This window comes from Eubalaena glacialis, chromosome 1, assembly GCF_028564815.1.
Source record: "Eubalaena glacialis isolate mEubGla1 chromosome 1, mEubGla1.1.hap2.+ XY, whole genome shotgun sequence".
Lineage (NCBI taxonomy): Eukaryota > Metazoa > Chordata > Mammalia > Artiodactyla > Balaenidae > Eubalaena > Eubalaena glacialis.
Window position 1 is genome coordinate 196,978,310 of NC_083716.1, and position 288,358 is coordinate 197,266,667.

Below are 288,358 nucleotides of genomic sequence, written 5' to 3' on the forward strand. Positions count from 1 at the left end.
GCCATATATAACTCTTTGCAGTCCCTTGTGCAGGGGATGTGGTGTTGACTCCACAACTCTTTGAGTCATGAGTCTAAGCCAAGCATGGTACTCTCACTCTCCTTCTAGCAATTTGATCAGGAAGGAGCAAATGACTCAATCCTGGCCAATAAGATATAAAGGGAACAAAGATTTTCTTACTCCTGAAAAGAGTCATGTGGAAGAAAGAGTATCTTTTCTTATGGGAAGGATGGAGTAGAAGTAAGGAGGAGGGAGGCACCTGGAGAGCACAGAGAAGGGAAGTCGAACTTGTGTGTGGCCTGCCTGAGGCCCACACTGCACATGACCTTCTTGTTGTGTAAGATAATAAACTGTCTCATGGCTTAGTGAGTGTGAGTTGGGTTTTATTTACTAATGATACTGAACATTTCCTCATATGTTTACTGGCTGTATGTGTTTCTGCTCCTGGCAAATGTTTTAAGGTTTCTTTTGTTATTTTTTCTAATTTTATGTGTTTTTTCTTATTGATTGGTAGAAACTCTTTTTATATTTTTGAGACTAATTATATGTGTATTGCAAATATTTTATCTCCATTTTACTTTACTCTTCATTTTCTTGAAGATATCTTTTGATGAACAAAATATACTAATTTTAATATAATTTATCAATGTTTGTAGCAGATGCTTTTTAAGAAAATATCTTATACAAGAAATCTTTCCCTATTTGAAGGTCTAAATCATTTTCTTTTATTCTCTACCATGAACTTTAAAGTTTTCTTTTTTGTATTTAAACACAATTCATCTTGAGATGATTTTTGTATATGGTGTAGGATACATACTTTTCCATTTGTACTGTTCCTTCGGCCTGGGATAAACTCTACTTATTCATGACATGTTATCCTTTTTATATATGGTTGAACTATGGTTGGATTTGTTTTGCTAATATTTAAAAATTTTTGCATTTGTTTCTTGAGGAATATTGGTCTTTTTTTTTTTTTTTTTTTCCTTTCTTGTAATGTTTGTCTGGTTTTAGTATCAGGGTAAAACTAACCTTATGGAATGAGTTGGAAAGAATTTTCACATCTGGAATTTCTGGAAGAGTTTGTGTAGAATTGGCATTATTTCTTCGTTAAATCTTTGTAGAATTCACCAGAGAAGTCATCTGGGCTTGGAATTTTCTTTGTGAGAACATTCTTAACTACAAATTCAATTTTTAATTAGATATAGGGCCATTCAGGTTATCTATTTATTCTTAAGTGAGCTTTGGTTGTTGTGTCTTTCAATGAATGTTCTTATTTCATTTTAGTTTTGAAATGTATTTGCATAAAATTATTCATAATATTCTTTTATTATCATTTTAATGTCTGTAGGATCAGTAGTAATGTCCTTTCTCTTTTTTTTCTTGATGTGGGTAATTTCTGTATGGTAGGATAGATATCTCATGGCTTAGTGAATATGAGTTGTTCTATAATCATTGACTAGAGCAACTTGTTTAATGGTGCAGTTCAGATCTTCTGTGTTCTCCCTGATTTTGTGTCTGCCTGTCATTTCTATCAATTATTGAGAGTGCAGTATTGAAAAATTATAGATTTATCTATTTCTTTTAGTTCTGTCAGTTTTTGCATTGTATATTCAAAGCCCTGTTATTAGTTTCATATGCATTTAGAATTTTTATGTTCACTTAATGAATTGATTCCTTTATTATTGTGAAATTTCCTTTCTTATCCCTCATAATATTCCTTTTACTGAAATGGACTTCATCTGATATTTATATCTCTGTTCCAGCTTTCCTTTGATTGGTGTTGGCATGGTATATCTTATTTCATCTTTCAAATTTAATTTGTCTATATCTTTACATTTAAAGTGCATTTCTTGCAGACAGAAAATAGCTGGGGGTTGTTTTTCTATCAAGTGTAACAGTTTTGCTTTTTAATTGGAGTGTTTTTACCAATTATATTTATTATTGTCATTGTTGGACTTAAATCTACCATCTTGGTCTCTGTGTTCTATTTGTCTCATGTGATGTTTCTTTTTTCCCCTCTGAAATTTCAGACATTATTTCTTCAAAAATATTTTTTTTGTCACCCCCATCTCTTTCATCTGCTTCTGGAATTGCAATTGCATATATTTTAGGTAATTTGATATTGTCTCAAAGATTATTAATGCTCTGTTAATTTTTTTTCAGTCTTTTTTTTCCTGTGTGTATTTTATTTTGGATACTTCTATGTCCTCAAATTAACTAACGCTTTCTTCTGAAGTACCTAGACTGCGGTTAATCCCATCCAGTAATTTTTCATTTCATATATTATAGTTTTCAGTCTTAGCAGTTTAATTTTGATTTTAAAATACCTTCCATTTCTTTCCTCATTATTTTTGTGTTCATGTTGGGCACATTGTTTGAGGTCTCATCCCACCAGACTCTTGAGTTTTTCCTGCCTGTAATGTGGCCTGGAATGAATCTCTGGAGTGATCACAGAACTTAACCTGGTTTGTTTAGCCTTTCTCAATGGTCATTGTCCTGCACTGACTATTGTTCACTGTCTAAAAATCATTGGTTCGTATATTTTGCCTGTTTTTTTAAGTGGTTTAATACAGGAGGGCAAACCCAGTCCCAATGGCCATAGCCTTCATTTTAGAAAGATATTTCTGGTAGATATAGAATTCTATGTTGACAGCATTTTACTTTCAGCACTTTCAAGCATGTTTTGCTTTTCAGTGTGTTAGAAATGTTATCTTCTGGCTTATGTTATTTTTGACAAGAAATTATTATTCTATTTTCAACAACTTTTCTCCTGGTCATAGGTCACATTTTCTTGTTTCTTCTCATGTCTAGTATTTTTAAAATGGATGCTGGAAATTGTCATTTTGCATTGTTGTATGTCTGGATTTTGCTGTCTTTCTGATTTTTGTCTCAACTCATTACTCAACTTCTGTACTCTGTTTGGGTTCCTCTACCTTGTGGTATGGTCTGGAAAGTACCTCCATGTAGAAAGCCAGAGTGAGCATAGGACCATTTTATTTGATTGCCTTTCCTCAGGGGTCACTTAACTGAACAGCTTGTTTTCCAATATCTGAAAGCTTGGGGGTTTTCCCCTATATTTTGTCCAACATTCTAGTTGTTTACAGTGGGAGCATAAGTCCAGTACCAGTTACTCTGTTATTTTTGCCAAAATCAGAAATTGTTACATTATTAAAAATAACTACCCAACTAACAAGCAATTAAATAAGGGTTTCCATGCATTAGCCAAGGAAGAGTAGTATCATGAACCATGAATTATGATTAGTCCAATCCCACACCCCCGAGGCCCTTTTCGAAATAAGTTGAAAAAACCAATTCTATATTTGTATTATCTATTATTGCATTCAATGCTGAAAACCCACATCATTTAGCAATATATATATGTATATGCCCTTTATTTTTCTCTGTCGTGGCCTAATTCTCTTAAGTGTTATAAAGAGGTATTATATGCCTTAGGAGTATTTGTTATTTGGGACAGTCTCAAAGATTTCTGGACTAATTCTTTCAGAATGAAAAGGGTGCACTAGATTCTCAGAATTTGCTCCATGCTCACATTTTCCTTCTTTCTTGAACATCTCATTTCTGTCCATATCTGTTAAAATTCCACTCTTTCTTCAATATTCAAATGATATGTCACCTCCTTTAGTTATTCCTTCCTTCTCAGTATCTTTAAATTGAGACTTAGCTTCCTCTCCTCTGTGTTTCCACATTTCTTGGTTTATACTTCACATAGGATAATTATTAATTCTAAATTATATTGTAATTATTTGTACAGATGTCACATTTGCCCCCCTGTAGGCTGTGAATTCATTGAAGGAAAGACTAAATCTTAACCATCTTTGAGGTCTCATAGCACCTTGTACCATGCCTGTCAAATAATTGTGCTCAGTAAATCATTGTTGAATGAATGGTGAAGAAAAATGGAAAGGCTTTCAAGACAAGCTGCCCTTAATCTACTGTTTTTACCTAAACCCAGCTCTATTCATCGTAGTCTAATAATGCAGGCATCATTGTTCTCTGAATGCCTGCTTCAGAGGTCAGTGGTCCTGATGTGGCTACAGCTCATGCCAACTTCTCCTCATTCTGAGTTGCCATGGTGGGTGGATGTTCACTGAATTGCTAGTAAGACCAAGTTTCTTCTCCTTTTTGTCTGTTATATTCCTCTGCCAATCCCCTACCCCATTGTCAGTCTCCCTCAATCTTTGAAGCTCTGGAAGCTTCTGTGAGCTAATGACAAAAGTTTCCAGTCATTTCCGTATGCGTGCCTGCCCATGGAGAGTAGCGGTGTGTGTTCAAATGACAGTTTCTCAGTCCCTCTCTAATGCAGCTTCCTGCTTTGAGAACACTCTGGGTTCAGTGGCTTTCTGCCTCTGTAAACTTTTCTCTCCTCGGTGTGTTGGCTTATTTGTCTTTAACCACCCTTTGACTGCAGAATTAGTCTTCAAATTGCTATATTCTTTGAGAGTCTAAGTGAGCTGGAGGTCACAGTGCAACTCAAGCAGCGGAAGGCTTACTGATGTACTCCTGGCTCTTTGTTGAGATCAGTCCTCAGTTACTTATGGAGTAACACCTTCTGGATGCTGTGCACTGCCCTGGGTACTGAAGGTGCAAAGTTGAGTAAGTTTTGGCCTCAAGGAACTTATCATTTAGATGGAGAGATTGGTAAACAACAAACAAGCCTACAATTTATGAGTGCAATAACAGAGGATGGGTAACAGAACACGCTGGAAAGGTAAAGGGGAAATAACTCTGCCTGGAGGCTGTGGTAGGGTACCTCAGTACCCTGGGGAAGGTAAAGTCTAAGCTGGGTCTTTCAGAATGAGTAGGAATTCATCAAGCGGAGAGAGGTAGGTGAAGAGTTCAGGAGGAGGAAACAGCACGTGCAAGAGCCCCAAAACATGAGAGATTATGGTTTGTTTGGTACATTTGGGAGGGAGGCAGTGAGAGGAAATTGCTGGAAAAGTACACTTGAGCCAGACTACCCTTTTTATGATCTGCTAAGAAATATGGATTTTTTTTCCATAGGCCTATATTTCCTAAATTTTGGTCATGTTTCTACCACTTTTACATTATCACCATATATAATGCATAATATCTGTACCAATGTTCACTTAACACTTTCCTTTAAACGACTGTATCTCACCTCACTTAAAATAGTTTATTATGTAATATTTAATTACTTTAAAAAGAATATATATCACATATATAAATTATGAATCAGAATAATAGAATGGATACTTGTGAACTCGTCATCCGATAGAAGAAGTAAAACATTTTTATCCAACTTAAGAACCAAAACATTTCCAGCTCCATTGCTCTACTTGTACACTTCTTTCCTGTGTCATCTCCTTGCCTCTCCTAAGAGATTACCACTATCTTATACTTGGTGTTCATTATTCCCTTGTTTTTTTGAAGAATTACTTCACCTCCTATGTATAGATCCCTAAACAATATGTCACTTAGCTTTGTTTGGTTTTTTTGTTGTTCTGTTTTTTGTTTTTATTTTATTGGAGTATAGTTGATTTACAATGTTGTTAGTTTCAGGTGTACAGCAAAGTGATTCAGTTATGCATATCCATATATTCATTGTTTTTTACCTTTGTTTGGTTTTGCACTTTATATTTTGATTTGTGACATCCTTGTAGAAGAAAGATTGATGCAGGAACAAGCCTGGAAGCAGGGAGACTGTTTAGAGGTGATTGTCATAATCTAGAAAAGAGTTGATGAGAACCTGGATTAGGGCAATAGGGAGAGGAGAGGATCAATAGGAACTATTTCAAAGGCAGAGTTGCTGAAACCAAGGGACGATTTAAATGAAATATATAGTAAGAGCTTCTTTAGAAATCTGCCCTCTGTGATGTTTCTAATACTAAAACTCTTTGTTTAGTTTATTGATATAAACAGTTTGAATGTTGACCCTTGATGGCTGGTGGTTCCCTGTGGTTTCCAGGGAATAGGGAAAAACAAACCCATATGTCTCCTTCCTAGAAGGTCTATTCTGTGACTTTTAAAAATAAGTAAATAAAAGCCAGGTACTTTTGAATGATGTTTAAGGTGTGGTACTTTACTATCCTACTAGGCAGATGAACCAATCCTCAGATCTTGGTTTTTTTTAAACTCCAAAACAAGTCCTTCCCTCCAGACCATAGTGTCTTGAATTTCCTTTTTTAATTCACCACACCCAGATTTTCCCCATATTTTTTAAAACAAAAATGTCATATTTTTGTAATTTGTACAACATCACTATTGTTTTCAGAATGACTTTGGAAAGACCCAACAATTTGGGCAATATTTACAAATTGTAGTTAATTTAAGGCTGTCTACACTAAGGAGATTTTTAACTTTAAAATAAGGGGTTGAATTAGCCAGTTTTATTGAGACTAGAGCAATTAATTTGTAATTTGTGGTTGGCTGGAAACAGCCACTCACTAGAAGGGGAGCCTGGGTACTCCCCCAGGCCCTCATGCTGACCTGGATTGAGCAATGTGGGCAAAGCAGAGTGGTTTGGAAGAAGCATTCTCCAGCCAGGAGGCCACTCATGCTACACCAGCTAGACTTGGAAACTGGTTCAACACATTGGATCAGAAAACAACCACACAGCAGGAGTTTTTAAGAAAATACAAAGTGACCACTTGTGAAAATAGAGGTGAAATACAGTGATTGTCAGTTTAATTTAAGTCCTCTTTTGAGAGTCAGTACCCCCTCCCACCTTTTTAGTCATTTAGTTGAGCATTTTCCTTAGTTTGAACCAGACTGGTTGCTCAACAAACTATTTGACAGTCTAGGAAAGCCAGTTATCGGGAGACAAAATGTCTTGGATAAATTAGCCACGTTCATCAGCGGTAGAATCCAAACAGGCCCCCGTGGTTCCTCATGCCTCTGCTTGGCTGTGGCCTCTTAGACTATTCAGTTCAATTAAACTAATATTTATTTAGTGCCTATTAAGCAAAAGCTCAGTACTAGGCACCCTGCTAATACTGTATTACTTTCCTAATGGACTGGGAAACTTGGGAAGGTCTCAAATAGGTTGTAACACGTCCCCTATCTTATTCTGAGGAGGAGATGCTATTTATCTCCAAATTAATTGAACAGACTGGGGAAAGGAGGGAGGGCATGAATGGGGACCCTGAGGGGAGTAGCTCTGTTGCTCTGTCTTCCCCAGTGGAAATTCTGACAAATGTGAGGTGGGAAGCCTAGTGTAGAGAGGGATTTGGTGGTTTGGGGATTTGAGGAGGTAAGATCTTAAGATCTACTCTCCGATACTAGATGAGGACCTGTGACTTAATCCTAACAGGATATGACATTCAGGATTTTGTGGCCACCTTGATGGGTTGACACATTCCTTCTGCATCACTGTTCACCCAGCCATTAATTTTATTTGACTATATACTTCTACTCTGGAGTCTTGCTCTTTGAATAGGAGAATTTTGCTTTATTTTTATTTTTTACCTCCTGAAGATTGATGGTGGGGAGGGGAAGGACAGAAGCAGATAGGAAGCAGATAGATAAGCTGACAAAAATGACAAAATACAATTTTATGTTTAAATTGGAAGAACAAAAGGCTGTTGATGAATTGTGATATTATTTGGTATTGAAGAGTAACACAGATATAATTAAAGTCTTTCAACCCAATGTTTAATCCAGAGAGATCTTTTCAGAAAGTCAGGCAGTATTTATCTCATACAAGCAACCCTGGTTTATGCAGCTCATTTATATGACAGCTGTTATGACCATGATATCTAGACCCAGGGCCAGAAACACAGTCCCAAATTGAATCTTTCAATACCCATGGCATGAAGGAGCGAGTATGCACACAGAGAGGGGAATAATATCCCACATTTGCATAGCGCTTTTTTCTTCTTTCAAAATACTTTCACATCTATGAGAACACGAAATGGTGTTGTTTACTAAAGTTCATTGTTAATTTTTTTTTTCCTAATGATCATTTGGTCACCATCCTGTAGACTGTGTTGTTGAACTAAGTTTAAGAATCTTAAGGTCAAAAAGGACATTTGGTGATCTTTTGGTCTGGGGCACAAACTGTGAGAAGATCTAGAGTTCTTCCTTAAAATGCATATACCCCTTGGAAGAAACATGTTCCTAGGTAACAGCTTAAAATGTGATTGTTCACATATTAACATGGATTTGTTGGCAGTTACCTGAAAAGAGAGAGAAGAGCTTTAAGGTGGTAAAGGAAGTTATCTAGAAGAGAAGGATGCCTCCAGGAGGGGAGTGAGCATCCATGGGGCTGCCAGAGACAAAGTTCATCTCTCCAACTCCAACCTCATCTGTTACCAGCCTTTCCCATAAAACTGCATTAGGATTGTTTTCTTAATTTCTCTTTCTGATAGTTCGTTATTAGTGTATTGAAACACAACAGATTTCTGTATATTTTACATCTTGCAACTTTACTGAATTCATTTGGTGACATAAATAAATGGAAAGATATACTGTGCTCATGGATTGAAAGAATATTGTTAAAATTTCCATACCACCCAAAGCAATCTACAGATTCAATATAATCCTTATCAAAATACCCATGGCATCACAGAACTAGAACAAAATAATTGTAAAATTTGTGTGGGACCACAAAAGACCCCAAATAGCCAAAGCAATCTTGAGAAAGAAAAACAAAGCTGGAGGCATCACACTCCCTGATTTCAAAGTATATCACAAAACTATAGTAATCAAAATAGTGTAATACTGGCACAAAAACAGACACATAGATCAATGGAACAGAACAGAAAGCCCAGAAATAAACCCATGTTTATATAGTCAATTAATCTATGACAAAGGAGGCAAGAATAAACAATGATGAAATGAAAGTTTCTTCAATAAATGGTGTTGGGAAAACTGGACAGCTACATACAAAAGAATGAAACTAGACCACTTTTTTACACCAATACAAAAATAAACTCAAAACGGATTAAAGACTTAAATGTAAGACCTGAAACCATATATTTTCCTGGGAGAAAATATAGACAGTATGCTCTTTGATATCAGTCTTAGGAGTATTTTTCTGGATATGTCTCCTCAGGCAAGGGAAACAAAAGCAAAAATAAACAAATAGGACTATACTGTAAAGCTTTTGCACAGTGAGGGAAACCATCAACAAAACAAAAGACAACCTACTGAATGGGAGAAGATAATTGCAGATGATATGACTGATAAGGGGCTAGTATCCAAAATATATAAGGAATTCATACAATTCAATATCAAAAAAACAAATAATTTGATTAAAAAATGGGCAGAGGACCTGAGTAGACATTTTTGCAAAGAAGACATACAGATGGCCAACAGGCATATAAAAAGATGCTCAACATCACCATCAGGGAAATGCAAATCAAAAAGGGAGATATCAGCTCACACCTGTCAGAATGGCTATCGTCAAAAAGACAACAAATAGGGAATTCCCTGGTGGTCCAGTGGTTAGGACTTGGCACTTTCACTGCCGTGGCCCAGGTTCAATCCCTGGTCAGGGAACTAAGATCCCACAAGCCGCGTGGCACGGTTAAAAAAAAAAAAAGCAAAACAAAAAACAATAAGTGTTGGTGAGAATGAACATGGAGAAAAGAGAACTGTCATGCACTGTTGTTGGTAATGTAAATTGGTACTACTACTACGGAAAACAGTATGGAGTTTCCTCAAAAAATTAAAAATGGAACGGTGATACAAACTAGCAATTCCACTTGCAGGTATTTATCCAAAGAAAATGAAAACACTAATTCCAAAAGATATATGCACCCCAATGTTCATTACAGCATGATTTGCAATAGCCAAGATACTGAAGCAACGCATGTGTCCACCAATAGATGAATGGCTAAAAAAGATAGATGGCTACATTTATATATCTCACAATGGAATATTACTCAGCAGTAAAATAAGAATGAAAGCTTGCCATTGGCTACAACATGGATGGACCTAGAGGATATTCCATGAAGTGAAATAAGTCAGATGGAGAAAGACAAGTATTGCACGATTTCACTTATATGTAGAATCTAAAAACCAAAACAAATGAGAAAAGATATCAAAAGAGAAACAGACTCATAGATACAATGAACAATCTGGTGGTTGCCAGAAAGGGGGGGGGGAGGGGATGGGTGAAATAGGGGAAAAGGATTAAAAGGTACAAACTTCCAGTTACAAAGTAAGTCATGGGGTTGTAATGTATGGCAAAGGGAATATAGTCAATAATATTATAATAACTTTGTATGGTGACAACTGGTAACAAGACTTCTCATGGTGATTATTTCATAATGTATAAAAATATCAATTCACTATGTGGTACACCTGAAACTAATATAATAATGTATGTCAATTATACTTCAATTAAAAAAAACCTGCATTAGTTGCCTCCACTATCTGCTCGCAGGGCCCCTGCACTCTCCTGACAGCACATATCACTCTCAGGTTATTTGCTTGGTCAACACACTAATTCTGTCCCTAGACTCTGCGTTCTTTGGGGTCAGCGACTCGTGTCCCTCACCATTGCTTTCCAGCATTTCTGTATATAGTAGAGACTCAGGAAAGAATTATAGAATGAATGAAAACTTTAATCCATAACTTTATGCCTAGTTGTAATAGTTAAGCTTCTCGATTATGCCATCTTTGTTTTCACAAGGAATGACTCTGGAGCATGCCAGAAATTGAAATGTTTATCTTTGTTTTAATACTCTAGAAAAGTATCCAATTTCCCTGTGGAGCAGTATAAATAATAGATAGGTAACACTTACTGAATGTTTATTGTGTGCTGGGTACTTTTTTATCATTTTATACAGATTAATTTATGTGATTCTCACCATAATCCTGTGAGGTAAATGTTACTATTATTACCATTTTAAAATACAGAAACTGAGGTGCAGAATTTGAGTCTTCCTGCATATAAATTTTGCCTTTCTTGTTATGAAAAAGGAAAAAGCGCTGAATGACAATGACCAAAGAAGTTTTTTCTATTTGCATTTATCAAACTTCAATGTAGACTCAATAAAAATTAAATGCAATTAAAGAAAGACAAAGTGTTCATCCCTGAGGAGCATAGCATAGTGCCTAAGTATATCATTGCATAACAGTCCATTAACAAGTTCCTAAAACCCACAAGAACGTGGAGCTGTGTTAGCGATAAATATTAAGAAGTGGAGGATCCAAGACGGCACACAAACTCTGTCCACTAGGTGGCATTAGCGCCTCTAAATGAGGGGCGTGGGTGGGAACGCTTCTGATCATGCCGTCAGCACCCTTGACGAAAAGATTCAAGTAGAGGTCTTCAGTTTCCTAGGCCCCAGCTTTGCATCCCCGGCGAGCTGAGGAGCTGTCAGAGACCCACCAGCGTGGATCGTAGTTCCCCGACCAGGGTTCGAACCCAAGCCCCCTGCATTGGAAGCACGGCGTCTTAACCACTAGACAGCCAGGGAAGTTCCCCAGTTTCAGTTTTAGATGCTAAGGTAAAGAAACTACTATTAGCTATGTGTAAGCTGGTCATTAGAAGAAGAAATGCGGATTTAGCATCTGCAATGAGCTAGTTCCTTCTCTAGGTGCTGCTGTTGCTGCCAATACGGGCAAAGCAGGTACTAGCCTCACCCTCATGAAGCTTGTAATCTAGCTGGGAAGGTAAACATGAAACAAGTAATGACATAAAAGTAGACAATTACAAGTGTGCCAAGTACCAGGTCTTACAGGAATGTGAAACAGGTGGATCTAACCTACTTGGGGGGGGGGGTCAGGGAAGGCTTCCAAGAAGAAGTGATAATGGGAGGTAATCAGGTAATTAGCCAAAAGGAGGGTGGATAAGCATTCCAAGTGAAAGAAACATCATTTATATGGACCCCTAAGTGGGCAGGAGCCTGCTCAATTCAAACGACTGAGAAGATTCCAGTGTAGCGGGAGGGGAGAAAGAGTGGGACAGAGGGGCTGGAAGCTGGAGAGGTTGCCTATTGGACAATAAGAAGTGTTAAAGTATTTTAAATAGGAAAGTGACATGATCGGATGTGCATTTTTTAAAAGGTTGTTCTGCCTGAAATGGGGAGGCCGGACTGAGGAGATAAGACTGGATGGGGAGAGACCCATGGGGAAGCTTTTATACCGTTTTAGTAAAATGGTGATGGCAGCCTGACCCAGTGCGGCAGGAAGTGTGAGCTCATTGATTAGGTGTGTGAGAGGGAGGAGTCAAGGTTTCTGGCTTAAACAAGAGGATTGATGGTATTGCCATTTGCCAAGGTAGAGAACATCAGAGAAGCAGCAGTTTTGGAGGAAAGTTCATGTGTTCATTTCAGGATATTTTGAGTTTGAGGCATTTAAAAAATATTCAAGAGGAGCTATTAAGAAAGCACTTACATATGAGGAGCTCAAAAGAAAGACTGTGGTTGTTCACATAGATTTGAAACCATATAACTCAGATTGGGACTTGAACCCACAGTCTTTTAACTGAGATCACACACCTGGTCTCAGGACTTAATGAAGCTCAGGTTCTTGATGTCTCATCACAGAAAGAATTCAGTGAGAGACAAAGTGACAGGTAAGAAGTGGATTTATTTAGAGACAAACACATTCCCCAGACAGAGTGTGGGCCATCTCAGAAGGTGAGAAAGGCACCAAGGTATGGAGTTGTCAGCTTTTTAGGGGTGGGTAACTTCATAGGCTAATGAGTGGGAGGATTATTCCACCTATTTTGGGGAAGGGGTGAGGATTTCCAGAAATTGGGCTATCACCCACTTTTTGACCTTTATGGTCAGCCTTGGAATTGTCATGGTGCCTGTGGGTGTGTCATTTAGCTTGCTGATGTGTCACGATGACCATATACTGAGGCTCAGGGTCTAGGTGGAAGTTGACTTGTCTGCCATCTTGGACCTGTTTGGTTCTAATCAGTTTGTGTTGTGTCCTTGGGCTATATCATTCTTCTAAAGGTTGTGCCCTGCCCTCTTCCCTCCTGTTTCAGATTCAGGTGTTAGCAGCACAGAGATATAAATAGAAAATGCGATGAGACCTTGTAAGGAGAAAGTCAAATGTGAGAAAGGAAGATGTCCTGGGATAGAACTCTAGGGAACCCCACCATTGTCAAGTTGGTAGAGATTAGGAATCAATAGTCAGTAATGAAAACAGAGAAGGAACAGTCAGAGGTACAGAAGGAAAACCAGAAGGCCCAGTTCCCCTCCCCCAGAAATGATTATGAAAGAGGAAGGGGTCAATAATATTGAGAGCTACTGAGAAGCAAGGGAAGCTGAGAATTAAAATGTGTTCTTTGGATTTGGGGACAAGGAGGTCACTGGTGACTTGGTGGGATCAGTTTCTATGGCACACTGAAGGCTGAGGCCAGATTGCAGTGAGTTGAAAAGTTGAATGTGAGGTAAGGAAATGGTGATAATTACGCTAAAAATGTAATCCAATTGATTGGACCCGAGCCTGGGTCCTAGCCTGGGCTGAGACCCCTTGTCTCTGCCAGGGAGTTTCTTCTTCCAATCGATTTGTGCAGCCAGTAACGAAACGATGCTGAGACTGGAACAGCACAAGCTTTATTCAATGACCAAAGAATGGAGAAGTGGGAACCTGGTTCGCAAATCAAGTTCTCAACCCAGTTTGGGCGGAGACGCCAAATACAGTATATAAGAGGGTCAAAATAAAAAGGAGGAGGACTGAAGATGTCACCGTGAGGTGAGATTCTGGAGGTAAACGGTTGTCCTCCACCCCCCTGGAAATCCTGTTCTTTCTGAACGGGTGGTATTATGTTACCTATTTCCTGCTGGAACTCTTCATATTTCTGTATAAAGCTCTGACTTTTGTATTGGCAGGTCTCCTGCTACCATATCCAAGAGCCAATCTAGTTCTGGATGTGGTGATACTCTTCCTTTATCTTGGAATTGAAGTAATTCGACTGTTTTTTGGTACAAAGGGAAATCTCTGCCAACGAAAGATGCCACTTGGTATTAGTGTGGCCTTGACCTTCCCATCTGCCATGATGGCCTCCTATTACCTGCTGCTGCAGACCTACGTGCTCCGCCTGGAAGCCATCATGAACGGCATCTTGCTCTTCTTCTGTGGCTCAGAGCTGCTGCTTGAGATGCTCACTCTGGCCGCTTTCTCCAGTATGGACAGGATTTGAAGTACAAAAATTTCAGCCAGCAGCCCTCACAGGCTGAGACCGCACATACCTCTGGTACTTTAGCCATACCAGTGAGAAACGTTGAGTCAAGCTGTCCTGGGAAAGGTTGCAGCTTTTCCTCAGCACAGACACCTTGGGGAACAAACCGAGCATAAGGCCACTGGGCACCATCTTCTAAACCAGGATCATCAGCCCAAGAGACTCTTCTACACTCCAGTATAGGGAGGCGCGAAGCTGTCGCCATCCTGGCCCTTCTCAGAACCAATTCCCTTCTGACCTCAAGTTTTCCTCTTTGATCATCGTGGCCAGAGCATCTTGTGTGGACCGTGTAGGCTCCTTGGGCTTCCAGCAGGACCTGAGCCACACACTCCCTGTGTATGCTGTGCCCCGCGTCCTACAGGAGCATGGGGCACCTCAGGAGGTTGTTCTTCCAGAGTGATGCAAAAGCCACTCATCCCATTTCTCAGAGACTGAGCTCCAGAAATTTTTCTGGAGCCCATAGTGTTATTTTTCTACTCTCATCATGAAACAAACATTATTTTATAATAAATATGTATTTTCTGTTAAAAAAATAAAATAAAAAATAAAAAGGAGGAAATTGAACAGAGTAGAATATTCATGACTTATCCAAGAACAGGGGTGTGGTTTGGACCTTTCCTTTTCAGTCCTCTTAGGGACTTGTCTAGTTGCTGTCATGGCAATCATCAACTGTCACGGCACTGGTGGGTGTGTCATTTAGCATGCTAATGCATTACAGTGGGTGTGTGATGAGGCCCAAGGTCACTGTAAGTCAAATCTTCCACCATCTTGGGCCTAGTTGTTTCTAACCGGTTCTCGTTTTTTTCTCTTTACAGCTTCCTCCTGAAACTTAGATAAGAGTGATGGGTTTCTATTTTAGGGAGGGGCAGAGGTATGATTCTGGGGCAACAGCCTTGGTAACAAAAACATTTTCTAGAAATTTGGCTGGGAAGGTAAGGTGGAGGGAGGGCTTTTTTAAAAGGGAGAAACATGAGCAGTTTTAAATGCTGACACAACAAAGCCAGTAGAGAGAGAGATGTGGAAAATCTAGGCAAGAGAAAGATTCCTAAGAAGGCGGCAGGGGATAGGATCCAGAACACGGGAGGAAGGACAACTTCCACATGAGAAGGTCAAGGGTGAGGCAAACTCAGGTATGTTTGCAGACTTGGTAGCCGGAAGTTGGTGTAGCTCCTGTGCAATGCTTGTGATGCCTCTTAAATACAAAGGGTGTCATTTGCTGACAGTGAGTGAGGGTGAGGTGAGTTCAGAGGGAAGATTTGAAGTAGTCAAAGTACTAACTAAGCAAGATGAGGACCCAACCAACTGAGGTTGGTGACCACTGACTCACAGTGACACAGGTAGAAGGTATGTGATCTTCTGCAGCTACGTTCATGATGCAGAGTTTACTTGGAGATGGTGAACTGTTGGAATCATTCACTCACAAATTTTTCTTGTGTATCTGCTCTGTGCTAGGTTCTGCTGGGCAAATGTCATACAAGAAAGACTAGGACAAGGTAATTGTGGATATTAATAAGAGTGTGGTTTAAATGATGGACCACTGAATCTTAGCTATGTAAGAGAGGAAAGACTTTTCCTCTGGCCTCTTGCGTCCTGTGGCTGGGCCTGAGAATTAAACTGACAAAAGACAGATGAACAGGAGAAGAGCATACAAGTTTTATTTGGTGGTACTATTTTCATGTGGCACAGGAGACTTCATAGAAAAGAACTGAAGACACGAAGAAGCAGATAGTTCTGAGAGCTTGTATACCATAGCAACAAAGAACAATACATAGTGGAGATGTAACAAGGCAAAGGAAGAAGGGTTTGGGGTGAGGGGCAGGAGATTGTGGGAAAAGGATTAGGAAATATATGGGGGGAACTAATGAAAGATACGGGCTATCTTAGTAGGTCTGTTTGTACAGATTCATCTCGTTTCTCATGATAAGAATGTTCCCCTTTTCATGGTACAGTGAGGGCATTTTTCTCACTGGAAATTTATGTCCTGCTTTTAGGTAGAAAGGGGGAGGGCAGAGAGCCCTTCCCACATCTGCCGTTTCTTAAGTGCCTTGGGCTCAAAATAATATGTCAAAGTGGCATATTTTGGGGCGGTAGGTTCTGATCCCCTTCAGCTAGATAGGGAGGAGAGTGAAGGAGAGAGACGGACGAGTATGTAGACAGTAGAGTGCGAAAGCCACTGGAGGTCTTCATGAAATAAATGAACAGATGTCCTGGGGTATCTGCTGCAACCCTGGGAGAATAGGAGGTTGTGGCCAGACTAAGATTTCTAAGTTACTGTTCTGAACTGTTGATGTGGCTCTTAGAATTGGGGGCTGAGGTGAGGTGAAGAAACAATGATGTCACAGCAACCACAGAGATCTTTTTAAAATGCACATTTGGGTTTTTTGGGGGTTTTTTTTTGAGATTTTATTTAATTAATTTTTTTTTAACATCTTTATTGGAGTATAATTGCTTTACAAAGGTGTGTTAGTTTGTGCTGTATAACAAAGTGAATCAGCTGTATGTATACACATATCCCCATATCTCCTCTCTCTTGCGTTTCCCTCCCACCCTCCCTATCCCACCCCTCTAGGTGGTCACAAAGCACCAAGCTGATCTCCCCGTTAAAATGCACATTTGAATGTGTCATTTACACCTACAACGTTTTGGTGGTTCTTAAGAAAAATATTAAAAATCCTTAACATGTTCTGTGAGGCCTTTCTCACCCTTCCAGCTTCACCTCATGATGCCTCTTTCTAGCCACTCTGGCCTTCTACCTCAGGGCTTTGAAAATGCTGTTTCCTTGACCTGAAATGCCCTTGGCCAGTCCCCAAGAACTCTGTCCAGTTATCTCCTCCTCAACCTTTTGTATTTGGGTATCAGCTTAATATCACTGACTCAAAAAGAGCTCCTTTGCCCTCAGACGAGTTCCGTGAACTTTTCCTTCATAGAGACTAAGTTATCATATATTTGTGTGATCTTTAAAAATTATTTTTGTGTCTCTCCCAGAAATGATAAGCCCCATGAGAGTAGCAACTATGCCTACTTTGTTTCTTGTCCTATTACAGCAACGAGCCCTGTGCCTAGTACATATGAGTTGCTTAACAATATTTGTTAAATGAATGGATAAATAAAGAGGTTAAGTGACTTGCCCAAAGGCATTGATTGGGCTTGCGAAGAATAACAATATTAATATTTACAAAATGTGTTTCTTATACTTTATACCTTTGTGACACTTGCATGTATGTCCAGACGGGTGAATGACACCAATGACATGACTGATGGCAAAGAAGACAGAAACACAAAGGGAACAGTGATATAAAACAGGAGGTAACACAGCATGGAGGTTTGATACCCAGACGTCTTCTCTGATGTTTCTCCTGTAGAATGAGGGTTCTGACAGGGCAAGATGGACCCTTCTCCATAATCACGGATGGCTTTATTTTATTCTGGTCTCTCCTCCTGCCTGACCATTGTGGAAATTCTAGCAACCTACATGCCTGTCCACCAGGAGCAGGCATGTGTAAAACAACCCCTGCACATCCCTGAGTACTGACTGCATGACTGGGTGAAGGGCGGGAGCATCCCCCAGCGGGCCCCAGGCTGGTCTGAGGTCTAGGCCAGCCCATCTCTTCCTTTATTACCTTGAGCTGGCATTGAAACAATTGGTAGCAAGATACTCTGACTTATTACCTGAGGATTTTGTTCATGTATTTTCTTGTAACCCTCCGGCTCTTCTCCCATTTTACAGCCAGAGTACGAGCCACACCCTGACTCAGAGGAAAAAGAAGTATTTTCCTGACTTGAGTTCAAATGTACAGACCCTACAGGGAACAAGTTGATGGATTTGAGAGAATGATGCAGGAACAAGATCTTCCACCCCAAAGGATTGTTTGATGGGTCAAGACTGATAAGTTTCACTGAGTGTCAGAGGGGAAACAGAGTACACGAGCTGCTAGTTTGTTCCTAGAAAAAAAGACATCTCCTCCCCACCCCCCATCCAGCTGTTGGATAGGAGACAACAGAAATCCCAGGTGTGTCGAGGTAACTGCCCCTGGTTGCAGGTAGAGCTTCAGGAAGCTTCGAGATGTCAGAATGGAAATGGCTGTGAAGTTTGTCTCAACTTGTGGGCCTAAGGGTGCCTCACAGAGCACCCCCAGCCCAAGTTGATGTGACTCCAGGGAATCATTCCAGTGTGCTCACAGGGAGCACGGAACTGCCCAAGGCCCTTGGACAGCCCCCCCAGACCCCACTGCCTGACATGCAGGGGCCTCAGGGAGAGCTTTAGTAGCAAGGACAGTCACCGACCTTAAGGGGCCCTTTGGATAGGAACAAGGTCCTTCCAAGCAGCCATCTGGCAGCCCAATCCCCCAGGGCCAGAAGAGACGATAGATCTCAGTGGGTGTCAGCTTGGGCCCTGCCTGTTCCGCATTCTTCTTCCCATCATCTTGGACCCCTCAAACTTAGAACTGATACCATGGATGAGGAGAGGGGGTCTTTGAGTTGACTAAGATTATGGTTTTTGCCTCTTGGAAGAATCTGAACCTGATATCAATCGTGGACATTCAGTATTTTCTATATTAAAGGAATGTATCTTTTTTTTAATTGAGAAATAAAACTTACCTTTCTTGCACACTTGAGTTTGTGAACAGAGATGCATATTCTACACACGTTTTGCTAGCGATCTTTTCCTGCATTAATGTCTGGTCTCCACAGCTGAACTGCAAGATTTTCAAGGCTAGAGAGTAGCCCCTTCCTGCCCTCTTCTTTCTACTCAGCACCTTGTATACATAACAGGCTCCATTTCTGAGAGAAAACCTATGGAACAGGATGTGCATGGTGGTTTTGTTTGCATGTTATTTGCCAAAGTATCATTTCAAGAGTCTCTCAGCTCTGACTTCATTTGTAAGTTGTAAAAGTTCCCCCAAGTATTCATTTTTCACGTTAAGAGATAACAAATATTTGCCAAGCGCCCACCATGTGCAAAGCCTGCTTGGACCTCTTCCTGGGGATGCAGGCCTTGTCATTAAGGAACTTGTTATTGGAGATGTAGACGGGATGTAGCTGAGGGAGCTGACCGTGCACTGACTTTAGGACAACAGCTAGGGTGTTTTGTTGCCTGTTATTTTAAATACACATATAATCTAATTGCCAAAGTGACAAATATTTATTCGAGAAAACTTGCAAAATTTAGAAGTAAACAAATTGCACCGACAAATTCAGTATCTGTAAAATTAGAAGTAGTCAATGCTGACATTTTGATGTATATCACTACTTATGCATTGTAAAAATGTATCATGATCTATTGGAGTTTGTTGTTTAAAGAAAACCCTGATATACTAGTGTGTGTGTGTGTGTGTGTGTGTGTGTGTGTGTGTGTGTGTGTGTGTATGTGTGATTTTTGCTTTCTCCTAAAAAGGAGATAGTGGTATTTGAGAGTTTCAGTGACTATATGTATTCAGTGACCGATTACAGTACGTTGATGAAAGAAATTTGAAAATGTATTGCAGATTAGAAGAAGATGAAAATTAAGTTTCTGGTAGCCAAGTGGGATGGGAAACCAAATAAAACATACATTTGAATCTAATCCATGATGGATCCATGAAAATAGTTCTGTTGATTAACTCAAATGTCACCTTCTCACTGAAGCTCTCCTGTTTTCGCTCCGGCAGTGTTAGCCAGCAAGTCCCTCCTGGCTCTCAAATATTTTTACTATTTTTATTTAATAATATATTCATTATTTTAATAAAATAATATACGCTATTATTTCTATATTATATTTTAGGGAGGCAATATAGTGTTGTGGTTAAAAAAAATAGATTTTGGATTTAAACATCCCAAGTTCAAATTCCAGACTTACCATTTGCTAGCTGTGTGACCTTGGACAAGCTGTTTAGCCCTCTCTGAATCTGAGTTCTCATCTGTAAAATGGGAATAATAATACTTCATAGAATTGTTGTGACAAACAAGTAGGACAATATTTGCAACATGCTGATCTGCCCCCAGAACACAGTCAATAACTAATAGGTGTAATTATTTCTATTACAGAACTTGCCGAGTTGCATTGCAATTACTGGTTCAGGAATGTTTTCCTCACTGGTCTGTGAGCGCCTAGACAGCAAGCCCTGGGTCCTGACCTCTCTCATCCAACCTCTCTCTCTCCTAGCAGTGTAGCCCATAAACAGTAAACAATCCATATGCGTTTGCTGGAGGATAAAATAGTTATGGAAAGTGCCAGATCCAATGCTTTTTCCCTAAGAGTCCTATATCCTTACTCAGATTTTTCAAACAAACTCTTAACTGCAAATCATTGACTCTTATAATCAGTATTATACAGGGCCATTTCCACTTTAATGCAAGCTAACATTTAATGAGCACTTACTATGTGGCAGGTTTTGTCCTAGTGCCTTATACTGTATTTAAACCACTCTATGAGGGGGATATTATATCTTCTTTCATGGATGAGGAAATTGAGGCCCAGAGAGAGTGCTGTGAACTCTATGACTTCTGAGATTTTGCTAGGGGCCCCAGGGGGGTTCCTGGCTCTCTGTTCTTCCATTTAAGTACGGAGGCAGGAGGTGAGGAAAAGAAGCAACCATATATTTTTCTTTCTATTTAGGAAAAACATTTTATTTATTTTGCAGTCTCTTTTCTCTTCTGGAAAAACAAACAAAAGAAATTCTTGCTTCACTCATGATTTTACCCCTGCTGAGGTCCAGGGCAAGATTTCTCCCCTGCAGAGCCCTGTACAAGGATGAAAATGAAGGTTGGTTACAAGACTCCACTGAGTGTCCCAAGCAGTAGTTTTTTTTTTTGAGAGGGGTTTGAAATAGGCTTTCAGTACATTCAAATAATAACAATAATTCATATCCCATCTGTGTGTATAAAACAATTAAGTCACCTGTGAAACCATGAAATATCAATATGCTGGAAAAAATTGAGAGTGGAGGGCACTAAGAATTTTTTAAAAAGCAACTTGTTCTCAAGGAAGATATTTTATCCCATATGATCCATGCTTTATGTTCATGAAATTTATCAGTTATTTGTTCATGTTGCCTACATGAGTGAAAGATATGTTTTAAAAATAAGAAAAACCTTGGGATGATTCTGATTGGAATCTCTCCAGATTCCACATTTGTTCCTATTGACCAGAAGTCTTCTGACTTGGAAAAATATTTTTATTTCCCTCCCCCTTTTCTAAATGTCCTACAAAGACCTGCATTAGGATGGGAAACATATTCTGAGTCCCAAAGGAATCATCCATTTGCCTGAAAGAGATAGTTGAACCGAGTATTGAGAGAAGCCGCTCAAGAAGAGGATGAAGATGCCTCAGAATAACTTTTTCAAACATTCTATGCATACTTTCTTCATTCATAGTATCATCTGCCATATGATAGAGAATACGGGATTCTAGAGAGCGTTATATTATTTTTCTTTCACATACACCATAAAAGATGCAAAAAAAAAAAAAATTCACTTTTGAGATTACAACTGCATGGTGCCTAGCTTATTCACTCTTTAAAAAGTTTGTTTCGGTTTACTTCCAGTATTGGACAGATAACAGCAGAGGCCACTACATCAGGTACAGATCAACTGTTATTCTTCTCTAAGAAAATAAATTATAAGGAAGGGGAAAAATCAACCAGGTCCCTCAAATATGAATTTTGCCTTACTTTTGCTAACATTCCCGTGATAAAAATAACCTAAAACATGCTAAGTAGGAAAATTAATTCCATCTAGGGAAACTATCGCCTGACGTACTAATAGAATTCTCAAGTGAAATATGTAGTGAATTTTTAAACCAATGTAATCATAAAGGTAGCTGCTGGCTGCTCAGTGGTCCTTTCTGTAGTGAAGCTGGTAGCCCTACCTTGGAAAAATACTTTGAAAAATTACTAGCCTTGTGGAACTTTGTCCTGGAATTGAGGATGGGATTGATTCAGGCTTCAACTCTAGGAGAGAATATTCTGAAGGGATGAAATGAGAAGTGTAGGTACTAAGAGCAGCAGGTGATGCCTTCACTCAAGGTACAGAGTAGGTACTGGTTAAATGTTTGATGAATTAATGATGGAGAAAGCTACTGGTTGTTAGGGGTCTTATGGGTTGTCATTTAGGACACTCCAGAATCAATGAGTCTTGTTTACTTCCATTAGGTGTGAGTTTATTTCTTCCTTCCTTCCTTCATTTATCTGTTGATGCTTGCCATGTGTCACGAGACTGAAAATACAACTATGAGCATCACAGACAGTGCTCTTATAGAGCTGACATCCTAAAAGATGGAGAGCAAAACAAACAAGCAAACAAAATCCCTGTAGACCAGTCAGTAACTTTGGGTAGCACAAGTCTTCATGGCTCAGGTCCTGTCTGCATCGAGGTTAGGACATGCCTGGTATGAGAAACAGCAAAGAGGGCCTCTCTTGGGAGCTCCTGCCCCCCTCCCCTGCCCTAGGGGCCTGACTGGCCCAACCTTCATCTTCTGAAGTTCTCAGTTAAAAAATGGGGAGCAGAAGAGGGCCATTGCACTGGGGGAGGGGGGACTTGTCAGGGTAATAAACAAATCTCATATGCCTTTTCTTTAAAAATGCTCATTTAGGCATATAAGGCTTTCGTTAGGCGCATCTGCCATCAGAATAATCAATTTAAAGTGAATAGATTTCCTTGAGAAGAATGGATATACGATTGGTTCTATAGAACAGAGATTATCATACAATTCCCTGTCTTCCCTCACTGTCCCTCCTCCCCATCTTTATCATTACCATCTTCCTTTGTTTGTCTTATATGGTTGAGTAAAAAGCAGGATCTGGAGTTGACATTTTCAACAAGGCTAGCCCACATCATCCTCTGATACCAGACAATTTTCACTTCATTTGTGGCTCTGAAAGAGGGTGCTATAACTCTCTAACTTTCCATGTTAAAGTAGTCATAATTTGCTTTTTATGTGTAGATTCCTCTACTACACAGCAAGATGTAGCTGAAGTCTTGTTTCATCTGTTCTGGTTCAGGCAAGCCCTTAGGTTTCACATACATGGGGCCCTAGCCAAGAGATGGGTTGTTTTTTTTTTTAACATGTTTATTAGAGTATAATTGCTTTACAATGATGTGTTAGTTTCTGCTTTATAACAAAGTGAATCAGCTATACATATACATATATCCCCATATCTCCTCCCTCTTGCATCTCCCTCCCACCCCAAGAGATGGTTTGACTTCCAGCATCAAATTTTAAATGTCTGGGTGGTTGAACTAGAATTCACACTTAGGACTCTAATGTTTCCCATCCTAATGCAGGCTTGGATGTCATGCACAGCCAGTGTTGAATCTGTTTTCCAAGTTGGTCTGTTGTTGTTGTGTATGAACCATTGTTACTTTTCCTATGAACCAGTGTGACTGGATCCTGAAGAACAAGGGCATGGAATGGACCCAGTCTGGCAGCACTTAGGGACTACTTATCCCGTAGGTAGGACCAGGCAGAGTTGGATGACAGCAAAGCCCGGCAGCTGTTGGGGAGAAAGCCCAGGGGGCCCAACTCCATGCCAGGCAGGTGGAAGAAATGCTGTCAGAGCCCCTTGAAGTACAGCCCCAGGCCACATGCCACAGGTGTGGCAGAACTGGGAATACCAAGAACAAGAGACCTTCTCAATCAGAAGAGAGGTGGCTGTCATGGAAGAAAGGTGCTTGGTAGTCTGTGGATTAGCAATCAGGATAGAATGTCAAGTGTTACCATCAAAAGCTGTGCCCCCAGATTAAAGGAAAGCCTTTACACAATGGCCATGTGGAAAGAAGCCCTCTGATGCTCACTGAAGGGCACTGCTATTATGTCCCTTAGAATAAAACACCTATATGCTCTGAAGAGACAACTAAATTACTTTTAATGTTGCACCAAATACTGGTGAATGTATTCATCTTTTAATCAAAGGTTCCTCTCATTTCTTGAGTTGCAGGGTTGCGATAAAGTATTTGTTATCTATAGCTGCATAAAAAGTTATCCCAACTTAAAACCACAAACTTATACAGTCTCTGAGGGTCAGGAATGAAGGAGGCTCATCTGGATGGTTCTGCCTCAGGGTCTCTCTCATGAGGCTGCCGTTGAGTTCTGGGCCAGAGTGGGGCGGGGTGAGGGTGAAGGGGCCCAGTCATCTCCATGCTTGTCTGAATGCTTCCGAGACGGCTCACTCACATGGCTGCTGGCAGGAGGTCTCAGTTCCTCACCACAGGGCTGCTTAAACGTCCTCACAACATGGCAGTTGCCTTCTCCCAGAGCAAGTGACCCAAGAACAAGGCAGAAGTCACAATGCCTTTTATTATTGATCACAAAGACACAAACTGTCACTTCTGCCACGTTCCATTCATTAGAAATGAATCATTTTGGGACTTCCCTGGTGGTGCAGTGGTTAAGAATCCACCTGCCAATGCAGGGGACACTGGTTCGATCCCTGGTCCGGGAAGATCCCTCATGCCGTGGAGCAGCTAAGCCCGTGAGCCACAACTACCAAGCCTGCATGCCACAACTACTGAAGCCCGCACACCTAGAGCCCGTGCTCCGCAACAAGAGAAGTCACCAAAATAAGCCCACGCACCACAATGAAGAGTAGCCCCACTCGCCGCAAATAGAGAAAAACCCCTTGTGCAGCAATGAAGACCCAACGTAGCTAAAAACTAACTAACTAAATAAATAAATAAATAAAAGAATCATTAAGTCCAGCCTGCAGTCAAGTGGGATTTTGGTTCTACCTTTTAGAGGACGAACTGTTGAAGAATTTTAAACTCCTACATATATTAGGTGGGCCGAAAGGTTCATTCATTTTCTTCTGTAAGATTGCTCTAGTAGCACTTAGTTGTCTTTAACTTCATTTGAAACAATTTTGTTAGATTGTATGTGACAGCTGTCATATCAGCGTGCATTTAAAAAAAGACATCAAAATTGGTGAATTTTTGTGTAGCCATTTTAATATTGAAGATGGAAGAAAAAAAGCAACATTTTCAGCACATTATCCTTTATTATTTCAAGAAAGGTAAAAACGCAACTGAAACACACAAAAAGATTTGTGCAGTGTATGGAGAAGGTACTGTGACTGATCGAACGTGTCAAAAGCGAAGTTTCGCGCTGGAGATTTCTCGCTGGATGATGCTCCACGGTCGGGTAGACCAGTTGAAATTGATAGTGATCAAATCGAGACATTAATTGAGAACAATCAACGTTATACCATGCAGGAGATAGCCGACATACTCAAAATATCCAAATCAAGCTTTGAAAGTCATTTGCACCAGCTTGGTTATGTGAATCGCTTTGATGTTTGGGTTCCGCATAAGTTAAGCGGAAAAAAACCTTCTTGACCGTATTTCCGCATGAGATTCTCTACTGAAACGTAATGAAAATGTTCTGTTTTTAAAACAAATTGTGACAGGCAATGAAAAGTGGATACTGTACAGTAATGTGGAACGGAAGAGATCCTGGGGCAAGCGAAATGAACCACCACCAACCACACCAAAGGCCGGTCTTCAACCAAAGAAGGTGATGTTGTGTATATGGTGGGATTGGAAGGGAGTCCTGTATTATGAGCCCCTTCCGGAAAACCAAACGGTTAATTCCAACAAGTACTGCTCCCAATTAGACCAACTGAAAGCAGCACTCGATGAAAAGCATCCAGAATTAGTCAACAGAAAACACACAATCTTCCATCAGGATAACGCGAGACCACATGTTTCTTTGATGACCAGGCGAGAACTGTTACAGCTTGGCTGGGAAGTTCTGATTCATCCACTGTATTCACCAGACATTGCACCTTCAGATTTCCATTTATTTCATTCTTTACAAAAGTCTCTTAATGGAAAAAAGTTCAGTTCCCTGGAAGACTGTAAAAGACACCTGGAAGAGTTCCGTGCTCAAAAAGATAAAAAGTTTTGGGAAAATGGAATTATGAAGTTGCCTGAAAAATGGCAGAAGGTAGTGGAACAAAAGGGTGAATACGTTGTTCAGTAAAGTTCTTGGTGAAAAAGAAAAATGTGTCTTTTATTTTTACTTAAAAAACTCAAGGCACTTTTTAGCCCACCCAATAGTATTCATTTAGGATATCAGGAAATGTAGTATGCTCAGGACCGGCTATAAGATTTGTGGGACCCAGTGCAAAATAAAAATGCAGAACCACTTGTTTAAGAATTATTAAGAATTTCAAGACAGTGACAGCAGAACATTAAACCAAGTGTGGGCCCCTTCTAGGAGCCAGGCCCTGTGCTACTGCCCAGGCGACACACCCAGGAAAGGCAGTCCTGAGTAGAGTGGTTAAGAGCATGGGCATTGAAATCAAGAGTTTGAATCCCAGCCCTTCTGCTTTATAATTGTGTGACTCTTGGGAAAGCTACTTAGTATCTCTAAACCTCAACTTCCATTCCTCTAAAATGGGTATGATTAATTTACCTGCTACTTGGGATTTCTGTGAGCATTAAATGAAGTAAATACAGTGCCTGGCTCATAATAGGCACTTGAAAACTTGTAGATATAATGATTACCTTTTTAGGGAGCTTTAGAAGAGAAAAGAACCACTGAGCTGGTAACTCAGATTGATTATTCAGCTGATGATCATAAACTCTTTAAAGTAGGAATAGTATCTCATACTCTCTGCAGTACCAGCGTCTGTTTTACCAAGTATGGACCCACATGAACATGAGTTTGAAAAATGTGTCCTGCAAGCTACAATAAGAATGGCTAAGAAGATGTGTTTCAGAAATGGTATGTTTTCAACATTCTAGAAGGTAGAACCAAAGCTACAATTTTAGGAAAATCCATTTAAGATCAACATTTCATTGGCTGTTGCAATACTAGGCATTTATCGGCACCTTAGATATAGTTGCCATGAACTGCTTTCTATGAATAACTCAGTTGATGCAAGTGAATATTAAATGGGAACTTTCCCTAGCAATATTCTTTCTTAGTGGCTCAAAAAACAGAAGCAAAAACTAAAACAATTCTTGGATGAAGTCTTAATACTGGCAAAATGATTTTATAAGACACTTTAGAACTTCAAGCAGGTTTTTTCTGCTTCCTTTCTTTAGCTGAGCCTGGCCCAGTGAAGCTGTCAGCCATGGACTGGCCTTCTTCAAAAACCATCAACTGTTTCCACATGGGCCTTCTTCTACTAAGCTCTTAACCAAAGTCTACTGTTGGCCCAAGACATCTTCACTCATTTGACAAAAAGCACGTGCAGCAGTCCAGGCAGTGGAGTCCACAGAACCCAGGAACACCATACCAGGCTTTTAATCACTGCTGAATAGTGCCTGAAAGAGCTGATGCAGGTTCCAGGGGTACCTCTGTTGCCTCTTCTAAAAACATGGTCTTTGCATGAGCAGATACATAGGAAATATTAAGAAAAATAGTGCAAGTTGGGGTCTTTTCACAAACACATTAACGCCATAAAATAAATACGGCAGGTATTAGTGGGAATAGACTCCCCCCGCCCCGACTTAACTACAGGCAGTGCTGTTTTCTTAGCAGTAGTCTATTTCTCAAGAACTTCTTTATTTATTCCCCAATCCAAAATTAGTTCCTTAATTTGAAACAGCCATAAACAAACATTACTAGAGAAATCCCTTGGGCTCTCTTCTCCCACACCCTCTCCCCTCACACAGATATTTTTTGCTGCTTTGTTTGTTCTCAGTTCTTTTTGCCTTTGTGCTCAACACAAGGACCTGCAGTGGCTTGGCTTCCTGAAATCCCTTCATTCATCTCCTGAATCATATTTAAATTCCATTTTGACAAGAGAGAATTAAATTCACATTAGTTTCAATCAATTACGTATTAAATACAAACTTCAATAACATCTAAGTATGGGTTTGAGTACTCTACTGGTATCTAAGGTCGCTTGCAGCTCTTTAATTCTTCTGTTGGCCTGTTCTAGCTACCACTGGGCAGTGGGTATAAATGGAGCTGCTGATCTCGGCAGCGGCTCTAGCAGACTTGGAGAGAGATCCCCCCACCTCTATCTCTTCCTGACTTGCGATCTTTGCTACCCTTTCTTCCTTTCCTACCTTTTTCCTTTGCCTCCCTTCCCCTCCTCATATCAACGAATAATTTGATAGCCATGTGGCTTTCTTCTTCAGATTCATCTCAAAACCATCTTCATAAAAAGGAATGTGCTGACCATTTCCCTGGTTGCTCTGGCCTTTCCCCTGCTCTGCTTTCTATCATGGGGGACTGCATTTTCCAGCTCCATTGCCCTCTGGCTTCCACACAAGCTGAGTCAAGGGGAGGCATAGGCAGAAGACGGGAGAGTGGGAGGAGGGGAGAAGCCAGGGAGTTTCTCCCCCTCTCTTTTCTGTTTTGAATGGTTTCTCTGGCAGCAGCTGCTTCTATTCCATGATTTCAGTTGCTGTCAGATAGTCCCTTCCTTCCTGGTCTCAGCCTCTGCCAGGAATCCTCCCTCTGTGCTCCTGACTTCTCTCTGATGATCCTACCTTCTAGGCTCTGATAACACTGCCTTCTCCCTGAGGCTCTCCAGCCCTGGGGAGGGAGGAAGCATGGAGGTTAACGGCTTCTGACCATTGTTAATGTTCGGGTTACCCTCGCCATCCTACTTCACTCCTTGGTTCTGGTTCTTCCAGTGCTTCCATCACATGTGTAACGAGTGCCTGTATTAAATTCCCTCTGTTTCGAACACCTACAGTGGTTTCTATTTTCTCATTTGGGCCCTGATTGAAGTAGAGGGCTCATGATGACAGCAACAACAAACGGGAGCTCCCAGGTCGTGAACACGTGGAGGTGTTAGGAGAGTGGCAGGCTCAGAGAGGGCATGGAAGCCCTTCCCACGTACCTGGCCCTGCGCACCTCTTCCAGCTGGCTGCTCCTGAGTTATATCCTTTTGTAACAAATTGGTCATCTAAAATCAATTTAAAAAATTATAACCTCCTCTGAGCCTCTCAAAACTCAAGTCTTATGACGTCTTCATAAGCTGAATCTGGATTACAACAAGTCCTCAGAGAACGGCAGAGCCGTAAGACGGAATGAGCCTAGGTCCCTAATCACCACATGGAGGAAAGCAGCCTACAGAACAGGATCACCATCTTCAAACTGGCACATGCACAAGAAAGAAACTATTATTGCATTTGTGCCATTATATATTTGGATCGTTATTTGTTACAGCAGTTTATACAACTCTAGAAGTTATAGGTAGAGAGGAGATGACACTCAAGTAATAGCTTAAATCTTAAAAGAGTAATTACATAAATAATACTCCTACAATAAATATACAAATTTTAGTTGATTTTTGGACTGATGAGATGATCAAGTTTACACATGGTAATGGAATCTTCCTTGTGTATAACTGAATCAACCCTGTAAACATGTTTAGACTAATGCTTTAGTATGTCTGCCAATGTTGAAAGAGACACAGAATTCCCAGAGACAGAGGGGTAATCATAATTTTGATGTAGTAAAACAATAAAAATAAAAAGAGCAATTAAAAGCAATTAAACAACAACAGCAGCAAAGATAAACCACCACATAGCAACATCTCAAATCAACAATTCCTCAGAGTGGAGTGCTGCTATGCATGACCTTATTCTTCTCTCCTTTTGGGATTTTATACACATGGCACACCTTACAAAACCAATAGCTCTCAAAACCCAGAGTCAAGGGTAAGTTTGGGGTGCACATGAGCGGTGCACTAAGGAAACAGATGGAGTATCTTTTCCTATCTGCACCTGTTGAGGGCATCCTATTGTTTTCACTCTCCTAAACATGGAGAGGAGGATTTTCTGCTCTTACTTTACTAATATGGACTTTACACAAAATGTCATATGAGAGTTGGGAGTGACTTTCTCATTTCCATCTGAGTAGACAGGTCCCATCCACTTTGCACTATAGCCTCAGGACTCCAGTAATGTGGTTTTGATCATCACTAGGTTCAATAATCTTGAATCTCACCTGACAGCAACACCTCTTTGTTTGTGAATCTTGGAAATATTTGCTATAGAGCAGTGGTTGGCAACACTTGATGAGTCAAAGGCCTTTTGGAAGAATACTGGGACTGGTCAGAATCCTCTCTGGTGCACCTCTCAGGTGCACACACATGCACACACATGCACACGCGCGCACACACGCACACACACTCTGACATACATCTTAGCAGGCTTGTTGATTCCAGATTAAGAATGCCCCACACCCCTGACCAACCACGTGGTCCTTGGTCAAATATTATTCTTCTGTTAATATCCAGGATGCCCTGGGTTTTGCCTATGTATGTAAACATACATGTATTTTTTATTTGTAAAACTGTAGTTTTACAAATAACTTATTTTCTTTCCATTTTTGTCCTTTTAAATGATGGATTTAAGTTCAAAATACAAAATCTGTCAGATATTATTTGGAGAGATTCTTCCTTCTTTTGGACTAATCCTTAGGCAGATATTTCCATGTCTTACTTGTGTTAAAAGATTTCTCTATAGTGATATTAAATGCTTCTGTACATGAAACAATCATTTTCTCCTGCTGTTTTGAGATAGCTCTTTTTCTCATTGGCACCACATGAGATAAAGTTCTGTAGTTGGGACAGAGATTTATGTAGCGTTATTGTTGAATGTATGTGTATGCTGCTTTCCTGTGGTGAAAGACCCATGACACAAGACTTCTGTTTGGGGATTGATCTGGGGCCTAGTGCAACATATATGCTATAATAAGTCACAGCAGATGCTGCCTATTCAATCTCTGCTATCCCATGTGGGTTCTAGGGTGGATAATTTTGCTCATTCTTTTGGCCTTTGCTATGGCTTGTCAGGGACTGGACTCATGTTCATAACTCTGAGACGTGCTCAGCTGTGAAATAAGTACTGAAAAGATGAAATGCAATTGATTCTGAGCCACTGTGATGTTTCAATCCCATGTAAGCAAGAAATAAGTATTTAAAGTGGCGCAATAAATCTTTTTGAGTTTAAAAGTTTATACATTTAAAATATTTATGGACTGACTTGGGCAGAAAGACCAGGAAAAACTATGTACTGGCTCTGAAGTAGAGATAGAAACCATTATTGTGTATTAGTGACAAGCTCAGTGGGGTCAGCCTAGTGTATCTGTTTCTACAGAAGTGAGAATCTTTTAGCATTAAGGTATGAGTTTGTGTACAGAAGTATAGGAGATGTCAGTTCCAAGATTGATTAAAAATGAAAGATTGGTTTTCTTTCAAACATCTGTAGCTGTTTTTTGTGTTTGGGTTTATTAGAAGAGGATATTACACTAAAATTCTTGAGGCTTTCTATAATAGGAAAGGGGTAATCTTTCAAACTGAGTGACAAGAGTTATGCAGGACCCATGAATGAAGATACTGGAAATGCTTGGTATTCATTCATTCATTCAACAAGCATTACTGAGTGCCTACTATATTCCAGGACCTCTGTTAAACATAGGAATAAGAAAATGAATAAGACATTTTATTGTCTCAGTGTAGTAAGAGAGACTGATAAACAGGTAATTTAATCATGGTGTCATATATTCTATGACAGAGGTGCAGAGTATTATTGGAGCACTGAAGAAGTGTTCTTTTCTTGTTTTGAGAGATCAGAAGACCTTCTCCAAGAAGGTGATGTTTTCCAGAATGAGAAGTTATTGGCTAGGGGAAAAAGGAGAGAGAGGCACCCCAGGCAGCAGAGACACCGTATGCAAAGGTGAAAGTAAGAATCATGAGAGATCAGGCACTGGAATGACTTGGTGCAGAAGGCCTGGGTGGGGGGTGTGATGGGAGATGGGCTGGAGAGGGAGGACAAGTCACATGTGTGCCCTGCTAACGGTGGAGTAATCTGAAGTCAAAGGCTTTAGGATAAGAAGGCAGGGGCAGTGAGTATGGAGAAAAGAGCATGGATCTTTGAGTCAGCTAGGATGTATAATAACAATAGCTCCCGGACTGATAGGATTCAGAAGATGACAGAGAAAGAGGAGTCTAGAATGACATTTGCTTCCGACTTGGGTGACTATATTGGTAATGATGGCATTCACCATGATCAAGAATAAAGGACAAGGAATGGGGCTGAGATTGGGCAGAGATGATGGTTTCTTTTTTCATGTTGTGTCTGAGGTACTTGCGAGTTTCTGTTCTGAATATACTGAGTTTGAGGTAGACGTTCAGTAGACACTTGAATATAGGGAACTTGATCTTAAGAGACACAAATTTGGGAGTCATCAGTAGTTGAAGCCTTGGGTGAGGGTGAAATTAGAGAGAAGAGAGGGTTGAAAACAGAACCTAAGGTAACATCAACATTTAAGGGGGAAAGGCAGAGACAAAGGAATGCTAAGTAATATTGAGAAAAGGCTGCAAGAGCATTAAGAGGAAAATAAGAGAGAGTGGCAAACAGAAGCCAAAAAAGAAGAGTGGTTCAAGAAGGCAGCAAGGTGTTATGTGGTAAGGGGTCAAGTGATATGAGGACTTAAAACTGCCTTTAAGATGCGACAACTGAATGTTCATTGAGGATACTGGCAAGATCAGTTTTAATACAGTCATAGGAGCAAAGGGTTGGGTATAAAAGGAGGTGAGAAAGCAGACAGAAACCTCCTGAGCTTTCTAAAACTTGATTGATGGGAGACAGAGCTTTTAAGACCCAGGTTCCTTCTTCAATAAACATAAGAATGCAATTTTATTACCTCAAAATTTTGATCAGATAGAACTCCCTTCTCCCCGAGGATCATGGCTCAATCTTTTGAATATTTCTACCCACCAAGCACCTTTTATTCTAACTTTACTTACAGTAATTTATATTATAAAAGAAATATTTTTTCCAAAAATGAATTTATAGTATAGGATAAAACATCATCCACTCCTCAAGACTTAGATATGCCCTACCACCCATTGAGGTTACCAAAGTAGAATTCACCAGGACACCTAACCACAGTGATAGGGACAGGGGTTGCAGTCATTAAGTTGCAGGGTTAATTTCAAAAGTGAGGAGTCATGGATGAATTACTATTGAATAGAAACCAGGTAGAACTATGGTATTGTATGCAATAGCAACTAGCCCAGGAAATAGCTAGCTGGGAATTTAAAGATTTCATATTTAAGTTCACACGTATATGTAGTGTTCCAGCCATTTTTGAGGGTTCTAACAGAGCCCACTGGCCCAGGGATCTTGGATGCATTGCCCTTGGCAGATGTCTTCACAGCCGTAATTTTCCTTTGCGGTAGGCATCATTGTCAACCACCAGGTTGTCAATGGAGAGATTTCCCCCAGCACTCCCTCTAACCGCTCATTGCCTCCCACCCTCTGCCCACTACTTGTGGGCACAAGACTTCATGAAATGGAAAGAAGGTCCTCTCCAATTAAAGAGCACTCAGTAAAGAAATCCAAGGACCCTGCATTCTAAGAAAATGCTCTCCTTAGCACAAACCCGCACTCAGCGGAGCTAGTTATCAGATCTGCTAGTTTCTGATATATTTGATGGAAAGGATCACCAAGTACTGAAATGTTCTGATAGAAAGGTATTAGAAAAAGTGTGCAAGCAATATTATTATTTTTTTCAGTAGGGCCAATTCAGAAAAACATCCTCTCAAAATTTACAGACCACATATTTTGTCCAAGATGAAAATAGCTTTATTATTCTTCCTGATTATAAAAATAATGCATGTTTATTATTACAAAAACTGGAACATTGTTTGTATGAAAAAGAAGTAAATATAGCATGAAATCCCAAAGCCCACAGGAGGCCAACAGTTTAAAAAACAACTCAAGTAGTTTCTTTAGTATTTGATTTTCTTGACTAGAAAAATGTCAATGGGTGTCTTTTAGCCACTAAATTTTTGAATATTTGAAATTTGATAATTAAATGTTTGAAATGAAGAAACAAAAGGCAGCCGTCTAATCTTTTACTCAGAATTGAAATCCTGGACCGCGTTGTAGCCCTTTGACCCCAGGTTGCGAACAACTGATCTAAAATGCTCAGGGCAGCATCTGAAGCACCAGGTGGAATGGTGAGGCCTGGGAGACAGGCATCAGGACTCTCACTGCTTGAGGGTCTGGGAGGATGTTATAAGGGAAAAGGGAGTTTTAGCCTCCAGAAGAAGGAGCCAAAGACCTTAAGCTAGACTTGAATACTGGAAGGTCAGAGATCGTCAAGTTCACTGTCCCATCCTAGCAACAGGGCCAGTATGGGACTGAATAGACACTCAAGTAATACCTCTTTTTTTGGTTTGTTTTATAAATTTATTTATTTAATTTATTTATTTTTGGCTGCTTTGTGTTTTCATTGCTGCGCAGAGGCTCTCTCCAGTTGCGGCGAGTGGGGGGCCACTCCTCGTTACGGTGCATGTGCTTCTCATTGCGGTGGCTGCAAAGCATGGGCTCTAGGCATGCGGGCTTCAGTAGTTGTGGCACACGGGCTCAGTAGTTGTGGCTCGCGGGCTCTAGAGCGCAGGCTCAGTAGTCGTGGCGCACAGGCTTAGTTGCTCCGCAGCATGTGGGATCTTCCCGGACCAGGGATCGAACCCGTGTCCCCTGCACTGGCAGGCGGACTCTCAACCACTGCGCCACCAGGGAAGTCCCTCAAGTAATACCTCTTGATGTAGGACAGGTTTCAGTTACTTCACTATTTGGCCCTGGGGTAGTGGTGCAGGACCACAGGCACTGGAATGGAAGGAGTCTCTAAGGTTGAGGCTCTTTTATGGCTGCTAATCTGGAGCAATTATAGCGCCAATCAAAATCACCCAGTGGGACCAAAAGCACAGAAAAGCCCATGTGCCTGGAAATAACGAAATCCTTTTCCCCATGCCCAGGCTACATCTGGATGGGGCTAGTTGCTTTAGGCTGATAAAGATTCATAAAGAAAAATAAAAAGCTTTAGCATGCTTTCCAGTTTAAGGACTCTGTGGACTTGTAGAAGCACGCAGGACCCTGCAGGATACCTCAGGGGGTGATAAACAGTTCTGAGGAGACTTCAGGAATTTTTGAAGCAATTTGCAGACCTGGTGCTCTAGAGAAGAAAACGTTTGAGGTCTCTGGATCAAGATTACCGCAGGTCCAGACGCAAGATTTGGGGAGAACCTGTAAAACACCCACTGGCCGAGAGGGGATTGGGGCAGGTGAGGCCCGGCAAGAGCGGCCCAGAGTCTAGGACATAAGTGTCTGCTCCCTTTTCTTAGTAATGTGAATGGATTTCAGCATGTCTAGTGGGAAAGGAGGTTATGTATCTTTTCAGTAGAAGTCTTGATTGCTTTGGCAGCTGGGTTGCTTTTCAATGCCGAGGCTCACATGGTCTGCTGCTTCCTCTGCAGGACATGGGCAGTGCTTTGGTGCTACTCTCTTTAAAGTTTTCCAGCTTTATTCAGAGTTGAAGTAGATCACCAGTGTGAACCCATCAGCGAGGACCTGCTTTTGTTTAACCTTGCTGTAGAAAGCAAGGTTAAACACATCTTGCTTTCTTGGTCTAAGACACATCCGGAAATATTGACTGAGATTATGGGCCAGTTCAATTTACCTAAAATAATTTATAAAATTCAGGAATTCCCTGGCAGTCCAGTGGTTAGGACTCTGTGCTTTCACTGCCGAGGACGCGGGTTCAACCCCTGGCTGGCGAACTAAGATCCCACAAGCTGCGTGGCCAAAAAAAAAAAAAAAAAAATTCATTCATCAGTTCAACAATATCTGAGTACCTCGTATGTTCCTAGGCTCTGGGGATGCAACAATGAGCCAAAGAGACAAAAATCCTGCCCTCACAGAGCTTCTCATCTTGTACAAAAGATGTCAAGATTGAGAACACTGCTGAAACTAATGAGAAATCTATTACTAAGCCTTGGTTTTTAGTTCCAGTTAAATTTTGGTTTATTTAGTCAACAGTCCCTACACCTGTATTATATGTTGTCTTGGTTGTTAATAAATTAAAAGATATTTTGGTTACACAATTATCTTTATCGGTATTTTCATATGCTAACACCTGTGATGAATGTATACACCAGACTCAAATAAATGGACATTTAGTTTTAGAGACTGAAGCAGAAACAGAATATTACTTCATATGTTTGCTAAATTGTACTTCATTTGGTATAGAGAGCTAATTTTTTTTCCTTTGCCATAATATTTGCTTTTCCTTATAGTCCTCATCAGTTCTCCTCAGCAACGAGATGACAAGCTCCCCAGTCATCATCAGAAAGATGAAAATGCTTTTTAAAAAAGATTGGGAAAAAAGTCTAGTCATTTTTCAGATTGATTTATTGTTTAACAGCAAGGTTTTGCCATAATGGTACTAACTTGTTACAGTTTGCGAGGAAATAAAAAAGACAATTATTCTACTAGTTGAAGAGACAAAATGCTAAATTATAAAATGTTGGGGGAAAAATTCAGGCAATTTAAATTTCCTGGCAATGGATCTATAATTTATTTGAGGGATCACAGTATTCTAGTTTCACTGTTTCACTACCTAATTTTAGTGGTCAATTACACTGTTATATTTTGTAAAGAATAGTTTTTTTTTTTTTTTTTTAATAATGCCACAGTGACTAACCTTGTACACATATTATTTCAAGTTTGTGCAGATGTACTTTTTTTTTTTACATCTTTATTGGAGTATAATTGCTTTACAAATGTTGTGTTAGTTTCTGCTGTATAACAAAGTGAATCAGCTATAGGTATACATATATCCCCATATCCCCTCCCTCTTGAGCCTCCCTCCCACCCTCCCTATCCCACCCCTCTAGGTCATCATAAAGCATTGAACTGATCTCCCTTTGCTATGCTGCTGCTTCCCACTAGCTAGTTATTTTACATTTGGTAGTGTATATATGTCCATGCCACTCTCTCACTACGTCCCAGCTTACCCTTCCCCCTCCCCATGTCCTCAAGTCCATTCTCTACGTCTGCGTCTTTATTCCTGCCCTGCCACTAGGTTCATCAGTACCGTTTTTTTAGAGAATAGTTGTTCTTGGTCATCACATATATAGTACCTATAAGGAATCCTATTCCTGAGTTTTGAATTCTTCTCTTTTCATCTTTGAAAAACTTTAGCAAATTTTCCTGCCTAGGGGAAATTTCATCAATCTTTTTACCCTCTAATATTTTTGTTGTCATTTATCTACAGTTTTAAATTTTTTAAAATTAATTTTCTTTTTATTGAGGTATAATCAACATAAGAATATTATTTTAGGTATACAGTGTAATGATTTGATATTTGTATATATTGCAAAATAATCACCACAATAAGACCAGTTAACATCCATCATCACACATAGTTACAAAATTTTTAATTTTTTTCTTATGAGAACTTTCAAGATCTACTCTCCTACCTACTTTCTATCTACAGCTTTTTTAATACTCAGAGTAAGAGTTGTGTTTTTCTGCTGAGTCTCGGAGGCTGAAAATGCTATAGAAATATTTTTTATAATACCTAATCTGAATTTCAAATAATACTTTAAGCATTATGCATTTATTTTCAAAGCATTCTTTAAGTACATAAAAAAGATTTTTTTTTTTGCATGGAACTAAGAAATACTAATGCAGTGCTTACTGCATTTAGAGCACTATTCTAAACTAAGAGATATATAAATTAAAGAGATGAGACACTACTTGTTTTCAGAGACAAAAGGAAAAAGAGCTCACAGATTAAATGTTCACAGATGTGAGAGGAAGTATTTATATAGCCTTGAGGTAAGAGATCAAGCCCTGAAGCTAGACTGCCCAGATTCACATCCTGGCTCTAACATTATTACTGTGTAACCTCAGGCCAGTAATTAACTTTTCTCTGCCTCGGTTTCATCATCTGTAAAATGGGATAATAATAATAACCTACCTTATTGGGGTGTTATGAGGGTTAAATGAATTAACACACATGCAGAGCATTTAGATTACTTTCTAGAACACAGTAAGCTCTCTAAGATAGTTCTTACTGTCATGGGCCTGGTGTTTTCAAATTGAATTACTCCTTTAATCTAGAGATTTACCATCTAGTTGGAAAGGCCAAACATTTATAAGAGAACAACTTGAAAGGTTTCACAACCTGGAACCAATTAATAAGTATGGAGAAGATGTGGCATCAAGATGTTACCACAGCAAAGGAAGCAAGATCCAATTCAAGAAGATGGTCAGGGCTTCCCTGGTGACGCAGTGGTTGAGAATCTGCCTGCCAATGCAGGGGACACGGGTTCGAGCCCTGGTCTGGGAAGATCCCACATGCCGCGGAGCTACTGGGCCCGTGAGCCACAACTACTGAGCCTGCGCGTCTGGAGCCTGTGCTCCACAGCAAGAGAGGCCAAGATAGTGAGAGGCCCGCGCACCGCGATGAAGAGTGGCCCCCGCTTGCCGCAACTAGAGAACGCCCTCGCACAGAAACGAAAACCCAACACAGCCAAAAATTAAAAAAAAACAAAAAACAAAAAAAAAACAACAAAAAAAACCAAACAAACAAAAAAGAAGATGGTCAGGAATAGGTAAGAACTGAGTGTGGTCTCAAAGGATAAGCAGAGTGGGTGAAAACTAAGTATTTGGACAGGTAGGCAAGGAGAGAAAATATGGCAAATATAAAGACTCTTAGATTTTTTTAGAACCAGAGGTTCTTAACACATTCAAGATGATGTAAAATAACTAAGGACAGAGAGTATGAGCTTTCTGGCTAAAATTCTAAAGCTAGTTGCAGACAGAACCAGTGAGAAAATCTAAAACTATGACTTCCAGCCCCCATTTCATTTGCTACACCAATATGAACCAGAATCAGGTCATGTGGTCCTTTCGTTGGTCAATTTTCCAATGTTGAATTCTTGAAAAAAAAAATTTTTTTTAAGGGGCTCAAGTAAAAACAACTAAGGAAAAACAACAACAACAACTCTATACTTTTAGTAGTAATTCTCTTCCTGGGACACACACAAATGTGCTTTTATTTCTAAGTTTTTCCACAAAGACGGCAGGATTTCCCTTGTTTTGAATTAAATCATTGCATGTTTTCATTGAGGTAAAGCACACTTCTTACATTCTTTTACTCCTATAATTTGATAATTTATGTTTATGACCCTAAAATCTTAATAATAGTCTTTCTGCTTCTTCATAGGTTCTGCTTCTTCCAAACAGACTGAGGGGAAAGTAAAAAATGCTTTTGTACTTGGTGGATTTATTATCTATTCTTGACAGTTATTAGAACAACTGTAATCTGCTTCTTTTAAATTCAAAAGTTGTTGATTGATTGACTTTTGAAAAGAATGGCCAGGAAGGTAAAAGTATTTTAAAACCTCATGGTATGTCTTCAGAAGTTTGGATTTTGAGATTTATGAAAACTAGGTTAATGGTATTTTTAAAAGAGAAGCATAGCTTTGCTCTAGAAACATTTTTGGCTTTCTAATAGCTTCTTGGGTTCATTTTCTCAGTGTTATTAGAATGAGTTCAACAGCTTCTACTATTTTCTTTCCCGAACCTGCTAAAAAACAGGGAGAAAGTCTCAAGTGTCCCCACTCTGCTAGATCCTTCTAGAGGCAAAATTGTTCCTACATAACTATGTTCCCAATTTCTTTCTTGGGGCAGGAGCTCCAAAACCTTCCTAAGAGAAGTTCCCTTAATTGTCCTACTCAGCACATACTTGTCTTAAACCTACTTTTTACTAAAACTTGGCCTTTTTCCAAGATCAAAAGATTACAGAATTTCCCCCACTCTTTCAAACCATCTGTTTACATTTTGTACTTGTGAAGCTGCCGTTTGAATTTCTGTGATTTTTGAAAAGCTGGACTGGACAGCAGAGGTCAGAGGCTCCTTTACTGCCAAACTGCTATAAGCAGTCACTTTGGAATCTAAAGTCAGATGGGCAAAATGGAGAAGGGAGGCTACATGTGTCATCAGGTAGCAGGTCCATATGTTGTCTGTTGTGAAGACAGGGATCTTCAGGGTGTTCATTAGGCTAGGTTATCAAGGTCTGAGGTAGTGTACTGGATTGTGGCGGAGACTGTGGAGTCAGAAGGCTTGGGTTCAAATCCCAGCTCTGCCACTGTTCCAGGTGCCTACTGCTATACAATGACCACCCTGAAGCCCATCTCATATTATTGCTACCTTCTGTTTCTGGGCACTGACTAGGCTCAGTTAGGGTTTCTTTCTAGATCTCTCAGTCAGTGACTGGGGCTGGAGTCATCTCAAAGGCTTACTAACTCACATGCCTGGCAGTTCAGCTGGCTGTAGGCTGGGTCCTCAGCTGGCATCAGCAGCAGAAACACCACCTATACATGACCTACCACGTGGCTAGAGATCCCTCATAGCATGGCTGCTGAGTTCCGAGGGTGATTGGCCCAGGAGAAGGCCAGGTGAAAGCTGTAGCTCCTTTTACAACCCAGAATCAGAAGTTACCTACATCATTTCTGCTGTATTCTATTCGTTAGGATCACATCTCTTAAAGTCTAGCCTATATGCAAGAGGAAGACAATTCGACTCCATTCCTTAATGGGAGGAGTGTAAAAGAATTTGTGGACATGTCTTCAAACTAGTATAGCCACTTATTAGCTGGAAGAACTCTCTGTTCTTGGCTTTTCTGGTTTGTAAAACAAGGACAAAGAGAGTAACTTTCCTCCCAGGTTTTTGCGAAGATTAAACAGGAAAAGAATGGTACCTGGTACTCAATATGTTTAAGCTTAGAACATCACCATGTCTTATGTGGATCAGAAGTGATGCTGATGGTGCCATCAATGATGGTGTAGGTCCAAAGCAGATACAGTCTGGGGAATTGTTACCTTTTCAAACTCTACTGGTAGCATTTGACAAATACCACTGCCTGTGGTTCTTATGCCTGTGGGAAAAGAATTACTATATATGGTCTGAATTCTTGGTTCACCTCATTTTAGCGACAGTTTCCAGATATAGGTCAGTCCATTTAAACCTGGCTCCATTTATGGCAATTTATTTCATTATTGGACAAAGTAGTTAGAACCATGAGTAATAATTACTGTGCCTACATTTCTTTTAACACCTTAGCCAAGTAATCCTCACCTCACCCAGTGAGTAAGGTTGGATGAGCACTCTTCCCTCCTCCGGGATGAGGAAACCAGGACAAGGGTCAAGTGGCTTGCTCTAAATTCTACTGTACAAAGAGGCAAGAAGCCAGCTGGAGTGAGAAGCTGGAGGGCCTGATTCTCTGGCTCCCTCCAGCATGCCTAAATAATACGCAGATTAACACCCTATCATCGATCATTACCCAGTGCCAGTTAATACGCAATATTCATTTATATATTTTCATATATATATACACATATAGTTGAAATTTCTTTTTAAATTATCTTTTAATTTCTGTAACAGAGAATTGGCCAGTGTCTACTTAGCATCACGTGAAACTAAGTGAGTTAATAGATATTAAAAAATCTTGTAAATAAAAGCACACTTTGCCACTCAGTACACTTTTCCCTTTCGGTCAAATTAATATTTTCCGATATTCTTGGGTATCCAAACTTTTTTTTGTCTAAGGGAGAAGGAACAATTGAGAACACTCCCACTCTCTGCCGACATCTGCCCACAGGTTGGCTTCCAGTTGTCATTCCCCGCGGCCCCCCTCCTCCCCCCCTCCGCCCCGGCCCGCTCCCCCTGGCTTGCCTCTCCAGTTATTGTATTTGTCGTTTGATGTTAATAAATCCGGGAGTGAAAAAGGTAGAAGGGCCGTGCCTTCCGTGGGGCTGGGAGGGACGCCTCTCCTTCCTCCGCTTTTCCACTCCTTGCCCCATCCAGGCTGGCCCCGGGGGCGGAGGCTGCACCCGCGCTCACCGGGGGGCGCTGTGCCGCCGGCACCGGGCGGCCGGAGGTGAGTCGGCTGGGAGGCGGCGGCTCCCGGTCCTGCCGGCGCGCAGAGGGGCGAATCCCAGGCTGCGAGGTCGCCGCCCCCGCCCCTCGGCCGGCCCCTCCGCCCGCGGGGTAGAGGGGAGTGGCCGGGCGCCTCCCGCCGCAGCGCAGCACTCTGCAGCGGCAGCGCACTCTGCAGCCGGGCGCGCACTGGAGACTCGGCCGCCGCGCGTCGCGGTGGTGTGGGAGCGCGGGCGCGAGGGGCCGGCAGCCGCTGGGCCGCGTCCGCCAGCAGCGTCCGCCAGCAGCGTCTGCCGAGCAACTGCGCGGGAGCCCCGCAGCCGCGCGGAGGGCCCGCGTCCCGGAGCGCGCCGGAGAGGGAGGACGACAAGGAGGCGGAGTGGCGCCCGGCGAGGTAGCGCGAGCGCTTTCCCTCTCTCCCCTGCCCTGCCCGCTCGGTCCTTTGTGCCCAGGGTCCCCGTGGCCCCGCCGCAGCCCGCGGGACACGGGTCAGCGTGGTCTGCGGTCTTTCCTCGGGGCCAGGCGGCGCTGCGGCGAGAACCGCGCACGCTGGAGGTCGGGCAGGGTGGTCGCGACTCCGCAGTTGCTTCGGGGGCGGGTGGGAGAGTAGAGGGCGCTAAACTAAGTTGTTCTTACTTTGCCCCATCCCCTTCGTACCTGTGGGCAAAGTGGAATCCAGGTCTTCCTGGTGTTCACCCACACCCCTCCATCTCTCTGGCCCACAGCTGTTTCCTGGCCCCCTGGTTCTATGGAAGGACACGGGGTGGCCTCCTCCGGGAAGGAAAGCGGAGGGAGAACAATGGGGCGTCCTGGGGAGTGGGGTTCAGGTGCGGCGTGCCCCGGCGGCAGGGGATAAGGGGCCCAGGACCCGACGGGGCATCCTGCGCACGCAGCTTAACTATGCTCCTTTGTTCCGCCGCAGCGGAGGGGGCTGCCTTGGGTCTCGTTTCCTGCCCGGGATGGGATTGATTCACGGTTTTAGAGAGGGAAGGGGAGGGGGCGGGGCTGGAATGGAAACCAGATTAGGTACGGGAGTCCTGGAGGGTCCTTGCTGGGCCGGGGCAGAGGGTTGGGGAGTGGGTGATGTGAGTGCACTGGAGAGTTGATTACAAACACACAGCATTTTGTCCACGGGCTTGCTGTGTGGGTTTCTGGAGCTTATTTGTAATGCTTTGTTCAGGCTGCGGCCGAGCGTTTATTGCTTCAACAAGTTGTGTACTTCCCTGACTTCTAGGCGCTCCCAATGTTAGTTTGCTGAAATCAAATCTTCTTAATTAAAGTGGAAGAAGACTTTTTGTGTGTGTGTGTGTGGCTCAGGGTATTTGTGTGTATGTATGTGCCTATGTATGTATGTGCCTGTGGATCCGTGTTTGTAGCTAGTAGATATTGGCTTGAATGGGTAGGAAGCAAATTTTATAGCATTGATTTTGACAGAGAATAATTTTCTCCGTTGCAATATAGTAAAACAATTTTCCAGGAATGTTTGGGGGGAAACCACTAGAAAATTAGACATTGCTAAATAAATGAATCAGATTAGGTAACACTGAATTGAAAAACCCTTTACAGTCTTTCCCAGAAAACACATCATACACACCACCCTTTGGGTTTTCAGTTGAGGAGTCATGACTTCTGTGCTTTCACTCCCCTAATGTGGGTCATCTGGACTAGGAAAGAACAGTTACCATTATGGTGAATGGGAATTATTTTTAGGGGGAGGTAGAATTGAATGTAATGTGTTGGGCATATGTTAAGTGACCCTTTCCTAGATTGGAATCAAGAAGCCCAGGAGGATTGGTTGACCTCGGGAGGGAGCCAGGGTGGATTGAATGATGAGTGTTTTTTGAATGGAGTATTCCAAGCAAAACCGTTTTGGGAGGAGGCTGACATTTCCAGGCATTCATGGTTTGTGCCTATGGGACACTGGTGGAAGGATCCCAAAGCTGGGCTGAAGGTTAGAATTACTGTGGTGATAGTTGAGGAGATATTTAGCTATAGTAGTCTGGCTGAGGCAGGGCTGGGAAATGACCTAGAGCTGCTTCTTTGACAAGTCTGAGGGCCCACCGATAAACCACCGCATTGGCTATTCATTTTAAGACAACCAAGTTTGAAAGTCTCTTAACCTTAGAAGGGGAATGAAGAGCTTACTCCCGGGGAAAAAAAATGTTTCCTGCCCACTAAGTGGTAATGGAAAAGAGCTGTACCAGCTACCGTGAGGGTTTGTCTTTTTCTTGGAGGATGTGGTCAGATTTTCAGGCCAGGCTGGAAAGCAGTGGGATTTGTCCTCCGGAGCCATTATGATGTGCAGTTGAAGTGGGATGTTGTCCAACCGTCAAGCTGTTTGTCATTATAACTAATACACTGCCTGGCAAAACATTGTGCCATGGGCAGCGAACAGAGGGAGACTTCCTTCGTTATCGTTGTCTTGCCATTTTGGACTTTTCGTTTATGTTGTGAATTGTTTTGTAAAATATAGCACAATTGGATTCCTCCCAAGTACTCATTGGAATATACATTAACAAAATACAAAGCATAAGATTACTGCTACCAAAGACACGGATGGGGAAGCCTCTTAAATAGTTGGTCTCTGGCTGCAGGCCGTCCGATGGATTCCCCATGTGTGATGAGGCTGGCTGCAAGCTGCACCCCCTTCACGGGATGGGATGAATCATCACTTTGTCAAGCCTGGAGTTAAAGACTGACTCTCCCTGGTTGCTTCGCGGTTATGCAAAGCAACGAGGAGCTTCTGACATCAGTGGGGAAGGAGTGGGGTGTAGGAGTGGGCCAAGAGGGGAATCCTCAGAATGTAGGATGTTAAAGGTTTTTAACATTTTTCCTCCTTTTGGGCGAGAGTCTTCTCTCGTCCCCCTCCCTTCTGCTATTTTCAATAGCTGGACCTTTGGATTTTAATTAAACAGCCTAACAGTAGTTAAAACTGTCATTTAGTATTTACTGTGTGAAAAGGGTTTTACACACATTATTTTATTAATCCTCACAACAACTTGGTAAAGTGGGTATTATCTCCATTTTACAGTTGAAACTGAGGCCCAGGGAGTTTGGTAACTTGCCTAGTTGTGTAGGTAACTAGTAAGGGGTGGAGGTGAGATTTGAATTCCAATCTCTGATTCCACTGTCCACACTGCATGGTATGATATCTTTTAATACTAGGAATGACAGCAATTTGATTGTTTATTTGGTTAGCCCTTTGCAGATTTCAAATCACTTTCACATATATTATCATAATTGATTCTTTCAAAAACCACTGTGAGATAGGTTTGGAAGGCTAGATTAGTGACATCGCAACTTTTCAAACTGTATTGTTCAAAAGCTTTGCTGTTTGATGGCCTGTGTGAATAAACTTTAAGTGAATGAAACTTTAAAAAGTTAGGCTGCCAATGTCTAAAAATAAGTTTTTTTGGGGGGGGAGGGGACATTTAAAAGTGGTGGAATGGAGTAGACTTATAGTCATTTGATATTTATTGAAATCTATTTTAGCCCTTTTTATCTCCCAGCCTTTATTAGAACACTGCACTTTGCTTCTTTACTGAGACCCAATGCCAGAGTGTCTTTTTAGAAGAGGAATAAGGAGGGAAAGAATGTGATTATAAAGAGGAAGTGGGACATCAGAATTGGAGTCATACACAGCAGCAGGCCGTAGATTTTCCCAGCACATGCTTTTTGTCCTGGCAGTCGCCTTTTACAGAAGACATTCTTCCTTAGGGAAGTGTCAAGGGTCTTTCTTTACAATATCCTCTGAGATCATCACATTTCTGAGCTCTGTGGGAACACACATTCCACAGGATTTCTGTGCTCATCTTTTCCCCACAGGGGAAGTGAACAAGCTTAGGCATCCACGTGAAAGTGGAATGGAAGTGGTATCCGTCCTTGGGGTGGAATGGAGTATGGTGCCAGGCAGGAGTCACCTGACCTTGACCCAGGGGTGACCGCCGAGTGCAGGAGCAGAGTGGATTCGAACACTTGGCGTCATCAATTATTTATGGATTTCTCAGAATGCTCCCGGGCAAATGGAAAAGTCAATATTGGTTTTTTTTGTTCCTAAGATAAGACTACGAAGACTGAAAGTTCTACCTTTACTTTTTTAATTATTTCAAGCTAAGACATCATTTGGGGTCTTCAGAGACTGTGGTATAGGTGCAGTAACTTTTCTCTCCTGAGGCCATTAGATTCTCATCCACTGGATATTTAGAGGGGCTGCACACACGTGGTCTGCTGAGTTCTAACAGGGAGCACTTTCCAACTTACCAGCTGAGAAGGATGAAGGATGCTCTTATAACCTGTCGTAGGTTTCTTTTCAGTTGCCAGTGTCTTCATCAATTTGTATTGTATTAAGCACACAGTTGATGCAAGGCTATGCATCAAAAAGCAGCAAAGGAAATCCATTGTGTATCAAAGGATGTAGCAGGGCAGCGCAGTGTGCCCAGAGAGTGGATGTTGGTGAGATGACTGTGACAGCCGTGGTGACCAAGGCCACGCCAACACATGCTACTGAGACAAAAGCGTGCGAGTGGGAGGAACCCAAACACTGTTCCTTCTTTGTCCTTGGTTTTATTTCCCCCAACCTCTGATGGTGCCAAAGGGCTCGGGTCTCTGAACACCTGCCTCTGAAGGTTGGATTGGTTGGGATGTTAGGAAGCCTCTTTCTGGTGAATTCGTTGCCCGAGGAGAGAGGAGAGGATCCTTTTTTGGACCCTGAGGGTGTATAAAGTACCATTCCATGGGAGAAGGTGTTGAATTACGTGGTCGGCCCTGGTGTACAGCAAATCCTTGATGTCCTCCTGCTTTCTTCCTTCCCCACCTGCCAGCGTTCCAACCTTCCTCATCCTGGTTCAGCATGGCTGTTGATTAAACCCCACTAAGGCTGTTCATAGACTTCAGGCATATTTGCATAGTGGACAAGAAATGCCAAGTCTCACCAGCCCGAGAGGCTTGTCTGCTCACCCGCTGGGGCGGGCGGGGGCTGGGAGCTGAGGCTCAGGCTTCGGTCGGATCGCAGGGAGAGGACTGGGGTTGGCGGCGTGAACACAGCCTGAAGGGGCTAGCGCACCACAGCTAGCCGGGAGGGAGCCCGAGAAAAAGTCTGCAGCTGCCGAAGAGACAAGAGACTTTTTCTTGCCTCTTTGTTTCGCGGCGCGCAAGGAGAGGGGATTCAGAGCGCCGCTTAAACGAACTCCAGAGACGGGCGCGAGCCGCGGCTATCAGCGCGGACCCCAGAGACGGGCATGAGACGCTAAGGCTGCTGCTGCCGCCACCAAAAAGCCTGTGTGTGAGCACAGGTCACTCTCCACACCGCCCCTCCCAGGAGCCAGTGCAGCCCGCCACGGCCAGGCTCCCGTGATCCGGGGACAACTTCCCCGGGAGAGTGCACGGCGCGCCTCAGGCTGCTGCAACGTCACGCCGGCTTCTGCCGCCGCAGGCTCGCCCTGCCTCCTCCGTACCGCTCCCTCCCCCCGGCCTGACTGAGCCAGAGCCCCCGAATCAACTGCTCCTTTAACCCCGTTCTGTCTGGGCGGGGAACAGACGCCCTCAGGCGACCTACATGCAGAGGCGGGTCCAAATCCAAAGCTGAACCCCGGGAGCTGTACGAACAAAGAAGAGAAAGGGAAATCTCTCCCAGCAGCCTCAGAAGCAGCGGATTAAAGCTCCACAAACAACTTGATGTGCTTGCATCTGTTGAATACCTGAATAGACAACGAATCATCCCAAATTTAGGAGGTGGACTTTGGGAGCAGGATATATTAATTTTTCCCCTTTTCCTTTTTTTGTGAGTGTATATGTGTATGCTTCTGGGTGAGATTTTGTCTGTATAGCTTTGCTCTCACCGTTAGTCCTAGGGTTAGGTCTGTCGGTTTTTTTTTTTTTTTTTTTATGTAAAATTTTTTTTTCCCTAATAAATGTTTTCTTAATAATTTTTTCCTTATTTTCTATTTTTAAAAAATTAAAAAAAAATTTTTTAAGTTTTTTCATATTTTTATTTTAAAAAATTAAAAATTTTTTTCTTAATAAATTTTTTTCTTAATAATTTTTTCTTATTTTTATTATAAAAAATTAATAAATCTATTTTTAAAAAATTAAAAAATTTTTTCTTAATAAATTTATTCTTAATTTTTTTCTTATTTTTTATTATAATAGCTTTATTTTATTTTATTTTATCCTCTTTCTTTCTTTCTTTCTATTTTTACTCCCTTTTATTCTGAGCCGTGTGGATGAAAGGCTCTTGGTGCTCCAGCCAGGCATCAGGGCTGTGCCTCTGAGGTGGGAGAGCCAACTTCAGGACAGCTCCCAGCTCCACGTAATACCAAACGGCGAAAATCTCTCAGAGATCTCCATCTCAACATCAAGACCCAGCTTCACTCAACGACCAGCAAGCTACAGTGCTGGACACCCTATGCCAAACAACTAGCAAGACAGGAACACAGCCCCATCCATTGACAGAGAGGCTGCCTAAAATCATAATAAGGCCACAGACACCCCAAAACACACCACCAGATGTGGACGTGCCCACCAGAAAGACAAGATCCAGCCTCATCCACCAGAACACAGGCACTAGTTCCCTCCACCCGGAAACCTACACAACCCACTGAACCAACCTTAGCCACTGGGGGCAGATACCAAAAACAACGGGAACTACGAACCTGCAGCCTGTGAAAAGGAGACCCCAAACACAGTAAGATAAGCAAAATGAGAAGACAGAAAAACACACAGCAGATGAAGGAGCAGGGTCAAAACACACCAGACCTAACAAATGAAGAGGAAATAGGTAGTCTACCTGAAAAAGAATTCAGAATAATGATAGTAAGGATGATCCCAAATCTTGGAAATAGAATAGACAAAATGCAAGAAACATTTAACAAGGACGTAGAAGAACTAAAGAGGAACCAAGCAACGATGAAAAGCACAATAAATGAAATTAAAAATACTCTAGATGGGATCAATAGCAGAATAACTGAGGCAGAAGAACGGATAAGTGACCTGGAAGATAAAATGGTGGAAATAACTACTGCAGACCAGAATAAAGAAAAAAGAATGAAAAGAACTGAGGACAGTCTCAGAGACCTCTGGGACATCATTAAATGCACCAACATTCGAATTATAGGGGTCCCAGAAGAAGAAGAGAAAAAGAAAGGGACTGAGAAAATATTTGAAGAGGTTATAGTTGAAAACTTCCCTAATATGGGAAAGGAAATAGTTAATCAAGTCCTGGAAGCACAGAGAGTCCCATACAGGATAAATCCAAGGAGAAACATGCCAAGACACACATTAATCAAACTATCAAAAATTAAATATAAAGAAAACATATTAAAAGCAGCAAGGGAAAAACAACAAATAACACACAAGGGCATCCCCATAAGGTTAACAGCTGATCTTTCAGCAGAAACTCTGCAAGCCAGAAGGGAGTGGCAGGATATACTTAAAGTGATGAAGGAGAAAAACCTACAACCAAGGTTACTCTACCCAGCAAGGATCTCATTCAGATTTGATGGAGAAATTAAAACCTTTACAGACCAGCAAAAGCTGAGAGAGTTCAGCACCACCAAACCAGCTTTACAACAAATGCTAAAGGAACTTCTCTAGGCAAGAAACACAAGAGAAGGAAAACACCTACAATAACAAACCCAAAACATTTAAGAAAATGGGAATAGGAACATACATATCGATAATTACCTTAAATGTAAATGGATTAAATGCTCCCACCAAAAGACACAGACTGGCTGAATGGATACAAAAACAAGACCCATATATATGCTGTCTACAAGAGACCCACTTCAGACCTAGAGACACATACAGACTGAAAGTGAGGGGATGGAAAAAGATATTCCATGCAAATGGAAATCAAAAGAAAGCTGGAGTAGCAATTCTCATATCAGACAAAATAGACTTTAAAATAAAGACTATTACAAGAGACAAAGAAGGACACTATATAATGATCAAGGGATTGATCCAAGAGGAAGGTATAACAATTGTAAATATTTATGCACCCAACATAGGAGCACCTCAATACATAAGGCAAATACTAACAGCCATAAAAGGGGAAATCGACAGTAACACAATCATAGTAGGGGACTTTAACACCCCACTTTCACCAATGGACAGATCATCCAAAATGAAAATAAATAAGGAAACACAAGCTTTAAATGATACATTAAACAAGATGGACTTAATTGATATTTATAGGACATTCCACCCAAAAACAACAGAATACACATTTTTCTCAAGTGCTCATGGAACATTCTCCAGGATAGATCATATCTTGGGTCACAAATCAAGCCTTGGTAAATTTAAAAAAATTGAAATCGTATCAAGTATCTTTTCCGACCACAACGCTATGAGACTAGATATCAATTACAGGAAAAGATCTGTAAAAAATACAAACACATGGAGGCTACACAATACACTACTTAATAACGAAGTGATCACTGAAGAAATCAAAGGGGAAATCAAAAAATACCTAGAAACAAATGACAATGGAGACACGACGATCCAAAACCTATGGGATGCAGCAAAAGCAGTTCTAAGAGGGAAGTTTATAGCAATACAAGCCTACATCAAGAAACAGGAAACATCTCGAATAAACAACCTAATCTTGCACCTAAAGCAATTAGAGAAAGAAGAACAAAAAAACCCCAAAGCTAGCAGAAGGAAAGAAATCATAAGATTAGATCAGAAATAAATGAAAAAGAAATGAAGGAAACAGTAGCAAAAATCAATGAAACTAAAAGCTGGTTCTTTGAGAAGATAAACAAAATTGATAAACCATTAGCCAGACTCATCAAGAGAAAAAGGGAGAAGACTCAAATCAATAGAATTAGAAATGAAAAAGGAGAAGTAACCACTGACACTGCAGAAATACAAACGATCATGAGACATTACTACAAGCAACTCTATGCCAATAAAATGGACAACCTGGAAGAAATGGACAGATTCTTAGAAATGCACAACCTGCCGAGACTGAACCAGGAAGAAATAGAAAATATGAACAGACCAATCACAAGCACTGAAATTGAAACTGTGATTAAAAATCTTCCAACACACAAAAGCCCAGGACCAGATGGCTTCACAGGCGAATTCTATCAAACATTTAGAGAAGAGCTAACACCTATCCTTCTCAAACTCTTCCAAAATATTGCAGAGGGAGGAACACTCCCCAACTCATTCTACGAGGCCACCATCACCCTGATACCAAAACCAGACAAAGATGTCACAAAGAAAGAAAACTACAGGCCAATATCACTGATGAACATAGATGCAAAAACCCTCAACAAAATACTAGCAAACAGAATCCAACAGCACATTAAAAGGATTGTACACCATGATCAAGTGGGGTTTATTCCAGGAATGCAAGGATTCTTCAATATACGCAAATCAATCAACGTGATACATCATATTAACAAATTGAAGGAGAAAAACCATATGATCATCTCAATAGATGCAGAGAAAGCTTTCGACAAAATTCAACACCCATTTATGATAAAAGCCCTGCAGAAAGTAGGCATAGAGGGAACTTTCCTCAACATAATAAAGGCCATATATGACAAACCCACAGCCAACATCGTCCTCATTGGTGAAAAACTGAAACCATTTCCACTAAGATCAGGAACAAGACAAGGTTGCCCACTCTCACCACTATTATTCAACATAGTTTTGGAAGTGTTAGCCACAGCAATCAGAGAAGAAAAAGAAATAAAAGGAATCCAAATCGGAAAAGAAGAAGTAAAGCTGTCACTGTTTGCAGATGACATGATACTATACATAGAGAATCCTAAAGATGCTACCAGAAAACTACTAGAGCTAATCAATGAATTTGGTAAAGTAGCAGGATACAAAATTAATGCACAGAAATCTCTTGCATTCCTATATACTAATGATGAAAAATCTGAAAGTGAAATTAAGCAAACACTCCCGTTTACCATTGCAACAAAAAGAATAAAATACCTAGGAATAAACCTACCTAAGGAGACAAAAGACCTGTATGCAGAAAATTATAGGACACTGATGAAAGAAATTAAAGATGATACAAATAGATGGAGAGATATACCATGTTCTTGGATTGGAAGAATCAACATTGTGAAAATGACTCTGCTACCCAAAGCAATCTACAGATTCAATGCAATCCCTATCAAACTACCACTGGCATTTTTCACAGAACTAGAACAAAAAATTTCACAATTTGTATGGAAACACAAAAGACCCCGAATAGCCAAAGCAATCTTGAGAACGAAAAATGGAGCTGGAGGAATCAGGCTCCCTGACTTCAGACTATATTACAAAGCTACAGTAATCAAGACAGTTTGGTACTGGCACAAAAACAGAAATATAGATCAATGGAACAGGATAGAAAGCCCAGAGATAAGCCCACGCATATATGGTCACCTTATCTTTGATAAAGGAGGCAAGCATATACAGTGGAGAAAAGACAGCCTCTTCAATAAGTGGTGCTGGGAAAATTGGACAGGTACATGTAAAAGTATGAAATTAGAACACTCCCTGACACCATACACAAAAATAAACTCAAAATGGATTAAAGACCTAAGTGTAAGGCCAGACACTATCAAACTCTTAGAGGAAAACGTAGGCAGAACACTCTATGACATAAATCACAGCAAGATCCTTTTTGACCCAGCTCCTAGAGAAATGGAAATAAAAACACAAATAAACAAATGGGACCTAATGAAACTGAAAAGCTTTTGCACAGCAAAGGAAACCATAAACAAGACCAAAAGACAACCCTCAGAATGGGAGAAAATATTTGCAAATGAAGCAACTGACAAAGGATTAATCTCCAAGATTTACAAGCAGCTCATGCAGCTCAATAACAAAAAAACAAACAACCCAATCCAAAAATGGGCAGAAGACCTAAATAGACATTTCTCCAAAGAAGATATACAGATTGCCAACAGACACATGAAAGAATGCTCAACATCATTAATCATTAGAGAAATGCAAATCAAAACTACAATGAGATATCATCTCACACCGGTCAGAATGGCCATCATCAAAAAATCTAGAAACAATAAATGCTGGAGAGGGTGTGGAGAAAAGGGAACACTCTTGCACTGTTGGTGGGAATGTAAATTGATACAGCCACTATGGAGAACAGTATGGAGGTTCCTTAAAAAACTACAAATAGAACTACCATACGACCCAGCAATCCCACTACTGGGCATATACCCTGAGAAAACCATAATTCAGAAAGAGTCATGTACCAAAATATTCATTGCAGCTCTATTTACAATAGCCAGGACATGGAAGCAACCTAAGCGTCCATCATCGGATGAATGGATAAAGAAGATGTGGCACATATATACAATGGAATGTTACTCAGCCATAAAAAGAAATGAAATGGAGGTATTTGTAGTGAGGTGGATGGACCTAGAGTCTGTCATACAGAGTGAAGTAAGTCAGAAAGAGAAAAAGAAATACAGTATGCTAACACATATATATGGAATCTAAGGAAAAAAAAAAAAGGTCATGAAGAACCTAGTGGCAAGACGGGAATAAAGACAGAGACCTACTAGAGAATGGACTTGAGGATATGGGGAGGGGGAGGGGTGAGATGTGACAGGGTGAGAGTGGCATGGACATATATACACTACCAAATGTAAAATAGATAGCTAGTGGGAAGCAGCCGCATAGCACAGGGAGATCAGCTCCGTGCTTTGTGACCACCTAGAGGGGTGGGATAGGGAGGGTGGGAGGGAGGGAGATGCAAGAGGGAAGAGATATGGGAACATATGTATATGTATAACTGATTCACTTTGTTATAAAGCAGAAAGTAACACACCATTGTAAAGCAATTATACTTCAATAAAGATGTTTAAAAAAAAAAAAAAGAAATGCCAAGTCCCCAAAGAATTATATTTTCTTACGTGACATTCATGCTGCTGTCATTAAGTATTGGGTGCTGCGCTGTGTCAGGCTGCGTCCTGGGTACTCTCTATAGCCTGTTTCATTTAATCCTCATTGCTCTCCTTCAGTAGGAGATATCTGTAGTTGGGAGAGTTGGGTAACGTGCCCAGGGCTAGTAGAGATCAAGCCCAAGACTGTGTGCTGTACAGAACAACGTGCTGCCTTGTGGGACAGTGTTCTTGGAAGCTCTCGGCCACTTTAAGGAGTGAGTTTTACAGAGTTAGAGAGTGAGCCCACCCTGACAGTCTCTCTCTTCCTTTGTCCCCTGGAGTCAGGGTTCCTGCGTGTGTCCTTGGCTGGACCAGGGCTGAGGATCTGGTTCAAATGCTCCTGAGTTGCTCTTTTTTTTTTCTGGGTCTTGTGCTTGGCAACCCTGCATTATTCTCCTCCCCAAAGTGAGGGGGACTTCTCACCCTCTCCTGGTCACTGCCTTCTCTGTGGGAATCTGCTGGCCTTCTGGGGATTTTCAGGGGGTTTGTCTGATCTCTGGTCTCCAGTCTTTCCAAGCACAGTATGCTGCTGGGCATCCAGTCAGAGCTCAGGGTCTGATGCATGTGGATGAATTGGTGGGAGCACCATTGCAGAGCTGGAACTTAGGGGATAAGACTTTGGACAAGGCAAGGAAGAAAAGAATTGGTATAGAATTTATACTCATCCAAGATAGGCAGTTTTTGAAATTGAGGTCTGGAGATAAGTGAAAATTGACATTCTTCCTTTGCTTATCAGATAAACAACAATGCTGAGCTTCTAAAAATACCAGGTGCCTGGCTTTCCTAGATAGCTTGGAGAGGCAGGAGGAGACCAGGTCTCTGCTTTCCAGGGACTTTCTGATCAATCCTGCGTGCACTCAAGATGCTTTGAAGTTACACAGATGGCTTCATTTTGCTGTGTTAAAATGAAAATACAATTCAAAATTGTACTTTACAAGTTTTTAAACTCGTAAAAAAAAGAATTCAGCATCCTTGAAGAGACTTGAGAAAATTGCATTGAAAGGACAATGGAACGGACCAGGTTATTCGTTAATTGGTTTCATTATTGTGTGTGTGCATATTATTTGCCTGCTCATTTTCACTGGTTTCGCGAAAGCATTCTCTGCACACTTCAACCAAAAAATTAAAAACAAACCAAAAACCCTGATTGAAAAACTCCTGCTGGCCCCACTTACTTTTGCCACTGTGCACCTTCTCTCTCCTCCCTCAGTGCTGCTTCCTTTTAAATTCTATATTATTAGACTCTGAAGCGCTATTTGCAATGTTCAGATTGCAAATAGGCCCAGTTCCTAGCTGCTCGTTCTTTCCTTTGAAAGTGCTTCAAAAGGATCATCACTGTTTTATTCATTTTTGAGTCCCTGCCTAAATGCTTTTGGGAAAAGTTTAATTTTTATAAACATTGGGCCTAGGCCAATTTTCATGGCTCTTTTTTTTTTTTTTTTTTTGTCCTCATGCAGTCTGCTTACAGTTGTAATAAGTTGACTACAGTTTTGATTTACCCCTGATGTGGTGAACTGTCTAGCAAAAAGTCCTCACTTGCTTGAACTCTTCAGGGTGTTGAGAGGTATTCATAAAAATATAGGAACTGCCACATTGGGTCAGATTCAGGAATCTGCTTTCTGCAGAAGCAGGATACTAAGTATTCTGTGACATTGGAGGAGGGGGCTGGAGTTAGACTTTATAGCTTTAGTAGGTTTTAGGGCTCTCTCTTCAACATCTATAATTGCATAATCTCTTAAAAACCTCTCATCCATATATTTAAACTCATATATTCAGATTCTTGAATTGTGTATTTGTATCCTATATTTAAACATTTCACACCTCCTTTAAGGGTAGAGCTTGACTGTATTGGTATTTTGACTTCAAATGTTTAATTTTTGGAATGGTAGAGTGATGAAGTAGAAAGGGCCTTTAGGCCACCACCGTAACCACTTACTTGTATCTGAGAACCGCTCAGGCTCAAAAGGTTAACCAGGGTCAGATCTGGCACTGGACTCCAAGGCTTTTAACTTCTTGCTCGGTTTTCTTTCTAGGGGAATATCTCACTGTCTCTCCAAACCCATCGAAATCCACGCTTAGTGCCCATTATCTAATAGTTGATCGTCTTTGACGTAACTGTGCTAATAGCATTCTTATCATCATCTTGACTTTGGATTTCAGAAGCATCACCGACTTCTCTATTTTCTGTGACTCTTACATCCATCCAATCAGTTACAGTGTTTGGTTGATTGTTGCCTTTTATTTTCAAATCCTTAAACCTCTATTCTGGTTCAGACCTTTAAAAGGCTGGTTTACTAGAATATAGCATTTCCCAAAATGGGATGTTCCATGAAAAGTTCGTAAATGTTACTGTAAAAAAGCGTTCCTTGGGCAAGTAGGTGTTGGTTAAACAACATTATAAACAAGTTTCTTTAAATAAACTTAAAAAAATAAGTTTCTTCTTTACAGAAGGCCTTATCACGGACTTTTATTTGTGACCGTGCACTGTGGATCTCCAAGAGGGAGATAGGATATGCACATGTCCCAACTTATGTGACCGGTGTCCCACTTTTTGGCAGGATCATTGTGTAGATAACACTGCTGTAGTCACTTCATTGTACCGTTTGTAGATCCATCACTGTCTGGCTTTCTATGGGAATATGTGTTCTCTGTGAGCCATACTTGGTTCTCTCTCAAATATGTCTTCTGCTTTTTTACCTTATTTTTCTCCTGGATCTTTCCTTCGCCCTGGAAGCCCCTCTCTACCTATTACCCCTACACATCTCTCACAACCCAGGTTTTCTGAACTTGTAGCATTTACTGTTTCACAACTTAAAACGGAGAAACTATTTGAAAAACGGAGAAACTATTTGAAAGAGTCAAAACATTGGAAGTAACATTGCATACCCATAATAGTTAAATTACTGGAATTCTCACAAAATGTTGTTTTCCATATTAGTGTCAGTTGATGAGTCAAACGCACACCACATTCTTCTTGCTCCCTCCACACAGGTTAACTTGCAAATATATTCTCCAAGCATATGGCTTGTTTATTTTTCAAAAATTTTGTGTTATTGGAATTGCATTCTGTTTATATAAAAATTTAGAGAGAATTGAGATCTTTATGGTCTCATGGCTTCCGGTCTGCGACCTGATATACCTCTCTATTGATTTAGGTCTTTTATGTCCTTCAGTGAAATTTTATAATTTTATGTGTAAAAACTCTTTCACATCTTCTGTTAGACTTGTGCCATGGTGCTTTATGGTTTTTATGGTCATTGTGAGTGGAATTGTTTAACACATTTCTGATTGGTGTTGCTGGTATACAAGAATGGGATTGATTTTGTATTTGTTTATTGATGGGTTCTTGATTGATCGCATTTCAACTTGTGTTTGCTATAGGAGCCTGGAGTCGGGTGGCGTTTCTGATAGAGCGTGATATAACAAACCTGTAATGGAAATGTCATAACTCACCGTAATTTAAAAATAATATGTGATACTTTTAGAAGTAAGGGGAGATGGGGGTGGTTTTTGTTTCTTTAATGCAGTCATGTATTCATTCATCAAATGTTGGGGTGCCTAGTGTGTGCCAGGCACCGTACTAGGCACTGAATCTTTAATGGTGAGCAGAGCAATTGTGTTTCTGTCTTCATGGAATGTGAGGGGAGAGAGACATTGCGGAAGTGAATATAGATATTTAGGACATATTTATGAATTGTGATATTTGCTATGAAGGGAAAGGACAGGATGCTGTGAGAATAAGAAAGATGGGGAGCGGACACTCTGGATTTGGGGTAGAGGGAAAGCCTGTCTGAGGAAACAGGCATTCATGCAGCTGCCTGAAGGGTGAGTTGGTACTGCTGCAGGAAGAGAAGGATGGTAGAGCTTTCCAGGCAGTGAAGAACGGGCGCAGAAGCCCTGGGGTGCAGTTCTGCTCTTAATGATAGATTGATGGAAATTTTAGTAATTAATGACTTAAAAAGTGGTACTTCTTAGTAAATCATCATAATAGTGGTATTTAGTAGTGTTTAAGTATGATGACATGAAAATGTTTATTTTGGGCCACTATGTTCCCCTTCCTCCTCAAATGAAACTGCCCAAGTAAAGAGTGCGCTGCCTCTGTGACGGGGCTTGAGTGGGGCTACTGCCCATCCCCCAACCTTCCCTCTACCCCTTGAGAGCTGCCATTGCCCTGAGTACTGGTGGCTGCTGGGCACACCAACGTCCTGGGTTCTGCACTATTGGACTGGGTCTTGCTCTGAGGTCTGGAGAAGCCCTTTCTCTTCTCCAGGGAGGGCTCTTGAGCAGGGCCACCTTTGGCCCTTTCAGTGTCTCAGCCCTCTCTCTCCCCTTTCCCTCTGGCACTTTCTCTAGAGACACACTGAGGGCTCTGATGTGAAAAGGGTGGGGTGGGAGGAGGGGTCTGGTCTGAGTTATGCACACCTCATTCCACCTAGAATTGCTGCGCATCGATCATTGAGGCTTTGCACCTGGGGCAAGCACATCAGAGCCTGGTTCTCTTACATGGCGGTGAGTCCTCGCTCGGTGGGAAGCAGTGTGGGGCAATGGTGATGGGCTGCGCTCTGGGGAAAGTATTGGGTTTGAAACCTGACTCTGTTTAGCAGCCCGTGTCCTTGGGCACATAGCTTAATCTGTCTCTGCCTCCGTTTTCTCACAGTATTTGGGTAATAGTAGAGCCTTCTTCCTTGGGTTGTAATAAGGATTAAATGAGTAAACACACGTATGTCCATAGAATAAATAGTGTCAGGCACAGAGCAAGCGCGCAGTATAAATGTTAGTTGCTACTCCTCAGTCTTTTCTGAAAATGGATTCCTGGAGTTCTTCCTCCTCTTCCCCCACCAGATATTCAGATCTGTTTGACTCCAAGCAGTGCATATAATTTATGATTTGATACGGGGCTCTAGTTTCTCCTCTGAAAAATATATAGGAAGAAAGATGGCAAAGAAACCAAAATGTTAACAGTGATTGTGTTAGTGTAGTAGATAGGGATGACTTACTTTTACAACCCTCTTTATTTTCTGCATTTTCTGTAATCTGGTTATGTTACCTCTGAACTAATAACAATACAAAAAAATCTTATGAAAAAGCTCAGGCTGCAGTTGCCTAAGCGGTTCACTAAAGTGGAGCCGAAGAGGGTGGCACGCCTGGGGTCTGCCTGCTCTGATTGTATTCGCAGGTGGAGTAGTTTCCCATTTATGCTTATAGTTGCAGGAACGCAACAGTATTTAACAGTCTTCAGCAGATGTATCCCAGGAAGTTAGAAGATGGGGATGTGAATCCTTGTGAAACTCTTCTTTCTTTGAATGTTTCTTTTTCTGTCATTATTTTCCCTTTTTTGTCTCTTGCTCTGCTCCCTGAGAGTGCCTCTGGCCATCTGTTACTCTCTTTGGTCTCCTCTTACTCCCCTCCCCTTGAAAACCACTCCTTTCAATACCCCATCTTTCTCCTTTACTTGGTTGTCACATGGAAATGATGCACACATTTCTACAATTCCAAGTAAAGACTAAATTTTATTTCTTATTTTTAATCGTAAAAATAAATGTAACTTTTCACCCTCAAAAATCTACATTAAGTTGACTTTTGTTTACTCATACCTGGAATTAATTAATTAACTTACTAACTCACTAAAGTCTGGGGGAGTCTGTGATTTCCTAAAAGCACCGGGAATCTTGGGGGACTTGGGAGACTGAAAGGAAGGGGAGATTGAGGGGATGCTGAAGTTGAATTTTTTCCCTTTTCTTATTTTGCTGAGGATCATCTGTGTGGCTACCATTTAGTTATGTCTCAGAATTTTTAAAGTTTTCCAAACTGAAAGAACCGAATTCTGGAAAATTACCAAAATACATTTTTTAGAAAGAGAACTTTGCCAAATTTGACACATTTCCTTAAAAGCCCATTGATTTCAATTACTTTTTAAAAAGTTCAGTGAGCTTTCCAGTTTTCCTTTCATGTGCCTCCTCTTGAATAATTGTGAGTGGAGAAATGGGCTTTCCTGCTAAGTTTGTTTTATCTACAGGAATTTATTTTTAAGCAGTGGCTTTCTGTAAGTAGCTCAAAATTATACCGACATGGATTTCAAAGAAAGTATGACAGCATGTTGCTACTCAACAGAATAGCTATTTACTTGAGAAATATTGCTAATTTCAGTGAGATTTCACAGTTGAATGTAAAATCTAGTAGAGGGGATTTAAATTAAGGGATACCTTCCTATACCTTATTCCATAGTTTGTAGTGTTTTTCATCTCCAGCCACAAATGCCTGATTTGACCATAAATATTTATGTGCGTTCTCTCTCCGCTGTAAGGAAGTCTAGTTTAGTTAGGGTAAAATCTGGATTTATAGAATCGGTATAACTAGGATTTAGTATTCACTATTCAAAAGGATTCATCAGAGGAGTACTTTAAATTAGAAGCAACATGTATGCCACTATTGAGTAAGGCAGCAGTTGTAAAAGGTATATTATCACAGGCCCACTAGGTACAGACATGATCTTGCGTCTTGTCTGTTTCACTTCATATACCCCAATACATGGAGGAAGAGAAATCCGTTGGGTTCAGCTGACACATGCGTGCCACAGGTGTTGAGAAATCATGGTAAAACTGTCAGCCCAACCTTAATACTTGCTGTTTGTTGCAATTGAAAAAAGAAACAGAAAAGTATAGGTAAAATGCTACAGGAAACATGTGCCATTTTACGTCCTTCCGGGTGACCTGTTTCGTATCTCATGGACTCTGGGATGGAAGAGTTGACAAGTTCTCTCCTTGGGTGGGAAAGTGCCCCTTCCTTACCTGGCAGTCAGCGAGCCTGTCAGACCCTGGGTGCAGCGGGGGCTTCACCTTCTGTGATTCTGCTTCCAGCTTTGCACTTGCCCTCTTGGCAGCAGCTCGCCTGTGGTGATCTTTTCTTACGAGAACAGTTAATGACCATGGCAGATGCTGGGAGCCCACTTCTGCAGTCTTGCAGCTGTTTATGTGTCCAGTTGGACTTCTTGAAATAATTAATTTTTAGGATCTCACGCTGAGGGCTACAAGTATAATAGGATTTAGGGGGAAACGTTATTTTGTGGGAGTTAGTTTTGGATGTTGCAACAGATGTAACATGAAGGTAGCATGGCAGCTGAAGGGAATCCTGTAGTAAAATTCCCATTTATCCTGAAACCAGGCAACTCAGAAAGTCCAAGATTACTAACACTCACTTTTGGATATTTTGTACTAAAAAATCATCTTAAGAACAAACATTACAGGAAGTTTGGAAAGTGGAACTAAAAAAGACTTTTCTTGAGTTAACTAACTCTTAAAATATCAACTATGGTCATTTCTGAGTATTCCTTTCCAAGTTTTCTGTGTGTATGTTTTGGAATGATTGTAATCATCGAGTTCATATATTTTCTGTATTGCTGCGGGTTTCGAGATAAATTTTATAGTTGTGTATTCCACTGAGTACCGTAATTTCCTGAAACACCTCTTTTTTATTGGGCATTTGGGTTGCTTCCACCACTTTGCTGCTGTAAATAATAATACTGTGATGAACATTTTTGTGCATATAACCTTTTCTCTATTTTGGGTTATTTTCTGACAGTAGCTGTTGAGAATGAGCTGATTGGGTCAATGATTGTGGTGACTGTTGTGATGTACCCCTCTTTAAGCAGTGGGGTGGATGTAGTGACTGGATTGGAGGGGGCAGCGGAAGTGGTGGTCTGGGACGACTCCCGAGTTTCTGGCCTGTGTGATGTTGGGTATGGTCGTCACAGACAGGCTGAAGGGGGTGGGTTCCATTTGGGAGGTGGGGTCTCCAGGCAGAGAGGGAGGTTCAGCAGACGCTGGGGCTCAGGGACAAGCCAGGGCCTGAGGTCTGGATGGAGGAACTACCAGCATCTTGGTGTGGTCGAAGCTGTGGATGTTGTGAGGATCACGTAGAGGGCGGAGGGAGAAGAGGGGAAGGTGGGTGATAGAAGTCTGGGAGACATTATTTTGTGACAAGTGGGGGAAGGAGAAGCCACTAAGGAGAATAAGGAGTGGTGGGGTGGGAAGTGAAGAGCCAGGGAGAAGTGGCCAGAGGGAAGCCAGGGCAGGAGAGAGTTTTAAGGAAGGAGTGCGCGGGCAGCAAACAGGTGGTGACATTCTACTTGAAGATGTTTCAGTGGCACAGGCCGAGTGAGCTGTGGGTGCTTAGGAAGGGTGGCAACTGTCAAAAGGTAGGCTGTGTCAAAAGCTTAGCGGTGGAGGAAGAGAGAAGTAGGCAGTCTTACCAGGGCTTATAGGACGGTATATTAGTCTGCGTGGGCTGCCATGACAAAATGCCACGACTGGGTATCGTAAGCAACAGAAATACATTTTCTCACCAGTCTGGAGGCTGGAAGTCCAAGATCAAGATGTCAGCAGGTTTGGTTTCTTTGAGGCCCCTCTCCTTGGCTTGCAGATGGCCACCTTCTCACCGGGCCTCGTATGCACATCCCTCAGTCTGTGTTGGCTGTGTCCCTGTCTTCTCTTTTTATAAGGACACCAGTCATGTTGAATTAGGGCCCACCCTTATGGCCTCATTTTAACTTAATCACCTCTTTAAAGGCCCTATCTCCAAGTACAGTCCCATTCTGAGGTGCTGGGGGTTAGGGCTTCAACATATGAATTTGGGGAGAGGGTGACACAGTTCAGCTCCTAACAGATGGATTCTAGGCCTGATGAGACACTTATCCTTTCTCCTTCCTCCGTTCCTCCCCCTAACACACCCCACCCCCCCCCACCCCCACCCCCACCCCCGCCAAACACACACACTGTTGACCCTCTGCTGCTCCTTATCGTACTCTTGTCTCTTGGCTTTGGTGACCCATGCTCTGGTCTCATCTCCCCTTGGTCCCTTGGTGTCCAGGTTCTGTAGGGTTTGGGCCTTGGCTTTCCTCTCCTGCTAGAATCAAGTTCATTTACTTGTCTTCAACTCCTTCTCAACTATAACTCAATCTCAGATAGCAAAGCATTAATTCTCTCAGGTATAAAAGTTGTGTCAGGTTAACCCTGTAGTAAATTTTATTTGATGATAAGACTAAACCATTTTGTAATCTTGTCCTCGTGGCTGCTTATTTCACAATTTAAAAAAAATAAAACAAAACAGTGGGAACATTGATTTAGGTCAAGGTTCAGTCAAAATTTATATTTGAGTTTATCTCGTATTTTACAAATTAATATTGTTGTTGTTGTTTTTTCCCCTTGAGTTTGGTTTTGGATTCCTTTTTTTCCCAAGAGCCTATCTTGGTTAAAATAAGACTGAGTAGGTAGCTATCCCAGTAGTGCCTGGGGGCAGAATTATTTGGGTAGGTATGGTGTTACTGCCTTTTTTCCTCCAGATGTGGGTTTTCTTTTCTTTTTTTTGGAATTAAAACTATATAGAAGTTAGGATTATCCTATTTGATGCTGAGGAGGGAGGCTTTACATACATGGTGTTGATGAGGGAGTTGGGGTTACATTGTGGGTATATGTTATTTAAACTGTGGTTGGTTGCACTGGGGTTTCTGGTGTACATGTGTTTACATAGTGTTTCTCTCAATAGTCTATTGAAATATATCAGTATGATTTCTACGTAAAAGTTCATATTTTTATTGAAAAGGCTGACTATCAGATTTCTAAAAGTATATAAATTACGGATAGATTTACTGTTTGGCCACCTAAAATAGCACCCAGATTTTGCTGGGCAACCTTGAGAGGAACATTTATCTCTGTCGACAGTTTTAAAAGAAGTATATAATTTTAAAGTATGAAACTCAAATTTAGTTTTTAATAGTAACTTACGTGTTTATTCTTTCTATCTTTAAGAGGCAGGTTATTGGAATGACATGTGACCTTGTACTCTTGACTCTATGTCTGATTGTGGGTTTGAAGTGTTATTTTTGTGATTTCTTAAATGACTTAGGCACTTCTGACTGTACATTTGGGACAGAATAAATATGGTAGTTAGATATGGTTTTGAAAAACCAACCAGATTCTTAACCTGGTAGTACGATAGTACTATTCATTCTTATAATTGTCTAGAGGCTAATGGCTTTAGAAAACTCTGTGAGCTCTTAGGGACCTCCAGATTTGCTGGATTAGTGGGTGTTCTTTTCCTTTGTCAAATATATCAACTGATGCCCATGACACAGTAAATGCCCAAAGTTAGAGGTCTACCCTGTAGTGTGCTCCTGAGTTTTGTTGCTACCAGTCTATGCTTATGTGGACTCAACTGTGTTTATTCCCAAGCCTGTTTATGCCAATTGTACTTATTATTATATTTAATATAATGATTTAAAATATACGTGCAAAAAGAATTGTTTCTATGAAAATTCATTTGAATGTTTTATAAACCACCTAATAAGTTTCTAAAAATGATTACAGCTGATTTAGGAGTAACTGAAATAACTAAAGGATTTGGAGGATCATAAAAGTATTCCCACTAATATTGTTAGTCATTCAGGATAGGTAGATTAATTTGTGATTATGTAAAACCTGGGAATCTTAGTGACTCAAATGATAATGCACACTCACACTGGGTGGCCATTGTAGGTCAGGTGGGGGTCTGCCCCGTGTTGCCCTGGTCCTCACTCCAGCGCATAGTCTGATGGAGCTGTGCCCTCTGGAACATTGCTGATCCCTGTGGCAGAGGGAAGGGCGGACGTGAAACCTTTATGGCCATACGCCTGAATTCAGCAATGCAGGGTTAGATGGTCTTCCCACAGAGGGAGTATCGAGCATTTGTCAGGAGTAGTGCAGTCCACCCCACACTGCGTCCCAGGTGTCTCTACAGCCTCACTATTCTTTAAAGAAATTAGACTTGGAGGATGAGGCCATGAGGATGTTTTACAAGAGACCACTGGGTGCTACAGTCAGTGGACATACACTCAAAAGGCCTCAGCGCTACAGAGAAAGATTGGAAAATAAATATATATTTTTATAGGGTTTATTTAAAATAATAGGTTTAGGTATGTATCATTTACTTATGACTTCCAACGTTAATTGACCTTTAAAAAAAAACAACCAGCCAAACTGTCAATCATTAGGCATTTGGATGAGAGAGCCTCTACATGAATCTTAAATCCTCCTCTCTCTCTTGCGCCCTCCATCAAATTAGTTCCCCACCTGTTATGATAGATTTGTCTGTTAGTTCTCTTGCACTTATCCTCATTTCATTTCTATTAATTCTACCCTAGTTCTTATTCCTGAACTTCTAGATCCGTGCCCCAACTGAATTCCCTACTGCTAGCTTGTACAGAGCATTTATGCAAGTAGAAAAAGGTGTCCTTTAGGGCAAACACAGCCCCTCAGGAGCTTGACTTGATGTCAGTCCCCATATTCCCTCTTGGCTGGCCCATTTTTATGCAGTGCACAAACTGAACAACTGCACAGAGCAATCCTACTCCCTGCTTCTAGTCACTCTCCCAACTAATTCAGACTATTCCCTGATCAAATATCCTTAAAATTTTTGTTGTTCCTATGCCAGCTCAAAAATTTTTGATGACTCCCAATCATCTATACTGGCTGTCCTCAACTTTATTTTCCATCAGACCATCACCAGTGACTGTCGATCACACTTGTTGCCTTCTGGATGCACTGATGTCAGTAATGACTGCAGTGTAGACATATGAGGCAGGCTGTGTGATGCTTCCCTGTCCTCTCCCACCCATTCCCACCCCCTCAGCCTGCACTCTCAGACTTGCCTCAGCTTACCTTTCCTTCCAGCTTCATGGCCCAGCAGGGCACAACACCAGCTGTCTTCTGCTGCCATTCTGTCTAGACATCATCTTCTGAATATGTCTTGTATCTCTTGCTTTCAGGTTCTTTTCCGCTTAATCACATCCTACTCATCCTCAAAAAGGACCCTCAAGGTCAAGTTTCACCTCTTCAGCCATCCTTCTCTAATCCTCCTAGACCATGATAATAGTTCACCTCTAAACATAGATGGTAGGCTCTATCTTCTTCTTTTTGTGGTGAATCATCTGCCCTATGTGAGCACTTGTTTTATTAGTTATATTGCTCTTAAGAATTTTTTTCCCCAACTAGTTTGCTAATGACTGGGGAGCAGTTGATGTGTCTCTAATTCTTTCTTCTCCCAGTGCCTATGCATCCTAGGTGCATAGGTCAGAGCAGTAGGCTGTGCCTGGTTAATCATATAATTCAGTTCTGGATGGAAGCTGACGCCGCTTCTTCCTAGCCACAGGATATTGACCTACTTTTCCTTCCTTATCTGTTTGCAAAATATTTGTTGAACGTGGTGTGTTCTCCCGGTCACAACGAATGTTTGTCTCTCCCTTTCATATGTACTAAATGCTAAAGTGCTAGTTAAATCAGTGGAAAAAAACAATGGAGAAGAAAAGTTGGTAAGTAGTTTTAATTTCTAAACCTTATAATTATGTCATTTAAAGAGAACGCTCTGTAGTTTTTATATCTATCTACCTACCTACCTATTGAGAGACATGATTAAGGGTAGAGTGTAAATTTTAAGTTTTTAGGCCTTTTGATTTGATGCTTTACAATATAACAGTATGGTATTTTGAAAATCTTTTTTTCATAAATTACTTGTAGAAGGAAATGAACTTTTCTTAATCAGCCATATACAAGGTAGTTCACTATTAAATATTTATTTCTTACCAAAACTTCCCTTGGGAAAATTTATTGTATGGTTCTATACTTGGTCAATCTGATTAACAATTGATTTTTGTATAGCTTTACAGGTTAAGTGCATGCTATACTCAAGGGAAAAAATATGTGTTTATGTGTTGGGGGGCATTTGTATGTATGTATCCTTATGTAAATATATGAAATAATTGCTGCATCCTACAGAACTTTTGGAAATTAACAGAACTATTATTAAAGTTTAGTTAACATTTATCCATTTAAATTTAGTAAACATAGATTTTGTTAAACATTTTAATTTGTGACTTAAAAAGGGTTATTTACTTATGGCATGTCTTGTAAGTTGCTTTGCTGAATTGTGTATTTTTTTTAGTTCTTCATAAATGCTTTAGAATGTGTTTAGAGATATGGAAAAATTATGGTGCTTTAAATTCCAAATGAGAAAAACTAGAAAAAAATTAACCGAGAAAATACTTCCAAATTCGAATCTGATTGCTGATTTTAATCAGCTTAGGTGAAGTAACCCACTGCAATTTAGCTTTTTTTTCTAAAAATACTTTTTCAGTGACAAAGTTGTTTTGCCTTCTCAATTTACATTACAGTGTCATTTTGGTAATATCTTAGCTATTTTTGTTTGATCGATTCTGAACTAATAAACATTCATGAAGCCCTAACGTAAATGTATAAACATCTCTCTCTTTGATTACGTAGTATATTAGACTTTATTTTAGTGGATAACTGCTTGAGGAAGCTTATGAATTTTTATTATTCCAAAAATACTTTTTCTTAACCACAAGCACAGAGGCATTACTGAAGATGTACTGTTGAGTGATGCATATTTTTCTTTTACTATATAGGTTTCTTTTTAAAAATTTTTATTGGAGTATAGTTGATTTTATATAGGTTTTTTAATTTGTAATTTTAGATCCCTTTTTGCTTTCTTAACTAGATGCATTTGTTAAAAAAGCCAGTGCCATTTTGCAGCTAACCACGTAGTTGTAAACAGAGAGAGAACACATTCACGTGTACCTTGATGCCTTTGCTGATGGTGATGCTGTTGATTTTGTGCATTTCCTTCTGTGCTGTGTATGGTTAGACCCTTAATACATTTTTTTTGCTGGTGAGGTCAGAATAAAGAGAGCTGCTTTCCTTTACCTCTGTGTAGATGTCACTGGGAAAGTTTCTTGTGGACTGGCATTTTTGGTTTTTAACATTCTTTGTAACCAGACCCAGGATGCTTGCTCACCCCAAAATGAAGGAAGTCAGTCTTTGCAGAGTTGAGCTTTTTTTGGTTGAATCAGTAATGATGGAAGCTGGGACAGGATCTTAGGAGATGATGTATTCGACCCCTTTGTGGGGAAACTGAGGCTCAGACTTGACAGTGTGCCTAGGATCACACTGTGCCCTAGCTGCAGAGTTGAGTCTGCAACATGGAACTTGTGGGGTTTTTTCTGGAGCCACTGTGGTGGTCATTCCAACCTCTGGTGTGTTGCAAAATGCAACAGCTGACATTTCCCGGAGAGATAACTTGCTTCCTTATCCCAAAGAGTGCACTAAATTCAATACATTTCCCTCCATTGTCACTGAGAAGAACCTGAATGACTGAAAGGTTCCTTTTTAAAAGAAGGTAGTTTTGCTGTGGTGTACCCCAGCCTATTTTATGTGAGAGTCTTTGTTCAGCCAAATGTCTTCAAAAATTGATTTATAGGGACCCCCAAACTGATGGCTACAAGAAACCCTACTTGGGTGGCTCCTAGGTGCAATTCACCGTACTTTGAATTATAAGGGAACATCTTGAGTGCTTGCATGGTCTGATCAAGTATGAAGAGAGCAGAAAGAATCACTCTACAAGCGATGTAAGCAGGGGGAGGGGGCAAGGACAGGAGGACTTGAGTGAGCGTATTACCATGTGGGACTAGACTGGGACCCTCTGATTAACAAGCCAATTCATTTGGAAAGAAACTTGGTTTTCCCCATGTGACTGTATTCTATTTAATGACCACTGGTATTTGAGATCCGCGGTATTTGGGATCCGCACACCGGCCAGGAACCAGTCAGAGTTGTCAGGTGTGCCAAACTAAACACGTTGGACTTCTTGGAATATTTTTTAATCCGCATGAGGGAACAAATTGAGAGGACTATGGGTTATAATTAGCACATCCCAGTGCAGCTGAGTTTGTGTTTCTGGCTATAACAGTGGTTTATAGTTTTTGGCTACTTTGTCCCACAGGAACTCATAAGCTTTTTCAGACGTTAGCTCATGAGTTCTTGTAACATCCAGTATAGGGCAGCCTGACCATAGGTTCCCCCTAAAGCCAGGATGGCTTGCCCTACATTCTTGACCTTCTAGGATTTCGGCTGGTGAGGGTACCATGCTGGGGGAGGGGGTGGAGAGGGAGGGCTGGGGGTGGCTTTCAGACCCAGTCTTGGGGGTGGGTGTCGTTCTCTGAAGTCGCTCTGCCCTTCAGCAGTTGTTCCTGCCATGACTCTGCAGAGCTTCCTCCAGGAAGTGACGGTGGGCACAGTGATGTTGGCCGCGTTCCTCCTCAGGGTACTGAACTCCATGGGGTGTCTATTTCAAATGAGGCAGTGCTTGAGGTTATTTACATGGACACACCTGCCAGAAGACAGCAGGGAAGAGTAGGGGAGCTCTTCAGGATCAGGAGCAATGGGCATTGCGAAGGGAGGGAACTAGCATCTGGTGAGAGCCTCTCGGGAGTCGGGCTTTGCTTTCTCAAAAGAGAAAGTGGAGTAGATGTTGTCATCCCTGAATTTTTAGATCAGAAACTTGAATTCCATAGATGAATTCCGTTGGATTTGAGCTTGGGTCAGTGATTCAAAGCCTGTGCTGTTCCATGTTGGGGTGGATCAAAAGGGAATTCTCAGTCCTGGAAAACTCTTGCTACTAAACTTGTAGAAAGTTACTCTTTCCCAAGTAAAGCTTCTCTTTAAAAACTGTGGAATATTCTGACCTTTGGTGACTTAGGAATTAGATTGAAGGGTGTGTGTGATATTAATATACTAAGTGTGAAAGCCTACTCTCAGACCAGATAGGAAAGCTTCCTCACCCTGGCTCTTCCAGAAACCAGATGTACAACATCTGCTGGGTCCATTTCTGTCTCTTAAAAGAAGGTTTTGCCTGGGATCCTAAGAAATTTTGCTCATACATCAGAAGAGATAGTTTGTAGTAATCCAGAACCTTCAGTGTTGTCATGGCAGCCAGTTATTTTTGACTCAAAAATCTTTCCAATTAGTCTAGATAATACATTTTTCATTTCCACTGTTAGAAAAAAACTTTTTTTTTAACCTGTCACTTTATGAATTGTAAAGTACTATCTAGATGCTATCTTTCAAATCCTTAATAACTGGACTGTGCCCGGGGTTGAGGGTAGCCCAGCTCCTGGTTGATGGCTTTGGTTGATATGGCTAGCCTTTCTCTACCCAGACAGAAACAAACCTTGACCCTGACACTGAGTGGTCCTGGCCCATCTCTGCCTATTCAGAGGAACCCTCTGGGGTGTGAACTCTTAGGTACCCAGAATGTTGCATTAATTGCTTTTCCCATTCACAGAGCTTTTTAAGATTTGAGTCTTGCTTTATGGCTTATGGGCTTCCGTATGCTTTTAGCTGTTTATTTTCATTCCCAGTTCAAATCTATTCCATTTTATCATTGCCTGATAATTTAATGTCCTTTATATTACCCATAGTTTGAACTCAAGACAATAGTTATTGTATGGAAACTGCCCAGTAGTTGGGCCTGTTTTTCCCTAAATCCAAGATTGTAACAAAAGCCCTCGTACTAGCAGTCTATTATATATTCTTAACAAAAAGCTTTAGAGAAAAGTGGGTAAAACCTCAGTATGTAGTGGTTTTAACAGTGGAGTACAGGATTGGAAAATCAGATAACTATGTGAAGTAAATGCCATGAATCGATATACCCTATCTAAGCTTCTCTAAGGAAGTGTGTTGATAGGAGTGAGAATTGGCATTCCCTAAAGCCTTTTCGCAAAAGCATGTCACGGCCCACTTTCTCAATCTCTGGGGAGCCCTGCAAAGCACCCCGAGTGGCTCTGCGTGGCCCACTAACCCCTTCTCCTTTGAGAACCATGCCGCTTGAGTACATTGTCCTGAAGAATGCAATTTTCATTCCGCTTGCCCTTAGCTTCGTAAATACTGAGAAAGCGTCTTGCCGTTCGGTTTCTCACCCGAGTCTCTCATGATCTTTCCTGTTCTTGGTGAACCATGCGAGGCTGTCTAACGGGAAGGGGAGAGATGATGGAAACAGCCCTGGAAGGAAGAACGCGCTGTGTCCCTCTCACACGCATCATCTACCTGCTCCGCACCCCAGTGCCCTGTGAGCCAGCCCCTCGGCCAGGCAGCGGGGTCTTCGCACGTGGGGAGCTCAGGCCTTCTCCAGGAGCCGGGGGAGACCAGCAAGCTAACAGCTGTGCTGGAGGAGCAGGGCTTGCTCAGAGCATGCTGCCTATGGGGCAGTGCTGCTGACACTGGTTAAAGTCGGGGGATTTATTTAAGACAAGCAGCTCAGCTGAACCACAGTCAGGATCTAAAGCAGCTTTTCTGTCTGTCCCAGGTGGTCCTTCATGTGAGGTTTGCCTTAGGGGGCGGGGGAACTTGGTTGGGGAGAGACGAGACGGAGGAGGACGGCTGGAGTCCGGCTGTGGAGTCATGTCATCTCTGATAAGGAATTTTTTTATTGAGGTAAAATCTACATAATGTAACATTGACCGTTTTAACCTTTTTAAGTGTACAGTTCAGTGGCATTAAGTACATTCACATTATTGTGCAACCGTGTACCTGTTAAACAGCAACTTCCCGTTCCCTCCTCCCTCAGCCCCTGGTAACCACCATCCTAGTTTCTGTCTTCATGAATTTGACTGCTCTAGGACCTCATATAAGTGGAGTCATACAGTACTTGTCCTTTTGTGACTGGCTTCAGTTAGCATAATGTCCTTAAGTTTCATCGGTGCTGTAGCATGTGTCAGAATTTGCTTCTTTTCTTAAGGCTGAATAATATTCTGTTGTATATATATGTCACATTTTGTTTTGTGAATAATGCTGCTTTGAATATGGGCGTTTGAGTCTCTCCTTTCATACCCTACAGTAGAATTGCTGGGTCGTATGGCAGTTCTCTGTTTCATCTTTTTGAGCATCTGCTAAGGCATTTGAATATTAGCGTAAAGACACTGGAGAGTTATTGAAGGATTTAAAGCAGAACTTACCTGATCAGACTGGGATTTAGAAAGGCAACTTCGGTGGTGTGGCCCATGGATGCAGGAAGGAGAGGGCTGGCAGAGACTGTCGGGGAGACCACTTAGGAGGCTGTTGCCTTCAGCGTGAGAAATGATGAAGGCTGAGCTGGGGCAGTCACAGTGGGGAAGGGCGGGGAAGGGATGGAGTGGGAGTGATTAAGCTGATATAATCAAGGAGATAGGTTGGCTGTGAGGGAAGGAAGAGACAGGGAGAGGCCAAGGATGAGAAACTGGATCAGTTGTGACTGTGGAATTTAGGGGGAGTGGAAGGGTTTTGTTTTGTTTTTGTTTTCTTGTATTTTGGTGTGTGATGATACAAGAGACAAATTTTGGATGTATTGTGTACATCTTTGTGTATTGAGATGTTAGACACAGCCAAGTGGTAGAGATGATTGGTGGGTAGGCTGTTGATAATATGTGCTGCTAATTTGGGGGAGGGGGAGAAGGTAAAGAACAAAGGGGCAGATGGCCATGCAATTTGGCTGAATTTAAAAGTGTTGGGGATATTATTGGTGTAGCTCCACAGTTTCATAGCTCCTATGGATCTATTTCACATTCCTACCTGAGGCAGAAATATTTATATATATCAAAATTTGTAACACCAGAAATGATGGCCAATTCATTGGTTATAAAAATCAGGTTTTGGGACTTCACTGGTGGCACAATGGTTAAGAATCCACCTGCCAATGCAGGGGACACAGGTTCAATCCCTGGTACTGGAAGATCCCACGTGCCTGCGGAACAACTAAGCCCATGCGCCACAACTACTGAGCCTGCACTCTAGAGCCTGTGAGCCACAACTGCTGAGCCCATGTGCCACAACTACTGAAGCCCGCACGCCTAGAGCCTGTGCTCCGCAACAAGAGAAGCCACCGCAATGAGAAGCTCGCGCACCGCAACGAAGAGTAGCCTCCGCTCGCCGCAACTAGAGAAAGACCGTGCGTGGCAACGAAGACCCAACACAGCCAAAAATAAATTTAAAAAAATCTGGTTTTGTAAGGATTCTAATGAATCCAAAAGGATTTAAACTAAAGCATGAGAGTGTTGGATTTGTCTTATATTCTTTTTGCTCATCTACATTTTCTGATTTTTTTTTCCTACAGTGAACATGTATTGCTCTTAATCATTGAAAGGGTCATTTGAAATTTCAAAAGTGGCCTATTTTCTTGTCTTGACCCTCTTACTGGACTGTGAGCTCCTGGGGGTGTATAGGAGGAGGAAGTACCGTGATTATTCACAGTGTGTCCCTAGTACTTAACACAAGGCCAGGGACCAACAGGGCTCAATACTGTAAACGGTGGTTGAACTGAATTGAATGGAAATTTAATCAAACTTTTCTCAGAGATGAGATTCCATGCTCTTCTGAAAGATCTGGAAATTCCAGTGTTTCTCAGTCACTTAGCCCGTTACATTAGGTTAGGTACGGACCACGTCCTATAGACTTGGCCCCTCTTTTGCCTTTGTTTTGCCATCAGGATTTGCTGAGTCTTATTTTGTTCATGAAGTCTTGCCACATTGGCCTTGTTTTCTTACTTAAATGTGTTTCTGATGTTATTCTTAAAAGCATTAGCAATGTCTTTGGGAACCAAATAGCTCAATTCTGTTTCCTGTCCTTTGTTGATAGTAATATGTTTTTAGAGGAATGGATCAAAGTGGCTTGAAGCCGCAGTCATTATTTTGCCTTCTGGTCTGCTTTGACAGAACCAAGCAACCAAGGATGGCAGCTGTGAGAATGTGCCCTTATTGAATGAATCAGTTGTCAACTGTAAATTTGCATACTTGTTCTCCTTTTGTGTTTCTGTGAATGCCTGCCATATGCCAGAGGCTGTGCACTGTGCCTTTGGGGAGAGAAAGATGAATAAGGGTGACTCTTGACACCAAGGAGCTGATTCTCCAGAAAAGGGTCTAGGATGCATACATGACCACCCTACAAGCAGGTTATTGAGGGGAACTCGAGTCAAATAAGAACAATTGTTACTATGCTAAGAAGACGCCCTGAAGGTGCTGCCTCTGATGTGATAATGACATGATAATAGACGTGTTTCAACCATCCCCATTTACAATTACCAAAGCAGTAGATAATCTGCTTTCATTAAGTTTTCCTGCAAGTGGCTTTTATGGCTTTGCTTTAAAAGTTCCTTCAAATTTATTTATTTAATTTATTAATTATTATTTATTTATTTAATTAATTTTTTTTTTGGCGGCGCTGTGAGGCTTGTGGGATCTTAGTTCCCTGACCAGGGATTGGACCCAGACTCACGGCAGTGAAAGCACCGAGTCCTAACCACTGGACCTCCAGGGAATTCCCATTACTTATTATTTTTTTTAATTGAAGTATAGTTGATTTACAATGTTGTGTTAGTTTCTGGTGTACAGCAAAGTGATTCAGTTTTTTATACATATATATATTCTTTTTCATATTCTTTTCCATTACGGTTTATTACAGGATATTGAATATAGTTTCCTGTGCTATACAGTAAGACCTTGTTGTTTATCATTTTTATGTAATAGTAGTTTGTAGCCCAAAGTTTCTTCAAATTTAAAATCGTGTTCATGACTTAATATTAATCCCTGTTAACCACTGCACCCTAAGCTCTGATTTGTGGGTGTTCTTTCAAATTCTATAGTAAAACTGTTTCAACTTAAAAATACACCTTTGTTCTCATCTGTGGCACTCTGAGACCTTCGAATAACATGAGAGACCACCAGATGCTATATTTCAACTTAAACTGCATCTCTTATTAGTCATTATTAAATTATCGATTACTTTGCAACAGCTTTTCAGTGTTGCTGCTTTGATATCAATAGTAGAATGGCCATGGCCTTCATAAGGATGTGCCATGAAGTTTGGCCATGTCTGTGTAGGGCTGTTGGCTTGGGGAATGCTGGTCTTGATGTTCCGAGCATAGATGACCTTAACATGGTAGGTGGCTGGTCATTTAAGGTTGGGACTGAATAGACTACTCATATTTAAATGTTAGGTTACAGATGGCATTTTAAGATGCTCTAGGGTGTTTATGTTTCATTTGCTTTCGGATTTTGAGGAACTTTTGAAATGATGCTTTCAATATTTTAAGTGGTATTTTTATACTGCAAAAGATGCCAGTAAGTGAATTGGTGTACACTGAGATACAGGTAGTGATTTTGGAAGTTTTTGAGATGAGAGTAGGTGGGGAAAGGAATGGTTGTGATCATATATTTTGTTTTTCTTGGATGGACAAACAGATGGAAAGAGCTGGGGCAGCCATGGAGTCACCGGGTATCAGTTGGTGTGCTTGGTGGTTGGGCTAAATCAGGACTCTTAGGTAGAGGCCCTACTTCCAGGCTCCTCTGTGGTTCCTCGGAGGGCTCCGCCAGTGATTGTATTTTGTAGATGGCTTTCACCAAGGTTGGAAGAAAAAGACTAGGTACCTGTAATATTGAAGATGTAACCATGGTTTAATATTATATGTTGGGCACAGTACTTGGTGTTCATGTCGATTAGGGATCTTGGTTGCTTGCAATGCAGGAACGATGTAGAGACTCACAGAATTGCAGAGAGGTTGGAGGACCAGGAAGGATACGGGCTTAGAAGCTAGGCAGGAACTTAAGAGAGACTGGAGGGTTGGGCAGCAGGATCCATAGCAGAAACCAGGGCACAGGAACCACCCGGTCTTCATGATGCTGCTGTTGCTGCAGTGAATAATGAGTGTAACCACCAGCTGTCATCATGACCCGGGACTCCAAGTCACAGGAGGATGTCATTGGCTGTGTAGAAGCCATGTTCCTTGGGGTGGAGAGAGAGCAGATGTGTCTCCTTTGAATTCTGTAATGGGAACTGGGTATTGCTTCTCACTGGATTACTTGTCGCAAGGTAACTGGGCCCCCTGAAAGGGAGATTAGGTGCAAATAGGAATAGGATTGTATACTGGATGGTGTCCCCTTTAAAATAAAAGACAAATGTTTACTATGGCTCCCCCTTTGGCTGCCCAACATTCACATAAGCCTTTCTTTCCATACTTAGGCTTACGAAAATAAAATGCCCCAGCCAACATAATGCACCTCTTCCCTGTATGGCTGAAAACATAGCCACCCCCTCCCCAGAGGTTCTCAAGAAAACCTCCTCTGTCCATTGTCTTCTGTGGCCCCATCTAAGTGGAGCACTGGGGATGATGGCTTTGTCATGCTTTAGCAGTTGTTTTTTGTTTTACGAGTTGGAGGTCTTGGGGTTGATTGTCGTAAGAGTCAAGCCACTTGTAAGTCACTGTCAGCCATACTTCTTTGGCAGTGTAGATCCCTTAAAAATGTTGTTGGCTTTCAAGGTTTATCTGCTTGCATGGACTAATAACTAAAACCAGATATACTACCAACCCCTCAGGTTTTGAACCTAGAACTTGGTCTGAGAACTTGTCTCTGGGCGATTGGACCTGGCCTTGTTGCTCTGCCGAGTGCCTTAGCTCTTGGTTAATGGAATCCACCTGGGAACAGTTAAGAAGCTTAAGAAGCAGTAGAGCAGGTGATACGTCCCCTGTGCTCCGTCTTCATGGTGGGAGTGCAATCCCTTTATCAGGCTGTAGAGATGAAACAGTTGATGCTTGGGATAGAGGACTTCTCCTCTGTGTCCCCTGCCCCCAGGCAGAATGACTCAACTTAGCAGCGTCATATGTTCTCCTGTCTGGCTTTCAGACAGACCAGTTTCACAGCAAGCATGTCTTTTTCTTGTAGATCCTTAAGAAGTAGCCAACACATACTCTGGCATCTGTTTTTTTCCCTCGAATTCTCGGAAGTTGCAGGCACAGGTCCATGTCGTAAGGCACAACAGGCCATGGTTTAATCAGCTGTGTCTCTATTAAGTATCAGAGGTGATCTTGCCAGTCTAAGATAGTAAGTAGCTCCTCATGCCTCCACTCTGTGGCCTTGGCTCAGCCAGTCCATGCTCTTTAGTGTGTTACTGACAGAGCTCCATTTCCTCATGCCAGCTGCTTTTATTGGGTAAGATGCTTTCTGTTGCAAATAATAGAAAATCCAACTCAAACAGCTTAAATAATAAAGAGAATTAATTGGCTTCTGTGACTGAAAACTTGAGAGCTGTGGGATGGGCTTCAGGTGTAATTTGATCCAGAGGTTTGTGATGTCATCAGGTTATTTTCTTTCCCTGCCCTCCTCCATGTATTGTTTTCCTTCTCAGACTAGGCCCCGCATGAAAGCAGACCTGGTCACAGAAGTTCCAAGTATCACATCTGTAAATCATGCCACCCAGAGGTAGATGGAACCTTTGTCCTCATATTCCAAGCCAAAGCCTCAGGCTCAGTTATATGACCAGCCCTGAATCAATTACAGTGGCTGTGAGGTGGAAATGTGTTGATCGCCTTAGTGTAGATCACACGCTACATTCCCGGAGCATGGGATAAAATTGGCTTGCCTGGAACAATGTGGATTCTCCTGTGGGTCTTGGGAAGGGTGCAGGTGGACATTTATGTGTCAAACAAAAAGTATCCTTAGTGCTCTATGTACGTTCCCATATGAATTCTTCTGATAGTTTGTGGAAACCTTGAGTTAGCAAGTGATTCTGGAATTTGTTCCTGTAGTCAGCGTTGCTCTTTCAGAGAAAAAACAAATCAGTTTCTTTTGGCTGAACAAAATATTCCGACTAATTTCGTTGAGATGTCGAAGTGAACCAACCAGACCTGGAGATAGTAGTCATGGTAAGGGAAATCAGTCCATTTGCGCGAAGATAGGAAGTATCTCTGTGTCATTTTCTCAGTGTCCCAGTTTCACCACGAGAATGAAAATGAGGGGGAAGGCTGTCACTGTTTCCTCCCCACTAAGTGCCTAGATGCTAAAAAAGTAAAATGATACGAAACAAAACTGTGCTGGCATGACTAAGTGGACGTTGCTATCACCTTTTCAGTTGGTTTACTTTATTGCTGTATTTTGATTTGCAAAAGTTGTATTTTCAGAGTTTTTCACTTTTACCCACTGCCTGTAACTCAGCATTTGTTTTGCTCTCTTCCGCCCTTCAGATTATAAAGTTGGGATAGAAGTGTAAAAATTAGAACCCATACTCTTGCTTGAAACTTGTATTTGAAAAAATGGTGAAGCAGGGTTAATTACAGAGAAAGACTGGCTGCTTAATTACTGTTACCTGCAGCAAAGCTGTTGTCTTTCTGCAGCTGTTTCCATAAATAGACTTTATTATATACAGGAATCTACCCCAGGGCAAAGAGTTCCCATTCTGCCCCTTTGCTTAATTTAAATTGCTGGTTTGAGGTGGTTATTTTTGAAACTTTTCTCAGGTTGACTTCCCCCTTAATCCCTAAGCCTTCTTCCCTCATCTGCCAAATTATATGTAATGCATCCCAGCTAGAGTGCTTTTGGCATTTCTTGAGTCTGAGAACTTGAAATTTGATTTAAATGTTAACTTATTGTGACAAAGGTTGGGTACTCATGTTCCTATTCCGGTACAAGTCTTTCCACGGACTTGGCGTGGGACCAGCTGTCTCCCTGGCTTCTGCTGTATCTCTAGAGAGTGGCAAGTGCCCCTACCTCCACCTGGTTTATTTTGAAAGATCTGGCCTAGTTCAAAGTGCGTGAAACCATTCTTGGTACGACTATTGTTGGGTTTTATCGATACCTGGGGCTATTTATTCCAGGTGTACTTGGTATGAAATTAAAAAAGACATATTAACAAAAAGTTAACCCTGTTTTTCTTCTTTTGAATATTAAATACTTCCTTATTGGTTGCTTTCCTTTATGAGAGAATCTTGCTGCTTCTTCTTGGTTTCTTTTTTTGGCTTTTCAGTGCACACTTGAAAAAAAAAATTTTTTTTAATGGGTCAGAAATAAAGAATGTGTTTGGATTCATAGAAATCATTAATAATTAATAATAAAGAATTATGTAATTCCCGGTCTTTCCCAGTTCTCTTTAAAATAACCCAACTAAATGTAGTTTCTTTTGCCTCTAAGAGACCTACTAGATGTTCTAGACTACAATAGAGTACATTTATTTAAATTGCTAAGTCTTGAGCAAGAAGACTGACCTTTATAAGATATAGGATGCTTGAGTGACTCCTTCATAGAAAGAATTAAACGTACTCCCCTCTCAGTATTAGGGGCATGAATATATGTGAGTATTTATTAGTATCCTGAAATATTATTTAGTGTTAGTGTACTGAAGTTAAACAAAATTGACTTCTGCATTGGAAGCATTAAGAGGGAATGGTCCAGATGAATTTAGTTCTACATCCTGATGATATTAGAGAAAGCAACATAACACACACACACACACACACACACACACACACACACACACACACACACACACACCTCGCCACACCACACCACACCACACCACACACACTCTCCTAAATTCAGACGGTTGAAAGAATTTTAGTACTCTTGACAGTGATCAGATTTGAAGTCTTGGGCATTTAACATTCTGCTCTTGGGTGGCACCATGCACTTTAGAGTGGGAGTCCAGTGCTGCCTTTGCAGTGTGCCTGTGTTTTCCGCTTGGTAGGCTTTCACATTGAGCTAAAGGGAAACTAGTATTTCTGGTCTATTCGTTGCATGTTAATTCGATTTTGCTGTTCTAGCGGTGTGTCTGGTGGAATGAGCATTGAGAATATTGAGGTCACTCTTGGCAGGTTATATCATATAGACAACCTCTGATTTTCAAGTGGGGTGTATTATTTTCTTTATAAGTCAGTGTTGACTCCTGGAATGAAATTTCTCCCCATAGGTGTAGTGTTATAAGTGGTGATTTAAGTTCTTTTAGCACAAAATGTAACACACTCGTAATTAACCATAAGCAGGATTTCTTAATCTCTCTGAGCTTCCTTATCGTAAAATGGGGATAATGGTAACAACCTACCTCATAGAGTTGTGAGGATTAAATTAATTAATGCATGGAAAGTTCTTGATACAGCATCTGCTATGTGGCAGAAGTACTCAGTAAATGTTAGCATCATTTTTTAAACATTATTTCCTGGGAAATGGCATTCTGCATTTCATCATGGAATACTGGGGGATACCGTCTTCGGACAGCAGGTTCCTGTGGGTTCAAGTCTGACATTAGTAGGCAAGGGCTAGTGGAAAGGGGTGGGTTGGGTTCTCTTGCTAGAGCTTTGCAACTTCTGGTTGGGGAGAGGAGATGGTCTAAAGAAGAAAACGGCGACCCTGGCTTCCTAGTGGCTCTTTCTGTAGATGGACTTTGCTTGGGTTGATGACTGGGAGGGAGGTTTGTTTGTGGCAGCAGGTTGGCAAGTGGGGCTTCTAGCAGCTTGGCAGTGACTGCACCTCCCGCGGAGGCTTCTGACGTAGGTTTTGGGGCCAGGGGCGGGGGCGGGTTACGACATTGGTGAGGCAGGTGAGGGCCATTTGGAACTAGTAGTGTTTCATTTCTCCATTGGTGCTAAGAACCCATCTGAAATAATCTTGCTCATTTAAATTGTCCCCCTTTCCCTCTTTCTTACAGCAAGAGACTATGGCCAAAATGGAGGTGAAAACGTCACTTCTGGACAATATGATTGGAGTTGGAGATATGGTTCTTTTAGAACCTCTCAATGAGGAGACTGTCATCAACAACCTCAAGAAACGCTTTGACCACAATGAGATATATGTGAGTGTGCACGGGAGGTCATCTGGGGGGTTTAGACTTTGCATTTTGTGGCACAGAGCTGGCTTTTCTTCCTTAGACTCTTCTCTCTTTTTTCTGTTTGTTTATTGGAGTCCAGAGGTATTTGTTTATACCCTCAGAAAGAGTTTGGGGTTTGCTCATTTGGCACGTGAGTAATATCGCATTAGAGTCGAGTGAGTCTGCTTTCCACACGGTGTTTGTAGAGGGCTGACTGTGCAGAGTGTTGCCCTGGATGTCGGGGGTGTTCTAAAACAAGTGGAAGACTCAGTTCTGCCCTCGGAGGAACATGTATTCAGGAGGAAGTTTGAAATCCACAGGCGTCTTCTTGGATACCTTCATAAGACTAGCAGCCTGACCTTGGAGAAGCTACTCATTAAGATGCAAGGCAGTGAACTGTCAAAAAAGACATAAACCTTCTTAACATTTGTAGTTAGTAGAGACAGGAGCAAATTACCAGATACGAATATGTGTTCGGTCCTTGGAGATTTGGGAATAGTCGTGTCCTGCTATACAAAAGTATCATGTCAGACACAAAAATGAAAACATATAAATATATACAGTAATAGAAATTTTATGTTGTAAAAATTCTTTATAAAGGATTTCATAGTGTTACTCTATCAAGTTTGTTAAATATATTTAAAACATGAGTAAAAAATGCTTTTATATGTAGCTTTTCAGGAATTTGCATAAAGCACAGAAATTTGCATCTGTTCAGGTAGAGACATGTTAACTAAACCAAGGAGATGAAGCATTGATTCCCTGTACCAGCAGCTGAGAAGGAAGCGGATGGATTGGGTGGAAGTAGTTTTAATAGCTTCTGACTCGCTTCTGAGTTCTTTTCCCCCCATTTTGCAGTGTATCTGTGTTTAAATATGAATTGGATTATTGGGGCCATGCTTCATGTTTTTCTGTCTATCAGTGTGGGGACAGGAGGAGGAAATAAGTAAAATGAGAGAACGTAACTGATTATAACCTTGTGGAACTAACATATTTTTAAAAATTATATGCGAAGCTATATTTTATGTTGCCTGTAGCTTTCCTTTCCAGATAGGCGATCATGTTTCAAGGATAATTTTGGATAATTAATTCTTTTTTAAAAAATTTATTTATTTTATTTTTGTCTGCACTGGGTCTTTGTTGCGTGCGGGCTTTTCTCTAGTTGAGGCGAGCGGGGCCTATTCTTCATTGCGGTGCATGGGCTTCTCATTGCGGTGGCTTCTCTTGTTGCAGAGCACGGGCTCTAGACGCGTGGGCTCAGTAGTTGTGGGCCGCGTGCTCTAGAGCGCAGGCTCAGTAGTTGTGGCGCATGGGCTTAGTTGCTCCGCGGCATGTGGGATCTTCCCGGACCAGGGCTAGAACCCGTGTCCCCTGCATTGGCAGGCGGATTCTTAACCACTGCTCCACCAGGGAAGCCCGGATAATTAATTTCTTAATGAAATAGGAGTCACCATCTGGGAATTGAACTTTCAGTCTTTCTTGATTTGATTGTTGGAGGTAGGGGGAGGTTGACAGTAACCTGAGATATATGGATAGTGCTTTGGAATATTAATTTGGTAACTGGCTACTAAACTAACTAAGAGATGTAGTTATGTAAACTGCTGATCCAGATGGAAGAGGTATGAAATGCCATTGCTGTAGAGCAGGTGAGAGGTGTTGTTTGGTTTGGCAGTGAGGCCCCGTGTCACCTTTCCTCAAAGTGTAGCAGTTCAGTTTTCAGGTGGGAAAAACCTCATGGTTCTGCAGCTTTAATTGAAAATGTGGTCTGATAGCAAATAAAAGACAGACTTTAAACATTGGTCTTTGAGATGGAGATAGGAGGCATCAGATATATCCTAACCGACGTTGGCTGATCATTTTTCTTTCTGGCTCTAAGAGGCACAATTCACTTTCAGCTGAATTGAGAATAGGATGGAGAGTAGAACATTACATGCATTCAAATACCTGATTTGTTGTGCCCACTAAAAATAAAAGAATCTCCTTTTTAACAAAATGTCAAGTGTTAACATTCATGAGTCTTTAGCAGACGAACTCTCTGGGTTTCAGCCTTACATGATTTTATTTTCTGCCTATTTTAGGAATGTTCTTTCTGGTATGAAACAGAAGCAGAAAATTGCTTTCTGCTTCCAGATATTCATATAATTAATGTTTTCCATGATACTTTGGGACTATCATTTCCATGAGATGTGTGCCTTCATTTTGTAACTTTAAACACACGTCATATTGGAGGATTGGGCATTCTCTATTTTAAGCAAAAAAGAAAAAAAAAACAGCTTATAGGGTAATGTGTGTAGTATGATCTTATTTTTTTTAATGGGGGTTTATGGATGTGTACATATGTTTGTATATTTGTATGAACATAGAGAAAGCCATGCTAACTTTAGTACCATGCTAACTTTAGCATGGGTGGATTTAGGCATGCTAACTTTAGTGGGGTGGGTTGAGATATGGGGACGGGGAAGAGTTATTACTCTTTTAGACCTCAGTGTTATAGGACTTGTTAAGTCAAGTATGTATTGGTTTTGTAATTTTTAAAAAATACTGTACAATAAATTTGATTACCCCACCTTTGTAACCCCACTTGATGTATATACTACCCTTGGGAAATCTGTTTCTGGCCCTTATTCTGATAATCTTCCTGCTTTGCTTATTTTGGTAAGAAATAGTCCCTGCCTTCACAGAGTTCTCACAAGATAAGAGTTATCAACTCTCTAGAGCATTTATAACCCCTAGTGATCCTCTGGATCTCCAGCCAGCTGAATCTGGAAGTGGAATCCCTGGTGATCCTGTCATACTAAACCTGAAGCTCTGGGTAGGCCAATGAGTCACACGTACTCCTCAAACTACTGACTGTGGCCAGGTGACCAGAATGAGCTGAATGGCTTAAGAAAATGATGTCTACTCCTAGGATTGGGGGAGGGTCAGTTTTTTCCAAAGTAGATGGGTTGTGTGTAAGTAGGTTGAATACTCTACTAAATATCTCTGTCAGCGTGTTAGGAAGAGGGAAGGGGAGTGGATGCTGATGAGGCTTTCTGCTGTAACCCCCTCACAGGCTTGGTAGGGAATTCTATAGTGAAGTGGTTTTATTGGTGTTGCTACCATGCTGAAGGATATGTTCCATTTATGAAGCATTTATGATTGGAATTCTAAGCTTCAGGTGCACCCAAAGGCGCGCTTCTCAAGACTTTTCTCCTCGAGAACTCCTTATGGTAGAGAAGAGTAAGGACTTCCCTGGCGGTCCTGTGGTTAAGACACCACACTTCCATTGCAGGGAACACAGGTTCAATCCTTGGTCAAGGAGCTAAGATCCCGTATGCCGCATGGTGTGGCCAAAAAAAAAAAAAAAAAAAAGAGAAGAGTAAACAGGGCCCTGGGGTGGGTAGTTAAAGTCTGTCCACTTTAGGGAAATACTGTTGAAATCTTTGCTTCCAAAGTCATTCAAAGTTTTATTCTATTCTGTAATGCATATCATATGGTTTTGTTTTAATCTACTCTACTCTTTGCAACCCTTCTTTGAATATGAAGTATTTTTGGTGCTGACAAGTAGTTGTAGTTTGTTTTCTATCTGAATTGTCAGGTTGGGGATCATCTAGATATAAGAGGTCTGAATTAGTCCAATTTTAGGATCTTATGTTAGACTACTTGTAGTTGTAAGAGGACTGCTTTGAAAGTCTAGTAAAAATTGTCTTGATTTTTAGAAGTTGGTACTGGAATTAGGATCCCCATCAAAATAGGATCCAGTACTTTTACGAAAGATGGTAAAGTGCATGCTTCAGGATTATGTCTTCTTTGCTTTGAGTTGGGTTCACACACTTGTTTAAAAAGCCCAGAGTTGGTTCAACACCCTGTCTGTAGCCGGGCAGAGTCTCTAAATCTGAGACAGTTCCAGATGTTGACGTGGTCCTTGCGGGAAGGCTGTTCCATTGGAGATGGAAGAGGATCAGGTAAGAATAGATAGAGGGAATGTTGGCCCAGTGGGTAACACGCAGGGTCAGAGACTGTTTGCTTTGATTCCTCACTCTTGGCCAAGTGCAGTGCAGGCTGGGCCCAGCTGCAGGACGTGCTCCAGCAGTCTCTGTGGGGTCAGTGGTGGGAAATGCTGGTTGTGACATTCCTAAGTGCCGCTCTTCTGTATTCTTTCTGTCCTTTGTCAGAGCTGCTTCTGGCCTCCCCACCCCGTCCACAGCCAGATGGGATGGTGGCAGGATTTCATGTGAACTTGGTATGCAGGAGACCCAGCCAGATGTGATTCTGTTTTTAGGGTGACTGGTCAGGACTGTGGTTCCGTTCAGGAACAGGAAAGCTGCAATTTAAGCAAGAACAAGGCCCAGGGCAAATTTGGAAACTAAAGAACCAAGGTGTCCATTCTCTGACAGGAAGTATTTTTGGTACTAACAAGTAGATTTAGTTTGTTTTCTATCTGAATTGTCAGGTGGGGATCATCCAGATATAGAGGTCTGAATTACTCCAATTTTAGGATCTTAAGTTAAACTACTTGTAGAGGTAAGAGTGACTGCTTTGAAAGTCTAGTAAAAATTGTCTTAATTTTTAGAAGTTGGTAGTAGAATTAGGATCTCCATAAGGATGGGATCCAATACTCTTATGAAAAATATTCAAATGTAAGTACAATATATTTGGTTTAAAATATTGGAAAGTAAATGAAAATAATACTAGTTAACATTTATTTGACTAATAATAGAAAAGGAAGGTGCTTATATTGATATCCTCGGATAAAAGGTAGAGAGTAGACCAAGGGTCCCTGCTTTGCTTCTCTTATCTGCCTTAACTCAGGGACAGGCAGGAGAGAGTTCCTTGGTCGGGGCTGGAGGTGGTCTTCGGGCTCTCTGTCTTTTCCTACTTAGAATTTTATATGAAACGCTCAGAGGACAACTAGTACTGCTAAGAATAGCCCTTCTGAGCCGAAGATTCAGTAAGTTTTGTGACCCATTAGAGGTTCTTTTAGAATAAACACTTAGTTATATTGTGGAAACACAGGAAAAAATAATTTGGAAACTGTTTGAAACAACCAATGAGATTATAAGTAAAATATGTAAATTTTTTATGCACCCAAGTCAGCCACAAAATTATATTTAAGGTGCTGGCTGAGCACAATAAATGGGGTAAACATAAAAAAAAATACTAGTTAACATTTATATATTTATTTGAAGTGTCAAAACCACTTTTCATTTGTATACATGAAAATTCCTACCTTTTGGGGATAACATTATTCCTGAGAATTTAGTATAAATGGTGTATTAGTTTTCTCTTGCCGCAGAATAGATTGCCCCAAACTTAGTGACTTAAAATAACATACATGTATTATCTGACTCTTTCTGTGGGACAGGCATTCGGGCATGGCTTAGCTGGGTCCTCTGTTTGGGGTCTCACCAAGCTGTCATCAAGGTGTCAGCCAGGACTGCAGTCTTGTTAGGGGCTCGGCCCTTTCCCAAGCTCACGGGGCTGTTGGCAGAGAGCAGGACTGGAGTTCATGTGTCCAGCTTAGTGTTATTCCTACCCAGATGTTCTCTAAATTTTTTTCTTTTTAAAATTTCCTTTAAACAGCCTTAAAAAAATTACACAAGTAACAAATGCTTTTGGGAAAAAAAAATGAGATAGCATAGGGATACATAACATAAAAATGTAATTTTCTTATCTCAGCCTTAAAAAAATTACACAAGTAACAAATGCTTTTGGGAAAAAAACATAACACAAAAATGTAATTTTCTTATCTCAGTACCCCAGTCCCATTTCCAGAAGTAATGGTAGTTGGGTGGGTCATCTTCCAGATTATGTAAGTTTGATTAAAAATTAAATTTTTTTTGGTTTTAGAGTTGGAAGTAGAAGGTTCTCCTTCATCTAGGTGGATGGGCCTTTACCCAGAGAACCCAGGCCCAGCAAATTTGAGTGAAACAAGAACCTTCTTTAATGCCACCTCCCCTCCCACCTTGACCAAGGAGGGGAAGGAAGACGGACTCCTGAGCTGGTGAAATGAAATGCCTAGACTTGACTGTGTATGAGGGGTTCACCAAATGCAGACTCAGCCTGCGCGGCTCGTTGAAAAGGTAGACAATTAAGGAACCATGGAGAACAAATTGTGTGTGTTTTCAAGAGTGTAGCTTTGGTTTTTGGAATGGAGTCACAGCATTAGGGGGCTAGATAGAGCTGGGGAACTACAGCAGATCATGAGGCTGTTGTGTCTAGTTGCGGAGCACAGTCTGTCTCTTGGACAGTTTTGTAATACTTTTCAAAACAATCATTTTTGGTAAAAGCTTGCCAGTTTCAACCTGTCCAAGCTCCCTTAAAACCTTTGGTGATTGGAAAAATTCTTCCTCTTAGAACTTGCAAAATGGCACGAGTTTATATGTTATCTGCCAAGCTTAGGGAGTTCATGCAGGCACTATATAGTACTTGATGTATTTGAATAATGTTTATAATATATTAATTTAAATGTTCTGATTGAAGCCATACTTGAAGTTCGATTTGGAGGAAATTAAGGCCCAACTTCAGGTCTGCAGAGGTGTCATCTTTTGATGGCAGTGTGGTGGGTACTAGGAAGCAAAGACCCGAGCTCCAGTCCTGGCTCTGTTACTTATCATCTGTAAGACCTGGAACAAGTACTTTAACTCCTAGGAGACTGTTTTCTTATTGGTAAAATGATAAACAATGACAGTTAACATGTATTAAGTCCTTATTGGTACAATATGCTATTCTAAGCACTTTACATGTAGTTGTTTATTTAAGTTTTACTAGAGTCCTATGCACTGTAGGGTTTCAAATTATCTTCATTTTACATATGAGGAAACTGAGGCTCAGAAAGGCTAAGTAACCTGTCCAAGATCACACAGCAAGTAAGTGATGGAGCTGGGATTCATATCCAGGAAGTCTGGCTCTGTAGTTCATGCTCTTAATAATGGTCCTGCTAAGTTTACGCAGTTACCATGTGCATCAGTGATACTGCTAATAGGGAAGCATTCTCAGCCTACAAAGTGCTGTTCAACATAACTGAGTATGATATTGAAGAGTGTATAGGTTTTGGAGCAAGGTAGCCTCAACAACCCAGACAAATAATTGAAGTGATAGTCCGTATTCCTGCCACGTGTTGAGTTAGCATTCAACAGTGCAGTGACGTGAACTAGTGTGACAGGGAACAAGGGCATTCAGTTCTAAAGTCCTAGGTGCTCTCTAGTCAAAGATAAGTGATAGCAACCGTGAGGATGGTGTGTTCCTCTCTGGAAGGTGGGAGACGATCTTGGGAGGAGATGGGTTTTCATCCTGTTCACTGGATGGCAGGTGACTGATAGCTGCACAAGGTCCTTTACCTTTAAGAGCACATAGTAGAGGGACTTCCTCCCTGGTGGTCCAGTGGTTAAGACTCTGTGCTTCCACTGCAGGGGGCACAGGTTTGATCGATGGTGGTTGGGGAACTAAAAGCCTGCATGCCGCAGGGCACAGCCAGAAAAAAAAAAAAAAGCACAGAGCAGAGGAGGAAGAAGCAATTCACCACAAGAGCCATGTGGCTAATTCATGCGGCTGATTCAGCCCTCCCCTCTACACACACTTCTCTTTCTGCTCTTACATCTATAGTACAGATGAGTATTAATGATAATCCTAATTTCTAAAGAGAGGCTGTTTTGTGCATCCAACTCTGTTGTGGCATATTGGGCAAGGCATGGGCCTTTGGCAGACAGACCAAGGTTGTATCTTGGTCACTCACAACCACTGTGACCATTGAAGTAATTGAGGGTCAGTTCTCTCATCTGTAAAATAGGCGTCATGATGCTTATCTTGTTTAGTTGTTTTGGAGATTAAGGGGCATTTTAGCCTGGTGCTTGACATATAGTTGGAATGGAGTACCTGTTCTGGGCCATGACCATCTGAAAAACTTGGAAACCCAGCATGACTTTTCTTCAAGATTGCAGACCCTGAGCTTTTCTTATAATTAGAATTTTCTCTCTCTCTCCTTCCCTGACTCTCTCGTTGCCTCTCCCCTCCCTCCCTTTTTCCCTACCCTCTCCTACTTTGGTATTCATTACACAGATTTCATTTTTGTTGGATTACTACTTTCAATTAGCCACATAATATTATTTTCAAGACTTGTAGCTGGTAGCATAGCTGTAACACAGGACCTCTCTGTACCTTAGTTAAGAGCCTCTTATTAGGTCTGGAGAATGATACATATTTGGAAAATACTTGTTCCTTACAGAGTTTATACTTGAACGAAGATAAGGTAGTATTGTGTTATCCTGCTCTGAAATAAAGGCTGCCCGAGGTGATATTTTTAGCCGGTGTTTCGGCGTGGCATGGAACTCATATATAGTTCTTTAATTCATAGTCTGAAATGACTGGCAGCACAGGAACAAAGGATTATAATATGATGGTAGTTAAGGCATGTCTCAGACTAGACTGCCAGGGACCATGCCTGACAAGCTTGCCTGATGTAAGGCCAGTGATTTAGCACAGCATAGCTAAAAAGATGAATAGGGCTTGAATCTCTCCTCAAACTTTGAGTTGAGAAATACTGAAAAAAAATAAAATATCAACAGAAGCAGATGCCAGCAGTCATGATGTGGTAAGGCCATGATGGGCCATGTGTAGGCAGAGACTGTGAATAAGAGTCGTTGCAACAGGCTAGCTTTGGAGTAGAAAGTGAGAAGACCAGTCAGTAGCAGGCCCAGAGGAAGCAGAAACGTAAGCAGGGGATGAGCACCTTGATGGTGGGACTGGAAAGGAAGTCTCCACAAACTTGTGTTGCTTTGTTCCATAATGTGGCCTCACAGCCATCCATACTCACTTTTGGGTCCCAGCTTTTCTTGTAGCTCGGTAATGGGTTCTTCAGGGGTTTCCTGGGTATGTGATTATCACAGTAAAACCTTCAGTACTTGATGTAACTTGAGGGCATCTCTTTGCCCAGCAGCTGACAGAGCCTGACAAATCATACTTCTCTATTCTTGCATCACAGACCTTGGTGTGGAGCTTTGGCGTGAAACTGCCCCTGCCACTACTTGTGAGACCTTGGGCGAGTCTTTGAAACCTTCTAATGCCTTTAGTTTCTTCCTCTGTGAAAATTAGGCCGTCATTATCGGTTATATGTATCACAAATCTGTTCTTAGATGGGGGTGTGAGGTGTATGTCTGAATTCCACTGTTTTAGATTTAAGACCCAGATAGAAGCCTAAATTGGTTAATTGACCTTATGTTTATAATTTTTCACTTAGGCAGTTTTTCACAATTTTGAACTGTGTCTGAAAAACCAACCAGAGCGTATGGTAGACCAAACTGTGTCTTTAAAAAACCAATTAAGACAAAAGCCCTCTTCAGGGGAATTTGGGAAATCTTACAGATGTCTAAATTAAAAATGCTGTGACACATAATGTCTTGATGTCTTGTGATCAAATTCCCAGGATCCGAGACCCAAGAAGAGGGTAAATTCCTCTGTGTGAAGTGAATAGCATGTTGTCATTTCTGAAGATTCTACCAGCTTGTCTTGTATAGCCGTTTTCTCAGTATCCCAGGCTTTTCCTCCTAGCTTCATTAAGACCGTATGTACCTCGTGTGCCCCTCTGATAACTCATCCATTCCCTGTATACAAAGAGTATTTGGTAAGACTTCAGCATCATAGGACTCCTCCATGAATTTAGCTGAGATACTAACACGTATTGTAGGCTTTTGAGTCCTGATTTGGGTATTTACTGTGGCCAAAAATTCCAGTAGAGCCAAACTCACAGTAGGTAATATTTATGAGATGCTTGCTATGTGTCAGGTGGTTCGTGCTTTAACACACAATCTCATTTAATCCTCAGATTAGACAGGAGGAACCAGTATCGTCCTCCTTGTCCAGATGATGAAACTGGGATTTGGAGAGGTTCAGTTACGTGCCCAGGTTCACACAAAACTGAAAAACTTTGCCAGATAACTTGTAGCTAAGGTTTACACAATATTTCAAATACATTTGAAGCCTTGTCATACTGTATGACATAGAATCTGAGCAAAGAGCTCAAAAACACTTAAGTCAGGATGACTTGGGTTCAAGTTCAGTCAGTTTCATCATCTAACCCCCTCACCCCACATACTGACTTTTACTTCAAAACTGCTCTCAGACTGAAGCTCAGACTCCTCTCTCTGACTTTTGAGGCTGTCTGAAATTTGATTCCAGTCTTACTTTCTAAGCTATTACTCACAGGAGGTCTTTGCTTGAGGCAAGCTGTTTCATCCCCTGTGTCTGAAATGTGGTTGGGTAGGCCTTTAGGCTGCTGTCCATGTTTTAATCCATGTTATAGCCTGTGTAGAATTTCCTTTTTTTTTTAAGGCTGAATAATATTCCCTTGTATCTGTACACCATACTTTGTTTACCCATTCATCAGTCAGTGGGCACTTGGATTACTTCTACCTTTTGGCAGTTGTGAACAATGCTACAATTGAACCTGGGTGTACAGATATCTGCTTTGAGTCTCTAGCAATTCATACTTAAAAAAAATACATTTTGAAGAATACAACTATCCTAGCAAAAATTTTTTAAAAAGGGCAGGGTTCAACTATGACCTAAAAACCGGAATCTCATATGCTGCTCTTCGGTGGAATGTTACTTTATCCGAATCTTGCCCGTCCTTTTAGACCTGCCCAAATCCTGTGACTTCTCTGGAGCATTCTTGGACCTCTGCAGTTGACAGTGACCTTTCCTTCGTTTAAACCCAAAGCACTCCTTTAGGCAGTAAGAAAAGAAAGAAGACTAATGCACTCATTTAGCTAAGAATCACTTAAATCCTGTTTCCTCTGTTTTTGTGCCTACGGTGGTTAACCCTTAAATTTTATGTTTTATGATATAAAAGTCTCACCTCCTAAGCTCTATTATAATCTCCCAGGGGCACAGGCCACAGGAGTGTCCTGTATTTTCACTATGCCTAACATGACGTTTTGCATAAAGAAGTCTCTTGATAAATTTGTTGCTTGCTTGTTAAATGGTTGTAGCCTAAATTCAGTCAAGGAAATCAATGCGGTTGTGCAGCCACGTGAAGGGTTATTTTTACCTGAGTCCTGATCCATCCTGGATTTGAACTATTATTACTTCAGAGGTGAAAGAAACATGGCTTGGAGACTGGGACTTGGAGAACTCCAACATATTCTTGAATATTTTTTGATGACATTTTAGACTAAATAATTAGCGTTAAGTAAGGTATTTAAATAAACATTACCTGTTGCATTGCCACCTTCCTGATTCATTTCTCTGAAGTTAAAGGGTGATTGTGACACAACGTCTTGCATTTCTTCAAGAGGTAGGCACAACTTTATGTGCTGGGATAAACATTGAAAAAAAAATTCTTTTCTGTTGAGATAAAAAAATTTCCCTGTAACTAGAAGATCTTTTCTCCCCCTTTCTTTTTTGTTTATTCCTGGTGGTGTAAGGATTTCAGCATTCTGCAGATAGTCAAAAGGGAGGCTTCTGCCCAACAGGGTAGCTCTCTGTTATACAAAGGCGAAGACGCCCGTGTAAGGCGTTGTACAACACAAGTTGCTGTGTTGAGGTGTTCCTGGCCACTTTTTGCCAAAGCTTTCCAGGCCTGACAGCATGGCTTGTGTGCTCTAATGAAAAGAGAACAGATTCTTGGCTCCTTGTCCTGATTCCACTTTTGTTAGATAATGTGGTCATACCACTTAACTTCTTTGTGCTCCATTGTTATGGACATTGAAATGGAGACATCATTTCTATCTCATGGGGATTTAGGAAGAGCTTAGTAAAAAGGTGCTTCAGTGTATATTATATATCAGAACTTTAATAACTGTGGGGATGAGTTTTTAAGAAACTGCAGTGACTGTAAACAAATCGCTAAAAGTCGTTCTGAAGAAAATAAGAAGCTGGCAGATAGGCAGATGGGATGCCTAGTTAGAGTCTCAACAGAGCAGGGGCTTTAAAAATATTTTGGAAGAATTTGATATTTGGAGAGAAGCCTCCAAGTTCTCATCATGGTGAAAAGAAGTCATTATAGGAATTCCTTATGTGTATTTTATGGTTTAGTTATAATTTTATTTTCAGTTTCGTTGAAATATAAACTTTCAGGGTTAGGGCTTCTTAAGATCTTAATGTTGCCCTGGGAAGAACTATGATATGAAAGATGTGAAACTCTTGTGACTTTTCTGTTGTGCACTAACGTTTCGTTTACCTGGCATTGTGGAGGAATGTGTGTACAGTACTGCATAATGGAGATGCACAAAATATTAAAACTGTGCTTCACTATTTAACTTGAAAAAAGTGTTTTTGGTTAGATATCTTTCCAAAATGTATTGCATATGTCCTTGTCGTCGAAAACAGAATACTGTCTCTCTCATTTTGGCCCTTGATTGTTAGGCTGTGTTCTGACTCAGTGCTGTAATGAGGCACTCAGGGCCCACTGAACTGAGCTGTTGGCTCTTATTCTAAACAACTCTTCATTTTTATACTTTTAGAATTATTTTGATCACTTCTTACTCCTTTCTTTGCTTCTCTGTCTCTCTTTTTTATCCTTTTTCTGTCTCTTTTTCCATTAGTGGCCGTTGTTTCTTTGCTTAGGGTGGGAGCTTTTAACCTGGTATTTCAACTGTATGCAAACTTTTATGTGCATATTATATGTGTGTTTTTTGGGGGGAGAAGGTTCATAGCTTTCATTGGCCTCTCAAAGCCATCAACAACTAGAAAAAGATTAAGAAGTGCTCTGTGGCAGTATTTTTTAAACTGCAAGCTTCAGCCATTAAGTGATGAAAACCATTTAGTGGGTTAGGACCAGCAGTTTTAAAACATTTTGTAATGAATAGAATTGAATAAAGGATATCAGTCCATTGCACATGATATTTATGATTTTGTGAAACTTATTTCATACATATGTATACACATATGTGTATGTAAATATACACTCAAACACACATACTTGGTTGTGATGAAAATTTTATTTTTTACAGTGAGTCATAGTCAAACATTTGAAACATACTGCCATGAGAAGGCCCCAATTTACAGTTGTTTCCGCTGTTTCTCTGTAGTGTGCTGAGATGCCATATGCCAAGTTTATTATAAATGTGGCTGAAATGAAAGGGTAGCTAGAAGAATTTTCTTTTGTTTTTGAAATGTTCACAGAATTAATTACATAGGACAATTTAAAGGGGAAGGTAAAATAGAAGATAGGCCAACAGCGACACTAGCATGGTTGCTGCATTTGAAAGTAAAACCTGGTCCTGTGAGCCCTGAGGGTGAAGGCCACAAGCAGTGGTTTTTAACTCTGGTTACATGTTTCTTTTTCTGGGGAGACTGTACGAGAGGCAGATGCCTGGCCCTTCTCCTGACCATTGAAATAGAATCTCTGAGGATGGGGCTCTGGAAGAACTTTCTTATAGAATGAAATGCGTGGTCCTTGGGTTATGTATCTGTCAGGGACCTTTCCTCTGGCTTCTGGATTGTGGTCTGGAGAGTGGCGGTTGCTGGATGACCATCCTCCAAAAAAGACTTCAGTTTTCACTGTAATCACAGTAGGAGCACTCGAGTATTATTTGGTTATTCACAAGGCATCTGTTCTGGAATTCTAGAGATATCTGAAATATGAAGACAGGGATTGTTTTGACTTAGGAGTGTTTGTACATTCTTGGTTTAATGTCTGCCCTTGAGAAGTGAAAGATAAACTTGTTAATTGAATATGCCATTTGTAGAAAGGTAGAGCCTTTCCTTTCCCTCTTACCTTTTCCTTTTCTCTTCTTCTTGTCCCCTCCCCTCCCCTCCCCTCCCCTCCCTTCCCTTCCCTTCCCCTCCCCTCCCCTCCCCTCCCCTCCCCTCCCCTCCCCTCCCCTCCCTTCCCTTCCCCTCCCCTCCCCTCCCCTCCCCTCCCTTCCCTTCCCCTCCCCTCCCCTCTCCTCCCCTCCCCTTCCCTTCCCTTTCCCCTCCTAGATGTCAGAGGCTGGTTCCGCAGGGTGGTGAGAGTGGAGGCGGCCTTCTGTTGTCAGGGTGGTGTGCACGCTTCAGGACTTGCGGTGCTGTGGGCCGGGAGCATGGAGGTAGTGAACTAGGATGGCTGGGATGGCTAGGAGGTTGTTTCCACTGAGTAAATAAGTACGTTGATTGAGCACATCCATCCATCCATCCATCGAGGGTCATGAGAGCCAGACTTGTCTCTGTTGGAGAAGGTAGATAGAACCTAATTGGTAAGTGGTCTTTGCCATTATGAGAAAGGAGGCCTTTTTGGTGTGATCAGCCTATTAGAAGAGCAGGCTCCGGATTCCAGTAGGAGTTGCTCTGTGAGCCATTTGGGACATAGGGACCAGGTAGAATGTGAGCGCAGCCCAGAAGTGGTCTGGTGGGAATGAGCTAAGCTGCTGGAGGCCTTTTGTGGGCTCTCTCACTGGCACCATCCGAGTCCGCAGTAGCTCGTTGGTGCTGGACCCAGTACATACCTACCTCTTATTTCCAGTCGAGTGAGTGAGTGGAATTCTAGGGGGCAAGAGGCGGATCCTCTTTGCTGCTCCCTTTTGTAAAGGTTTACAATGCTTTTCTTTCTTTTGTTTTTTGATTTTTTTTCTCCTTGGCCTCTTCTGAATAAAAAGGACACATAATGCCCAGCTCTTTTATGCACATACTTAAGTTTAAGAAACTGTGTCTTACCTCCAACTTCTTTATTCCCGTGGTTACTTAATGATTTAGTTTAGGATCCTTTTTAGAGCATGATGCAATAAGAAAATACTGACTTTAAATTGTATACAGTTTCTTGTTAAAAAAATAATGGAGTACGGTCAGCCCTTGGTCTGTGGGTTCCTCATCCACAGATTCAACCAACCACAAATCAGAAATATTCATGGGAAATATTCCAGAGAGTTCCAAAAAGCAAAACTTGAATTTGCCATGAGCCAACAATTATTTACATAGCATTTACATTGTATAAGGTATTATAAGTAGTCTAGAGATGATTTAAAGTACACGGGAGGGCGGATTTGTGTAGATTACATGCAAATACTATGCTGTTTTATAGAAGGCATCCTTGTTTGAGCATCCTTGGATTTTGGTCAGTCTCTGCAGGTGGTCTTGGAACCAACCCCCCAGGGATACTGAGGGACAAATGTATGTCATTGATAAGTCCAAATGTTAATTGATGTAAAAATGAACTGTCCGGTCACTATTGTTCTGCTCCCTGGAAAGGAGGTTTAATTTGTTATTGCAGTTACTTGAATGTAGAGTAGACAGCTGCCTAAAACTGGAATAGGATTGTAAACTCCACCCAGCCTATCAGCTGCTTCCAGGAGTATCTTTTGTGTCTCAGAGACAGGAGGCTTGTGACTATGAACATTTGAGTTATTCTGTTGGCAGATGTGGGACTATTTAAATCTTTGACTAATGCACATAGAACCTTCAAGGAAGAAACCCATAAACAGCAAGGGCATGTATCACAGTACAGGACAAACCTACTAGGAGTTCAAGATTAAAGGATACATATCTGAAACATATGAAGTGGAATGGAGAGGGAGAGCACAGTTTCCTTTACTGTTTGCTTATTCAGATTGATAAAGCTTGTCCTGCTTGGCCCTTTTTCTTACTTGTTGAGCCGTGTTGGTGTATCGGTAAGGTAATTGTCGCTGTGTAACCCCCACCCCCAGTTAATTGCATAAAGCAGCAACATCCATTTGCACACAATTCTCTGGGATAGCAATATAGGCTGAGTTCAGCTTGATATGACTTCTGCTGGTCTCACCTGGGATCGTGAATGTGGCTTTAGGCATTCGGTGGCCTAACGGGCTGGATGGTTTACAGTGGCCTCACTCATGTGTCTGATGGTTGTCAGGCTGTGTAGTTCAAGCCCTTGTCTTTCTGTGTGACCTCTCCAACGGGCTAGCTCAAGTTCATTTGCATCATGGCTTCTAGCGTCAGTCATAAGGGCGGGGGAGGGGCAACATCCTAATACACAAATGCTCAAGCCCCTGCTTGTATCTCATCTTATAATGTCCCTTTGGTCAAATCAGTCACATAGACAAGTCCAGATTGAAGGGGTGGAGGATAAACTCTGTCTCTTGATAGAAGAGGTGGCAGAGTCAAATTTCAGAGGTTTTGCATATAGGGGTGGTAGGAATTGTTCCAGCCATCTTTGCAAACAGTCTACCACAGTCGGACAAGGAACCCGAGGGTGGAAGGATATAGTTTAAGGGTTTGTTCGGTGGTTACACGTGGCATATAGGTTTAATAAAATGTTAGGCAGTGTATGGCAGTGTACTCGGTATTATATTTCAACAGAAGAATAGTTGTGTGAAAGTGGTTTGTACCATCCATGTTCTTAGTGATGAATGGATCCTGTGCATATTAGTCATTCAGTTAAATATTTATGGGACATTATTCATGGGCCAGCCCTGTTCTAGGTGATAAGAAAACAGCTGGGGGGAAAAGCACACACAATTCAGTATGTATAAAAGTCACGAGTAACAAAGAGAAATTTAAAGCTTAGTAGTGTGGCTTTTGATTTTGGGTTTGTGGCAGCTGAGTTTGTTCTCCATGCAAGAATGCCACACAGGCAGATTTTTATCAAGAATTTAGCCGCCGTGAAATTTGGTTTTAAAGAGCAACTTGGTAACTGGTTTCTCTGCTAACAGCAAATATGTATTTTAATTATTGTATTCAAGAAACTACCTTAAAAAGGGAGATTCATGTACTTTTCTACTAAAGAAGGCTGATCTTTCAATCAACAGATATTAAAGGAATAAATCAATTATTGTATTCTCATATCTACCAATCTAAGTAATTCTAGTCTATTAGTTATAAGCTGTTCAGACAGTTACTCAGTCTCTAGCATCTCCCATCTACCTGCCCAGGTGGGTTGGACTGTGAAGAAACCTTTTTGGAAGAGTCTTACCTAAATGGAATAAGTTAAGACACTTGGACTCGTTGCTTGTCAGGCCAGATTAGTTGGGTCCCTAGTGCTAGGGTGTCAGAAATAGACACCCTAATTGCATGGGAGCTGAGAGTTTTTCTTTACAGCAGCAGTCTTATGTACTCTTGCTAAGATTGTATTCTTATAGGATGAAAATAGGTATAAAAATGACCTGTTCAGTTTACCAGGTTGGGGGAAAAAGTCTTTTATAATTAAAATAATTGTGACCCATGTTTTGAAAAAAAAATCAGAACATTTCTACTGTTCTGTTTTCTATTCTGTTTGATCTGACAATCTCCTTGAATCCAGTGGTGACAATACTGGAAAAACTTGTTGCTCTAAAAATGTCACCTTTTGTTACATGACCCTGGAAAGGCGGGGAAGTTGGAAGTGACTTTTTTCTTTCTCCTTTCCTTTCTTTTTTTTCACCTTTTTATTAGAAAAACTTTTTATCACTGACATATGTTTGTTAGCATCCCCCTTCCCCCCCACCAGCCATCTTTATAATGTTGAAACTGAAAGGAAAAATGGAGCTAAGATGAGTTACAGTTAAGTGACTTTTGCTTGTGGCATTGCGCTAGTCTTTGTACAAAATGACCTAAACCAACACTGCTCTTGCTGCCAGGAATTTAAGATCGAAATGGAAAGGAAGATAACTAGTGTTCTGGTTTGCAGTGTGAGAGCGTTACTGTCTGTTAAAATAGGAGCATTGATCCCTCTGAGAGTACATTTAAATTCTACCTTAAATTTAAATTCAACATGAAATGTACTATCTTTCAGCAAGTACATTTAAATTCTGATATTAAAGTCCACTAGATATAACATGAAATGATTTTGTTTGAATACCCAAGCGATAACTGTGATATTGAATATCTAATATTGAATTGTATGTGGTCGGAGCCCATTGTAGAGATGGACAGGCTGTGTGTGTAAGGACAGTGCCAAAGTCAAGGCCCCATTGGATAGGTATGAGTATGGGTAGGGAGGAGGGGAAGCCTGGGTTACTGTAGACTGAAATAGAAGGATAAAGATGAGAGAGGGAAACACCAGTTCTAGCCGGAATCGGGGAAAGCATAGCTCTTGCTCACAATTAGCCGTGGTTGGTGACAAAATTTTTGGCAAAATTTTTGACAGGGCTTTGGAGGACTCTTATCCAGGATCATGAATTAATCTAGAGGTTTATTTTGAAAGGTATTTTCAATGTATAAATCTGTGCTCTCCATTTATCAGCAAAATGAATACACATTATTGACCATCTATCTTTAGAAATGTTCTTGAAAAGTATAAAATGAATGGTCAGGCAGTAGAACTAGTGTTTTTAAAAGGATGAAACCATGCAACATTAAGACTTAAGATGTTAAGATGGGTATATTTTATTCTTTCTTTTGCAGACATACATTGGAAGTGTGGTTATATCTGTTAACCCATACCGGTCATTGCCCATTTATTCACCAGAGAAAGTGGAAGATTACAGGAACAGAAATTTTTATGAACTGAGCCCGCACATGTAAGTATGGTATTAAAGCATTAAGTTTCTCTTTCACTCCAGAGCTGTCTAGTTGACAGATGTGTCCAGCTGTTTCCTTTGAGTCTCAGGAAAATGTTTTAGTCATTTTTAAAAATTAGATGAAGGAATGTGGAAGTGAATTGTTATGCCTTATTTTAAACTAAAAAAAAAAAAAAAAAGGCAGAATATTTCATTTGGCCTCAGGCTCTTTAAGTTCTGAAATATTTGGGTTCAGTATGTAAAGTATCTTCTGTTAGAAATTCTGTGTAAGTAGCAGCTGCTGCTAATTATTTTTTCAAATAAAACAGGAATGTGCATTGTTTGTTATTATAAAGAGCCCAAGCAGCATTTTCATGCTCTTGTTGGGTCCAGAAAGATCCCAAGTGTTGGGTTGTGTAATAGTTTTTGAGGAAAAGGAATAAGTAATCCCTTCAGTTTATAATCTTCATGGACATTGTTCACCAGATGTGTACATTAAGCCAATGATTTCACCTTCCCTGAAGTTAGTCACTTGTTTGATTTTTCTGAGGTCACTTGTTATTGTAAATAATTCCTGTAAATAATAATCTACAATAATTACACAGTGCTGAGGTTGAGAAAACCTGAACCTAAGTGAAAGAATCTGCAGAGTTTTAGTTGTGTCCTAGCAGAAAAGAATTTTCTCTGTATGATTGAAGATGGGCTCTATTATTTTTGCTAGAAAATAAATCTAATAATTAAAGAATATACATACCACTGTCCAGATGTTTATTTTAGTTTCTTTTGATAGTGGAGCATACAGTGACATTTTTGGACTGTTTGGAACTAAAGATTTAAATAATTTGTAAAAATGGTTATTAAAAATTAAACACTGTATTTTACCAATCAAGTGGATTCTGATTATTCAGTTTTCTCCTAGAAGTAGGTTTTGCAAGTGAACTTGTTTCATTTTGCCTTAACAAAAATAAAATCTATTGGGATTGACATATATACACTAATATGTATAAAATGGATAACTAATAAGAACCTGCTGTATAAAAAAATAAAATTCTAAAATTCAAAAAAAAATCTGAAATTTGTTTGATAAAGTTATCCCTATAGTTAAAGTCCCTGCAATGAAATACCTTATTTGATGCCTTAATATTTATTTTAAATTCTAGGCCTTGAAGCCATGCCTCTCAAATGCTTAGATCAGCTATGTCAGAATCCCCCAGGAGCTTAGGAAAAACCTAGTTTCCTAGGCCTTACCTCTAACAAGCCAGGAGTCTACATTTTTCACAAGCTTTCCAGGTGATTCATATGTATGAGCAAGTTTGAGAACATGTTGTCTCAGAGATATATTTACAAATGTTTTCCCTTCCTTAACCGCTTACCGCAAATTATGATCTTTTACAATAATAGCATTAGTGATAATAGTAACAGTAATGGCTTGTATTTATTGAATACTTATTATGTGCAGGTACTTCTCTACATACTTTCCATGTATTATAACTCACGTCATTCTCAAAATAATCCTGTGAGGTAGGTACTATTACAAATGGGGAAATTGTCTCAGAGAAATAAGTCATTTATCAAAGCTCGTGGGTCGGGAGCAGGGGTGTGAAAACAGTCATCTGGTGTGCCTCTCAGCTGGAAATGGGTTCCACCGTTTTCTTCTTACGGCCTCTTACTGTGCAGTTTTATTCTGCTACCCTTGGGTTGCCTGTGTTCCTGCATCCTGGACCCTCCAGGATAACTTAGCTGTGCCTCAGTTTGCTTCCAGAGACCGCATGCCATTCTTCCATTTGCAGCTTAAATCTCCACTTTGGGGTTGTTTAGATATATAATAGATGTCCATTCTAGAACATAGAAATTCATGCTGTGGAATATCCACTTTTATCCCTGTTCCTGAAAGATTCCTATAAGAGGCTGCATAGCACTGCTACCCAAGTTCACCCCTTACCCCCCAAGGGAAAAAAACCACACCAGCAATAAAATAAATTCCCAGTGTGCTTAAGATAAAGACAGAATCTTTTTACCATGATCTATCAAACATTGTGCATGGGGTGAAAGGTACAATCTCACCTAATAAATCTGAATTCCCTAGATTCATATCACAGCTCCCTCCCCACCTCACTTTGTTCTTTCAGTCCTCAGCACACTCCTTCCCACCACATCATCTTTGCACATTTTGTGCTTTCTGCCTGGAATGCTTTTCCCTCCCTTTTCCCCAAGGCAACTCCTGTTCTTCCTTTAGATCTTAGATTGCATTAGACCTCAAGGAAGAAATGTCCATCCCTCGCCCCCTCCTTGCCAAGGTCAGATCTATTGCTCTTGTCACAGTTACAGTTAAACATTTCTTTATGGGATTATTTGATTCATGCATGTCAGCTTCACCTGCCATGCCAGCTTTTGCTCACCATAATATTCTTAGCACCTGAAAGTAAGTGTTCAAAATATATTGAACAGGACGTGGTTTGAGTCCCAGCTTTTCCATTTACAAACCATGTCATCTTGAGCAAATTACTTGAAAAAACTTCAAATCAGAAATTAAGTAATTTGTTGTGTACAATGGGAAAATAATTATTAACTCATAGGATTTTTGTGAGGGATAACTATGTAGTAGATATTTAGAAAGTATAATTATCTGATATAAGTAAAGTGCTTAGCAGGGAATCTGTCGTTATGGACAGCTGCTGCTATTAACAGTGATAAATATAATAATTAATGTAATAATGAGATATGTAGGACACATTTCCGACATTTTAACAGGCTCTTCCTTACCACTTTGTCCTCCATGGTGGGACATTTCCACTTCCTTTAATGCATTTTCCTGCATTATCCTTTGTGAGTGTCCGTCTTTGACAGCATCTGAAACAGGGTCAGTGCTAGCTAGGTTCCCTACTAAAACCCAACCTGACCTTCTCTCATAGGATCTTTGTGATATAATAGGATAAGATGACTTCAAGCTTTTGATGCATTCTAGTCATAACTCTTCAAGAATTTGGTTCCAATTTGAATAAAAAAGAACTTAAGCAGCTGCTCAAACCAAGTACCTTGAAAATTGCTGATTAATTTGCCCCAGATTACATTTGGAATTTCATTTGACCTGTTGTTCACTGTTAGTCTGCAAAACCATCCAGATATTTCCCTCATAACTCATGTGTTTTTGAAGGTGTCCAGAAATTATCTTTCTTTAAATTTCAGACAATTGAAAAATATTTACATTCTACATAAGTACGTGACTCAGAGAGCAGAAATGAAATGAAGATAAACAGTGGCTTCTTATCTATGTTCCTTTTTTTTTTTTTTTTTCTATGTTCCTTTTCAAAAATGGTTTTCTGTTGTCATACCTCTTCTGTTTCCTTCTCTGGATTCCTATCCCCTGTACGTTTGGAGCTACACCTTAAGTGTGATAACATTGGGTGGCTTGCCCAGAGAAATGAGGGCCCTGCTGGGCAGCATAGGTGATACTGTTTACCTTTCTAATTGTGTAAGCTGTGTCTTTCCAGCATGATTTTTAAATATTTTGCACATAAGGAATTTTTCTTAAATATCCCAGTGAGGACTTAGTACATTTCAGACCACTCAGTAACTGCGTTCATGGAGAACTGCCTCAGAGGCCAAACGTCAGGGATGGGAAAGAATGATAGGGGAGAGATAAGGGAGATAACTGAACTATTTACTCTCCCTCCACTCAGAATAGCACGGTGACAAACACCTTCTGATATTTTAGTTACCAAATCCACTGGCCTTCCCTTGGGTGATTGCCTTTTCACCTTGCAGCACTAGATAGAGTTTATCACCCTCAGATGGCTCTTCCTAAAACCGGATCATGCTATTCCCGGAAACCTTCCTGGGCTCCCCATTACTATTTGAGTGAACTCCAAGTTCCTTGGCTTACTGTTCAGGCTCTTGGCCGTCCAGCCTTCTTCCTCCTCTCCAGCCCAAACACCACTTCACGCCTTCATGGAACCTCCTTTTGAGTCGCAGCTTTCCATGTCTTTTCCTTTCTGCCTCTCCCACCTCATACCCCAACTCTACTCTTAACATCCTGCCTGTCTCCTAGGTTCTGTCTTAAAGGCTTGATCAGCTCCAGACTAACCCACCAGTGACTTTTCCTGCCTCTGAGTTCTCAGAACCACTCATGTGATCTGACACACCATCTTTCTTACTGTGGTTAATTGTGTTTCAGTGTCATCTTCTTTAATGAGATAGAAGCTTCTGTAGACCAGGAACTTTATCCTGTGCATCTCTGTAGTGCTTTCAGTGCTTTTCTCTTAAGAGCTCAATAACAAGAGAACAAAAGAGGTTTTAAATAATATTTCATTACATTTTACTTGTCCTGTCTCATCTCTGACAATTCAAGGAAATCAAACTATTCTTGGCATGCTATTTGCCGGGTTTATTCAAAACTTCATGCAGTATAATGAGAATTTTTTTTTCATTTCTATAAAAAAGTAGACTAAAGTATTATAGTGCTCTTCAACCCTGAGTGTTCAGGTTCAATTAATTCCTGATGCAGAGCACTTACCATCTAATTATACGCAGTGTCTAGCGAAGGGAACATGCCGCTAAAAGGAAAAGTGCCCCACCACCAATCCTTCCTGGTAGTCACGACCCAGGAGTGCGCTGAAATGTGTCCTTCCCACATTGAGACATGGTGTGGTGGCCATATTACGTAGGCATTACAAGCACTATTTGAAGCAAGCTGTCTTTCCATTTCAGTAAATGAAAAGCCTTGCAACAAATTCTGAAAACTGAGAAAAATGTCTTAAGACCTTGAAAATTTTCTGGCTACTCTCACCTAAAAATGGACAAGTGATTAATGGGAGGATTTGGAATATGTTCCTGTCAGTTGTCCAGATGTGAGCCCCCTGTCTCTAGGGAACCTCCGACCCCTAATTTTATGACAGTTGATTTTGCAGGACCAGATACTAGTGCCCAGAGAATGACATTGCTAGAAAGCTTGTGTGTTTTGAGTCCTTGTTAATCGTGTTATTTTACTCCATTCAGGGTGAACCAGATACATGTTATAAAAAACATTTCTGACTATATCTCAAAATGTGCCAGTGCTGTGGTTGGGTGTCCAGAGCTTAGGATAAGGGTTTAGGGCAGAAGCCCCAGGTGTTGTCCCTTTTCTTATTATCAGTATTTTCCTCTATAGCGGAGTTGAAATTCTGTGAGTAAAATTTTATTTGTTTTGAGAACTTTTATGACAGCTAGATTCTGAATTCTCATAGAGGTTGCTTGTACAACCGGGTGTTAAAGTACTTTCTCAAGGAAAGTGAGAAGGAGTGTGTGTGTGTGTGTTTGTGTGTTGATGTGATGTCACTGAGACTTTTGTATTATTTCCCTCATTTCCTTTTTGGAATAGTGGAGCCTCCCATTGATTCAGTCCCTCCCAGAAAACCACTTGCAGAAAAGGGTTTTATGCTTTCCCATCTAGCATTCTTTCTACTTTTTGCTTTAGGAAAGTTACTCACTTACTGAGCAAATGTTTATCGAGAGCTTACCATGTGCCAGACTCTCTTTTAGGCACTGACATACAGCAGTTGAACAAAGCAGATAAAATTCCTGTCTTCGTGAGGGAGACAATCCTCAAACTTTAGTATACAGAAACCAAGATTGTTCAAACCATTGGTTAGGGGGGAAAAGGGTAGAGCAAAGGGAGGGAAGCTTTTGTGAAAAACAAAATAAATTTAAATAGTATTCTTATAAAGCACCTCTAAGCCATGTTCTCTCAGGTAGTTTAAGTCAATAGCCCATAGGTTGTGATCTGGAAGGGTCTGCATCTGTGTACGTCTCTAATCCACATGAGTAACTTGTGCAGGGGGGAATCTGAGCTCCGTCTTACTCTTTAGTTGGGATACCTTAAGTTAACATCTCATGTGGAATGCCACCATCTTAAAAAGAGCTCAAATTGCCCCTTTCCCTTTCTGCACGACTGTCATGGGTCAGAATAAGCAGAAGGCAGTCACCATGTTTGCTGTCTTGGCAGATACTTGTTGGATTCTGGACAAATGTGGATGAGAAGACTTCTTGATGTAGAGAGATTGATTCCTGTTAGCAGTGCGATGCAATGTGGTAGTGAAGGATAGGTGTTAAATTGAAGCTTCCTGAGGCTGGGTCCATGCTGAGAGACACGTCTGGGCTTCGCACTGAATCAGATTTTACGAAGCTCCACGAACTGAACTTCCTGCCTTTAACTCTCAAACTTTTATTCTCAGTCTGTTGCTTTATGGGAGTTATTTTCAAAACAGTGTCTTTCAGAATATATACTCTTGGCAGAAAGGGACCTCAGCTAATTTTTCTTTCAGATTATGAACTTTTAAAATTAAAGTTGGAAGGTTGGTTCTATACTACCATAATGTTTTTACCATGACAATCATTGTGATAGAAGGATACATTTATTAATGAAAAGTGTTTTTGTATGCCTGAGAAGTCTCAGAATCCTAATTTCTAGATCCCTAATTAGAATTTTTATCACTTCTCAGAAAATGCACGTCTCAGACTTGAAAGTTTATTTTGAAAAGGGAATTCATAAAGCCGAGCACACGTTCATACCAGCATACATGATTATTTCATTGGTGTATAATATTAAAGGGAAAAAATTGATTCTTGACAAAATAGGTTGCTTCCTGCCGGAATGTTATAGGACTTTCACAGGCCCTGAGAAATTCTGCAGCCTTCTGGAAGAGATCCATTTCATCCAAGGGAGTGGCACTGAGGCCTTAGCCCTGAAAAGCGTTAGCCTAACACTTCATCTGCACTTGGAACCCACGTGAGGAGTGCTGTCTAGAGGGGGTGTGTTCAGGGGAGGGGTGCCCCCTTTGTTGTTGAAGTAAGACTCACTGCTGTTGTCTGGTGCTGGGACTTGTGTGGCAGTAGGACCGGATGGGTGGGTTGAAGGGAACTGTGTGGGAGTTTGTCTAAACAGGGGCTGGCAAATACTGGTCCTCATCCAGTCTGGGGAAATCAGCAAAGCCAGGAGTAATAGAAACAGAGTGCAGTAAGGCACTTAGGGGGCCCATCCTTGGGAGACTGGGGAACCAAGAGTGGGCACTGGGGCTGTCATGCGACAGAAATCCATGCAAGGGAAGCAGGCCCTGGAGGACCAGCCCCAGGAAGGGGGATTGCTGCTGTCCCCACTGTCTAGGTGTACTTTCCACCCGCTCCAGCCTGTCTCAGGGGTCCAAATCCCCGAGCAGAAGTGATTGTTCATTCATTTCATCAACATTATTAAGCATCTACAGTATGTGTGAGGTGTTGGGGATACAAAAATGATTTATCCCTAAAGATTCACAGCCTAGCGTGGGAAACAGACCAGTGAGCAAATAACTAGAGAAGAGAGAGAACTGCCGTGAAAAAGGTGGGAGATCAGAGTGACCATGTGTTCAGGCCTGCCCTGGACAGTCCGTCACTCCTGTTGTATCAGCATAATTATCAGTAGTGCCCCCTGTCCTCACAGGTGTCTGAGTGTGGTCCCCATGGATAAGGTGCTGTGGGTGTGCCAGGGAGAGGGTGTTCAGCCCTGCCTGAGGAGCTGGGGGATGGGACAGTGGGAGTCTTGAAGGATGAATTTGCCACATAGATAAGGAATAGGATTTAGGCCCAGGAGATAATTTTCCCAGCAGGGGGAATAGTGTTGATCCAGTGATTCAGCAGTTGTTATTTGAGTGCCTGTCAAGTGCCAGGCATGAGTGCAGGTACTGGTCAAATATCTTGGCCCTTTTGAGCTTACATCCTAGCAGGGGGAGAGACCATAAACCAGAGAAGGAAATAAACTAAATGGTGGTGTAGATGGTGACAAGTGCACAGAAGTACTGTGTGAGGGTGAGGGTTCCACAGTGTACCATTTGAAATAGGGTGGCCAGGGATGCCTCGCTGAGATGGTGATACTCCAGTCGTGTCCTGGGGGGTGAGGGGGCGAGCCGTGTGAAGTGCGGAGCGAGGAGTGTTCTGGGCCAAGGGAACAGCGCGTGCCAAGAACTGAAGGGGAGACCCAGAGATACGACATGGCCCGTCCGTGATCTCAATTCCTGTGGTTCCCAGAGGCTGGAATGCAGGATGCAAGCTGGGAAGGGGGATATATGGTAGAAGAGGAAGAGCAGATCTGGGTCACAAATGGCTTGTGTGCTAAGGATTTGCAGTTTTAAGCAGGCAGAAGGAGAGATAAGGTCAGCCTTGAGATTTGAACTGTTCTGGAGCCCCAGGGGAAGAGGAACTCAAGGACAGTAAAGTTTAGGGATCTGGTCGGCTTTGGCAATAATCCAGACTAGAAGGGAAGAGGGCAGAGTCTCATCTGGAAATGGGGGGGGACATTTCAGAGGCAAACCCGTAGAACCCAGTGGGAGTGACGAAGAGTGAGGGGGGCGGAAGGGAGGCTCAGAGGCCAGTCATGACTCCCGGCTGAGCTGGGGGTGTGGATGCCAAGCAATTCCCGAAAAGCTGAACTAGTCTGGAGGCGGCCTTGTAAAGCAGCGGTGGGCACTGGGGGTTGGCATGAACATGGAGTAGGGGGCTTCCTACCTGGCACCTTCGTGTCCCCTGATCCAAGCATGGGGACAGAGTGGCTTGTCTGAACTTAGGGAAGAGAACGTGTGTAGACCTACATTTCCAGTATTGGCTCCTTTGCACGCATGCTCAGTCACTGAGCATTTCTCTTTTATAAATGTGCTTCTGAACAGTTTTAAGTAAAATTTGAATAATCCCTCATTAGTGTGTGAATTTACCATGTAGCTGTTTTATTTTTAAGGTAATTATTTGTGCTGTGTTCAGTGGTTTATGCCTCTTAACTCCTTGGCTCTCCGTTGCTTTGATCTTTCTCCTCAGGTGATTAAGATTTGGGAAGCAAATAGACCCGTTTTTGCTGTGTGTGAACTCCCCTCTCCCATGTTTTCTGCTTTTTGGGTCTGTGGTTAGCTGTGTATATTTTTAAGAGAGTGCAGTTTTGTAGTCTTGTTTTCTTACTCCTTAAACCTGATGGCTTGAAATTTCAGCATTGAGACATTCACTGCTCTCATCAATTCCCATGGTCCCTTGTCACCTGTTTGTTTTATTCCCCTGTGGCCCAAGAGCAGATGTTGTGTGTTTTCTGATACCAAAGGTATGGTTATTTCCAATACCAATTCTCCGACGCCAGCTGGGTGTCTAACGATACAATTCAATTCTGGTGCTAACTATCCAGAGTTATTGCAGGTCCCAGAGGTCAAGGGCTCGGCCCCACAAGGCAGCCCCCACTTCAGATACCTGTGAAAAAATGGAGTGCCCAGGCCACCCACACTTCTACCCAGCTGACTACAAATTTGGGGGTTTCCACTACCCCCTCAGGTTCAGTACTTTGCTGGAATGACTCATAGAACTCAGAAAACACTTATATTTACTGGTTTATTGTAAAGGATGCAACTCAGGAACAGCCAAATGGAAGAGATACATAGGGCAAAGTATAGGGGAAGAGGGGTGCAGAGTTTCCTTGCCCTCTCTGGTCAGGCCAGCTTCCCAGCACATCAGTGCCTTCAACCCAGAAGCTCCGGAATCTCCTTGTTGAAGAGTCTTTATAACCCAGTCTGCAGCCCCCATCCCCTTCCTGGAGCTGGGGAGGTGGAGCTGAAAGTACCCACCCTCTGATCATGTGTTTGGTCTTTCTGGTGACCAGTCCCCAGCCTGAAGCTACTTAGGGGTCCCACCATGAGTCACTTCATTAGTGTCAACTCAGGTGTGGGCAGAAGGGGCTTGTTATGAATAACAAAAGGCAGTCCTATTACTCAGGAAATTCCAAGGGTTTTAGGAGCTCTGTGCCGGGAACCAGAGACACAGACGAAATATATTTCTTATTGTACCACAGATATGCATGCACGTATGGATACATCCTTCTTAAGAAGCATAGAAAGCTTGTCCTGAAATACTTGTGTTAGCTTCCTGAAGCCAGGTTAATGTCAGAGTTTCTGTATGGTGTTCTAGAAACCTGAATTAGTGGGCCTTCTTTTTATAAGAAATATCTTAAGGGTAGTTCAACCTAAGCGTAGTTCAGTTCCGTAAACATTGAATGTTATAAAGACTCAGCTGTCCAGTCCCCTCTCAGGCACCCCCTCTACATGGGCCCTGGACCCCATCCAGCCCCTCTTATACCCTTAAGGACATTACTCTGTGATTATTTCCCCTCTCCACTGTATTATCAACTTTTTCTTCTCCCTCTTCCGTTTCCACCAATGTACATGCTATAATATTTCTCGATTCCATGTCACCTAGCTATCACACTGTTTGATTCCCTTTATTACTTTTTGAAAAAGTTGCGTATACTTGTTGTCTCCAGTTTATCTTCTTTTCTTTATTAAATTCACTCTAGTCAGACTTTTATCTCTCTTCTCCATGAAAAGTGTTCTTTTCAAGATCATCTATGACCTCCATGTTGTCAACTCCGATAGTCAGTTTTGAATCTTCTTCTTCCTTTAATTATCAGTAATATTTGACAGTGTGACCAATTCCTTCCTGAAACCCTTTTTAAAATTTGACTTTCTGGCCTCCACATTTTCCTGTTTTCCTCCAGCACACTGGCTGTTCCATCTCCTGGGTGAAAGGCTGGATGTGCCTCTTCCTCTCTACCTCTGAATGCTGGTACGTCCAAGGGTTTGGCTTTGGGGCCTTTTCCTTCTCCTCTGTAGGCACTTAGGTGAGCCCATTTGGGCTTTAAATATGTCCTGATGCCCCCAGATTTAGGTCTCCAGCTGGACCTCACCCCTGAGCTCCTGGTGACTCAGCTACATTCAACCCTTCAGTATCTTCTGGGGTGTCCAAGAGGCACCTGGAACTTCGCATGCTTCAGACTGGAGGGCACCCCCGTCCCCATCCTTTCTCTCTTCTCGCGCAGCGGCAGTACCATCCTTTGGCTACTCACACCACAAACCTTTTCTTCCTTTTCTCTCCCACCCCTCATTCAATCCACTATCGGGTCTTGTTGGTGCTGCCTGTACCTATCCCAGTCTCGCCACCGCTGCCACCGTGCTCGTCTGAGCCGCCATCCTTTTTCACTTAGATTATTGTGGTAGCCTCCTAACGGATCTTCCTGTTTCAACTCTCCCGTTGTCGCCTTCTCCCACACCTCGATCCCCCAGCCATCTTTTCCCCAAAAATGTGGTGGCTGCGGGCTAAAGTCCTGTTTCTTAAAGGTGCCCATTGGATTGTTTTTCTTTGCTTTGGAAACCTGCAGTGGCTCGTGTGTGACCTGCAGAGCTCCACTTGATGTGGGCCCTGGCCGCCTGACTACACTTGTTAACTTCCCATCCCCTTGCTGCAGCCGTGCTGGCTCCTAACCTCCTCACTGCTCCTCTCACACGCCACCCACTCCGCGTCACTCTCTCCCCTTCAAGGGACCAACGTGTTTGTTCTCTCACTTCAGTTAGGGAATGCCTTAATCGTCACTGATTACCTAAAATACCTAAAATAGCAACCCCTGCCCCGGCCATTCACTGTCCCCTTAGACTACTTTACTTTCATTCGTTTATCATCTGACATTTCACTAGGTGTTTGTTGTGTCTTTATTATTTGTCTCCTGTGTTTGAATGTCATCTTTAGGAGAACAGGGGCTTTGTTTATTTCACATAGCAATTAGAATCCATGGCAATTAGAATGATGTCTGTCCTGTAGCAGCTACTCCGTAAGTATTTGTTGAGTGAGTGACTGAATTAATGAATATGGGGAGGCTACTCTTCGTTAGAAACTGTATAGAAGATACACATGGTCTTTGTCTTCACGAATCTCAGGCTAGTTGGGAGGAGAGGGGAATGGCTACGTAAGCAGGTCATTTTAATATAATAGTGTTCTTGCAATGACAGGGAATAAGGTGGAAGCACAAAAAATTGGTGGGTTCAGAGATTCTGAAGGTGACACCTATGTTGAGTCTTCAAGAAGGAATTCTAGAAATAGGTGGCCACTGTAAAGTGTAATCATGATCTACATAGAAGATAAAGCAAAGGACGGACCAGTTTGGCTAAGGCACAGTGAACCAGGATGATAGGAATGTATTTGAGGAAGGTAAAAGGTGTTTGAGTTGAGATGATAGCTACATGTAGAACTTTTTTTTTTTTTTAAATAAAACATTCAAATACCAGTCTACTTTAATCATTGGGAGGATTGAAGGATTATGTTTATTCTAAAGTAATAGGAGAGTTTGGGATGAGGGCATTACTTAAAATTACAAGCTTATGCGTCGGGAAAAATTGCCATCTTGCATTTTCAGTCACCGACTGGAAAAAAAATTCAGACTTGTTAAATATGCCTAAGTGTGTACGTGTATAAATGCACTGTTTTAATGAATGAGTGGTAAATGACTGAATGTTGGAATGAATTTTGTAAGTATAAACAGATGTTAGTTCATTATGTTTTATGACAAAACCTCTAGTTGCTGTTGGTGATGAATCATAATGTTATTCAGGAGGAAGAACATTTGATATACAGCAGTCCTGATTTTCACTCGTCATTGACTTACGCGAAGGATGTGCTCTCCTTTGGATAGGGAACACTCCCCTTGGGATATTTGTGTTCATTGTCTGAATGCGTGGGCCGTCAGCTTGAGGTCTGAAAAGAATATGCCTAGTTACGTTAGAAACATAACGTAATAGATGGTTTAGTCTAATTTCACAAGAAGTTAGCAGTAGAGGAATAAGTTAGAATGTGTACATTTTCTACTAATCTTTGTCCTTTAGTCCACCTCAACAGCACAACATTAGAAAGCACCTGGACGGAGGGAAGATTTGGCTGGTTTGCACCGTGGACCTTTATTTTTGGGAAACACAAGCAGGCATCCTCTTAGGTTGCTTACTTAAGACCTAGATTGCCACCGGAGGGGTCCATTTCCACTTTTACCATCTATGTTTTCATGAAGCGTGGGTTGCTAAGGGCTCTTGAATGTTTCTTTAGGACTTGCTAGTTTTTAAGCCACTGCTTTGATTACTTTCAAAAGACATATTCTCACCCTCATATACCCTACCTCACATTCCGTCCTAGAGTGTTGCTGCTGCTTTTCTCTATATTTATAATTGCCTTGGCCGTTGTTAAATGGCAAAAGCTTATACATAATTTTCTTGTGTGAATAGCATTATGGATAAAAACGAGGATGTTAAAAATGGCAGAATCCCATCCATGATCAGAGAAATGTATTAAAGACAATGTTACTGAAGTGTAAAGTTGTTAGGACATAAATTATAAAATGCACCCATGTAGCTATTTAAGATTACGCAATATGGGTGAGTCATTGCTGTCTGGTTACTCATTACCTGGAACATGGGTATAAGGAAGGAGGAAGTGTGGAAATGTGTATGGGTGTTTCTTGGACATTGCTCCTAAAACAAAGAGAAAATGGTGTATAATGCTTTGAACATTTGCTTCCTTTTCATAATGTAATATGATTGTCATTATAACAGTATCCTATCTATGATTGTATGTGCCATACTTTGTCTTGCAGGCATAGATAAGGTAGCATAAATGAGTCTTAGAACTTGAAAATCTTTGTCATTTTCTATATTTAAAGATTTTTCTTTGGTGTTTGCATATATCTGGCATTGATCTTGAACAGAACTTAGAAAATTAAAATCAGTCCTAAGAGAAAATTTTGACTGTGAAAACAGAGAGGTTGAGTTCGAATAAATCTGTGGCTAGGGATCAGTTAGTTGTAAGCTCTCCTTCTCTTGGCCTCTTCTTGCCTATCCCACTGTTGCTTTCATTTCTTCTTCTTTCCAGGCACCCTGGTCTTGTATTGTTACACTCACTTCACTCTTCTCCATGTATTCAAATCCTACTCATCTTTCAAGATGCATCCGGGGTACACCTGCATTTTGAAGCCTCTTTCCAAAAATGCCACTTGGTAGTCCTAACACGTATTTTCCATAGCATGAATTATGTCACAGTTGTATGGACTTTGTTGCATACTACCTTATATATTTCATTAATTGTTTCCTATTTAAGGGTTGGACAAGAGGAAGCATCTTTTGAGCAGGGACTATGCAATTATAATTACTTTCTTGCCTCAAGATCGTTGGTCTTAAAATCCATCCAGTATATTTGTTTATCTATAGTTAACCTCAAGTCGTACCATCCTAATGTATTGTGTACATTATAAAACATCCACAAGGACAGGAACTTTAAAAAATGATAAAGATCTGTAAGTAGAAGTTATAATATTTTATATCCATATTCCAGTGGCTCATCGTGGGCATACCCTGAGATGCACACACCTCACTTTGGAGACCTAATATTAGGAACTCAGGAAGTATTTATTTTTAGCCTTCAGCTATTTTCTGCTGGTTGTTAACAGATTTTCTACCTGTCCAAAATAAAACTCAAGGCAATAGTCTAAGTATGTTTGACATCTAGTTAGGGAGTATCAGGGATGTATTAGAATAAGGTAGGTTATGCTTGGACAACAAGCTTTCACAGCTCAAGACACAACACACTGAAGGTTTGCTTGTCACTGACCGCGCAGTCTGATGGGGGTCAGATGGTGTTCCTCAGAGGCTGTCCTCTAAGTGGTGACTCATATTCAAGCTGTAGTTGTAGCAGCTGGAACACATGGCTTTTAAGGTTGCTGTGGGAGGTGAAGAGAGAGCATAGTCAGCTCTTCCTCATTGGCTGGTGTGCAGTCACATGGGCCCAGCCTCCTGCAAAGGAAGCTGGGAAATGCACCCAGGAAGGGGAAAATGGAATGGGATTTAGTCAACATGTGGCATGGCCTCCTGTTTACTAGGATCATCTGTTCATTTCATTAGGGTTGTTACTGTTTGATAATTCAACTCATGGGTTACCATGTAAAGCAAGCTTCTGTATGAATTTAAACATGAGTTCAGTAGTATAATTTAGAAAGAAAATAAGTCCTCTTAAAGCACTTTCAGATATTTTTTCCTTGTAATGACTGTAATCACCGTGCATTTTCACATTTCCATTTGAATCTTATTTGAATGCATTTTAAACTACAAAAGTAAAACTGTTCATTTTTCATGTTTCTGTTGTTATTCCTTTTTTTTTCTTCACGCTGCTATTCGGCAGAGACTAGTGGCTTATTGGTTTATTATGAACAAAGGTTTTTAGTAGTGTCACATTTCATTGCAGTTGTTCACAGAAGTAGTTAATATGTGAATATTATTTAAATGCTTTAATAGTTTATGCCAGTAGATCTGTCTTTGGTCCAATTCCTATATTACCAATTTTCTTGGAACCAATATGTTTATTGAGAGTTTTAGAAAATTAGATGCTGATCTCATCTATATTAATTCACATATTCATCTATTGGGAATTGTGGCAAAATGGTTTTAACCAGCTTTGAAACTGAAGCCAGTGCAATGTTAATTTTTTTGGATTCAACTCTTCTGAGAATGAATGAATAAGAATCAGTTTCCCTTACACTGAGAAATTTAAGTTGTGTTTAAGGACAATGTTGTTTAAATTCTTTCTCCAAATATGAATGTAGTCAAAGATGGAAGGTGAAGAAATATTAAAATTTTAGAGATGACTGCAGAAGAATATTAATATTACTTCTCACCGATAAATTTTCATTTTAAAGCTATAATACTAATTTTCATGGTGGGAAAACCAAAAACAACCCTTCACTCCTAATAAATAATGTCACTCTGTATTTTCATCTTACATAATGTAGATGATATATTACTTTTTAATTTTACTTCCAACTTATACCAGTCATTCTCTTGTTAATTTTGGCCATGATCAAGTACTTTGCAAAAATGCTTACAGTACATCCTTTACATACTTTTCTTGCATCCTCTTAATCTGGAAAAATATACTTGTTTTTTGGTAAACAGTTTCATTGGATATAAAAAGCAAGTTCCAGTTTATACATATCCATGCATTTATTAAATAGCTCATTATCTTCGTACGTATGTATATTTATCTTTTTTTTCATACAACACTGTATCTCCTTTTGGGAATAGACTAAGTTTTCTGTTTTCTTTGAATGGTATAAGAGTACCAAATCAAGTGTCTTGCTCATTGTCACTGTTAATATTTGTAGGTTGATGTACCCAAAGGTATGATTAAAAATCATTGTCAATCAACTCTTTGATGACATTAAATAGAACATTAAACTATTCTATAGTTAAAATAGGATTCTGCTTAACCGTTAAACTAGATGCACACTTGCATATTGGGGGTTTTCTACTCTTCTCTCTGCTTGGAATGCCTCAGCCTCCACAGTATGTGTGTGTGTGTGTCTGTCTGTCTGTCTGTCTCCACAAGTTCTCCTCCCTCACCTCTTTCAAGGTTTCGCTCACGTGCCACCTTCTTAGCGGGTCCTTCCATTGTTATCCTTTCTAACAATTTCATCCTGCTCCCCTTTTCTGCCCTGTCCCAGCATTCGCCATCCCTCCCTCGCTTTATTTCTCTCTTTTACCAACTTCCAGCACATTATACTTTACTTATTTTCTTTATTGCCTGCCTTCCCCTCCACCTCACCCACAGGAGGTCAGGTCCATGTTCACTTCTGTATTCCCAGTGCCTAGAACAGTGGCTGGCACATATTAAACAGCCTGTAATATCAGTTAAATAGATTAGATAAACCTTTAATCACATGTTCAGAAATTTCTGATGTTCTAGGAATTCATATCAGAAGATGAAGCCAGACTGTAAGGACTTTGCTTGGATATCTTAGCTTGATATTTAGTGACTTCTGAAAAAAAAAAAGGGGGGGGGGGGATTTTCAAATGGTGTGATACAATTTTTAAAATTTAGGAACCACCTTCTTTAAGTATTCATAATAGAGAATAGAAAATAGTAAAGTTATTCAAGTATGAGATGTGAATGTAATAATGATAATATTACAGCTAAATTTTCACAGGTAAACTTGTGCTGTCAACAGATTTATTGGTGGTGGTTTTGAGTTGTGAATGCCAGCAAAGAATTTGTGAATGGAAAATATGTAATTCTAAGGTTCCTTTCAACTCTAAAACCCTATGAGTGTATGATCCTCCTGTTTAAGAAATGTGTGGTGTATTCTAGGAAAAAATTCATTAAAAATTTTTTTTTAATGTTAGTGAATAACCAGTTTGCTTCAGTTGTCTAGAATAACTAGGTAGTCGGGGCCATTTCATTCTTTAGAGTTTCTGAGGTCACAGTCTAAATTAGAGAAATTGAAGATTAGTTAACATATCTAGATTTAAAGCCTGGTTTTGCCCTTTTCCAACTTATTGTCAACTGGGCACTTGTGACAGAAATTCTGCTTTATCAACATGGAGATGTACCTGCAAGGTCTTATTTGCATGGAAAAGAAGGCAGATATTTTCCAATTCTCTTTATAGAGGTAACTCTCAAGAAATAAGTTTTATTAACTCTTTTTGAGTTGCTGGTGACCAAGATTTGGTTAATTTACTCCAGAGATCGTAGTGAATGGAACTGTACATTTTCATAAGCACATGCCTTTCTTCAGTACCTCCAAAAAAGCATGTAAGGAAAGAGTCCTCTTGAAATTGGCAAGGAAGGATTACTGGAGTTTTTCAGAAGAGGTGGGGAGTTTTGAGGTGATTGGGTGATGGGTTAGGAGAAAGCATAGAATTAGGAATGAATAGATACAGAATCCATGCCAACAGTCATGCATTCAGAGTTCCTGTTTCCATAACATGAGGTGGGGCGATAGCCTTTTGAGGTTTCTTTTGACTCAGTGTTGCTGTAACTTTTAAACTGTGGTCTTTTTATTCTGGTAAACCTGTGTCTATCTGCTTGCACACTGAAGGTTTTTCTAGATTTGTGAATTTAGAATGTAACAGTTTTAAGTGAATAAATGAAAATTTTCTGGGAAATTGCCATTCTTAGCTATGCTTATAAGGTGGCTCATATATTTTGAGGGAGGTCTGTTTATCTACCTACCTACCTATCCCTCCATCTATCCTCACCCCCCTGCCCCCCCAAAAAAAACCAAAGAAGAACTGTACATGTATCCATGGATTTTATTCACACCAATTTCAGTATTTGATCATTTATAGTTCAAAGATATGTGAGGAATATGAATGGGAGCTAATTGTCATATCTCCTCATATTGAAAATTGACTGAAGGCAGCTTACTGTTTTACAGTCAGTATTATAAAATAAATAGCTTTTAAAAAGTCATAGCAAGTTGGGGCTTTTTTGAGCAGAAGCCACCTGTTCTCCTTGCTTGGTTGACCCTGTAATAAACCTTTCTCTGTTCCAAAAAAAAAAAAAAAAAGTCAGAGCAAAGGGAAAAGAAGAAATGAGACCTAAGCAAAAGTTAATCCCATGATGTCCTCTATGGTTATTGAACTTGGATTTTTCATTTCCTGGTGGTCAAAACAAAAAGGGAAATATGATCAGTTACAAACTTATTTTTGCACATAAGATCAAAGCACTTGAGTTGCTCAAGAGAAGAAAAGTTTTCCTTACCAGTTAGGTTTAAAAGTGATTTTAAAGTCTTATGGGACTTATGAGATGAAGGATGTCATCTTGAGCAACACCTCCCAAAATTTCCTTGCGGAAAATAAAGTAATGAATTTTATATGGCTGCTTTTTATGCCACTTCACTAAGAAGAAGCAGAGGACATAACACCAAAGCACAGTTTAGGAAAAGCAAGTCTATAAGGCACATTGTCATCCTGGGCTGCTCAACAGAACCACCACAGAATTCCATCAAATCTGTGGAGCGTGGGGGAGGGGCGGTGAGGCATCCGCTCCCCAGGTGATTCCAATGTGCGTCCAAGGTTGAGAACCACCAGTACAAGTACCTAGGTTATTCATGGTTTGGTTTGATTCAGGAATACAAGGAACAGATAGATTGCAGTTTCTCCCTCAAGTGGTACTGTGACAGTTTTGTATGTTCCTTTATTTGTTTTCTTTTTTTATAACTGGGCTTTGAATTAATGGTGGTCTGCAGACTGTTAGAGGTTGTATTCTCTGGAAAGGGCCCAGAGTCCACATGCTCTGTTGTCAATAAAAAGATAGAGGCTTTATTTTAAGATAAGGTTGTCATCATTTTATGAAAATTGAGGAAGCAAACCAAGACTCATTTATGGCCCCCTGCTCTCCGTAGAGTTACGGACCATAGACATGACAAATAGAAGATTCTCTAGACTGGAACTAGTTTATGGTGGTGATTAGGCAAACATGTAGGGTATAGGGGTGGTCCCAGTCTTTGGAGAGTTATTGCAGAGATTGGTATTTCCTCAATTAGTAGGTATTTGAAGTACACATATCTGGAGAGAGCAGTCATATATTTGTTTGCGAGTGTGTGTGTGTGTGTGTGTGTTTTAACCTTAAGCAATAAGGTTAGGGACTATAGAATAGTTTTAGGAATTGGGATTCCATATTTGAATGACTGTTTATAAAAATTGTGGAGACGTCTTCCTCCAATAAGTGTCACAGTTTTGAAACCTCCTGAGAAATGTGGCTTTGTTCCAAATCTTTGTAGATTTCCCTCTGTCGCTAAGCCTGCTATTGGCATATAGAAAGCTCCATTGAGGGTCATTTGGTATCATTCTAGGACATGTCACTAAATTGGTTGGATTCCACGGCAAGTCAGATCTTAATGGCTTGTCTAAGCAGTCTTTTAACCAGTTTAAGTTACAAAGATTTAATGTGTGGAGTCTTTGAAGATTTATTGGTTTATTCATGTAAGAAAAATTTTGAGTGCCCCACCTCTGTCTGTCCCAGTGATTTTCTTGGTATAGAATATCTGCTCTGAAGAACATAAATTCCAGAACAGTGAAACTCCATTCCTTCTTGGGCGGGGCGGGGGGGGGGTGGTCTTTTGCTGGGGGGCAGAATGGGGCTGTTATGAGTGACTCTCAATAGGCCGTGGTGGAGGGAGAGCCTTGAACTTGATGGTCTGGAGGGTAGGGACGAGCCTCTTTTTTATCTTGATGTCTTTTGACGCTGGGTGCACAGTTCCTGGTGGATTGTAGGCACTCGATAGATATTGGCTGCAGAACTCGAGAAGCAAGTTAGGATAAACATGATGATTTGCTTAGAGGCACCTTGCGAAGTGACTGTACATATTTTGGAGAGGAGAGTGCTATCAACCGGGGGCTTTAAGAAGCAGTAGGAGCAGGATCTTCTCATCAGCCAGTTCTGGAAATGACTAATTGCTTTTGCTACTTAGTTCAAGAACTAGCAAGGTCCTAGAGCGTTACCAGTGCAAATATAATCACACCATGCCTTTCTAAAGCAGAAGATTATAGATGACCATTTGCCTGTGTCTTTAAACAGAATCTATATAGATTAGCATTAGGGAGAATTGCTAGATAATAAGAAATAACCTAAATGAAGAATTTCAGCTAGAAAGTGTAAAATAGAGTCCCAGGGACTTCCCTGGTAGCGCAGTGGTTAAGAATCCGCCTGCCAATGCAGGGGACACAGGTTCGATCCCTGGTCTGGGAATATCCCACATGCAGTGGAGCAACTAAACCCGTGCACCACAGCTACTGAGCCTACGCTCTAGAGCCCACGAGCCACAACTACTGAGCCCACGTGCCACAACTACTGAGCCCACATGCCACAACTACTGAAGCCCGCGCACCTAGAGCCTGTGCTCTGCAACAGGAGAAGGCACCCCAATGAGAAGCCCGCGCACTGCAACGAAGGGTAGCCCCCGCTCGCCACAACTAGAGAAAGCCGGCGCGCAGCAACAAAGACCCAATGCAGCCAAAAATTAATTAATTAATTAATTAATTAATTAATTTTTAAAAAATAGAGTCCCATTTCTCTTCAACTTTCTTCTTTGAGTATGTTAAATTTGTAAGGCTCTTTTTTTGTAAAGATATGAACGTGCACTTACATAGGCATACTTGAATAACATATCTTTTAATTTCTCCCTTACTTGGTTTATATACACCAACTATTTACAAATAGTTGGTAAACTTAGAGTTTGAAAACGCCATACATAAATTTTGTCAATTTCTTACATGATTCGGAGAAAAGACTATCTTAGGATTCATTTCACAAATTTATTCTGACCATACACTGTGTGTCAGCGACTGAGATGATGAGTAATAATTTCTGCCCTCAAGGGAGAGAAACTGTAAGCAAAATGGTCTCCAGAAATTTAAACCACATGTTAAGGATACAGTAGATGTATAAATGGGATTTTTTTTATAGGTGTATAGGCAAGGCTGTCTTAGAACAAGGGGAATCATTGAGGACTTCCAAGAGAAGAGGGGGTTTTGTGGGGACAGTGGGGCAGAGGAGGAACCAATAGGGAGATAAGCCAGGAGAGAGAGCTAGCCTTGCTCCTCGGAAGGACCTTGCTTGGTTTGTAAGCTGTGGCACAGATTAATCTGTTAGAAATAAGGCTCTTAGAGACTGGATGCTGGGTGAGTGGCCTGCCTGATTTTGACCCCTCTGGCCAGAAACTGGTCAGGATATCCATGAAGGAAGTTTTTAAGTTTAAGATTTTGTGTTGAAGATAGAAACTTGTCTTGAGCTTATATTCTATAATAAAAACATACACTGGCACTGTGCATAGCTTTCTGGGACCTAATATTGGTATCCAGAGCACCTCAGGGCATGGTCTGTTCTCATCTGGGATCTCTTGCCCCTACCCTGCTGATCAGGGAGGATTTTTGCTGGCTTCCAGGACTTTATTCTTAGTTTCTCAAAGTTTGGTCTTTGAGCACAAAGTCTTTATCAAATGACTTTTTCCCCCTGCAAATGTGTGGTAATAATACTAACTGCCTGCTTGCACATCTGAGTCTTTCTCTCAAATATATGTGTGATCTGCGTGTGTGACATTTCAAGGCAGTCATTTTCTTGTGGCCACTTTGCGGACATTGTGACCTGGCTTAAGAAACTCTGCTTGCTCTGTATTTAAGTCCATTTTGGAGCTGTGCTTTCTGTGTGCTGGAGTGATAACGCGAGTTGTTTCAGACCCCTTTGTCAGTGTCAGGTCACTTTCTGTGTATCAGCACTAAATCTTCCTCCAGGGGTAGCTCAAAGCATTGTTGCTTCATCATCCCCTGCCTCAGGTGTGGGCCGGGCTCTGCCAGAGAGTGGTGGAGAGCCAGAGAAGCTTGTGGAGGAGGGAGTGACCTGCTCGCATTTTAGAAGGAGGAGGGTGGTGGGGAAGCCAGCCTGCAGAGCAAGTGGCGAGTGTCGTATGGTATTTTCGGTTTACCCATTCTTACGTGGCCACTTTGAAGCCGTTTTAAAAAGGCAGACATTTTAGCATCTCACACACACACACACACACACACACACACAAAATAGTTAACCAAATACTGTACAGAGCAGACCTCCTGGCATCTTGAGCCTGCCTTACTTTATTGTTGAAGCCTCTTCCGTATGAAGGAGACCAGGACTGGGGTAAGGAGGGAGTGGGAGTGAGAACCATCTGGGAGCCACACCCAAGTGAGGGGTGGTCATCCTAGGTCCACCTCTCAGAGAGGGCTGTCAGTCACCCCAAGCCCGGAGCCTGCTCATTCTCTGAGGGCGCTTCTGTCTCAGTGGTCTGATTAGTAATCTTCTGATTTCCTCCCTTTAGTCACTGAGTTGCTTTTTAAAATTGAGACATGGATTTGGCTTTGTAATATTTTTTTTTCCTGTTTTTTTTCTGTTTGGAAACTCAGAGGAAAGATTTCTGCATTTTGTCTTTGTCCTGAATTTTGTAGACCTTATTGGAATAGGTACATAATAAACCCTGCTGGGGAGGAGAGCCTCTTAGGATCACTCCAATTCAGTTCAGATGGCTATGAAATTCTCAAACATGTGTCCAGTACTTCTGTCTGGTGCCTAAGCAAAATAAAAGCATTGTACTTAAAATCAGAGTACTCCATAGAATCATAATTTGGGGGGACAGGCGTGATATAACCTTGCTTTGAGTTTAACAAATTTGGGGAAAAAACTTTGTTACAGAAACACGTAAAAGCAAGAAGTTAAATCTGGCTGCAGTGAGGATAGGGGAGAAAGTCTTGTTAATGAAAAATGACATCATATTTTGACAGCGTTGTATCATGGTGGCTTGTGAAAGTGCCTTGCTTGGATATAGAAAATCCCTTTAAGAATTACTGATGCTCAGACCAGAAATGAGGAACTTGTCTAAGGCAGTAAAAAACCAGTGATGGAGAAGAGAGGAAGGGGAAGATTTGAAGGGTATTGGGTACCTGGATGAAAGAGTCAAGCAAAATTTTAATTCAAAAAAATTTTTTTCTGGTACTGGTATCCCTCATGCTTTAGAGAGAGGTTTTTGTTGTTGTTTTTTAAGTGAGCCACGTAGACCAAATGACTTGTCTGCGAATGACTGAGTTATTATCTAGTTAGATAATACATGATTTCTCTAAACTGAGCACCTGAGGGTAGGGATGACATCATTTGTATTCCTCTGCCTGACACTCTCCGTGGCACATAGAATGTTTATTGAATTAATAAGTACTAAATTCTCTTAAAATTATTTCCAAGATGTTTCTTCCCTTACAATATCATGATATGAATTTAGCTAATTTCAGGAAGTCTCATTATTATCATTTTGCCAGTTCACTTTCCTTTCTCCACAATATTATATGCAAACTCAGGCATTCCATTGTATATACCCTGTGGTCTATGTGTGTGTGTATGTATGTGCATGTATCTGTTTATAATCAGGCATCTTATTAATATTTGTTGATTTCATTGAATTTTGCATCCACTCTATGAAATGGTGGTAGATCTCGTTCTTCAGATGTGAATATATTTATGACCTTGATTCCATAACATGCAAACTTAGACCCATCTGGCCTTTCAGTCGTTTATTCAGCTCCTGCTCCGTTGCGGACGCTGTGCAAGGGGCATCTTCTGCACAGCTCTGTAAGGCTGGATGCATAAACCAAAGCTTGAAGAAGTTGTTAGCTTTCCCTGCTGCCCACTCCCTCTCCTCTGTGCTTTTTTTTTTTTTTTTTAAATAAACCACAGCAGTGTGTACTTGGAGTTCCCATTCAGATGCCATCTCTACTCAATGCCTTCCATGATAACCAAAGCCAGATTTCTCTGCACTTCTTCAGTACATGGTGCCATGCAAGGTGCCCAGTGCAGCATCTTCTATTGCAGACGAATGTCCCTGTGTCTCTCTCTTTCTCTTACTGGAGGGAAACTGGGACTTCACCTCATGTCCTTGTATCCTGTGTACCTGGCAGGCACTGGCGGGGGCTATCAAAGTTAGATGATGCAGAGTGCTTGACATTTGAACATTGTAAACATGAAAGGTTGATTTTACTGAACAGTCGTAACTGTTTGGTTTGTGGATGTGAAGTGCCTTAGATCAGAATGTGTGTTTCAGTGTTACACAAAGACACACAGAATGGCATACAAGGTGGCACATTTTTACGCTTCAAATCAGTAGGGAACACCTATCTGAAAAATCAGTTAGCATTTTGAGAACTTGAAATCATTCTGTTTACTTTAATGAATAAAACATTAAGTCCTAAGGACAATTAGGACGATCGTTGGAATAACTTCTCTTGGGATAGATTTCTCCCCCACCCCCAGGATTGAGTTGCCTGTAATAAAGTCATAAAAACTATGAAATTGGTTGAAATAAGCTATTTTGCTGCAAAGCTAAGAAACAGTTGTGTTGGGAATTTGTTCAATTGTATTTACCTTGCTCAGGAAAGGCTATTCTTGTAGACAGTAACTGTGTAGTTACTTTTATGAGAGTTGGGTAATAAAAGATGATTGTTAGTATTCCTTTGTTAAAAGAGATGCTAAAAATACTTATAAGGGCTTTCTGAATTTGAATTAAGAGCCCAGTTGTCTGTTTGTTCTTTTCCCCAGATCAGGTGTGTTTTGTTAATTTCTGGACAGGGGAAATAACATAATTTCCTCCTTACTGTCTGCATTCTCCCAGCCTCTGTCCTTGCGTATGCCTTGGGGTTAAGATTTTACAGTTTTCCATGACATGCCTTTGTCAGTAAAAGTCATTTTTTCCCAATTTGAATGTTTTTAGGAGATTGCTCATGTGTTTCTTACCTTCTCCCACACCTCTTTCTGGGGGGACTTAGTGTCTTTCCTGTTTGACTTTAAGGTTGTGGAGGACAGATTCTCTTCATCTTCATTCCCAGAACCCTCACAGTGAATGAGCACAATGCCTCTCAGCTCATGGGTGCCTGGGAACCTCACCCTTGTGAATGTTCTCGCTAGCCTCTGCATACTCTTCCATTTTAGTTATTAGGGGACTGATTCAAGACAGTAGAAGCCACCCACACTTCATTAATTTGTGAGATAAGGCCCTGCAGCAGCAAAGACTGATAAGCTGGAATCTGTGCTTTTAACTGCCTGCCAAGCCCCAAGCAGGATGCTGGCCCTGTGGAGGGCTTTCCCCTGTGGCCTCTCATGCTCAGGGCACCATTTGCAGAAGGAAGTCCTCAGCAGCAAAGGGATTACTGCTAAATTCCAAAGAGCGGCTTCCAGGCCCTGAAGGCAGATGTTTCCTTCTCACTGCCTTCATATCTTAAGTCCAGTCCTTTTCCTTCCTGACATAATTCAGTCTTTTTTAAACCTCTTATCGACTTCCTAATGCATGTCTTCAATACCTGGCTTTTGCAATCCACCTTTGAAAAGGAGTCATCCCTTGGCCCAGTCCACCTTCACATCCGTCTCCAGGAGAAGGAAGGTGTTTGAGGGACATTTAGCCAGCTGGCCTTGGCCGGGGTAGACCTGAGGAACTCCATTATGATTTTGATAATGGTCGGGCCCATGGGATCAGGAGAATGTGAGTGTGCCCCAAAGCTTCTTCATCACAAGAGGATTGTAAATAGAATTTCTGAAATCTTGAAAGAAGACTACCCCTTAAGTGCTCTTTGCTGTTTGTTTTGGATAATATTGCATAACTAGCAAGTGAATCAGTGAGATAAAGAGCTTTGTTTGTAAATTCTAATACTGAAGGAGAAGAATTTCTTGTCTAATTACACAGGGATGTCTGTTATTCCTTAAAACGTTATAACACATGTGAACCATTTTATACACACGAAACATTCAAATGCTGTGGTTTTTGTCCCTTTAGTGGTTATATTTGACTGTCCAGAAAGTATTTTTGAGTGACCCATTAAAAAATAATGAGAGACTCTAGTGTACATTGACGTTGACTCAGGCAGTCTATGAAATTTCGCAAAAATACTGTGGAGTCTGTTTTTTGGAAGCCGGTGTAATTCTAGAGGAAGAAGAAACTTTTTGTGCCTGTTTGTCATGTCTTATTTTAAAACCTGACTTTTGAGCTTTATTTGATGCCTTAACTGTTCTCACTTCAGAACAGATGTCATCTTAAAATGATTCATCCCTGATGAGATTTCTGTTTTGTACCTAATAGTAACAAGCCTTTTCCAATTATGTAGCCAAAAAAAAGCAATGTAACTAATTATGTTTAGGATATAAGAATGCATATGAACTTAGGAAAGTAAGTATTGATAAAATATTCCTAGAAAAATGATTGTAGATAATTTTTAGAGATAATTAAGTCTCACCTTTACTCTGCCATATGCCATGCCATGGCATAGCATCCTTCTTTTCATTGAGATGACAACTAGGGACCTCTTTGAGTTTAGATGTATAAAGAGAAAAGAAAGTACAATGCACTTCTTTTTTTTTGACCAGTTGTTTTGTCATGGTATGTATTTTTCCATCTTATGTCCTTTTGGCCTACCTATGTCTTCATATTTTAAGTATGACTCCTATAGGAAGCATGTAATTGGGTTTTGCCTTTATATCCATTTTAACATATTCTGCCTTTTAATTGGAGTATTTTGTCCATTAACATTTAGTGTGATTATTGATATGGTTGAATTTAGGTTTACCATTCAATAATTTACTTTCTATTTCTCCCCTCTGTTTTTGTTCTTTTTTTCTTGCCTTCTTTTGGATAATTTGAAATATTTTTAGAATTCCATTTTATTTCTTTTGTTATTTTGTACCTCTTTGTATTTTATTTTGTGGTTGTTCATGGTGTAATATACATCCTTGAGTTTTCAAGATCCATACAGAATTAATACTGTACCACTTTATGTAAAATACAGAAACCTCGCAACCATTTAGGTCCATTTACCATCCATCTCCCTCTAAATCTGTTCTTTATGTTTGTTTTCATAATCTTTCTTTTTAACTTCATGGTGTACATATGCCCATTGCTATCTATCTTTTTTTTTAATATTTAAAAATTTTTTTTATTTTTGGCTGCATTGGGTCTTTGTTGCTGTGCATGGGCTTTCTCTAGTTGCGGCGAGTGGGGACTACTCTTTGTTGCGGTGCGTGGGTTTCTCATTGCGGCGGCTTCTCTTGTTGCAGAGCACGGGCTCTAGGCACGCGGGCTCAGTAGTTGTGGCTCACGGGCTCTAGAGCGCAGGCTCAGTAGTTGTGGTGCACGGGCTCAGTTGCTCCGCGGCATGTGGGATCTTCCCGGACCAGGGCTTGAACACCGTGTCCCCTGCATTGGCAGGCGGATTCTCAACAACTGCGCCACCAGGGAAGTCCCTATTGCTGTCTGTCTTGAAGAGAGGCTTACTTTTGTTGTCTGTCTTCTCTTGCTCTGAGACTTGGATTGTTAGGAATGCTTACCAGTGTTGTGGCTGTGTAGGAATAACTGTATTGTTGTAAATATGTTAATTTACCATGCTTGCACAGGCACACCTCAGAGGCATTGTGGATTCCGTTCCAGACCACCTCAATAAAGTGAATATCTCAATAAGGCAAGTCACACGAATTATCTGGTATCCCAGTGCATGTAAAAGTTATGTTTACACTGTATGGTAGTCTATCAATAAAGTGTGCAACAGCATTATGTCTTTAAAAAGCAGTGTACATACATTAAATAAAAAATATGAAACAAGACAGTTATAATAGTAACATCAAAGATCATGGATCACAGGTCACTGTAACAAATGTAATAATACTGAAAAAGTTTGAAATAATTGTGAGAATTGCCAAAATATGACCAACCAAGAGACATAAAAGTGAGCAAATGCTGTTGGAAAAATGGTGCCAATAGACTTGCTTGATGCAGGGTTGCCACAAACCTTCAATTTGTAAAGAACACAGTATCTGGGAAGTGCAATAAAATGAAGCATATTAAAATGAGGTATGCCTCTACTGGCATAGGACAAGAATGTAATAAAGCTTTCCAGGATAAAAAAAGTTATAGTTACTTATAACAAAGAAGTATAAAAACTTATTTTCCCTGAAGTTTTCCCTTAAGATATGATAGGATGAATGTTTCACGGAAAGGCATAACACTAATTTAACAGGGTGATATTTTTCAAGCGAGTGAATGTTTCTGACTTGAGAATATGAAACAATTATAGATGTACAGATACCTGCAATAGTATTTTACAAGGAAGGCCAGCATTGTGCCTCTCCTTTAAAAACAAACAAGCAAATAAACAAACAGACCTCAAGGTTACTGTGCAAAACACACCACACACAATTCCCTTTCTCCTTTTCCTTCTCTTCCACGTCCTTGCTGTGGACTACCTTAGCCCTTAATCGGGTTTAGTATGAAATTAGGAATTGGTTGCACACTTAGAGCTTAGGAATTTTTTTTAAAAACACTTACTTTTTGTTGCTTAATTTTAAAAGCACACAGTTTTTAGGGCTGAACCAGAACTAGAAAGGAGAGAAATAGTTGAGATTTGTAGGTCTCAATGTAGATGAGAATTTTGAGACAGACCTATTTTAAGAGGGTTAAATTCAGAAGCAGAATTTCCCTAGTGTGATTTGAAAGTATTCCAGGATTCAGGATTGAATGAAGGGGAATACCATTTTGAGAGAGCTCTTAGAGAAAAAGACAGAAACAGAAAGGTAGAAACAGTTACCTAAGTTCAGGAGAGTTTCCTGAGACAAAATTTGTTCTGTTAAGCACTTTGGCTAATGGAGATGACAAACTAAAAGTCCTCAAATGGATTTGACCATTTTGGAGAGTGATTCCTCAAGCGCCTCATTAGAGGATAGCCAGAGGGACTGAAAAGTAGGGGGCTGCTTGGGAGAACATAAGCATAAGCTTTAGGTAGTGGTGGGTGATGTGTTGGGTGTCACATCATCTTTTCTGCTTCGTACAGTAGGTGAAAGAAACCTAGAAAGGAAATGGCAGGGCGGAGAGCTTGGAGTTTGGGGAAAAGAAGCCCTGCCATTACCCTTGATGCCCACGAAAGCAGGGCCACGGTGGAGATTAACATTCTGAACAGAAATAAGGTGGAGAAGGAACACAAACACCGACTAGATAATTTTGAACATGAAACCCAATCTTCTGCTCTGACAGAACATAACAGATGAGCCCCAAACCAAGCTTCCAAAACCTAAAAGCGATAGATACAGCTATTTGCAGACGTGCAGCGAACATGCTTGGTGTTGGGGAAAGTTTGGCTCTCAACGAACAGCCGTTTAGCTGATCTGGAAATGAAGGGGGGACTTACACTCATACGTCAGGCTGTCGCTATTCTTAGAGCTCAACTAGAGGACAGACAAAGTGGATGAAACCCCGCTCTTGATGTGGTGGGATGAAAACCATGTTTGCCCGTTGTTATCGTCATCATAGTTCAATAAACCATTCATTTTTGTGTGTGGTAAATCACAATGATGACACGCTCACAAAATAATGCGAAGCATATGGGTCACAACTGATTTTAAGTAGAAACTTCTCTAAAGATTTATTTAAGTTCCTTAATTATAGAGTGGTTAGGAAGACTGGCATGTGGTTTCAGTTTAGTTATAAATGTTGGCCGTGGTGATGGGCACGTGCTAACGTTGCCAGAGAGAAAGAGAACAAGATTGGAAGGGGAGCTGGTGTCCTTCAGGACCTGCCTGCCCCTTTGTCATTTTTAAGTGAAGTCAAGATCTTTCGTGTTTATACGAAATAAGTATGATGACATTTATGCTCTGCTTGAGATGCATGTGCTAGTGGTCCAGGCCAATTTTCCCAGTGCTTAAATACTTTAATTGGTAAATTTTCATGGCAGTTCGAAATCAGGGACTCTCCAGAGTCCTGACAGAATAACTATCCCTTTTAGCCTTTATCTTAAATTAAAGTATACTCCTTGTTAGATGAATCAAGCCCGGTTTGGGGAACAGCAGTTAAGTATTCTGTCTAGATAGACAAGAGGAAAGTAAGTGTTCAAGCTAGGTGTTTTTTTTGACTTGAAATAAACCCATGCCAGGGTCATTTGGTGATCTTCTGAACCCTCGTGTGTGTATGTACACATATATATGTGCACGCACAATCGTATGTGGTTATTCACGTTAGAAGTCATTTTGCATCCTTTGGGATCTAGTAATAGTGTAATATATAAAGCTAACTTGCAGTCTTAGGAGCATGGGAAAAGGCCTGTGTTAACCCACGAAGAGGTTGGCAAATGTGTATGGTTGGAAAATTTATTTGTATATTTGCCATAACATGCTTTCCTTTGTTTCTTGCCAATGATGAAAATGACAGCGGCATCACTGAGCTATTGTCTGGAGGTGGAAGGAGTGGGAGGGAGGAAGCCTAATAAGGAATCCAAGTAAAGCTCTCCTTCCCCTTGTGAAGGTCATAGAAGACATGGCTTTCCTGTTCACCACCCTTTATGGAGTGCAGTCCAGTAGGAACTTTGTCAGTACTTGAGAGGATCCACTCATTCATCCATTCGTATTTTGGTATAGACGATGTCTTATTCATAGCTCTGTGGGATGCACAAAGATTAATTACACAGAAAGGCTGTGCCCCCAGGAGCTTACACACTGGTAAGGGATCAGAAGATGTCTGCATAACTAATTATGATACAGAAGGACATTGGACGTTTATTCAGGACTTGATCACTTTTAAAGTGCTTTCATACAGGTATACTTAATCCTCTAAGTGGAAGTACGTGGCTACATTTTTAATTTTGTACCTGAAGAAAACTCAGCCAGGGTGAGTGACTTGCTCGGGGTCCTGTAGGTGTTAAGTTGGGGATCTGGGGCCCAGGGAACCCTGTCCATCCAGAATGCCTCTGCCTCTGGGATTCACTGTTTTGTCCGCTGTCCCAGTATGCAGTGGTGCAGAGGGGGATGCTTGCTTCCTCCTCGGGGATTCAGAGAACACTAGAGAAGGATGAGGCCACTGAGCGACCTTGGGAGGTGAGCAAGGCACTGGTTACTTAGGGGATGGCTGAAGGGATCTGAGGGTGAGGAAGACATGCTGGACGGAAAGAGATCAGTGTACATTGTTCACATAAGCAAGCTAAAGCAACATGTTACTCGAAAAAGTCCCTTTCTTTCCTTTTCTTTATATGTTCATTCAACAAATCAGTATATTTATGTGCAAGGCGTTGGTTGGAGTCATTGATGTGACGGTTACAAATAAGGCTTGTGGTGACTCTCTTTGGGGGCCTCACATTGGTCCAGCCAGAGGATAAGGTCACAGATAATCGTAAGAGGATGTGAGGAGAGGGGAAAAATGTGATACACAGGATTTCTGGGTTCAAGTTATGACTGTCCTGGTCTTGGACATGTCATGTCACCTCTCAGTCTCATTGGATCCTTTTTCTTTAAGGATGCAAGTAGCATTCACTTCACAGAGCTACTGTAAGGATGAAATATGATTGTGAATAGGAGAACACTTCATTCAGCTCCTGGCACATTGAAGGTGCTCAGTACATTGTCATTATTAATGGCGCCACACATTTCCTGAAGAGCAGCCAAAGTCTGGTTGGCTGAATTGACGCTCTTCCTGTATCCCAGCCCTTCCCCAGGCTCCTTGCCTCCAGATTGGTCTCTCTTACATGCCGTCCTGTGGCCCTGTGATCTCTGTCCAGAACACGGAGGTGGTGTGTCCCAGTGGTCAAGAGCACACTGCCAGTGTGACCTTGGCAAGTTCTGTCTTCACTTTTTGCCACAATTTCATCATCTGAAAATAGGATTAATAATAATTTATTCGTAGTAGTTTTCTTGTGAGATTTAAAATGATTAAATATGAAGGGCCTGGGGGACCATGCTGGTACAGGGTAAATGCTGCTATTTTTAGCTCTAATTACTCTCTGATTACTATGTGATCCTGTCCCTCCCTTGCTTACATTCCCGCTGGGTGGCTCCCGATCATCTCTGTTCTCCTGATTTGGGGTCTGCCCATCTCTCTAGCGCATCACTCCTCAGGCTTTGCCTTTCAACAGCTCGCAACTGCTTATACCCTTTACCCCACCTCCTAGGATATACGGCCTTTGTTTTTGCCTAAAAGCCCTTTGTCTTGCTAATGAATTCTTTAGGGCTGTTTTTCTACCTCTTAAGATACTCCTACTCCAAACCCCTACCCCATTGAGGGCCCTGTCTGGTTCTGCAATGTTTTGCACATATCTTTTTCCTTGCACTTAACCTATTTTCTATTTTGTGTCTCTCTCTACCGTGCATTCCTAGCGTGTTCTTCACATAAGGTAGACTCAATAAGTACTTGTTAATAAATGAATTAGAAGAGGAGCTTTCCTATTTTAAGTACAGTATCATATTGTCAAAATTATTTTTCATTTAGTTAGAGGGAGCAAAATTTACCTTGTTAGTAAATTTTGAGGAGGGGAAGGTCAGCATGAGGACTTTCTCGATAGGGGGCCCTTTGTCATCTGGACAAGAACCATGGCAAACCTGTAGTACCACCTGCCTCTGGTGGACCTTACAGTTTCAACCATCTTGTTTGTGAAGGCCGTAGTTCTATGTTTAGCTTAGTGATGGTAATATCAGCTATTTGGTATATGATAACATTTTTCTAATGTTTGAAAAAAATTTTTTCTCATTGTTTAAAAACTCCAGTGTATTGTCCTGGAAATAGCAACATTATCCAGCTGTGGACATGTGGACCTGTACACTATATCTTTAGTACCGTTTCAGTTAAGAGAGAATGCATAGGAGAAGGTAACACGGGCCACAAAGAATGGATAGCTTTATTTATTTACTTTAAGAATTTGAAGGAAATAAAATGTGATATCTCAGCTTTCTATCTAAAGCGTATCAGTGACCCTTTAAAGAGCCTGTAGTTAGTTATATCTGATAAACACATAATAATGAGCTGAATTTTAAGGACTTTTTTCCCATTACCCCCTGCAGCTTTGCCCTGTCAGATGAAGCATACAGATCCCTAAGAGATCAAGATAAAGACCAGTGTATTCTGATTACTGGGGAAAGCGGAGCAGGAAAAACAGGTAAGCCCACCGGACAACCTTACTTTCTCCTATAGAAGGGTAAACGCTGCACAGAATGACAACGGCAGAGCGGGTGGGTGGAGCCTCATTAGCATGAAGCTCACAGGGCTCATGCTGGGAAGGCTAGTGATTAGGATCCTGGAATGTTCTCTGGGAAGGACTTACCTCATCTCTTACATGAAGGAGCAGGCACCTATCAAAAGGGTTCCAACCAATGCGGGAGTCTCTTTCTGGATTCTAGACCTTTCTGTTGCAGTTCCTGCGTACTTCAAGGTCTTTTACCTTCCCTCCAAGACACCAAGGTCTAGTGCGAGGTCTCACCACTTCCCTAAGGAATGCCAGACTGTTTGGGTTTGGAGATCCCACAACCATAGACTATCTCTGCTAAAAAGTGAGGGAGGGCACCAGGAAAATGCTGGATTTCGCTGTAGAAAAGTCTTCCTCTGAAGCCTGAAGAATTGAGATTTTTGTACACATTTTTAGACAGGCTGGCAACCTCCCCATAAAACAACCCCTCAAATGGGGAGGGAGTGTGCTTTTTTTTTCTTGTGCTTTTAATAAAGGCAATCTGTGTGATTGTCTTGAGTGAGAAAGTGATTTTACACATGGTGCCCAGCTACCTGGAAAACGTTCAAAAGAGCTGTGATCTCTGAGCCCAAACTTGGACAGGTTAGAACTGCTGTTGTCAGTAGGTTTCTTTGATGGAACTGATGAGTCCATGAAAGAGGAGGATGGTATTTTCATAACTGGTTCATCTGTAAGATGTTCTTGTTTTATAGATAAGACTTTGATCATTGGTAATTTCTGCTAGTTTGCCAAAGTGGGATTTAAATGCTTCGACTTTACTTGGCTATTTAATTATCAGATTAATAACTTTGATTTCCTGATGCTCAAGAGAAGAAAATCCCCCGTGGATATTTCAGTCAACTGACTGAATCCATTTTGTTCATTAGCCCTTAGTTAGATTTGTGCCTTTAAAGTCTCCCTATCTGCCCTGAAATGGCTTTTCTTTCTATACCTATTTCTTCCTCCACTTTCTTAAGGAGTACCTCTTCCCTACCCCTCAAAGTAGCTGGAGAAAGAATGGTTAGATAAGATATGTCCAGCTCCCTTCCCGGAGCCTTTGGAGACATAGTGCACTGTTTCTTTGCAAGGTTGTGCAGGTTCTAGGCTCTGGGTGGGCAGAAATGGAGGGGGAAAGAGTGGCATGTAAGAATCTAAGGTAACAGAGAGCACAGACTCATATAATTGGAAGGGATCTTAGTTATAGACCATCTAGTGTAGGGTCCTCCCCAGGGACAGCCAAACTCCTTTTGTAGTGATGCAGGGCTCACTGCTTTGTAAGGTGGCCTATGGACTTTGTCACACAGGTTTGGTAACAAAAGTTCTTCCTTACCTAGAGATGAATTCTGCCTCTATGTATTCGTCTTAACTCTGCAGTCTGGGACTTTACCAAATTAGTCTACTTTCTCTCCTACAGGACAATCACTTAATTCTTTGAAGTCATCCATCATATCTTCCTAGGGCTAAAAATCCCTTTTCTTTAAAAATTTCTCATGTGATACACATTCATTTATTCATTCATCTAGGAAATAATTCCTGAGTACCTACTAGGTGAAAGGTACTGTAGTAGGTACTAGTGATACATTGGTGAGCCAGACACCATTCCTGTCCTTGTCAAGTTTATAGTGTAGTACAGGAGATAAACAATAGCTCTATGCTACATATGTACATACATCTAAATGTATACATGTATACATACAATTTATATACAAAACATTAAGTGTAGTGAACTGTACACTTGTAAGGGTGCTTATACGAACATGTAACAGGAGGATTGAATCTCGTTCCCAAATTCCTCACTGTCATGGTCATATTATTCCAGAATCTTCCCAGTTGGTCAATATGCTTTATAAAATTGCATCCCAAGAAGTAAACAGAATACTTCAAATTTGCTCCTGGTTATTGTGAAACTATTGCCCTCTTAATGTGGATACTAGACTTCTATTAATGTGGTACATGTATTGACTCATATTGGTCTTTTCATCGAGCAAGATGTTATAGGTTTCTTGTATATTAACTTCTGTTTGGTCAGATTTTCTCAGTTGGGTATTGTTCAACAAAATTATTTTAAGCCTACATGTAGAATCTTTTGTTTATGATTCTGTCCCCTCTCATAGAACCACTGCCATGCCACTGGGAAATAATAATAGTAGCTAACTTACATGAGCACTTACCATGTGTTGGGCATTGTGGTTAGCATATTGCACGTATGAGATAAGTATTCTTCTTATCCCCATTTTTATGATGGGGAAATTGAGCCACACAAAGGTTAAACAACTTGCTTAAACTTACACAGTGAGTAAGTGGCAGAGCTGGGATCTTGAACGCAGGTAGATATATAGCTCTAGAGACCCCACTTGTCTTAGCTCAGGCTGCTGTAACAAAATACCAGAGACTGAGTGACTTAAACAACAGACATTTATTTCTCATAGTTCTGGAAGCTGGGAAGTCCAGTCAGGGTGCCTGGTGAGGACCTTCTCTCTGTGTCCTCACATGGGAGGAGAGAGTTTAAAAGTGAGCGTGAGCAAGCTCTGGTCTTCTTCCTCTTATAACGACATTAACCCCATCACTGAGGCCCTACCCTCATGTCCTCATCTAAACCTAATTACCTCCTGAAGGCCCCATCTTGGAGGTTAAGGTTTCAACATATGAATTTCAGGGGGACACAAACATTTAATCCATAGCACCATTTTTATCCACTATGCTAAGCTGTATCTTCATACTTTGAACATGATTCTTTTTGAGTGCCATTAAACCCATTGCCCTTGTTGGTAATTTTTTTTTAAAACTAGCCTCCAGTGTCTCTTTAAGGCAGGGATTATGTTTTCTTCATCTCTGTGTCCCTATAGCCTGACTTAAGGCCTGGGACCCATTAGGCAATCACTACATATTTGAATGATTGAATAAATGCCATCCCCCAACCCGAGCCTCCTCCTGTGTCTTAATTTAAGAAATTGACAAAAATACTGAGTCGGACCAGGACAAAGACTGATCCTGACAACTGAAAATTGAAACATAGTTAATTCATTAAAAGGTAATTTGGGGGAATTCCCTGGCAGTCTAGTGGTCACGACTCTGAGCTCTCACTGCTGAGGACCCGGGTTCGATCCCTGGTCGGGGAACTAAAATCCCATAAGCCTCGTTGCACGGCCAAAAAGAAAAAAAAAAAGTTGTGTGTTGATTAGTTCTGGATCATCTTTCCTTATCTTTCTATATTCTCTCTAGGGGGGTCACAACTAGTCTCAGATTATGTTTTTGCCTCCTAAACTATACACTCCACTCAGTACCTCTTACTTTGTCTCCCAGCTTACACATCCAGTACCTGCTTGACAAGTCTATGTGGGTCTCTCAGAGGCATCTCAAACTAAGCATGCCCTAAACCGAACTTTTGATTTTACCCTCCTACCCAAACTTCCTGGTCTCAATAAATGGGACCACCCATCAGCCTAGTTTCTCAAGCTAGAGATGTAACAGTCATCCTTGATATTTTCCTTTTCTGTATCTTCCACATGAATCCCATTTTCTAATCTTGTCAACCCTACCTCTAAAATATATCTCATGCCAAGTTCTTTCTTCCTTTTCTTTGTATCCATATGGCGACTCTAGTTAGACCAAGCCACCAACCATTACTTCCTTTGAGGACTGTTTGTAGCAATATCTAACAGGTCTCTTCTTTTCCCCCATGCTTGCCTACAGTTTTTTTTCACAGACACCAGAATGATCTGTAAAACTGAAAACTGGATCAAACGCTTGGCCTGTTAAAAAAATTTTGTTTCGAGTTACCTTTTTGTGTGTGTGTGTGTGGTGAGAACTTTTAAGATCTACTCTCTTAGCAACTTTTTTATTTAGCTTCACCGCACGGCATGCAAGATCTTAGTTCCCTGACCAGGGATCGAACCCGTGCTCCCTGCAGTGGAAGCACAGAGTCCTAACCACTGGACCGCCAGGGAATTCCTCTGAGCAACTTTTAAGTATACAATACAGTGTTTACTGTAGTTGCCATGATGTACATTAGATCCCTAGAACTTCATCTTATAACTGGAAGTTTGTGCCTTCTGACCACCTTTCACCCATCTCCATTTCCCCCTTCTCCTTCCCAAACCAACAATCTACTCTTCTCTTTGTTTCTATGAATTTGTCTTTTTTTTTTTTTTTTTTAGATTCCATATGTAAGTGAGATCATACAGTATTTGTCTTTCTCTGACTTATTGCAGTTAGTATAATGCCTTCATGGTTCATCCGTGTTGTCACAAATGACAGGATTTCCTTCTTTCTTTTTTTTTGGCTGAACAATATTCAGTTGTGTATGTATATGTATATATATATATATATATACACACACACACACCACATTTTTCTCTATTCATTCGTCCATAGACAGACACTTACTTGTTTCCATTTCTTGACTATTGTAAATAATGCTGCAATGAACATGGGAGTGCAGATATTGCTTCAACACAGTAATTTTTTTTACTTTGAATATATACCCAGGAGTGGTATTGCTGGATCATATGGTAGTTCTATTTTTAATTTTTTGAGGAACTTCCATACTGTTTTCCATAGTGGCTGCACCAATTTACATTCCCACCAAGAGTGCATAAGAATTCCCTTTTCTCCACATCCTCTCCAACACTTACTTCTTGTGTTTTTTTGATATTAGCCATTCTGACAAGCGTGAGGTGGTATCTCATTGTGGTTTTGATTTGTGTTTCTCTGATGATTAATGATGTTGAGCATCTTTTCATGTGCCTGTTGACCATCTGTATGTCTTCTTTGGAAAAATGTCTATTCAGGTCTTCTGCCCACTTTTTTTTTTTTTTAACATCTTTATTGGAGTATAATTGCTTTACAATGGTGTGTTAGTTCCTGCTTTATAACAAAGTGAATCAGTTTTACATATACATATGTTCCCATATCTCTTCCCTCTTGCGTCTCCCTCCCTCCCACCCTCCCTATCCCACCCCTCTAGGTGGTCACAAACCACCGAGCTGATCTCCCTGTGCTATGCCTTCTGCCCATTTTTTAATCGGATTGTTTGGGGTTTTTTTGGTTGAGCTGTATGAGCTATTTATGTATTTTGGATATTAACCCCTTATTGGTCATATTATTTGCAGATATTTTCTCCCATTCAGTAGGTTGCCTTTCCATTTGTTAATCATTTCTTTTGCTGTGCAGAAGCTTTTTAGTCTGATGTAATCCCACTTGTTTATTTTTGCTTTTGTTGTTTGTGCTTTGGGTGTCATATCCAAAAAATCATTGCCAAGACCAGTGTCTAAGAGTTTTCCCCTATGTTTTCTTTTAGAAGTTTCACGGTTTCAGGTCTTACATTTAAGTCTTTAATCCATTTTGAGTTAATTTTTGTGGGTGGTAGTTAATTTTTGTCAGTTCCATTCTCTTACATGTGTATATCCAGTTTTCCCAACACCATTTATTAAAAAGACTGCCTTTTTTCCATTGAATATTCTTGGTTCCTTTGTCAAATATTAGTTGACTGCTTATGCATGGGTTTATTTCTGGTCTCTTGATTCTGTTTCATTCATCTATGTGTCTGTTTTTATGCCAGTATCATACTATTTTGATTACTGTAGCTTTGTAGTATAATTTGAAATCAAGGAGTATGATGCCTCTAGCTTTGTTCTTCTTTCTCAATACTGCTTTGGCTATTTGGAGTCTTTTGTGCTTCCATATGAATTTTAGGATTGTTTGTTCTATTTCTGTGAAAAATGCCATTGGAATTTTGATAGGGATTGTATTGAATCTATAGATAGCTTTGGATAGTATGGATGTTTTAACAATATTAATTCTTTCTGTTCACGAATGTGAAATAGCTTTCCATTTGCTTGTGTCACTTAAATTTCTTTCACCAATGTCTTATCATTTTCAGTATACAGATCTTTCACCTCTTGGTTAAATTTATTCCTAAGTATTTTATTGTTTTTTTTTGCTATTGGAAATGGGATAGTTTTCTTTATTGCTTTTTAAAATTGTTTATTGTTAGTATAAAGAAATGCTACTGATTTCTGTATGTTGATTTTGTATCCTACAACTTTACTAAATTAGTTTATTAGTTCTTACAGTCTTTTTGGTGGAGTCTTTTGGATCTTCTGTACATAAGATCCTGTCATCTGTAAACAGAGATGACTTTACTTCTTCCTTTCTGTTTCTGACGCCTTTTATTTCTTTTTTCTTGCCTAATTGCTCTGCCTGGGACTTTCAGTACTATGTTGAATAGGAGTGGGGAGGGTTGTCTTGTTCCTGATCTTAGAGGAAAAGCTTTCAACCTTTCACCATTGAGTATGATGTTAGTTGTGTGCTTGTCCTGTATGGCCTTTATTATGTTGATGTATATTCCTTCTTTATCTAATTTGTTGAGAGTTTTTATCATGAGAGGATGTTGAATTTTGTCACATGCTTTTTCTGGATCTGTTGAGATGATCATATGATTTTATTCTTTTATTCTATTAAAATGTGATGTATGTGTTAAATGTGAGATCACATTTATTGATTTGCATGTGTTGGACCGTCCTTGCATCCCAAGGATGAATTCCACTTGATCATGGTATATGGTCCTTTTAATGTGCTGTTGAATTCAGTTTGCTAGTATTTTGTTGCGAATTTTGGCCCTTATATTCATTAAGGATATTGACCTATAGTTTTCTTTTCTTGTAGTATCCTTATCTGGGTTTGGTATAAGGGTAATGCTGGGTTTGGAAGTGTTCCCTCTTCTTTGTATTGCAAGAGTTTGAGATAGTTCTGGTCCTGGGCTTTTCTTTTTGGGAGGCTTTTGATTACTGATTCAGTCTTCTTAGTAGTAATCGGTCTGTTCAGATTTTCTATTTCTTCATGATTCTAGGAACTTATCCATTTCTTCTAGGTTGTCTAATTTGTTGGCATATAATTGTTCACAGTAGTCTCTTATGTTCCTTTATTTCTGTGGTATCTGTTGAATGTCTCCTTTTTCACTTACAATTTTATTTATTTGAGCCCTTTTTCTTTTTTTCTTGGTTAGTTTGCCAATTTGATTTATTTTTTCAAAGAACCAACTTTTAATTTTGTTAATCTTTTCTACTGCTTTCTTATTCTCTGTTTCATTTATTTCTGCTCTAATCTTCATTATTTCCTCAAAAAAACTGTGTCTTCTGCTAAGGTTGGGCTTAGTTCTTGTTTTTCTAGTTTTTTGAGGTATAATGTTAGGGGTTTTTTTTAAGATCTTTCTTTTATTCTTGATGTATGCATTTACAGCTATAAAATTTCCTCTTGGAACACTCTTGCTGCATCTCATCAGTTTTGGTATATTGTTTTTCCATGTTTGTTTGCCTCAAGATTCTTTTTACATAAAAATATTTAATAGTTTCCATTGCACCAAAATATAAGCCAAACCCCATGTGCCTGTTACACAAGATTCTGCTTGATCTAGCCTCGACCTTGTTCTTCACCTTCCCCTCATGCTTTCCCCCCTTCTAATGGCAGCTCATGTTACTTTTCACTGAAAGGCTTGCTCTTTATTGTATGTAGCCAGTGTCGTTATATAGAGTTTCCCACCCCTTTTTAGATCATTCATTTGAACTCTGGGTATAGGCTCTTACCACTGTTTACTCAGAAATTTGTGATATCTTTGGTTGTTTAGAGCTCTTTCTTTCCAGTAAGAGCTTTAAGAGGACACTGGTATCTTGGGGGAAAGCTTCTGCTCCTTCCATGTCACTAACCAGTTCTTTTCTTGTGAAACAATTTAATTCTTAGAAGCAATACAGCTTCTTGTTTGCTTCCAGGTTAACCAGTGAAAATGGTGGCAAGGCAAGTTAAAAACTGTGTCCCTTGACAGAAGTCATTTGTATTGGTGATGTATCTCATGCCACCTACCCCTACCTCAATCCCTTTGACTGTTTCTATAAGCCTATTCATTTCACATATGTTTCCTTTTTTAAAGCATAAGGGAGGAAGAGATTTTCCTAAGGCTATTAACTTTTTTAGATTTTTACTCATTCTTCATCATGTCTAAAGACTTCTTTGAGTATCTGATGGTTTCAGTTTGTTCCTGAGTGAGTCATCAGAAGTGGGTTGTGGTCACTGGTTTGATTGGTATTGGCCAGTTCTTCATCTCCTCTGGAACATGTGTTCCAAGAAGACAGCACATCCACTCATGAGCCATGTTAGTATATGACCTCCTCCTTCTCAGAGAGTTGTAAACCATACTGCTTCCTCCTGGAGCAAAATTCCATCTCCTGGTAGGCTCATGTACCTTCTTTATTGAGAAACTGAATGGAGGTTGCTGTTACTATTTCACAGGGAAGGCATTCATTCTTTTCTGAGAAAAACAAAAACACCTTATTCCTCTGGTGGAAATCTAGTGGCACATGGAGTTCATTCTTCTTTTCTATATTTTTCTCTTCTCTTTTCTCTTCTATTTTTCTAGTCAATAACTTGTCCTCTTTGTTTCAGTGTCCCATTCACCACTTGAAATCCTATCGTTTTCCCTGGATTTAGTCCTTTCTAGGACCCCTTTGCCCTCTGTCCTAAGCTGAAGAATGGACAGCTGCTTCACAGGGTCATCACCTCCTCCTCTGGTAGGAAGCTCTGTTTACAGGTGCTGTTTCAGCAAGAGGCTGGAGAGGGTACCACAGACACCCTGGAGCAGTACGTCTCAAACCTTCCACTGGGAAGCACCAGGTTCCCTTCTCTTGCAGTCTGCTGCTGACCAATACCAGAAAAATAAAATAAAAGAAGACATAGAAAATTCAGGCCCCAATTTCTGGTTTTAGTTTCCACAGACAAAATAAACTACCAAATTGCTACAAAAACTTCTCAACGCCTACTCTCATGTGTAGATAGACCAGTAGCAGTCCCTGGGCCAACCAGCTTTTGAGTAGTACTGGTCCTCAGACCGTACTTTGAGTAGCACTGTCCAGAAGTCACTCGAAGCATTTGTCTTGTTTTTGAGCTACTGTGCTTTTTAGGTCTGGTGATGTTTCACTTGTCCATTATCACTAAAATCCTGGTGCTGGGCAGTGGACACTACTCCTGAGAGCTGCTGTTTTTAAATATCTACTCAGCTATACTCTTTGGTAGCTGCTCAGCCCTTTCTTTTCATTTATAGATCCCAATAGCATCTCCTACCTCTCCATTTCCATAGAGACATTTAGTGTTTTACTTATGTATTCCCATCTTTTTCTACTTTTCTTTCTTTTTGAAAGCAGGGGTACAGAAATTGTTTCAAATTGTATTAAGGTTTTAATTGTCACCAGACTATAATTTTGAGTAAAACATAGACTTTGTGTTGTTTAATGTCTCTGTTTCATGGAGATTACTTACGGGAAAACGAAATGATGGAAAATAATACAGAGATTGCAGTACAGTGTGTGAGGAATTTCAAGAAGAGGTTTAATCTCAATTCTGTGGGGAAGAGGAATGCCAGGCCATTTTTGAAATGTCACATTATCTTAGTCACCAAAATTTTTTTGAATACATGTAGCTATTAGCATTTTTATGTTAGTGAATGAATGAAAGAAGAAGAAAACTAACATTTATTGAGGGCCTGGAATGTGCTATGTACTTAACGTATAGTATCTCTTTTCAGTGAGAGTTTTTGCTTAATAGCATATACAGAACCACCATGTAGTATCAGAGGGCTCATTTTATAAGAAGTAATTAAGTTAACGAGGTTGTAAACCCCCCTTGGCAGATGATGATGTTATTGGTGTTAAACACTGGAGACACTCTTACACTGTAGGGTTGTATAATGTGGGCACTCAGGGAGAGGCGTGAACATTTTGAATCCTTTGGGGTCCTATTTAATTCATTACTGCTGTGCTAAATAAAAAATTCATCATGCCTCATAAAAGTGCCCAACTATTTCTAGGCAGTGAACTCACAATTCACTATCATGAGTACAAACAGTTTGTGGAAAATCATTCAAGCACTGATGGGGGCAGGGAGGCAGAACATGAGGGAACCATCATAACTGCATTTTTCCAAGGACATCAGAGTAAACTGTGGGCCTGAGAAGATGATCCTGATATAAGAAAGCATTATAAATTATTTGATTTCTAATTTTACAGTTACATCAGTTTCTAGGAACTCTGCAGCCATCTGCTAAAAGAGTTATGAAGCCTGCCTTGCTTGTTAAGACCCTTGGTTCTGAACCCCAAATGACCTTGTACTGCTTTACATCTGTGATAGTTTTCTGACTTGGTCAGCGACAGAGATGTGACTGACTGACTGTAGCCTAAACATCCATGAGCGTTTTACAATGCTGAATGTCTCCACATGGAAGCGGAATAGCTAAGCAAGCTCAAGGCCAAAATGTCGTGAGCTTTGTTTTGTTTCTTCCTCATGTGAGAGAGGCCTCTCTTGACTCACGTGTTTTATATGAATTACCAGATTTTGTGGCCAACTTTCAGAAGCAAAGCAACTTACATATAGTTGTATTTCAATAAAAACATTGCCAGTCATGATTCCTCTTGGAGCAGAGGCTGTGTTTCTCATTGCAAGACCCACGTTTTTGGTACAATGATTGGGGCAGTTCCCAGCTGCCTGTCGGGTCAGTTTGGATGTGCTGCAGCTGGGTGATTTTGCAGCACTGCAGAGTCAGGACTGCTAAAAAAGGGTGTTCTTCTATGTTTCAGAGTCCTTGTTTCATTGTGTACAAACATGGCTTGCTTGATTTAGGCAGTCATACTCTTTAGGTCACTGGACCACGAGACCTTTGTAAGCATAGTCCCTAGAAAAACTTGGGTGTCTTAACCAAGGAGATAGAGAGGTATAGAAGTAGATAAATATGTCAGTATTTGTGTGTGTATAAATGTATGGCTTTCTCTATGCTGTATGACATATATGACATAGTTTATATGATATGTATGTGACCTATGATATTACTTGTATCTATGAATGCATGCATCGATATTTGTTAACTCCTGGATAAATTTATTAGCTCTGAAAAAAAAGCTCAGAATAAGCCTTGCTTGTATTCCTACCTTTTTTTCCTGACATAGTATCTATGTGGAGCCTGCTCGATTCCATGCATAGGTTTTCATACTTGCCCATGAGATTCCCATCCTTTTGTCCTCATGGTTACAAATGTCTTTCATTGTTTTCCCTTTCTCATTCACTGATTGCTATTTCACAATGTTTTCTTACATAAAGAATATTATAGTATATGAATTTATATGATTATATGATTACATATTACATAATTATATAATAACATATAGTAGATACTATTCACAACCCAGTGCAAGGTACCAGAGTATACAGAGTTAAATTAGTTATCATTCTTACCTTAACAGGAATTTAAAATTCCCAGAATCATAAACGATCATCTACAACCCCTTTCCATTCTTTATAGAAATGAATTCTGGTCTAGATATTTTGATCTAGAAATGTTTTGTTATAGGCCATTTGTTCATTAGTGCAGGATATCTGATAACCCTAGATGTTCTACTGTTTTCTGGTAAGAAGATATTTTGACTTTGAAGACTTCATATTTTGTTTGTCCAACTCAATGCATTTTAAAATTCAACATTCAAACATATATATGTGCATAAATCTACATATGTAAAGTATCTGTGAGTTAGAGAAAATGATGAACTAAGAATGAGTTCTAAGCAATGCTGTTATGATTTGCCAATTTTAAATGCCAGTGTTCTTATATCTAGAATGGCAGTGCTTTTCAGTATTTTGAGTACATGTGAAGAATACACCTTTTTGTCCTAAATAGAATCCTTTTATATTTTTACAGCAAACATGCAAGACATTGTCACTGAGAGTAGGATTACTAGATTAATGTATTCGGTGTACTCAAAAGTATTGCCTTGGAAAATGCTTAAGATTTTATGCTGTGCTTGCCAAGGTCATGTTTAGTTGGCTCCTATGATAGTCAACATGATTCAAGAACTAGGCTTTGCAGTATGGAGGAGGATGATAATTTAATTCTTGATTCTCCTCAGAAATACAATATTTTTCATTCATAGAGGTTATTACATAGAGTTTTGGTTTGGATAAATATGTAAACATTTGAATAAAGATCCAAATTTATTTGAACTTTAGCACAGAAGAGCCAAAGGAAATGAAGCAGAAAACCTCATGAGATAACTGTTACTTCCTGTTTGCAGCATGGTGAAATATAATGAAAACAGTCCTCTAAACTACATTGGACCTTGCAACTTGTCCGTACAGGTTTACTTACTTTTTCTAAAGTAGTGACTATCTCATAAACTACTTGAGTTAAAGATCAAGTATTATGTCAGGAAAAAAATAATGAGTTGTCTCTTTTAGACAATGAGACTTTGGAGAAAATTACCCTTAATCCCAGCTTCCAAAAATGAATTATTAAAATGAGCACAGTAATAGAATTCCTGAAGATAGTTAAGAACCTGAGCATAAAATCTTTTTAACAACTTAGAAAGAAGGATCTTCGAATTATATTTAAAAATGATATTTGAATTACTTAGATTTTAAAGTTAATAAAACTGATTCCTAATTTCAGTTTAAGTTAACTCATCTTTACATCTCAGTAGATATTGTGGGTTTACATACAATTTAACAGCCATATGATGTAGATCCAATCCAAATTCCAATAGATCTGCTCCTGGCGCCATTTTTAAATAGATTTGACCCTGAGAGAATTTGATGCCATTTAGTTCAGGCCATTAAAAGGTCTCTGAGAGGTCACATCAATTCTAGCAGCCACCAAAGAGTTCTCATTCTTGGTTGATCACCACCCCCACCCCGTCTGCTCCCACACACATACACACAAAGCAGTTTGTCCATGGTGTCCATCCTGGACCAGAACAGAACTTCCAGAGAACTGGGTGTAGCCATGTATCTGAGGTTTGAGGTTTGAGGTTTGGCTGCAGTGAGGTTCATAATCACTGGAATAAGCAATATAGGATGGCCTGGACTTTTACTATTTCTTGCCAGTTTACCTAAAAGAAAACTTAGCTTTTCATCTAAAATATGTACATATATATTTGTGTGTGTGTGTTTGCCACCATCTGGAGCAGTTATTTTGCCTATAAATGCTTCCACTCTTCTAATAGCGTAATGGGTAGGAAGGCTAGAAATTCAAGTCAAGGAAGAATATACATAATACATGTGAGAGTGTAGGTGGGGATGGGGAGCAAAGAATGCTGCTGAGAAAGCAGGATGATGAGAAAGCCTGGAGGTGAGTTGTTTCAGAGGCCAGACTGTAGGGTTGGAATGTGTGGGCGATGCAGGAGAGTTGGCCCACAGTTGGAGACCAGGTAGCACAAGATGTCAGGAATTGGCTGGGAGGGCAGCCTCACCTGACTTTGAAAGCCAGGGAGCCTAGAAACAAAGTATCCCAAAGTGACAGAAGAAGAGTTCCAGTGTGAACCGGTGGGTAGAGGAGAATGTAGCACCAAGAAGTGAAATGAAATGTAATAGTATATAAACTCTTTGTTCATGACTGAGGCCCGTTCAGCCCGATGGAGCAGCAGAAGTGTGTCCAAACAGTTCACCGGCCTTTAGATAGTTAAACCCTGAGAACGTTGGAAAACGTAGCTCAGGAACTTTACACAATGGAGGATGTGTTAAGGGACTATGCCCTTTGGAGGGAGGGTATTGCAAAGATGCAAAGACTGATGTTTCTCAGTTACAGTCTTTAAAAGGAGACTGCAGAAATCCACCATCACAGACCACCAGAGAATCTACCTGGACCCATTCTCGTCACCCAGAAAGCAAACTGGAGGGAGATTTAACTCCAACCATTGAAGAAGTACCCAGCATCCCACCGCAATCCTCAGCTCCATGAGATCGTCTGCTTCCTCTGCGCCATATTTGCTAGCACTCCCTTGAGAACTTTATGGGACCTGCATAGATTCTTGGTGCTCTGTGGCTCCTGTTATTAGTTGATGCTTTGGGGTTGTATATAGGCCCTGAAGCACACATTGGGCAATGCGCCCAAGGTCGCATTGCAACTGTTCATTTATTATTTCTTCAGTGGTGGGAAATGGGCTGGAAGTCACCTGCAGGTCTCCCTGTGAGAAAGAGCAGCGTTGAGATTTGTCCCCTTACACCCATAGGTAGGGGTACTGCCACGCACACCTGGGGAAGGCTTTCCTGCCCTCAGACAGTGGCACCAGAGCAAAGAACTTGCAAGAAAGCAAGATTTGGGGAGATTGGTTTTTCTTGCCTTGACTGCCTGGACCTGGGCCCATGTTTTATTCTACTGACATTTAATAGTTGAGTATTTCCCAGATCCTGATTATGGAACATTAGAACTAGGACAGCTGAATGAGAAACAGATTCTATGGCAAATAAGTTTGGGAGATGGTGCATTCTCCATCTTTTTCCACGATGCACATGCTCCTTTAAGAAGCCATTTAAAAAGGAAACCTATTTCACTTCATCTAACTTACTGTGGCCCCAAATTCATTTGACTTTAGACTTCATTTCCCCTGAATATCTATTATCATTCCTTGGAACTCAGTATTAAAAGGATCAGGTTCTTGGAAACAGATGCTGAGAGGAGACATGTACTAATAGGGGAAGGATAAAACCAAATTTGGCCCACCTTACCAGTCTGAGCTAAGAATTCTTCATATGCCTCCGGTGGCCTGCTTCTTTTAGCAGGGAACTTGTTCTACGCGTGAATCCTATGAAAACAACTAGAAGATGCCCTGGAAAGTCTGTATTTCTTGTATTCAAATCCTTAAGATTAGTTGCTTAGTTTTTTAATCAATTTGAAGAGTAATTAATTTAATCTGATTGTAAGCAAACCAATTTGATTTAGAAACTATTTTGGAGGAAGGGCAGTTCTTTTAAATTTAAAAAATACATTTGATAAAGACACCAGGTTATCAAGTTAATTTTGACTTGAATCACCTATGTATAATATAGTATTTGTATATAAATGATTGCTTTTTTAAAAAATTTATTTTTTATTGAAGTATATTTAATTTACAATGTTATGTTAGTTTCAGGTGTACAGCAAAGTGATTCACTTATATATATATACACATACATACACACACACATACATACATATATTCTTTTTTTTTTTTTTTTTAAATTATCTGCTCAATCACTGGTCTTTAAATTTTATTTATTTATTTATTTATGGCTGTGTTGGGTCTTCGTTTCTGTGCGAGGGCTTTCTCTATTTGGGGCAAGCGGGGGCCACTCTTCATCGCGGTGCGCGGGCCTCTCACTATCGCGGTCTCTCTTGTTGCGGAGCACAGGCTCCAGATGCGCAGGCTCAGCAATTGTGGCTCACGGGCCCAGTCGCTCCGCGGCATGTGGGATCTTCCCAGACCAGGGCTCGAACCCGTGTCCCCTGCATTGGCAGGCAGATTCTCAACCACTGCACCACCAGGGAAGCCCCATATATTCTTTTTCAGATTCTTTCCCATACAGGTTATTACAGAATATTGAGTATAGTTCCCAGTGCTATACAGTAGGTCCTTGTTGTTTATTTTATATATAGCAGTGTGTATCTGTTGCTCCCAAACTCCTAATTTATCCCTCCCCTCCTTTCCCCTTTGGTAACCATAGTTTGTTTTCTATGTCTGTGAGTCTGTTTCTGTTTTGTAAATAAGTTCATTTGTGTCATTTTTTAAGATTCCACATATAAGTGATATCATATGCTATTTGTCTTTGTCTGACTTACTTCACTTAGTATGATAATCTCTAGGTCCATCCATGTTGCTGCAGATGGCATTATTTCATTCTTTTATAGCTGAGTAGTATTCTGTTATTTGTATATACCACATCTTCTTTATGCATTCATCTGTCAATGGACACTTAGGTTGCTTCCATGTCTTGGCTATTGTAAATAGTGCTGCAGTGAACATGTATCTTTTCGAATTATGGTTTTCTCCGGATATATGCCTGGGAGTGGGATTGCTGGATCATATAGTAGCTCTATTTTTAGTTTTTTAAGAAACAATTGCTTTAAGAAGATAGTCCTCCTCAGATTTTGTTGGCTATGTTTACTCAGCCAATTTTTTAGCAACCCAGTGATAACCTTTAAGCACAATTTCTGTTATATCTGAATCAATGACATGTCTGAATAGAAAGCATGAATATTTTAAAAGGTTTCCAAAACGTTCTTTGCTCCCAGGAGTGAAGTCATTTGAAAACACTGTTAGTGGGCCTTCTCTCCCAAATCTTTTCCCCTGAAAGTTGAAAAAAAATTTTCTGCTTAATTTATTAATATGGCTTGTTTTCATCCACAGAGGCCAGCAAGCTTGTTATGTCCTACGTAGCAGCTGTTTGTGGAAAAGGAGCAGAAGTTAATCAAGTCAAAGAACAGCTTTTACAGTCCAACCCAGTCCTGGAAGGTAGGATTTTCTGTGTACATTGGGTCGGTGTGACTCGAACAGTAAATCCAGTTTTCAGGGCACTTCCGGCACCTGGTGTGCTGGGAGGTGGGCTGGGAGGGGGAGAGTCAGGCCCAGACCTGCTGAGCAAAAGGTAGCGGCATCCTAGGAACTCCTGACTTCACGCACTTGAAGGAGGGAACGCTTTACTCGTGTAAAAGGAGCTCTCCCACTTGCAATCATTTTTCTCCCTTTTAACTTTTATTTGAATTACTTACATTTTGCTTAATAATAATCAACTGATATTTGCATTTGACTTGACAGCTGGGATAAACTTGGTGGAAAAGAGCAATGTGAGGGCAGTGCTATTTTATCATTCAGGATAACACCCATGGCTGGTGATTTCTGTTGTCAGGGAAACCAAGGCTATGCCAGAGAAATATTTAAGGACCAGTTTTCTCAGGGTTACAAAAAGCCTAAACCTGACTTTAGAGCTCAAATTCTGTGGTTGGCCATCTGTGTCTGTTAGTCAGCTTGGGCTGCCATAACAAAGTACCATAGATTGGATGGCTTAAACAACAGAAATCTATTTTCTCACACTTCTGGAGGCTCAGAAGTCTAAGATCACCTGCTGGCAAGGTAGGTTTTCTTCTGAAGCCTTGGCTTGTAGGCAGCTGCCATCTTGCTCTGTGCTCACATGACCTCTTCTTTGTGTGTGTATATGGGAGGGGGAGGGGGGATGATGGGCAGGTGGGCGCTGGCTCCTGGCCTCATCTCATTACCTCCCAGAGGCCCCATCTCCAAATACCATTACATTGGGGGGTTAGAGCTTCAAAATATGAATTGGGCGGTGGGGTCGGGTAGGGACACAAACATTTAGTTCATAATACCATCAGAAAACAAAGCCAGAGATAAGTCCCCTTCTGCCATGGAGGTTGGCGTAAACCATCAGTATAAACCATCCTTATGTTGGAAACAGTAACTCAAAGCCTCTTCCTATTGCTGGAAAGCCCTTTGCCTTGCTTTATATTGTAAGCATGCCAGTGTTGTCATTTAACACAGTTGTTGGGGTAGAGTAGGTTTCTCAACCTTGGTGCTGTTGACATTTTGGACTGGATAAGTCTTTGCTGTGGGGTGCTGTCCTGTGAAGTGTAGGATGTTTAGCAGTATCCCTGGCCTCTAACCACTGGGTGCCAATAGCACCCCTGCCTCTAGTTGTTACCATTGAAAATGTCTCCAGACAATGCCAGATGTCCCCTGTGGGGATCAAGACCACCTTGATCAGAATCTCTGGTCTAGAAGAGTAGTTTGGTTCAGCCCTTCGTTCGAAGTCATGGAAGGTCAAGATTTAACATGGATTAAAGCAGAACTGCTCTGTGGGGGGAGACCCCCCCCCCGCCCCAGTATGGAGGAACAGAACCTGCCCATTGTCTTTGTTACTCAGGCCTAGTCCCTCCTTCCACTTTATTACAAGGAGGCACCATGCATCTTTATCCTCCAGATAGTGAAGTAAAACTCATGAGAATACTTTGCTTGTGAGAAGCAAAGGCCAGAACACCTGTTACATTGTTATTGATCTTTCTTCCCCTTCAGGACCTTAACAAAAAAAGAAGCTATTGTAGAAAGTGTTTTATCTTTATCTTATTATTCCAGTCTTTTACTTTTTGCTTACTGTCTTTTGCTTTTAGTTAGGATGCTATACATGTGTTATATTTCTATAGATGCTTATTTTAAGAATGCTGTGATCTAAAGGAGAAACACTGTGGAATGCTATAGCTTGCATCTGTGATTAGAATCTGGCCCTTTATTCAATGGTATTTGAAACTAGGCCCCAGTGCAGGAACTGGAAGAAATGTGTACTGTGGGCATGTATTATCTTTTGTGGGAATGCTTTACTTTTTAACTGGAGCTGCTACTGTAAATGAACATTTAGAACAATGAACTTAAAAAAAACAATCGAGGAATGTGTCTCAAGTGTTCTATAATGGAACACTTGTTTTTGATTCTGTGGCTCACAGTAAAAGACTTTAGTGTTTAGAGCTGTGTTTAGTAATGTGCAACTCAGATTTGTTTGATGAAAAGATGGTTTATGGCTTGCAAATGGCACCCTGAATAAAGTTTTTTTGAAGCAATTCCTTCACTTGCCCTTGACCTTCAAGCCACAATAAACTCTCCTTTATGTGTCAGCATCTCGTGCTGGACTTTGGGGCTGTGCAAGTTAGTTAATTTGGCATCCCTGCGTGTTGACACCCACCACAAAGATCTAGCCTATGAAAACACGAAAAATGTCGTGGTCTTCATGTTGACTAGGTCAACACTCACCATTATCAAGGTTGCATTTATTAAAATCCTTTAGCTGGTGGTGGACGTAGGATAAGGATGTGAACCTCTTCAGCATCCTTTTTTGAGTGTTTCCCATGTGCAGGTTTCCTTACTTAATATAACATCTCAGCTTATTTTCTATTGAAGAGAGAATTTGGTGTCAGGGACCTACAAAACCATACCCATTCCAAGTGGAATCTCTGAATCAAAGAACTTGCCCTGTGTTGACTTTAAATTTTGTCTTAACTAGCAGGAGCCAACTATTTTTTTTTTTTTACAATCAAAAACATAAAAATATTAGCTAACGTGAAATATAACACAGCAGGTTTGGCTACTGAATATCCACAGTGAGCTTTACACATCTTGATCAGGTGATTGCTTTCAAAACTTGGACCAGCTTTTAGCCATTGTTAATCATGTGAGCTCTTGTTACGCTAATCTTCATTTAATTTAATGAAGTTGTGGAGGCTTCCAGGGATTTGATGCCCGACCTCTTAATTTAAAGATTCATTTCTGTTTGCCGCATCATCGTGCATCACTCTGCAGTCCTTGCTGGCTGCCGTGTGGCCCACGGATCCCAGTAACAGCCTCGGGGTGGGGTGGGAGGGTATTGGTAGAGAAGCAGAATTTCATGCCCATCCCTCGACTCACTGAACCAAAGTGTGCACTTGAACAAGATCCTCAGGTGATTGGCTTACACGTTAAAGTTTGAGGTGCACTGCTAGGCTTCAGAGCATCAAACAGGGATCCCCTCTTCTTATACGACTTACATTTATTCCACTTAAATCCTCTACTACCAAGGCCCAGATTAATTTGCTCCTATCTTGTGCACAAGCTTGATGAAGCAGTCATTTTACCTCATGACACTGAAATACCTTTGTCAAACAGGAGCATTCTGTGCCTGGGGCAGTGTCATCCCTGTGGTTCTTACGTGCTCTCATTTGAAAGGGCGTCCTGTGGGAGATTTTAGCTCCTCGAAGCAGCTAAGATTGGGACAAACTTGGATTTTTGCATTGTGGGCTGCTTTTTTTTTTTTTTTTTTCTGGAAAGTTTCACTTAGGTCTGATGGACATAAACTAATGAAACTATATGGTATTTTTAGCCTATTGGAAATGATGTTAGTTTCCAAGTCTCTTACTCTTTCTGTATTTCAGTTATATATTTAATCACGTTTAAATACCTTTTATTTCGAAGTTAATTAAACAATTTAAAGTTTCTCATGCCTTTTTCCACCTGAAAACCTCATCAATTGAGTTTCATAAAACCTTTGTTAATGTTAAGTAGTCATCTCTAAAATAACCTTATTCATTGTTAATAATGCGAGAAGAGCACAGAAGCCCTGCTTGCTCGCCATTCAGCTGACTACTATCAAAACAGTTAAAATGTGTTGAATTAGAGAGGATTAAGTCTACAGTAGTACTTGAAAAAAATTCTGTGAATCGTAGGAATGACTCTTTCTATGAACTTACAAAAAGACATGGAAGCTTTAGCAGCTTATTAAGACTCGTGTTAAGTAGTTTCTATGGAAATTTTCTGGACAGAAATGTCATTGCTACAAGTTGCATTTCTAGGATTTATGGATGTCAAATATTACATTTGTTTTATTTTTTGGCTTGAAGTTATTTTTCTGTCACTTGACCACACATCTGTTTCTTTCCTACCAGCATTTGGAAATGCCAAGACTGTAAGGAATGACAACTCCTCTAGATTTGTAAGTATTTGTATAAGCATAAGTGTTAACACTAATATTTAGCTCATGTGTGCTTAAACAACCAGTAGATGTTTAGTATTTCTTAATACACACATTTAAAAAATAAGAAACACCATATTGAGACATAGGCTAAAAGTTCTATAAGGACTGTTTTTCTGCTTTCTGGAATTTTTCTTTTTAATTCTTCTTGGAGTGACAAGCTATCTTTTTTTTCATGTTTTCTTGTCATCTATCGTAAAATTCCATGAGCAATTTAAATGAGGCTGTTTAGAGTAACTCTTTACTAATGTGAGTTTTGATATTTAGAAATCATAATTAAGACTCAGAAATTCCATAGAAAGAAGGGTAAACTAGGTGTCAAGTTTGAATACTCTACAGCTCTTGTCCGTTCTTCAGTGGGGCCAGAAAGGATGGAGGTGTATTCTAAAACTTTATAGAGGTAAAATCAATAAGTTTGGCAGCTAATGGGGGGTGTGGGGAGGACTGAATAGTAAAAACTGAAGCTAATTGATGTTTTGAGTCTGGCTGAATTGGAAAACGCTAATTCCCATAGTAGAAACCTTTCCAGCCTCATCTCCCACCTCTGCAATGTGCACTCTGGCACATCAGCCCCTGGGTCTCCCCAGCTGTGCTGCCTTCTTTCCTGCCTCTGGTCTTTACAGGGACACATACTGCCTGGAGGCAGCTGGGGGAAATATGTTGAGTGTGATGGTGGCATTTTGAAATCGATGGCTTTTTTTCTATAGTTGAGCCAGTTTTATAAATTTCATAATAAAAGATCATTTACTTTATAAGCTGTCTTCTCATATACATTACTTGGGACTATTATTGATGATCGTCTGTGCCTCGCTGCCAGAGACCATTCCTGCATCCCCACACCTCCACTGCCCAGCTTCTTTTAGCCCCCTTTTTGCTTTTTTCTCATTGGCGTTATCCTGTGCTTAAGGCATGCAAATGACCTCAGGTGGAGATCGTTTTGATAGATTGGAAAGTGGAAGGCTAAGGTTCTGAATTCCAAGGCAGTGAATTTTTTCCATTGGATTAGCCCCTTAAATTGTTAAAACTGATGTGAGCCATGCCTTTTCCTGTTGCGGTAACATGACTAATCTCATTACATAAATAGAATTAGACGCAAAGTGTGGGCAGATAGAAGTAATTCCAATAGATCAAGCTTCTTTATAGGATAGAGATTTTATTTTTGCTATTGGCAAATCTCATATACACACACTTTAAAAAAAAAATAATTGCAAATATATTTAGTCCGTAGGCCGTAAAAATACAGAAAACCGTATTGCTTAAAGAGTCACTAGTACTTAGAGACATCGGAAAATCTAGCGAAAGGCTTGGCAGGTGATTTGGCTTGTTAAGTAACTTCAGAGAAATCCTATCATAACACGGGTATTAGGATATGAGATTAATACTTGATTATAGGCTAAATCATTTCATGCCCAGTTTTTAGTAATTTCTCTGCTTTGTGGGTGTGACTTTGACCAGTAGTATACTCAAGTCTATGTTATAATATTATAGTAGGACTCTACTATATTTAAAATTACTACTGTATATATAACAGAGGTTTATGACTCCAGGGAAATTACGTTTCCTTCAACTGTGTTTGACGGGTTAACTCCTAATAAATTTTTTGATCTCTTTGCTGAGAAATCTGGGAGACCCTGCACCTCATTGTAGCTGACAGTGTGGACCACTGTTCCCATGGAGGTACCTCACAGTGACCCTCACTCCAGCACTTTAACTTGGCATATTGAGCTTCTAGTAAGAGAGACTCATTGCTTTGGGGAAAAAAGAAAAAGCAGTTTAAGTCTTCGAAAATCACTGTTCTCGACTAAGGACTTTGGAGGGGGATTTTGTTGAGCGTCTGCGGTGTGCCAGGAGCTGAGTGGGGCACTGGAGAGTGTGGGAGAGAGCGCTCTAGGGTCTGGAAAATCTCATTACCACTCCTCTCATTCAGTAAGAATAGAAACACACACAATTCATTCATTTGTTTGAAACCTCCGGGTTTTCTTTTAAACATAGTTAAACTTAGGTCTCCCTGCACATCCTCTTGCAGCCTGCAGTCTTTTCCCCACCAGTAGCTGGAGTGATCTTTACAAGCTGCCGTCCCCTGCCGGCTGACAGCCTCTGCGGTCCCCTTGCACCTAGAATATAGCCCGGGCTCCCCCAAGCCTCCCCACCCAAGGTGGGCCGGCCCAGCCTTGCCCGGCTCCCTGGGCCTCAGTCACACAGGCCTTTGTGACTGGCAGGTGTGCCGAGTGCTTCCTGGACTTGGGCCTTTGCTGTTGCCAGTCCTTCTACACCATGCACTCTGTCCCCAGATCTCTGTATGGCTGGCATCTTGTATCATTTAGGTCTTATCTCAGATGTCACTTCCATGATGCCTTCTGTAGACTCTGTGACTTCATCCTATTTTCATTTTTTTAGGCATTCAGCAGTCTCTGGAGTTACTTTGCTCCCTTCCCCCGTTTACATCATCATTGGCCCTGGAGAGTAGGAGTCAAGGAAGCGAGCCCCTCGGCCTCTTGTTCACTGATGTGGCCCCAGGAGCTAGAGCAGGGCCGGTGCCATAGTGGACACTCAGAAAACATTGATTTATTGATGAATGGATACCTGTTTTTAAGAAGCTTATGAACTAGTCAGGAAAAAGTGGACATGGCTGAAAATAATTATAACACAACACATAAACTAGTAAGTTCCCCATGAAAAGTACAGATGAAGTGTTATGGAAGCTCAGCATAGAGAAGCTGGAGGAGTCCGGGGCAGAGGACAGTCGTGAGTGGGTCCACAAGATTTAAAGAAGCCAAAATGGGGTGGCAAGCAGGAGGAGCTGGCAGTACAGCATGAGAAACTGAGGAGAGAAACCAGTGTGGACCTTCATTTGCCAGAGTTAATGGCCAGACCAGGGAGTCTGTGAATGGAGCCGTGGGCCAGAGGGCTGGGAAGGTGGGTCCGGGCCCCAACTGGAGGGCCTGGAGTAGCAGGGTCAGGGTCTCAGACTTTATTTTGTAGGTGGTGGGAAGCCGCTGGTTATTTGTGAGTAGTCTAGTGACAGGATCAGAACCAAGCCTTTGGGGAGTCATCAGTGTGGGCATCAGCTGAGTTCTCCGTGTTGTGCAGGAGTTTAGCCCTGGTCAGCTTCCTTTTCCTTTTCTTTTCTCCACGGTGTTTGCTCTACTCTCTCCAAACCTTCTATCCTTTACTCTCAGCTGATGCTATTATGCCTGCTTCACAGAAATCATCCTCTTCCAAGCTCTCAAACCAAATTAGCCCCGCTCCTTGGCACCTCCCCTGTCTCCATATCAGTATACATGCTCCTTTCTCACACTTATCTCTGCACCTGTACTCTAGATCTGTCGCCTCCTTTGCCCAGGGACCACCTGCCATCAAAATCATCCCCTCTCATACGGTCATCCTCTGACTCTCTTGTGAAGTTACTCTTTCTCCCTCCTTCATGTCTGCTTTGCCTCCAGTGTCCCCTCGCATCCTAGAGAGTGTCGCGATCCACTCAGTTGCCTGGGCCACATTCCTGGACTTTTAAATTCTTGAACACCCTCCTTTCTTACCTTCTCCATCCAACCATGACCAGTCATCGTGACTCTCTGGGTAGCTCTCAACTCTGTTTACTTTCCTCTTTTGCTACTCTAGCGTAAAGCCACCAGTGTTTCTCCCCTAATTGCTGCCACCTCTGTCAGCTACATCTGATAGATCCTTTCCAGTCCATTCCACACTAGCCAGAGTGATCTTGTAAAGAGGCAAGTCTGATCATGGTGTCCTTGTTGAGGAACGTTTAATGACACAACTTTGCTGTCAGGAGAAAATGTCGGTGTCATGATGTGCTCTGACTTCCCTCACCATCCTCACGGATGCCAGTGCTTATGCCTGCTCCTTCCTGATCCCTTGCCTCCTTGCCTGCCTGACTTCTCCTGCTACTTCGCCTTTAAGCTAGGGCAGATCTCCTGCTCCCCCTCTGTCCCCTGTTCTTTGTGCACAGCGCCATGATCCCACTGTAGGATGCATTCCTGTACATGGTTATGTCCTATTTATGTCTCAGTTCCCCCCCCCAAGACTGTAAATTCCTTGAGGGCAGGAGTGATGCCTTGCTTTCCCTTGTGCCTACGTTAGTGTCCAGGAAATGCTTGATAAACATTTGCTTAATGAGCAAGTGAAGACTTAAAAAGGCCAGATGACCCATGACAATGAAGAAAGAGAAGGCGGGGGAGCATGCACGAGCTAATAAAAAATCACAAATTACATTGTTGATTGTGTGCCATGTGATCATGTTTCTCCTCCCTTACCATTATTTTGAAAATAGAATTAAAGTAATTCTCTGGGAGAATTATTTACAGACCATCGATCTGACTAAAGTAGAACATGAAACAAAACCAAAGACTACTTATTAGATCAATACACCCTTTTCCAAACAAAAAACAGCTCTCAGGGTTATTCTGATATACTTGTTACTCTTTAACCAGACAATCCAGACCCATTCTCTAAAAATCACAGTGTGAGACTCCATGTGTGTTTCTGTGTGTTTAAGATACCATCTATAAGGTGTAATATGAACATGAGTTATATATTTCTGTATAATCTAGATTAAAAGCCAAAGAAAGTAATAATGATCAGCCTTTGATTCTGAGTTGGTCACACCACATAATCATGCATTTGATTTGAGTAGATATAAAAACAGAACTTGAAGTCTTCCATTTTATCCACTGTCCAGTATGTTTGGAATGTCTAGCCATGGCTTAAAACATACTTTGCCTATAAAAATGAAATAATTTATATTGCCAGCTAGTGTATATTCAAGGAATACTAATTTTCCCGGTGTTTATTCTTGAATTGAGTACACACGCCCTTGAGAAGTTTGAAACGTATCCAAAAGTCTTATGATGGCTGAGAAGATCTATTCTTAAATTAGCAACGAGATATGCTCACTTTGAGCTAATGGGGTATTTAGTATGAATTATTTTTGGAGGCACATTTTTTTGCATCATGGTTACATAAACTGTGTCCTTCTTAATTACATTTAAACAAATGCATAAAGGGCTTATGCTATGCTTTAAGATACACTGACTGACTATTTTGAGGTGAACTTGAAAACTCACAAAGTCTTTCTTTGGCAGGGCAAATATATGGATATTGAATTCGATTTTAAAGGCGATCCACTGGGAGGAGTGATAAGTAACTGTGAGTATTTTAAAGAAGTTCAGAATAGTAAAACATATATTTATAACAGAATATTTTAGATACTTGGGTCTTTAGGAGATAGGTTTAAGAATACATTTCCTTTTCTTATACTTAAATTTTTAACCTATGCATTTCAGATTGTTTTATAATATTTAATTTCTAAATCTTTTTAAAAGATCACTTAAAGTCTTTGCCTTTGAAAAACTTTTTAGAAGTCTGCTAAAGAAATAAATATTAGCCCAACTGTATTTTATATCCTATATAGGTCTTCAAGCCAATCCAGTAATAAAAAAGATTCTCCAATCGTTATTTTCTTTAACAAAATTACTCTGTGGTTGAAAACAAAATATAAATAATAATTGATTTTAATTTAATGACTTTTGGGGTAACAGTTATCCGATAAAATGAGAAAAACCTGTACTTCGAATTTTAGTGTGAGAATTTTGTCTTCAGTGTGTTTAAATAATTGAAATGTGGTACACCTGTTAGGTAGAGACAGATTTATTAGCTTTCTTTAGTCATGATTTGTGATTGTAGAAGTGAAATGTTCTCTGGCAAAGGTGAAAAAATGAACAAAATCAGGTGAGGTCTACTTAACAGCCCCAGGTCCAGAGTTTTCTCAAGTGGGCACAGTGGTCAGTATCTGTTGTAGATAAGGCCCCTTCATCCATGCTTTGGAGCTTCAGTACGTGTGGCACCGCCCTGATGTCTCTGCTCCTGTTGATTCTGTAGCTGATTCGTTTGGCAAGGATACGATGACCACGCAGGGTTAGTGCACCTCCAGGGGAAGCTGCAGCCTGGTTATCCTCTTGTTTTTTTGAGGGCCACCCTGCTTCCCCTGGCCTTTTCACCACCCTAAGATGCTGTTTGGATTGTTGGAATGAAAAAACTCTAAGTTTGTACTAGATTAAAAAATAACAATTGGCTCAGGTATCCAAAGCACTGCTTTTTGCTGTAGCAGTGGCATTCTTTCTCCAAATGAAATTTTATTCCAAATATGAAACAGATGAAACGAGGCCTGATCTGGTTAAAGAGGAGATGAGTAGCCAGAACCCCTAGACCCCCAGGTGGCCCCTGTGATCTTCCAGAGAAACTCTAGAACCAGAGGGATGACATTTGAAAGTGAGTGTTTTTAGAATTTGGGCAAACCATGCAGCTGAATTTTTTAAAAAAATTTTTAAATCATAGTTCGTAGAGTAAACTTCTAGAGCTAGAGTTTCTTTATCTTGGAAACTATAGGATTGAACTGGATGAATTCCATGGTTCTTCCCATTTCTACCATTTGTAGTTTTTAAAATAGCTTAATTTAATTTATTTATTTTTTTGACTGCGTTGGGTCTTTGTTGCTGCGTGCGGGCTTTCTCTAGTTGTGGCGAGCGGGGGCTACTCCTCGTTGCGGTGCACGGGCTTCTCATTGTGGTGGCTTCTCCTGTTGCAGAGCACGGGCTCTGGGCGTGCAGGCTCAGTGGTTGTGGCTCGCGGGCTGTAGAGTGCAGGCTCAGTAGTTGTGGCGCACGGGCTTAGTTGCTCTGTGGCATGTGGGATCTTCCCGGACCAGGGCTCGAACCCGTGTCCCCTGCATTGGCAGGCAGATTCTTAACCACTGCACCACCTGGGAAGTACGGCAGGCGGATTCTTAACCATTGCACCACTAGGGAAGTCCCAAAGTAGTTTAATTTATTATTTTAGTTTGTGTGCCATGCATTGTTGGGATTATACGTATTTGTAAAAATGTATTATTATTGGAAAAACGTCTTGAAGAGGAAGTTTTTTTTTTTTTTTTTTTTTTTTTTTAGTTCATGATATTTATTACTGGGGTTGTTTACAGAAAAATCTCTTTTCTACTATTTAGGCATAAGAATAGGTATTTTTCTCATGTGACCTCCTTTTAGATCCTTTATTTAAAAAAAAAAATCATAAAACTGTCTATATCTGGGAAGATAATAGTATCAACTTTTTAAAAAGTGAGGAGGGTTGGAGACAGGGTTTTGTCTTATCCCTTAGTAAATGGACTGTGAAGATTGGATCAAAAAGACCACTGCCAGGGATCAAGATCTTGAACCTGGTGCCCCGTCGATGGGAGCTAAAAGCCTTTGCATCCCCTTCAGACCACTCTGTGAGCTGCAGCCTGGAGCCCAGTGCATCTGCGGCAAGAACCCTGCCAAGTACTACACCTTGTTTGGTCGTAGTTACTACGAAGAGGAAGTTTTAATCTGAGATGAAATTGGCTAGGATGGTACTACTTATGTTAAATGGTTTTAACTGTCAAATAAGGAAACAGAAATACTCATGCAAATCATATATAATACCACCAAAAGCAAGTGATTATAACCCTGCCAAGTTTGTTACACAAGCTTCCTTCACAGTATGTGGCAGCTGATGAGAGCTGTATAGGAAAAGGTATGCCTCAGTTTTAAGACCACCATTTTAAGGAAAGATTAGCTTTTATTCTGAAAGATATTTATAACACTTTTATAACACTTGCATTTTACAAGACAAATTAAATTTAGTTATTAATTGAGTAATACACTTTTTAAAATGAGGCTACATTAACTTTTTATTATAGAACATTCTAGAATGATTGAGCCAACATTACTCTTGAGGACTCTAGGAAAATATTTAAGGATGCCTTTATTCTAAGTATTAGAAAATAACTAGGGTTTTACATTTTGAAGTTTCAAGTTTCAAACAGAAATGTCTTCCTGTCTCTAACTCTTGCAGTATCCATGGAGAATAAATAGTAAACACCCAGTTCATTTCCAGTGAAGATTAAAAACCATCATGAATGAATTTCATATGGTGTTTGTTACCATTTGTTCCCACAATGAAATTATATTGAAATTTGTGGTAGTGGGAACACCCTGGTATTTTAGAGTATCCTTTGCTTTGGAAAGGAAAGGGATACATTAGTGGTGAGAGCAGGAAATTTCACCCCGTATAGAGAGAGGACTGACTCATAGGTGGCCACGGGGAGCTGCTGCCTGCTGGCTTAAGGGGGTATAAAGCAATGGGTAAACCCACTCTTGTTCTCTGCAAGCTGCCAAAAGTTAGCTTCTTGTACCCAGAAAAGGAGACAAGATTTGCCATTTTGTAGGTCGTCTATTTTGCTTCCTTTTCCAGCAGCCGCCTAGTAAAAGCATAGGTCGTTGTTGGCTGTAATTATTACCTTGAAAAACTCACAGGATCATTTGAGCCGGTTGTGTACCCAGGAAGTGGGGAAAAAACGCCCAATAACTTACTCTCTCTTCCTCTTTTTCTAAGAGAGGTATGCTGTAAAACCTAAGTCTTGAACTCATTTGAAAGCTACGTATCTCTGAGGTTAGTATCATTAGGAGAGAGGTGTTACAAAAATAGAAAATGGCAAACATTTACTTAAGTAGAGAAGATAAAATATGGAAGCACATCCAGATGTTTGGCTGATGTGAGGTACTATTTCTCCTACTTTGTTAATGCTTGTGGGTCTCATAAAATTTATACATTTACATTTGAGGATTTTGGATCTAGTGTTATGAACTTGAAATGTTTGGAAACCTGTTGCTTTTATTAATAGTCACAGATACTTTCTTATAGTTGTGGCACTAAATGGCAATTTAGACTGGAGAAAATGTGGAACAAGTCTCAAGGGATTTTATCTCCTAAAAGAAGAATAGCATAGAGATATACTAAGAAGAAGCCTTAAGATTTCAAATGTGCATATACCTGCATAAACTGTCAGGATGGGAGACACAGCTGTCCTGTTCACGGTAGTGTATCAAGAGCCTAGGGTGATACCTGACACACAGCAGGTGCTCAGTAAATGCTGGAGATGAGGATGGAATTGGTTAAATATAGGCAGGCTCTACATTTTCTTGCTTTATTATTTGGGACATATCCATGAGCCTACGTACGCAGTTGTCAGTGATTTATCATGTGGTTGCCAATGTCTAAACAAAAAGACAACAAGTTACTTAATTCTCTGTGCCTCCATTTCTTTCTCTTTGAAATGAGGATAATAGTACTGATCTCCTAGGGTTGTGATGAGTTGTAAATAATTTGTTAACATCTAAAGCACTTGTGCCAGTGCCTGGCACATAGTAAGCACTCAATAAATGTTTGCTTCTTTTCATTATTGTATATTTATTTGTTGATTGTCTCTAGCTCCTAGCCAAATATATACCCTATAATGACAGAGACTCAGTTTTGTATGGTTCATTGCTAAATGACAGCAACTAAAATAGTGTCTAACATCTAATATATATTTGTTGAATTAACTAATTAATAATCACATAAGTACCTAATGTACAATAAGCACAGTTTGACATAGAGAAATTTATTGAGAAATAAAGCTTCTTCTTTGAAAAAAAAATAAAGAAGAAGAAATAAAGCTTCTTCTTCTTCTAAGTTTATCTGAATATTCTATGTTAATCATTTAAAAATACTTTTTCTAAATCCCACAAAGGCAAACAAAGTTATTGGTAATCAAGCATCATCTGTTACTGATGTCTCTCTTCAGCTTGAAAGAAGTAACCCAATCCTGTGGTTATGAAGGAAAGCAAACGTTGACATTGGTGTGTGGCCCAGTTATTATTACTGCCCAATAAACCACCCCAGACTTAGTGGAGTAAAACAACGGCCCTGTTATATGCTCTTGGATTCTGTGGGTCAAGAATTCAGATGGAGCTCAGCAGGGTTGGCTTGTCTCCATGACATACGGGACCTCAGCTGGGAAGACTCCAGTGATTGGGGGTAACTTGCATGAATGGGGGGGTTGGAGTCCTCTGGAGGCTTTGTCACTCATGTGTCAGGCTCCTGGGCTGGGATGATTCAAGGGGTGAGCTCAGCTAGACTGTTAACTAGAGCCATCTATGTGTGGCCTCGTGTGATTTGGGCTTCTCACAGCAAGGCGGCTAGATTCTGAGAGGGAGTGTTCCAAGAGGAAACATCCTGACAGCAAGTGTTCCAAGAGAACCAGGAAGAAGCCTGAGTAGCCTGGGAAATCGTACAGCATCACTGTGACTGTTAAGTCCATGTGGGCGCAAGCTTGCTCAGTTTCAGTGCTGGGGAATGTAGATTCCACCTCTCAGTGGGAAGAGTGGGAAAAGAATTCGTGACCATTTTATTTTAAATAACCTAAAGCTGATAGATTGTTTTCAGAAATGACCACAGTAGTTTCTTAGCTTGTGTCCACATGCTTTGGTAGTCCCCTCTCTCAATGACTTAAGGCTTGGCCATGAGATTTGTTTTGGTCAATGGAACAATTTGCAAACATGGCACAATGAGAGACTCGAAAGTTGGTTCTCTACTGGGGCTTATCCTCTCTTGCTTCTCTGGGGAACTCATTACCACCATGTGCGTGAACCTGGGCTAGTCTGCTGGGTGATGAGAGGTGCATGGAATGAACCAGCAGACGTGTGAGTGAGGGCATCTTAGATCAGCCAGCTGCCAGCCAACCTGCCAGCAGAGATCAGCCAAGCTGGCTTAGATCAGAGGAACTACAAATCTGACTCTCAGACTCATGAGCTAATAAATGGTACTGGTCTAAGCTGGTAAGTTTTGGGGGCATTTGCTATGCAGCAGAAAATAACTTTAGACAGAGGTCTAATAGGTAATATCCTTCCCCCACCCAGTTTGGAAGCACATGAGAAATAGGCACAGGAAATAAGCTGGAGAGGAAGCAGCTTTATTACTGTAGAGGCAAGGTTGAAGAAAGCGGCTTTTGGTTTATCACCCAAGAGGGCGTGCTAGTAGTCCTTTGGCAGGTAGGCAGGCATTGACAGCACCGAGCAACCCCTGGCCTATGCTTGTGCGCATTGCCCCATCTGTCTTACAGCCTGGGAGTGGGGCTGAATTTGTGCACAGTGTGGGGAATGAGGGGGCTGAGCTGTACATGCATGCCCATTTCTTCTTCCAAACTTCGCTGCTCAGAGGAGTCTTTCCTCCTGCTGAGGAGAGGAGTGAGTAAGGGGCTGAGAAGCTGGGGAGTTCATCTCATGAAATCCTCCCACATGGAATCATAAAGCAGGAAGAAATGCCTGCCTTACTCACAGGGAAGGTGGAGGGTAGAACAAATTGCTCTGAATTCTTTTTCTTTTACATTTCTTTTGAATTTACGATGCAATTTATTTATGTGCTGACTATCTCAGGGCATGTAGTTTAATCCTTATGTATGGCACATTCCTGCCATTTTGTAGCATATGGAATATAAGTTTACCCTTTTAAATTGTTTGAGATTTATAGCTTTGTTTTTCCTTTTATATCATACCTTTGGTTTAATTGACGATGAGTCGGTGAACGGGAGCAAAACTATCTGTTATAACACTTCCTAAAGGAAACTCTGATCTGCTTTGTTTTCTGGGACTATGTATATGTGTGATATATATATATGGAATTGGGGACTTAACCTGTACATGAGTCAGTTCTCAACAGCTAGTGACTATTCATCAGTAAACAGTAGCTGTCTTCTTTAGGGTCAAAATTCATCAAAAACTGAGATAATTTACCTAGTTTGTAATACAAGGCTGGGCTTTTTTAGCATTTTGACATTTAATACCCCTAAAGAAGACATAAATAATCAACCATCGGTTGTGAAGTATCTGTAGCAATAAAACTGAAATTTCAAAGAGTAATTCTGTTACTCTGTAATGGATGGCTTTATATAAAAATAGATGCTTTCCTTTGTCTCAATTTTATTTTGGTGTTCTTTCTTATACAAAAATATGTTTACCATGAAAAAAGACTACATGTTTATCATGAAACAAGACTATATACCAATACTATAGAAGAAATCAGGGGTTCAAATATGTCTAAATTAACCTCAGATTAAGAAATGAATCAGGGTTTATTAGAATAGTATGTATAATAATAAGATATTATGGACTAGATATTTCATTAATTTTATTTCAGGGTTGGGTATCAAATTGTAGATTCAGATACATACACACATCAGTTACTTTCCAATTATTAGATAAACTTTAAATTTGTATTAGAAAAAAGTCTGTTGTGAAAATGCATAAATGTTATATGTATGCAACTGGATCCTGATTTTAAAAATGGCATTTAATTAGGTAGATAATAAGGCAAATTTTCTTAGTGTTTTAAAGCCCAAGTTGATTTTTCATGTGCAGACACTGGGAACCCTCTCACAACTTTTCATGTAACATGTCCAGCTATCACTGGTGCTGATTTATAACTTCAGGACTCTGACTTTTGATTTAAAACTTTAAGGTGCTTTCTTAGAAATGAAAATGCTGCATGGAGGTGGAGGTAGGGGGAACACTGTCCTGTCACGGCACGCCAGGTGTTTGAGGTCTCTCAAAGCCTGTAACCTGCAGATAGACAAAGGTCTGTGTGAGACCCGGGCTGAGAGAGAGCCCTGGGGTGAACACCCACCTCTGCTTTCTGTAATACATGTGCACAGTGAATGATTTGTAAGAAGACATTTGCCCCATCTTTTTTTACTTTAAAGCTTGTCTTTAGTGAAACTTCCTAATTCTCAATCTTGAGGGTTATGTTGTGTATTTCCAGAAAAAGTATAGAGTTGATTTTAGAATATATACCCCAATATAAGAGCAAACATTAGTTCATAATCCAAGTTTTCCACTGAAATTACCATCATTATGCCCAGTAACTCACTGGTTATTTGACATTTTTTCTTCTTCAAGACAGCGGAGTCCAAAGGGAGATAAATTGTTGTTACTTAGATTGCACACCCTTCACTATTTCTAACTGTATCATTTTACTTTATTAAAGGGACACAAATCCGTTGGAAGAGCCTTCAGTGCCACTCAGACACTTTTTTCATAATGTGTATCTTTGAGCAATTGGAGAGGAGCAGGGTCGGTCGTGTCTGCATCTTGGGCTTTCATTGTCATTCTGGCCTTACTGGCAAAACTGAGACAAAGCAAATTCTTCCATAAGCCTTAATCAAGAACTTGGACCATTTCTTCTTTTTCAGGAAGGGAGATTATACATAGAGTAAAGAAACTTTGATCATGCTATCTAATCCTTCACCTGTTATATTCCAAAGTAATGTGATTTTTTTCCCCTTCCAAACCTCTACTTGTTCTTTTATTCCTTGGCTTATTAAGACTTCCATCTCCAGCAGGTGCAAACATGGACATTTTACTTCTTTCATATCTTATGCCATAAGGAGGTTGTCCCAGTGCCCAGGAACATGTATATGCTGTAGACTAGCTGGTAATTAATCAAAACTAAGAAAACCCCTCAGTGATGGTCTGATTCTGTTAATAGTCAGGTGGCAGTGTCATGGTGGAGTTGGTGGGAAAGTTCTGATTCCAGAGTTTCTCTGTCCCTACCCATTGCTTTTCCCCTTTAGAATGGCTTAATAGGTTTATCTGTTCCCTTAAAACTTAAATTTATATGAAATTTGATATGAACTTAAATTTATATCTTGAGGGTTCAGGAATGTAGCTGCATTGGAATATATGAAGGCTCTTATACTCTCTTCTCTATTAAATATCTGGCATATCCTATACTCCTTTTTATTAAGTCTTGTTAGTAGAGGCGCAGTCAGTGGTAGCAGAAGCATCTAAAGCAGAAGAGAAGGCTGTGCCAGTGTTTTGCTTTGCCTTAATTCAGGGGCACATTAAAATGTTCAAGTGGCAAGTCCTTATAGTGAATTGAATTTATGTTCTGTACCTTGAGTGATTATTTGATATGGCTTCATGCTGTTAGATTATGTTGGTTTAAAAAAAAAAAAAAAAAGACTAGGGAATGGTTTTAAGCACTAGTAAATTATTTGGGAGCAAACATTTTCCCTGATTACTGTTCTGCCTAGAAGCTTGTAACTTACAAGAATAGTCATAAAGAAATAGGAGGCTCTGGGGTAATCGACAAAGCATTTTAGGTGGTAAAACCCTCAACTGCTTTGTAATAAAAGGTTCCTCATTTTGTGATTGAGTCGCTTAGGTGAAGTCATATATTTTATGTAAAGAACAGCCTCAACCTTTTCAAGTGTTTGTGGATTTTGCATTCTTTTTGCTGGAAAATTGTAAAGAGCATAAGCACGATACCTTCGTCTCCTAAAGCTTTGCATTCTGGCTCTGTTGCTTAGTAACAATGTGACGTGAGCCTCGTTTTCTCATCTACAAAATGGGGATTATAAAACCAACCTCAGAGGAGGTGCTCAGGGTTGAATATGGTAACAAATGAAAAGCACTGAATGCAGAGCGGAAGGTCAGTGAAAGTTCCCTTGCACTTTTCCTTTTAAATGCACGTTGTATTATGTTTCAGATTTGACTATGATAGTGATCACTGATACTATCAGCATGTGTGGTGCAAGGAGTACATTGGCCAACATTCCCTTCCACCCCGCGCAGGCGAATATTATTCTTTAACCTGGTGACTGTGAATATTATCCTTTAACTTGGTGACTGTTATCTGCTGAATCTTACAGCCATTGCTCTTTCTAAACTCTCCATTGTGTGTGAGCATTTGTTCAAAAAGTGCCAAACATAAGGCTGGCCAGGTTGCTGTTGCACAGTGTGGCCCTGTCAGGTGCTCTGAAGGTGTGATTTCATGTCTTGAAATCCCACAGTTTGCTTGGGGAGTGTGACTGGCTGAGTGCCACAGAACAGTTGTTTGTCATCGTCATTAAGGTGCCCCTGTGAGGTGAGGCTGGTGAGGCATGGCGGAATTCTTGGTGCTATGGGGGGAGCCTGGGGTTTGCAGGCTTTGACAGGTGAAAGACACATGGTCATTCTCTTTTCTCACCCCCATCTCCTGCTGTCTCTTAAAGGTGTTGCCAGCCCACCTTGGACAGAGCTGCTGCTCTTGGTCTGGGTGGTGGGTGTAATCAAGGGCATGTATGTGTGACAATTGTAGGTCAAGAGGAAGAAGGTCTTCAGGTTTGCAGTCAGTGCCGGGCTCATTCCCAGGTAGTGCTGGCACATAGTGGGTGAGCAGTGAGTTGATTGAAGGAATTTGTGCATGAATGGATAAAGTAAACTGGAGCATTTGTTTATATTTTTCATGTAGTCGAGTTACTTTCTTCTAGGCTCGAGGAATTTCCTGTAAGGGATAGCTTCTTAATGAAGACTCTGCCCATGCACTGGGGGGTCTTTCTTCTAAAACTGTGCTGGTACTCTTAGGACCCCAAAGGAGCTTGGTCCATGATAAGTGCAATCATACTGCACTTTTATCCTTACCTGTTTATTCTGTCTTCTGCCCTGGATGTCAGTATTTATAAGTTGATTGAAACGTTCAATCCTTAGAGATGATGACTATTACACAATCCTTTTCTTTTTTTGGCTAAATATGAAGTCTTCATTATTCTCCATCTATGATTTGAGGGCATTGGCAGTCGTCCAGGTCAAGTTAGAGCTGGAGATGAAAATGAAAACTCTGCAGCATCCCGTTCCTAATAATTTTTGTGTTTACATATTTTTGTTCTCTTTCTGTCAAGTTTATTTTATGTGTCCTTACAACCCATCTCTTCATTCTTACAAATGGCCTTGTGTGTTTGGAGCACCCTAGGGCTTCTCATTCATCAAATCTACACTCTTTAACTCTACCTAGACTCCTCCTCACGTGCTTCATGGTGTAGATTCCAGAAACACAAATTAAGAAGATCAAGGACAAGTCCCTGTGAAATTGCACATCGTTCTCTCCCTTACTCATTTTTTGAATTATGTTTAGATTTCAATCTGATGGGAAATCAAATGTGTCTGTTCTGTAGAATTAGTGCTCAATAATAGGATCACTGATTCATAATTTTATAACTAAATCTGGCCCTTGCTCACAGAATCCAGACCCTCTTTTATATCACTGGTCAGTGATAAACAGGACTCCAGGCAGGAATATTCTCTGCCATTGTACTTTGCCACCCCCTGTTACTGCCACAGTGGCACCTTTCTGGTTCACTTGCTTGATGGATTCATCCCTTCCTTTCTCCTTCCTTCCTCCCCTTCCTGAAAGCTTGAAAACTTGATAAGGCATCAGATTTACAGGATGAAAAATCATCTGGAATCAATGAAAGTATACTGTCAAATAACTCCAGATTCCATTAATTGAGAACCACCTTTCATTCTTTAAGGCTTCAAGAGATCAAGAAAGTCTGGTTCACTTATGCCAGGTAGCATGGCATGTGGTTATGGTGGGGTCTGCACTTGGGTCAGAGAGCCTGATTTCAAATCCATCTTAAACTCTTAGACTGTTAGTTTTTTCATCTGTAAAATCATACCTTACAAAAATGGTGGGGAGGAATCAATGAAATAATGTCTATAAAGCACTTAGCATAAAATCAGATATCAAAAATGCAAACTTGTTATCATTATAACTCTTAAGTGAATTCTTAACTGGCTGCATTTCCTTGCTTAGATTTATAATACTACATATTGAAGAACTTAATGTCATATATTATATAAAATCAAGAGAATATTATTATAAAAGCTGTATTGTCTTTAATCAGCTTGTCGAATGTATTGTTAAACTTATTTTGCATATTCACTATGGTTCAAAAAGAACCTGGTTTGTTTAATTTGGTGGTTTTAGTTAGAGCTGTGCTTCTTCCTGAAAGTAGAACCGAAAATATAGCTTCTGTTATTATTTTATTAATACAAAACAGAAAATGAAAAAGAAAGTGAGGGGGAAAAGAAAGAAGCATGGTGTATTTGAAAGTGAAACTAATACTGTACTATGAATTTGATTCTTTTTCTCTTTAGATCTTTTAGAGAAATCTCGTGTTGTTAAGCAGCCAAGAGGTGAAAGAAACTTCCACGTGTTCTATCAGCTGCTTTCTGGTGCCTCTGAAGAGCTCCTCAGTAAGTCCCTGTTTCTTTTTTTTTTTTTTTTAAGAATTTTATTTTATTTTATTTATTTTTGGCTGCATTGGGTCTTTGTTGTGCTGTGCAGGCTTCTCACTGTGGTGGCTTCTCTTGTTGCAGAGCATGGGCTCTAGGCGCGCAGGCTCAGTAGTTGTGGCTCACGGGCTTAGTTGCTCTGCGGCATGTGGGATCTTGCCGGACCAGGGCTCGAACCCGTCTCCCCTGCAGTGGCAGGCGGATTCTTAACCACTGTGCCACTGGGGAAGCCCCAGTCCCTGTTTCTATGTTTTAATTTTTACTCTTGCAACATTTTCCAAAGCAGAAGCGTTCCATACGCTTTTCCTCTTCCTTCTTAAAATTTTCCCATGATTCTGGTTGAAGGGAAGAACACGATGTGTTGGCTTCTGCCACCTTGCAGTCTTTGTTTGATATCTGTCCCCGGAGTACCTCACCAGGTACTGGGACGTGTCTCATATGGTTTGCTAAAAGAGCTAAAAGTTGAGGGAGGGGCTCATCATCAATTTAAAAAATAAAATGGAAGAATATAATTAGTCCAGTTGGGGAGAAAAAATTAGCAGGGAGCAGTAGATGAATACAATTCTATAAAAACAAATTGCTCAGTGACGATTTAAAAATAGTGGGAAGACATTTGCAACTGATACAAGAGATCAAAGTCTGACCTTTGGATATTTTAGAGAATTAATATAAGTCCATCAGGATAGGCAATAGCTAAGTGATGAAAAGTTTTGAGCAAGTAGTTCAAACAAGAAGAGCTATGGAAAGTCAACACACTTGGGGGAAAAAATCGTCCTTACTAATTATCGACAAATGTAAATTGAAACAGCACTGAAGTGTTCACCACACATATATTAGCAAAAGTTATTAAAGAGGATAAAGCTGGCAGAGTTGTCAGGCACTGATCTGCTTAGAGCTTGTGGGTGTCACTTCAAAGTGAGGACTTCTTCCTGGGGGACTAATTGGCAAAGAAGAATAAGTCGTAAAATGATCAGAGCCTACCGCCCAGGTGCACCACTTTTTGGAATATACCCAATGAAATAATTCAAAAGAATCCAAAGAAACATTTTGTGTGAAGACATTTATCACTGTCCTTTATTTGTTATTATAAACTGGAGAAAATCCAAATGTCCAACAGTGGGGGAATCACTAGGCAGACATCATACGTTATAAGGAAGTGGTACGTTGAAGATACTTTATATTATCAAAGTTTGGAAAGAACCTGTCTCGATAAGAATACATGTAAAAAAACCAGAGTTTGAAATATGTACAATGGTGATAAAGGTGATTTTAGAAAAATATTACTGATCTTTGGGTATCAATTTTTGTTCTATTGCTTGAATGCATAGTGTGAAATCTTTTTATCTGAAGCGTTAAGGGAATGAGATATTAAAGATGATTAGATTTGTTGAAGTAACTTATAAACTTGTATGTGTGATTCAATAGATAAGCTTAAACTTGAGCGGGATTTCAGCAGATATAATTACCTGAGTCTGGACTCTGCCAAAGTTAATGGAGTGGACGATGCAGCAAATTTCAGAACCGTTAGGGTAAGATGTAACCCTCTTATTACTCTTTAAAATGGGTAACACTATATTGCTCAATCAGAATTGGTAATAATTCTGACTTTTCTTTGATGTATGACTCATGCTCCCTAAGGTTTTAGAATTATAGAAGAATTTGTTTTATTTTTATTAGCTTGATTTTTTACTAGCTCAAAAATCCTACAATATCGAGAAGGCCATGTTTTACTGGAGCACGCAGTTTTACTGTTTGTCAAAAGGAGCTTTCTTATTATATTATCTTGGGGTTTAACTTTTAATATTGTACTGAAATTCCAAATGTCTTTATAGCCAAACTCAGTAGTTAAATTCCACATGTAAACCTGTCCTACAATCATGTTAAGTCAAATCTATTTTTCAGACAGAAAGTCATGTTTATATACAGTTTTCAAAAAAATCATGCATAAACCAGAATAATTAGCATTTGTGTTCATTAGAAAAGAAATTATTTTAAATTATATTCTACATTCTATGTTTATGAGACACTTGGAAAATTACTTCTACTAGGACATGATCTGATAACTGTTACTTCCAAATGAGAGAGCTGTGATAGTGGTGATGGGGGAATAGGTTGGATTACAGGTAAAACAAGACTGGAATCAGTTCATCTTTGGGGGTGAGTGAAAATAACATGGGGTTCTTTTCCTGCTCTTTAGACTTTTATATATGTTCGACATTTTCTAGAACAAAAAATCTTACAGCACTCCCCTTACTATGTAACCTAGTCACTATAAATATTTAGACAGACAGATAGGTAGATAGAGAGAGAGAGATAAAGTAAATAAGGAAGCAAGCAAGCTGGGCTATTCTTAACAAGAAAGCATTTATTAAGAGTATCATTTTTTAAAATTGTCTCAACATCCTCTTACGGAAACCTGTTGACTCCTGGACATGATTTTAAGACTTCAGTTCAGGACCAGTTCCATAACTGCTTTGCCTGGCAAATCATTGGCACTGAATAAAAATTTATGACTGGACGAATGTTCTGTGTTATCCATAGTTCGTGGAATCAGGCGCTTCACCTTTGCAAACCACAGTTTTTCTTGTATGTAAAATAAATGAAGAGGTTTTTTTTTGTAGGGGGTTATGAAAGCTGTTTGTTTGGAGTCAGAGTGGGCACCCAGGGCTCAGCTCTCAGCCTTCTCTCCCTCTATCTTCCTCTTTACATGCCCCCTTTGCCACAGCCCGTGAAGTACCCCAGGGCTCCTTGAATCAGAGCTTGAAGCCGCTGAACAAGATAGAGCCCCACATTGGTGCTATTTCAGGTCTCTTAATAGGTTTGTCTTTTGGAAAGTTTATTCCAGGACACTTTGTCTTTTTGTTGTTGTTGTTATTTTTGTTATTTTTCAGAGATGAATCTGTTATATGATTTATTTTTTAAAAATAATAAAGAGCTACAGGAAGAAAACAGGTGCTTTCCCCCCCTCCCCAGAATGCCATGCAGATTGTGGGTTTCATGGACCACGAAGTTGAGTCCGTGTTGGAGGTGGTGGCCGCGGTGTTGAAGCTGGGGAACATCGAGTTCAAGCCCGAATCACGAGTGAATGGCTTAGATGAAAGCAAGATCAAAGATAAAAACGGTAAGTCAGCAGAGGACAGACCCTGTTTAGCAAAACTGGCTTTGAACTTCTGCCCAGTTTTTAATATAGAAAGTAAAACTTGCTTTTCAGTGAGTTGAAAAAGCTTTCTAGTGAAATCGAGCAGAAACATAATTACAGCTCAGTCTGAAGTCTTTTGATTTATATATTTTACACTGTTGGGTTTGAAAACGATTTAGAAAGAACAGTGTAAGCCTTGAAAGTGATTATGAGCAGCAGATATGCAGTCACTCTTTGTCCATTCCCGCACAACAGAGTTAAAAGAAATTTGCGAGCTGACCGGCATTGACCAGTCAGTCCTAGAACGAGCCTTCAGTTTCCGAACAGTTGAGGCCAAGCAAGAGAAAGTTTCAACTACACTGAACGTGGCTCAGGTGGGTGAAACATAATGTCTGGAAGGGAGTTTTTAAAGTCTGTGGTATTTTTATATAAGTGGAAACAAAAATTTTATTTTTTAGGCTATTAACTGTCATGCTGTTTTGTAGGCATCGTTCTAGGCACTAGGGACACAGGGTAAACTAAAACAGATAAAGATCCCTGCCCATATGGAGCTTAAAATTTTGGCAGAAGGAGCCAGACAAAGCAGTGGACCTAATAAATAAATTTATATAGCACGCTAGCAGGTGGTAAGTGCAGGAGACAAAGAGAAAAAAGTAGAGCAAAGTAAGGGAGATCCATAGTGTTGGGAGCAGAGAAGTTGAGTGAGCTGAGAAGTGGCTGGAGAGTTTTGAGTATGGGTGGTATGATCTGCCTTGCATTTTAAGGAGTCATTCTGGCTGCAATGTAGAGAGCATAGTGTAGGGGACAGACGGGTGTCTTAGTCACTTTGGCTGCTATAACAGCATACTGTAGACTGGGTGGCTTAAGCAAAAAACATTTATTTCTCTCAGTTCTGGAGGCTAGAAGCCTGGGATCAGGGTGCCAACACGGTCGAATTCTTGGTAAGGGCCATCTTCTTGATTTACAGACAGCTACCTTCTTACTGTATCCTCACATGGCAGAGAGAGCAAGCAAGTGAGCTTTGATGTCTTCATCCTCTTATAAGGGTACCAGTCCCATCATGGGGACTCCACCCTCATGACCACATCTAAATCTAATCTAATCTAAATCTAAAGGCCCCACCTCCAAATACCATCGCATTAGGGAGTAGGGCTTCAACAATATGGGTTTGGGGGTGAGAGGACACAGACATTCATAGCACAGGAGAGCACACAGTTGTGTGCTAACCCAGAGATGACGGTGGCTTTTGAACCAGGTGGTGGCAGTGGAACAAGAAGTGGTCACATCTGGATATGTTTTGAAAGTGGAGACAACAGGACTTGCTGATGCCTTGATATGTGTGATATGAAAGAAAGAGAAGAGTCAAGGATGACCCTCAACATTTTTGGCCCAAGCAACTAGGAAAATGGAATTGCCACTTATTGATTTGCAGAAGGCAGTGGGGGAAGCTGGCTGTGGTCAAGAGGCCAAACTGGCCTCGCTGCCTTTCTGACTCTTCCCCCTTCACCCTCCATGCTTAGGCCAATGAAATCTTTCTAAGACACAAATCTGAGTTGCTTTTGTCTTCTCTCCTTTGGTTCAAAATGGATGAACAGATGTATACATGCATGCATGTATACCTAGGAGCTTGTGGAGACCCTTTCAGTGTAAACCCTTTGTTCTATGGCTTAGACATTGTCCCACCAGTCAGTGCTGATCTGGGCTAGAATTAAATGACTAATTCAGGACTTTTCCCACTCAGGCCTATTTTGTCCAACTGTATTCTCATCCTCCTTGCAAGTAGCCTTAAGCTTAAGACAGTAGAGTGGGTTTAATCTTTCTCTCTGCTGCTCTGGCCTAGTCTTTCCTACTAACCCAAGAATGCCTACACGCCTTTAACTTTCTTTCAACTTTGATTTCTTATTTTAGGTGAGGGATTTTGGTTATGGAAATACTGTACCTTTATGCATATGTAAGTTTGATGTATACATAAAGTTTCTAGCTATAACTGTTGTGTGTCCTTCTTCCTAAGTTACTACTACTGCCGTCACGTCTGTCCCCGTCCCCCTCACTCATTCAAAGTCAGATGGTGAGTCACTTACCTCATCAAGAAAAGTTTGTTGAGAGCCTGCACAGCACAAGCCCCCATGTAGACTGTTAGTAGGAACATAAGGGATTAAAAAGGACTTTCGGAGCAGATAGTTTCTGAGCCAGATTTTGAAGGATTTAGATGTATAAAGAATGGGTCAAATGGCATTTCAAAAAGAAAACAGTGAGAGGAGCCAGGTTTGGAGTACATATCAGGAAAAGGGTTGATCAGGCTTGGCTATGGCTTTAGATATGTGAAGAGGATTCAAAGCAACATGGCTGAAAGGGTTACGTTTGGTGTCCGAGTGGTGCATCTGCAGCAGTGGTTCTCAAACTTGAGGGTGCATCAGAATCACCTGGAGGGTTTCTTAAACACGGTTTGCAGGCTATACCCCCAGAGTGTTTGCTTCAGTAGGTTTGTGGTAGGACCGAAGAATTTGCATTTCTAACAAGTTCAGAGGTGATGCTGCTGCCACTGTGGTCCATCCAGAAGTCACATTTTGAGAACATTTCAGTAGCCAGAGTGGGGATTGTGAAGTACATAGTGATGCGATGAGAAAACATCTAAGAGGCCCTTTAGGAATATTTCATATATATATGGAATATATGTGGATATATATGGGATATGTATATGGATATATTTTTGTCTGTTTTTATTGTGTGTTTTACTCTTGCTTTTTAATCATCCTCTACAGAAACCAGGCCCAGGTGCCTCTTACTTTTATAAGCTTGAGTCACCTTGCATCACTCGGTAAAACTTTTCCACATTCTTTTAACCTTTGGCATAAAAGAGTTTGGCTTCAGATCTTTGATTATTCAGCTCCTTTTTCAAGTTTTTTTTTTTTTAATGTAGGGTTCAGAGTATTTGTTTCTACCGATCTTATTGCCTAGAATATTTTGATTCTTATGAGATGTGATTTGTTCTATTAACTTTTCCTCATAGCTTCAATTCTTGGGCCCCATTATCATCTTTATTGCCCCATGCCTCATTTTCCTCAAGGCATTTAGATCTTTCCCCAGATAGAATGACTAACATTGAAATAACAGAAACTCAAGGCAGAGTTACTATTCAGCTTCTACCACATACTCCCTCCTTGGCTTCCAAGGTCCTCTGTCATCTAACCCAAAATGACTTCTCTCAGTTGATTCCCTGCTGGTTCTCTAAATGCCATGCTTATTTTTACCTTATTTTACCTAGCCCTAACCCTTTGCTCCTGCTTATCCCCCATGCTCATGTCATTGCTAATTCCTTCTGCTGTCTAAATGGTCCTTCAATTGCACCTCATCCAGAAAGCCTTCCTTGATCACATAGGCCCCAGAATCTTCCTTCCCTGAACTCCTTTTTCTCCTGCAAACTCCCTTGGAACCTGCCCTTTGATTGTTTGACTCCTTGGTTTGACCTCCCGCATTCTGCTGTAAGCTCCCGGAGGGCGGACCCCACATCTGTGCATCTCTGTGTCTCCAGTTACCATACTGACCTGGGCCATGCCTGATAGTGGTCATCACGGAAGCAATTCCACCTGGGATCTTTCTCTAAGAGCTTCATCAGCTGCAGAAACTCAGTCTTTTCATTTGTGCTTAGAATCTGAGATGGCAAGTCAGCATCCTCGGTGTCTTCCCTCATTTCTACACACCTTATTCGTGATCCTTAAATGGGAGTAACCCTTCCTGCCCTTACTTTGGAGGATATTATTGTGGAGATTAGGTGGCATGAATCAGACTCAAGAAGTTACAGGTAGCAAAGTGACAGCCCCTGTGGCCAGATGTAGCTCAATAGGCATATTTTATTTGATGAATATTTGAGGAAAGGGTAGTTTTTTGGTTTTTCTGTTTTGTTAGCTTGCTTTTTAAATTTTGAAGTTGAGTGCCTTTAACCTGGAATGCAGTCTCCAGCCCCCAAAGATCCCACTATTTCCCATTCATTTCTATTGTTCAGTCCCTGAAAGCATCTGAGTTTGAGACTTCTGGAATAAGTATTTGAAGGAAGCAAGGAAGATTAATATTGGCTGTGGATACACTTTAAAAATTGTAAAGCCGTTTACCAGAATAAGTTGTCACTATTAGTTCAGTTGCATACTGAAATGGTGGTTTGTTGGAAGCAGATAGCATACAAGTAAGAAGGCTGGATGACGTGATGATGAAATAGGGTCTGTTTACAAATAAGTAGTGTTTGGAGATAACTTGAATTTACAAGAAGAAAGGAAAGGATTAAGAAAGAATTATTTAGTCTCATGAGGCAGTAGTAGAGAATGAGGATACTTCAAAAATCATAATTATAAGCATACCTGTAGACTTACTATGTGCCAGGCACTGCTCTAGACACTTAAATTATCTATTTCAAGAAAATAAAAACTAGAAGAAGGGGTATTGGAAAAAGGGTATCCATCTTAATTAAGGCTTCTTTCTTTGTTTCAGCATTTTACATACATTTTCTGCTGTGGAATTATTTACCCACTCTCCCACCCCCCTCCATGTCCATGTATAGCATTGGACAGTCAGGCTCTATTTTTTACCAACTTCTGGGTGGATTTTCTAACCTTCATTGGAGTAGCTGCCTGAGACTTAGGGAGCAAGGTTTGGGATTAGCACGGAAGTATCAGATGAAGGGAAAAGGTACTCTCTTTCCAGCTGCAGTACATTGCTTGCAACAGAGGAGTGAGTCTGTTTTTAAAATTGTTACACTTCATTTAGGAAGAATTGCAGAGAAAGAATTTTCACATAATCCAATAAATTGTGTTCTTTATGAAATAAAAATATAATGGTTTACTTTAACTGTAATGCCCAACTTTCTACGTATAAGCAATGAAACACACACATATGTCCAGTGTTGAAAACAGCAGCATAACCTCTTCTTTCCTCCCCTGGGGCCCGTTACTTTTTGGGCTGCTGCCGCCCATCTCCAGGCCTCCCCCGGAGCACTGGTTTCAGACACATAATTAGTACTTCCTGCACACCCTCGGCACCCTATATGTTTAAGGGCTATTAGGTTCTCCTGACCAAACCCAACTTTCCTCCAGCCTTTGCATTCTAAGTCAAGGTCAGAGAGACATATATGTCTTCTACCTCTTCTTTGTCAAGTAGCTATGAACAGCTTTCAAACAAATAGATAAGCAAGTAAAAGGGCTCTATTTTTATTGTACAAAGTATTATCCAACAATATATTGTTTTACTGATTATTACGAAAGATTTTTTTTGAATGCTCAGAAGATTGAATGACGAAAAATATTTACAGATCCCATCAGTCAAAACCATTTTAATGTATATCCTTTTGAGTTTCCTACATGTAGTAGCTTAAAGAAAATAGTTGATATTATAATAAATATATAATTTTTTATTGTCACAAAACATAACAAGGATTTTTCATTTCATTATCTAATTTTTATAACTATCATTCTGTGGTGACTGTGTAACTTCCCGTCCAATAGGTGCTTATTTATTTATTTTACTCTGCCCCTGTTGTTGAACTTCTAAATTGCCTGTGATTTTTCTCTGTTCCATAACATTGAGATTAATATCTTTGTGGCGAAAGCTTTTGCAATATTTAAAATTAATTTCCTGGGATGTGAAAACGTATAATAACTGGGTATAAACAATTTGCCCAATTTTCTTAATGGCTTGACTGTTGATCCAGAGTACAATAAAAACGCTCTTGAAAAGAAATTTGAAATAAAAGAGCTTTCAATATCTTTTTAAAAACTTCATTATTTTATTGAAATTAAGCATTGTGGTAATTGCGGGTATTGCATTTTTCTTTTTCTTTTTAATAGGCTTATTATGCCCGTGATGCTCTGGCTAAAAACCTCTACAGCAGGTTGTTTTCATGGTTGGTAAATCGAATTAATGAAAGCATTAAGGTACTGAATCTCTATAAATAAATAAATCAGTTGTAATAAATGGTATTCAGAGTATACACATTAAAGATACTTTAATTTTATAATCAGGTAATTGATTACCACTTACAGAGATTGTTCCTTGAAAACAAAATAGGTTTCAAGGATTGTTCCTTGAAAACAATGGATTTGTTTGGATTGTTTCAAAATAGGTTTCAGTGGATTGTTCCTTGAAAACAAAATAGGTAGAACCACTGACAAATTTCAATCCTAAACAAGGATTTGTTTAGGATTGAAATTTGTCAGTGGTTCTACCTATTTTGTTTTGCCATGTGTGTTATAAGAAATCTCACTGGTGAATAGTTTAATGGTATTTGCAGAGTAACTGTGAGAGACAGCATCCCAGGTCCTGGTTGTGACTGATCTACTAACTAGTTGTACACATTTGGCTGAAGAGGTCACTTGACCTCTCTAGCTACTAATATGTTCTTCAGTAAAATGAGGGTATTGGACTAGGGGATTTTGAAAGACCCTACCTGTTGTAAGATTCAGTGATCTCTTTTTTATAATTAAGTATCTAATAAAGAAGGCATAGTCATGCCTTCTTTAAATAAGTCATCTATTATTAAAATTTCTGGAAGATTCCATACCAGCATCCTCATACATTTAAAAACAACTAAATTATATTCTTCTAGGTCTGAAACACAATTAACTTGTAATATATGTCTATATTCCTTGGTATGCTTTTAGTGTTATATTTCATGCTTAAGTTAACCCTTCAATTTGAACTATTTTTAAGGCACAAACAAAAGTGAGAAAGAAGGTCATGGGTGTTTTGGACATTTATGGCTTCGAAATTTTTGAGGTGAGCTGCTTTTTTTTTTTTTTTTTGTATTTGTTAATGTAGAACAGTTTGGAGAGTAAATCCTTCATTCTATAGACAACATTTAATATAATTAAATGTTTGAATCTACAAATAACTTTTGTAAAGATGTAACAGTGTGTGTGTGTGTGTGTGTGTTTGTGTGTGTTTTAAGTGCTGAGATCCAGCATTTTGGAGACAGTGCTATTTAAAAAGACTTCCTTGTATTAGTACTTGACTTCTGAGATGCAGATTCAAAATTCTTACTGTGAAATTTCCAACAAGGTATACGGACATTATGTCTGTAGTCATTTGTTCATTTGTAGGTTGCTTGAAAGTGAGGTAGGATGGTGCCATGAAAAAATCCGGGAGTGGGAGAGCCAGAGCTCATGGCCTGGCCAGAGCTGGTCACTTCATCTCTGTTGGACTCAGGCAGAGAGGTTCTGTATTAGATGATTTGTTGGGTCTTATCCAGGTGTCGTACAACTGTGATCTTATGAGTTCCGCTGCAAAGGTTGAAAAAGAATTTCTGCTGAAGTTCATAATGAAATTTTAAAAAAGACTCCATGCTTATTTCAAGTTAAATATTTAAACATTATAGACATATTAGAATTTCCTGTTCACCCCCTTGCTAACTTTGACATTTAGAAGCTGTTTTAAGGAGCTTTTAAAACTCTTATTCTCACTTTTAGCAGTGGTACTTCAGTTTGATTCAGGAAAATAACGAGTAGATCAGGCTTCTCCTTTCTTAACTCTCCCCATAAGTAACTTGTGAATTCCTTTAAACAACCCGGCCCTACCCAGAATGACCACCCAAAGAATTTACATGTTTCAAGTTATCAGGTTCACAGGGTCATAGAAAAAACAGCCCATTTCCTGCAGCTCGGCCAGGCCTTCCTAGTAAATGCCTTTTTCTTATAACATTTATTTTGGGGATAGCGCCTGCTCCTTGCTTTACCATGTCCCATATTTAATAGCTAGCGGTAAATAATTATTGAGGGCTGACTATATGCAAGGATTGTGGGGTTATGTATGTTGTCTGATTTAATTGCCACCACAGTCTCATGAAGTAGCTGCTATTATTATTTTTATTTTATAGAAGAAGTGAGGCTTTGAAGGTCAAGTAACTATCTCAAGGTTACATGGCTACTAAATGTCAGACTCAGGATCTAAATCGTAGGCCGCCTTGATAAATAATAAAAGGCCTTCTACAGGGCTTTTCTTCTCTTTTCTCCCCAAACTCACATGGTTCCCAGTATCTGGAAATAAGGAAAAAACCCAAATGCTTTAAGTCTCTGATGCTCCCTATTTCTGCACGTTTGGCATCATTCTAAGCTCCTGGGCAGCGTGGGGAGCCTTCCCAGAGTTCATCTGTGTGCTGGTAGCAGAGTGTGGGAGACACCTGTGCTTCGTGCTGCCCTGGAAAACTCCCCTTCAGCACAGTGTCTGCTTATATTGGTGTCCCTTTAGCAGACTCTGGAAAGGAAATCTTCCAGTCCCTTGGTAAGAGGAAGAATTTGAGATTTGTGAGTTAGGAGGATTGCTGGAGTAGACTCAGAAGTCATGGTGCTAAAATTAGTTTCTTTCTAGCAAGACCTCAGGTTCCTGTCCTAAATGGGCACTAAATGCTAAAGTCATTCTTTACAGTTGGCAGGGAAAGAGATTTCTTACCTGGCATATTGCTGATCTTTATTTAGGTGTTTCAGGAATAGGGCAAAAGCAGAGATCTCACTAGAAAGTTAGGGGGGGAAAAAAGATGTATTCAATGATATTTCTAAAATCAAAGAAACTGATTTTATTTTTATTTTGCCAGAAAAAAATTTGTTGATCCTTGTCAGTGGGCAGGTGCTTAATATCATGTCACAATACATGGAAACGTTTTTTTTATAGGATAATGGGGTCATAATGGGGCATTGGCTTGGCTTCATCTTCCAGTAAGATCTAATTAGCCATGGGAAGAGAGACACCCACAGCCCTCAGGGAACTGAGTTAAACCTCATGAGCAATTGGACCATGTATAAGTGAGAGAGTCATTGCCCCAGTATTTATTCAGTGCCTACTATGAGCCAGGTGCCAGTGGTAAGCAAGGCAAAGATGTTCCTTGCCTGCATGGAGCTTATGGTGTTGGCCCTAAGATGGTGGTTCTGTTGCCAGCTGAGGACACATCCTGTTTGGTAGGAAGCTCTAATCAGGAAACTAGATTACTATCTTATCTATCTATCTATTTATTTATTTATTTATTTTTGGCTGTGTTGGGTCTTCGTTTCTCTGCGAGGGCTTTCTCTAGTTGCGGCAAGCGGGGGCCACTCTTCATTCGCGGTGCGCGGGCCTCTTCACTATCGCGGCCTCTCTTGTTGCGGAGCACAGGCTCCAGATGCGCAGGCTCAGTAGTTGTGGCTCACAGGCCCAGTTGCTCCGCGGCATGTGGGATCTTCCCAGACCAGGGCTCGAACCCGTGTCCCCTGCATTGGCAGGCAGATTCTCAACCACTGCGCCACCAGGGAAGCCCTAGATTACTTTTTAAAAGTGTTTGCTACAGACCTAATCAGAACAGAATTTAGATGTTCCAAGTGGAAACATCCTGTAACCTGGCACTAAGTGAAACACCCTTTAGCAATCCAGGAATATTTTTCACTTATGGTTAATTCAAGTTTCTCTACAAGTCTGTCTTTCTGAACATCCTTTCCTTCTGCAAGTTATATCACCATTTTTCTCAATATTGTTACAGTTATGGACTTCATGAAGATGCTTGCATTATGTTTCTAAATAGTCTTCTTCCTTTCTTCAGAAGAATACACTCCAGTTCAGTACTTCTCAAACTTAGCTGCATGTTGGAATCACCTGGGGATCTTTTGAAAATTCAGCTGTCTGGGCCACACCCCAGACCAATAAATCAGAACCTCAGGGTGTGCGGCCCGAGCAGCAGTATTTTAAAGCTCCCAGGTAGTTCCAGTGTGCCGTCAAGGTTGAGACCAACTGCTCTTGTAAATGGGAATCTTCAGCGTAAATTCCAAACATATGTGGTGTTCTTGCCGTTTGACCTCTGCATGAGATGCCCTTGTAAAACATCCTACATCACCCACAGTTCGTCTTAACCTAAACCTAATCTGTGTATATATAATATTCCTAAAACCAAGCAGGTTACATTTTTACTCTTTTTAAGCAGACCTTTCAGCCAAGGCCAAATCCAACCAGTCATATGTCTACAGCAAATCTTATGATGGCCATAAAATCTTTAGAAGTTAGTTTTCCTTCTCCATGCAATAAATGTTTTGGGGTTTTTTTCCCCAGTTTCTTGTGAGAATTCGGATTTTTTTTTCATGATAGTTAATTGTTCTCTCCATTTTCCTGTCTAAACCTTCTCAGTTAATCTCCCAAACATCTTGATTTTCAATAATCTATTTCTGTATTATTTATTTTATAAATAAACTTATTTGGGGGGAAGGCAGAGTAGAGATTTGGTTGGGCACTTTTAAGATACTTTTACCTGCTTTTTGATACGGAAGTAGAAAGGTTTTTTTTTTCTTTTAATTTATTCACATAAATACCCCAGATGCTATCATACATTTTCCTGGATTCTCAGCAAAATTGGAACACATTGAAATGTCAAAGCTCATAGGGTTGAACCTAGGAACCCAGATAATTAAGGACTTAAAAGTACCATAAGCTGAAGTACAAGGGCTCAGAGTATGACTCAAGAGGAAGTATTCAGAATCCACATCAATGCAAAAATGAAAATTTCTATGATATTGTCCACTCAAGTGAAAATAAACTGATAGATTATAGAGAAAATTCTGCCTTTCTTCTTCAGTGAAAATTGACTGCAGGAATTAAGATCCTGCCTTTTGGAGAGCCCTGGGCATCACTTTAAAAATTGGACAGGACACTAGAAGAAATTTGTTTGAATGTTTCTAATTCTGCCTCTTGACCCTACTGACGGTTCCCATGAGAACGTTTTTCAGCTGAGCTGGTGGAAACCTTTCATTTACTTTAGTCTGTCTCTAAACGGAAGAGGGAAACTGATGCGTTAAACCATGGGATGATGACACATGCATTTGACTGCAAAACATTCCAGTGCCAGCTGGGTGAATAGCTTTGCCTTGCTGGCCGCATGTAAGCTGATGTCAGTTTAGAAAACAGATTAGTGGAACATTGATACCGAAAATAAGGTGAAGTGAATTAAAGTTCATTGAGGAGAAAAATCTAGCTATGAATCCTGGTAGAACATATCCAGTTTTGCAAAGGAAGAGAATTATAATCCAGATACTCCAATTCTACACAATTCAGTTTGGATATTCTTATAACTGAAAACATGGCCTTAGATCTCTGAGGAATATTTATAGCATCTCCATAAAATAACAAGTGCTATTCTTTTAAAAAGTGAAATTAAATTCAAAACAGTGTTGGACAATCTAAATTGATTCAACTTTTTTCTAAGTACTTATCTGATAGGTCTTAGAATGGATGGGTAGTTTACTGGGGAAATCTATTAGTGTCCTGTAGACCAAAGCAGGACAGCAGTGGCTGAGTATTTCACTTTTCGTATGATCGAGCTAGTTTTGTACAGGCCAAATGCTAGTTATTTGGATTCAGGCACTCTTATTCATCTTGCCCTTACAACCTCGTTGAAAGTGGCCATATACAGTAAGGGTGTGATAGGCAAGGTGCAATGATTGTTTCAAATAAAACAATCTAATAGTTGGGGAAGCATCAGTGTAGGACCAATAGGTAGGTTTGTCTCATGATTATAGGATTCGTTTTCTAAAATATTTTTTTAAAAGAAAATTGATTCTAGTTACAGGCAACACTTTTTGTTCCAGTTTTTTGCCTTTAATTTTGTCCTTTATGTGCTAGAGAACTTGTAGTTGAAGAGAAAGGAGACAATTTAAAGTAAATTTTAGAATGAAAATGGTGAGAATTAATATGGTTCATAATATGTATATGCTTGTTCATCAGTGTTGTTGCTTTAACTTTTTAAATCAAAGCCTATTTAAAAATATTTAAGAGCACTGTAATGCTATTGATATTTTTCTAAAATTGACCATAGTTAAGTATGTACCTAGAAGAAAAATGTTACATATTTAAAGGGAAGTTTTCTGTAACTTCAGCCAGTCATTCAATTTTGTGGATGTCTTAAAAGGAGAATATTTAATATTAAATGTTTTTCTGTTATTTTGAGGATTTTTTTTTTTAAAGTTTACTTTCTTAAAAAAAAAAAAAGTGGTTCTTGTTTTGGGGCCCATTTCTTGACATTGTGATTTTTTTAAATGGATTGTTAATTGCACTGTATTTTTCTGTAGGAACAGCATTATAAATGGGGACTGCCCAAGGGCTTTCCACGAAGTAAATCTTTGCTAAGACCAACAGCACATTTTAAAGCAGTAATATAGCCCAACTCCTCTAAACAGTGCTGTTACAAAGTTTTATAACTTTTGGACAAATGTACCATTTCATTTATTATGCAAGAGACATAATACATTAAATAAAATATTATGTATTTTACATTGTATGTAAAATATGGAACCCCCCACCCAACTTGTTATATCCAAAATTTGACCTCACACGAAAGTGTTGAGCTATGAGAAACATCAGTTAAATATGTAATTAATAGTACTTTTTGCTTAAATAAGTCATGATCTTAGTGTTTGAACTGCCACACCACACCTCACCCGTTTCCTACATGATATTCACCTGCAAATTCCTTCCCATCCACCATCCTAATGACGGCGGTGATGGAGCTGCCTCCTTTATTTTACATCTGCCTTTCAATATACATTACTTTTAAAGAGTATAAGGTTTAAATATCTCTCTTAAAGAGTGTAAGACATCATTAGCCTTCTTTGCTGAGAATATACAAATATGGTAACAGGCCAGTACTTTTGATCCCTCTTTCAAAATCACTCCAAGTGGAAAGCTCATGGTTGACACTTACGAGTATAAACTAGTTATGACCTTTATTGGGAGTATGAGTTTATCCCTCAGTCTTGAGGGATAAATGTGCTTTAGACAATGGAGAAAAATTCCATGCATGGAGCATGGGTAGCAGACTGGAGGGAGAGGAGGTGAGTCATTCATGGGAGCACTCAGCTCCTGCCTGCTTCCTCCTTTGGAGACTTTGATTCATGGGACTGCCATGTGCAAGAGCGAGCCCGGCTCGGGGACTGCCAGCCACCCACACAGTTCTTGACAAACCAAAAAAGCATCCAAATATCAAGTTGCTTTGGTGCCTTCATATTCAAGTGATGGTTCCTAGACCCAGTTTAGCTATTTTATAACGGGGAGTGGGAAAACCGGGTGATATTTAATGCCTGTATAAATGAAGAAATTGGACCTGTGCAGGTTGCAGCTCTATGGACTGTTACCAGACATTTCCTTAATTTTCTGCAAATTATAAATTTTTGCAATTTATTTTTAATGATTTGTGAAGTCTCATTTCCCAAAAATTTGGACACTATCAACAACTTAAACGTTAATCAGAGGAAATGTGATTGCCTTCATTTTCAGCAATAATGAATCGCTCTGACGACTCATGACATGTTTGGGGGCTGTGAGGTAGGTTTGCAGTAGAGGCTGAGGTATTTCTGCGGGGAAGTCAGCTGGTTTTGGCCTTAATGATTATGCTGTTGATTTTGGTTTTTGTTCTTTAAGCAGCAGGATCAGGTCAGAGAGTCAAGTTTTTGTTCTTAGGCTGTCTTCAGAACGCTCTCATTTCCCTCTTGTTTGTGTTTGAAGGGGGGATACAGCCCATGCAGCACAGGGGTGGGTCGCTGTGGTGGGAAAGGGGGGATGCCCTGGATCTTGCTGAATCTCTTCACTCTTTCGGTGACCTGCCAACTGCCTTTGTCCCTGAGTCTTTTGGTGGATGTGTCAGACACATTTTATTTTTCCTGATAATTTAGCATTAGAAGTATTAGATTCTGAAGCCTTAGGACTTCCAGCGAGTTATATGGTATATTATTTCAGTCAGACTGTTTTTATCCTGAATAGCTCTCACCTAGCAGAACCCCAGTTCAGATACCACACGTAGGTATCATGGTCCTGTCTTTTGAGATGATGGGACACGTGTCTTGATCTAAAGTTTTGTGCCAGTCAGAAATATAGCCTGGGGAATTCCCTGGTGGTCCAGCGGTTAGGACTCCACACTTTCACTGCCGAGGGCCTGGGTTCAATCTCTGGTCGAGGAACTAAGATCCCACAGGCTGTGGGGCGCAGCCAAAAAAATAAAGAAAAAAAAAGAAATACAGCCTGGATGATAAAATCTGTCATTTGCACCAATGAATAACTGTCAATGAGTGTTTACTTTTAGAAGTTTATTGCAAGTTAAGAACTGACTGCATTTTGTGTAATCTGTCCCTTTGTGCACCAGAATGCAGTAAGTATGACCCGTTTGCAGTGCTGGTCTGTTGCATGCTCCTGTGTTAATAGCTTCTCCAACTGTGTGAAGTTTGCAGTAAATGACCATTGATTAACTGTGTGTGGATATGAAATACAGAATTCATACAAGAACTTATAAAAATTGAGGGGAAATTTACTTTAGCTCAGACTTACTCCTTAGGTTGTGTTGTAATTGTGAAGCTTTGCCTCTGGTTTCTAATCTGCTCGTGTGTATTTCATAGTCCTGTTCTGGAAGCGTACCTCCAGCTATTCACAGCCATATACTGTGTCAGAGACACCAGTTATTCTCCCCTCCCTTCTCCTCATTAGTTGCCATTTGAAAATTTACCATAATTTTGTCTAAATAGCTCCATAGGCACAGACCTGTTAAATAACAGAAAGGATTTACTCCATGAATTTGTTTTCTAAAAAAACCAAAGATCTGCTCCTATAAGTCACTAAAGTTTTAATTTTATTTATAAGTTTTAATTTGGGGTAGTAGCACTATATAGGGATATATTTCACCAAACTGAGAAAGCCAGACTTTCTCATGAAGAAATGGCCTTATACTGATTGTAAGGCATCTATATCAGACTGACTTCAGCTTCTGGTCTAAATTGTTAAGCTCTGAGGATGGGAACACATGGATTTTAAAACGTAACGTGAAAATGAGTACTGGGGAATGACCTTTGTGTCCAGGACTATATTTGTTGAACGTTTTGGTGATAAATGTGTGCCTTTTAAGTAAGAACCTTCAGGATTTAAAACAAAGAAAGAAACTTTTATCTTCGACTACATTTAGCATTAAAAGATTAGTCAGTGATAATGTATTTTATGTGTCATTTATGGTTTTGAGTTTAAAATCTCCCCAGATTAATTAGTTCACTAGTTATTAGAAATCCTTAGCCACCTTCCAGGAAGGCATGTGGTGAGATGCTACATCCTAGGTATCATTTTACAATTTGTCCTGGTTGCACCAAACTTGATTTTGAAAGATCAACTTTCAAGAAAGTCTTTGACTTTTGATTTCATCATTTATGGAAAGATTTGAAGGCAGCTGCTCTGTATTCACAGGGAGTGGCGAGCTTCTGCCGTTACAGGTGAACCCTCATAGCCAGTTAGGCCAGGACTGGCCACCTCAGTGGGAAAAGAGTCTGGTTTATCAGTGGTGGGGTCACAATCTCTCACTCCCACTGCCACCATCTCCTCTCTCTGCAAAGAGGGGGATAGAGGTGAAAATAACAAGTTTTATTGCTAGATCTACCTCTTTTGGGATGGTGTGGTTCTTGGTGAAGTATATTCATCCAACAGACATGCATTTGTGCCCTCAATATGTACAGCAATACGTTAAGCCCTGCAGGTCGTTCAGAAATGATGTAGGCATGGATCTTCACAGGCAATAACTCTGATACGAAGAAGACACTGCTGAGAATCATAAGAGTGATAAATGTGTGACCCTTCTGAAAGGAGAGAGTTTCTAGCTAGGAGATGATTTTGAAGTGCTGCTTCCCTTGAGTCTGTATTTTGTGGGCACTTCATTCATTTAGTCAGCCAGTACACGCTGAGTGCTTGCTGGGTAAAAGGTGCTGCAGGCATGGGCTTCCATTGGTGAACAAGAGATATATGGTCAACCCTTGCCCTTAAGAAATGTACAATCTAGAGAGACAGATAAATATGACACTAATCAATACATGTGAATGCACATGTACACACATGTATACACATAGCATGATTTTTCAAAAGTGCTGGTATGTAAGTGTCAGAATGAGGGATCTGACCCTGAGTAGGGGAGTAAGAGGTCAGGTCAGAAAGACTTTCTTGAGCTCCAGAGTTGAGAATGGAAGATTGAGAACTTGGGTGACAGAGATGATGAATCTCACTGTTTCTTTGCTGATCCTCTAGGGGGAATTGTATTTCTTTCTCATTTTTTTACCATGTTTGTGGGCTGCTTATTTGTCAACTAAAATTCTTCATTCTCCAAATAGTGTGTAACTTGTGTATCCTTCATTCATTCACTTGACTCATGAATCGTTTGTTGGGTGCCTGCGACGTGCCAGCCTCTGTCTAGGAGCTGTGTGCTGGGCCGCGGTTAGGTCTGCAAGACCGTGTGTGACGTTTCTCGTGGAATGAGATGTTAGAGTGGCATTGTCATGGGAGCGCCGATGGCTTGCTTTATAAGGCTGTCTTCATTTTTCTCCATATAGGACAACAGCTTTGAACAGTTCATTATTAATTATTGTAATGAAAAGCTGCAACAAATCTTCATTGAGCTGACTCTTAAAGAAGAGCAGGAGGAATATATACGGGAGGTAATGTTGAAAAAAATTTTTAAGTATTCCTTTTTTACTCATAATACAAATTCTGGATTCAGAAGACTCTACAAACATGACCCTAAAATCAGATTTATCAAAGTTTAGCCATATTGTACCTTTTAAAAATTTGTTTGGTATAACATCTAAGCTAACTGCGATTTTCTTTGCTGCTAGTGCCCAGGACAGTGCTCAGCACATAGTAGGTGCTCAGTGAACATCAGCTGACCGACATGAGTCTCACTGGATTCCAGTAGAGTGAAGTAAAATAATACCCTGTTAAAAAACTAGTCTGAGATGAATGGACAAAAAAACAGCGGTACATCCGTACAAGGTTCTAGTACTCAGCAATAAGAAGGAACAAACAGTTGATACACACAATTGCATGAAGGAATCTCAGATGCATTTTGCTAAATGAAAGAAGCCAGACTCAAAAGGCTACATATGTATGAGTCTATTTATATGTCATTCTACAAAAGTCAAAGCTATAGAGGCAAAGTGTCTAATAGTCAATAGTGGCCAGAGGATAGGAGTGTGACTGCAAAGGGGCAGCACAAGGGAATTTTGGAGGCTGGCTGTGGTGGTGGTTACCTGATGCTACACATTTGCCAAAACTTAAGAGAACTGTATACCAAAGAAGTCAATTATCACCGTATATAAATTTGAAAATACTTTACTATTTCAGTATTTAACAATATTTTAATATTTAATATTTTGTTCAGTCTTGAAAAGCATTGATTTTTAAAAATTTATAATAAAAACAGGTAACATTTGTTGAGTGCTTACTCTATGCCAGGTATTATACTAGCGCTGTGGATGGATTATCTCACTGAATGTAGTTGGAAAATAATCAGAAGTAATATTTACAGAGTCCTTTCATCCTTAATTGTAAAATACATACTTGGTTTTCACCCTTTCATTTTTTAAATAGCCAGTGTTTTTCTAAGTATAAATTTATTTATATCAGACAAAAAGGAGAAATTTTATTGTATATATAGTATTATATTTTTGTTTCCCTTTCATTTATTTGCTTTAATATTTTAGTAATATTACTTCCTTTTCTTCATTTTCTATAGTGTTATTTTAAGTCATTAAGGACTCAGAATCCTCTTTTTTTGGCCTCTCAGTATAGATTTTTCTAATGTGATTATTATTCCCAGTGATTTAGTAAAATAACTCATCTACTGAAAAACCAAATCATGAATATTTCATCTTTCATTTGGAATGATTATCATGCTTTAGAAACATTTTATACTTGAATGGCACCTTTTGTAACGTAAACATCCTAAAAGCCAGATTCATTCTCTTCCTGTCTTCTCATCATAAAGAGAATGCCCAAACTTTGATCTGTAACTTAAAACAGTTTGTACAGATTGTCTAAAACACTTCTAAGAGTATATAGGAAGATCCTTAGCTTGCCGTATGAATTAACTTTCTTCCCCTTAGAAGAAAAATAAATGTTTACACTTACGGACAGAGTGTAAGCAGATACAGAATGATTACATTTGGCCTCCCAGATTTGGCTTTGTAGCTAGTGTTAGAACCAGTGGATAGGTTTTCATGTCTTTCCTTATGTTGAAAATACTTATCTTAGCACTGTTCTATTTTTACATTTGAAATAGTTAACGGCCCTACAATGTGGGGTTGACTCTAAAATTAATTTCTTCCTTGTGATTACAAATTAAGAACAGAAAAATCTATGCCTTACATTCTGGGGATCAAGTTCTGACTTATTTCCTTGTAAACATTGTAAATATACAAAAAGTAATACTGACCCAAGAGCCTGTTGAATAAATGGCCCGGGGCCAGCGAAGTGCATGGGAAATTGCCACAGATGGGAGGGTGGAAGAGGAGGCAGCCTCAGCACAGGTCAAGGGCGTTTGTTTCAGTCGGATCATGTCAGTGCTAGACTGCTGCATTATGAAAGTTTTGGGAACCGGAAGATGACATTTGCAGCACTGATTTTTATAAAGGAAATTTTCAGAGAGGAAGTGGAGTATAGTAAGATGGGCAAAGTCTTATGTTAGAGATGGTAGTGTTGTAGCATCATCATATGGGATTTGATTATGTTCTGTTTTCTTTTTCAGGACATAGAATGGACTCACATTGAGTACTTCAATAATGCTATCATTTGTGACCTAATAGAAAATGTGAGTATTAGGTACAGTTTCCCAAAGAAGTTCTTGGTAGTGTAATTCACTACTTACGAACGATCTCACTGCCTTCAGTGTTAAGCTTTTGTATTTTCACTATTTCAACACTTCAGAGAACTACAGATTTCTGGAAACTTTATCACAACCTTAAGAAATCACACATGGTTCTCAAACACATACATAGACAGCTGGACTTTTTGATACTTAGCCAGGTTCCCCCATGCTCATCCTGTTGCCGTATCACAGAGCCCATTCATGACGCTCAGATGCCATGCCCTTAGGTGCACCATTCTTTCTTGTGTGCTGGGAACCGGGGTCCAATCCACAGCTCCTGGAAATATGAGCACTGATCAGAGGAGACTCAAAAAAAAAAAAAGGTGTTTGCCAAGTCAAAATATCCATTTCATTTCTAAAATTCTAGTGACCTCTTAACATAGTATTCAGTGCTTACTATCAAAAAGATAATCGTTCGTGAGGATGTGGGGAAATGGTAACCCTTGTGTACTGATGGTAGGAATATAAATTGGTGCAATAGCTATAGAACTTGGTATAGAAAAAAAAAAAGAAAACAGTATAGAGGTTCCTATAAAAAATTAAAATTAGAACTGTTATGTGACCCAACAATCCCACTCCTGGGTATATATCCAAAAGAAACAGAATCAGGATCTCAAAGAGCTATCTTCATTCCCACGTTCACTGCAGCTTTATTCACAATAACCAAGATAGGGAAACCACCTAAGCGTCCGTCTACAGATGAATGGATAAAGAAGATGTGATGTATATATACAATGGAATATTGTTCAGCCATGAGAAGGAAGGAAATCCTGCCATTTGTGACAACAAAGATGGACTTTGAGGGCATTATGTTAAGTGAAATATGTCAGAGAAAGACAAATACTGTATGATATCACTTATATGTAGAATCTAAAAAAACAAACTCAGAAACAGAATAAAATGAATAGTGGTTGCCAGGGGCTGAAGTTTGGGGGAAATGGGGAGATGTAGGCCAAAGGGTACAAACTTCCACTTGTAAGATGAATGAGTTCTGGGCTTTAATGTACAGTGTGGAGATTATAGTTAGCAGTACTGTGTTATATACTTGAAAGTGGTTAAGAAAGTAGGTCTTAAATGTTCTCACCACAAAAAAGAAATGGTAATTATGTGATGTGATAGAGGTAACTAACACTATGGTAGTGTATCAAATCAACATGTTGTGTACCTTAAACTTGCACAGTATTTTATGTCAATTATATCTCAGTAAAGCTGGAAAAATTTTCTTAAAAAGTAACAACGACAACAAAACTCCATGCTGTTCAAGTAAAAATAAAGGAGAATAAAGGGACCATCTCGGGAGCCAAATTCAGTAGGATCCCAGGGATGGCTGGTATGGACCGTAGATTGCTTCAGGGATGTGAGAGATGGTGTGTGTGTGACTTGACAGGTGCCAAGGGCTGTGGGATTTTTCAGGTTACAAATTATGTACGTGAAAAGGCTTAAAGTGTGAAAAATTACTGCATAATTTTTAGTAACCTTTCTGAATCTAAGATTTTTGTTTTTACATCATATTTATCATGTAGTTTATCATGAACGAATTGATTGCAAGAAGACTGATTTGTGTGTAAAAGCTTAGGCTTACTAAATCTTCCTGGCCTTAATAACAAAGTAATTTGAAACAATGCATAAACTTTATTTTCTACAATCTTTTTAGCTATCAGTGTAGGTGAGTGCTGTGCATCAGCAATAGAATCACAGGCTCCAAATGTCCAGCAAATCATTTTCTATTCATCTTTAACAAGACGTTTTGGATATTATTAATTAGCCAGTATCTTACCCTCAGTATTCAAGATATTCTTGAAAGCCGCATCTTTGGTTAAATTGAACTTAAAAAAAAATATTCTGAAGCATTACTATTTTTCAATTAAAAAATAAACTTTGTTTTGAAAAATGTAAACAATGTTGGATTGTGAACACTAATATTCCACCTAAGCAATTTAAAACTCTAGTCTAAAATTTAGAAAATCAGTGGATTTCCTGAAAATTTTTTCTGGTAAATTTTGTGACCAAAGTAGTTTGTTGGGGGAATTTTAACTTTCAGAAGTCGTGACTATCACGTTTTTCTTCATAAATGTAACATTGAACTTAATTAGTTACCTTTAAGAAGGGAGAAAAAAAAACCAAAACAGTGGTAATACACTTAATTTAACTAGGTTATCTCAGCCAAAAAATCCCCTTGCATATATGATTGAAGAAACTCATGTTCACGTAGGAGCCTGGATACATAAAGGAAATGTTTCCTTCCAGCATCGCCTAACAATAATGTTTACTCCGGGGATGTTATGAACACACTTGACTCCTGAGAGTCCACACTTCCCCCAGATTTTGTGTGGAATGAATAAGTGCTGGTCAGAGGATGTCATGGCCTTGTAAGGAGAAGGGGAGAGGAGCCCGGGGGACTTTGCCCTGGCGGAAGTGGGTGGGGTCATGGTCAGTGGATTATTCTCTGTGGAATGGAGATGTGTGGGCCTGTAGGGGCAATTGAAGGAACAACAGCCTTTATTTAGCAAAGTAGAAGATTCCTGATTTTTGCTTCAGTTTAGCTGGGCTGACTGCTTTTGGGATAAATAAGATCACAGGGTCTGAATACCCAACAAACAAATTCTCACCCGTGTTTAACATCCATTTCGAAATTTTATATGGAAGGAGAATTTTATTCTAAACAGATATTCTTGAAACACAGCTTGATTGCATTGATCGTTAAAAGCAGCCTCCCGAATCACACCACTTTTTTTCCCCAAGAAAATAAACTTTATTTTGAACGCAGGAACAATTTGGAAACATCTGAAACCAATTTCCTTCTCAAGCTATGAATCAAATAATGGCCTTAAGAGACTATGCTTTGTGATTTATGACCACGTTATATAAGGAGACAGTATTGTCACATTAGTTTCTGACTTTTAGATTTGTTTTTGAATCTTTGAGGTCTGACTTGCCTTTTGCTAAACAACATGAATTTCAGTTATCAGCCCGCTAAGGTGGCTGAGGTGACTCCTAAGTCCTGTTCTGCCGTCGGAGAGGCATCATGGGCTGCGGGGGGAGACTCATGCAGACACTCCCTCCCTCCCCACCCCCCAGCGCACCTGGGACCCCGCTGGAAGAGGGCTGATTTCTGTGGGGGGCGTTTTGTTACTTGTTTTGATTCTCTGCTCTTTGTTGTGCCTGAACGGAATTTTCTTGTGACTAAGTCGATTGTGTTTAATGGCATAATTAGGAATAATTATTAAAACAATACAGCGAGGAAGGAAGGAAACCCTTTTATCTCCTTTCGCCCAGAACACAAACGGAATCCTGGCCATGCTGGATGAGGAGTGCCTGAGGCCGGGCACGGTCACCGACGAGACCTTCTTGGAAAAGCTGAACCAAGTGTGCGCCACCCACCAGCACTTTGAGAGCAGGATGAGCAAGTGTTCCCGGTTCCTCAACGACACGTCCCTGCCTCACAGCTGCTTCAGGATCCAGCATTATGCTGGCAAGGTGCGGGAGCCCGGGCCCCCCTGGAGGACCCCGAGCCTCAGCCTCAGAGATGGCGTTCTGACCAGCGCCAGCTCCTGAGGATAAATGGAGCTGCTGAAAGTGTAGAGTCAATAAATGTTCAATGGGGATAGAATCTGGACCATGTTGAGCAAAATCTTACTAATACTGAGAGCTGAAAGGAAAGCCAGTGGACTTAATGAAAGAGTTCAAGTATATATTAAAAATCGATTTTATTATTTTCAAGCTCTGAAAGCTAGCCTATAAAAAAGATCTATCGACGCTGATAGAAGATTTGCCAGTAAAAAATTAGCATTCACTAAAGACTTATAGTGACACCATTGTAAAGCAATTATACTCCAATAAAGATGTTAAAAAAAAAAAAAAGACTTACAGTAAGGTTTTAAAAGCACCAACCATTTAGCAAAATAATGAATTCTTAGATTGAATTTTGAAACGACACTGGAGAAAACATCTGCTTTTTTTTTTTTTTTTTAAAAAGCATTTATTAATTTGGTTAGTAGTTGGGGTAATTAATTTTATGTCATCAACTATATAAAAATAATATTAAAAACAATTGGGACAATAGATTGATTTTGGGAGTCCTGAATGATTATTGATTGGAGTTAATACCTCCTTTCTTATAAATAAGCTTGCAAACTTCAAAGGGGAAAAAATCTGATTATGGCTTTAGTAAAAATGAAGTATATAGTATCTAAATTTCCTTTAATTTCAAAATGCTGGAACTTGGTACTTCATTTTTTTTTCACTAGCCCATGTTATTAAAAGATACTTTCCTGGTCAATTTCTCTGCTGGTTTAGGATGTCTATGAAAATATCTGTGTTATCTCAGTTTCCCCCTGTCTCCTTTTAAACACACTAGAATTGGCACATGTAAACTAAAAAATACAAGTAAAACCTCAAAAATACGCTTGAACACCAAAAAAACCCTAAAATCCTTTGAAAATGTTATAATAACATTTTTGGAGTTTATTCTTGCAAATTCTGAAGGGTAATAGAATTTATTTTGAACTCTTCTGTGATTTAGACAGATGGAATTTAAACTTGGAGGCTAATTTGGTATTAGAGTGTGACTAACTTGTTGGAGATTTTTTGATGGAGAAAGAAGAGGCTGCAGTATAGATAGTCTCGGGATATTTTTAACAGTTGTTTGATGTTCTAGCGTGCAGTGTGTCAGCCACTGAGTCCCATGTGCTGCTGCTTGTAGGTGCTGTACCAAGTGGAAGGATTTGTGGATAAGAACAACGACCTTCTCTATAGAGACCTGTCCCAAGCCATGTGGAAGGCTGGCCATGCCCTCATCAAGTCTTTGTTCCCCGAAGGGAACCCTGCCAAGATCAACCTAAAAAGGCCTCCTACAGCCGGCTCACAGTTCAAGGCATCGGTGGCCACTCTGATGAAAAACCTACAGACCAAGAATCCAAACTACATTAGGTATTTCTGGCACATAAAATTCTTTGACCATTCGATTATGAAGGCACTCTCAAGGAAGATCATTTACCTGTTTGCTTAAATCTGAGCGTAACCCAAGGAGAGGGATAACTAAAGTACTTAGGGGTCAAATAATACGGTGTCTTGGGTTTGCTTAAAAAATACTCCAGTGGCCCCAAAATAGGGAATTTTAAAAAGGGAAAAGAAAAAATTGTGGTGGGGGATGGGAATAGATAACTTAATGAAATTGGGTTGTTGGCACATAGGAGTTCTCAACTTTCTGGGTTTTTTGGGTTTTTTTTTTTTAATGACAAGTTAAGAAACAAAATGTAAATTTTTTTCTGGTAAGTGTTTTGCATAAACTGTTTTGGTGGATTCATTTTGGATTTTTGTTATATTGACTTGGAGCATTGAAGCAACTGGGGCTTCAGTTGCAGGTCTGGTGTGAGGAAGTATGTGCCTCTTTCTTCCCTGTGAGAGTTATAGGCCCAGAGAAAGTAATGATTTCTGAAACAATCTAAATAATTTTTTCAAAACAATAGAAAGAACTCCTTAAAAAGCATCTGGTCTCTCTCTCTCTCTCTTTTTTTTTTTGCTTCTAGGGCATCTTAGTTCTCAAAATTCAGTAAAGACCAACTAGGATTAGAGTTAGTGATGTGTATATTTGGTGAACTAAGTAATAGAAGGTGTGTGTCTGATGGGTCAGATTTCATGTGGCAGGTGCACACCCACACATACCTTCTACAGTTGTCTTTGAAAATTCAGTTATGAGGAAGTTAGAGTGAAGAACATTTTTGTGTTTAACTTGTTGACCTAATATTTATATTCATAACAAATGTAAATAGGTAAAATCCCCTGGTTTGATTGCAAACAGGGTAGAACATATATTAAGTTAAGGATCCTAGTTTCAAAAAAAATTAACCAAGAAACTTTGTGTGATCAGTTGCTTTTGTTATTCTCATTTGAGTAAACTTTTTTTTTTTAACCTTAAGATTCTGTTTTACTGAGGTATAATTTGCATGGAGTGATATGTACAGATCCTAGGTGAATGGCTCCATTGTTTTTTCGCCATTGTGTACACTTTGGTAACCACCACACAGGTCAAAACATGGAACATTCCCGTCACCCCAGAAAGTTCCTTTATTCCCCTTCCCTTTCAGTGGTTTTAATGTATCTCTAAGAAAATTAATAAACTCCAAAGTTGTGAATATATTATTATATATATATTTTTAGAGTCTTTATAGTTTCAGATTTATTTTAAGGTCTGTTTTTTCCATATAGTTATCCTGTTGTTTTGGCACTACATATTGAAAAGAAAAAAATCTCTATTTTCATTCATTTGCCCTGATGCCTTTATTGAAAATCAATTGAATGTATGTGTAGGAGTCTAGATCCAAACTCACTAGTTTGCTCCATTGATCTGTTTGTCCTTAAGCCAAAAAGTAGACATTACTTTTATAAATGTAAAAGGAAAACCATAAAAACACCAAGGTCAAACTAGGTAAGATTTAGTTGTCCATATATTGCATGTACGTGTGGAATTTGACAGTTGAAGTGAGGCAGACATAACCGTAAATGTTTAACAATATATTAATTAGGATGTAGAGATTGCTCCAACAAGATCTGGAAATAATAGGGGCTTAAACAAGATTGACATTTATTTCTTATGTACTTCTAAGTGTATAGACTCCAGGGCTAATAGAGCAACGCCTTCTATGTTGTGGCTCTGCAGTTGCCAGGGTATTTCCTCTTATCTATATAGTCAAAGATAGCTCTCCACCACGTCAACATTCCTGCCAGCATTTAGCAGAAGAGCAAAGGGAGAACAAGTCCCTTCCTTCTAAGGACACACTGGAAGTAGCAAACATTACTTATGCTCTGGCTAGAATTTTGGTCACATAGCCACACCTACTTGCAAAGGAAGCAGGGAAATGTAGTCTTTCCATGGGCAGCAAAGTGCCCTATTGAAAAGGAGGGAGATAATAGGGATTTAGCGAGACAGCAGTGTTTTTAACCTTTTCATTGAGGTATGTAATGTATGTACAATACAATAGAATATATAAATCTTAATTGTACAGGTTGTTGAATATTTACCTATGTATACACCTGTATAGCCTCATCCAAGCCAAGATATAAAACATGTCTATCAACCCAGAAGGTTCCCTTGTGCCCTTTCCCTGTCGATCTCCACCCCTACCTCTCCCCAGAGGTAAAGCAATACTGAGTTCTCACTAGGAATTAGTTTTTCTAGAACTTCATATAAATGGAATCATAAAATATGTACTCTTTTACATCAGACTTCTTTCATTAAACAGAATGTCAGTGATATTTACCCATGTTATTGTACGTATTATTCTTTTTTATTGCTGTATCTGCAGTGTAGTTATCTTAAGGTTTTTGTAAAACGATTTGAAATAATTTCAAAAGAAATGACTAGGTTTTCCAAGAATAATAAATAATTATCTCACCATGAAATAATTATATATGATGCTTTGTAAAACATGGACAGATAAATCTGTAAGAGAAGGAGTTTAAAACCTAAAATTTGTGTAATCTTTTAGGTGTATCAAACCGAATGATAAAAAGGCAGCACACATCTTCAACGAGGGTCTAGTATGTCATCAGGTCAGGTATCTGGGTCTTTTGGAGAATGTCCGTGTGAGGAGAGCAGGCTACGCCTTCAGGCAGGCCTATGAACCTTGCTTAGAAAGATACAAAATGCTTTGTAAACAAACATGGCCTCATTGGAAAGGACCAGCAAGGTAAGACATTCATTGATCATATTTAATAATGAAGTTTTAAAGCATACAGATACCATGTTGTTTTCTTCACGTGCTGTTTAGGCAAAACAGAATTCTATGAAAAGTTGGCTGTAACCTGTTTTGGACCATCTTCCATCAGGATACTACTTTGTGCTAATTCTTACTAATTATAGAAGTCTTGGTTTTCTTTAAGGTTTAAACACGGCTTATCAAATCCACATTTGGAACTTGTATGTCAATAAAACTTCTAAAATATGCCGTGGCAAGTTAGCAGGAGGAGAATTTGGTATTGATAGGTATATTTGTGTAGAATCATACAAGGGTAGAGTTAGAGGCATCTTGGATCCCTGCTCTCAGCTTTTTGGGGTTTTTTTTCTGGGGAATTAACCCCAGAGAGAGTGAGTGAAGGGTGGGGGTCCCACTCTTTGACCAAGTCTGTACCAACTGAGAAGTAGATACAGGAGCAGATAGGGTTCACAGTGTCAGTGTTATTGTGAGTAAAGCCGGATTGGAGAATACGGCAGAACTTGGGGCCATGTGGCTTTCAGCTCATCTGCCCTAAATTGCACTCATCCATCCCGTCACAGACAGAGTGCTGGACCACTGCAGACTCATCCCATGGAGCAGCCCCTGTGAGCTCTTCACATGCAGAGAGAACTTGTGTGCTGGCAGGGGGGCTGCTGCAGAAGAGAAACCAGGCCTTGTCTGTGCAGTGACCTTTCTTCTGCTCTCACCAGTCCCAGAAGTTGCCCCTTTTCTGCAGGCCACAGAAGCTCTCCCAACTACTACAGCAGGGCAGACGTGCCTGTCTTATGGGGATTTTTCTTTCACTGTACTGGTGTTGACTCCACATTGTCGCTGGACCTGGCCTTTCACAGGAACATCAGTAGGATTAGACACTCACCCTGTATTACAAGAAGATAAACTCCAGACATATGGTGTGGTCCCTGATGCATAATTCAATACCCAAATAACGTAGGGTCTGGGTACTATTTCATTTCCCACTGCTAATTTCCAGGGTATTACGGTCAGCATCTACTATAATACACAGAACAAGGATTCACTCCCAGCCTGGCCTCCAGTCCACAGGTTGGTGGGACGAAGTTTAGTACTAAAGGCTGACGTTATATCCACGGTCCAGGATGTAGAGGTCAGAGTCAAGTCCAGGCCTTGCTCCCACCCTGTGTTCTTTTGCATCCCATTGGCAGGGTCCAGGATGGAGAGATTAGAGTCAAGTCCAGGCCTTGCTCCCACCCTGTGTTCTTTTGCATCCCATTGGCAGGGTCCAGGGTCCAGGATGGAGAGATTAGAGTCAAGTCCAGGCCTTGCTCCTACCCTGTGTTCTTTTGCATCCCATTGGCCTGGCACTTAGCACCCTTGGGACCTGCCCACAATCTGAGTAGCAGGAGCAGTGTTTAAAATGTTTGCAAGAAGTAACTGAGTGGGTTCAAAATAGATGTGAGTTTCTTGCATACCCTTCTGGCCCTGGTTGGTCCATTGTTACAAGTATATTTGATCGCCTCTGCTAATGAAATCAAGAAATTGTCTTTAATACCATATTTTCTTAGAATACGTAGTTCTAAACCCAAAATGCTTTTTGAGCATTTACTGGATTTGGTTAAATTTGTGGAATTCACTCTGGAAGTTCTTTGATGGAAGGACGCTTACTGAAAGAGCATTTATACTTGGAAATGAAGCTATTTTTTTATACTGCTGAGAACCTAATATGTTTTAAGATAAGATAACCTATTTTTGTAACTCAGAAAATTTGTTGTTTTTATTTATTTTTATAGAGCTGGTGTGGAGGTTTTGTTTAATGAATTGGAGATTCCTGTGGAAGAGTACTCCTTTGGTAGATCAAAGATATTCATTCGAAACCCAAGAACAGTATGTAATCGAAACGTTACACTCTGAATTTGTGTTATAATCATATGGGCAAATTCTTAAAGGATGTTTAACTTTATAATGTTACCCAAGATGCTACCAAGAATGTCACATTTTTGTGTTTTTCTGCAAATGTCCAAAGGGGTGGCTTAATAAGGGATAATGGAAGAATATTTGTATTTTTTATGAAACACCAAAATTTTTGAGCTGATAGATTGTACAGCATTTAAGAAATCATAAAGAAACTGGTATTACAATAAAACCTCCCTAATTCATAAAAATAGGAGGTTACTTCAGTCTGTATTTGTAATATCTGAATTATACAGTAATTTTAGGAAAGATGACCCTGCTATTCAGAGGTACATGAAGACACCTAAATTAAACATTTTTTTAAGTTAAAAAGAACACTTAAAATTCTATTTAGTGAAGAACTCCATTGGAGCCTTTTTATAACTGAATAGACTAGCATGAAGTATAATTTACATAGCAGTTTATTGGAAATTTGGAGAATTAGGAAAGTGTTCAAATTGTCTGAGAGAGACCTTGCCGTCACCTCCCTTCCAATAATTTCATCCTCACAGATAGTGTGGAGGTACATCTAGAGCTCAGTTCAGCCCTTACATGATTCATCATAAATTCTAAAACACTGTACTCTAAATTGTGTATCTTGTGTGAATTCATCCCAATAGTTTTCTTCTGGACTACTATTCATAATATCTGTAATTAAGTTATTTTTTTTTTCCTCAATGTGGTTCACTCCAACATCGTGACATTTTATTTCCTGAGAATGATGTTCACATATGCCACGAGTTTTTGGTGGATTTTTGATAAATCCATCTATTATTTATTAGTTATTCAAATTAGAAGACCTGAGGAAGCAGCGTCTTGAGGACCTGGCCACTCTCATTCAGAAGATTTATCGGGGGTGGAAATGTCGCACACACTTCCTGCTGATGAGAAAAAGCCAAATCGTGATCGCTGCCTGGTACAGGAGATACGCGGTGAGAGCCCCCGACATTTTTGAGCCGTAATCACGATGCATTTTTTTGCAAATATTTGTTACGTACTTAACTGTGTAGGTATTTTTTTACGTACTTCATCCTCCGAATGATCTCGTGAAATGGGTGCTCTTCTGGTCCCTTTTTTAAAGATGAGAAAACTAAGTCATTGAGCTGTTAAGTAACAGCTACTATGAGGCAGAGATGGGGTTTGAATCCAGGACAACATCAAAGCTCAAGTTTAGTTTATCCCGCTGTCTTCCACTGATGGAGATACATGTAGTGGGAGATCTACATCTTGAATTTGGTTATCAGATTGGAAGAGATAATGTCATTTAACCCTTTGAGTATGGTAGGGTCAATTTTCCCAAATAATTGGCTGTTTTCCATTTATTGTAGGAACACTGAAAATGGCTTTAATTCCAGAAAGCTAATGCCACATTTTAGTAGAATTCTGGGTTTGGGTTAAAGGGTTGGATCTCCTTTAGTCCTCAGATATCTGGCCCTTTGGGAAAAGACTCAAAAATAAAGTATGTTTATTTAATTGATATGGAATTTCTTTGGGGAATTTTCTTTCTCACTCAATTATAGATGTTTCACTGGAGGCGTAACAGGTTTGAGGGAAACCTGAAGGTTTACCTCTAGGCTAGCTTGAACTTGGCATTGCATTCTCACAAAATGAATTTTAATGATAAGAGCACTGCTTCCAAACACATTTTCATTCTCTGCTTTTTCACTAGAGAGTGAGTTGGAAAATGAATTAAAATTGTAATCAAATCTCCTTTAGGGTGTTCTTCCTCTTTTTCAGCTGTAGAGAAGTTTTGCTTTAAGGGTGTGTATAATCAGGACATAATTTATGCTGGCCTGTTCTCATGTAATACATTTTAGTGTATAATTTCCAAGTTTTAGAAATTAATGAGTTACTTAAATGAAAAGTAAGGAAAAATTATGTGATCTTTAAAAGAATATCTTTAAAATTGCTTCCTCAAGTTAAAAGAGTATAACCAACAGTACAAGTGTTAAAGTATGACCCTAGCCAGCCACGTTAATGATAGGTTCATTAACATGTATTCTGCAAAGGCCCAGAAGACTGTTGTCACCAACCTGGCTGCACATAGCAGTGGTACTTGGCCCTTCGGCAGATTCATAATGCTCTGTTTTCTGTTTGCCTGAGGAAGGGAGGACCAACAAATAGCCAGTCGGTCCTCAAGGAACCCATTTTATTATTTCTTATTTTGAGATCATTAAGAAAAACCAAGTTTTGAAGCATCCTGAATTCATCTATATTGAATTCTACCAATAGTTTTGAAACCCTTATTCTGCCAGGTTCAGGGGATAGCAAGGTGAACCAAACAACCTGATTCCTGACCTCATACAGTTCATGTCTAGTGAGGGACAGTATGCATTTAAGCAAATAAATAGAACAATGACAGACTGTAGTAAGTGCTAGGAAGGAAATAGAGAACTGAGATAAAGAATAATGGGGAGACGGGAGATAACTTTAGATAGGGTGGTCAAGGAAGACCTTCTGGAAGGGGCCATTTCATCAGAAGGATGAGGAGAAACAGGCAAGGAACCAAAAATAGCAAGTGCTATTTCTACCCTCCCTCCCAATATAGAGCTTTTGTATCTCCAGATTTTAAAAAAGTCTCCATATGTATCATTAATTTGTGATGCTGAGAGTTAGAATGATAAATAATAGCCCAAACTTTAGAGGAAGTATTAATTTTGCTCTAGTGTTATTTCTGTTTCAGAATTTGAACTACAGGCAAACCTCAGAGACTTTGTGTGTTTGGTCCTAGACCTCTCCAATAAAGCAAACATTGCAATAAAGCAAGTCACACAAATCTTTTGGTTTCCCAGTGCCCATGAAAGTTATGTTTACGCTATACTGTAATCCATTAGGTGTGCAATAGCATTATATCTTTAAAAAAAAAAATGTACATACCTTAATTAAAAAATATTTCGTTGCTAAAAAGTGCTAACCATCATTTGACAACGCAGGGTTGCCACAAACCTTCAATTTGTAAAAAAAAAACCCCACAATATCTGCAAAGTACAATAAAACAAGGTATGCTTGTAAGTACCTCCACCAGTTAACTACAATTATCCAAGCCAGTGATTTTCCCTTGACCAAATAACTCAAAGATTTTCTGAATGACCATTTTCAGTTACTATTTATCTTTAAATCCATATTCTGTGATATTTCATGGCTCCTTGAGGTGAATTTTAAAGACAGAGTTATTTTCAAGCCATGTGGGAATTTTGAAAGAAGACATTGAGGTACCAAATGAATGTCAGAAGTGATGGTCAGATATTGTAGGTACAGTTTGGACCCTACAGCCGTGGACCATCACTCTGTGTGGAATCTTAGAGATTTTCCAGCTCCTCAGTTGCCCGATGAAGAGACTGAGGCCCAAAGAAAGTGGTGACTTGTCCAGGGTCCCAGGGTTCTCTTTGCCTTTCTCTCTGGCATCCTCTTTTGTCCTGCTGCTCATTTTCTCTGAGCTTCCAGAACATAGCCTAGAGTCCTGGGAGCATCTGTTCCCCCTCAGAGAAAGGGAGCTGGGCAGTCTGCCATTTCCAGGGTCTGAGTCACAGCCTGGCTTCAGTATTTTGTTTGAAAAGCTGTGAAATTTCATCACAAATGCCCACGTTGTAGTGAATATTCCCCACTAAATACAGTAAGCGCTCACTTCTCTAGGGATAGTGTTCTAGCAGCCACCACTCCCCAAGGCATTGGCCCTGGAAGTAAGGGCCTCTGGGCATCGAGCTTGCCGAGCCGACTCTTGGGGAGATCTCACTGGGTCTTCCTTGACCTTCCCCCACTGGAAATAACCTCTGCTGCAGCTGAACATCCTCACGGTTCTATTGAAGGGCTCTATGGCGAGTAGGAGCTCAATAAAGTTTAGTCGATGGATAGGAGTTGACTTAAATTTGTTAGCTGATTCCCCAGCTTGAGGCAGTAAAAGCAGCAAACCTAAAAGGAGCTGGGGACGTTAGAGGCTGACCCAGTGAGTAGCACGGTGAGAAATGGCACCAAGAAGAGAGAAGGCTTAGGAGCAGATGCAGAACTGAGTATGTATTCATTCACGTGTGTTCACTGGGTATCTGCTATGTGCTCGACATTGTATTATAACAGCATGACACAAAGAACAGATGTTAATAATGGTGGGTCCTGAGTCATTTAGAAATTAATTGTATTTACCATCCTTGAAGCAAACTTTGGATTAATCATAATAATTTTGGATTGTTGGATATTTTGATTTCTGTACTTATTGGTTCCCAGAAAGAATATAGGTGATCAAGAGTTCATTGCACTAAGTGAGCAAATTCTCTTTCTCAGTGTGCATGTTATGGATATGTAAATAGAATTGCTGATATCTTCCCCTTTCATCCTACAGCAACAAAAGAGGTATCAACAGATAAAGAGCTCTACCTTGGTAATTCAGTCTTATATCCGGGGTTGGAAGGTGAGTTTAAAAGAAGTGATCCTTATTTATGTGAGGTTTTCATGTTCTTTACAAAGGATGATGTCTCTGGGCTCACCCTGCAGGGGAGGGCTCCTCATCTCCTGCCTACCCTGTAAACAGTCAGGTGGAAAAAATAAATATTATGGGCCAAGCTCGGGCCCTACACCATGTCTTGGCTGCTTCCTGCTTTCTTTTCAAGAGCTTTGTTCTCTGAGCAGGAAGTCCTTGAAATAATACCGTACATGATTTCAATATCCTCCTGCCCCCTGTTTGCGAGGGAAGCTGTAGTGCAAAAGCCTGTCTCACACTGTTGCCTCCATACCTGTGAGCCCTGCCAGACCTCAGCACCCCAGCACAATGCCTTCCATACCTTCCCTGTGACCGTCTTGCAGGCTGCCCCATCATGACTGAAAGATCCTAAGCGCTGGCTGTCCTAGTGCACCCACCACCTGGTTCTGGGTCCTTCCTGACAAAGTGTCATTCAGAGTCAGCACACTATAGCCCACAAGCCAAATCTTGGTTCAGGAGTCCTGCGGCTTCCATTGCCCTTTGTCTAGGCCTGTGGGTAGCCCGGGTGCTTAGTAGTTGTCCCACAGCAATTGCCAAATACAAGTCTGAGCACACAGAGTAAGTGAAGTTGCTGCCTACAGGTTTTTCTTTGACCTACTACCGAGTCCTGGGTCCAGGTGTCCAGTCTAGAGACTTCAGAGGCAGGACTCAGGGTTCGCCTCCAAACGGGCTGTCCTCCTGGCCCCCACTAAATCAGTTTCAAGCAACTACTGGCAAGAAGCCACTAGTACTGAACCAGTGAGAGAATTTTATTTTATAGCAAGTTTTTAGCCATCTCTTTTGAAAAAAAAGTACAGCTACAGTTCCTTCCAGACAATAATAATAAAAGTGATCAAGTGGATTTTGGTGGATCATTGGAGATCCACTGACCACCTTCTGAGAACTGTTCCTTCCATCTGCCGTGTCCAGTTTGTATTGCTGGGGTCAGATTTTTTCCTGTCAAGTATCAGGGCGTGGGAGGCTGCTGTCTATCTGAGTGGGGCTACGCTGTCATGCTTGATAATGTCTTCATTTACCACCTTCTCATGGTCCATTTTGGGCTAATAAAGCAACTTTCCCTTTTCCTTTCTTTAAGCTATTGATTTTTCCCTTGAGAATGGGGATTATGCCTATCTTTTCAGGTATTTTTTTCCAAGTCACTATGGATATAGTTTTTTGGTGTTAATTTTCTATCTTTCTGGGTCATTCTGTGCTTTAGGCCCGAAAAATCCTGCGGGAACTGAAGCATCAGAAGCGCTGTGAGGAAGCAGCCACCACCATTGCAGCGTATTGGCATGGCACCCAGGTAGGCCAGAGACGCCCAGGAAGGCAGCGGGTCAGGAGTGATGTGTGGAGCAACGGACCCTCCCATTCGGGATTCACTGGCTTAAGCTCCTGAGCACGTGTTTGCCTCTTGCTCTTTCCAACGTTTTGGTGTGGGGTGGTGGCACACGCTTTTGTGTTTACTGTTTGATGGTGACCGGTGTCTCTCTTCCTCTTTCTCCATTGGGAATCAGCAGTAACCTTTCTTGCCTTAAACTTTTCTGTAACTCCTTTTCAAATGCATCACAGGCGCGAAGGGAACTGAGCCGGCTGAAGGCGGAGGCTAGGAATAAACATGCTATTGCAGTTATTTGGGCTTACTGGCTTGGATCTAAGGTACTTGAAATGCACATCCCATCACTCCCATCCTGGAATCCGCAATAATCAATCCATATCTCTAGCATCTCAGGGGATGAAGACCCATAGTTAACAGTGGCTCACACTGGCGCATGTCCTAGTAGCCAGATTTAATAACCCTGGAGATGTTCGTGCCAAGGGAGCACGTTAGGAAGCTTAAGCATGTGTAGGCAAAAAAGACTAATTGCTTACTAATGAGGTACTAGCATAGTTGCTCTTTTTTTTAAACTCTCGAGTAACATGCATGTTTAGTTTTGGGGGGTTTTTTGTTTGTTTTTTACCCCCCTAATGTATCCTGGCAGTTTTCTGAACGTGTTTCTGTGCGCGACGGGGGGCATGATGGGAATGTTAAAGTTTGGGTTTCGATTGGTCTTCTGCAACATGTTAATAATAGAAACACCTTTAACGCATGCTCGACAAAAATATTAATCCATGAATGAAATTGTTTTTTAGGCTGACTGTGGCAGCTGTTGATTATCATAAGCAAAATATTATATGTGAAAAGAAATATCATCTGTGATTTAGCAGAAAGCTATGTTCATGCAAAGCTAGCTGTAATTGCCCCTGAAGAATGCCAGGAATTTCGGCATCAGCTGTTTGTGTTCAGAAACAAAGGGCTCCTGAAATACTCTCTCTAATCCCCAGGCAGAGTCGTGGGCTCTGTGAACGTTTCACATATCCCAAGGGACGGAGCATTTTAGATGTCTTTGTTAACTTAGAAAATCAAAGATCATCTCTGCTAAACATGTGTATCCCAGTGAGAAACTCAAATATCATTACAGTCCTATGTTTTTAAGTCTACCTTGTCAACATTATAAACCCGTCTTGTGAGAAAAATGAGAAAAGTCAACATTTGCCTGTATAAAGATGTTAACTTGCCACAAACTAACCAAAGTTGTTCATTTGTGTTCTCCCCTGAAAATCTGTGTGGAACAAACTAGTTCCCTTTATAAACTGAGGGAACTGTCTTAGCAGAGGCAGAGGGACTCCTAGACAATTACTCTGGGATTTCTCCACTGAATGAGAGAAATCCATTTCCCAGTCTGAGTACTGTAATGTAATGAAACGTTAGGGCCTGTCTGTTCCTGTCTTTTAAAATAGCATGCCTCAGATTAATTTTTCCCTAAGATTGATTTTTAAACCTATGAGTTACTTCACTTTTTTATCTTGCTTCCGTATATTTCACTGTTTAGGGCCTTACCTAATACTGAATTTTGATACATGCTACTTCTAATTTTCCAACTGGAAAAAATTTGGGGTTTTGTTGTTTTTGTTTGAAACTTCAGAGAGGCAGCCTTTATTCCTTCCAGTTTTCTAAATGGTTGTTCACAAGAGTTGTCTTTTTACACGTCCAAATGAATGAACTCAGGAATTCACAGCCTCTTTAGCCCCGTGGGCTGGCAGCAAAGGGAAGTCTATGGAAATCATTAGGTGCCACTCCCAGATCTAAGGCTTTGATGAGGGAGGGAGTGAGAGAGTGTGGAGAAGGGAGTGAAGAGGGAGAGAGAACAGGGGAGAGAAAAGGAACAGAATGGAAGTAAGGGGGAGGGCGGGGGAGTGCTTCCCTCAGGTACCCTCCTCTGGGACAGAGTCTCAATGCACTGAAAATACAAGGGACTATGCTAGCCTGACACTGATGCTTTGGGTTTAAATGATTGTGCACCATTTCTCTTTCATTCTGAAATCCTGATACATAAATTGGCTCTTCTGTTTGGTGGGGTGTCTTTTTCTGGTCATTTGTGCTGTCTGCATTGGGCTGTCTCTTTTATTTACCATCTAAAACATTCTAGGCTCGAAGGGAATTGAAACGCTTGAAGGAGGAGGCTAGGCGTAAGCATGCAGTTGCTGTCATTTGGGCTTACTGGCTTGGACTGAAGGTACTTCCTCAACCTCTTCTTTCTGCCCACGGTGAACTCAGTGAAGCCTAGCACCTACTAACTCTGACCAAACGATTGATTATGCTTGCTGATGGTCTGCACAGTCTTTTACAATGCCATCTTGCCTAATTTGGTTTCCTTTTGAGAACAAACCTGTACACTAAAATTTTCTGATTTTATTGCATTGTCTTTCTTTAAATAATAAGTTTAAAGTAATAGCATATTACTTTAAATAGTAATGTAGCATATTTTATTCTTTGTTATCCAAGTTCTGTTTAATGTTCTCTTTATGAGGATGAAGATTTTTTTTCATTTATGAGACAGAGTTACAGCAGTTGAGCTTAAAAGCTGACCTACCATTGCAGTGACCAGCCTGGGGATATTGGGCTTTTGTTTCCCTTTACCCATCTATTCTGTCCCATTGACGGCTCCTGGAGCAGAGCTTTCTTCAAAGTGCCCATCGTTCCAATTGTTCAGCATAGAAACGAAAGGGTTTTGCATAAATATACAGACTTTGACAAATAAGACTAGCAGTAGATCATTCAGGTTAAAGAGAACTTTAGATTCAAATGCCCTCTAATTTAGGGCCGGGTTTATTTTAAAGCAATACTTCCTACTTGAGGTAAGCTTGCATGTTAGTAAATAAGACTCTGAGCTCTGGAAAACCTTGAGAACGACCTTTAGGCAATATAAGGATTTTGTCTTCCTAAGATTCAGTAACTCCTCACTGTGGGGAGCCATCCATACTGTCATTTTGGGATAATTAGGCCCTTTTTTGACATTTCCTCTTTGTTATTTTTACTATAATACTATAATAATTCATTTTTTCTAAATATTTGAATATTCTCCAGGAAACCATTGACTCTGAACCTGAACTGCTTTAGCAGTATCTGTAAACTCTGCTTTGAACAATCTGCGTTTTTCCCTGAAAGTTTAGCCTATAAACCTTTAGTAAATTAACTTTTTTATTGTAATGAATATTCATCAAGTAATTTTTGAGGTAATTAAGAAGTAACTTAAATATGAATTTAAGATGTTCTATTTCAAGAATTCTGAGCAAGTTCTGTGACTACTTTTTTAAAGTTAAAACGGAGGATTTTATTTCCCATTTTATTCACATTCTAATTTGCATTCTAATTTTCATAAAAGGAAGGAACAAACAACATTGAGTCAGGATTTTTACTCTCTATAATGATTTCTATCAGCAGCATCATGTTTATCTTCAGTTTTCTGGATTTAACTAATTGCATATGATTTAAAAAGTACTTTTATGTTAGAGTGTATGCTAGCATCCTATAAACCAAATTCAGTTCACAGGTGAATACTGTTTTAGCTGAAGTTAACTGGGCTTACTCTATAGACATAACTGTCTTTTTTTTTTTTCCAGTTTCCACAAAACAGCAGTATTTTAATATGTTACCATTATTGTTATAAGATTAAACATCTTTGAAGTCCAAGAACGTAATAATTTTGTATTTTTTTAAAAAAAGACGTATGTTGATATGAACAGTAATTTTGTCCTTTTAAATGATTTGATTCTTGTGGAATTGATTACAAAGTTCAGTGGACCCTTTTTAAGACTCCGGGGCCCATGAAGGGAACCCATTCTATATGCCAGCATGTTGTCACCAGGCCTCTTCTGTGTGTAGCTGTTTTTCAGGAGAAAGGGCCTGTCCTGTGAGTATCAAAAAGAATGTTGCATTGAGCTCAGTTACAATGAAATTCAAGTAAATATAAGACTTCTAGTATATTTCCAAGGATATGTTTTCATGAAACTCACTTTAACTTCTCTGCTTTTGTACACTCTTACAATTTCAGGAGCTAATTAATAGGTATCATTTTTCTTCTTGTTCCTTCTACCCTTGTAAGTGAGATTTGAAATAGTTATAGACAACTCCATGGCTAAAAGAGAAATGATAATCAGTAACATAAGATATGAATTAAAGGAAGAACTGCCAATGTGGTGTATGGGAGAATTTTTAAACCTTAATAATCCGCAGGTGTAGAGAATAGGTCTGGTGCTCAAATGCCCGGAGGGACCAGGCAGGTCACATGGGCGAGGGAAGTAGCAGATGGAAGGTAGGGTAGGAAGGCAGGCCTCCTGCGGGCCTCCTGCGGTTTGGAGGGTACAGCTCTCTTCCAAAGGCAGCAACGGCTGCTCTGGTCCGCTCAGTCCTTGTCACGTGGGAATAGGACTCACTGTTGCTAGATCTTAGAAAATTGTAAGAGAAACCTGCAGCCTGATTTCTTCTGTGAAGTTCTTAATTTTAAAATGTGCATATAAAACATTTTTCGACAAACAATTTGGTTACTAGTTTGCTAGTTTACAGCCCCTAATGTAGAAATATTTTGAACATGTGCAATTGAACCCAGAAAGCTAAAGATATAAGAAAAACATACATAATGTCTGAATTATTCAAGTAGGCTAATATTTTGCTAAATTCTAACTCTCCCATTTATAACTGAATGATGATAAACATTTTAAATGTTTTCCCCCTCAGTTTCCAAATTTAGCTATCATTCATTCATTTAGCAAACACCTCAGTTATTTTATTTGTTAGACACTAGTATACAAGGTAAATACGACAATATAGCAAGGAAGAAATGGTAAACTAAAACTGTAATATGATGTCTTAAGTGCTGTGATTAGTATTAGTAGACAGTTTGATGGGAGTAGGGGTAAGAGAAAAAGTAATGCAATTAAATGGGAGATAATGATCATTCAATAGCTTCCTTTTAAATTCTTATTTTTAGTCACATTCACTTCTCAGTATGCAGTACTAAAGTCCTGTCTTTATATGCAAGGCTTTTGGAAACTGCCATATATTTCTTCAGGCATTTTTTTGCCTTCTAAGAACAATTTGAAGTGAAAATTACCTTACATAATTTTTTCTGGAATGTATTTTGATTTGTGATGGGTTTGCAGCTATGCCTGTAAAGCGTTTCCATCAGATTGTCAGGCTCTTTAAAAACTAGTTAAGAGGATTAAAAACATCAAAACATTCTGGTATTATCTTGGATCTCTGAATTTCTTTTTCTCCAACTTAAAACCCACTGTCTCAGTATGCTTCAATTATTTTACTGTATCCAGAAAGACACTCATAAATTTACTTGTTCCATCTATGTTCGATTTTAATAGAGGTGTTTCACCTTTATGGGCATCTGCTGGCCGCGCATTAACCTCTGTATTCTGCTGCTTCTTTTTAAAGGTACGCAGGGAGTACAGGAAATTCTTCAGAGCCAATGCTGGAAAGAAAATTTATGAATTTACACTTCAGAGAATTGTAAGTTTATACTTTACATATGGCTAATTAGCATTATTGGATTAACTAGTTAATAGCACCAACTCAGTAATATGTGACTTATTTGGTAACAATTAAATCATAACTGTGCCACTGAGAGTTTGTGACCTTTTTTATCATCGGTTCTAAAACTCAAGTAGAATTGTGTCAGAAAGAGGCCTGTACGTGATTAATCAAATATTCTTCTTCTTTGACAGAGAGAACATACTTCGGGGAAAGTGAACCCAAGAAAGCCAGGTGTCTTAGTTCAGGCTGCTATAACAAAAATGCCATAGACTGTGTGCCTTAAACAATAAACATTTATTTCTCACAGTACTGGAGGCTGGACAGCCCAAGATCAGGGTGCCAGCATGGACTGGTTCTGGTGAGGGCCTCTTCCTGGTCTCCTCACATGACAAAGAGAAAGAGAAGCAAACTCTTTTCCTGTCTCTTCTTATAAGGGCACTAATCCCATCTAGGAAGCTCTGCCCTTAGGACATCCTCTCAACCTCATTACCTCCCCAGGGCCCCACCTCCTAACACTATCCCTTTGGGGGTTAGGGTTTCAGCATAGGAACTTGAGGGGAATGCCAAGAGCTTGCCCTGCTAAACTGCCACGAGCTGCTGCAGAGTAAGGTTGGCAAACAAGCTAGTGGGTGGAGGGGTGAGGGAGAGCAAGGCTATGCCCCTCTCCCGGGATGGATTCTAAAGTTCCCTTCCATCTTTCCAAGGAGTAGATGTAATGGTGAAGAGCGCAAACTCTGGAGACAGCTTGCTCCACCACTCACAGATTTGCGAGCCTCATTTTGTCATCTGTAAAATGGGGATAATAATAGCATTAAACCTGTAGAGGTATGGTAAGGATTAAGATGAAGTAACACTATAACGCTCCCACAGTGCCTGGCCCATGTTAAGTACTCTAGAGCAGGGGTCCCCAACCCCCGGGCCGCTGGCTGGTACTGGTCTGAGGCCTGTTAGGAACCGAGCTGCACAGCAGGAGGTGAGCAGCAGGCAAGCGAGCACAGCTTCATCTGCCGCGCCCCATGGCTGGCATTACCGCCTGAATCATCCCCCTCCTCCGTGGAAAAACAGTCTTCCACAGAACCAGTCCCTGGTGCCAAAAAGGTTGGGGACCGCTGCTCTAGAGCAGTGCTGTCCAGTAGAACTTTCTGCAGTGACAAAAATGTTCTGTATCTTTGCTGTTCAGTAGAGTAGCCACTAGCCACGTGTGGCTAGTGAGCGCTTGAAATGTAACTAATGTGACTGACGAACTGGATTTTTAATTTTTTTAATTACTTAAAATTTAAGTATAAATAGCCACCTGTGCCTAGTGACTACCTGTTAAACACTGCAGCTCTCTAATGTTGACTGGTATTAGTATTAATGTTAATATTAAAATTAGTATGCGCGTTAGTATTCTTCTTTTCTCTTAACCATTTGGTGGAGCTCAGATTTCTCCAACCAATGCGAAGAGTGGAATAGAGACTTTCCAGAAGAGTTACAAAGTCTTATGGACTAAAACTTGGTAAATGCCACTAAAGACTGGTTTCTTTGAGTCTGGTTTATGTCAAACAGTGTTTTTTTCTGGTGTATTTTACTCATCTGGTATTTTCTGTCAAACCCAACACAGGTGCAAAAATACTTCTTGGAAATGAAAAATAAGGTGCCTTCCTTATCTCCGATAGATAAGAATTGGCCATCAAGACCTTACCTATTCTTGGATTCTACTCACAAGGAGCTAAAAAGGATTTTCCACTTGTGGAGGGTAAAAAATGTCTTGCTATGTTTTTTCAGAGACTTCTTATCATATATTTTGAGTGTTTGAGGAGTGTTACGTAAAAGCAGAATTTTCCTCTAGCCTCAAGGAGAATTAGTTGAGGAAGTTGGTGTTTCTGAAGCGGGCAGTGTGCTTGGCTTTCTGTGAAAATTCCTGGAGCCCCAGGTGCTCCTGTGGCATCTTCTCTCATCCGTGGTTGGGAAGGAAAGAGCAGGGCTGCATTGTCTTTCCTGTCCAGATTCCAGTTGCTTTCAAGTAGTTGAGTTTTTTGTTTTCATCTTTAGTTGAAGAAATATTTGCTGGAGGTAGAAGTAATAAAATTTGAACATCTTCATGTGAGTAGTAAAGTCTCGAAAATTGTATGAGTTTACTTTCTACGTAGACATACATAGACACACATGAGAACACACACATTTTAATGGACTGGGGGAAAAAGCTCTAAAGTCACCCAAAGGACATTAAAGAGATTAAAATTTCCCTCTACCTGAGTGAAAGGGAAGCTGAAAATCTACTTGATTTGGCCTTATATTTTGGCTCATTTAATTTTATATGAGAGCATAGCATGTAATTTAGGTGGTGCTCTGTGTGGAATACATGGGGTACTTGTACAGAGGTTAACTTCATTTCAATAACTTAGTTGCTATATGGAATGCTAAATATATGTCATTCAGATAGAATGAAATCATTAGGTTGAAGGGCTTGTATTTAGTAAGTGAATGATTGATGGATATGTCTTCTGGGAAACTTTCCTGCCCTGTACTATGGGCTTCTTAACTGAATCAATTATGTATAGAGAGACATAATCACTGATCAGTGATACCAGCACAGCATATAGAACTGGATTCTGAGTTCTGTTCCCTAACTTAGTGAGTCAATTTGGCAAGATTCGCCAATGTCTTCAATGTTCATCTCCCCCTTTGAGTCTGATATAGAAACTATTTTCAGAAGTAATGATGGGGAGCTTCTAATGCTGGGCATCCGCTCTGCCTGTCCTTTCCCCTGGCTCCTGAGCCTTGCCTTTACCTCCGTGGAATTGGGGGTGGAGAATGAGAGGGATGAGTTTATTCCAAGGGTAGGCAGCAATGCTAACATTCCTTTATATGATTATGTGGGTGGTTCTCAACCACCCCTGAACTGAATTTCTTAGAGAGTTCATCTAAAGAACCTGGTCCTGCCCCTCCCACCACCCCCGTCTCCTTTCAGTGCAATCTCAGAATCAGGTGAAGGGAAGATTTCTTAGGTCCCGTGTCCACGTTATAAAATGGTAATGGAGGATTCGGAACAGTACTTTTCAAACTATAGGTGATAGCATACTTGTGGGTCATGAAATCAATTTAGTTGATTACTACCAGCATTTTAAAATGAAATACAGTACAATAGAAAATAACAGAATATACGACATCGTAGAAAGGATAAGTATTGTTTTGTGAAGCTTTTGTGTAAGTTGTCTATATGTGTGTCTATAAATATGTGCACTGGGTTGTGATGTACCATGTTTTCCTTACTGTGAGTCTCTGAAAGAGTATGATAGCTCAGGACTGTGGATGTCCAAGGGCTGACGTCATAGTGGGAGGAAACAGTACTCCCGGGGGGCCCAGGCCAGATGCTTTGAAATAGCATCGCAAGTTCTGCCATACAAACAGTAGTTTTTATGACATTTTCCAAGACCAACCTTTTAAAGCTCAGGAAGGAAAAATTCTCTTGGCCTTTTAAATGAATATTTCATACACATTTACGATTATTCTTACTGCTGTTAAATTGGCTTAGCATATTTAAGGATGAGTAATGATTTATTTATATAAGTGATGTCCTTTTTTTTTTCTTCTTTTATATCTCACAGTGTAAAAAATACAGGGACCAATTCACAGACCAACAGAAACTTATTTATGAAGAGAAACTAGAAGCCAGTGAACTCTTCAAAGACAAGAAGGCTTTATACCCATCTAGGTATTATGGCTTTGCTTTACCCCTAACAGTCAATATTTTAAAAGTTTCTCAAACATATTTGTAGGCTTTTTCTAGTGGGTTTTGATTTTAGTAATACACAGATTTTTAATTTCATGAATTATTTTATGATCAGCTGGATATGAATGTAACACATTTGATCAAGGGCTTCCATAGTATACTTAGAGAAATGAGATCACATTTGTTGGTTTTACTCTATTGGCATTACCTGAACACTTCCTAAATAATTAGAAGTTGTCATTTAAAATAAAAATTGTCTAGGCTGTTAAGATAAATTTACATTGTAAATTCCCATTAGTTTTCCATAGTTTTCGGACACTAGCTGGTTTCTGATGGCAATCTACTGTAATCACCATTCCAATCTTCCTGCTTTAACAAGCTGGGTCAGAATCTCATTTGTAAGATAAATGAAGAATGAGCCAGTCTGTCACTTTCTGAGTGTTGCCTAGGCACTGGCCTGTGGTAGCCTTTGGTCGGCTAACTTATTGGCCGTGAGTTCTCTGGCCTCTGCAGCAAGTTCAGTTCCTTTATTGTAGACACCAAGTACTCAGTAAAAGAAGGAACACCAACTGCAAGTTTGCCAAGTGAAGTTCTTGGTAAAAACTGCTTATCAGAATATTCTTACATCTCCCAAGTTCATCGTTTTCCCCCTAGAATTCCTATCCCCTTTACATCTGGTGTTTCTAAAAAAGTAGATTGTACAATTTCAAGCCAAATCTGTAACTACTTTTAGCTTTTCCCAAAGAATGTCTTAGAAATAAAAATGCATTATATGCTAAGTATATTCACACGTACTGCGTGTGGTGTGTGTATATTCTCTACGTCTACACATATTTGAAAGCTCTTCCTCTTAAAGGATTAAATGAACATAAGTTGCCAAACTCATTTGCTTTAGATATTTTAAATGGCACAGCTTCCTTGGTCAGCTGACTTGGCTGCTTGAGGGGGTGTACACTCCCCTCAATCAAACACAGCGTCTAAATCCAACATTGTTCAAAGTGCCTGCTCTGTAAAGCATATTCAAACAGGTAGATTGTCTATATGCTTTCTCCACCAACTTAATTCATTCAGCTTTTTCTTTATATGTCTTTAAATTATAGAGTGGCCTTCTTAATTAACATTCCCTATGGCTGACTCTTTAGAAACTGGAAGGAGAAAAAAATGCATTTTTGAAGAAACAAATTCAAAGACTGTTAGCACTTTGTATTATTAAAAATGTGTTTGAATATGAACAACAACCAAAAAATGTTAATATCAAGCCAGGTCCTCTTGGGTAGTTTTATTGGGTAGTTTTATTAGTTTTCGGGGATGGTAGCGTGCTCACCCTCCAGCACTGAGAGAGGTCGAATCGTTGACCCTCCCACCGCTGTGTCAAGTGGCAGCCCTTAGGGGTGCCAGCCTTTTCTGTCCTGGGAGCTGTGAAACACTGACCACCTACGTGGATTTTCTTCCCTGATCCTCCACACACAGCACAAGCATTTAAAGTTGTATTTGCACATTGCCAGAACTTTATAGCTCAAAATGAAGCCGTGGTTTTTCCTTGATGTCTTTGAAGAAGCCTCCCTGTCACCCCACAGGTCTTTAGGGAAAGCCACCTTGGTGCTGTGTGCACGATCATGCCTCTTGCAAGAAGTAGTTTGGAAGAAAACTGCTCTGATTCTGAATGTTTACCTTGGCCACCTCTGTGCATTTAGGGGCATATCCTAAGAGGAAAGACCCGATTTTTGTTTCATATTTGACCTACTTAGAGCCAGAGTTACATGGTAATATGAAGTGCTCTGCAGTTTTCTTCTCAAGTGGTTGCTCTGGATCTGTCCTTCCCCAGAAGGCCTACTGATTTCCTTATTCTCTGTGAGAAAATGAAAATTTTCTTTGGAGCAGGTGATGGTAATGATTTGTGCTCTTTTTACCATTGCTACATATTGTTTAAAGATATTAATGAATCCTGTGTAGGCAGCTGTTAACCTTATAATAATAGAGATTAAAAGGAATGACCTATTCCTTCCTGTGAGTCCATGCACACGGGTCTTGGCTGTCCTACTTGTGAGTGATTTCTTTCTTGGTTGTTCCATGTGATAAGATTTTTATAAAAGTCTTACCCACCAAATGCCATGATCACATCAAAAATATATTTGAGGTGATTCCTCATTGTAGTTTTGATTTGCATTTCTCTAATGTTGATGCTGGAGAGGGTGTGGAGAAAAGGGAACCCTCTTGCACTGTTGGTGGGGATGTAAATGGATACAGCCACTCTGGAGAACAGTACGGAAGTCCCTTAAGAAACTAAAAATAGAACTACCATATGACCCAGCAATCCCACTACTGGGCATATACCCTGAGAAAACTATAATTCAAAAAGAGTCATGTACCACAATGTTCATTGCAGCACTGTTTACAATAGCCAGGACATGGAAGCAACCTAAGTGTCCATCGACAGATGAATGGATAAAGAAAATGTGACACATATATACAATGGAATATTACTCAGCCATAAAAAGAAACGAAATTGAGTTATTTGTAGTGAGGTAGATGTACCTAGAGTCTGTCATACAGAGTGAAGTAAGTCAGAAAGAGAAAAATACCGTATGCTAACACATGTGGAATCCAAAAAAAAAAAACATTGGTTCTGATGAACCTAGGGGCAGGACAGGAATAAAGACACAGACGTAGAGAATGGACTTGAGGACACGGGGAGGGGGCAGGGTAAACTGGGACGAAGTGAGAGAGTAACATTGACATATACACACCACCAAATGTAAAATAGATAGCTAGTGGGAAGCAGCTGCATCTCATGGGGAGATCAGCGGGGAGGTCAGCTCGGTGCTTTGTGACCACCTAGAGGGGTGGGATAGGGAGGGTGGGAGGGAGACGCAAGAGGGAGGGGATATGGGGATATATGTATACATATAGCTGATTCACTTTGTTATACAGCAGAAACTAACACAACATTGTAAAGCAGTTATACTCCAATAAAGATGTTAAGAAAAGAAAAAAGAAAATATATATATATTTGAAATTTGAATTTCAAAATCAACTGACCTGTTACCTTTTTCTAGTAGTATTTCCATGTGAGACCATTTCTTACGTGAGGAACTTTTTTCCTTTAGTGTTGGGCAGCCATTCCAAGGGCCTTACTTGGAAATCAACAAGAATCCCAAGTATAAGAAACTCAAAGATGCCATTGAAGAAAAGATTATCATTGCTGAAGTGGTGAACAAAATTAACCGTGCTAATGGGAAGGTAAAAACGCTAACCCTGAAGACCTGTAAGAAGTGTTTAGCAGTCGGGACAGTTTTCTGAATGTTAAAATTTGCATTTCGGAAATAGACTCACAGACATAGAAAACAAATTTATGGTTACCAGAAGGGAAAGGAGTGGGGAGGGGTAAATTAGGAATTTGGGGTTAACAGATACACACTACTAAATATAAAATAGATAAACAATAAGGTCCTACTGTATAGCGCAGGGAACTATATTCAGTATCTTGTAATAATCTATAACAGAAAAGAATCTAAAAATATATATATGTGTGTGTGTGTATGTATAACTGAATCACTTTGCTGTATGCTGAAACTGACACAACATTGTAAATCAACTATACTTCAAAAAAATTTGCATTTCGTATACCCCACAGAGTTACTGTGAATGGAGCTGTTTTATCTTACCTTTAAGCTTAGGTGGAATTTTGCTTGTTCTCTGAAATTTTTGTGAGTTAAAATAGATTATCTATGTTCTTTAGTGTGTTCTCGTTTACATAGGTGTGCATGCTGAAAAATATTAGAATAATATTTTCTACATTTCTACAAATAACAATGCTTTAAACTCATGAACTCTTTTGGGGGATTTTTGATCATTGGTTTTACATCCTTTTTTGTTTTGGTTTCTTGTAGAGTACATCCCGGATTTTCCTCTTGACAAATAATAATCTCCTTCTTGCTGATCAAAAGTCTGGACAGATCAAGTCGGAGGTTCCCCTGGTGGATGTAACCAAAGTATCAATGAGCTCACAAAATGATGGCTTCTTTGCCGTCCACCTCAAAGAGGTAAAGCTTTAACTATTGATTTGACTGAAAGATTTCTGCATTGGTCCAATCTCTCAGCCATTGATCTAAAATTTTCTACATGTGAATAATCCTATTACTTGAAGTTTATATATTCTTCTTACTGACCTGCAAATTTGGTCTATATTTACTCATGTAAAATCTCAGGCTTGGTTTTTCAGTAACTGAATAAGATTAATGACTCTTTTTGACTCATTCACTTGAGTTCTCATTTCACTGAGTAGCTTTTTGTTTACACCCACCATGATGTGCCTTATTTTGAGACTAATTCCTAGAAATATCAAGACATTCAAAATTATACTTCTTTCTGTTGTTTCTTCTATCTATTAAATTAGTAAATGTCTTCTTGTTCATCATTAATTTGGGGGTTTTTAATTAAAGGATGCAACTATAATAAAACAACTGCCTAGTAATTTTGACCTAAAGATTTTTTTTTTTATAAGTGGTTTTTTTTTTTTTAATTTAATTTTATTTTTTTATTTATTTTTATTTATGACTGTGTTGGGTCTTCGTTTCTGTGCGAGGGCTTTCTCTAGTTGTGGCAAGTGGGGGCCACTCTTCATCGCGGTGCACAGGCCTCTCACTATCGCGGCCTCTCTTGTTGCGGAGCGCAGGCTCAGTAATTGTGGTTCACAGGCCTAGTTGCTCCGCAGCATGTGGGATCTTCCCAGACCAGGGCTCGAACCCGTGTCCCCTGCATTGGCAGGCAGATTCTCAACCACTGCGCCACCAGGGAAGCCCCGACCTAAAGATTTTTTAATGTCAGCTTAACTAAGACCTCCTGGCTTGAACTGAGAGGTTAAGAGTGTAGGCTCTGGCATTGGTGTCACCAGCTTTACAGTGACCTTGGCCAAGTCATTTAACTTTAATATGCCTACCTAATTTTCCTTTTCTTAAAATAGGGAAAATATTAGTACCTACTTCATAGTGTTGTTATAAGGGTTAAAAGAAACTATGTAATGTGCTTTTAGCATAGTGCCTGTCACATAACAAATAGTCACTGAATAAACAGATGTCAGCAAATATTAATCATATATAGGTACATATACCTAGCTAATAGATAGTAACCTATCTAGCTGATTCTAAACGTAAGAACATCCCATAAGCTTAGTTCAGCCTGTTTTCCCCACTATGGATTTTAGCCTAAAGGAGCATATTAAATCAGTGATTCCGAGCCTCAATTATATATTAAAATATGCTGGTCCCCAGGCCATTTCCCCAGTCCAACCGAATCAGAGTTTCTTGGAATGGGGCAGAAGCATCCTGTATTTTAAGCTCCCCGGGTGAGTCCCCTGTGCAGCTAAGGTTGAAAGCCACCGCCTGAGGGTATTTGTTGGAAGTCTTTTTGTTGTTGTTGTCGTTCTTATCTTTTTAACCAAATCATGGAGGAGCTTTTAGAACAGCCGTTTCAGAATGAGTTATGGGTTAGGTCGGTGCTTCTCGAACTTGAGTGAGCCAACAGATCACCCAGGGGTCTTCCTGTGGAATCGTCTGCAGTGGGCCTGCGGTCAGGCCCGAGCGCCTGCTTTTCTAACAAGCTCCCAGGTGATGTGGATGGTGCTTCTGGTCCGTTGACCAACTTGGGGCGGCAAGGGGTGAGGTAACCTTACTAAAGTGCTCGGAGCAACTGGGAAGAAATAACTGCTTTTGTCATTATTGTTTGTTCGGGAGGATGGACTCCAGGAGCTGATGTTTTAAAGAGACTGTAAATGTGTTTTCAGCCAAACCTGTAAACATGTACCTCCCGAGCTGTCTTTAGTCATGATAACCTGACTCTTGGTTTGTCCTTTCAGGGCTCGGAAGCAGCCAGTAAAGGAGACTTCCTCTTCAGCAGTGATCACCTGATTGAAATGGCCACCAAGCTCTATCGGACGACTCTCAGCCAAACCAGACAGAAGCTCAATATCGAAATCTCCGATGAGTATGCTCATGAATTGTTTGAATATGCCTTTTCACTTTTAACTTTCTTGTTTTCGTTGCGCGATCTGGGCTCATTCATTTTTACAACTACTGCTTATTAAGTACCGAGTATGTGTCTGGCATGTGCTGTAGATGATGGAGGGGCAGCGAGTGACCCTGACCAAGTCCCCACTTTCACGTACCTGACATCCTAGTGGAGGAGACAAGTATGCACAGATGAAATAATACATAGGTGGTGTGACTTTGGTTAGTGTCAAGTGCTTGTGGAGAAAAAAAGGCAGGTTAAAGGTCAGACGGTGTTAATTTTGATATGGAGATCAGGGAGGCCTCTTTGATGCCGTGACATTTGAATCGAAATTGGAATCTAGGGAGATGCCTTCTGGGGGAGGCAGCAGGTACAAAGGCCCTGAAGCAGTAGTGGACGTGGTGGCAGAGTGAAATGGGGGGGAAAGACCCTGGAGCAAGAGGCAGAGGGACCCGGCTGTGTAGAGCCTGGTAGCTGAGGTCAGGAATTGAGATTTTGCTGCTGATGAAAGGTCACTGTGGGTTATGGGCAAGAATGTGGCGTGATCCGATTTATGATTTTTGAAGAGCTCTCTGGCTGCAGCGTGGGGAATGACTGTTAGGGAGGCAAGAGTGAAAGCAGAGAAAATAGTTGGGAGCTTCTGTGAGCTGTTGAGGGTAAGGACGATGAGGCTTAGGCTAGGGTGTGAGTAGGAGGTAGTGAGAAGTAGTCAGGTTCTGAGTGTGATTGGAAGGAAAACGAGAACTTATTAACAGACTGGGTGTTAGGTTTTGGGCCTGAGCCTACATGGTACCATTTACTGCAGTAGCTGACACTGAAGAAAGAGGGGTTTGTGGGTGGCTGAGGTGTGGGGAGTCAAGAGTGCCGGTTTGGGATGTGTTAGGTACTTGAGATACCTTTTCTGACATATAAACTAGAATTATAGAGTAAGTGTTCCATGTTGGCAACGGTTCACTAGTGTCAGGACGGCTATGAATTTGAAATTTGCTTTTTTTTGCTTCACATTAGGGCTCTGATTATAGAGACATGTGATTTGTATGCAGACTGGAGCATCCCTCCATTTATTAAATCTGTCAATATAAGATCATTGACATGAATTTTAGTTACTATGTGGATTGACACTTACTTGATTACTTTTTAATAGATTGTTTACTATCTGTGTATCTACTTCATTGCACGCAGAGTAAAAATTTGCATCACCATATTGCTCAGGAAAGGATTTTATTTACTAATGAAGATTTTGCCAGCCTATTCTATCTCAAGTCTTTATAAAAGTCTCTCTAAAATAAATTCATACCCATTCCTGTCCCCTTGTAAGCCAAACCAACTCTCCTTGATGTGTTAGGATTGACAGAACCTTAGGTTCATTGTCTGTTCTAAGAATGGTGTTTAGATGGGGCATGGGGCTGTGGGGATATTGGCCTTTATGTATACTCTATATTGGAAAATGCAGTTTACACAAAATAACTTTCCTTATGATTGAGTCCTTTCTCATAAAACAAAGAAATTAGGAAAAAAGATAAGGGCTTGTTGGGTTCCAGTCAATTAAGGTTTTAACCTGTGAGGGCTGTTAGATCTTTAAACTCTCTTTAGTTGAAATTTTTCATAACTCAGGAAGCTACACTTCTGTTTTGGTGGGACTGGTCATTCCCACTCATCGTGGAAAGATTCTGTGTGTTCAGATGGAGAAGCTCCTTGATATATGGATGAAGCAGCCTCGCATTTGGTCCGCTACATTAATAAGGCCATCTTTGCAGAGAAAATCACGCCAACATCCAGGCCACAAAGGATTGCTGCTTTTAAGCGCTTCCCAAACTGGCATTCTGAGAACACTGCCTTTGCAGGATGTTAGTAGTGATGTGCTGTGAAGAAATGTACAGTCCTTCTTCACTACAGCACCTCCCAGAGCCTCTGCAGTCTTGTTGCACATTGTGACTGTCCTGAGGGGCTCCGGGGGGTGCCATGTGCTGTATCAACTACAGAACCCCTCCAGTGGCTCTCACAATTTCTGTTCGAGGCACATGATTTCGGAACACTGATGGGGATAGTTTGCTTCAGGGCGGCAGGGACCCTGCTTGTCACAGAAGAGGGGTCTGATGTTCTAGCTGTGTAGGCTTTCGATAAACATGCTTCACTGTGCGAAGATTCTGTGTGGCCACGTGAAGAAAACAAACATTTAGTAGCATTGTAAACCAGTCCAGAACACCTTTCCTTCCCCTATTCCTAATTATTGGTTGGTCTCATAAAAATAAAATAGCTGATGGAAGCTTGCCTAGCACCGTGGTCCCTTCCTGGGCAGTGCAGGAAGCCACGTGGCAGAGCAAGGCTCCCATGTAGCCTCTGATTCATAACCTCTGGGAGCTCTTAAGCAGGGATTATACTCCTTTTTGGAGAGCATTTTAAACAAAATTTTGCATTTTAAACAAAATTTTACAGAGTCATGGGGAGGGGTGCCCATGACGTATTTTTGCAGACTATGCAGACCAGTGTTGTAAACAGCATACAGTTCGGTGACCAGGACCTTCCTCAGTAGATCATTTTCAGAAGTAGAAGTAGTTATTCTAACAAACCCAGTCTCCACAATCCCTGTATGTCAGTTTACAGGAGGAAAGTCAAAGGCCTGTTACTTCCTTAGAGCAGTTTTAACCTGCACATGTAGAAGTGAGAATTGAATTCAATGAGAGACTCAATTGCCTTATAATCCCCAGTCCTTAAACGCCCAAACTATGCAATTTGTAAATAGATTGCATTTTAAGGATAACCTTAAATAAGATCTATAGTATTTCTAAAAATGAATCTATAGTAATAGAAACTAAAGTGAATTTTTCTATTCAGTATTTTAAATATACATGTGTATATAGATACATGTATACACACATACATGTAATACACACATACACATATATTATTTAAGTTATACAGTTGTTTTTCTGAATATTTTAAATCCAAACAACTAATCTATGTTCCTTTTACTGTGAAGTTCTGACTGTTATTGGTGCTGTGAAATCATGCATCTGACATGATTATTTGCTGTAGGATGATTCTCTGATTCTCTGTCCTTACTGTGGGCCAGGCTTCAGTTTTCTCTTCTATGAAATAGAGATAAATAATGGTACTTACCTCATAGGATTGTTTTAAAGTTGAGTTAATATGTGTAACTTACTAAGAACAGTGTGGGCCGTAGTAAATACTCAGTAAAGTTTAGTTACTGTTATTTCTAGAGTGAATCGCGGTCATGAATTGCGAACACAGAGACAGCCAGTGTATGCTAAAGTTATTGGGAAAAGAACTCCCCGTACATTTATGACTACAAGTGGTCTTTAAAAATTAAAATGTAAAAATATTTTATTATTTATGTTAAACTTGAAAGATTTTGTTTTTCCTTTGAGGCACATAGATATAAGTATACATGCTGGAGAGAGATCTCAGGCGAATTTGGAACTAGAGCTCCTTTTTTAGTGCTTTCAAGTTGAAAAGAAACAGCCCATTTGAAAGCTCAGAAGTACCACCGATGAGTACAAACTTATGTGTCACGTTTCACTCCAGTAGCTGATGTTTGCAAAATGTGGCCTCTTTAGACCTTGAAACAGAGACTAACGTGTACAGAGCAGAGCTGTTGTCGTGGGTGCCAGTGAGCATGTGACCCATCACATGGTTTTTAGAGTGACTCACTTAATTGTATGCCAGTAACTCAGAAAACAATTCCCTGAGAAACATAGCTGAAAGCATGGTAATATTACACTGATTCTGATGGTGGAGAGAAAAGAGCACAGGCCTTGAGCTGGGAAGGAATGGGTTCTGGTCCAGCCATGCTGCCCTCATGCCTCCTTGGTGATGCCGTCCTGGAGGGCAGAGACCTCAATTTATACATCTGGATGTCTGTCCCTCACAGCACCCAGCCCAGGGGGAAGCCAGTCCTATGTCTGTTGTAGGAAGGAGTGACAAATAATCTTGTGGGCAGGCACTTGACTGCTGATCATCCATGAAAGGAAAGCTTTGAACTAGAATATGGTTTCCCACAGTGTACCACATATACCACCGGTAGCATAAGAGGTGGCTTTAGGTGTACACTGATAGATTTTTATGTATGGGTGGATATTAAAAATACAACTGGCAGATCAGACTCATGATTTCATCATTTTTATTCAGTAGGTCACAGCTGCTTTGAAACATTTATTTAGTGTGTAGATATGAAAAAAGATGTGTAGGATGTATGTAAATATCCAACATTTGGAAACCGTAGTCTGGAGTGTCTCTAGACCCCTTTTCTTTTCTTTTTTTAAATTTATTTATTTAATTTATTTATTTTTGGCTGCATTGGGTCTTCGTTGCTGTGCACGGGCTTTCTCTAGTTGTGGAGAGCAGGGTCTACTCTTCGTTGCGGTGTGTGGGCTTCTCTTTGCGGTGGCTTCTCTTGTTGTGGAGCACGGGCTCTAGAGCGCAGGCTCAGTAGCTGTGGCACACGGGCTTAGGGCTTAGTTGCTCCGCAGCATGTGGGATCTTCCCGGACCAGGGCTCGAACCCATGTCCCCTGCATTGGCAGGCAGATTCCCAACCACTGCGCCACCAGGGAAGCCCTAGGCCCCTTTTCTGAAATTCTGTATTGCATTTTCTCAATTTGTTGATAATTTAATATTTTTGCTATGCAGAAATGGAGAAAAATGGAAAATAGCACGTTCATCTTTCCATCTGAAACATGGAAATAATTATTCATAGCCCTTCTTACGGTATAGGAATATGATGAGCTAATGAACTTGAGTTTACTTAGGGCTAAATTATGGCCACTGGAAGCAAAATGCAATGTAATACCCGATGGTGTGATCCTGTGGCTAGAAGGGCTGATGGAAAGGGGAATGAATACTTGTCAAGGTAAATATCCATTAAAAAACAAAAGCTGGTGTTAGTGTAATCATCAGCTGTTTTGTGTGTACTTTTCTTCAGTTTGTCTTATTCTTTCCTCCTAGGTTCCTGGTGCAGTTCAGACAAGACAAAGTATGTGTGAAGTTTATTCAGGGCAACCAGAAAAATGGGAGTGTCCCAACATGCAAGCGAAAAAACAACCGTCTCCTTGAAGTCGCTGTCCCTTAACTGGCGCCTCCCCTCTGCTTCCACGGACTCGTTTCTTTGTAATAGTGCAATTTGGTTTTGTTTTGTTTGGGGTTCATTGTATGTTCGGGAATTGCCAAAGGTTAACACTGTTAGAGTCCCTTGGCAAAATAAACATATTTGACTAATCAATTTTTACTATTGGAATAGTTTTAACCCTTAAAGTACACATTCTGTCCTGGGACAGGATTGTAGAAACTAACAGTATCTATGCCATGTCGTGCGTGTTCCTTGTTTAGTCATCATTGCTAGATCTTTGTGCCCTAAAGCAACATATTACTCATAAATCATTAATACATCTAAGTGTAGGAAATGGTCTTAACAGATAGTGCATCCGTTCATCAACTATTTATTGAATGCCTACTCTGCGCTAGGCACTGTACTAGGTGATACGAAAACTTATTAGGAACCTTTTTTTGTTTGTTTTAAGGCCATTACATTCTGGCTGGTTTGTGCTGGCTTTACCAGGGCTAAGAGACTTTGAAAATGTTGAGACCAAAACAGTAACTGTTGATGATGGACAGCATTTGTTAGGAACCCTGTAGTATGATCTTTAACAATATATACGTCAAGAAGGGCTGGTCCTAGGAAGTAGATATATTGATATATGACTCGGTAAAATTGCCTCTACATGTGGTTTCTATTTGAAAAGAGAAAACTGAAATTTGAACAGGACTTTTAAAGTGTTCAGATCTCTTGTAATTGCTTTTAACGGTAGAAAAGAGTCATTCTTATTTTAGAAAAAGTGACAGAAGCAGTCCAGTAAGGTTATATTTTCCTGTTTGTGGTAAACATCATATATGATCCTAGATATGCTAATATCTGCAGAGTGTTGTTTTCACCCAAATTACAGTGAAAGGCTGAAAGCCTTTCAGATGGTGGCAAGCATTCTATATGATGTGCAATAAACATCCGAGATCTTTTTTGAAAGTTTTATTTATAATATACATTTTGTATGAGAGAGATGATTAGTACAGGGTACATATTTTAGTCAAGGATCAAAATGGTGTGTGTTAATTTGCAGGATTTTCCCCCCCCAAATTTACAATAAGGATTCATTTTGGAAACTACATTTTAAACTTCGGAATCAAATCGTTTCTCATTTGGGAGGATAATGTGTATACATTGGTATGTTAAATAATAAAACTGTTCTAATTTGGTGCCATTTCCTGGATCACAACTGTATTTTTGTATTTCAAGCTATTTTCTTATGTTGTATGTCAATGTATTGTCGCACAGAAAGGCTTTACAATCCAAACATTATGTGTTCTCTGTGTAACTGAATTTCACTTACCTTTTATAAACCAGAAACATTCATTGAAAATATTTTCTGGGGATTTTCTTTTAACTTTTGTACTTTAAAAAGTTGCTCCCATAAAGAAATTCTCAGAAGCCTTTGTGTTAATTGGCTCAGGTAGAGGATATAATTACTTTCTTTCAGTCTTTTCCAACATGTATATAAAGTGGTAGATTGATGATTACTGAAATAGGTGAGTAGAAATTTGGAATTGAGAGGTGTTTTATTAAAATGTTTTTAAAAAAATATGTAATGCATTCACATTGTTCAACATACAAATAAGTGTAAAAAGATATATAATACAAATTCTCCATCCCATCAGTCACCCATCTGCTCAGTTCCTGTGCCTCCCTGCAAAGTTAACCATTGTTTTTAATTGGTTTTACTTTATGCATATGCTTACAAGAAGAAATAAAAATAGAGATTCTTATCTTCCTCCTGCTTTAGTAGACAAAAGCTATTATAGATATTGTTCTTTACTTTGCCTTTTTTGCTCTTCATTCTTTGTACCGTATAGTCTTCCGTTGTATGGGTGCACTATAATGTATTTATCCAGTCCCCTGCTGATCATCATTGGGTTGTTTCCTGAATGGAAGCTCACGGGGCACGGCATTGTTGGCCAGACCTGCCTGTGCTGCCCACCCGCCCCCATGCCTGACTAGAGGTTACTGATAAGCTGTAATGTTGCCTACTACAGCGGGTGAGCATCCAGTACTTCTGTATCTTTGAATTTCTGTCACTGTCCTGCAGTGGAGAATTAAAGTATTGGTGGCACTCCAGATTTCCTATGTACCTTAGTGACACAGCCCTAACTTGTTCCCAACCACCACTTAGTTGTCCAGCCCCTGGAGTGGCTTGTAGATGTTGTGCTTGAAAAAAGTAACCAGGCAGTGAGGACCAAACATCAGACCATGGTAGTCGCCAAGTTTGCAGTGCTGTTGATGAAGTTACCCTTGACTTTGACATCCATCTACCACAAGGCAAGAAACGAACATGGGAAAGTTACTGTCTTAAAGACTGGTTACAGTTTTGTATTTCACACTCTTGGAATAATAACTTGGACCCAGTACTTAGATGTAAGACCTTCAGCTGTAGTTTGAGTACCTTTGCTCATACCCCTGGGGTTACAGGTATGTCTGTAATGGCAAAGCACCAGGGCCAAGGGTTCTGAGAATCAGGGATATCCTTAGTATTGAAGATTTGGCTGAAATCTAAGAGAATAAACAGTTTTATTATCATGTCATTTCAGTAATATGCTGAGTGAGAACTCTCAAGTTCATGTAATTGAGTGTAATTATGATAATTACAGCATGGTTTAAAATTCTTTGAGGCTAAATATAATAGACAACAGCTTTTTTGTTTGTTTGTTTTTATACGCTATTTTTCATGTACTAGGTAAGGTAATTTAGGCCCTAAGATATTCAAATAAGAAGCACTTTTTAAAATGTTGTATGTTGCTGGTAAATTCCGTAATGGTCTATTATATTAGGCTTTTGCCAAAAGACATTGTAGTAAGAGCCTTTGTTTTTAAGCTGGGCATTGTTTTTCCATTAATACTGCAGTGCTCAAATTCACAAAAAAGTGCAGTGGAACAAAGGGCAGTAGTTCTGCTTTTCTTTCCTCCTGGTAAGAAAAGCAGCTGTGAGTTTTCATTGTCCGTTTGAAGATTTAATGTTAGGAGCTGAGGTGCTCTTTCTTTGGATATCATTTTAACAATTCCCATTCTGTGCGCTTTCATTCTCAGGGTTTGGTTAGCTAAACCCTAGGAAGCTGCGGTCTTGACCAGCTGGCACTTGCTTTCTGGTCTCATCAGCTTCTATTCCAATAGCCACTCAGTAGAAAATTAATTGTTTTTCAGTTGTTTTCTTCCAAATCTTGGAATTATTTGCTTCGTTCTCTTTGGTTTGAAGATCATTTTCAAAATCTGGAGTTAATCACAGTACAGCGTAAACCACAATCTCTTCCTCATTAACTTTTTTTTTGCTGGCATGGCGGCCAGATCCCTCGGCTCAGTTACATAAAATTCAACAAAAATCTAAGTTTGTAAGGAAAATAGTCTCAGCTTCTCAGCGTTTAAGGAGGAAACTGGGAACAGAATTTAATTCCATGTTCACCAAAACGCCTGGCAGTACTGAGAGAAAGAAATATCAATAGATCAGCCAGCTTACCTTATCATTTCACTGAGTTTTTTAATGTTTTTTTTTAATCCAGTTTTGAGACATAATTGACATTTAGTTTTAGGTATACAACATAATGATCTGCTATGTGTGTATTATTGTGAAATGATTATCACAGTAAGTTTAATCAACATCCATCACCTCTCATAGTTAATTTTTGTGATGAGGACTTTTAAGAGTACTCTCTTAGGTCATTTCACTTATACTCATCCCAACTTTCTTTTTTCTTTTTTCTTTTCCTTTCTTTCTCTCACCAATTAATGGATCTGGCATATTCTCTTTTAAAATATTTTTGTTTAATGACATACACATCAGAAATGTACACAAACCAGAAATGGACCTATCAAAGAATTTTTACATCCATGTAACTAGCACCAAAAAAAGAAGCACCCCGAAGATAGCACCCAGGAGCCCCCTTCTCCATCCCAGACATAATTCCTTATAAAAGTAACTTTTCTCTTGTTTTCTAGTACTATATATTAATTTTGCCCATTTTTTTTTACTTCCTATAAATAGGATCATCCAGTATATACTCCTCCTTCTGGCCTCTTTCATTCAAACTACTTCAAATTTTAGATTTTGATCTTTTCCGGGACTAGCGATATCATACTCTCGTTGACGGTGGGCAGTGGCTGCAGCCGCAGCTCCCAGTCAGCTCCGTGATCACGAGGGGAAACAGCTGATACAACCATTCTGTACCCATATAACCTTCTGTTTTTCACTTGCAGTATAGTATTCAATAAATCACATGAGATATTCAACATTTATTATAAAACAGGCTTTGTGTTAGGTGATGTTGCCCAACTGTAGGCTAATGTAAGCGTTCTGGGCATGTTTAAGGTAGTCCAAGCTACGCTATGATGTTCCATAGATTAGGTGTATTAAATGCATTTTCTACTTACGATATGTTCAACTTACAATGGGTTTATCAGGAGCATAACCCCATCGTAAGTTAAGGAAGATCTGTAATTGTGAAATTCATTCGTATTATTGCATGTAGCTAAAGTTTGTTCTCCTGGCTGTATAATACTTCATGATGTGGGTAGATGGCACTTTTGTAATCCACGTTGCTGTTGATGGGCATTTGGCTGCTGCAAACATTCTTGTGCACGTCATTTGGTGAATATCTGTACACATTTCTATCCAGGGTGCTCTATCCCTGGATATACACCTAGGGATAGAGCTGCTGGGTCACAGGGTAAGATATGTTCAGCTTTAGTAGATGCCATCAAACTGACTTCCAAAGAATCTGTACCACTTTACACTCGCCCCAGCAGTGTATGGGGTCGCAGTTGCCACACCTGGTATTGTCAGTCGTTTTTATTTTGATCCTTCTGATGGCTCTTTAATTTGCATTTTCCTGGTGACTAATGAGCTCAAGTACCTTTTCAATATTGGCCATTTGCTTATCATCTCTTGTGAAGTGCCTATTCAAGTATTTTGCCATTTTTTCTGTTGGGGTTGTCTGTCTTTTTGATTTGCACGTGTGTTTTGGATATGAGACCTTTATTGGATGTGTGTGTGGTCAGCATCTTCTCACAGTCTGGTTTCCTTTCTACTCTCTTACCAGTGTCTTTTGATGAATAGACATTCCATTTTAGTGTAGTCCAGTTTGCCGATTCTTTCCCTTATGGCTGGTACTTTTTAGTTTACAGTTTACAAAATATTTGTTTACCCAAGGTTATGAATAGATTTGCCTATGATTTCTTTTAGAAGCTTTATTGTTTTGCCTTTCACATTTAGCTCTTTAGTTTACTGGAATTTTTGTTTGTTTTTGTGTTTGAATGGTGTGAGGTAGGGAGTCAAGATTCATTTTTTTATTTTATTTTTATTTTATTTTATTTTTTAATCTATTTTTTCTTTTTTTTGGCTGTGTTGGGTCTTCGTTTCTGTGCAAGGGCCTTCTCTAGTTGTGGCAAGCGGGGGCCACTCTTCATCACGGTGCGCGGGCCTCTCGCTATGGTGGCCTCTCTTGTTGCGGAGCACAGGCTCCAGACACGCAGGCTCAGTAGTTGTGGCTCATGGGCCTAGTTGCTCCACGGCATGTGGGATCTTCCCAGACCAGGGCTCGAACCCGTGTCCCCTGCATTGGCAGGCAGATTCTCAACCACTGCGCCACCAGGGAAGCCCCAAGATTCTTTTTTTTTCCATATGGATACCCAGTGGACCCGGCACCTTTCATGGAAAAGGTCATCCTTGCCCCACTGCACTGTTTATTCTCTATTCTATTACATTGATTATGTATATTTGTGTCAATAGTAAACTGTGTCAGTTATTATAGCTTTGTGACATGTTGGCATAGTCACTTAGAAGGGAAATTCATAACTCTTAGAGGTCCTACGTTCTTGTGATAGGAGGGGGAAAAGCATTAAAACTAATAAATACACATTTTCAGGTATTTTGAGTAGTGATAGAGTTCTAAAAATTTGGACTTCTAAAATTAGCCCTTCACTAGCCACAGGGATTGGGCATGGGAGTTCCTAATGGGATCATATGGGGAAAATATTCAAGGTTTCCTTGAAGTAAATTAACAACTTCTAATTTTATGTGATATTTTGGTTTTCCATTAACTCAGTGGTTCCTATCCATATTACTAATCATCCCCATTTACAATTTTCCATGAAGTCTTCATAAAATTATCATGTAAGTGCATGTGAGTATTTTCTTTTGTTTCTAGGTGGTTCCCTCTTCGATTAAGTTCTTTGATGGTAGATAATGAGAGACCTCTGAGGGTTTTTCTAGTTCTTTAACAATCTTCTACAATATTTTTTCAGTCTTTTACAACAGCTTACATTGTGCAGTGATAATGGTTTGTAGATGAGTCCAGGCGATGCTGCAGGCGGAGTCCACATCTTTGGCTTCTCTGGTACTCCCACACTTTTTTTAATTAGAAAAAAATGATTTTTCTAAATCATTTCCTAGTAATCACCCAATCCATTCTCTTGTGTGCAGTTCCGAGCTAGTTAAATTCAGAATTGCCTTCTCTAAAATGATCACTGCAAACTCAGCTTTCCTGAGGTCGAGATTTTAATTGACAGAGTGGAGCAGTAAAGGCATATGGATCCTTTTTTTTTTTTTTTTTTTCCCCCACGAGGGGCAAATTGTAGGCAAACAAAAACATGTTTAATATTGATTTTATATGCAACAATAATAATTTCCCAGAAAGGTACGCATATCTGTAAGTCAAATAAGGAAGAAGTTTGTATGGGTCTCAGCTCATACACAGAAGGGAGAGGGATGGAGTTGTTGAGGCACTGCATAGAAGAAAATAAAACTTTCTTCCATTTAGAAACCTGAAAGTAGTCCTTCAGCTACAAGGTCATCTTCATTGTTTATTCAGTAATATAATGTATATGGTAATATTGCCATTCTATTGTCTCTTAGAATATATTCTGTCTTCTTAAAGGGGATAGTGTTATATTTAAGCAGAGTGATCATAATGACTCGTTCTCCTTGTTATAGCCCCTAAAAATGACCTGAAATGAATTTCCTAAAGTTTGAAAACTGCTTTTAGAATAAAGCTCATGGAAGATAGAACTGTATCTATTAGATAGGATTTAGCACCATTTTATTCAATTGAAACTACCGAATACTTTTTGATGGGGGAAAATCAGTAAGTTTCTATTCAGATGTCCCAGCTGGCATTTTTGAGATTCAAGTTCAAAAAGGGCTTGACAAGTTTAATGCTGCCCAGGCATACCATTTACTCAGGAGGGGAGACAACTTATTTCTATCATTGTTTTGTAGGATTTGGGTGACTATAAACAAAAATAAAAAGAAAGATGTTCATAGATGTCTTTTTGTTGGAAAACATGGTCACTTTACTATAGCTTTGAATATAAATGGGGAAAAAGTTCTTGTGTCTGGGTATTATGGACTCACTCGGCACAAATTAAGGTAGAGATTCAGGAAATGTCAGTAGTTGGAACCTAGTCTTTCTGATCATCTCGGAGGCTGTTTGGTAACAGCTGTCTTTACTTCCTTGCACAAGCTGGACTTGGATCTGGAAAAAAAAAAAATGGGATCTGGTAACATTAAAGGAAAAGCAGTTGGGAGCTGTCGCTGAAACATTATAAAACGGGAAGGAAATCCACCCCCCAATTTGTTCCTTCCACTAGAAAAGAAACCCCACAGATGAAGATGCCATGTGGTGTCTTGAACTGCCCACACCAGACACACAAAGTTTGTTTGAAACAATTTATTTCACAAGTGTGGTTTGATATGTACAGATGCAGACACACCATTCATATCCCTATCTAAGGATGCCATTTCTGATGGGCATTTGTGGCTAATTAGGAAAATTGGTACAGGTCTGCTCTACTCATCCTGGATTGCTTAGAAGTCATCGTTAGTCACATGGTTGCCACTTACCTCCCAAACAAACCCATCTTTGAATACTTTGGGGCAACCACTTCAGGATTTCATTATACCATTGACCCTTGAACAACATGGGTTTGAACTTCGCAGGTCCACTTAACACGTAGATTTTTTTTCAACAGCAAATACTGTAGTACTACACGATCCACAGTTGGTTGAATCCCTGGGTGCTGAACCACAGGTACGGAGGAACCACATATATGGAGAGCCAACTATAAATTATACATGGATTTTCGACTGTGAGGAGGATTGGTTCCCCTAACCCCCGCATTGTTCAAGGGTCAATTATATTTTCTGCTGAGACGTGGTACATTCTAGTAATGGGAACTGCTTTATGTTGAATGTAAACATTTAGATTCTTCCAGTTTTGACGTTGAGTCCTATTTTGATATGATCGAGTCACTTATTTTTCAATAATTGCATTACCATTTGTTCTTTTCATGAAGCTAATAAAATGTCTTGAAACCAAAATCAGATCCCTGAATGGGCCATTTTGCTTTATCTTAGACTTCACCTCAACAAGTCTTGCCAAATGTGTATCACTAGACAAAAATGCCAGCTGATGGCTTGGTAGAAACCTGACACTGCTGTTCAAATGAAGGTACATTGAGAGTGTCTCACAGGTTGCCACCTTGATTTAGAATGTGGATGCTGAGGATTAAAAGTGTTAGTGAAGGAAAAGCACTTTCAACTCTTACCTAGAAAGAGAATCTTTCCTTTACACATTGGAGTTCCAAGAATAGCCATGAAACAATATTGAAAACATCTGTCATCTAGTTGGGTGGATCCCAATGTTTTCTAGTATGAAAATCCCTTCTTAATTTATTCATGACTGCCTGCATGATGGTGGTCATGCTTTTAGCATCTTCTGATTGGGTAGGTACATAATTTTTCTAAGTTGATTACTTAAGTAAATTTGCATTTGCTTAATCATAGAACATCTCAGCGCATTTGCAAAAAGGAACTACATAAGTTTGCAGTCATCAGTACAATCAACAGACAGAACTTCATGTGGAATCATGGACCCCTTGCATATACTCCATAGTTTGAGAATTGCCAATCTGTATCTTCCAATTCCTTTACATCACAGATAAGAAAAATCAGGGCCCAGAGAGATTCAGTGATTGGTCCAAGGTTTTATGGTCTCTGGCAGAACTAGATTGCAATTCATGTCTCCTGGTTTTTCTACTCCCCACCACAGGCTCCCTTAGTTGGATTAGAAAAGGATGATCAAACTCCTGAATTTTCATTTATGAATTTATAGTGCTGGGTATTAATGGGAGATGCCACAATATAAAAAACATGCAGGAAAGATGGAACCCCAATGTGGAAGCCCAAACTGGCAGTGCCCAGCACATGGTAATTGTTCAGTAGATAGAGCAGATAGAAGCACAACTTCTCCATTTCTAACCCTCTGTCCCTCCACCTCCACCCTGCCCGAGTGTTCCAGTTCCCTTAAACATGAAGATTTCACTTGTCCTTGTTTATTCAATTTATACAATTGAATGTTCAAACCTGCTTTTCCCAAAGATATTTATTTGTAATAATTCAACTCCCACCTCTATCCACTCTCCCCACCACCAATAATTTTGTATCATAACTTTGTGAGACCATCCCACTGGCAGGAAGTGGCACAAGCAGATGGATTGTTCTAAATTCCCAGGCAAATATTTCAGCAAGAAATTTTCTCTCTTGCGATCCTGGAAAGTAACATTTATATGAATAATTAAATAAGTCTTCCCCTGGTCTTCATTCATTCTTTCTGGTATTATAGAAGCTATGGCTAAGCGAATTAAGATGGTGTATATTCCAAAAACAAATCTTATCTTTAAGTATCAACTATCCTGCAGCAGGAACACCCATTTCAGAAATATATTTGCATCTTCTCTACGTCCATGAAATTGTTACTTGAATCCTACTGGACTTAGCTTTTTGTAGAAGAGCTGCTAGAGCTGTCCAAGGAAGAGTGCTTCGTGCCAGGTAGAGTCAGATGTTAACTCAGATGATCTTTTCCTGGGTTCAGGGCTCTTTCAGACAAGTCGATAGTAGACTCTTCTGATTTCCCCAAAGGAAAGAGGAGAGAACAGATACCCTCAGCTGTCTGAGAAGACATAGAGCAGTTAGGTATTTTATCTCTTAGGGGAAATTGTTACTTTAAGTTTATTTGATAGTGACCATGTGTAAAGTAACAATATTACGTCTGTATGAGACTTGGCACTTCTTTTTTCTTTTAGAACAATGTGGCTGCTTGCAACACACTATTTATTTAATAGGAAGGATCAGGGAAACAGATTGAGTTCCATGAGGCTGCATTAAGCCAATGCCTGCAACCTCAGATAAACAAAGTAATGATGGGTGTTCGTACAGATTTGCACTGCTTAGACTCTGGGGTCCCTGACATCTTTTAGGAAGAGCCTTTTAGAGCAGATTGGAAGCTCCTTCTACAGTGGGTCAGCTCCATTTGTTTGTTTTGTTTTGTTTTTGTTTGTTTTGGTTTTGGCGGCGTTGGGTCTTTGTTGCTGCGCGTGGGTTTTCTCTAGTTGCAGCGAGTGGGGGCTACTCTTCGTTGCAGTGCAGTGGCTTCTCTTGTTGCGGAGCACGGGCTCTAGGCATGCTGGCTTCAGTAGCTGTGGCACATGGGCTCAGTAGTTGTGGCGCATGAGCTCTAGAGCGCAGGCTCAGTAGTTGTGGTGCACAGCCTTAGTTGCTCCGCGGCATGTGGGGTCTTCCCAGACCAGGGATCAAACCCGTGTTCCCTGCATTGGCAGGCGGATTCTTAACCACTGCGCCACCAGGGAAGTCCCGCTCCATTAGTTCTTAATCCTGGTTTACAAACACACACAGCCCAGGGCTTCTGTAGCACACGCTGGGCTCATGTTTATTTTTTTAAGGAGAAACCTTCACTAATGCTCACTTCGCCCTGTTATTTTCCTTGCTTATCTCAATCTCTCTAATCCCTCCATCTCGAAACCTTCTCAGGACAAGTGCAAAGCAGGAGCCCAGATTATTGGCATTGGAGTGTGGCCCTGAAGATATCTGGGGAGGATTGCTCACAAGTTTCTCTTACCAAATTAGTAACTCAAAATCAATGCTTTTGATAAATTGATATTAAATTGATAAAGATTAAAATGGCCCACAGTAAATTGTGTTCCAGATGAAGATATGATTAGAGAACACCTGTATAAAGCCTGTGACTGTGATCTCCACCTTGGTTGTCCTCTGAAGCAGATCTGGAGAAGTCTACTCTCTTCAAAATGACAGCAGCATCAGGTCCTCACTTAAAAAGTAGAGGTTTGACACCCTCCTTTTCTTCACCTGTATATGGTACTTATCCCGGCCCTAGAAGCCCTGCACGCAGGGTAGTCAGCAGCCCTCCAAAGACACAGCTCCAGAGCTACACATGCTGCTTCAATGTGGCAGCCTGGCACTTCTCCACTTCTGAGGAGCTGATATGTTGGAAGCCACTTCCAGTCAGAGAAAAATCAAAAACAAGTTATCAGAAAGAAATGTAAAAAGTAAAATGATGAGAGACAGAATTTACAAAAATGCTAAACTTTTCAGAATATGCCTAAGAAAGACATATTTGTATTATGCCACTGGGGATAGATTTTGTTGTTCATGGGTATATTCTGTATAGCACATGTTTCTTTAAAAAAAAAAAAAAAAGTAAGCTATTACTTTTTCTGTTGCCTCTCTTATTTTCTAGGCCCCCAAATAGAATAATTCTGTTACTGAAAAAAATTAGAATAATATGATCAGGTATGTTACAAGCAAAAATGGCTACAGTTTTGAAAGTATTTTTTCAACTACTGAAGTACGGAGTAATAGGGCGGTGGTTTCAGCATCTTAAGCATGTCCGTCAGCACTTGGTGTGAGTGGCAGCTAATAGAGTAGAGACAGCCTGGCAGACTGCCGCCTGAGCACCACGTGGCTCTTGAATCTACACAGCTGGTGCTTTGGACCGTAAAGAGAAATAATTACATCTGCATAGTTTAATTTATGCTTCATTTAAGTTTTGTAGGGAATAGCTTACTACTTTTCCCCTTGAAAACCTTGGGGCTTATATGCTAAGAAGCTAACATATAGACTCTTCCTCCTTCTATTTCTGTCACTTATTCAACATGGGGAGCCTTATTTGCATTTAAATTTTAGATATGGGGCCTCTCTTGACCTAACAGTCATAAGATTTCCACGTGCTTGTGACTGACAGATGGATATTTAAAATAATCAAACATATGTTATTCTTTGAAACCATATGATTCAGTCTGTCTTGTGGCTAAATTTTTCTCCAAAACAGAAGGTGTTCAGAATCCTCCACTCTGAAGGTGGTGTGTGTGCGCGCGCATGTGCATATGGGTAGACATCAAAAAAAAAAAAAGAAAGAAAGAAAAAGGAAAAATACCTCATTATGCACTTGCTTCTTTGAACTTTAACCTCATCTTGCAAATAGGCAGATTTCCTTATCTGTGATGCATCTCATCAGGAAGTACTGGAGATATTTTTGTAACTATTTTGCAACATAATCCTGCCTCTTTCTGCCTCCCTTGAAAACAATATGTCCTGTCCCTCAAAGACCATAACGCTTCGGTTAAAATTTTGAAAAAGCAAAATAACAAAATAGAATTCCCGTGCTCTGTATCTACCATGCTCCACCATGCAAAGTCCCAGATGCCAGACCCCTAAACACCACTGTTAATTCCTTCCCTACTGGAAAAATGTTGCTTCCCTTCACGCCATCAGGAAGATGCGCCATCGCTCTCTGCAGGGTGGACTAGTGCGTTGGCTCTAGGCCATTCTGACAGACTGATGGGGAAAAAGGGTGAGAGAGATAGGAGGACTGATGATGACATCATGGAGACAGGAATGTGGCCAAGCAGTCTGAACAGAGCAGCGGGCAAGGCACAGCTACCAGGGCTAAGAATGGAGGTTTGGGCCGGATGATAAGTGGGAGGAAACATGGCTGTGTGTAGAGGCAGTTCGAGTTAGACGCCTTACCAACTAATAAAGTGTCTATTATACCCTTACACTTCTCCTGCCACTTAGTCTGCCAGAGCTCAGTTATAAAGATAATCTCATTAAATCAAGTTATTTGTCTAAATCATAAAAATTAACTTTTCAGAAAGACAACATAGGAACTTTCCAAGGACGAAATATCTTGTATATTTGAATGATGCAGCATTTTAGCTCCCTCATCTCCCCACGACTCCACTCCCATTGACCTGCTCTGGACGGTATCGCTTCTTGCCCGCGGAGGACATTGCCTCCCCACACTTCCTTCCTTCTACCCCACCTTCTCCTAGGGGTGCTGTGCTTCATCTCTGTCCTTCTGTTCTCTCAGCTTGGTTCACTGCATCTCTGGAAAGTTTATTCTTTTCTGCTTACACACACTCTTTATAATCTCCTTCCTTCTTGCCCTTTAGCCTCTCAGTTTTCTCAGGAGAATTATATTTCTTCTTCATCTTCGTGGCATTTTTGAGCCAAAAAATGCGTGCTAATCATGGCAAAGTAACACTTCCTTTAGAGCACTTGGCTAACTTTGTTTACATTCATTAGTGAGATTCTTTTGTGAATTTCTTTCTCCCCTGCAGGAGAATAACTCCATGAAGGTGGTGACTTTGGTTTTTCTCACTTCTTTTATTATATTCCCAGCTTCTATATAGTGGCAGGCACAAGGCAGACATTCAGCAAATATTTGCTGAATTATTGAATGAATGAATGCAGTATTTATTGAGCACCTACTATATATCAGATACTATTTTAGGTACTGGGATATAATGACAAATAAAACTGACAAGTCCCTAGACTCCTGGAGCTTATGTTCAATTAATAAATGCAACAAATTATCCTCATTTAAATAAAAGAAAAAGCAACTGAAAGTAGACATCATAAAAAAACCAGTATGATCAAGCTCTAAAATCCTTGAAAGTAAACATAAGATTCTATCTCCTTATCTTTTTCTAGTTAAAACTTTTCCTTAAGTGCTGCTTTCCAGTGAAAATATTTTTTATTTTACCTCGTTATTTTTCTCCCTTAATGGCTAATATTATATAGTATTATTTTCAACTATATGTCATTGCAAACATAATGGTCCAGCCACATTATAATATGAATAAGCTTTGGATATGAGTATAGGATCCCAACTATCTTTTAGAACAACTTTTAAAGGAAAAGATATTCATGTGTCTAACAATGAACTTAATTAACTCTTGGAATACAGCCTATCTGTGTGGTTAGAGGGGATTTCAGCATGGGCAAAACCCAATGAAATGTTGGCAGAAGCATTACAGTGTTAATAACCTGGCTTTTTTAAAATAGTTGTAAATATTTTATCTACTCATTGCTCCAACATCATCATTATTAAGAGGAAGAACTTGATCATGGCCCTGCAATGTAGGTGTTGGTGCCGGTTCTCCTTCCCCGGTTGTGGTCTATCTATCCATCACTCAAACTTTTCTTCTTCCAAAGGGAAGAATCAAACAAGAGAGGCTGTCCCACAGTTGATGTGGAAGACCATTCACCAACTAAATAAGGTGGTAAACCTTTTCCACAAGTTGCATGAATTCTCATTAGACATTAAAATTAAAAGGCATATTGTGTGAACATCCTCCCAATGAAAATACTATATTGATTTTGTAGAATTTCTTTTATTTTCCTGCATTATTGCTTCCCTTTCATTCATTTATTCATTCATCCATTAAATACTCACAAAGATGAATATTGTGATGACTATGTAATGACATAAAAAGTGTATAATACTCCCTTAAAAGTCTGGAAATAAAAATTGTGCCCTATGTACAAAATATATACATATGCTACATGTAACATTGTCATTGCAGTTAAAAGACTGAATTTAAAAGTTATTGTAGCAGTGACTTTAATTTGAGTCTAACTCAAGTTGAATCTTTTGCTATCTTCTCTGTCATTTATTTCATACAATTATGACTGTGGCAAAAAGGAACAAGCATACTAATATTTAATATTAATAACATTAAAAAAGGAATGGCATATATTCATTCAAATATATTTCCTCTTACAGTAAAATTTTTATTCATATCAAGGCTGCTTAAATATTTTCAACTACTTTGATAATAACCTTCTTAAAAATGAAATCTGTTTCCTGCTGAGGCAAATGCTTTCTTGTGAGTCTTGTTATCATTGCTGAGAACAACTATGTGTGTATTTTCTCATGTGAATCATGGAGTAGTGAGAGGTGTAGTGTGTCTACCTATTGCATAGGAGTGAGCTGAAGTGTCAAACAAGCATTTACTTGTAAATATGTGCTATCCCGAAGACTCTACCTCTCCTATGAACTAGAATTTTCTACGCGTGCCCTCATTTAAAGAAAAACCGGTATAGAGATCTGTACTTGGAAACCATAATTTGGGGATAGTTTTGCTTCACCAAAGATTTTTTTCTTTTAGGAAAGCACTCACCATGGAACTTATTTAGATAGCCAACAACATCAGTGAGTTTTTAATACTGAGTGTCTAACTTCAAAAAGACTGATATTGTTTAAAGGGGAGGTAAGACTCCTTGGTTCCCTTTACGTAATTCTCCGCATCGCACTAGATCACCCTCTTTCGGCTTCAGTGCCCCTAACTGAATGAGCACATTTTCTTTTTTCATTTTTCCAGTCATGAGCCTTTTCTTCATTACCTGAGGGTGTCGTCTCCTAAGAACGTGCACCTCCTGCTTAAAGCATTCTGCTCAGGGCAGGTATGATGAACTCCGCAGCTAAGAGGTGCTGGTTGGATTTTTTTCTAGATCAAAGCTTTCATCTTGATTCATTAGGGAAAATGCCACATAAATCACTGAGTCAGTGATACCCCTGGAGTGCAGCACTTGTCTCCATCAGAAAGGGTCTGCAGTCTTCAGTGAGGGGAAGCGAAGGACTTGCTTAAGGCTGGCTCTTGAGAAGATGGTTTTCACCCTATCTCATGTCCAGTGTGGGAAGTAGGACAAAGGATTTTAGGAGAGTAAGAATCAAAGGCAGACCAGCTCTCGCCTGATATGGACGGTACTCGAGCAGGACAGATGTTCCAAGTCACATGTGGAGAAGTATTTGTGGTTGGATTCTGTTTGAAACTGATTGTTGATACTCTCATGAGACAGCCTGTGACAAATTGTATCATAAAAATGTTAAAAATAGCATATTTATTCCCTGGAAAAGCTGAGTTCCCACAATTCAGTGAGCTGGGAAAATTGCTAAACTTTTTGGACACAAAGTGCTGATTCTCTGTTCTTATAACCCTTTCATTACACATAGGATTTTTTCATTATAATTTTTGGTTTTCTGAACTGTTTCAGCTAGCCTTTTTAAAAAATAATAAAACAAAAGTCAACTTGTATAGTTGAATAAAAATTTTAAATCCAAGTAAAATGTACATGCAATATTGATAAATTACAAAATGACAGTAAATTTTTCAGAAAATTCTATGCATATACCAGCCCTGCCCATTAGAAATATAATGTGAGCCACAAATGCAGTTCACATATGTAATTTAAAATTTTCTAGTAGTCACATTAAAAAAGTAAAAAGAATCAAAATTAATTTTAATGATATATTTAGTATATTTTATTTGACCCCATATATCCAAAAATCTTATCGTTTCAACATGCAATCAATGTAAAAAAGTTATTGAGGTATTTTATATCTTTTTATTGAATTAAATTTTCAAAATTCAATGTATATTTTATACTTACCACACAGCTCAATTCAAACCACCCACATTTCAAATGCTCAGTTACCACATGTAGCTAGTGGCTACCGTATTAAAGGTCACAGGTCTATACCATAACAAACATTTGAATAAAAGTTTGAAAAAAATAATTATCTAAAAATATGTAGATATTTACCAGTGTTTCCTAGGGCCTTTCATGTACAATGGATGCATAGATCTTGGTTGAGAATGTAGGAGATGAAGAATACATAAAGACAGAGTAGGGAAATACTTTGTGTGGTATGACTGAGGTGAACTAGAATGAGAAATGTTTGGGCTATCTAAGTAGTTTCATATTGGGTTTGCCAAAAAGTTTGTCTGGGTTTTCGTAATGTCTTATGGGAAAACACGAACGAACTTTTTGGCCAACCCATAGATTTCAAATAGCACTATGTATCAGAAATGCTTTTGGCTGCAAGTAACACAAACTGAATTACAGTGATTGTGATGGTTAATTTTATGTGTCAACTTGGCTGGGCCATAGTACTCGGACATTTGGTCAAATATTATTCTGGATGTTTCTGTGAGGGTGTTTTTGGATGAGGTTAACATTTAAACAGGTGGACTTTGAGTAAAGCAGATTGCCCTTCATAATGTGGGTGGGCTTCATCCAATCAATTGAAGGCTTTAATAGAACAAAGACTGACCTCCCTCAAGCATCTGTCAGCAAATGGCCTTTGGACTTGAACTGCAGCATCAACTTTTCCTTGGGTCTTCAGTCACTGGCCCACCCTGCAGTTTTGGACTTGCCAACCCTATAAATCATGTGAACCAATTCCTTAAAATAAATCTCTTTCTATATAAAGACACATCTTATTAGTTCTGTTTCTCTGTATAGTAAATTAAACCAAGAAGGGTTTATTTTGTCACAGAAGAAGATATCTGGTGGCAAATAGGTGCTGACTTTGGTTCAGCAGCCTGTTGATGTCATGGCAGTGTCTCTGATTTTCTTGACCTTTCCCTCATGCTTACTGCCACATTTTTGCAAAATGGATGCTGCATCTCCAGACACCACATCTGCATTCAAGGTAGGGAGGGAGGAAAGAGGGAAGGAAGGACAGGAGCAAGGGAGGGAAGGAGGGAAGGAAGGAAGGAAGGAAGAAAGGGAGGAAGGGGAAAGGAGGGAGGAAGGAAGGAAGGAAAGAAAAAAAAGAAAAGAAAGAAAAAACTGGGATGATGTTAAAAAAACAAAACTTTCAGAATCCTCCCTTGTAATCTTCTATTGTATCACATTGTATCACAAAGTCACTACTAGCACAAAGGTGGTAGGAAAATCAAGTGCTTTGTTTTTCCAGCCTGTATAGTAGAAAATAGCAAGAGAGGAAGAGATTGAAATTTACTATTGGATCAACCAATCCACAGTGTCAAAGACTAAGTGGAAATTGGTACAATCCTTTGGAAGGGAGTATATAAATATATACACTATAAGCCATAACAATTCCAAGCATTCTATAACTGAAGCATTAAGATATTCCTTTCATCATTATCTATAATTTTGGATTATACACCCATTGTTTTGGCTGCCCAGCCTCTAATACCTTTTCCATTTAGAAGGGAATACAAGAATAGCAGTGAGGCAGAACCCACCACAGAAGTTAAAAGCAGCAGATATTTTTCCTCCCTGGGTCATGGGACCTTCACACTGACTCAGACACTTGTGGAATTTTGGGTCTTTGAGGAGTGATGCAGGGCTCAAGGTCCATTAGAGATTATTTGAATCTGCTGCTCTAAAGTCCAGGGTGCTGGGCCAAACACCAGAGGCGGCCATGCTTGGTGAGGATGCTGATAGTACTGACCTCACAGGTTTCTTAGGAAGAGAGGGTGAGATGATGCTTAGCAGAGCACCTGGCATATAGTCAGCCCTCCATGCACATTTCCTCTGTGTATTACGTGATATCACAGGTCTTTCTTCCTTGCACCAGAGCAGTAGCACCTCATTCTCTTAAAATAACCTGCCCTCCCTGTCTTCACTGGTCCTGTTAGAGTGTTGTTGCCTTCCCTGCCTCCAGCCTCCAAACTTCAGGCTGTATCAGAACCATGTTTTCTTATTTGCAGTCCTGATCAGCTGGCTCCTGGCTTTTTTTTTTTTTTCTTTCTTTCTTTCTTTCAAATGACACATCATCATCACCTACTGAATAAAGTCCAAATCTCATAGCCTGGAAGCAGGACACCTCTGGAATGCCCAAATGAGAGAGACTTGGGGGCAGCAATATGATGAAGGAGATTGAAAAATTATCTTATTTTTTTACTTAGATTGCTTTTTAAAAAAATATTTATTTTATTATTTTTTGGCTGCATTGGGTCTTAGTTGCGGCACGCAGGATCTTTCCTTGCAGCGCACAGGCTTCTCTCTAGTTGTGGCACGCAGGCTCCAGAGCACGTGGGCTCTGTAGTTGCAGCGTGCAGGCTCCAGAGTGCGTGGGCTCTGTAGTTGCGGCACGCGGGCTTAGTTGCCCAGCGGCATGTGGGATCTTAGTTCCCCAACCAGGGATCGAACCGGCATCCCCTGCATTGCAAGGCCGATTCTTAACCATTGGACCACCAGGGAAGTCCCCAGATTGCTTTTTATACATCAATAAAATTAGCAAAGTTTTTTTAAAAGCCAACTTCAAGGCACTCCCAATGGCCATATCTGGGACAATTTGAGCAACAAAATGAATAATGATAGTAATGGATTATAACCTATAAAATAGGAATATATGAGTCATTGTCCATCAATGGATGAATGGATAAATGGAATACTACTTACCCATAAAAAAAGAATGAAATCCTGCCATTCATGATAACATGGATGGACCTTGAGGGTATTATGTTAAGTGGAATAAGTCAGATGGAGAAAGACAAATACCATACAATTTCACTCACATGTGGAATCTAAAAATAAAACAAAAAATGAGCAAACAAAATAAATTCATAGCTACAGAGAACAGATTAGTGATTATCAGAGCGGAAGGGAGTAGGAGGGTGGGTGAAATGGGTAAAGGGGGTCATTTGTATGGTGGTGGATGGTAACTATAGTTGTGGTGGTGATCACTCTGTAGCGTATACGTATGTTGAACTATAATGCTGTACACCTGAAACTTACATAATAAAAAAAGAATACGAGTCCATACTGATATAAATAATTGAATGAAGAAATAAATGGAGCAAAAGGGAAAGCTCTTTCTTAAAATAGAAGTATAAGTAATCAATGAAGAAGGAAATGTTGACAAAAATTACAGTAATAATTGCTTCAGGCAAAAATCATCAATGAGTGCCAAAATCAGTAGGTGAAAGTATGATGAGAGACACTATAGTTGTACGACCTTACATGACACATATTATTATAAAGGGAAAAAATATTAAATTTAGAGTGGAGACTTCTGGCAGAACTACCTTAATGAAGTGATCAAAAATTAACATTACCAGTAAAGGAACAAATCATGCCCCCCTGGTATGATGCTATAAGAAGGACACGTTGCTCTGTGGTATCCTTGCTAAAAATACATAACCTACATTAGTTGGTTCTCAGCTAGAATTGATTCCCTCTCACACTTAGGGGACTTTAAAAATGTCTGGAGACATTTTTGATTGTCAAGAGTGCTACTGGCATGGAGTGGGTCAAGGCTGAGGGTGCTGTTAAATATACAATAAAAGCAATGCAGAGAAGAGCCTCCTACAACAAAGAATTATCAGGCCCAAAGTGTCCATGGTGCCAAAATTGAGAAACCCTGACCTAAGTTTAATTGTGAGGAAACATCAGATAAGCCCTCATTGGGGGACAGTCTACAGAATAACTGACCAATACTCTTCAAAAATATGAAAGATAAGGAGAGATGGAAGAACTGTTCAAAGTTAAAGGAGACTAAAGAGATAGACATCTAAGGTCAATGTGTAATGCTGGACTGAATTGTGAATGAGAAAAAAGACATTGGTGAAACAACTTAAGAAATTTAAGTAAGGTCTGTAGATAGATAATAGAGTTATATTGGTGTTAATTTCCTGATTTTGATCCTCATGCTTTGGATATGTAAGATGTTAACATTTAGGGAAACTAGGTGAACAGTAGACAGGAATTCTTTGTACTATTTTTACATCTTTTTATTGACAGTCTAAAATTTCAAAATGAAAATTTTTTAAAATAAAAAATGCTTAAAAATAAAAGAGAAAAAGGAAATGGAGACAGACATAAAAGGATTTGAGAGAGCACAATAAACACTGAAGACAGGCAAAGAAAATAGAACATATGGATAATATGAGAACCTTTCTGAAATTAAAGATTTGAAACTTAAATATTTAAAGAACATACCATCTACCCTGAGAATACTGACCCATGATGATCAACACCAAGACATATTCTAGCAAAGTCACTCAACTCTAAAGAGAAAGAAGATACCACTTGAGTATCCAGAAAAAAAGAGTACGTGATTTATAAGGAAAAGAAAATTAGATTATTATACTTTTTGATGCTAATGCTCTATATGAGAAAAATATGAAGTAACAAATTTAAGATCTTCAAGGAAACAAGTGTGAATCAAAGATTTCTTTTTTTTTTAATCCAGCATAGCTTTCAAGTGTAATGGGCACAGATCTCAGAAAATATTGCTCCCATGATTCCTTCCTGTGAAATCTTCTAGAAAATGAGCTTCAGACAACAAAATAACTAGACAGATATTGACTGACCTAAGGAATGTTGGTGAACATTAAGTACAGAGGTCCCCTAGAACTAAGACAACTGAATAGTAAGAGAGAATGCTTCGAGCTATATCCTCTGATAGTGTAGATATTGTACAACTGTTTAAAAATGGAGGAGGGAATATTTTCAGTAATCATATTGGTGTTCATCTTATAATTGCTATCCTGAGACTATTAGGTGTATAATATAAAACAAATAAATAATAATGAGATATTCAAGTCTATCATCTCCTTTGTCCCTGAGAACAATTCTGTCATCTCTGGTTCCTTGAGAACCAGGATTCTTGATATGGAAGAAAAGAGATACTAAAGTAGTAGAGAAGAGGTTAAGTAAAAACTCTGTAATTTCATAACTAAATTGGAACTATCAATATAAACCCATGAGGTACTTGATCTAATTTTATCCCTGAATATGGCCACTGAAAAGACCTAGAAACAGTAAGCTACACAATAGCAATGAGCATCTCTAGCACCCAGACTGTGGTCTTACAATACCATTTGTCACTACAAGGGACCAGGTCTCTTTGGAGAAATGTCTGGTTCTAGGTATAAGGCAGGGAATGAACAAGATGACCCTGGAACATCTCATCACACCAGATGGCAAAGAAGCTATTAAACACTGCTCAGGTTGTGTCTAAAGGACCCTGTAGTCAACCTGAGGAGGCTCTCACTAGCCAAAGATGGAAAATTTTGAGTTAATAATGATAATTGCAATGGATTGAAATTCATCAAATATCTTTAAATCCATGATTTCACAAAAATATGGAAAGTAATTATTACTTTTGGCAGATGATAGAAAATCAAATAATTATCTTGAAAACTGGCAAGTAGAGCTAAATAACTAAACATTTATCCCTCCTTTCCTATATGAACTGTATCACAGTACAACCAAATAATGGATGAGGGGGAGTGTTTCTTTATGAAAGTATTCTAATGAATAAATTTAAAAATGTTATAGAACTAGAATATCACAATTTGTGGTAGGTATTAAGTGTCAGCAGTTTCTAAAAACACAAAATGAATGACAATCAGATGTTATGTACCTCCAAAGTCTTCATAATACCACCTACAGATTTGTCAAGGGGGTGAACCAGAGTCTGACCTTGTCTCTGGATTCATCTTCTAGTTTGCAGGAAATATAGAGAACAGAAGACTAAGTCAGGGGAAGGGAGGGTTTGTGATTGGGTTGGGACACATTGAAGGGCTTCTGGTGTGACTGGTGAAGTTCTATTTCAGGACCTTGGAGACATTTGCCTTCTAGTAATTCAGTAAGCCATACATTAAATTCATGTAGTTTTCTATATTAGTGTTTTATTTTACAGTAAAATTAAAGAGGATATGAAGAAAAAGAAAGAAGATAAAACCACCAAAAAATTGAGTGAATTTTTCTACAACTGTTAGTTTGGGAAGGCAATGTCTCACAGAGGTCATGGGTTGATTTGACATAGCAAACTTACTTCTAGAGGACTTTGGGTTAAGTTTCCTCCAATTTACTGTAACCTTTCATGAACAGGTTTATTTTTAAAAAATAAGTAAACAAAACAGTGATAAGCTTTGTCCCTTGCTCTCCCAGAAGTGGTGAGAAAATAGAGTTATGTGTTTTCTCTTGCAAAAGCTTGCTTGATATTACCTAAAACATGTTTGTAATTTATCAGGGCAATAAATTTCTATGAATCAGTTAGGCAGCATGACAAGATACATGACTCTGGATTGTTTATTTATGCTGTCTACTAAGTCCTATTATTAGGTGGAATCTTTTAGACATGTTGATGCTTGTGCTATAGGCACATCAAGACAGTGCCTTGCATACTGAAGATACTCAATAAATGCTTGTTTTATAAAATTTCAGTGAATAAATTAGAAGAACATATTAAATTGTACCATGAGTATGCAAATAGCTAAATCTAGACTGTAGACTTATATGCTGTTTATAGATTAAAGCAGCAAGGTCTTCATCAGGAGTATCCCAGAATTCTGCCTTCTACTGATATGTTAATTTCCTACATCCTCTTGTGGCTTTAAATAAACTGATGACTCCCAAATGTATATCTGCAGCCCAGACCCCTCCCCTGAACTCCAGGTATATATTCTAATAGCCTACTGGACAGCTCCACTTGGCTGACTAATAGGCATCTCAAACTTATTATGTGCCCGACCAAATTCCTGATTTCCACCTCCCCAGACGTTCTCTACCCACAGTTTTCCTATCTCAGTAAATGTCTACTTCTTCCTTCCACTTGCCTTAGTCCCAAATCTTGGGGTCATCCTTGGTACCTCCATCTTTCACACCCTACAGCCAACCCATCATCAAATCCTTCCAACTCTACTTTAAAACAGAAATCTGTTTCTTATGACATGCACCACTACCACTGTGGTTCAAGCTGCCATCATTTCCCTTTATTTCAATACAATTTCAAACATGTAAAAAAGTTGCCAAAATAGTATAAAGACCTCCCATATACCCATTATCCAGATTTTCCAATGTTTTACATTTTTCTTCAATTTCTTTGTCATTCACTCATCTCTCTTTTCTTCCTTCTCTCAAACACACAAATGTAACACACACAAACAGATACACACACACAAATAAACATACATATATTTTATTCTGAACTTCGGTCACTTGATTAAAGTGGTATCTACCTGGTTTTTCAGTGTTAAATTATAATTAACTTTAAGACTATGTAAAGATGCTATTCCTCATCAAATTTTCAACCACTAGTTTTAGTTTCCATTGATACTTTTCAAACTCCAGCATTCCTTCTAAATTTATTAGTTGTCATTATTCTGTAAAAAAGAGATTTTCCATCTCCCATTTATTTCTGTATTATGTATTTGTTTATATTAGTATGAACTCAGGGACATATTTTATTGAATGCGTTATATTCCATTACTTTTATTATATATTTTGATATCCAGTTGGATTATCCTTCTTCTGTATTTTATATCTACAGATGTTATAAATCTCATAATACAATAATATAATATTATATTCTTTGCTTTAAAAAGTGAGCAATCTTTAAAATAAAGAGAGGAAAAATGTGATCTTTAATTTTTGCCATTTTGGTGCTCTTCATTCGTTCCTGTAAATCTGTATTTCCATCTGGTGTCCTTTGTCTTCATTTTGAAAACAATTCTTCTCTTGTCATTTTAGTAGTGCAGGTCTGCTATTCTATATTCTCTCTGTTCCCCTGCTGGAACTCCAAGTACACAGATAATACATTACTTGATATTGTTCCACAGGTCACTTAACTCTATTCATTTTTTAAAAACTTTTTTTCTTTCTATTCTGTGGATTAGATCATTTCTATTGATCTATCTTGAAGGTCACAGACTCCTCCTTCTGCTATTTCCAGTCTATTGTTAAGCCCATCTAGTGAATTTTTCATTTGTGGTATTATACTTTTCAGTTCTAGAACTTTAACCTTTTTCATAGTTTCCATTTTTTCTGTTGAGATTCATCAATAATTATGGCTACCTTTGCCTTTAAGTCATTGAACACATTTATAATACCTGCTTTAAAGGTCTTGCTTGTTAATTCCACTATCTGGTCATCTTGGGGTTAGCTTCTATTGATTGCTTTTTCTCTTGACCATGGGTCACATTTTTCTCTTTCTTCACATGTCTAGTCATTTGGGTTTCAAACTGGGCATTGTGGATGGTATATTGTGGAGAATCTTGCATTCTGTTATCCAGTTGTTCTAGCAAACAATTTACTTGGCTGAACTTAAACTCCAAACTCTACCTCCCCTTCTGTGAGTAGCAGTTAAAATTTCTGGTCAGTTCTTATAGTCTTCTTCCTATTGTTTTCCTCTGGACTTTTTTTACCCCAGGTGTTTGCAGTTCAGGGGTCCACCAAGGAGTTGAATGGAATTTACATGCAGAATTTTGGGGTCCCCACTCTGTGGAATCTTTTTTTCTGAGACTTCTTTGCTCAATTTCCAGCTGCTCTTACAGCCTCTAAATTCTATCTGTCTCTTCAAACTGGTAAGACTGTTTTCTGAGTGAGTTCTAGCTGCCCCATGTTACATGGACTGGAGCCTGCTATCCAGTGAAAACCCACAATCTCACTTAACGTGATTCCTTTCTTCCAAGGGTTGAATTCTCTCCAGTTTTTACCTGCTTCTGATCACTTGACAGTGCCTTAAAATTCTTAAAAAACATTTTGTTCAGAGTTTATAACTGTTATTTGCGAGAGGTTTAATTGATACATGTTACTCTACCATTCTCGGAACCAGAACCCACCATCATTTCTTACCTAGAGTATAGAAATGGCCACCTAATGGGTCTCCTTGCTCCCACTCTTGCCCTTTCAGCTTTCTACCCAAAAGTCTAAAATATCCTTTTAGCATTAAAGTCATATCATTTCACTTTTATGGTCAGAACCCTCTATTTCTCACCTCATTTAGAGCAAAAGCCAAATTCTTTGCAATGAGTTACAAGGCCCTCTGCCACCTGGCCTCTCATTATCTCTCTAACTACATCTCATGTTCTGCTCCAGGAATACTTGCCTCCTTGCTGTGCTAACACACAGTAGATATACTCCTATCTCAGGGCATTAGTTCTGGCTGTTCCCCCTGCCTAAAATGCTCTTCCTTCAGGTATCCACCTTGCTCACTTCTTCACTTACTTCAGGTCTGGCTCAAATGTCACCTTCTCAATGAGGCCTTCCCTGACCATTGTATTAAAAATGCAACCTCCCCTCCTCCCCCTCCCCATTTTTTATCTCCTTTCCTTAATATAGTTTTCTTCATAATACTTACTGCCATCTAAAATATTATCATTTTACTCTTTTGTTTATTTTCTACTTCTACTAGAAAAAATGCTGTCAATTCATTGCTGTCTCCTCAGTATCAGAACAGTGCCTGGCAGTTAACAGATGCTCATTAGACATTTGTTCACAGAAGATTGAATAAATTCGGATCGTCCTCTTTGTCAGGCAGGTCTATACTTAAACCATAGATACAAATTCAGTGATGAAGTCTGACTTCTCCTAATTAGGGATCAGGCAATACAATAGGTCTACCAAACTCTTACTTTAAGATAAACCTATATTCTTTCTGTCCCAGATATGAAGAGCAGCAGTAATAAGATTCATTCTACCTAGACCTGTCTAAATTTATATGGGAGTTTAGCTGCGGTATAATACAAAGCACATAGGCTTTGGCATTGGACAAAGGGCACTTCGAACTTTGGGCTATTTAACACCTCTGAGCCTCAGTTTCCTCATCTGGAAAGGAGGTTAATGGCCTTTACCTAGGTTTATTAGTTGAGATTGGGTAAGTTTGAGTGATAGAAAATCTGAAATAACAAAGGATCAAGCAAGATAGAAGTTTATTTATCTCTCATATATAAATCTGGAGGTTGGTCCAGAGTGCGTATGGCACTCCACGCTGTTAGGGACTCATTTCATCTTGTGGCTCTGTCCATAGCAGCCTACATTACCAAGTTCACCTGAAGTCCCAAGGTGGTTGCTCCTGTTCCAGCTTCTGCGGCATATAATGTAGTGTTTATTTTGGAGGCTATCAGCCCACTTGAAAATGTTATTACCATGGCAAAAGGAAAGAATGAATGTTACAGGGCAAATGGTAGCATTACACTCTAGCTTATTGTAAAGATTAAATGACTCTAAGATTCATGATATCTAGAAACTACCTTCTCCTTTTTCTGCACTAAATCATCTCTTGGCCTCTCCCTTTCAAGAAAATGAACATTCTTTAATCCTTTCCTTCTGGTTCTTATTTCTTACGTATTTCTTTTTCTTTTTCTTTTTGCTTTATCAGTAGTTACTTTATTCATTTATTTTTAATTGAAGTATAGTTGATTTACAATATTATATTAATTTCAGGTGTACGATTTCTTACACATTTCTGCTGTACTTCCCTAAGCCTTCTCAGTCTTCTCCAACTCTCACAGGTAGAGATGAAATCTAATCATACCAATCTAAATAGGGCTATTCCAGGTCATGTTAAGTCATTGTTGCCCGTCCTTGGTTGGACCTGTCATCACTATAGGGGTTCCTTAACAACAAAACTATATCGATTGCTGGTTTTCAAGAGGTGTCCCTCAGACCGTCAGAATTCCTTGGAATCAGATGTAATAAGGCAGAGGTACAGTATTTTATTTGTGTTTGTTCTGATACCTTTAGCTCTTTTCTCAGCACTATGTAAAATGAAGTTCTAGGATGTCACTCACCACCTGTAAATGATCAATGTTTTTAAGTGGAAGAATTCTTTTTTCAAATAAGATCTTATGAATACACTCCAAACAGACTGAAGCACAATTGTACTGATTGAAGCAAGGGTGGGGCCATAGGCAAATTACTGGTCTAGATCATCTCTTAACTCGTTTAGAATCAACTAGTAGAGGATGAGTGCTACTGATTATGAAAAGGGGTTTGTCAAGGAAGTCAAGATTCTTTTTTTTTTCCATAAATTTATTTATTTTATTTTTGGCTGCGTTGGGTCTTCGTTGCTGTGCGCTGGCTTTTCTCTGGTTGCGGACAGCGGGGGCTACCCTTCCTTGTGGTGCGTGGGCTTCTCATTGCGGTGGCTTCTCTTGTTGCGGAGCACGGGCTCTAGGTACGCGGGCTTTGGTAGTTGTGGTATGTGGGCTCAGTAGTTGTGGCTCGCAGACTCTAGAGCACAGGCTCAGTAGTTGTGGCGCACGGGCATAGTTGTTCCGCGGCATGTGGGATCTTCCCGGACCAGGACTCGAACCCGTGTACCCTGCATTGGTAGGCAGATTCTTAAGCACTGCGCCACCAGGGAAGCCCCAAGGAAGTCAAGAGTCTTGTTCACTTTGGTAACTCTAGCTATAAACCGAGGCCTGGTTGCCTAGCAGCTCAACCCAATCCAGGACAAGCCCTGCCAACTCTTCCCCTAGACTTCACAAAAAGAAGCAGAACTAATAATTTAAAACATCAAAAAACTGATCCACAGAGTTATAAATAAAAGATAAGCATACAGGCTGCCATCAGGCCCTCAATGTGTTGGGAGCCCGAGGGCAGAGGGGGCAGAACGGGTGAGGAGAGTGAGATCAACGAGCTGCCCTCCAGGACACATAATAAATAGGTCTGATTTCCCAACCGTTCCCTTTCCCATGCCCCCACATAGCATTACCTTTTGCACTTCACTTTTCTCACTATTGTCTTCTGCATTAGACCTTCTAGTTCCTAGATTTCCTTGAGTTCTTACTTTAAAAGTTATCTTTCCTGCATTTTGTCAAAAATGTTGTTCTGACTTTTGCTACACATTGACATATCTCCTACTTGTTTATATGTCTAAAGCAGTGGTTCTCAAATGGGGGCAACTTTGTCCCCCAGGGGACATTGGGCAATGTCTGGAGATATTTTTGGTGGTCACACTGGGGCAGGGAAGTGGGGTACCACTGGCATCTAGTGGGTGGAGCCAGAGATGCTCTACACATCCTACTATAAACATTCTACTCTGTGCGGTGAGCCTCCACAACAAAGAATTATCTCGCCTTAGGTGTCAATAGTGCCAAAGCTGAGAAGCCCTGGTCTAATGCATATATTCTCAACAAGGACAGTAAATTACATGTTACAATGGCTCAACCCTACCTGGCAAAATCTTATTCCTTAGTTACTTAGTATTTAATTTTTCAGGAAGAGGGGTAGCAATTAATAATAATGTTTTAAAAGGATCCTTATGAGAACAATAATGGAAAAAGCATTGGGAAACACTAGCCTAATGTTGGGAACATTTCAGGGAGAAGAATCAGTGTATCAAGCCTTTATACAAAGCACAGAGTTGCAATTCAGCAGAAGTTGGTTCCTGGCATTGATATAATAGCAACCTCCTAGAATTAAACATGAGCTTAAGATGGATTGGTACTGATTTTCCTGGGAAGAAGGGCAGGCAGGCCAACCATCAGTGATCTAGTCCTTTGAGAAAAGCACATGTTCTTTCAGGCTCCAAAGGCACCTTAAAATGTTTTGGGCCAGTAATTTACTTAATGACACCCAGTGACCTAGAAGAACTAATGTGCCTTTAAATGATGAGTTCTTATGGCTTCCCCAAAGACCCTAATAGGAAACAAAGGCAAGAGTTTTAAGAGCATCCCATTCCCACCACTGAAAAAAATTCTGCTCTCTCAACGTAGCATATTTCTTTTTGCTTAAAGGTATTTCAACTATTGAAAAGGCTTGAAATCACATTCCTCCTCTGAAGGTCGAAAGCAAACATATCTCGCTGGGACATTTTTTTCCTGCCCAGGGTATTAGAAATGTTATAAAATGACTCATATATATAACTCCAGATTCTGGGTCAATAACTTCTGTTTCCTCTAGCCAGTTACTATTTTTTTTTTATTAATACAAATTTTCGTCAGATCTGGTTGGAATCCCCTGAGATATTACACTTTTACTAAGAGAAAATGGAGGATGTGTAAAATCCAAGAGACTGTCAGTTTGCTATTCTTTCTTTCAAGGCTGTTTGGTTTCACCCAGCTCTTGTACCTTGTGCCTGGGAATAGTCCCAGGAGATGGTTTGCTCAAGAAGGGGCGGCTCCGAGGCACTTCCGGGGGTGGAGCCCACAGCAGTGGCTGGCCTAGGAGAGGTGAGGAGTCAAAACTACTTTTAAAATCAGAAAATACTCTCACCACTTTGAGGACAAAGTTTGGGGCTTTGTTGGTCAGAGTAATTAAGTGGAGGTCGGTGCAGGAATGTGGCCTTCTCAGTGGACACAGCTGCAGAAGACTCTGGGAAGAAAGGCTCCTCACTTCCTGTAACCGTGGGTTGTTCCTCTGGGACTTCCTATCACAGGCAGTCCTGAGGGCTCCAACCATTCCCCCCACCCGCCAAGTTTTTCCTCCTACCAGCTTCTGTCGTCTTTAAACATAAGAATAAGGGGGAGAGTGAGCTCATTGAAACTGATGCCAAAAAGATATTTTACAGCAGAACTACTTTATAAATGAATTCATATGTCTCAAAACATTTTTTTACTAAGTAATTTTAGTTATAGCTTAAAAAATAAAATGAGACAGGAATAGGAAAGAGAGAAAGGCCTGTACGAAGCCAAAATAGAAGTCTTATTGGAATCAGTTCCCAAAACAGAGTCCCTGGGTTCAACTCTTACTGTGACAATATAGGACAAAACAATTTAGTTTTATGTTCACACAATATTTTCATTTTAAACCTGGTCTGATATTCCAACAGAAGAAATGATTTTGGCACTGTGAAAGTTTGCTTTTCAGAGTCCTTTGAGAACAATTTAATTGAGTTTCGTGGTACTTTATAGTTTTAATTTTAGTGTCACAATCAGCAATTTTTTTTAATAGTACACAGAACATGTATTGCCTTTGTTAAACAAACAAATGATCTAAGGACCTAGAACGACCATTCCACAAGCCAAATGCAATGACATGAGTAAAGTGAACATGCAGTTTTGTAGGCTTAGCCCTTCTCACTGCCAAGTAAAGTGCATCCAAGAGACATTTAATGTTTTATATGGATCATACACAGAAAGAAGTGTTCTGGCCCCAAAGCACAAAGCTGCTGATAATAATGCCTCAAGCATGTGTTCATGTCACCAGTTTTCAAACACTTTCTTCACATATATTACCTCATTTGATTTGCTCAGCCATCCATCAGGTAGGCCTGGCACACATGTAGTGGCTATGGATCCCATCCACAGTTCAGGTGTGGAAGAATAGAACTCTCTAGAATTAATTAATTTCTGACTCTGGGTTGGTGGAAGTCAACTTTCAGGGCTCCACTAACACTCAGTTTCCAAAACGCACCCCTGCCAGGTAGTAGAATCACAAAACACACCTTAGGTGAGCAAGTCACAAAAAGCCTCTTCCTCTAGGTACAGAGCTTGGGGCACAGGAAGCACATAGGTTTCAGCCAGCCTGCACCCGCACCCCTCGGCCAGGTACTTTTGTGTTGGCCACCAACACATGCATGTGCAGTAGTCCTGACAACCTTTGTCTGTCTTTCCTGGGCTTCTCCCCCATCCCATCCGGGTAGGTGCCAGAGTTCTTGGATACTCTGAATTTCCAAGACCTCGGGTGGGGCGGTGGGAGAGCAGGGAGGCAACTTCTGGTTGTCCACACACGTTGCCACTGTGATATCCATCGTTCTTATCTGTACATCGCCTGCAGGGCTGGTGGCTCTCTACTGTTTCCATTACATCTTTGGAGCATGGGGATTCTTGCTCAGAAGCCTGTGGTCCCTTCCCCAGATGCACCATGCAGTCATTTCCCCTCAGAGCTTCTGGAGAGAGCAACACTTGTGCCCTCTGCTTGTGGCTTTCTCTCTCAGAACTCACCTGTCTCCATCTCTCATTCTCACTTGTTTTCCCTCTCTCACTTTCTCCTCTTCCTCTCCACAAGCAGGCCAAGAGATCCTCTTCGAGTCTGGGGAGAGAGAGGAACAGGAGAGAAGGTTTTTGTAAGACAAAGCCAGATCTTTCTCTAAGCTACTTCTGATCCATCCCTGTTACAAACCTACCCAGAGACCACGAGGACAGGGCTGACTTCCTGACCTCCTTGAATAGAAGGAAGGAAAAAGGAAAGAATACAGGTGGAGAAAATTATCCACCCACAATTACTATTTTTTTTAATGGAAAATAAACTGTTATAAAGGATGGAACCATGGTAAAACTGAGGCCAGACTCTGTTGGATCTTTTACATCATAGCATGGTAAAGCGAGCTAGGTATTAAATTACCAGAGAAAAAGGATAGGCCGAGCCTGCCTATGTTTTGAATCGACTCTCAGATCAGTGTGGTAAAGGATATGAACTACATTGCTCCATTTTTTGGTCTCTACTCTGTTGGGTAGAAGATCTTCCCTCGGGAGTAAAGGAATCCAGTACTTGACGAGAGATCTCTTGACAGGCTCTCAGGCAGAGAGGCTCTCTGGGAAAGAGCAAAGCTAGACAGTTAACCTGGATATGTAAACCTTGCTACCTCACTGTGTTTCTCCCATATGTTGAGCATATTGAAAGGCATGATGTTCTTAAAAGAGCCCCTTTGATGTGCTATTTTTCTTATGGAGAGAATAACATGTGCTTTGGAATTCATAGGAAGGCTTAAAATCTGGACAGGGGTCAGCGATGGTGGGAGGGGGCAGGAAAGTGACACCTTCAAGGAGGAAGTGCCACTGCGGGGAGACATAGGGTTGAACAGGAATTAACCAGGAGAAGGGTTTGAGGGAGAGAGAGAAAGAGCATACAAAAGGCCTGTAGGTAAGAAGACGTGGCTTGTTGAAAGAACTGAACGTATTTTGCTCTTGTTGGAGCAGAAAATACATGAGCAGGTTAAGGAAACAGTATGGGGGAAAATAGAAACTTAAAATTGGAAAATTAAGGAAGAGAAGTTAGCAGAGGTGAAATTGACTGTATATAGCAGAAAACCCAAATACCAGTGGCTAAAACAAGATAAGCAATTGTTTTTCTCATGGAACTAGTAAGAAATGGGCAGTTATCAGCTGATGTTCATTGGGTGGCTCAAAATCATCAAGGCCAAGATCTCAGTAAGGCTCTTGCCTTTTAAAATTTTTTTTTCTGGCCGACCACGAGGCATGTGGGATCTTAGTCCCCCGACCAGGGATAGAACCCATGCCCCCTGAAGTGGAAGCACGGAGTCCTAACCGCTGGACCGCCAAGGAATTCCCCTCTGCCCTTTTTTTTCGTGGCTCTAGTCAGCACTTCCACTTTTCAGGAATTAAGGAAAAGCAAAAAAGGCAAAATAGTGCATGTTTATTGAATCTGACCTTTGAAAGAGTTTTCCTGGAAGCCCCTCTCCAAAACTTCAACTTACATCTCATTGTCCAGAACTATATCACAACAGAGGCCTATTTGTCTTCCAGACGTCACACAAAAATGTTAGGATTCACTTTAAACGGATAAATTTGATACATATTTTCACTTTCCTGAACCAATCACTGTGGCCCATGCACCCAATCCAGGCCCTTGTTTTATTATACCTAAACTACAGCAGGAATTTCTTTTGTAATTTCATCCTTCCAGGCCCCTGCTCAAGAGACTTCAAAGGCTTTCCTTTACCTGTAGGCCAGCATTGAAAACTCTCCTCCAATGTGCCATCAATTAAACTCAACAAAAGTATTTTGGCAGCTACCGCAGGTAGACTGGTCTATCCTGCTAAATGAGCACGGTCATTTCCATGCCCGTGCCTCATCCTCCCCTTTCCCTGACTCATCCCGTGCGTTTCATTTCCTTGTTTCCAGTGTATCCTTCAGGACCCTGCTCAAGTCCTAGCTTGTTCTGGATGTCATCCTGCACATTAACTCATGAGGGTTTCTTCCTCCTTTTAGTTCACAACATGCATTGTCCAACACCACTTCACTAGCAATTAGAAATGGACTGTCTTGTTGCTACTTGGTTTTTATGTTATTGAGCACCTGTTAATAACATTTAAGTTTCCATATAACCATGTCCTATCTCATCTTTACATTTTCCACATAAAACCTTCAGATATGTTTAATGTGAAGGAAGAAAACCAATGAACAAATGAAAGATTACAACTTGACTGCTCCAAAAACATTCAATTGCAGTTTTAAGATCATTATGAAGCTTCCTTGGATTGAATTTGTCACTTGACCTCAGACCTATGTGGCCAGATTTCCACTGAGAATGGAATCCAAATACATTGGGGGGACTTAGTCTGTTACATTTCCAGATCCTTCCACATATCTATTATGAATACTTTCTTCTGTAGATGGAGAAATTGACTTCACAGAGCCTTAAAATAAATTTTAGCCAGGGTACTAAACAGGCATTGATAACATAGGAGACTCAGCAGGTTACCGTCTGTCCAAGCAAATGAAACATATGTAATTGCTGAGTTGTTTGAAGTAAAATAAATTCAGATCGTACAGTTAGTGTTTAATTCTGATGCACAGCAAGATGTCTTCATCTTGTCTTCTGAGAAAGCCTCATAAAACTCTGGAGAATTAATCTTGAATATAGCAAAAAATTCAAGTTAGACTTTATGTTGTATCAGTAATCAATCCAGCTTTACAGTATGGTTCTCAAAATACATAAAGGGACCTTTGGCTTTTCAGTAAAAGTGATGAAGACTTAAAGCCTGTGACTGTATTTGATTTATCTTTGGAACCTGATTAAGTGCAGGGTGGGTGCGTGAGGTTTGCTCTTTTGATATGGCATTTGAAGAGGAATTAAAATTCTTTCCTAGGCCTGCTGGCATTGAGGATATATGAACTTGTCTTTAAGTACAAAAAAATCTCAGTCATGAGTAATGCCTGGAATAATCTTTTCAAAATAGAAAGTATTTTGCCTTCCTACTTCAAATAACTTTGTTCAATAAGACTAGCCTACACACTAAAAATTAATGTCAAAATCTTTCATAATGTGAATGAATCTCAGCATCTCTAGCTCTTTCTCAAATTGGGTTGAGATTCACCTTGAGGCTCTCTGACATCCTTCTGGCTCTGGATAGCAGTTTGAGGCCCAGGATTACCAGGCCCTATTAGCAGCATAAAGTGGTACAGACAGCCCAAAGCCTCTCCTTTAGGGTCAGTGCTCACCTCCACCCCTGCTCTTTGCTTGCATGACTTGTGAATCCTGTCTCTAGACTGATTGCCTCTCTCATCACCCCCCATACGTGCCTGGAAACACTTACCCTCCTGCTCTAGTTAAATTCCCATAAACTGTTTTCTTTTCCATTTAGATCTGTGGGGGCATCAAGGAACACCCCCAAAACCAATTTAAGCTGGACTCCTGATCAGACCTTGACCCAAGCCCCCCCTTCCCCATGCAATGCCTGCTCTTGCATGCCACTTATTTATTGGAACCCTCCACTGTCTATATTTTGCCTCCTAGTAAATTTGGAACATAGAGCTTTCAAAAGCTGCTATAGAATTATTCTTATCTTATGGGATCAGGTCTGGGAGTTGGTAGGTAAATTTTTAAAAATTGATTACAGTATAAATTAAAAAAATGATACTCATTTATCTTAAACATTCTATTTTAACCTAAAACATTTTAATGTGCATTATTTCATCAATTTTTTGATGAAGGGCCAAGTTCTCTCTGATTACAGTTCTAAGTGGCCTTTCTTGCATAAGCCATTCCGTTGTGTATTATTTATCATTTCTATTTTTGCTTTCTTTATTGTGGAGGGAGAACTTAAAGATGCTTTTAAATCTCAATTTTTATGATTCTTTCAATCTTTTAAAGTTTTCTTGCCTACACTTAAATTGATAGCAACTTTATTCTGTGTAGTGCTTTGCTTTTATCAAGTCTTTCCAAAGACTTTGACTTTGTTTTCATAGGCACAACTCTCTTTACACACATATATATCATTGATTTATACAGTATACATTACATTATACATTTATAGTCAAGAACAGGTGTTATGAATAGGTTTGGGAACAAATGCAACCAACTCTCGGTAAGTATATAACTCAACCAATAGGAGCAGAAATGAGAAAACATGAGCGTCCCCTAGAAGCAGTGAGTGAGTATTCAGAGTGCTGTGGGCATCATTCAGTGTGTTCTCAAGAAGGAATGGAGATACACCAGCAATCAGTTGAAAGCATCAACTGGACAACAATATGGAGCATCTCCCAGTTTAGGCAACCCAAGAGAAAGAAAATTCTCTCTTTCTCTCTCAACTCTATATAGCAATATAGGGAAAGAATCTGACTGGGTCATGTGCCTACCATGCAATGGACTACTGTTACCAGAGACATAGGGTTCTATGATAGCTCAGTTTGGGTCACATTTGGGAGTGAATGACACTCCCAGAGTTGCCTGTATAATTGTCACAGCAGCCTAGAGTAAGTGACTAAATTGGTAGACAAACTCTGATCTAGTTAAAAGCAAGGCCTTGTGGTGGGCAATGGTAATGGAAAATTCTTGTAAGGAGGCTACATTAAATGTTCAACATTAAATCCCTCTTCCCTCTTTTTAAGATTGCTTAAAGTTTCTTAAGAGTAAAGAGTGTGAGATGATGATGATGATGATGATGATGATGATGATAACAAATGGCTACCAATGATTTAATTATGATGATGTGCTAGGCACTGTTCCAAACACTTTATATGATTATTACCTAATCATCTCATGAACCCTAATCTTGCTTCTTATTTCACTGAGGAAAAAGAAGCTATGACAAGAACTCCCACTACCTCATGTACATACCTACCTATATGTGTACCATGTTCTCTGCCTTCCCTCTTGTTACCACAGATCAACTGTCCACACCCCATCTGCCGCCAACCCCTCCACTTGGGCACTGAATCCCATCCATCCCCTCTCACATACAGAATGTCTTCTCTCCTTTAATTATTTCTTCCCCCAGGGCATCAGTAATTTTTCCTTTTCCCCTCCCCATTTCTATCAGTATACAAGACTGCCATTCCTCCCATCTTTGGGGGAAAAAAATCTCTAAAATCTCTTTTGACCTCATATCTCATACTAGTTATGGACAAATTCTCTGCTCTCCTTCATGGAGCGCAACTCTTGGTGGAGGTACCTGTACTTAAGGTCTCCAATTTCTCTCCTGAACCCTCTGCAGTGAAGCTTTGGCTCCTACCATTCCATCAGTTATCAACTTCCAGTCGTCATCTTGTTTGATTTGTCAGCAGAATTGAACAAAGCTGATCGTTCTCTTCTCCTGGGAATACATTCTTCCCTTTGTTTCTAGAACAATCGTTAGTTTTACTCCTGCATCACAGGCTGCTCTTTCTTCGACTCTCTTGCTAGTTGCTCCTCATCTCTCTAACCCCTAAATGTTGGAATACCTCAGTCTGGCTCCCTTCTCCATCTATACTCAATCCCTGGATGATCTTGTGGATTTAGATATATGTATAAACTCATGGTTCCTTGATGTATATATCCTGCTTTGGTCTCTTCCTTGAATTCTAGATAAATGCCTGTTCAACAGCTCCACTTGCCTGACAATAGGCATCTCAAGCTCAATACAATATAGTCAGTTCTGCTATAACACTTATTTTGAAATTGTGAATTTGTTCTAACATGATCGATGCATTAGGGAGTAATTTGAGCATAACATTAATTTCGCCTTTGCTTATGTGCCATTTTGTTTGTGAGAAACACTAGGTGAATGCAGAAAAGGGCACGCAGCTGAGCCCACAGGAACACGCAAAATGCAGACACTCACACAATATCTACCAGCTACCTCAGTTCTGGTTATCCCACGAGGTTGTGTTTGACTATTCTTCCACCTTTGTGAACTTTTCTTTACTAGAAAACACTCATTCAACATCCCAAACATTTAAGTGTCCTGGATCAAACATGCCAAGCAGTGCATGCAAAGGAGAGGTATTTAAGTACTGAGGAGAGGCTTGAAATAATAATGTGGGTTTTTTTTTTTTTTTTAAACATCTTTATTGGAGTATAATTGCTTTACAATGGTGTGTTAGTTTCTGCTTTATAACAAAGTGAATCAGTTATACATATACATATGTTCCCATATCTCTTCCTTCTTGCATCTCCCTCCCTCCCACCCTCCCTATCCCACCCCTCTAGGTGGTCACAAAGCACCGAGCTGATCTCCCTGTGCTATGCGGTTGCTTCCCACTAGCTATCTATTTTACATTTGGTAGTGTATATATGTCTATGCCACTCTCTCACCCTGTCACATCTTACCCCTCCCCCTCCCCATATCCTCAAGTTCATTCTCTAGTAGGTCTGTGTCTTTATTCCCGTCTTGCCACTAGGTTCTTCATGACCTTTTTTGTTTCCCTTAGATTCCATATATATGTGTTAGCATACTGTATTTGTTTTTCTCTTTCTGACTTACTTCACTCTGTATGACAGACTCTAACTCCATCCACCTCACTACAAATACCTCCATTTCATTTCTTTTTATGGCTGAGTAATATTCCATTGTATATATGTGCCACATCTTGTTTATCCATTCATCCGATGATGGACACTTAGGTTGCTTCCGTGTCCTGGCTATTGTAAATAGAGCTGCAATGAACATTTTGGTACATGACTCTTTTTGAATCATGGTTTTCTCAGGGTATATGCCCAGTAGTGGGATTGCTGGGTCGTATGGTAGTTCTATTTGTAGTTTTTTAAGGAACCTCCATACTGTTCTCCATAGTGGCTGTATCAATTTACATTCCCACCAACAGTGCAAGAGTGTTCCCTTTTCTCCACACCCTCTCCAGCATTTATTGTTTCTAGATTTTTTGATGATGGCCATTCTGACCGGTGTGAGATGATACCTCATTGTAGTTTTGATTTGCATTTCTCTAATGATTAATGATGTTGAGCATTCTTTCATGTGTCTGTTGGCAATCTGTATATCTTCTTTGGAGAAATGTCTATTTAGGTCTTCTGCCTATTTTTGGATTGGGTTGTTTGTTTTTTTGTTATTGAGCTGCATAAGCTGCTTGTAAATCTTGGAGATTAATCCTTTGTCAGTTGCTTCATTTGCAAATATTTTCTCCCATTCTGAGGGTTGTCTTTTGGTCTTGTTTATGGTTTCCTTTGCTGTGCAAAAGCTTTTCAGTTTCATTAGGTCCCATTTGTTTATTTGTGTTTTTATTTCCATTTCTCTAGGACCTGGGTCAAAAAGGATCTTGCTGTGATTTACGTCATAGAGTGTTCTGCCTATGTTTTCCTCTAAGAGTTTGATAGTGTCTGGCCTTACATTTAGGTCTTTAATCCATTTTGAGTTTATTATTGTGTATGGTGTCAGGGAGTGTTCTAATTTCATACTTTTACATGTACCTGCCCCATTTTCCCAGTACCACTTATTGAAGAGGCTGTCTTTTCTCCACTGTATATGCTTGCCTCCTTTATCAAAGATAAGGTGACCATATGTGCATGGGTTTATCTCTGGGCTTTCTATCCTGTTCCATTGATCTATATTTCTGTTTTTGTGCCAGTACCAAACTGTCTTGATTACTGTAGCTTTGTAATATAGTCTGAAGTCAGGGAGCCTGATTCCTCCAGCTCCATTTTTCGTTCTCAAGATTGCTTTGGCTATTCGGGGTCTTTTGTGTTTCCATACAAATTGTGAAATTTTTTGTTCTAGTTCTGTGAAAAATGCCAGTGGTAGTTTGATAGGGATTGCATTGAATCTGTAGATTGCTTTGGGTAGTATAGTCATTTTCACAATGTTGATTCTTCCAATCCAAGAACATGGTCTATCTCTCCATCTATTTGTATCATCTTTAATTTCTTTCATCAGTGTCCTATAATTTTCTGCATACAGGTCTTTTGTCTCCTTAGGTAGGTTTATTCCTAGATATTTTATTCTTTTTGTTGCAATGGTAAACGGGAGCGTTTTCTTAATTTCACTTTCAGATTTTTCATCATTAGCATATAGGAATGCAAGAGATTTCTGTGCATTAATTTTGTATCCTGCTACTTTACCAAATTCATTGATTAGCTCTAGTAGTTTTCTGGTAGCATCTTTAGGATTCTGTATGTATAGTATCATGTCATCTGCAAACAGTGACAGCTTTACTTCTTCTTTTCCGATTTGGATTCCTTTTATTTCTTTTTCTTCTCTGATTGCTGTGGCTAACACTTCCAAAACTATGTTGAATAATAGTGGTGAGAGTGGGCAACCTTGTCTTGTTCCTGATCTTAGTGGAAATGGTTTCAGTTTTTCACCATTGAGGATGATGTTGGCTGTGGGTTTGTCATATATGGCCTTTATTATGTTGAGGAAAGTTCCCTCTATGCCTACTTTCTGCAGGGCTTTTATCATAAATGGGTGTTGAATTTTGTCAAAAGCTTTCTCTGCATCTATTGAGATGATCATATGGTTTTTCTCCTTCAATTTGTTAATATGGTGTATCACGTTGATTGATTTGCGTATATTGAAGAATCCTTGCATTCCTGGAATAAACCCCACTTGATCATGGTGTATGATCCTTTTAATGTGCTGTTGGATTCTGTCTGCTAGTATTTTGTTGAGGATTTTTGCATCTATGTTCATCAGTGATATTGGCCTGTAGTTTTCTTTCTTTGTGACATCTTTGTCTGGTTTTGGTATCAGGGTGATGGTGGCCTCATAGAATGAGTTGGGGAGTGTTCCTCCCTCTGCAATATTTTGGAAGAGTTTGAGAAGGAAAGGTGTTAGCTCTTCTCTAAATGTTTGATAGAATTCGCCTGTGAAGCCATCTGGTCCTGGGCTTTTGTTTGTTGGAAGATTTTTAATCACAGTTTCAATTTCAGTGCTTGTGATTGGTCTGTTCATATTTTCTATTTCTTCCTGGTTCAGTCTCGGCAGGTTGTGCATTTCTAAGAATCTGTCCATTTCTTCCAGGTTGTCCATTTTATTGGCATAGAGTTGCTTGTAGTAATGTCTCATGATCGTTTGTATTTCTGCAGTGTCAGTGGTTACTTCTCCTTTTTCATTTCTAATTCTATTGATTTGAGTCTTCTCCCTTTTTCTCTTGATGAGTCTGGCTAATGGTTTATCAATTTTGTTTATCTTCTCAAAGAACCAGCTTTTAGTTTTATTGATCTTTGCTATTGTTTCCTTCATTTCTTTTTTCATTTATTTCTGATCTGATCTTTATGATTTCTTTCCTTCTGCTCAATTTGGGGGTTTTTTGTTCTTCTTTCTCTAATTGCTTTAGGTGCAAGGTTAGGTTGTTTATTCGAGATGTTTCCTGTTTCTTGAGGTAGGCTTGTATTGCTATAAACTTCCCTCTTAGAACTGCTTTTGCTGCATCCCATAGGTTTTGGGTCGTCGTGTCTCCATTGTCATTTGTTTCTAGGTATTTTTTGATTTCCCCTTTGATTTCTTCAGTGATCACTTCGTTATTAAGTAGTGTATTGTGTAGCCTCCATGTGTTTGTATCTTTTACAGATCTTTTCCTGTAACTGATATCTAGTCTCATAGCGTTGTGGTCGGAAAAGATACTTGATACGATTTCAATTTTCTTAAATTTACCAAGGCTTGATTTGTGACCCAAGATATGATCTATCCTGGAGAATGTTCCATGAGCACTTGAGAAAAATGTGTATTCTGTTGTTTTTGGGTGGAATGTCCTATAAATATCAATTAAGTCCATCTTGTTTAATGTATCATTTAAAGCTTGTGTTTCCTTATTTATTTTCATTTTGGATGATCTGTCCATTGGTGAAAGTGGGGTGTTAAAGTCCCCTACTATGATTGTGTTACTGTCGATTTCCCCTTTTATGGCTGTTAGTATTTGCCTTATGTATTGAGGTGCTCCTATGTTGGGTGCATAAATATTTACAACTGTTATACCTTCCTCTTGGATCGATCCCTTGATCATTATATAGTGTCCTTCTTTGTCTCTTGTAATAGTCTTTACTTTAAAGTCTATTTTGTCTGATATGAGAATTGCTACTCCAGCTTTCTTTTGATTTCCATTTGCATGGAATATCTTTTTCCATCCCCTCACTTTCAGTCTGTATGTGTCTCTAGGTCTGAAGTGGGTCTCTTGTAGACAGCATATATATGGGTCTTGTTTTTGTATCCATTCAGCCAGTCTGTGTCTTTTGGTGGGAGCATTTAATCCATTTACATTTAAGGTAATTATCGATATGTATGTTCCTATTCCCATTTTCTTAAATGTTTTGGGTTTGTTATTGTAGGTGTTTTCCTTCTCTTGTGTTTCTTGCCTAGAGAAGTTCCTTTAGCATTTGTTGTAAAGCTGGTTTGGTGGTGCTGAACTCTCTCAGCTTTTGCTTGTCAGTAAAGGTTTTAATTTCTCCATCAAATCTGAATGAGATCCTTGCTGGGTAGAGTAACCTTGGTTGTAGGTTTTTCTCCTTCATCACTTTAAGTATATTCTGCCACTCCCTTCTGGCTTGCAGAGTTTCTGCTGAAAGATCAGCTGTTAACCTTATGGGGATGCCCTTGTGTGTTATTTGTTGTTTTTCCCTTGCTGCTTTTAATATGTTTTCTTTATATTTAATTTTTGATAGTTTGATTAATATGTGTCTTGGCGTGTTTCTCCTTGGATTTATCCTGTATGGGACTCTCTGTGCTTCCAGGACTTGATTAACTATTTCCTTTCCCATATTAGGGAAGTTTTCAACTATAATCTCTTCAAATATTTTCTCAGTCCCTTTCTTTTTCTCTTCTTCTTCTGGGACCCCTATAATTCGAATGTTGGTGCGTTTAATGTTGTCCCAGAGGTCTCTGAGACTGTCCTCAGTTCTTTTCATTCTTTTTTCTTTATTCTGGTCTGCAGTAGTTATTTCCACCATTTTATCTTCCAGGTCACTTATCCGTTCTTCTGCCTCAGTTATTCTGCTATTGATCCCATCTAGAGTATTTTTAATTTCATTTATTGTGCTTTTCATCGTTGCTTGGTTCCTCTTTAGTTCGTCTACATCCTTGTTAAATGTTTCTTGCATTTTGTCTATTCTATTTCCAAGATTTTGGATCATCCTTACTATCATTATTCTGAATTCTTTTTCAGGTAGACTACCTATTTCCTCTTCATTTGTTAGGTCTGGTGTGTTTTGACCCTGCTCCTTCATCTGCTGTGTGTTTTTCTGTCTTCTCATTTTGCTTATCTTACTGTGTTTGGGGTCTCCTTTTCACAGGCTGCAGGTTCGTAGTTCCCGTTGTTTTTGGTATCTGTCCCCAGTGGCTAAGGTTGGTTCAGCGGGTTGTGTAGGCTTCCTGGTGGAGGGGACTAGTGCCTGTGTTCTGGTGGATGAGGCTGGATCTTGTCTTTCTGGTGGGCACGTCCACGTCTGGTGGTGTGTTTTGGGGTGTCTGTGGCCTTATTATGATTTTAGGCAGCCTCTATGCTAATGGATGGGGCTGTGTTCCTGTCTTGCTAGTTGTTTGGCATAGGGTGTCCAGCACTGTAGCTTGCTGGTCGTTGAGTGAAGCTGGGTCTTGATATTGAGATGGAGATCTCTGAGAGATTTTCGCCATTTGGTATTACGTGGAGCTGGGAGGTCTCTTGTGGACCAGTGTCCTGAAGTTGGCTCTCCCACCTCAGAGGCACAGCCCTGATGCCTGGCTGGAGCACCAAGAGCCTTTCATCCACATGGCTCAGAATAAAAGGGAGAAAAAATAGAAAGAAAGAAAGAAAGAAAGAGGATAAAATAAAATAAAATAAAATAAAATAAAGCTATTATAATAAAAAATATGAAAAAATTTTTAAGAATAAATTTATTAAGAAAAAATTTTTTTTTAATTTTTAAAAATAGATGTATTAATTTTTTATAATAAAAATAAGAAAAAAATTATTAAGAAAAAATTTATTAAGAAAAAAATTTTTAATTTTTTAAAATAAAAAATATGAAAAAACTTATTAAGAAAAAAATTTTTTTAATTTTTAAAAATGGAAAATAAGGAAAAAATTATTAAGAAAACTTTTATTAAGAAAAAAAAATTTTTTAAGTTAAACAAAAATAAAAAAAATAAAGGACGGACCAAACCCTAGGACAAATGGTGAAAGCAAAGCTATACAGACAAAATCTCACCCAGAAGCATACACATATACACTCACAAAAAAAGGAAAAGGGGAAAAATTAATATATCCTGCTCCCAAAGTCCACCTCCTGAATTTGGGATGATTCATTGTCTATTCAGGTATTCAACAGATGCAGGCACATCAAGTTGTTTGTAGAGCTTTAATCCGCTGCTTCTGAGGCTGCTAGGAGAGATTTCCCTTTCTCTTCTTTGTTCGTACTGCTCCCGGGGTTCAGCTTTGGATTTGGGCCCGCCTCTGCGTGTAGGTCGCCTGAGGGCGTCTTTTGGGAGGTCTGACGTCTTCTGCCAGCGTTCAGTGGGTGTTCTGTAGGAGCAGTTCCACGTGTAGATGTATTTCTAATGTATCTGTGGGAAGGAAGGTGATCTCCGTGTCTTACTCTTCCGCCATCTTGCCCAGACCCCTGTGGGGTTTTTTTAAATGAGAGAATACAGGCAGTCTTTGCTTTGCACAGCACCATGTTAACTGAAACTCATGCAAATAGGAGGGACTGTGTGCTCCCTTTCCTGGTTCCGTAGTAACTGACACTTTTCACCTCTTAGCAAGGACACAGTTTCTTCTTCTTTTTTTTTTTTGGCCACACCGCGAGGCATGCAGGATCTTAGTTCTCCAACCAGGGAACAAACCTGCGCCCCCTGCAATGGAAGTGCAGAGTCTTAACCACTGGACTGCCAGGGAAGTCCCAAGGACAGTTTTGAAATGCAGGAGTTTCCATTTACACAGTGTCATGCAAACAAGGATTGCTTATATGTGATATCTCCTGAGCAATAGGCAGAGGGAATCCACATTGCAGACTCTGACAGACAATGCCATAAAAATAAAAGTTTAGAAGTCCATGGTTGGAACAACTTTGAGTGCTGTGAAGTCAATAAGAATAAGGCCTAAACACACAGAAGGAATGGAAAGATAGTTGAACATATGGATTAAAGATTAAGTAGGGAAAAGCATTTGCTCAAATGCCATCTTATCAGTGAGGCCTTCTCTGACCATCCTATCTAGAACTTCACCCCCAATTCCTCAAGTCACTGTACTTTCTATCCCCCCTTTAAAATTTTATTCTTCTTTGTAACATTTATCACCACTAGACATATAATCTAGTAGTTTATGTATTTATTAGTTTATTTTCTGTCAACCTGTGGTAGTTTTAAAACATGACTGCAAATTCTTTGACATTTCTCTCACAGAGAGGTAGGGTCTGTGCCCTTCCCCTTGAATCTTGGCAGGCATGGTGGGAATCACACCATGTGACTTCTGAAGCAAGGTCATAAAAGGTTATGCAGCTTCTGTCTTGTTCACTGGAACACTTGCTCTTGGAGCCTGACTACCCTGAGGCAGTCGTGCTGTGGGGAAGCCCTGGTCTAATGGAGAGGTCACGTGTGGCGCTGGGCAACAGTGTCAGCCAGGCTGAGTCTTTGAGTCATGTTAGACCAGATGCTCAGAATCTAGTGGAAAGATGAACATACACGTAATTGCAGTACATAATTACAATTCAATGTGAAAGATGCTACAGTAAGATATTAACAGAGAGCCATGGCACCTAAGAGGAGAGAGTAACTAATTTTCAGTGGAGGACCATGAGGGCTCAGCCAAGTGGTGACATCTGACCTGTCTTGAAGGATGAGTAGGAATTTGCCAGGCAAAGGATGGAAGAGGAATTAGACTCCTGGTCTCCTCTTCTTTCTACTACTTTGAGGGCAGGGAAGGTCCATCCTTCTGACAACTGGAATCAACCAAATGACCGGACGCATAAGCTGAGCTATATAGTGAGTACTGGGATTAGGTAACCTGATGATACAGGAATAAAACTGCCAGGTTTAGGCAAGACTACAGATGGAGATGAGCAAGGCATTCCCTTTTCTGGGTCTGTTTTTGCATCTGTAAGAGACAGAGATTAGTGTAAAAGATGTAGAGGAGGTCATTCTCAGTTCTGTGATTCTAGTTCTTTCCTAAATTGGATCTTCTCAAGGTTCAACAGTCTCCATTCTGTCAACTGTTCCTCAGATGATATGTTTTCCAAGCTGGAAAACCACACGTGTGCCTCCCTTTGCGTGGATTCTGCTCTGTCAATGTTTACTTTAAAATGTAGTGTAGTGTATGTAATGCCCAGAATAAATGTAATATTCCAGACATGGTCCCACCAGAGAGGAGGCTCTGAGGCAACACCCACTTTGACCTATTGTAAAAGGTATTGCATCTCACAACACGGGGAATAGAGCCAATATTTTATAATAACTGTAAATGGAGTATAACCTTTAAAAATTGTGAATCACTGTATTATACACCTGTAACATATAATATTATACACCAACTCTACTTCAATTAAAAAAAAAAATGGGGCAGTTTCTTACGGAACCGGAAGCAGAGAGCTCGGCGTGGAGCTCGAGCTCCAGGAGGATTGTCCTCTAAAGACTCATGTTGCCTGAGGAAGAAGCCCGGAAGAGGAGGGAGAGGAAAGAAAGGGAGTCAGGAATGGCTGTTTCTCAGGAACAGTTGACATTCAAGGATATTGACATAGAATTCTCTCAGGAGGAGTGGGAATGCCTGGAACCTGCTCAGCGAGCCTTGTACAGGGACGTGATGTTGGAGACCTACAGGAACCTGCTCTCCCTAGTGGTGCTGCAGCTCCTACAGAGACAAAAGCCAAGTCTTCATCATGATCTACAACACTCCGTACCTGGCTCCTGTGAACTGGTTGTTGCTTGACTTTGAGGAGCATGATGCTGGCTGTTTTTCGTTTCTCTTTTGAATAGTACCGTGTTTTATTAGTGTCAAAAAAAAAAAAAAAAAAAAATGGTATTGTACCTCAATTGGAGCAGCCCAAGGCTTCACCAGCTATTTTCCATTCATATCAGAGGTTCAAGGTCTTTTTCACATGGAACTCCTAATTGATTCATCCATGTACCATGTATTGTGAGTTTATGTAATTGATTGAACCTAAATGTTGGACTTGACGTTCATTCATGTTAAATTTATCTTTGACTCCCAGAAGCATCTAGCATAGTCAATAAATATTTGTTGAATTGATTTCCATTTTCCTTTAGGCTGTCAACACAACTTAACAAAAGATTTTTGAATTTTTATTAATTTTATAACCCCTAAGCCTTTCTACTTTAAAGAGTGATTTGAGATCTGTTAAAAAAAAACCAAGACAACAAGTCCAAACTGAGTCTTAATTAGTGTCAGCTCTCCCAGAAATGGAATCTTAAACCAGTCAATCAGGAATCACCTGATCAGCACTAGTGAGGTCATCTGCCTGATAGACCCCCGCCATCCCCTAAAGGAAAGTGACCTTGCAATAACCAACCACTTTTTTGCCTAGTATAACTTCCTTGTTCCTGCTCCCTTCTGGCTCTAACAGTCTCTCCTTTTGTACAGCTCCTTGGAGCTTCTTTCTTTCTGCTAAATTGGATGCTACCTGATTTGAATTGATTTTTGCTCAAACTCTTAAAATTGTTGATATGCCTCAGTTTATCTTTTAACAGATGAGTGTGTTGATTCTGCATTTCCTCTCATCTGGGTACTTTCTCTAAATCAGGCAAAGATCCCATTTCTGCATCCATAATGAATGTGACCTGGAAAAGACATAAATCTGGTGTTTGCTACCAGCCTTCTCCATTAATGAGTTAAGATGTGTCCAGCTAACAACTGTGTTAACGCTGTGAAGATCACAAAGCACAAGAAAAGCAAAAATGAGGTCTTCAACGTGTAGATTGTTACAACAAAACAAAATAATAACATAGTCCTTTAAATGAAGGACTCAACGGTGCAAATCCTCTAACGGAGCTGGAGATGTAAAATTCTCCAAGCTCCCTGTCAGTACCTCTCTGGCCCAGGACTCTGTTGATTTAAAGTACAAGCACAAGGTTGAATCTGAAATTTCAAATCAGGCCATCTCGCTTTTTTTTGTAAAGAATTTTAGATGTTGTTCTGAATCAGATTGTTCAAGAGAGTTTCTATGAGCGCCGGAGGAAAAGACCCTCAGATACAGCAGCAGCAGCAGCAGAATGGAAAACGGTAAGAACCAGGAGTCTCGCAGTCTTCATTGGTCCTCACTGTCCTTTTCACCCCAGAAGCCACGCCCACCCTCCCAAATTCAATCCCGTGGAAGTGACTCGGTGCCTTCCCCTCCCCCATAGCAGGTGGAGGGTATGAAGAGGAGGAGCCAAGAGGGACAAAGGACTCTAATGATTGTATTTTCCAGCAATTTTTTTCTTTTAATTCCGTGCTTTTCAAAAACTGCAGGAGTGACTGCATGTAAATAGTCCTCTCTAATGGATGTCTGGTTACCATTGACTCTTTTCAGATTTAATCCATTAAGTGCCTTCCATAGAAAAAGGACACAATACCCCACAATGCACAGGGTCAACCATAAAAAATAAGACACAACCTGAATCGGGCAGTGCGAGAAGAGGAATCCAAACAGCCTCAGATGGTAAAGGGCTCTTTGTAAATTTTTTTTTTTTTTCAGAAAGAAAGCTAAATCAGGAGCCTGATGCTGTGCTAATCTTTTTCTCTCCTTTCCTTCTCCTCCCTCAGGAAGGAAGCCATTCAGGCGACAAGCAGGCACTTATCCTGGGCTTCTTATCATTAACCAGATGAGCCTGTGCTGGAAATGAGATTCAGAGCCAAGACCAGGAAAGGCTGCTTCCTTAATTGAGCGCATCTCTTTTGAAGTCCTGTCTCCCTGACGGAGCCTAGAGCTGGCTGGGTCCCTCTGGCAGAGATCACGCATGTATAATCTCCTGCACACCAGAAGCAGATGCTCCACGACATGTAGCTTTTTTGAAAGGCCTTTAATAAGATTTCTCAGTCCTGCACGTGTCGGGCAGGCCGAGGGAGAAACAGTTTTCAGAAAAGCCACTGATCAAAGGGTTCAAGATTTTAGGTGTTTTGGGGCTTCCTGCCAGATACACCTCAGTTAAGAATCTGCAGTTCTGGGGGATTCTCAGCACTTTCAGGGTGCTCCCCATCATCCGTACCCTTCCCCTGCTTCCCCTGCCCTTTCCCCATGGGCTTAAGGACCACTTCTCTTCCAATTCCTACAGTTTATGGAAATTAAAATGAGTATTCTTTGATATTTCTTGATCTACTTTGGGTTATCTGGATATATATGAGGCTGTCAGGAACTCTGGTAGAATGTTCAATAGATGAAGCTAACACCCGATTTGGAGTTGATTTGGGGGAAGGGGTTATTTTAAAAAATCAACCAAGCTCACATGTTGTTGGAGTTGATTAGACCCTGAATCCAAATGTCCTCTGTAAATGAGGGTACTACCAGACATCAGGACAAAATTGTCATGGGAATTAGATGACGTAAAACATGAGAAGCCACTAGCACAAATGTTCCGAAGAGCTCAGAAATGTTTATTATTAGCTTATTATTAGTTTGTTATTACCACTGTGGGTAGGACAGCCCTTGACTAAGGGCCAGAGTGTCTAAGCCTAACACAGAGTGACAACATTAAAGCACAAAAGAGTCAAGGCTTTGTCAGCAGTGGCCATACAATCCCACCTGGGTGGAGAAACTAGATCATTTTCCATCACACAATGCTGTGCTCCTGCTGTCACACCTTGGCCCTTGCCACTTCCTACTCCATCTTCTCTATGTCCACCAGCCCTTCCCTTTTGCCATTCTGTCCCCCACTTTCAGCCAAAACCCCAAACCAGATCAGCCTAACCATGAGCATTCTTTCTCTTCAGCCCCAGCTGCCGAGTTTTACAGAGAAGTCCCCACTGCTCAGACTAAGGTCACCACAGCATCATGGATTCTGATATCAGCGGGAAATGTCTCTATTATATTTCCAGTTCACACGGCAAAAAGCTCATGCTCCTCAAGCCCTATCCCACCTCCTCCCACCTTCTCAGCAGATGACCTGTTCTGTCTGGTTACTGAGAAAAAGGAGGCCACCAGGCAGAGATCTCTCAGCCCGCTGCTCCTCTATCTACACACTGCCCGCCACTCAGACTCACCCCTCACTCTTCTCTGTCTAAGGCACTGGTACATCTTTTTCTCTTGTCCTCAGGGTTCCTTCTGTCTCCTGCATCTTACTCTTTATTAGACTTCCTAAATGCACTTGGCCACATTCTTCTCTCCCTTTCCCTCTTCCTCTCTCTTTGTCTTATACACACACACACACACACACACACACACACACACACTGTCATCTGTCCATATTTCTTTTATTCTGGCTTCTGCCCTTACCCTCTCTTCTTCCCTTAATGGCCAAGCTTCCTGAAAGGCCTCACACATCGTCTCTGTTCTCACTGTGTGATCATTCCTGCAGCCTGGCTTCACCCGCTACCCCTCCCCACACTGACTCCACCTTGCTGCTAGGTTGAACAGGCTCTCTCTAGGCTCTGTGTCATTGGATCTGTCTGCAGCATTTCCTGTCAGCTTTCCTGACAATACTCTCTGCTGATTTCCATGACAGCACTCCATGCTGGTACTCCCACCCTTCTGTCACTCCTTCTCAGCCTCCTAATTGACCTGTCCCTTATCCATTAACAGCCTTCTCTGGGTTCTGTCCTCAGTCTTCTTCTCACTCTACACATTCTCCCTGATATATCCTATCCTCACCCCCGGCTGGAACCGCCACCTCACTCCAACCCAGATCACTCTCCTAAGCTCTGACTGCTCACAACTGCCTATGGGACACATCTGCTTAGATATTCCACAGGCACCTCAAAATCATGATCTTGTTAACCAATTTTCCTATCCTCTTACCTAAACCCACTCTCATCTCCCATATCGAATCAGTCACCAAAGGCAATTGGTTCTCCCTCCTAATTTTTTCTGAGTTCCTTCTTCAGCTCTCCATCCCATAGCCACTACTTAGTTCAGGAGCCTTTTTTTTCTCACCTAGATCACTGCAACAGCCCCCAATTCATCTCTCTGTCTCTGGTCCTGCTGCACCCCAACCCTGCCCCCGCCCCACATTGCCTTCAGAGAGAGCCTTCCACAACCAGATTTCATAGCCTCTGGGGTCCTTGATGACCTCCTTCTCTAAAAATCCAAAGGGGTGGGTCTCTGCAACTCCAATATCACTGTATAATCCTAACCCTCCTGGCTACAGGTGATTGGATTGAGGAACATATATGATCCAAGCTGAACCAATCAGATTCTCCTAAGAATTTACAATGAGGACCCAGAAGATTCTAGACAGGTATGTCAGCACTTAAGCTGAATGAGTATTCTCTTGGTGATTTTTGTTTTTTTCTATTTTCTTCTCTGTGTTTTCTAAATTAAACAAACAAAAAAACACACAACATTTTTGTAAGAGGAAAACAAAAGGCTTGCTGCTGGTTTTACAATAAAAACTCTAGGATTTCATCTCTGTACTCTCAAGTCAATTCTCATTCGATTGCTTACTTATGTGAAATAAGAAGAACAGATTGACCATAAGCAGTAATATTTACTTATGTTTTTAAAACATTCTCAGGTCATAGGAATTAAGGAATTCTTCCTGTTAAATTCCTTCACTGCTTTCCTTCTTTTCCTCCTGTTTTTCTGGTGGGCCTCCTGTTAAATCTTTGAGCTTCTATGGGGTAGTGTAGTGGTTAGTTAAAAGTCTGGGCTTTGGGACCAAACAGATGTAGATTAAAACCCTAGCTTTACCACCAACAGGGTGACTGTGGACAACTTACTTAACCTTTTTGTGTCTCAGTTTCCTTCTGTGTAAAATAGGATAATAATGCCTGTGTCACAGGGTTGTGGTCAAGTTTAAATGGCGTTGTGTATATAAAGACTTTGACATAGATTAAGTGTACAGTAAGTAATATTCCAATAAATCTATCTGTCGACTTGCTGGGGCCCTACCATTATTAGTGACCGTCACTGATCTCTAACCCTCGGCTCCCCGCCTCCTGTTCCCCAGTCAATCTGGCCCTCACTCTTGACTATAACAGTTCTCAGTTTCAAGAACAGGGACTCTGAGGCCTGCATATAAAAATTGCCCTTCTTTCACTGGACAGATTGGGCCTGGGTAGAGGATGAGGGAGGACTTGGGTATTTCAAGAAGTACTCCCAGACAGACATCCCAAGGAGAGACAGGGCACACCAATATGGCCCTACACAACGGAGCTCCCTCCCCCTGCTCCTCCAACCCCACCTCCTACTCTTTTCCTACTGGTTTACTGGACTCCTATCACTCTGTCCTTTTTGCTCTTCTCTAGACCCACCATGAATGCCTCAAGGCTTTCACCCCTGCTGTTTCCCCTGCCTTTTTTTTTTAACATCTTTATTGGAGTAAAATTACTTTACAATGTTGTGTTAGTTTCTGCTGTATAACAAAGTGAACCACCTGTATGTATACATATATCCCCATATCCCCTCCCTCTTGCATCTCCCTCCCACCCTCCCTATCCCACCCCTCTAGGTGGTCACAAAGCACCGAGCTGATCTCCCTGTGCTATGCGACTGCTTCCCACTAGCTATCTATTTTACATTTGGTAGTGTATATGTGTCCATGCCACTTTCTCACTCCTTGCTCTTACCTGGCCAGCTCCTTGTCTTCAATATCAGCCAGGCCCTCTCTGGACACTATCTAAAACAGCTCTCCTCCCTCAGGTAAACTCTGTCACCCTGCTTTATATTCACATAGCACCTATTGCTATCTAAAATTATGCTATTTATTTGCTTACTTGTGTGTAGGCTAATGAAGGCAAGGTCTTTGTCATATTGTTTGCTAGTGCTAAGATGCCTGAAACATAATAAGCATTCAATAAATATTTGTCAGATATCTAAATGAAATATTAGAACAACAAACAAAAAGCATATCAGCAATATATATAATTAGACAAAAAATACATGGGCTTGGGAACTTGGGAGAAATGATGGGTTCGTAACTAATAAAAAGAAGGGTAAGCCAAGAATAAGAGATGTCAAGGGAAAAGACATGTGCTAGAATGGCTTAAGACAGGTTCAGATAACAGCTTAGACTGACCTACTAGAGCAGAATTGCTCTTTTGAAGAAGAAAAAGGGTTGAAGTGATGTGATGGTGGTGATGACTGTGGTGGTAAATTCAGACTTCCGTGTACAGCTGCACAAGTTGTGTGTCACACAAAAAGCATCACATCTAAAGTGCTGTCATTCACAACGGGAAGTTTTCAGCCATTATTTCTTCTGCTCCTTTTTCTCTCCTCTCTTCCTGATACTCCAGTTATGCATATGTTGCTGTACTTAAAGGTGTGTCACATTTCTCTAAGGCTCTGTCAATTTTTTTTGCATTTTTTCTCTTCTTCAGATTGAACAGTCTCTATCCATCTATCTTCAGGTTTGCTGATTCATTATTCTGCTAGCTCACATTTACTGTTGAGCCCCTCTAGTGAATTTTTCATTTCAGTTATTGTATTTTCAACTTGAGAATTTCCATTTAGTTCTTTTTTAAAAAATTAATTTCTATCCCTTTATCAATTTCTACTTGATGAAACATTATCATCATATCTTCCTTTTCTTGTTAAAGTATGGTTTCCTTTAGTTCTTTGAACATCTTTATAATGATTGCTTTGAAGTCTTTGTCTGTTAAATCCAACATCTGGGCCCTGTCAAGGCAGTTCTTGTTGCCTGCTCTTTTTTTCCCCCTATGTATGGGTCCTGCTTTCCTCTTTCTATGCCTGTCTTGCAATTTTTTTGTTGAAAATTGTGTATTTTAGGTAACATATTATAGCAACTCTGGATTCCAATTTCCCTCTCTTGTCTCTGGAGTTTGTGTTGTTTGCTTGTTTATTTATTTAGTGACTAGATTAGACTATTTTAGTGAAGGCTGTTTCCCTCGCTGTCTCACCCTCTGGGAGTGTTGCTCCTCAGAGGGTGAATACTTGGGTGTGTACAGCACCACCCTGGAATGACAGTGATTTTAGCAGGCTGAATGAAGCCTATTTCCTGCAAACAAGAAATGGGGGACACAGAAGGGACTTGTACCCAGGAGGGCCCCACAGGGTTCTGCGCCATTTCACGCTTTGTTTTAAATAAAGTCAACTTTGGGACTTCCCTCGTGGTGCAGTGGTTAAGAATCTGCCTGCCAATGCAGGGAACACGAGTTCAAGCCCTGGTCCGGGAAGATCCCACAGGCCGCGGAGCAACTAAGCCTGTGCGCCACAACTACTGAGCCTGCGCTCTACAGCCTGCGAGCCACAACTACTGAGCTCGCGTGCCACAACTACTGAAGCCTGCACGCCTAGAGCCTGTGCTCCACAACAAGAGAAGCCACTGCACCGTGGTGAAGAGTAGCCCCCGCTCACCGCAACTAGAGAAAAGCCCACGCACAGCAACGAAGACCCAACACAGCCAAAGATAAATAAATTAAATAAATAAATAAATAAGTCAATTTCTTTAGGAAGAGCATTGGAGCCCCCTTTTCTTGTGGACTTTGTCTCCCCCTGGTCAAAATCTCTAAGCCACTATTCTGGGTGCTCCGTAGGGCAAGAGTCTCTCGTCTTCTCAGCTTGTCTCGTCTAGGGTAGAACCTATACCCTATCAGTGAGTTGAGGTGAAAGTGATCACATTCCAGGATTCTTGTTCCATGCCTGGGGCAGAGCCCCCCCTTATGAGTGGTAGCTGAGTTGCAGAAGAGATCCCCAACCTCTCAGCCACACTCACAAGGACTTTAGCCTCTTTAACTCAGAGTTGTAGGGGTAAGGAATGCTGGTTGCGTCCTCCCCTGGTGAGGTATATTAACTCTTGATAGGGAGCCAAGGGGGGAAGGAAGCCCCAGTTTCATGGCTACACCTGCCTAGAGTGGAATTTCCATGCCGTTGAGCTGTAGGGGAAGCAGGGGGAAGGGAGGAAATGGGTTGTGGTTCAAATGCCACAGGATCTCACTGACTTTGGTAGATTTTCTTGAAAAAACGTTTCTTCATTTGCCTTATTCCCTCAGGACAATTTCCACGACTTTAAATGTGGTTTTCACCAGTTTTGCTTGTTTCTCTGGGGAGTGGGTCTGTGGGGCTTCTCGTGCTGCCATCCCGAAGTCATAGACCTCATTCGCATTGCAGACTTGTATCTTTATAATAATAAACACTTTCTGACAGATGACTGTACGACATCTTATTCTAACCAGCTCAGTATGTTCCAAAACCTTTCCATCAAATAAAAGTCAAATGTCTTGGGGAAGGGGTACCTTCTTCTAATTTGTACAGAGGCTCCCTCGGGCCAAGCCTCTGCCTTGGTGGGGAAGGTTAAGGGGTGGGAGTGTGGTTGGAGGTGGAGGTAGTTCTGGTCATAGTGTGGTGTCATGGCTGCTGCATTTGGCTGTGCAGATTATTTACTGTGCAACTGTACGGTCATCATAGATTTATGTTTGTTATTGTAATTCTGCTGAGCATCTCCCATCTGCTCCTCCCGTTCCACTATTCGCACTTCTTCACCTTGCTCTGTGTCCAAGAAATTGACCTGTATGAGCTATCTCAATGGCTTCTGGTTTGATTCAGAGAAAATCACAGGGTAAAAGGAATGTGGGGTGGGAGCATGTCTTCCCCTGATTCTCTTTGCCGGGTCACCGTAGGTTGCCCACATCCCTATACTGAAGGTCACAATTCTTGTCAAACAGCACTTTCCATACAGCTACCTTTCTCTGGGTTGTGATAACCACACCCTGCCCTCCAGGCCTAGTGTGTGATAATGGCTCCTGACTGTTGCAAGCCCTGGGGTACTACACTCTCCATTATTTGTTTCCCTAAATCCTACCCAAAGCTTTGTAAATTGTCCTTTTATTAATGTACCTAAATTATCCAGTTCCAATGTACCATCTGTTTCCTGATGAGACCCTGGCTTATCACAAGAATTTTGCTGCAGATGGCAGTCAAATATCTTGAGGACAGGGTACCTTTTTCCACCTTGCACCTGAGCTAGCCATCCTGGAGGGGTAGGGAAGGTGTAGGATAGTAGTGGTGATGGTTGAGGTGGCAGGGCTTATGAAATTATTCTGAATGCCAGGATAAGGCTAACATGTACAACAGACAATATAGATTCTTAAACACGTGGACGATGCTCTTTAAGATTATTCTGGCAGCTCTGTGAAAAATGGACTGGGATAAAGGACACCTTCAGAAAAAGAAGCCAATTAGAAAACTGCCGCTCTGTTGTTGGAACAAAGCACTGAGGACCTAGACTAGAAAAGAAACCCTGGGAGAAAAAGGAAGCATCCCAGAGACCCAATGAAGGGAAAAGGGAGAGCTTCCTGGCAAGTTATGTTGGAGATAGAAGGAAAGAAGAACAATGAGAAGAATAAAACATGACTGTAGCACCTATGGGTAAACTAGAGAGTTGAGGAAGATGACAGAAATAATAATAATGAGAATGACTAAATACAGCTTAGATTTATTAGATGCTCCCTAAGTTGCGATCACAAGGTTTTAAGAGCTAACAAGTATTAAGCCCCTTAATCCTCCATCAACTTTGTGAAATAGATCTCATTACTGCAATTTACAGTGAGGAAACAGAGGCACAGAGAACTCCAGTTACTTATCCAAGGTCACATAGTAAGCAAGTTAGTGAACAACTGAGCTGAGATTCAAATTCTAGAGCCTGAACACTGCTGCCTCTGAAGATGTGTAGGAAGTGCTGAGGGCTCAGGGAGCTGGAGTCCTAAATCAACTCTCCAACTTTATCTTTACCCCTGGTACCCACAAAGGTGGCCATAATTAACTTCTTGCTGTTTCCATATTCACCACATCCTTCCCACCTCTGACTGGAATGCCCTCGCCTTCTTGCCCACCTAACAATTAAAATAATAATAATAATAACATTGTTGAGCATCTGTTACATATGCTGTCACTCTTTTGTGTGCTTGATATGTGTTTGCTCCTTCATCTTCATGACAACCCCTTGAGTTGGTATTATTATTATTACTATCATTATTCTCATCCATTAAAAGGTAAGCTGTAGGGAGCAAGGATTTCTGTCTGTTTTATTCACCAGAATGCTGCCTAGTACACTGTAGGGCTCAGCAAAGACTTGCTGAATGAATGAACTTTACAGATGAGAAAACTGAGGCACAGCTAAGGCTAAGACGACACAACTAGCATGCAGTAGGGCCGGGCTGGAGCCCAGCTGTCTGGGTTCCTAGTCTCTGCACTATCACTAACTCATTCCAACCCAGTCTTTAAGACCAGCACAGATGTCACCTCCCCTGGAAGTTGGAAGGGAAGTGGATCTTCTGGGAAAGCTTTCCCACTCCTCTCCCCTTCCCATGGGAGGTCTTAGAAGAAACAGCACGTCTTGGGTTTTGAGCAAGATCACCAATCATGTATTATCTTGCTTGATCTTTAAATTCTGCACTGCTTCTTTGTGGTCTTCCTCGCTTCTCCTCGGCCTCTTCCCTTGTATTCTGTGCTTCTGTCCTCTCATGTACTCATTTTGGATTCCCAGGATCACACTCCCACCCTCAGCCTTGCCCTTTATCTCCCTTGGCCAAATTCTGGCAGTAACACTGTCCACACAGCCACTCCCCGCCATTCCCTGGGGGCCAGTGTGCTAGCTCTGCAGAAGACACTTGGGTTTCCATTTCTATCCAACCTTTGATCCTCTCCAAGACTCTTTTTGTAGTCCGCAAATTGCATTTCCTGTTTCCTCTCAAACTTTGAAATCAGGCAGTGAAGGCTGCCCTGCATGTGGTACTCTAAAAGTAGGACTGGCACCACCTCCTTCTTATTTCTCATAACAGCGGCAGGGAGAGGACTGACAGTGAGTATTTATTAGATACCTAGTAGAAGCCCAGCAAGGAGCTCAGGTGAGCATACCTGTGGGGAGGTGGGTGGGCAGGATGGCCTTAGAAGGACACTGCTATCACAAAGCCATGCTTTGAACCCATGCCCTAAAATTAAGTAAAGCGAAAATGCCAAAAGAACAAGTAGCCTCATCAGACTTCCCAGATAGGAGCAGATTGTGTCAATGATTGTGTTCGGTTAAGCACTGCATTTGCTGTGACCTAATGTCCCATGAAGGAGCTCTGGATCCAACAACCGGCAATGATAACTAAAACCAAAATCTCGGTTTTTCCAATGGGAGATTAAAATTCATATCTGGACCTATGTGTCTAGGAGGAAATAGGACATGATATTTCATAAGCCACAAATACTATTTTTTTCTTTTGGGAAGAAACCAGTTCTTAGGAAACCAGTTATGGAAGGCGAATTGCCTTTTGTGGTCTCGTTTCGATTCCTGGATCTAAGAGCTTGTGACTCATAACCACAGACTTCAGCCTGAGCCTGGGCAGCAGCGTGGAGCTGGGAGTGGAGGTTATTACTGGAGGTGACTAAGCAGCATCCAGCTGAGGTAGCGGGATCTGGTGCTGCTAATGAGAAATGATGACTACTGCTTTTTCTTTTCCATAAGCTGGAGCTTTTCTCTGGCAGATTTTCATCCTCTGCATGAAATGGCAGACTCACCTCTCCAGATATAAAGTTTCCATAGATGTAGAATTTTAGAACTAGAAAGTTCCTTAGGGATTATCTCCTCCATCTTCTCAAGTTATATAGAGAGAAACTCCCACACTTGTGTAAGGTCTAATTCCTGTAAGAAGTCCTTTATCCTGTAACACACAGAGGGACTCTGCCCCTCTGACTAAGCCCTGATTGATTCATGCTGGATCTCCAGGAAAGATAGAAGCCTGGGGCATCCAGGGCTCCTGCCTCTCCCTGCATTTGGTAATCCACCACAAAACGCAGGTGGCAAAGGAGGAAGCAGGAAGTGCTCTTACTGTGTGCAGGCAAGTATATGTTGTCAGCACCTCCTTGTAAGACTCCTCAGGTGAAGAAAGAAGGTCCTTGACTCTGTCAGCAAAGGACTTTCGAGGAGGATGGAGGAAGCTGAAAGCCACACATCCTAGTGGGCCCTCCCATGGGGACAGTGCTTCCATCAGGCAAAAGCCTTTCCTAAGCCTTTGCAACCTTCCAACCTCTCCCATTCCTCTCCTCCCCCCAAAGAACTGAGCTGTATTATGAGATTTTTGGTTGTCTAATTGATCTACGGAGCTGAAGACTGGCTTCCTTAATCTATTTTGACAATTCCTATTTCCAGACCCTTCTGGGACGAGATAAGTTGTGAAAATCAATCTTAAAAGGATTATGATTAACTGAACTTTTCCAACCCCTACAAAATGCATAATTTGTAGCTTCTCACATTATTGTTTTTCACCCTGTCATTTAAAAACATGACATGATAGTGGTAAAAGGTCAGAATATCATTTGAATGAACTTCCTGAGGCCTAAGAAAAAAAGCCCCCAAATTAGAAAACTGCTAAACTCACCACATTTTAGCTAAACTCTAAACAGCAAAGGAAGGACATGACTATATCTGACAGTAGGGCATCAAGTGATTTTTTAATAAAAATTTTCCTCTGTTCTCCTCTATTGAGCAATGCAAATTTTCCTTTTAAATTTCTTCATTGATTTTTAAAAATAGCTAACTCAGAAGTTCCTGAAAACACTGATATGCAGGTTGTTGAACAGATGTTATAAAAGAAAGATGTTATAACCATGCTTCTGGTTAAAGCATGGGAAATCCTGGCTTCATTCAAAAAAAAGAGACAAAGTGCCTCCTTGTCTCAGGAGCTGTGCTGGACACTGGGCAAAATACACCCGGTCGAGCACAGTTAAACAAGCTTGCTTCCTGGAAGATTCTTTAGGACCAATGTGCAGTGTGAATACTAAGGGGAAATGCTGTGCCACATTTTCCCAACTGATTTGACCGCACTTCTTCCTCTTCCTCTCTCTTTTGTAAAGCTTACAGAGGAGAACTACTTTTCCTTAGGATATTCGTTTGTGAATAGCTGACCTAAATCAAATAAAATCCTGAGCCTAACTAATTTGTAGAAAGAGTATTTCTAAAGAGCAGCCCTGAACGCTTGTCCAAGTTGAACCCTGCATCATTTAAAAAAGTAAAATTAAAAGATGCTATTAATTTTTCGTAAAATGAACTAAGAGCCTTGACATCATATTTGTTAGCAATGCAAAGATGGATTTTGATGTTTTTATAGCTTTAAGTGGGACAAATATTTAATGTATCTGTTATAGTGGTGATAATTCACAAAGCAGAAAAACAAGCAAATTCTTGACATAGGGCTGTGTTTATGCTTCTGTTGTAAAAGATTAATTCAATACAACTTGATGATATGTAGTAGAAGAAAAAATTTGAGTCTGGATTGTTTTTTGAATTTTAATCCAAGTGTCTGCCTGTGTCCATTCAGGGATTATCTTCTTTGGTGCCTCTGGAGAAAAAGGGAAGCTTGTCTCATTTCTGCTCCAGGGTCAGTCCAAACCAGCCCACTTCTCTGTTATGCTCTGGCTGCAGCTCCCACATGGACCTCCATTTACCTGAATCCTGGTCCTCGTGGACTCTGTTGTCCCCCCTTGATATCATGCTGCTGTGAGTCATGCTGTTGGCCTCAGCTGAGCAAGGCTGCAGACACATTTGCCTACATCATTCTGTTCCTGAACTTCCCACTATGCTGTTGGTGGTAAAAGGTTTATTTTTTTAAGTAAAAGTAGCTGAGGATGGAAATGAAATTTAGAGATTACTCTCTTAAAATCCCTTAGCCATTTCATCATGGTGAATTTCTAACCTCCTCAATGCCCTGGATTACCTGTATCTTCTTTTCTCTCTCCCTCTCTCCTCCCCACCCCATTTCTCATTCTTTTAAAAGTTGAGTATATGGAGGTATAATTTATATAATATATATAATTCACCCTGTTTAGTGTACAGCAGTTTTATGACTTCGGACAAATGCTACAGTTGTATGACCACCACCATAATCAAGATATAGAACATCTTCATTACCCCCCAAAATTCCCTTGTACTCCTTTCTAGTCACCCCTCACCTTACCACCAGCCCTCGGCCACCACTGATCTGTTTTCTGTCTATATCTTTGCCTTTTCAAGAATGTCATAAAAAAGGAGTCAAAAAGGAGTCACACTGTATATAGCTTTATTTACTTAGCATAATGCATTTGAGATTTATTCACGTTTTTTCCATGAATCATTGGTTTGTTCATCCTTACTGGTGAGTAGTACTCCATTGTATGGGTGTACATTTTTTTTTTAATCAATTTGTCAGTTGAAAGACATTTGAGCTGTTTCCCATTTTTGGTGTTTATTAGTAAAACCACTCTAAACATATGCTTACAGGTTTTCATGTGACTATAAGTCTTCATTTCTCTTGGGAAACGAGATAAGTGAATCATGGGGTAAGTATATGTTTAACTTTATAAGAAACTGACAGCTTTCAAAAGTGGCTGTATGTCATATTGCATTCCCACCAGCAATGAATAAATTTCCAGTGGATCTACATCTTCATGATCACTTGGTATTGTTTCCTTTCAGCAATTCTAATAAGTGTATAGTGATATCTCATTGCAGTTTTAATTTGCCTAATGACTAATAATGTTGCACATCTTTTCATGTCCTTGTGTGCCACCCATATATCTTTTTTGGTGAAGTGTCTGTTCAAATCTTCTGCCCATTTTTAAAAATTGGATAGTTTGTTTTCTTAATATTGCATTTTTAAGGTTCTTTATAAATTTATAAGTGCTTCATCAAACATGTTTTACAAATATTTCTCCCAGTCAGTGGTTTGTGTCTATTAACTTCCTTAATTGTGTCTCTCAAAGAGCAGAAGTTTTAAATTTTGATTAATTCCAATTTATCAATTTTTTTTCTTTTATGGATCATGCTTTTAGTGTGGTATATAAAAATGTTTTGGCTAACTCAAAGTCACAAAAATTTTCTCTTATGTCTTCTAAGAAATTTATAGTTTTAGATTTAACATTTAGGTTTAGATTCATTTTTGTATATAGTGCAAAATATGGGTCAAATTTTTTTTTTTCCATATAAATGTCTAATAGTCCACCACAATTTGTTGAAAACGCTATTCTTTCTCAACTAAATTACTGTATTAGGGTTCTCCAGAGACACAAAACCAATAAGATATGTATATATCTTTATATTAATGTTATATGTATTTATATTATATTATACACAAAATACATATAATTGTTTATTATGAGGAATTGGCTAATGCAATTATGCAGGCTAAGAAGTTCTGTCATCTGCAATCTGCAAGCTGGAGCCCCAGGGAAGCTGCTGGTGTAATTCCAGTCCAAGTCCAAAGGCCTGAGAACCAGGAAC

The 288,358-nt window shown here is 40.1% G+C and overlaps 2 protein-coding genes and 1 non-coding gene across 5 annotated transcripts; all 3 read left to right on the forward strand.

The window, feature by feature from the left end:
• The first annotated feature begins 9,408 nt into the window (after positions 1-9,408).
• TRNAE-UUC (transfer RNA glutamic acid (anticodon UUC)) lies at positions 9,409-9,480 on the forward strand. The gene has a single exon. It is a non-coding gene; the product is annotated as a tRNA-Glu (tRNA).
• A 3,996-nt stretch (positions 9,481-13,476) lies between these two features.
• Positions 13,477-14,089, forward strand: LOC133091764 (transmembrane protein 216-like). The gene is made up of 2 exons (XM_061190998.1): positions 13,477-13,564; positions 13,656-14,089. The coding sequence occupies exons 1-2, from the start codon at positions 13,477-13,479 to the stop codon at positions 14,087-14,089; spliced, it is 522 nt and encodes a 173-aa protein (XP_061046981.1).
• Positions 14,090-41,984: 27,895 nt separating this feature from the next.
• Positions 41,985-227,886, forward strand: MYO1B (myosin IB). 3 transcript variants are annotated; one of them, XM_061185944.1, is made up of 31 exons: positions 41,985-42,206; positions 80,046-80,189; positions 98,454-98,569; positions 131,525-131,619; positions 147,876-147,980; positions 151,946-151,992; positions 157,128-157,191; positions 168,852-168,950; positions 170,415-170,518; positions 171,963-172,110; positions 172,384-172,502; positions 177,963-178,049; positions 178,825-178,890; positions 188,466-188,570; positions 190,658-190,720; positions 194,054-194,254; positions 195,480-195,706; positions 198,265-198,465; positions 200,259-200,352; positions 201,201-201,350; positions 204,752-204,820; positions 206,088-206,174; positions 206,441-206,527; positions 208,339-208,425; positions 211,635-211,709; positions 213,337-213,471; positions 215,324-215,430; positions 218,556-218,688; positions 219,339-219,491; positions 221,303-221,430; positions 226,419-227,886. In XM_061185944.1, exons 2-31 carry the CDS (start codon positions 80,055-80,057, stop codon positions 226,540-226,542), a joined length of 3,411 nt encoding a protein of 1,136 aa, XP_061041927.1. In that variant the 5' UTR covers positions 41,985-42,206; positions 80,046-80,054; the 3' UTR covers positions 226,543-227,886. The 3 variants fall into 3 exon arrangements, with proteins under 3 accessions (XP_061041927.1, XP_061041910.1, XP_061041918.1); XM_061185927.1 differs by lacking the exon at positions 206,441-206,527 and having other exon boundaries at positions 42,126-42,206; XM_061185935.1 differs by lacking the exons at positions 206,441-206,527; positions 208,339-208,425 and having other exon boundaries at positions 42,126-42,206.
• Positions 227,887-288,358: the final 60,472 nt, after the last annotated feature.

Bases quoted from the DNA above. Each gene is read 5' to 3' on its own strand.
- LOC133091764 (XM_061190998.1), top strand. From the start codon at position 13,477: ATGCTGAGACTGGAACAGCACAAGCTTTATTCAATGACCAAAGAATGG. The intron at 13,565-13,655 runs GTTTGGGCGGAG...GAGATTCTGGAG, and splicing joins CAAATCAAGTTCTCAACCCA to GTAAACGGTTGTCCTCCACC.
- MYO1B (XM_061185944.1), top strand. From the start codon at position 80,055: ATGGCCAAAATGGAGGTGAAAACGTCACTTCTGGACAATATGATTGGA. The intron at 168,951-170,414 runs GTAAGTCCCTGT...GTGATTCAATAG, and splicing joins TGCCTCTGAAGAGCTCCTCA to ATAAGCTTAAACTTGAGCGG. The intron at 213,472-215,323 runs GTAAAAAATGTC...TATATCTCACAG, and splicing joins GGATTTTCCACTTGTGGAGG to TGTAAAAAATACAGGGACCA.